This window comes from Cupressus sempervirens, chromosome 10 (assembly GCF_028749045.1).
Source record: "Cupressus sempervirens isolate cs-2001-9-10 chromosome 10, ASM2874904v1, whole genome shotgun sequence".
In the NCBI taxonomy this organism is placed as follows: Eukaryota; Viridiplantae; Streptophyta; class Pinopsida; order Cupressales; family Cupressaceae; genus Cupressus; species Cupressus sempervirens.
Genome location: NC_143127.1, coordinates 864935955 through 865224312, shown reverse-complemented (window position 1 = coordinate 865224312; position 288358 = coordinate 864935955). Strand labels below are relative to the sequence as shown.

Genomic DNA, 288358 nt, shown 5'->3' with positions numbered 1-288358 from the left:
GCATAATCCCACGTATGATTTTAGAAGATGATAAAAAAATTCTCATGGATCCAATTAAGATGAACGAATTAAAATTATTATTTTTTGGGCTTGGTAGAGATGAGGCTCCTAGACCTAATGGCTTCCAAGCCTTCTTTTACCAAAAATCATGGGAACTTCTAAATGTGGAATTGTTGGAGATGGTGGAAGAGTCAAGGAGGGATGGTTTTATTTTGAAAGACTTCAACAACATGATGATCACCCTCATCCTAAAGAAAGCTCACCCAACAAGGTATGAGGAATTTTGACCCATTTCACTTTGTAATATAGTTTATTAAATTCATTACAAAAATTGTAGCAAATAGGATGAAGTTATTGTTAGACTTTTTCATCTCGTCAAAGCAAATCAACTTTACATCGAACAAAAGTATTGTGGATGGCATCATTGTGGCCCATGAGGTAATTCATACTACAAAGAAAAGAGAAGAAAGGAAAATAATGCTCAAATTAGACATCCAGAAAGCTTATGACAAAGTTGGTTGGGCTTTTCTGATTGAAGTCTTGAGGAGATTTGGTTTTGGTGAAGGATGGTTGAAGTGGTTCATGAGCATGATCTCAACTTTCAAAGTTTCAGTACTAGTGAATTGTAGTCCCCAGGGTTTTTTTTGCACCAGTAAAGGAATTTTTCAGGGAGATCCTGCTACGCCCATAGTATTGGTGTATATAGGGTTATGAATAGTCAACTTGTGGCTATCTTAATCCTTAATTAAGTTATGTTATCATAATTATATTATAATTTAGGTAGGTAGGTTGGCCTAGGTGTTATGTAGGGTTGTGTCTATTCAACCTAAGAAAAATTAGGTATATATAGGAGGTTGCGATTCTTATTTCATCATTAGATTGTGAAGTGTGTTCTCATTGGAGATATTTGGAGGTTTCCCCCTTGAAGTGGCATATTACTCTCAATTATTGTCAAGTATTTATATAATATTTCATATTATTTCTTCTATTGTGCAAGTTATTTCATTATAAGTGGTATCATAGCATGATTTTGGCACCATAGAGGCAAGATTGTTTCTCAACATTGGGGCAATTTTAGGAAGAGCATAACGTTCAAATTTTAGTGAATTTTTCAAATATTTTTAAAGGGTTTTTGAAGACCACATCAAAGAAGCTATAGTCCAAAATTTAGATGAATTGGAGAAAATTTTAGAAAATGATTGCAAAGTTACTATTTCTACATAATTTATTGAGATCTTCATATCTCTCACATCCCGTTGAATTGGAGTATAACTTGTATTGGGTTTTTCAACGCAATGTAGAGGAGCCTAAATTCAAATTTTGGAGAAATTGAAAAATAAAAAATAAGCAAGATATTGCAAAATTAGGAAAATTCTCTCTCAAGGCAACAAATTTTCTAATTTTTTGGGGGCATTTTTTCTGAGTAAGGGTATCTTGACCCTAGTAAGTTACAAAAATAAATAAATAAATAAATAAGAGAATTTACATTTCATTTGTGTGATTTATTTTTAAAACATTGGTTTCCATCATGATAGGGCCTTCAACAAGAGGCAAAAGAATGCTACCACACCGAGGAAATCCTCTTATCAAGATTGGGAAGCTACAAAGGATAGTAATCCCAATGAGGAACTTACTATGTTCAAGGAAGAGGTTAAGAGGGATATGTCTGACCTACGAGGAGATATATCAAATATACAAAGCATGTTAAGCACTTATATGATTGAAACAAGGAAGGAACTCTCAAACAATCAAGGTGAAACCTTCAAGTTGACTAATAATGACACAAATCTTATTAATCCTATAGGATCTAGGAATTTTTTTTCCAAAGGTGGATATGTGCAAATTTGATGGCAAGGATCCTCTAACATGGATAAATCAAATGGAGAATTTTTTTGAAGTACATCAAATCCCATATGGACAAAAGGCTATTATGGCTTCCTTATATCTAGAATTAGATCAATTTATTTGGTATCGTTGACTTTGTACTCATAGGAGGAAAAAGGGTCTCACTATATCATGGTCAATTTTTACAAAAGAACTCCAAGAACAATATAGAAATAGTGTGACAAAAAAACTTCTTTAGTCAACTTGCTAAGCTTCAACAAACAGGATTAGTTAAGGATTATATTCAAAAATTTCAAAATATATCCTTAAGAGTGGATACAATTATAGAGGAGAACTCGAATGATTTATTCTTGGGTGGTCTCAAGGATCACATTCAACATTAGGTATGCGTGTTTTGTCCCAACTTAGTAAATGAGTCTTTTATATTGGCATGTAGGGTAGAGGAGAAGTTCTTGATTCCTAGAAAGCAAGGGGATAATGTGACAAGAGAAAAATCATATTCAACACCTTCTCTTCCTCAAACTACTAGGTTGACTCCACAATAAATTGAGGAGAAAAGAGAAAAAGGTTTGTGTTTCAATTGTGATAGAAAATATAGTTGAGGACATAAATGTAGTGAAAATAAATTGTTCTATATTGAAGTTACAAGTGAGGAAGAAGAGGATGAGCCCATATCAGAGGAGGATAGGGAGTAAGGTGAGGAATCACATGATTCTCAATTGATCATTTATTGTCATGCACTTTTAGGTTTTAGTGCACCACAAACTCTCAAGGTAGTGGGTTTCTTAAAGAAGTAGAAAGAAACAATGTTGATCGACTCAAGTAGTACACATAATTTCATCAACAAAAAGTTGGCTACTCTTATAAATTGTTTTATATATCTAGCCTCAAAGTTTTAGGTTTTGATTGTAGATAGGGGCATAATTAGTTGTTCAAGGAAGTTCCATAGCATCAAATTATTCATTGGAGATTATCAACTTGATACCCCAATGTATGCGATGTCCATGGGTGTAGAGGATATTATTTTGGGAGTACAATGGCTTACTACATTGGGAACAATTGAGATGAACTTCCAAGAACTATTCATGTGATTCCAATCAAAAGGAAAGGTAGTAGAGCTAAGGGGATTGAGGGAAAAATCCCCACAAATGCTAGGCTCTCATCAAATGCAAAAGTTTCTTAAGAAAGGTGCAGATGGATTTGTGGCCCAGCTATGTTCACTAGAAGTCTCTCAATCTAATGCTTTTACTCATCCATATTTACAAGCAATAATTGATCATTACTCATTGATTCTAAGAAATATTCTTATAGGGATTCCTCCTAAGAGGGATCATGACCATGCCATAAAACTAGTTCTAAGGAGCCAGACACCAAACATTAGACCTTATAGGTACCCACACATACAAAAAAGTGAGATAGAAAAAATTGTTGAGGAAATTCTAGAGGCAAGAATTATTAGGCATAGCCAAAGTGCTTACTCCTCACCTATTGTGCTAGTGCATAAGAAGAATGAAACTTGGCGCATTTGTCCAGATTATATAATGCTCAAAAAGTACACCATTAAAGATAAGTTTCCTATTTCAATTATCGATGATCTTCTAGATGAATTAAATGGAGCTATGTATTATACCAAGTTAAACCTTAGATCAGGTTATCACCAAATTTAGATTAAGGAGGAAGATATTTGTAAGATATCATTTTGAACTCATGAGGGTCATTATGAATTTTTCATGATGCCTTTTGGTCTTACTAATGCACCATCTACATTCCAAAGTTTGATGAATTCCATTTTTAAGAAGTTCTTGAGAAATTTTTTGTTAGTGTTTTTTGATGATATATTAATTTATAACAAGACTTGGGAAGAACATTTGTAGCATGTAGATCAAGCATTACAATCACTTGAAGATCATCAACTCTATGCTAAGCCATCCAAGTGTTCTTTTGATCTTAACGAGGTAGAGTATCTAGAACACATAGTTCCACATGAAGGAGTAAAGGTGGACCCTAAAAAAATTAAGTCTATCATGGAATGGCCTATTCCAATAACTATTAAGAAGCTAAGGGGTTTCTTGGGAATTATATGATGCTATAGAAGATTTTTGAAGAATTATGGTCATATAGAAGCACCCCTTACAACTCTATTAAAGAAGGATTGTTTTCATTGGAATGAATCTACTAATGTATTATTTCAGAAATTGAAGAAGGCTATGTGTACAACTCCAGTGCTTGCCACTCCAAACTTCACCAAAGAATTCATTGTGGAATGTGATGCTTCTAGAAATGGGATAGGAGTAGTTCTCATGAAAGAAGGTTGACCAATTGCTTTTCAGAGTCATCAATTAAAAAGTAAAAATTAACTCAAACCTATTTACGAGAAGGAAATGTTAGCAATCCTTCATGCTATTAAAAAATGAAGGCCTTATTTAATGGGTTGACACTTCAAGGTTAAGATAGATCATGATAGCCTAAAATAATTTTTGGAACAAATACTATTGTTAGAAGAGCAACAAAAATGGGTCATTAAGATGTTGGGATATGACTATGAAATTGTATACAAGAGAGTGAAGGAAAATATTGTAGCTGATGCACTTTCTAGGAAGGATGAAAAAGATGAAGCCTTATTGTGTGCCCTTTCAATATTACAAGAAAATTGGGGTGTAGAAGCCAAAGAAGAGTAGAAAAATACTGTTGCAACTAGTAATCTCATCCAGCAAATAAAAAGTGACCCTTGCAGTTCAGATAAGTTGTTTTTAAAGGGGGATATTCTTTGGTATAAAGAGCACTTGTATCTCTACAAGAATTCCACTCTAAAACACAAGATTCTCAAAGAACTACATGAGTCTCCAATTGGTGGTCATTCAAGATTTTTGAAGACATATCATCGGGTCAAGCAAGATTTTTTTTTGGGAAGGGATAAAAGGTAATGTTCAAAAATTTGTGGCTGAATGTTTGGTTTGTCAAAGAAATAAGGGGGAAACAATTAAGACACCAGGTCTCTTGCAGCCTTTATCTAGTCCTAGCCAACATTGGGAAGAGGTATCCATGGACTTCATCACAAGGCTTCCCAAATCTAAAGGTCATGATGTCATCATGGTAGTAGTTGATAGCCTCACTAAATATGCACATTTCATTGCATTATCACATCCTTTTACAGCAAGTATAGTGGCAATTTTTTTCTTGGAGAATATCCAAAAGCTACATGGTACACCTAAGGTTATTTTTAGTGACTGTGATCCTATCTTTACTAGTCACTTTTGGAAAGATTTATTCTCATGTTTGAGTACTCAATTGGCTCATAGTTCTTCATACCATCCTCAATTAGATGGGAAAACTGAGGTGGTTAATAAATGTTTGGAAGGATATCTATGTTGTTTCACTTTAGAAAAACAATCTCAATGGGTAGATTGGCTACCTCTTGTAGAATGGTAGTACAATACTTCTTTTCATAGCTCATAAAAAATATCTCCATTTTTGGCACTCTATGGATATCATCCTCCTTCCATCACATCATCATTAAAGGTGTCACTAAGAGTTCAGGTAGTAGAGGACCACTTACTTCATCAACAATAGGTACTTTCAAGACTCAAGGAGAATTTAACTATGACAAAAAATTGAATGAAACAAAAAGTGGACCAACATTGTAGTGAAAGAAATTTTGAAGTTGGGGACTGGGTCTTCTTGAGATTGCAACGTTATAAACAAATCTTAATAAAGCACCAGAAAAAGAATAATAAGTTGTCTCCAAGATATTATGGACCATACCTATAAGAATTTGCCTTAGGGCAATATTCTTCCAAGATCAAGAGGATCAAACACAAGCACAAAAATAGACCAAAGTATGATCAATATAATAATGAGAATACTCTCTAATGTACAATACATGCTAGGAGTGCCTATATATAAAGGCCTTTAAGATGCATCTAGAAAGTGTCTAGAAGAAACTAGGAGATAAGCATGACAACTAAGCACACATCCTCCATTGTGCATGAATGTGCATGCATCAATGAGAGGATAATTATGATGAGGTGTCACACACGTTAAGATGTTGTAGACACCATGTGCATAAAAGAGGTGTGAACTCTAGTGTTGTCAACATGACAACTCACAAGAGTACGCATACTCCTAGGTGACTAACTAATAAATAATAAAATATGCATTAACCTAAGTAAACTTAAGTAAAATTTAAATAGTAAATACCTATTTACACCAACGTGCCCCCCCCCCCAAGTTCAACTTAGGGAAATGCATCTAAACTAAAAAATGCAAAATGGGTCCCAACTATGAGGCCATGTTAGGTACCCATGTAAAAAAGCAATGCTCTACATGCAATGTGATGCAATGCAATCTCTCATAAAGTGGAGAAAGAGGGAAAACTTCATGGGAAAAACCCTCCTCCAAAAAGAGAGAAGTCAAGGGACTCCCCTTTCTACAACATCCCATACCCCCAAGAGATCTCGCAAATGAGTATACTTGACCTCAGTGAAGGGTTTGGTGAAGATATCGGTGACCTACTCTATTGTAGGAAAATACTATAATGCAATGATCTACTCCTATATCAGCTCTCTAATGTAGTGCATATGAACCTCGATGTACTTGGTCACTTGATGTTGAACTAGATGATTATATATCTCAATAGTACTCTGATTGTCATAGTGTATGACTATATGTGTAGGTAGATAAAATCCAAACTCCTCCAGGATGTGTTGTAACCAAAGAGCCTCTGTAGTTGCATTGATAGCTCCTCGATACTCAGCCTCAATTGAAGAAAGAGAAACATTATTTTTCTTCTTACTCTACCAACAAATAGGTCCAAAACCAAGGTGAAACATGTAACCTAAAGTAGAATTGCAAGAATCAATGTCCCCTGCATAGTTTGAGTCTGTATATCCAACTAGCTAAAGTTCTATACCTACTGCATAGTGTATCTCACATGTATGTGTACCCTATATGTAGTGCAAGATAAACTTGGCGACCTTCCAATGAGGCTCATGTGGTTCTTTCATGAAGTGAGAAACCATGCCAACTAAAAAATCTATATCAAAGTGAGTATGTGTCAAATAGATAAGGCTCCCAACTAACTATTTGTACAATGTAGCATCAACAAGTGGAGTGGTACACTTGGCCTCTAGCTTGACACCTAAAAGAAAGGGAGTTAGAGAAAGCTTGAAATCACTCATATGAAACCTAAAAAGCAAGTCAAGAGCATACTTCGTTTAAGAAAGTGTGATCCTGGCTGAAGACTATGTGATCTCAATACCAAGGAAGTAACATAGCAAACGCAAGTCTCTCATAGAAAATCTATCTTGCAAAGAGGTCTTGACACTTGCAATGATGGATGAAGTGCTCCCTATAATGATCAAGTCATCTACATAAAGCAAGAGTATCAAGTGTGAGTCATCCCTCTGAAGAATGTAGACATTCAAATCAGAATGACACCTAGTGAATCCTGCTGAGAGTAGGAAGGAATCCATCTTGGCATACCAATCCCAAGGAGCCTACTTAAGACCATAGATAGACTTCCTCAATCTACACACCATAGTAGAATCCTATACGAACCCCTATGGTTTCTCCATATAAATCTCTTCATGAAGATCACCATTCAAAAAGACACTCTTTACATCCATCTGGTGTACAACCCAACCATGAACTACAGCAATAGCTAGTATCAGGCGAATGGAGTTCATCTTGATGACTGGTGCAAAATTCTACGTATAGTCAATACCTAGAAACTGCAAGAAACCTTTGGCCACTACTCTAGCCTTATGCTTATCATTCCATCTGCTGCAAATTTGGTTTGATAGATCCACTTACATCAAACCACCTTTCTTCCCTTAGGAAGGGAAACTAAGTCCCAAGTGTTGTTTTTCATCAAGGAGTTATATTCTTCCTCCATAGCCTTTTCCCATTTTGGAATCCCTTATGCTTCCTTAAATGACTGTGGATCTAAAGCAATGGCTATATATGCATGTGGAAATGACTTGTGTTGTGACCTAGTCCTCCAAGTGTCTGAAGGATTCCCCATCAATGAACCTGTTGAATCAAGGGTCTTCTATGCCCAATGAGGTTTAGTGGAAGAAGAAGGAATGTCCAAAATTATTTATCGACCCTGCAAAGGTGGTGTCCTATGAATCAAATTTGAAGGAATACAATCTTCTGAGTCACTATCATCACTGTGATCATTGTCTACAAAGGAGGAAGAAGAAGGAGTTGAAGAAGCCAAAGTTGGACAAGTTTCTTCAAAATGAACACTCCTCTCATAAAATATTTCATGTATCTCTAGATCCATAAGTTTGCATGCCTTAAGATGGTTAGGATATCCAAAAAATATACATTGTTTTCTTTAAGGTTCTAATGCCTTTCACTTTTGTAGAGGTATGTTGGATAACCAAAAACTTTGAAGTGCTTTACACTTGGTTTTCTACCACACCATGCCTCAAAAGGTTTAATTCCATCTAAGGCCTTATGGGGACTTCCATTTGGATGTAACTAGTACAACACATGGCTTCTACCCAAAACACTTGATTGAGAGACTTATGTTGAAGCATACAAGTGGTGATTTCCTTAACGGTTCTGTTCTTCCTTTCAGTGACATTGTTCTATTGTGACATGTATGCAACTAAATGTTGAAGATCAATACCCTCATGAGTGCAAAATTCTATGAGCTTGGAGTTGACATATTCCCTGCCATTATCTGTGTGTAGAATCTTTGTGACTTTCCCTGATTTTTTTTGAACTTAAGCTTTGAAGATGATGAACTTATCAAATACTTCACTCTTATGTGCAATAAAAAAGACCCAAGTGTACCATGAAAATTCATCAATAAAGGTGAGAATATAGCGGGCCTTACCAAAAGATGGTACTGAAAATGGGCCAGCTACATCACTTTGAACCAATTCAAGAATAGTAGTTTCCTTCCAAGACTTCCCCTTGTCATATTTCTCTTTGGGATGCTTGCCTACTTCACAATCTAGACATACACCTTCTAAATACTTGACTTGAGGTAGACCAATGACCATATCCTTGCTACTGAGTTGTTGAAGGTGGCAATAATTGAGATGTCCAAATCTCTCATGTCATAGTTTAGTTTGTGTATTTGAATGAGTCAACAAGGAAAGAGAAGTGGACTTAGGCACAAAATGTGAGAAAGAATAAAGTCTTGTCTCATGATTAGCCTTTCCAACTGCCACCATAGAATCATCTTTGAGATTTTTCACGAAAACTGTATTAGGGAGGAACTCCATTTTTTGCCACATCCATAGTGAGTTATCTGGTAGATGGAGAGAAGGTTGGTGCTATGGTTAGGAACATGAAGAACATCCTTAAAAATTGCATTGTCCAACTCAACATTCCCTTTCTCTTCTACTTCCACTTGAGTATCATTTCCCACATAGATGTAAGGTACATTTGATGGTTTCAAAGAGGAAAACTGCTCCTTTGAAGCACCCATATGATGTGTTGCTCTTGAACCAAGAACCCATTCCTCAGCATTTTTTGTACTAGAAAACCAAAGCTTGTCCCTTACCTTTTGCGGTGGTTGAAGATCATTTATCCTTATAGGAATTAGGTACATCAATTTAGTGTTTCCTCATTAGTTTGACCAATTCATCAATCTGCTTATCCTTGCACTCATGCTCATCATAACCATTCTTCTTACAATAGGAACAAGTTTTCTTCTCCTTTTTGTTGGAATTGTTCCCCTTTTGATTATTTTTGGAAGAAGACTTCCCTTGGTGTGAATAAGATTGTTGAGTGGAAGAAGATTGATGTGAGGATGATTGTTGTTTTGAGGAGGATTGTTGTGTGTGATCTTATGGCTTAGCCTTCCACTACTTTTTTTTCTTGTTAGAGTTTTTACCACTTGAATTCCCTTCATTAGCTACAAAAGCTTTGGTCTTGGAGGACTAGAGAATTCTCGAACTCACTAAATTTTCATGTTCTAAGACTGACATTTCTGACAATTTCTCAAATGAAGGCTTAATATTGGCACTACCCATTGTTAATTTGTGAGTATTATAACTAGAAACAAAAGGAGCATATTTAGGTGGAAGATGAGTCATGATATGTTTGATCATCTTTCCATCCTTGATGGGTTCACCACAATCCTTAAGTTGTGCCCTATACATGTCTACTTGGGTAAGATAGTCTTTGATTGTGTCAAAATTTCTAGGATCCAACTTGAGAAGTTTATCCTCAATGGTATAGGCCATGTCTTCATCTACTGTCCCATACAAAGCTTCAAGTTTTTCCCAAACCTCTATTGGATTAGTAAGATTCCTAATGTGATACTTGATGGGATCTGAGATATTTTTTGACAAGGTTCTTAGAGCCATTTATTGTTTGGATTCCTAGTCTTCTTTTTGAGCTTCATTAGCACCAGCAAGAGGTTTCTTTGTTGCATCAGTTACATAACGTAGTAAACCTTTTTCTACCAATGTTTCCTTTATGTTTTCTTTTGAAGTAGCATAATTATGTGGAATTAGCTTTGAAAAAGAACCCATAATGCAAGAGCACAAGATCAAGGGGACACAAAACACAATACAGACCCCCCCTTTTCACTCAATCAAAAAAATCCCCCACCCCCAAATGAATGATTTTAGAATTTTATATATAGTGCATTTACAATAGGCCATTGCCAAAATGGAAAAATTGGGCTTCTAATTTTGCTGATTACAACCTCTTGATAAAATACAAATCTAGAACTTTACAATGTAGCTCAAAAATACAACAATTGTGAAGCAATACAATGCAAAATAGGAAACAAGACCTATTTCTAAAAGTGGTATTTTTGTCTACACAAGCATATAATCTAATTGTAGATCTAGAAAGTAGACAAGAAAAATGCACTTTCAAAAAAAATGAAACCTGAACAGGAGTCTAGATGAGCACGCACGATGCATTTGAAGTTGCAAAATGCAAGACTAGACAAGTACAGTCACCAAAAAATGCTATTTCTAACAAATTCATGCACCATAACTAGAAAAGAGCTACACCACTAAAAAATTTAGGAAATTCTACCCAAAATCAAAAAAAATTGTACCTATTTTGGAGTTGAGATGTCCGAGTTATGGCCTCTCAAAGTCGTGCTGCCAAATCAAAATTGCATCTGAAGAGGAAAATATGAAGTTAAATTTGATGGTAAAATGACCATCATAGTAATTCAAAATTTCCTCTAAATGATGGTCAAATGGCTATCAAATTTAGCATAGTGAATTGATGATGTTAGCAAAATGCAGGCCCTTGCTAACATGGCAGTGATGTCACGATGACATTAGCTATATGAAGAAGTATGGATGCTAATGTGGCACTGTATGAAAAGTGTATGGTAGGGTTGATGTGTCTCAATATGGTTGGCATGGCAATCAAGTTTTCATTGATGTTCTTGTTGAGCTGTCACTGACATGGCATTTGCATCAAATTCCACATGTGTATGGCCTTGTTGACTATAAATGTGTTGAGATGGATGGCTAGTGTAGACTGGGACAATGTGGAGGTCAAGGGTCCACATGGACAACTATCAACTTTTCATGTGGCAGAAAATCACAACTTCATAGAAAGAGATGTCAATACTGGAAAGGCTTTAGTGGGGGCCGAAAGTTATAAACCTTAGCTAGGATCAAAATCAGCAACCACAGAAGTCTTGCTAAGTTGGAAGGTCAAATTCTTGGTGCTGCGAGAGTAAATCTAGCAGTGGGACTTGGTTTAGTCCCACATTGCCCAAACATGCATAGGGAAATTTGTATTAAAGCCACTGAGCCATGGTATTCAAACAAAGCACCAAACTTTGTGTGGGAACTGTCAATGTGTTGTAGGATTTGGCCTAGTAGTTGGAAGCCAAATTTTGAAAGCCAATCACCAGTAAAATTAGTTAATAAACATTGTAGTGTGTTAACCAGTTGATCAGGAATATTCATAGAATATTCTCTATGGATAAAAGAAATAATATTCTGTGTAGGGTCGAGGTGTCACTGCCCGATGCCTGTACAAAAAAAAATTCTCTACACACCCAACTAGGCTAAAAAAAATTTGAAAAAATACTACAAAAATGCAAAGAGGAAAAAAATTACAGATCTGAAAAAATAACCAAGCAGATCTAAAAATGAGCATAGCAATGTTGCAAATCAGGCCTTTGGGTTCCAGCTTGCAAAAAAATATTTGCTGCAAAATTGACTTTGGCCTAGGGTACCCAAATTTATAGTCAATATTCATTGAATCATCACTTTGGATGCAATGGCAAAGTCTTCTTTGGCTCTAGATGCTCCCAATTACAATAGATGCTCTAGATCTAAATTGGGTACCTTTGAGAGATGAAGCAACAAGGTCTCCAATGGCTATGTGACAAGAATCTCCTTCAGCTTTGATACCATGTAAGAATTTTCCTTAGGGCAATATTCTCCCAAGATCAAGAGGCTCAAACACAAGCATAGAAATAGACCAAAGTATGATCAATATAATAATGAGAATTCTCTCTAATGTACAATACATGCTAGGAGTACCAGTATATAAAGGGTTTTGAGATGCATCTAGAATGTGTCTAGAAGAAACTAGGAGATAAGCATGACAACTAAGCACACATCCTCCATTGTGCATGAATGTATGTGCATCAATGAGAGGATAAGTATGATGAGGTGTCACACACATTAATATGTTGTAGACACCATGTGATTAATTAGAGTGCTAACTCCTATGGTGTAGACACCATGTGCATAAAAGAGGTGCGAACTCCAATTTTGTCAACATGGAAACTCACAAGAGTATGCATACTCCTAGGTGACTAACTAATAAATAATAAAATATGCATTAACCTAAGTAAACTTAAGTAAATTGTAAAGATTAAATACCTATTTACACTTATAATACTAAATTATGCAAAAGATTGGTAGTGTTGCCTACAAGATTGAGTTGCCACCAACAACAAAGATACATCCAATTTTTCATGTTTCTTGTTTGAACAAGGTAATTGGGCAGAATATTCCTACTCAAATAGTACTACCAAAACTTGATAAAGAAGGAAGAATAATTTTGGAACCAGACTGCATTCTTCAAACACGCACGAAGAAGTTGAGGAACAAAACCCTGACTCAATATCTCATCCAATGGAAGAATTTACTAGTTGACGAGGCCACATGGGAGGATGAGGAGTTCATTCAAAAGAATCCACACTTGGTTAGCATTGAGGACATTGCTTCTTTCAAGAGAGGGGGCATGCTACGCCCTTAATATTTGTGTATATAGGGTTATGAATAGTCAACTTGTGGCTATCTTAATCCTTAATTAAGTTGTGTTATCACTATTATATTATTATTTAGGTAGGTAGGTCAACCTAGGTATTATTTAGGGTTGTGTCTATTCAACCTAAATATAATTAGGTATATCTAGGAAGTTGTGAGTCTTATTTCATCATTAGATTGTGAAGTGTATTCTCATTGGAGATATTCTAAGGTTGCCCCCTCAAAGTGGCATATTACTCTCAGTTCTTATCAATTATTTATATAATATCTCATATTATTTCTTCTATTGTGTGAGTTATTTCATTACAGATGCTCTGTCGCCTTTTATGTTCATCATTTTGGTAGAAATTCTAGGAAGATCAATTTCAAGAAAGAGGGCTTTGGGGTCATGGAAAGGCATTCTAATTAAACAAGGGATCAAGGCTTAAACTTACTCTTAGTTTGTGGATTATACTTGCTTCTTTGGGGAGGTATCGATGGCGAGACAAAAGTTATGCAATAGGTTTTGAATGATTACAACATGGCATCAAGACAATCTTTCAACTAGGAAAATTCAAAAATTTATTTCTTTAATACAAAAGGTGGTCCCAAAGGATTATAGCAGATTCTTTTGGAGTACGAATCGAAAAACTTCCAGGGAGATTTTTAGGAACACCTTTGTTTGGTGGTGTAGGTAAAGGGCCCATTTGGGACAATTTGGTTGAAAAGTGTAGGAAAAGGATGGATAGCTAGAAGGGACAATGGCTTACTTTGTTTGGTGGTGTAGGTAAAGGGCCCATTTGGGAAAATTTGGTTGAAAAGTGTAGGAAAAGGATGGATAGCTATAAGGGACAATGGCTTACTTTGACAGGGAGGATTACTATGCAAAGGGTAGTAATTTTGGCCTTTTTGGTTTACTCAATGACTTATTTCAAAATCCCAAAGAAAATTATCCACACCATTGTGTAAAGCATGAAAAAATTCCTGTGGAATGGGTCACAAGATGGAGAAAAGATTTTTCTCATGGCATGGTAAAAATTCTAAAAACTAAGAGGCAAGGGAAGAGTTAGGATACAGGATTGGACTTTCCTCAATATTTCTCTTGGAGCTAAACTAGTTCAGCAGCTCTTTAGTGCAAGCAACCAAAGGTAGATTAAGATTCTTCAAGCCAAATATCTAGATAGCATGGAGGATGAACACATTTTGACAATGGAAGTCCACCCATGGGCTTAGCAATATGGAACTTCCTTATCAATTGTAGATATTTAATTACAGATCACTTGACCTGGAAAGTTGGGAATGGATAGTAGGAAGATTTCTAGATAGACTTGTGGGAGGGGGGTCAATAACTAGACAAGTTGGGAGTCTCATATCATCTGATTGAAACTATTAGGCAACAATGGGGTTCCAAATTCAAAGACTTCATTGAGCTCTTGATTAACGACAAAGCTACCTAAGGATAGTGGAAGGAGATGTCTATTTTAAATATTTATATAATAGATCAAGAAAGATTGAATCAGATCTTTAAGGAAATAGTTCTAATATCATCCAAAAATAGGGACCAGCTGATTTGAGCGGTTCCAATAATGGGAAGTACATAGTCAAAATAGGATATTAGCTCCTAGAGGGTGTTCATAACCAAATCCCATGGTAAAATAACTTATGTTGGGATAGTAGATGCCTACCCAAGGCAGGAGCATTCACTTGGTTGGTAGGTAATGGGAAAATTCTTACTGGAGAAAGACTACAAAAAGTGGGATTTCAAGGCCCTTTTAGATGCCCCCTTTGTAAAAAAGTGGAAGAAAATGTAGACCACCTTCTACTCCACTAAAAATTTGCACAAAGGAAATTGGATATGATAAGAACTAAACTTGGATGGGTAAGTCTATTAATAGCCATGCTATAAGGTTGGTTGGAAGCTTGGCCAATACAGAAGAACAAACAGGTGTTTGTGTCAGCATGGAGGATAATTCTGGCAATTACACTATGGGAGCTTTAGAAAGAGAGGAATAGGAGGATCTTCTAGGACAAGGAGGAAGAGTGGCCATAGTTTGGTTAGAGATTAGAGAGGGCTATAGTAGAATTAAGCTCTTTAGCTTCTCCAACATATAATCCTTGTCACTCAATTTACACTAGGTATGACGCATATCTACAATCTAGTTTCCTAATAATCAAGTTTTGGCCCATTTATGGGCTTGGTAAGGTTAATCCTATAAAAGATAGGGAAAAGGTACATTGGAAACCACAAGAGGAAGGATAGGTCAAGATAAATTTTGATAGGGTGGCTAGGGGAAACCCAAGGGTCTCGGGGTGTGGTTGTGTACCAAGAGATCAAATGGACAATACTCTAGCCTTTGTGGCCAAACATCTACAAGATGGCATGAATAATATTACCAAATAATATGCAGCCAAAGAGGTTTTGGTCTTAGGATCTAAAATAGGCATTACAAGAGCCTATTTGGAAGAAGATTTGGAGATAATCATAAATGGCATAAAGAAAGGGAGGTTGGAAGCTTGACAACTTGATAAATATATTCAACAAATCAAAGATTTTCTTCTGTAATTTGATGACTTTAAGGTTTCCCATTCATTCTAAGAAGCAAATAGGGTGGCAAACATGTTATCCAACATGGGTGCAAATGAAACAATGGGTACGCAAAATGAAATTTTTTAGCACCTACAACACCTTGTATTAGATTAAAGAGAAAATGATTTTTTTTGGACAATTTTACACATTTAAAAAAACAAAAACTTTTCAACTTGGCCAATTTCATGGGGAAGGCATCATGACTCCTACTCCCAATGGCATTAATCATTTTAGGGCATGCAAAGATACTCAATCCTCTATGCATTCTAGTTTTTGTGTATTCATTCCTCGATACTCCAACATTGCCTATTTCTAGATAGTTCCAAGGTATTTAAATTCAGATAGAAGGCAAGTCATTTTGTTTCCAAAGGCGATAGTTATGGAGGAAAATTTTGCTTTGGGCTCTAATAAGCAAATGTAGACTTACAAGGGCCAGATTACTATGTGGAATCTTAAGAACATATTTGTTTTTGATGATTTGGTTTTTCTGGAGGGAGTGCAGTAGATGTTTGGGCTAGAGTACCTGGATAAATTTTGGAAGTAGAGATCAAACTTGGACGTGGCGTCTTTATTTTTAGCACTTGCATTGATGGTGGGGAAAATGAAGGAGGAGGTTCACCATGTTATTGCAGCTTGTGTGGATATGCAGTGGCTTTTGGGGCTGGAAGACATAATTGAATGATCTGTCCTCGGTGTGGGTATTTAGATGGGAGTAGATCTTTGGAGGCTAATTAGTGGTGGGATTTAGGGATTCATCTGTTTAGCTACTAGTAATGTGGTCTCCATAAATCCATAAGGTGTGCATCTCCCTAAAGTAGAGGAGGGCTAGAGAAAGATTGTGGAGTTCCTAACTAAGTGAATTTGGGTGTCGATGGAGAGAAAATGAGACTTCATGAAGGATTCAAAGGGAGTCTAGGTGGATGCTTTTTATGATGGATGATCACTCAATGCCAACATTCACACACAAGGAAGTAGGGCATTGGATTAAGGAGTGGCAACAAAAAATGATGGTGACTTCAGCATTTTTATGCAAATATCCTAGTCATTTTTGTATATGAGTTGGGTGGTCTTGGCTTTTGACAAAGTGTTCATACTCTATTTTTATGTAATATCATATGTATGGCCAGGGAGCAGGTAGATTTATGCAATATGATAAATGTCCATACCTCAAATATTGTAATCTCTCTTTAATATCAATATAATACCAATAATGTTACATATCAAAAAAAAATTAAATATTTAAATATTATTTTATTAATAAGATAATAAATATTATAATTAATAATTATTATTAAATGTTGACAACAATATTTATTTAATTACATTAACAGTTTAATTTTATGTGAAATTGATTTCTATTATTAGGGGAATTGTATTACATCTTTCAATAATTTGAAAACCTTAGTAACTTTGACACTTTTGAAATGAAAATTGAAACCCTGTTTAAATATCAAATCATTTAGTTTTGAAAACCAATTGAATTATGAAAATAGTTGTTAAATTTTTGATGAGATGTATGTTGTATTTCATGTTGGGGTTTCGGGTTCGATTTAGTAATTTGACCATTCCAGATGTTTACCAGAGGCTTGGGGGTTTTTGTTCTATGATGATGTTATGTATATGATGTTTCATACATAACCATTATGTTGTATCATGTATTTTCTATGATGAGTTTGTTCAGATGTTTGTGGTGCTTTCCAGTTACTTGTAAAGGACAAAGGTGAATACTATGTTTTATCCATAGGTGCTTTCCAATTTCTTGTAAAGGACTGAGGTGAAGATTGTGATTTTATGAGTTGTACTTTTAATGATCCTAGGGTAGGGAATCTATGTGTACGTTGGGAAATGGCTTGCAATAGAGGTCAGAGCCCTAAGTGGCTTCCTAGGTAACCCATTGTAAGTTATTTTAATAAGTGATAACATTTCATTAAATGAAATTAAAATAAACTAATAAGAGTTAGTGTTTTTTGTCTCTCATTCTTCGAGTGCTAGTACAAGCTAGGATGGGAGAAGAGAGGATTTTTAGTTGCAATCTTGCTTTGTTAGTATGCCTTGTCTGTATGAAAGGATACGTGTACCACATAAAGACACTAGGGGACCAGATTCTAGAGAGGCTACCAGGGTAACCTTAGAGTTGGCTCATGTGATTACACTTTTCCACTCACATAGCATATTTCCTAATGTGTCTTTGTTCCCTCTGGGTTTAGATGCTACTTGTGTCTTGGCACCCTTGAGATAGATTGCTATTAGGTTGTCCTTGACCTAGATGTTGGTTATGACTTTTTGGGATTGTTATATGCTTAGGACTCAAGACTATCTTGTCAACATAGTGGGAGTGGGTCATTTAGGTTCCACAATGTCAGGTGGTAGTGCATTTAACTTATACCATTGACATATGACAATTGGATGTTGTTTCTAGATGTACTTGTGCAATTGTTTCTTTCTTTTTAATCTTGTGTTTCCATTGGATGGTTATATTATATTGTATTGTACTTGATTATTAGAGATCTTATGAGATGATTTATTTTATTGATGATGTATATTCTTTCATATTTTCATACCCTGTGACTTGTACAATGGATGATTATGCATTCTAGTTATGCCAAGTGGCATCTCATGTAATTATATATTATTGAATTGGAATCATACTTGTACTTATTTCATGATGTGGATTTTGGTTATGTGTTAAATTTAATATTAATAAAACTTTTATAAACGTTATTCAACATCATGGGACCCTTAAAAGATATAATATTTTTATGATGGTTGTATGTATATGAGTTATTGCTTCCACTATATTATCTCATGTTGTTTATTATATTTTTAAAAAAAAAATTGGCAAACTTAGTGAACTTTAGGTTAATTTCTTTTAGGTTCCCTAGTGGGGTGTTACATGTCTCATTGTTATACCACTCATGAAATCTTTACATTTACACATACCTTAAGAAATTACACTATACATTACAATATTTTGTTACATTTATTCACAATCAGTTAGTATGACACAGTTCAAATTTGATTGAACATAGAAAATTTGTGGTAAAGTCATCATGACAAGAAAAATGTGCTTCCACATAAAAAAAAATTATAGAGGGGTCATTGTAGACAACATAGAACTATCATTCCATTAAATATTACTTAATACAATATTCCACAAAGAAAATTTCTAATCTAGAACACAAGTAGCCATATCAAAGATTGGTACTACTCTTGTCTCTTATACTATCATAGATTAGAATAAGATGGATTATGATACTAGCCTAAGAAACACATAACAAGTTGCATTGCTAGAATTGCATAGGATACATGACATTCAAAAGAATGATCAAGATAAACATAATATGCTCTAACAATTTTTTCATAAAGATGTAGTACCACAAATAACATAGAATTTCTATTGCAATATGAAATAGTCATCAATGAAATATTCAACAAAGAAAAATTCTAATAAAAAACACAAGTAGCGACTACAAAAATTTCTAATCCTCTTGTTCTTTGGTCATGTCTCCATGTTATCTTTATGCGTCTCTTTTCACCTTAGCTCTTCATATCACCACATAAAATAGGATATGCTAACTATGTCATTGTGCAATATGAATAATGTTGAAAGTGCTCTATGTCTATGCTACTTGAATAATCAATTCCATGGTGAGCCTCAATGACATTATTATCACTTGGACCATGACATTCAAGGCCTATATATTCTAGTGTCATATGGTAATTAGAGAAGTCAAATGTGTTGTGGTTGACACCATACATCTCCATGTTGTGTGGATTGGTAGCAAGTTTGTCTAGGAATGAAGGAATATTTTCACTAGGAACATTATTTTCATAGTTTTGTATGTTTGAATCCATATTGAGAACTATATCACTCCATTTTTTGTTAGCAAGATGCATAGGGGCAAGACCTGTTTGTAATAGTTGAAATGTGTAAGATTTTATCAAATTTGAGGAATCTATATTCTGATAACCCATTTCAAAATTGGGTAATCTAGATGCACTAGGATAAGGTGATTCAAATATTGGAGAAAACATGTTATCTATGCCAGTGACATATATTGAATCGATATGTTCTTGTACTAGATTTCTATGAAAACTTTCAATGAAGTTAGGTTTCATGTGCATCATAGTTGGAAAGTGTTGGTTCTTGCCAATAGGTATTTTATGATCAAAATGATCATTAGTATAGACCATTGACAATGGAGAATTTATTTCTGTTTCCATTGGACATCGTTCAACTTGATCAATCAATCCAAGTTGATCTCTCTCTAAGCTAGAGATACTTTTTGTTTGATGTATCTTTGAATGTAGACACATAATATGTTAGAAAGTCAAGTCCACCAAGATAATTGAGAGGGGGGTGGATTGAATTAGTTATCCAACTATCAAAAAATTTATCAACCTTGTTAATCCTTAAACATGTGAGCACTATAATAAGAAACCATAAGAAGATACTCATATACAATAATACCAAATATGTTAACTAGGGTAACCCTTGATCAGAAGGAAAACCTCAGTGGGGATGGTACCTACAAAATGATGTACTGATATAAATTTTCCTTGTTAGAAGATGGACCCTATTAGAAGTTAATGAAGTGCATTCAATACATATCAATCCTTGTTAGGAGACTTTGAATCCCTATTAGAAAATTCCAACCATGTTCACAGTTGTAGAAGGTAGATGAACCCACTGTCCAAATAGCTTCAAGGGTAAGATCACTAAACTCACTATCCAACTGATATCCATATTATTCCTTTCATAATAATATAAATGTATATCTCCTTCTATATGCTCTAATCGAACTTATCCTATTCTGATTTCAATACCAGAACACCAACTTCACATCCAATAATCCCTTGGATTGTTTAATCACTTTTATTATATACTTCACATATCACACTTGAATACATACTTCACCAAAAGGAAAATAACCTTTCTTTATACCATATCCTCAAAATAGTTCCTTGAGTTGGCCTTTAGGCTTTCCAAATTAATTATAATAGGGCCGTATTAAAATATTACAAAATATTACAATTACACAATACTGTCAACTCACATACTATATAATTTCTCATACATACAACCTCAGACCTTGTGTACTCACCAATGTCATCATCAAGATTTCTACTATCACTTTATAAATATTCATTTAATGATTCTATCTATGTTAGGAGATACAATCCAAACATTAGAAATTGCTTCTCAAGTACTCTATCTATAAATTATCCTCTATAAATCAATAATATCTTCTACATGTATTCAGATCTTTGTATGCACACCTAACCACTTCATCAAGATACATTTTAGAACACATCCATAACTATTCTTGACTTGATCATCAATACTCTATCTGTATGACCTCATTCTTTATCTTCTACTATGTCAGCCTTTATAGAAACAATACTACGTTGACATCAATGACAAACACAGTCATCAATGCAACATGCCAATCTCTCCAAGTTCTATAGCAATGCTTAAGATACTAATCCAAAATAATACCATCATCATTCATGCTAATAATCTCCCCCATTTTAATTGATGGCAACATAGATGAAAAAAAACTAATTCCAAGAATACCAAATCAAGCTCTGTTGTTGCTAGTATTGCTCTCTTCTTTTCAAATCCTCTTCATCAATAAAATCTGATACTTACTATAAAACTGCTCTGTATGTATCTCTTTCTTGGGATCAACATCATTTTTTCACACTCTAATTCTCAAGAACAACTCTTTTTCTTCCATGGATGGAAATTAATTGTTCACAACTTCTCCCATTCAATGTTTCTCCACATCAATAACACTTCTCCCCCATTCATACATAGGAGATATCTATCATTTATACTTCTCTCCCCATTCATAGGAGATATTTTTCATGCAATCTCTCCACCATTGACATCAATGACATAGGCTTCATTATGTCAATCATATGTTTCAAGTATCCAATCAGCTCGAGTGTCCAAAGACACTATTCTCATACAACTACAAAGATTCCTTGATGACTCTGCTCATCTCAGATACTCCCTCATATAAGAAGCATCAACATTCAATCTACTCAAACAATAGTGCTTTGTACCATTACACTAATGCAATATTGCATCATCTACTCATAAGTGGGTAGGGGCATGACCCCAAGCTTTATTCATAAATACTCAAATATATCTTTAGGCAAAGGCTTCGTAAATATATATGTAATCTGATCTTTAGTACTTGCATACTCCAATTTGATTTCTTTCTCTACAACTTTCTCTCTCAAAACATGATACTTAATAGATATATTCTTAGTCTTCGAATGTAACACAAGATTCTTAGATATTTTTACTATACTTGTGTTATCACAATGTATGATAACAGATTCTAAAAACTTTATCCCAATATCCTTCAACATCTTCTTCATCCACATGATCTTATTACAATTATTTGTTGTTGCTATATATTCTACTTCAGCTATACTCTGTGAAATAAAATCATGTTTCTTTCTTAGCCAAGAAACAAATCTTCCTTTAACGAAAAATGATCTACCACTAGTGCTCATTCTTTCATCCATATTGCCTACCCAATCTGCATTAGTATATGTACACAAAGTGAAATCACTTGATCTATCATACCATAATCCAAAATTAGGTATACCATTCAAATATATGAATATCCTCTTTAATACTACATAATGAGATTCCTTAGAATCATATTAAAATATTGCTACTATCCCAGCTGCATTTTTTATATCTAGTTTGGTGTGATTCAGATATTACAAACCTCCAACCATAGATCTATACTTCTTCTTCTCAACTGTAGGTGTCTCATCTATTCTAGATAACTTGTGACTAGTTATCATAGGTGTACCAATAGGCTTACAAATTTTCAAACCAAATCTTTTCAATAATTATTTCAAGTACTTGTCTCGTAATATGAAAATACCATCTCTCTTTTGCACAATTTGTAATCCTAAGAAAAACTTCATCTCACCAATCATACTCATCTCAAATTTATTCTTCATTTCATTAGCAAACTTATCACTCACTTCATTATTACCTCCAAATATTACATCATCAATAAATATCACAATGATCAATAATCAATTCTCAGTTTCTTTCAAATACAAATTACTATATGTTGTAACTTTAGCAAATCCAAGTTTTCCCAAATATTTATCCAATCTTGCATACCAAGTTCTAGGTGCTTGATTTAGACCATACAATGGTTTCTTCAATCTGCATACCATATCCTTTTCTTCTATCAAAGGAAATGCTTTAGTTTTCTCAATGTAGACTTCTTCTTCAAGTTCTCCATTTAGAAATGGTGTCTTTACATCCATCCGATACACCTTGAACTTCTTACTTGCTACATAAGACAAGAACATTCTTACTACTTCCATTCTGGTAATGGAGGAAAATGTTTCTTCATAATCTATACCTTCTTTCTCTCAATATCCTTTGCATACTACTATAGCTTTATTCCTTAGGAATCCACCTTGTTCATTCATCTTATTTACGTGTCTCATTCTTCACAATCTAATCTAGTTCTTCATTCATTACTTGAATCAAGTGATCATCTTTGCATGCCTCATCTGCGCTCTTAGGTTAAACTTGAGAAATAATGTGTAATTCCTCATGTACTTTTTTTCTTTCCATCACTCATTTGTCTTTACTTCCAATAATCTATTCAATAGGGTGATTCTTTGCCAAATTTCTATTTGGGTAGGAGTTGCTACCTCAACTCTTATTTCTTCTCTTGATTTTGATCTATGTTCTCCCTTTGCTCAACACTTTATACATCATTCTAGAAATCACTGTTAGTCTCAAAGAAAACTTCAACATTCTCTCACACATATCTAGGATTATCTTCTTCTTCATCAAAATTATAATTCGTTATTTTCTCTTTAACTCCAAACTTTTCATCTATCTTTACATATGCACTTTCAATAATTGTTTTAGTTCTCTGATTAAAACTTATGTAAGATTTTATTTTCAATGAATAACCAAGGAATATACCTTCATCGCTTCTTGGATAAAACTTATCAATATTATCATCTCCCTTTATGTAACACTTACTTACAAATATTTTGAAATATTTCACTAATGGTGCATGTCCAAGCCATACTTCATAAGGAGTCTTGTTTGTACCTTTTCTTATATGCACTATATTCGTGGTGTATACTATTGTGTTGATTGTTTCTCTCAAAAATGTTTTGGATACAACATTCTCAAACATCCTAGCTCTTGTCACCTCTGATACATATCTATTCCTTCTTTCCATAATCCCATTTTTCTCAAGATTCTTGGGTGTTGACAATTATTTCTTAATATCATTTTCTTCCCAAAAGATGTTAAACTTTGTAGAAGTAAACTCTCCACCTCTATTTGATCTCAAACATTTAATCTTTACACCAAATTCATTATCAACCCTACTCTTAAAAACCTTAAACTTTTCAAATACCTCATACTTCTCTTTAAGAGATTCTACCCACATCATTCTAGTGAAATCATCAACAAAAATCATGAAGTACCTTTCTCCAAAGAATCCTCTTGTTCTAGTAGGACCATTCAAATATGTATGAATAATCTCCAACTTCTTTGTGGTAGTGAAATTCTTGTAGGTAAAAGAAACCTTCTTCTGCTTAGCCATGATACATTCTTTGCACACAATATTAGTAGCATGCATGATTTGAGGTAAATTTATGACTACAAATGTACTATTATTCTTCACAATGTTATCAAAGTTTATATGAAAAAACCTTCTATGGATTAGCCAACTGTTATCAACTTTTGCAAGTAAACAAGTCATCTCAATAGGGTTCAATTGAAACACATTATCTTTGGATCTTGTACATGCTCCAATAAACTTAGCATCCTTATCCTTGATTAATTATGGAACAGGTAAAATTATGTTAATAGAGATCTTAAGTAATGATAATTGTAAGAATTTTCCTTAGAGAAAAATTCACCCAAGATCAAGGAGCACAAGCACAAGCACACAGTAGACCAAAGAGTATGATCAATATGGTAATGTTTACTATTCAAAAGCATGTAGAACCATGTACATACACACTAGGAGAGCTTGTATATAAAGGCCTCTAAGATGCATATAGAATGTGTCTAGAAAGAACTAGGAGATAAGTATGAAAACTAAGCACATATCTTCCACAATAAGAAGATAAGCACGATGAGGTGTCTAGAATTTTGTAGACACCAAATGCTCAAATAATGTGCTATCTCCTAAGTGTAGACAACATGTGCAAAATTAGAGTGCAAATTCCTATGTTGTCAACATGACAACTCACAAGAGTACACATACTCCTAGGTGACTAATAAATAAATAATAAAATATATGTATTAACCTAAGTAAACTTAAGTGTAAATAGTAAATACTTATTTACACCATTACCTCCACTTAAGTACAACATAGGGGAATTCCCTTAAGCTTACATGATCTAGGATGAAATGCATGATGGGTCCCAGCTACTAGGCCATGTTAGGTACCCATGTACATAATGATATGCAATCTCTCATAAAGTGGAGAAATAAGAAAAACCTCATGGGAAAAACCCTCTCCCAAAAAGAGAGATGAAAAAGGATGCATGGATGGATGGAGTAATCAAGACCCCCCCCATTACAACATACATCAAATATATACAATAGAGAATTAGGAGAAGGACCTGAAGAGGAAAAAGTGCCCCCCAAAAAAGGAGAAAAAGGAGACAAGGTAGTCCCCCCCCCCCTAAAGATAGTTAGTCGATCAGTGAGAAATGCTCCACTATAGAAGCTGATTCATGACCGCTATATAATCTTCCTCCCCTTTGGAAGAAACAATGGCAAAGGTATAGGTGAGATGCTTTCCCTATGTGTGGAAAGAATCTTGATGATAAAAGGTGTCTCTAAAACTTGTTCAAGTGTCCCTATTTCAATTTTGATGGTTTCTCCCTCCAAGACTGCTAAAAAGAACATGTGCACATCGAGCAAGGAGTGATGTAGAACCTATTTCAAAAAAGCAACAGTCTTCTCAAATGACAAAGAGACCTCCTATAAATGTTGTTCATAAGTATCCACAATCACATTAGCTCGTAAAGATTGATCATGTAGAGAATAGACATGAGGGTCAGAGTGCGCCCTTGCAACAACTGTAGAAGGATCATTCTCAAGCAAAGAGAAGTTATAGATCATCAAAGAACTCCTCCAAATCTATTGTTTGTGACTCCAAGAATAGAGTTGAAATATCAGTCAAGAAGGCATCACCTAAGGCTGAAAGATCATGTGTACCCTGTTATGTTGAAGTACATGAATCTGTCACTATGGTAATAGATGAAGAATTTGCCTCAAAGAGAAGATGAATATCATCAATAGTGTCTTCCACATCTTCAATGTGAGACTCCGCGAATAGGTCTACAAGGGTAGGAAGGAAGAAAGTCACATGAAGGTAAAGAAGGAAGACATGAAGGGTCCTATTGTACTAAATTCAAAGCATCTATGGCTAAAATTGGATCAGTAGAATCAATAGGAGAATCAAGAGGTGAGATCTCAACTTGAGTTGAAGGTACCATAACTAGAGTGACTGGATGTAGAATGTCCTCTGGAAATGAAGGAACACATGGATCTCCATATGCTTCCCAAAGAGCCATCCAAACATCATGAGAAAAACTTGCCATAAGAAGAGGAGCAAAGGATTTTGTACTCATATTGTTATACTTAAAGCAAAGAAAAAAAGTAAAATATTTGAACAAAGGTTGTATCTTCGAATATAGAGAAGGAAACACTCCCTTATGTTCTCTTAGATGAGCAATGATTAAGGCACTCCATTTCTGATAGTTCATTGGTGTCAACTTTGGTCTTATACTAGACTGACATATGTGACAAGCCTCCATGAGATCAATGAATGTATGCACCCCCCAAAATATAGAAATAATCAATCAACCCCCCCTAATGTATGATTTGGCACTTAGTGCAATAGCTAGATACCAATTTAGGGCCTATTTCTGAAAGCAGTATTTATTTCCACAAAACCTATGATCTAATTGCAAATCTAGAAAGTAGACCAAAAAAATATGCACTTTCAAAAAAATGGAAACTGATTTGGAGTCCGGATGAGTCTGTACCAAGAAATTGAAGTAGCAAAAATTGGAATTTGTGACTTGTAGAAAAACTAAGGAACAAAGATCTCAAACCACCTGCACCAATGTGTAGATCACAAAATTCTACCCCAAATAAAAAAAATTGCTCCCAAAAAGGAGTCTGTATGAGGAAGATATTGTTGTTTGAAAATCGTTGCTGTTATTATTTTTCTTGAATCATGGCCATGCCTCCAAAAATGAAATGGCTCTAGATTTTGCCTCAGATGTCTAATTTGGATGAAACAAAATCTTTTTTGGGGGTTTTTTGACCTTCTGAATGTGATGCAAATATCTGATTTGCACCAACAAGCTTCAATCTTCACCTACAAAATATCTCTCCTATGGGCCTAATGGAAAAAAATTTTGAAAAAATAATGCAAATCCAAAAAAAAATTGCAAAGAGGCAGATGAAAACAATGTAGATCTAAAAATTAAATGTATAAATCTGAAATGATCTACCAATTTTGCCTCAATTTTGACTATTGCCCAATATAGGTGAATTTATAGTCAATTCACCAAATCGACGTTCTAGATGCAATGGTGAGGTCCGCTTTGGCTCTAGATGCTCCCAATTTTTGCAGATGCTCTGGATTTGGGTCAAGGTGCTAAAGTAACAAGATGGTCTCGAATGGCTAGTGACGATAATCTCCCCGAGCTCTAATACCATGTAAGAATTTTCCTTCGAGAAAAATTCACCCAAGATCAAGGAGCACAAGCACAAGCACATAGTAGACCAAAAAGTATGATCAATATGATAATGCTTACTATTCAGAAGCATGTAGAAGCATGTATATACACACTAGGAGAGCCTATATATAAAGGCCTCTAAGATGCATCTAGAATGTGTCAAGAAAGAACTAGGAGATAAGTATGACAACTAAGCACATATCTTCCACAATAAGAAGATAAGCACGATGAGGTGTCTAGAATTTTTTAGACACCACGTGCTCAAATAATGTGCTAACTCCTAAGTGTAGACAACATGTGCATAATTAGACTGCAAACTCTTGTGTTGTCAACATGACAACTCACAAGAGTACGCATACTCTTAGGTGACCAATATATAAATAATAAAATATATGCATTAACCTAAGTAAACTTAAGTAAGTGTAAATAGTAAATACTTATTTACACCAATAATAAATATCTTAAGGAAAAATAGAGAAGGAAATGAGTATATTTTTGTTCTCATAGAAACTTGTGGCTTTGAAATTTATGAATTCTAATCAAATGTCATAAAAAGAATTTGAAAAACACAACTTGTCTCTATTAAAACTTTCTAATTATTTTTTCCTTCACTGAATTGTTGAGCTTGTGTATCTAATTCTTGTTGATGTTCCTGGTTTCCAATGAAAGTACAATGTAAGACAAGCATAATCAATATTGAAAACATTGGATGTATTTGATTAAGAGATCACTAGTCCTTCTTGTACAAATGGTAGTACAATCTAGTTGTGTAGGATAATCAAGTGTACATTCATTAATGCAATTGATCAAACTATTGTTGGAAATTGTAATTAAAACAATTGTTATGTTTTCATTGATGTCAAACCTTATTGGAGTGCCATATCTAGATGATTGATGAAGAGGATTTGAGAAGTTAGACATAACAATAACACCTAGAGTAAAGGTTGAGTTATGAGAGGAAATTGCAGTGGCCACTTGATTAGTTAGACTTTGACAAGATAAAGTGATTGTTTAATCTTTCTACAAGTGAAGAAGATAATTGTACTGAAGCCTTGAAGAATCAATCAAAGATTCACCAAATCCATAGGCCTAACCAAGAAAACAAGAAGAAGATTAAGGAACTTGAAGTAAATTCCAAGTGATGCGTGTTTCTATTGAGCCCCAATGTGTGCTGAGAAAAAGTAGTGTCCACTAAGCATCAGCATTGACCAAGCATTAGTATTGATTGAGCATTAGTATATGTGTCGAATATAAAAGTTGGTAGCGACCAAGTGACCTAGTGATGACCGAGCAGAACACAGTATTGGCCAAGGGACAACATTTGACAATTTATGAGGAAATCTTGAATTCTAGCCGACACAATTGATTTCTTGGAATATGTAAAGTGTGTTGAAGATAAGGTTGGATGACTTGAAATACTTAATGCAAAAAAAGGTTTAGGTAAGTGATCAATGGATTAATTTAAAAGAAAATTTTCTAGAAAAGTAGAGGATGAATAAGAAGGTGGACATATTAATTGTATGTATTGAATTTGATCAAAAACCCAAGATCCACAGTGATGTTTAAGGGGGAAAAAATTAGAATTTCCTATTTAAAGAGGTATAAGGGCTAACCTAGCAAGGTTGGAGTAGTTTTTGGTGCTATTTATTGGTGAACTTAAGCAAGAGGTTGAGAAGAGTTGAGAAGTGGTGAAGAGTAATTGCTTGAAGGGTTTCCAAGTGAATAAGAGATAGAGATGGAAATAAAGGCCAGTCAGTGGATCAACATGTGAGCCAAATTGTGATCTGTATTTGTAAAGTAATTTAAATTTTTCAAATCAAAACATGTTGTTACTTTCTAACCATTGCATTAGTATTGAAATCCTTTAATCAAGATTGACCTAATAGTCATATATAAATCCTTTAATGAAGGTGGCATCCTAATGGAATGTTCTAAAGTCCTCTAACAAATCCAGTCCTAATAGGGTGATTAAATCATTTAACAAGGTCACATTTACTAGTTTATTTTGTAACCTTTAATAGGGTTTGCTCCTAATGAGGCTCACTTCAAAAGAGTGAAAATATTGGTGACATGTTGCTAGTCATTTTCTCCAAATTAGGTTTCCACCTTAAATCCTAGTGTTAAACTTTTGTGGATATTATTTGTGATTATTTATTGTTAATGTACTACAATTTGCAAGTCTTTTATTATTAGGGTAGTGGACTGCTAGTTGATGTTATTGGTAATCTGCTATAGATGAAAAGTTGATCAATTTTTAGATCTAGAGTAGTTAAAGTTATTATTTGTTGAATTGGTACATCTAGACCTTGGATAACTAATTCATCCCCTCCCCCCCCCTCTCTTAGTGATTCTAAACATTCTAACAATTGATATTAGTTCTTCAAAAAAAAAATTAGTTAGCTAAAAAAAATTATCTCCACATTTGTGACACAGTTATCGACTTCAACTTCACAAAAAGTGGTGGTATATTATGAAGTGAGATGGAAATTACCATAGGCATATTGTGTTGCACTTATTCAAGCTTAGAAAAAGGGTTATTTCACTAAGGAACAAATGGCATAGAAATGACTAGATACATATTATACTATGTCATATTGGAAAACATTATAGCTTCTACATGAAAGTTGTGACATTTAATTTACAATAAGAATAATCCTACACATCATAACTATGTACTTGCAGTGGTCATCATGTTGTAACAATTAGTTCATCAATAAAGAATTTCCACAAGATGAATCTCAAGTAGCATGTAACTATTCTGAAATACAAACAAATAATGGAATGAATAATGGTGTTTTATGGTCTTAGATGCTAGGGCTCTTGTATCATCACCATCATACCATTATACAACAAGATTTGTGTTGTCATGTCTTAAAATCCATTCAAGTGAAAAGGTTGGATACGATACCACAAGGTTTATTATGGATAGAAGTGTGTCATCTCAAAAGTATCCATAAATAGTGATAGTTGACAGAATAATGTCTTGCATGCTAGATTGAAAATGATTGTCTATTCTTCTATAGTGTGATTTCTAGGAGGGAAATGAATTATGATATCTTGACAATGAAATGGGGATAGAACATGAATTTGATTGGTGTTTGGTATTAGATGAATGTCTCCCCACCCATCATATTTGAACACTACAACATGGTTGTCATAAAAATATCTTTCCAATATTTTTCTTTGGCATTCATATGGAAGTTCTAGAAGTTTTTCAAGGATAGTAGATTCTGGACTTTCATAGGGATGATCTCTATTGTGATCTAATATAGTGAATGCATTAAGAGAATCCATAATTGTGCACTGTGGAGAGACAAAACTTGTTTGCATCAAGAAAAATTTCTTAGAATTTCTTAAGCATCCATGAATTTTAAGATGTAGCTCAAATTCAATGCCATTCTTTCATGGACATATTTTTTATGCCAATAGTAACACGAATATGATTAATATAAATGATTTAATATAATATGTATGAAATGTACATTCAATGACTAAGATTTTGTAGAAGAAAGATGTGCATCTTTTACATAAAGAAATGTTTACTTTCATACCAATGCATTTCTCAAATGATAATGTGTTCAACTATTCATTGTATTTTAATGGTATAATTCATATTCAAATCCTCTAACTTGAAGTTTATTATAGAAATTATAGTATCCTAAGTTTACAAACAATTAGATTCATAGAAAAGGTAGGAAAGTTACTTTAATAATCTTTTTATTCATACATGGATACAATAGTCTTATATTATTTCTACATATTTGTTTAGTCATAGGGTACAAGTTCCTAAATAGACCACATAGTCTTTTTAATACCTTACATACCTTGTAGATGCATGCAACAATAGGAAAATGAATATATGATATATTACTTGTACATATTTTTTTAGTGACAAGATAAAAGTGCCCAAATAAAGCACATAGTCTTTGCACTATTTTCCATAATTTGTACATACATGTAACAATAGGAAAAGGACAATAGTCTCTGCACTATTTTCCATATTTTGTGCATACATGTAACAATAGGAAAAGGACAATCTAATAATTAAACTAGGACATTAGTACTTTCAATTTATGAGCACAATAGTCAATATATAACTTCAATATATAATCAAACAATTTATGAGGAGCTTACAGTTAAAGGAGTTAAAGTAATTAGATTTTCTTCAATTAGAAGGAGCTACTCAGCTAGATGATTATGTTCACATGGGACACTAGTTCCCTTGGGCAAATCCATGTACAAAGACCTGAATGTATTGTACACATTTGTCACTCTTGTCACAAGATGCTCACCCAAGTGAGTAGTGTGTGCATTTAATGCATGTACAAGAACAAGATCACATTCATTCATAATAGTTATATGCATAGCACTATAAATGCATGATGTAACCTCATGCTCTTTAAGTGCTTCATGGGAAAATAGGCCACCAGCAAGAGATGCATGTTGGGTTCTTTGATATGCAAAAATTTCTTTGTGGTACCTTGTTGGTGGTACAAAGTACTCTCATACATAAGCTTTTGCTAGTTTATCAATGACAAGAATAGTGAAAAAATATCAACATAGAAGATTTTTCCTGAAGCATTTTTCAAAAGTCTTCACCTATAAGCATCCTCAAAGATTGCTTGACACATGAATGGTCAAATAAGAAGACACGTCGCATTGTAGTTGACTCAATTGGCCCTATAATAAGACAATCCCAATGCGGCCTTGGAACACATTTTTTCTTATCCATTTTTGTATAGTCAGTTGTCATCTTTCCAATTGTTAGATCCCACAATCTTCTATTTTGAAATTTCTAAGAATCAAACTCTATTGAAGTTTTAAAGTTTTATATATAAACAATGCATTAATAAAGCTAGTTATGTTAGTTACTGGTATAATTCTCCTACTAGAGGAAGTAATTGCTCAAGGTTTTGAAAAATATATTGTGAACATAATAAGTATTTTCTATAGCACAAGTCTTCATGATTGAAAAGAAAAATCAATAAAAATCAAGATGGAAAATAATTCTCTTTAGTTTTGTGTTTATTTTGCTATGTTTTATTTATCATAACACAAAAATCTGAAAGGAAAATTAGCTTCATTTCATCTCAATGTGTATCATCTCTTATTCATGATAAGGTTTTGCAAACATTTTATTCAATGCTTGTCATCTTTTGCTCATATAAATTATCAAAATACTTATAATTTGTTTTCCTTCTCAAGTCTAATTCTTTGGTACATTTGTGTAGTGAGAATTACCAAGGGGTAGCATCTAAGGGATTGAATCCTACCGAACCAAGCAAAAAGGGATTCATCTCTAAGAATACAAGTAATAGATTATAAACTTTATAGGTTCTGATTCAAAATTTAGTCTTGCATTTGAAATTCTCTTTTTTAAAAGAGAAAGACAGTTCAACACAATCTTTAGATGTATGTTTTTGAATTGGAGGTATGATTTGATTGTATTCCTTTAGTCCTTATTATATTCCCATTAAAAAGTCTCCCTTTCTCTTATAAATGCTAGGTGTTCCCCATCTATAATGCCAAAACTAGCTACATATTTATTGCAACTACTAGCTACCATCTTATAGTGATTAGAATTGCAATTACTATAATTATACATATACTAACATTTCTTTTGCCATCACTACAACCATTTAACTAGACATAGCAGTTTGACCACAAGCATTAACTTGAAATTTGTATCAATGGGAAATAAACACTATAGATCTCTTATTATGATCAAGCCACTTGAACATACAAAACTTGTTTTTTTCTCTGAAAGAATTTTAAACAGTAAAGACTATGTTGTTAGAGCAATAAAGTACTTACTTATTAATTAAATCATATTGATTTAATTATTAATTCTTAAGTCACTTATTATCTCTAGTTTACTTAAGCTAAACTTTAGGCATACAATAATTAATTTTTTTATTAATTATAATCATGTAACCTAGGTTTTACCTATTAGGGTTTTGATCTCCTTTTATAAGGATTGATCTCTTTGTAATTTATTAATTCACTTTTGATTATAGCAATCTCTTTTTTTCGCTCATCAAGAATGTCTCATCTATGGATTTGGCAATTCCAGCCTCCATAGCTTTTTGCTTCTCTCTTCTATGATAAGTGTTTGCATATAGGTTTTCTTGAGAGTTGTGGTGTTGATCTTTCATCAACTTCAACATGGTATTAGAGCTCCAGGTCTTCATACCACTATTCTGTTTATGAGAGATTTGGCTTGGCTTTTAGATTATGTTTTTTATTTCAGAGGGTTTCATTTCTAAGAGGATTTTTGTATTGAATCTGTGGGGTCACTTATTTTTGGTGCACTTTGAGCCCAAATGGACATCACTATTGAGCTCAGAGTGCCCAAAAACTCCTATTTTCATATAAAATGTCTCCACTTTGGATAGTTAGAATTTGAGGCTAAAAAATATTGCTCCTAGATTTGGCACATTTCTCGAGGTGGTGATTTGATGATTTTTTGGAACAAAAAAATCAATATTTTTTGTCACACAAATCGAGATCATTCAGTATGCAAATCATGATTTTTTGGTATGCAAATCAAGAGTTTTGATATGCAAATCAAGATTATTTGGCACACATATCACAATTTTTTGGTATGCATATCAAGATTTTTGCAAGCAAATCAAGATTTTTTGTACACAAATCGATATTTTTTGACACATACATTAAGATATTTGGCACTCGAATCAAAAAAAATTACATACAAATTGAGATGATTTGAGTGTAAAATTGGCACACTTCCTTAGGTAATTTATGTTATTGATGGGCACACTTTTCAAGACATTTTTGCATGGATCCTGAGGCGGTAATTTTTTGGGGGCCCTTCTAGTACTTTTTTGACCTACCTATGGTTTTTTGGTTGTAACTTGCTCATCCAAACTCAATTTTTCGAAAATAAAATATCGTCAAAAAGTTGGTTTTGAACCTGTTCCAATGGTGTAGTATATTTGGACTTATGGTATTATTTGGTTATCATTTTATACATTCAAATACATAGGTTCTATTTTACACTCCAGGAGATACATTTTGAGATAATCTATTTGTCCAGATTTTGCTCGAAGAACATCCCATTCAATTTTTATTTTTTTTTGCATTCTAATGGATATCTTGATTGTTTCAAGTTTGGGGATCGATTATGTTTCTTCAGATGATTTTTCATAAGTTGTATTATCTCTTGTATCAGCCTTATGTCTCTTTTGATCTTTGTTGACATCCTTTTTTATTATTTTTGCAAACACACTAAGATAAAGTGCCCCTTTATTTCATTTTGGGATCTTGGACTTCTTTGTGTTTTATTGTACTTGCAATACATTATAAAGTGATTTGAGGGGTTTCATGTCAGTTGTATTCATCATCTTCCTTTTTCAAGTGAGTGTTCCTTCCACTATTATGGGACATAAATTTTCCTTCCCCATTTTGAGTACCTTTCCAAACTTTTGAGTCACTTTGAGCCCTATATGCACATTTTGTTGCTTATATACCTGGTTATCATTCTAAAGCCTAAAAGGTGTTTTATGTTTCTCACACCTTCCATTAAGCATATCTATGTGGTCTATAATGATAAACTAACATTTTGAGTCATTCTGACATTTTGACTCATTCCATGAAGTTCTATTTTGAGCAATGTTCAGTTTTGCATCTTTGCCAAGTGTCAAACAGCGATAGGAGGCCTAGTTTGCATTTAAATATCTTGTACTTAGTAATGTTTCATGACTCACCACTTTTGGATTTTTTAGTATGCATATCAATGAACCTATGTTTCAATTTTCAAGTCATTTTGATATGTTTTGGCTAGGTTTTGAATCCCTCAAAGTTGGTTACTTATCTTTGTCATGCTGATGCATATTTCTCAAAAATCTAGTAAGCCCTATTTGACCGATTCTAACTTTGACCCAGTTGATCCTAAAGAGAAAATTCCTTTTGCATTTTATTTTAGAGGACACACACTTGCTACGCTCTATATTTGAGCCTATGGAAAATCTGTCTGATTAGTTTTCGAATGTGATTCCGAATGCAATTTATAACTTTTTACAAGTGTCATAAAATATAGATTGATCGATACCCCTGTTCGAGATGTTATATCTCTAAAGCCATAATATATGATATCAAATGGTTTATACCATTGCATTCTACTCTGAAAGTACTTCAAGTTTTCCAATTTGTAAACCTTGATGAATCCACCTGCACACTTTCCCAGGGCTATTCCATTTGCAAAAAAATACTTTTCTACTAATGTTTCAAGTCCTGCAATTATGAGTAGCCCACTTCACACACTTTCAAACTATGTCTCATGATTTATCATAAGCCCAAATTACAAAATTACTTTATCCTCATGGAAATGAACTATTTCCCCAGTTTTCAAGCCTTCAAGTATCTGTCTGCCTAGTTTTTGAAGCCAAAACCAAATGTGTTTTATGGTTTTTTAACATGCTTATCTATAGGTGGTTTCGACTAGGCAACTTTGAACATCAATATCTTTTGACTGAGTGGTCGTCATGTGATGAGATCTAGCAGGGTGTAGGATTACGAAAAATTAAAGAACCAGCCTCTCAGCCTTCAGAGCCTAGTTACCTATTTGGGTCAGTTTTTAAGGTTGGCCTATAGGCCTTCTTTTTAATGAATATTAGTTAATGAAAATAGGGTTAAAAAAATCAAATTGTGATTCAATGCTCAAGATTGATTTCAGTCAATACCAAGCTTAGTGGAATATTTTCAGGGGTCAGATGTTTAACTTCAAAAAAAATTAGTCGGACCCACTTTTGGGCCCAAATAATTATGCCTAACTGATAAGATATTGGGGAATAAATTTTTGAAAAGGATGTTATAATATTTCTTTCTAGGTTGATGTTTTTGTATATGAATATAATCATTAAAAATTTAGATGAATCATTTTATGTGTCATCAACATCTAGAACTGGGGAAAAGTATCAACACTAATATGGATAGTCAAAGGTCAGATTGATAGGTAAGGGTTACTGCATCAAATTTCTTGTATGTGTAGTTGGAAAAACATGGGAACTTTTTGTAGAAATTGAGCACAAACTATATGCAGTTCATAATAGTAGTTTGTATTATTATAACAAATGAACTATGTCTTGATGCCCTCCATCATATAAATTGGAATCTTACAAGTTCTCCACATACTTAGCCATGGTGTAGATGTTGATTGTTCCACATTTAAAATTTGTTGAGGCTGTTGCAAATACATATGTTAAGCTTGTTGCATATGGGGAGTGTCACAGTTGTGTTATTACTTAACCTCTCCAAGAGACAATTGTAACATGGGGACTTTGGACTCCAAGCTCACCAAGGACCATGCCTGAAAAGTTTTTATGATTTTCAAATCTTATGTAGTAGATATTTTGAGTAAAGGGGGTCCCTTCATATCCTTGGCAGTGTATGAGAAGGAGAATGCAGTCCAAGGTAGAAGGGTGGACCTCCATGGATGGGGCATGGTAATCCAGAAAGAAGAGTAAGAAAATTCATGCAAATGGTACATGAGAGAGCATTCATGTTGTAAGGGCAGAGCAGCCCATGCATAAAGGAATTGAAGGATGGAGCATCTATTGCTAGTGAAGAGAGCTCCACCCAAGCCCACAATGTTAAGGAAGCATGATATGGCATTGCATGTGCAAAGGAGGATGACAATGATAGCAAAGCACCCCAGGGTGGAGCGTTGAAGGATATCTGCAAGCTCCATGGTAAAGGAAAAACAACTCCACATGAGGAGTAGAGGAGACACCATCATCAACCAACCTATGTTGGGTGGTTTTCTAAACACCATCTTTCATAATCGAGATGTGTAGGAATGTGTACCCAATTGCATATTTTGTATACATATGATCGATGTTAAGATGTAAGAAGAGGAAGAGAAACTTTTTTAAATCTAGAAACTGTTGGATGTGCCTAGAGCCTATGTCTAATGAGTTAAAATGTGGGCACGCATGATCTGAAACCAATGATGTAGCTTTGCAAAAAACAAAATCATGTATGTTTTATCCCATATTTTTTGTGAGAGGGATAGAAGACATGTTTTTATCCCCAATCATGTTAAAGTCAAGTGTCTTACGAGATCTTGTGTTTTGGAAACAAAATATGCTCCACTTGGAGGGCCTCGCCCATCCGGCCATCTGGAGACAAAGTCAACGATGTTTTGGAAAATCACTCATCCAAAATGAAATTCACCATGTGGCATGACTAGGAGGCCATTTGTGACATCAGGATTTGAAAGTTGAGGATTCACGATGTTACGATATCATCATGAGATAAGAGATGCAAGATTGAAGTGTTGCAATATTGCAAAGTTGTCAAATGTGTGTGTCGTGTGATCGAAAAGTTCATGATGAAGGCCTAAGATACTACGACAGATGCATATGATTAGAGGTGTTGAAACCCAAATTTATGATGCTACACTGAGTGTTAAGATGGCGAATTAAAATTTTATCATAATACCAAGTTGTCGTATTGTTGGGGGTCAAAATTTTAAGGTTTGAGATATTACAAAAATGCATTGAATCGTAGGATCGTAACAAGGTAATTTCCAAGATAAGATGTTATGATGAATTCGAGTTTGTAATATCATATTGTCATGTGATCAGGGGATTTTCAAATGGTTTTCAAATGTTGCATAGATGAATGTGGAGCCCACATGGGTAAGTTAGCCAATGAAGAATTGACAAGTGTCAGCCAGTGATAGGGAAATCAATATAAAATGAAAACAATTGAGTCTAAGCACACATCTAAGGTTAAACATTGAAATATTTAAATAATTTTAATGATCTTATATAGTTCAAATATATAGTTTATTTAAATTTTTAAAAAAATTTAACTCTGTTCATAGCCCGGGGGCTGGAATTTTGAATTGACTGTATAGGCATGATTTTTATCCAAAATGTACACTATAATATACTTTTTGGAACTAGGAATAGATGAGCTATCCATTTTTGTAGTTGATTTTTATACAAGTATTCACTAGAAGTAGCTATAGGAAAATTTGTGATTTTGGGGCCTCCTCAGTGCAAAGGTAGATTTGATGTTTTTAGATGAAGTAATATCAAGAATAGATCATATTTTGACATGATCAAGTGCCCTAAGAAGCTGTAAAGGTAAAATTGAATGTTTTAGAGGTGGTTGGAAGCAATGAAGTTTTTGTCAACAATGTACTTGAATTTCACGGCAAAAGAAAAAGTGACAAACCAATATTAGATTTGAAGGTCCAACACAGTTTATGATGTGTATCTAATATTTTCTTCATAGGATATTTTGTTGATTACTTTAAGGGGATATATCAGATATTTTGTTACATCATTTATGGTTTTTGATTGTAGGCAGATGAAGAAGATGAGTTTCAATAACATCAGGATGAAGATAATTTCAGCAAGACACATGTCAGAATCAGATTGCAAATCCAGAAACTTCTTCTCGTCTATAAATCTTTCTTCTTTGCTCTTTGTACAAGTTTCAATTTTGAGATTTTCTCACTATTGTGAGACCAGAAAGGTTCCATTTTTTACTGTGACACCATTTTTCAGTATTTTTCCTCTATTATGAACAGCACTTGTGTATTTCTTTTGAATCATTTTATACTATACAGTCATTCATTTTGTATTTTCTCAGTTTTGACATATAGATTATAAATTGTTTTCAATGAGATTAATACAAGAGCTTCATTTCTCTTAGTTTAATTTTGATTCTCATATTCTTCGCCTATTATCTACAATATTCTGTGTTTAAGAACAATGAGCTTAAACTCACTTGCAATCTCTTAAGGTTGTATGTCCTGATAGGTTTTCTATTGGAACAAAGAAGCCATGTAAATGCTTATTTACCTTGACAAGGTTGTAGGTTACACTAGGAGGATATTACAATAAGTATGAGAATTTTTATGAAGATAGATGTCTATTTGCAAGTTAAATAGATAGATCAGATGTCTAAATATATGAGTATACTTCAAGTATCCATGTGTATGTTAAGTTTTAGTTGATACCCAATGGATAAGGGACTAGTCAACTTAGAGATTGTATGTTCTTTATTGTTGCATACCTGGGTTATGCTGAAATCAAAATCTTTAATCGAATATCAATTTACCATTTTATGTACTAAGAACTAAAAGTGTTGGTCATTACTTGTTTGCATCTAGTTTTTGGTTATAGCTAGCTACTATGTCCAAGAAGTTTATCATAAAATCATAGAAGATTATTGACCATTTCTATTATAGGAGATAGTCTTGCAGAGAAGAGTATCAAGTTAGTAAGATCAATCCCTAAGGTTTTCTCGCCTTGGCCCTGCAGAGCCTAAAATGAAGTGTCATGATGACTATGTTAATGTTGGTCCAGAACTAAGATTTAGCCTTGCTGAATATAGGATTTAGCTCATCCTTAGGCTTGTCCCTATCTTATTGTTTCCTGGTATTAGGTTTAAAGCAACCTAATATGTTCCTTACCCAAAAAGAACTCCAACACACTGCATTAGCCTCATGATGTGTCGATGATGCGTGCCATTATAGGTGTTTGTACTTCTTTTGCACTCTCGGTGCTCTCGGTTCTTCTTTCTAGAGGAGATATTGCATTCAATTCTAGTGTTCATGTCTTACCTCTCAACATTATAGGGGGAATTATGTTGGTTCTATTTCTTTCTTGGTTTGATGGAGTGAGATATGTATTCAGTATTGGATCCTATGTACTAAGTGATTGTAGTGGACATTTTGGTGAGATGGATCATTTACCATATAGAAATTATTTCATTCTTATTTTTGGAGGCCATGAACATACCTTTCATCTTCGATTGATCAAATCTTCAAACTTAGTCTTCTCTAGCTAATCATATTCTATACAGTGGAGTTTCTTCATATCAGCAGTTTCGCAGTGTTTTCAGCTTCATGCTTTAGTGGTGTTCTTCATGATCATCCTTTTGTTCCTATCTTCTAGAACATTTTATTTCCATTTCTTTTTGGAGTAGGTTTTTCCCCATGTGATATTCTCTATTTCTCCTCTTTTCAGAGATTTGGTTGTACTTGGGTACCTCAGCAAGCTTTCTTGTCGAGACCCAATTCTACTTTCAATAGTAGTTTCTAGGTTTTTAGCTACTTCTTAAGTTTATCTTAAGGGGGGTGTTAGAGTAAAAAGTATTTAATTATTAATTAAATCATATTGATTTAATTCTTACATCACTTATTATCTCTAGTTTACTTAAGCTAAACTTTAGGCATATAATAGTTAATTCTTTTATTAATTATTGTCATGCAACCTAGATTTTACTTGTTAGGGTTTTGATCTCCTTTTTTTAATTTAGTAATTCACTTTTGATTATAGTAATCTCTTTTTTGCTCATCAAGAAGGCCTCATCTATGGATTTGGCAATTCTAGCCTCCATAGCTTTTTGCTTCTCTCTTTTGTGATAGGTGTTTGCATACAGGTGTTCTTGGGAGTTGTGGGGTTGATCTCTCATCAACTTCAACATATGTCACTATATATATGACCTCTAATATAGAAAATATTACCACTATCAACATCTTTATTATAGCCCATGTGAAACAATAATAGAATCAAACTAAATTTGGATAAACTTTTCATAACTCCAATTAAGTAGATAGTTGACTTCCAACTATAAGCTCATAAAGCTAGACTTGATAGCAAGAAAATGATATTATGGCACCACCAAACCCGAGCATGAAGGAAACCCCACAATTTAATGTATAGTAAATTTCTATACAGATTGAAAAGTATGGAGCCTACATCATTATTCAATCAACACTAGCACATATGTGATATAAGATATGAACATCAATTTTCTAAAAATATGTCTATTTATTTGTCTAAATTATTGTGCTTACTTATTAATATATTTTCAATATTTTTTTATAAATTATTTAATGAATGTATTAATTTCTTAGAATTTGAGTTTGAAGATTAGACTTACCTACATTTCGCCATCACAAGCTTTGCATGTTCAAAGGGGTGTGATTTTTTTTTTTTTTGGTTTTACCAAGAAATTTGTGTAAAATTAAAAAATTGTATAGATGATTGCAGTCCCCACACCCCCAATAAAATGTGTACTCAAAGCATGTCAGAATAATGCTAATTTTTTGCCACATCGGACAGCATGACTCACAATTCCCAATTATATCCATCATAATTTTGATGCATAAGAGATCGTTGTTTACACCGTTGTCACTACCATGTCAGCCTTTATCCTATATTTCTATAGGTTGGGAGTTAGGTCAAGTGGAGCACCTCCTATGTGTACTAAAATGGAAAAAAAAAGGTGGAAAAAAAAATTCTTGTTGCACCTATTTACCTACAGGTTTCTTTGTTTGATTGGGAAGGAATCAACGACGGTAATAGTCCACCATTCTAATTACATATGCAAACCATATTGCATAGTGTAGACACCTAAATCTGATTACATCACTAGGTAATCATATTTAGTCATCTCCTAAGGCATTATTGATTAAATATTCACTATTTAATTAATTAATCATCATCCCCTAGTTAATTTATTTATTTAAATTAACTATAGTCCAATTGATAAAATCAAATGATCACCCAAAATTAATTTATCAATTAAATCCCTCTTCCCCTATTAAATTGAATAAATCATTAAATCTATTCAATTTAATTCTATACTCCCCATTTTATTAAATAAAATATTTAATAAAATATCTAAAATCCAAAAGCCTTCCTAAACCCTATCCTAACCCCTAATCCACCCCATCCACCCATACTAACTAAGCTTAGCCACTAACTCATTCACCCTCATCAATACCATCCACTTGCACATCTCTAACATTCCTAATCTAATCCTAACCCAAGCCTAATCCGTCCCCTAATCATTTGCACATTCCTAAGCAAGCTTAAGACTTTCCTAATCCAAACCAAAGTCTCCTCTCAAAATATCCCAACCACCAAGCCATAAATGCTCCCACAAAGCCATAAATGACTCTTACAAGCCCATTTATTACTCTTACAAGCCATTATGAGGGTCTTTATGAGCTTTGAGCCTCCTTTTTTGACCCCTCAACCCCTCTTGCTCTAACCAATGACCCTGTGACATGTGTCACTCCTTGATTGGCTATAAGGAAGCACAATCCATGTGCTCTCCTCTCATTCAATCTGAGCCCTCCATAAGCTTTTTCCTTTCCTTCCATCCTAGCCATTGATCCCTCAAGCCCTTTGCCTATTTAAGGAATCCCCTCCCAAGCCATTTTAATCACAATCTATCAAGTAAAGTTATAATGCCATTTTGAGAGCAAGTTTTACATCTACATCCATTATCCACATCCAAAATCCAAGAATCTCCATTGATGCAAATTTGAGCACCAATCTTGAGCATACATGCCTAAAACACAAGCCTTAATTGGACATAGTGAATCAACGAAGAGCCATTCCTATTGGGAGAGTCTTTCAATGGCTCATATTCCCAATTAGGAACCCTCTTTTGTCTATCTTGAAGTTTATGTTTGTTCTTACTTTGTAGAAGCTTTATTTAAATTTGGTTTCTCCTAACATGCTAACAACTCACATATACATTTTGGCACGCCCGGTGGGACCCCGCATTTGGGTCAATCTAATCAATTTTTGGGTTTTTTGTGTTAACTAACCAAATTAACCTTGTTTTCTTGTGTGTTTTTGTGATAAGTTTGATGATCTTGCTGTAAGTACATAGGTCACCTTTTGGAAATCGCGCTCCCTGCCATCTCATCATTTTTCATTTTTGAAGACTTCAAAACCAGCTTATCTTGCGATCTTGTGACCCCAGGAACGTGATCGTAGGAACACGGCTATTTGTCGGCAGGAACGCAAACCCATGACTACAAGTTCATTGTTCATCCCCAACCAATTTCTACCATGTTTCCAAAAAAAAATTTGCATCCCTGCCAAACATTTTTCTATGGGAACGCGAATTTACAACCGCAAGATCACTGCTAAAACCTGCGAGAATGCTGGTCCAAAGTAGTCAATCATAGAAAACTAATTTTCTCCTTTTCCTTCAAACCCGCTAACCTATATCTGTGCGAGAACGCTCAAAAATTTGTCTGCGGGATCGCTCTGCAACCTTTTAACCCGCAGCCTCATTTTCCTATCTTTTTTAACAATCCTATGTCATGTTCTCGTGACCTTTTACTGTGTTTTCGCAACCTTTTACAACGTTCTCGTGCCTGCAGGATCGTTGCTTAAACCTACGGGTTTGCTGTTCTAATTGCTTGGTTCAAATTTCTTACATTTTATGGTGCATGTTTTTATTCTAACTAGTTTTTTGTAGGTTTTATTGTCATATCTTTATCATAATCAAATCACAATCTTCTTCTTCTTCTTTTTTTAAAGAGTATAAATCAAATTTTAACTTTTGATGGTTCCATAGAGTAGAGGTTTTTCTAAGCATTTTTACACCTATGAAAAAGAACAAAAAAAGTTGATTTTGTTTTTCCCATAGTTAAGCTTTGATTTTTGAGATTTTTGTTGACTAATCAAATTGGCTTTTGTAGCTTTTGCAGATTGGAGCATCTATGAAACCACTAACCATGTTTCTTGCAAGTTCTCCTTACATGGTTTAATGCATGTTGCTAAAATGAACTTGAATGTTTAAACACTTGTCTTTGAATGCATGTTTCTCAAATCAAATCTTGAATGCCATGGATTAAAAATATAACATTTTCATTGGCATACATTATCAACACAATCTTGGATACTAAAGGTTAAAAAGAATGAATGTGATGAACATTTGATTTTGGGTATTAAAGAACATTTAAAATCAACACACTTTAACTTTGGTGCTTAAAATGAACTTCATTCAATCTTGAATGCTCTAAAGTGAAAATGTTCTTATTCCCTCCTTTTTAAAAGCTTTCATGCGCACAATTTACTTATGTTGATGATCTCTCGATTTCCATTATGTTAACGACATCGTCAAGTTGGAATGAACATTGTATGTCATAATCACAAGTGTCTTTAATCATAGCTTACAAAATCTAAATCATCAATTGAAAAATAACGAGTGTCTGTTAAACCCAAGATCACTTGTGTGGTCTTGTTTTTCACTTTTTAGGAGGCCTGCTTGGGGATTTCATCACCCCTTGGGATGACCTCAACCCTAGCATTCTGACAAAGTATAAAGATCGGGAGGTGAATCCAAAGACACCTCTCTTGGGATCAAGATTTTGTCACTCGAGCTAAGCCTCAAGGAACTTTATACCCTTGAGAAGTGAAAGAGGAGAAGTGGGTTACCACTCCTCTCGACTGTGTGACATCTTTTTGGTTTCATCTACGAATTTGGGCCTCACGTACCTTGCATATATCGAGGACACCACTAGCTAATCTTGTATATCCTAGCAAACCTTATAGGGCTATTGGTGTGTTTGATGTGCTTGAGTGTTCAAAATCCTCCCCATGTTTCAAAAACAATCAAGACCTTTTGCTACAGAGATCACTTGTCTATCCTTTGAAATGGTTGCTACCAAGTCCATTCGCAACAACCAAACCATTGGTCAATCCTTAAACCCAAATGTAAGGCATACTTAGTGTAGTCACTGCCTCATCCAAGATTCATCCAAGCTTGGACTAGTAACATTTCATCACCACCTAGCTCATCATCACAACATGATGTCACAATCTTATTATGATGAGTTTTTTCATCTCACCTTTTCTCCCACCTCATCCTATTCCAATGATGATGATGATCTTGTTGACTATGATGGGTATATTGAAAGCCTTAGCGATATTCCTCCAACCATCCCCCAAAATCCAAACATTCCTCCAAACTACTCCATCCCTCCTCCAAACATACCCACTAGTACTCCTTACCATGCCTTTGACAAGGGAAATCCATTACTATCCTCATCCTCACCGCCTTCCTATATTGTGCCCACATATTCCTCTTATACATCAATCATATCTCCATCTTCCTCTACCTTCATCTCCCAGCCTCCACCATTCTAGAACAATTCTATTAGCTACATCCCTAGTCCAAATCCACCATCCCAATCTCTTCCAAATCCTCGAACCAATCCTAGTAATACAACATATCACCCCAATCCCCTTACTCCTCCCAGTCCAACACACCCATCTCCAAATAATTTTACAAGGAAACCCAAAGCAACTCCCTCTCCAACCCCCATCACTCCTCTTACATCATCCTATCGCTAATATCCCTATCGCATCCACCCCACTTATCAAATCCCTTCCATCTCCTACCTCCCATCCATCGAATCCCTCCAAATCCCATCCACATCTCCTCCTCCTAGCATTATCCAAATCCCATATAATGAACCTAATGAGTTCCTCCCCCATCAGCTCATCCCCATTGAAGAAACTCCTACCCATCCATCTACCTCACTTAAAGAAACCATCCATACTTCTCCTATCATACAATCCACTCCCACCCATTCCTATCAAGATCTTGTCCAAAAGCATATTGAAATATCTCTCGACACAATAGAAGATCCCACCATCCCACTTATTCCCCTACATAATCCACTTTTACCATCCCCTCCATATCTAAATCCTCCCATCTCACCTACTCCATCTCAGGATCCATTCCCATCACTCCATCCAAATCAAGATCATATCCTTCCATCCCCTCTACTCCATGATCATACATCTCCCATAATCCATGATGATAGATCCATCGAAAAAGAACTAACTATCATATATGAAGCTTTGAATCCTTCAGCTAGTAATGGACTCACATCTTGTGTTCCAAATAATGAACATCATACTAAAGAAAGAAATAAAAATGTATCTCTAGATGTTGGTATCCTTACTATTCCTACATGGTCGCAAGTCCTTCCATCTCCACCCCAAAGTTCCCATCCATCTTATTATGTATCTATTTTGGGCCCTTATCCTACTTCTTTTCAACCCTCCATTTTGGGTCCATATTACCCCTTATCCAAATCCTCCACCCTTTCCATCCATTTTGGGTCCTTATATACCTAATATGAATCCTTTATCTCCTCCATCTATTTTGGGACCTACACCTTCCCCGTTTCCATCTATTTTGGGCCCATATCCTTCATTCCCTCCATCCATTTTGTGCAATTAATTATATCCATCCATATCCTATGTTCCAATCTATCCTTCCATCCCCTCAAATGCACCAACTAGATCATCAAAGGCACTCACCCTTGAATCCCTTCCAACCTTTAAACCCTATCTCTCCATCCACTATCCCTCCATCTCATCCATGCTCTTGTTCCCATACCATGGCTAATAAAAGCATATTGGATGCCAAAATACAAAAGCATAAATCCAAAAATCCACCAAAATCCAAGTCTCAACATGTCCCTTCTAAAATACATGTTCAAGAAGAGGAACATTTGATCCAAATCAAAGAAAAAGTCAAGAGGCCACAAAGGCCCAAGCTGAAAAAGTCAAAAATCATGTGGGTACCCAAGATGCTCATAAAAGAAATGCATCTCAAAGAAAAATCTCAATTGGCATCCATTCATGCTACTCAAAAAGCCTCATCCATCCATCCTTTATCCAAATCCCCATATATGCATCCTTCATCTCCCCAATCCACTCTTAGTCCATATGCTTCTTATCCTAAATTTTCCATCCTCCATCTTCCAACTCTACTTTTAGTCCTTATCTTTCTCTTCCTCCATTTTCTCCTCAACCTCGCTCAATACCATCTTTCCCACTACTTTATCACCTCTCAAGGTATGTGCCAATGATGATCTTTCCAAATTCCTCATCCATTTACCCACAAGCCTTATGTCTTCACATCCATTATTTGCCAAACTCCCACCCACCATTCCACTTGTTCAATCCAATCCTTTTCCATCCATCCTACCAACATCTATGAGTAAAAATGCATCAAAAAACTCAAAAAAGTCAAAAGTCAAAAAAGTCAAAAAAAATAATTTAAAAATAAATAAATAATTTTTTTTTTTTTTAATTTAAAAAAATAAAAACAAAAAAATTGTCCAATGGTGAAAACTTGGCAATTCAAGTGCCTTGGACAAGTACCATGGTGAAAACTTGGCAAACAAGCGTCATGCATAATCCCTCCATCCAAATGCTCTACGCACTCGAGGGCACGTTCCATCACCCATCATCCCCATCTCATCCCACCATACCAATCACATCCTACCCATTTCACCCACCATCCTCCTTTGGATCTTGATAGAAATAAAGTCCACCACCAGATACATGCTTTTGGTCATCCCTTTGACATCCATTCTCCATCAAAGTTTGTATCCACCTATCCTTTATCTACCCACTCTTTCATCCATCCAATCCCTCCATTGACCTCATCCACCTATCCTCCTTATCCTCTACCTCATTAACCTTTCCTATCCTAGCTTCCATCTCTCTCCCTCATCCTCTTGTTGACCAATGTTCAATCCTACCGCATCCCTCACACAAAATCTTCTTGAATAGCATATTATAAATGGGGGCACTCTATTCATTGGAGATCGTGTCATGTCCATCTTTCCATCAATCCTTATCTTTTTGCATTCCTCTACCCAAATCCCTCTATCCACTATTCCCTTTTTCATCTATCCTTGCATCTCCCAGCATTACCTCCATCTTTCCATCACCTAGTACATCCCTTGTCATTGGTATCTACCCCTCAGCTATCCCTCATCCTACACTTTCCATCCACTATCACCTCATCCTGAGCCTCCATTCACTATCCTCCCATATCATCCTAAGCTTCTCACTCCCACTATCTTAAGATTTTCACAAACCATCTTCTCCTTTTGAGCTTTTCATTGCCTCTATCTCCTTATCCCACGCTTTTCCTCTACCTCCACATCTCAAGCTTTTCATCCACTATCTTCTCATCCCAATCTTTCACCCACTATCTCTTCATCTTTATCTTTCCTGTCAGCAGTCTATATGTTCCTTGCACATTAGTCCTTAGCTTGGTCCCATTGTATACCTCTCATTTCTTCGCGTCAATTCTTGCTTGATCACAAATTGCAGTTCTCTTGGTTAAGTGCTTTAGCGAATCCTTGTACGAGATCCCTTGTCATCAAAATGTTGTCCTAAAGAGTTCTGCTTGCCTAGCTCACCCTAGTCCTTGATACTACCGATAGATCCTTGTAGGATGCATCCTTCCTCTCGTCTGATCTTAGTTTGTCAGTATCCAGTCCTACCAATCTCTTTGGCAAAAGGTTAACTTTTTTATGGATTTTCATTTTCTTTCGATTTTTTTTCTTTTCAATATTTCAAGCATGATTCTTAACGTATCTCTTCTAAGTGATTTGGGTTCTTCCTTCCTCACGATCGTCATGATCATTTATATCATGGTGTGCTACGAATGGGGCAATTTGAGTGCAAGGTCTTGATCAGGCCTTTTGTTTGTTTTTCTTTTCTGCTTGTGGGTTCCCCAGTGTCAGTTCCACGCTGCTTCCTCTGGGGTTCATGTGCGATGCTGGGGCAATCCTTGCGTGTTTATTTTGCGTCAGTTCGTCAATCCTCTGGAACATTGGTGAAAAGGCCTTGCTATTCTTGGTAACCTTGGCATATCTCCAATATTCCTATATCAAAATAAATGCTCAATTACATGGTGGTGCTTCCCTTTGGAACACCCCCACGCTCAAGCTTAAATCAATTACTTCACCCTTCCATCATATCAAAGCCTCGTATCCTATCCAAGCATCTCATCCTTATCCAAGCTTCCCATCTCACCCAAGAATCCCACCCTATCCAAGAATCATATCCTATCCAAGCATCCCATCCAATCAATCCTGCCATCATGATCCAACCAATCTCTCAATCCCATCATATCCAATATTGCATCAATCATAATCATAGCTCCTGCATCAATCATAATCATAGCTCTTGCATCAATCATAACCTTTGTCATCATCAATCATAATCTTAATCATCATCGATCATAATCCTAGAATCATACTCTAGCTCTTGGTTATCCTTGTGCACATGGTTTTCCTTTGTATCATTCTCCCCTAGTGAAAGTATGCACTTTCTCCCCTCCTCTCTTAGCCACTCGCTATCCTCCTTCTCGTCCTTGATTCTTGTGCCTTTCAAGAAGGTGTCAGGCCTCACCTTCTCTCCATGCTGCCTTCTTGAGGAGGCATCATGCAGTCCATTCTCTCCTCTTCTACACAAAACTGGGGCAACTATGTTGCTTTAAAAAGTCTTCTTCGTGTCATTTATGTTTGAACTTCTTTGAAATAGTGTTGTTTCAACACTATGTCAAAGAGGGGCAAAATGTAGACACCTAAATCTGATTACATCACTAGGTAATCATATTTAGTCATCTCCTAAGGAATTATTGATTAAATATTTACTATTTAATTAATTAATCATCATCCCCTAGTTTTATTTATTTAAATTGACTATAGTCCAATTGATAAAATCAAATGATCACCCAAAATCAATTTATCAATTAAATCCCTCTTCCCCTATTAAATTGAATAAATCATTAAATCTATTCAATTTAATTCTATACTCCCCATTTTATTAAATAAAACATTTAATAAAATATCTAAAATCCAAAAGCCTTCCTAAACCCTATCCTAACCCCTAATCCACCCCATCACCCATACTAACTAAGCTTAGCCACTAACTCACCCACCCTCATCAATACTATCCACTTGCACATCTCTAGCATCCCTAATCTAATCCTAACCCAAGCCTAATCCATCCCCTAATCATTTGCACATTCCTAAGCAAGCTTAAGATTTCTTAATCCAAACCAAAGTCTCCTCTCAAAATATCCCAACCACCAAGCCATAAATGCTCCCACAAAGCCATAAATGACTCTTACAAGCCTATTTATTGCTCTTACAAGCCATTATGAGGGTCTTTATGAGCTTTGAGCCTCCTTTGTTGACCCCTCAACCCCTCTTGCTCTAACCAATGACCCTATGACATGTGTCACTCCTTGATTGGCTATAAGGAAGCACAATCCATGTGCTCTCCTCTCATTCAATCTGAGCCCTCCATAAGCTTTTTCCTTTCCTTCCATCCTAGCCATTGATCCCTCAAGCCCTTTGCCTATTTAAGGAATCCCCTCCCAAGCCATTTTAATCACAATCCATCAAGTAAAGTTATAATGCCATTTTGAGAGCAAGTTTTACATCTACATCCATTATCCACATCCAAAATTCAAGAATCTCCATTGATGCAAATTTGAGCACCAATCTTGAGCATACATCCCTAAAACACAAGCCTTAATTGGACATAGCGAATCAACAAAGAGCCATTCCTATTGGGAGAGTCTTTCAATGGCTCATATTCCCAATTAGGAACCCTCGTTTGTCTATCTTGAAGTTTATGTTTGTTCTTACTTTGTAGAAGCTTTATTTAAATTTGGTTTCTCCTAACATGCTAACAACTCACGTATACACATAGTATCATTGATTTCTTACCAAATTCATATTATCACAAAATAATCACAAATAGTCTTATAAGATAAAGTGCAAATCCAGCAAAAATTAATGAAGGAAAGCTAAAGATATTCTCTTTCCATTCAGATTCTATTGTACCACATGGTTGCCAACTTTGGCCTGTTAATATGTGCGAGGTTTAAACACATTGTCGTCTACACCTATTTTAAGTATGAAATTAACAAAGGCCATGTAAATTTCAATTTATGTCTAGTTATAATTTAGTAGGCATAACCCACCCATTACTTCTTTTGTAGAGTGGTGTGGAATAGTTTATATATGGCAAACAACCAGACCCTTACCCTGCTAAAAAACCATTAATCAGAGAAGCTCCACATCACCTAGTGTGATATGCTCCTTTCTACATAATTATTAAGTTGTTTATGCATCAAATATATTTAACACATTTTTTGCAAGGAACAATAGTAGATGGTATATAAAATTGCATTCTCCTAGAACCTAAGAAATACTTCAACTATCTTGGAGATGGCAGGGGAGATTTTTGGCCTTCACTAAAATTGGAGAGTCAAGATCATGTCCTTCCAAGAAAAGGGTTAGTCTACTATCTAAATTTGTTATACAAACTATATAAATCTAATAAAAATATGCCATCAATGTCTTTTCCAAATTCTAATCTTCAATGTGGCTAGATCTTATGACCCAAAATAATCAAAATTAGCAGATCCATGCACAAACTTATGTTGATCTAAAAGATATGCATAGATTCATTATTTAAATACGGAACGATTGTTACGAGGCTTGTAAATGAATAAGAACATATACCATGTAGCATACAAAACTGCCATACAATTCTTAAATTTGGCAGATAATAAACTCAATTATTTTACAATGAAATAGATTCTAAATAATGAATTTGAAAAAGCTTCCACAAATAGATTTCATTTAAATACAATTATCACAAAAACAAATGCAACAAAATATGTTCTAAAAGAAAAAGAATAAAAAAGTCGTGACATATATTGTAGAGTTGTAGGAAGAGATGAAAGCCTTAAGAAATGTGAATAAAAAAATAATCAACCAATGCTATAAATAGAAAAAGGGATTCTAGAAGAATCGATAATCAATGCTCGCATAGGAAAAAGGTTGACCTAAAAGGAATTTATATGCTAGAAATATATAAAGAAATATCTTGGGACATCTAATTCCAAGCAAGGTTATGCAACACAACAATAGTAAAGGACATGAAAGGTCACAACCTTCAGTACAATAATTCACAATGATTGGTAAATTTCTTCTAATTTCTTGTCTTGTTCCTTTTTTTTCTTTAAAAATGGAATCCAAACAACTATAATCTTTAATTTTTTCACTATACAAATTCTTGATATCCCTAAAGTTTGAGAAAAAATAAATGATTTATTTTGTGTGCAAAAAATAACAAACTTCAAATTCATGATTGTTGCAATCATAGGCTAATTAAATTCGACAAATATAGTTTTTCCTGAGAAAATGTCATCAAAATTATATGTCTATAGTAGAAAAAAGATGAAAAAAATAAAGGCCCTTGATTGGACAAGCTAATAACGTCTTCTTTTAACGGATGCAATAGTTTTCTCCATGGCAGGAACTAATAATGATCATTAAAAATACTTTCAATATATATTCAAATGAAAATAGTATTTTAATTTAATCATAAAATAAATTCCTAATTACATACTTTTCCCTTACCTTATAAGCCCCCACACATGGATTATCTCTTTCTCTTATTTATTATTATTTGAATGGAGAAATCTTCTTCCTTATTTTATATCTCCCACATAATATATCATGTACTTATCCCCTCTTCCTTTTCCAAGATAGGAATTTGACTTTGGTTTTTTCCTTATATAATATTAATAATATTTGCCATTTTTAGATAGATGCATTTATTATTCTACACCTCTTGTTTTGGCCACATTGCTTATTATGATTTCCCTTCTTTATAAATATTTCAACCACTCCTACTTTTTATGTTTATTCCCTTTATAATTTTCTTTGTGCCTTTGTCTCTTTGTTTCCTATTTCTATTCCTATATTTTCTCCTTTGTTTTCTCCCTCCTTTCTTTCATTCTCATTTTATCCTTTTGATTTTTCTTCTTACTTGGTAAATAGAAAATCTATTTTTTCTCATTAAATATTGACACCCCATCTAATGATGTACTCTTCAGAGGGACACATAATTTTTTGTATACTTTATTTTTAAAGCTAATTATTTCTTGTCCACTATAGTAGTGTTAATTAATTATTTAACTTTGATTACTATTTATTTATTTGAATATTATTTCAATCACATTAATATATAAATATAGCTATTATTATTTTAATTATAAATATTAATCAAAATAAATACTATTATTGATTGATGATTTAGAGTTTAGTGATTCAAATATTACTTGTATACTTATAACTATTAATATAAATTTTTAATACTAATTATCATTATTTATTGTTTAAATAATTTATTACTTTTATATGAATTATTATTAAAATTCATCACCAAGGGATATTACAATCCTACCCTCCCAAAATTGCTTGTCCTCAAGCAATTACTCTCTTTTTTCACATTACAAGATGGCAAGCTCATGTTGTAATACCATTGTAATGTCCACACTATTAGGGTTAGTTTGGGACAAGAAATACCTGCAAAATTATGGTTAGAATCACAACAATAATAAACCTAACTATATTATTCTACCCTCTAATTTAACCCCAAGCTTAAGGACATCTCCAGATCAGGCTTCCTAGCTTGTAGCTAACTCATCATTTTTGCACACCCCTTAAGATTCTTCTTGGATGAGCATCCTCTATCCAAAGTCAATCACATATGCATATGTTGACATTAGATATTCTATCACGTTGATTCTCGACCATGGAAAATAATGGAGATCTTAATATCTCACATGCTCCATGCTTCGAGCCTCATCATGGTGTTGACCCCATAAGCTAACACAATATTATCCAAATTTTAATATTCCTTGTGTAAGGAATTTACTATGACAAATACATTGAATTGATTTTTATAAATAAAATCATTTATCATCAACAAGCATATTTAATAAACTTGGGATCAATAACAACAATATTAATATAATAATCCTTCATTTAAAATACTTTCAATACATAATCAAATGAAAATAGCATTGTTTAATATAATTATAAAATAAATTCATAATTACATACCCTTCCCTTAGCTTATAAGCCCCCACACATGGATTACCTCTTTCTCTTATTTATTATTATTTGAATGGAGGAAATCCCCTTCCTTATTTTATATCTCCCAAATAATATATCATGTACTTATCCCCTCTTCTTTTTCTAATGTAGGAATTTTGACTTAGGTCTTTACCTTATATAATATTAATAATATTTGCCTTATTTTTAGATCGGTGCATTTATTATTCCACACCTCTTATTTTGGCCAAGTTGCTTATTATGATTTCCTTTCTTTATAAATCTTTCAACTACTCCTACTTTTATATGTATTCCCTTTATAATTTTATTTTCCTTTATTTTCTCCCTTGTTGCTAATGATGTGACGCTTCAAAGGGCACATAAATTTTTGTCAACTCTGTAATTTTTGAAATTTAATTATTCCTTGTCCACTATAATAGCAGTAATTAATGATTTTACTTTGATTACTATTTATTTATTTGAATATTGTCTCAATCACATTAATATATAAACATAGTTGTTATTATTTTATTTATAAATATTAACTAAAAATAAATACTATTATTGATTGATGATTTAGAGTTTAGTGATTCACATATTGCTTGTATACTTATAACTATTAATATAACTTTTTAATGTTAGATTAATAAAATATTTTCTTATTAATTAAATCATATTGATTTAATTATTAACTCACTCATTATCTCTAGTTTACTTATGCTAAACTTTAGGCATATAATAATTAATTCTTTTATTAATTATTGTCATACAACCTATGTTAGATCCTGTTAGGGTTTTGATCTCCTTTTATAAAGATTCATCTCTTTGTAATTTATTCATTCACTTTTGATAATAAAAATTTATTTTTTTGCTCATCAAGAATGTCTCATCTATGGATCTAGCAATTTCATAGCTTTTGCTTCTCTCTTTCTATGATAGGTGTTTGCATGCAGGCAATTGTTGGGAGCTATAGGGTTGATATTTCATCAACTTTAACATGGTATCATAGCTTTAGATCTTCATGGCCATGTTCTATTCTTGAGAGATTTGGCATCAATTTTTAGATATGTGGCTTTTAGTGGAATTTTGTATTGAATTTTGTGGGGGGGGGGGGGGGGTGGTCACTGATTTTTGATGCACTTTAAGCCCAACAGACATCACTGTTGATCTCAGAGTGCTCAAAAACCCTTATTTTCAAATAAAATTTGTCAAATTTGGACACAATTGGAATCTAAGGCAAAATAATATTGCTTCCAGATTGGGCACAGTTCCTGAGGCAGCAGTTTTCTATTTGGGCATGTTTCCTAAGGTAGTGATTTGATTATCTTTGCATGAAAATTGAGATTCCTCAGTACATAAATCAAGATTTTTTAGGCATGCAAATTGAGATTTTTTGGCACACAAACCTAGAATTTTTGGCATGCAAATCAATAATTTTGGTGTGTGGATCAAGATTTGTGTCATGTAAATTGAGAATATTAGGGTGCAAAGTTGACATGCTTTCTAAGGTAATTTCTGATACTGGTGGGCGTGCTTCCTAATGTATTATAGCATGGATCCTGAGGTTGCGCTTTTTAAGGACCGACATGTGGTTTTTCTGGCCATAACTTGCTCATCCGGACTCCATTTTTTGCAAATGAGATATCGCCAAAAAGTTGATTCTAAGCCCATCATGATGGTGCAGTTTATTTGGATTGCTATTTGGTGGCCTGTTTTGGATGTCAACTTTAGAAGTTCTATTTTTTTACTCTAAGAGACATTTTTTGAGACATTTTATTTTCCGAATTCTACTCCAAGCACATATCGTTCAATTTTTTGATTTTCTGCATTTTGATGGATACCTTGTTGTTTTAGGTTCAAGGATCAATTTTGTTGTTTCAAATATTTTTTCATGGGTTATACTATTTATTGTATCGACCTTATGTCTCTTTTGATCTTCGTTGACATCCTTTTATAGTACTTTTGCAAATGCATTGAGATAAAGTGCCACTCTATTACATTTCAGGATCTTGCACATCTTTTTGTTTTGTTATACTTGCATTACATTATAAAGTTCCTTGGGGGGGTTTCATGTTGGCCATAGTCACCATCTTCCTTTGTCAAGTGAGTGTTCCTTCCATGAAATTAGCCTCATGATGTTTCGATGACATGTATCATTATAGGTGTTTGTACTTCTTTTGCACTATCAATGTCCTTGATTTTCTTTCTGTAGAAGATATTGCATTTATTTTTAGTGCTCATGTCTTACCTCTCAGCATTATAGGTGGTTATGTTGGTTCTATTTCTTTCTTGGTTCGATGGAGTGAACAATGTATTCAGTATTTGATCCTATGTACTAGGTGATTACAATGGTTGGATACCTATGCATTTCAGTGAGATGGATCATTTACCATATAGACATTATTTCATTCCTATTTTTGGAGGCCATGAAGATACCTTTCATATTTGATTGATTAGCTCTTCAAACTTGGTCTTCTCTACCTGGTCATGTTCTATATAGTAGAGGTTCTTCAAATTAGTAGTTTGGCATTGTTTGCATCTTCATGCTTCAGTGGTGTTCTTCATGATCATTCTTTTGTTCCTATCTTCTAAAAAATTCCTTCCATTTCTTTTTGGAGTAGGATTTTTCCCATGTGGTTTTCTCTATTTCTTCTCTTTTCATATATTTGGTTGTGCTTGGGTACCTCATCAAGCCTTGTTGCTGGGACCCAATTTCCATTCAGCATTAATTTCTAGGCTTTTAGCTACTCCCTAAGTTTATCTTAAGGGTGGTGTTAGAGTAATAAAGTGTTTTCTTATTAATTAAATCATATCTATTTAATTATTAAGTCACTTATTATCTCTAGTTTACTTAAGCTAAACTTTATGCATATAATTAATTCTTTTAATAATTATTATCATGCAACCTAGATTAGATTCCTATTAGGGTTTTGATCTCCTTTTATAAGGATTGATCTCTTTTTAATTTATTAATTCACTTTTGATAATATAAATTTCATTTTTTGCTCATCAAGAATGTCTCATCTATGGATTTGGCAATCCCAACCTCCATAACTTTTGCTTCTCTCTTTCTGTGATAGGTGGTTGCATGTAGGTGATTCTTGGGAGCTGTGGGGTTGATCTTTCATCAACTTCAACATTTAATACTAATTATTATTATTTATTGTTTAAAAATGTATTATTAATTTATTACTTTTATATGAATTGTTATTAAAACTCATCACCAAGGGGATATTACAATAATTTTCTTTTGATAAACTTTACTCATATGCTTTTCTATGCTGTCAATTTTTAGCTGCAACCTCTTTTCCTTTTTATTTATCCTTGTGCATATCATACATCTGCATTCTCCTGGAAGCTCACCTTCTTTTGGATTTCGTGTCGGTTCAATGAATGGATATTTTGAAGCCCATTCTATTTGAAAATTCCTGATCAATAGATCCCAATTCAGATCTTTTTTGGATTTTGCATCAGTTTTTGCATTGTATTTCATTTTTTCCTTTCATGGTCATGCACCATCACCATCTTTAGAATTCTCATCCAAGTCTATTATATTATTATGGATATTTTGGGTATTGACCTGAAGGTCTTGGCTATTCTGGGTATTGACCTTAAGATCTTGGCTACTCTAGGTATTTACCTGAATATCTTCTTCAAGTTCATTGTGATCAGAGATATCATAATCACCAATTTATTCAATTGATGTCAATGGAAATGGTTGGGAATCTTATAAATATACTTGTGATGTTGTAGCTTCTTGATTTTTCCCACTAAAGTATGATGACAAGGTTCTGTGAGTGCATTTGGATGGTCTTTCTTGACTTCCACCACATGTAGGACTCTTAACTTTTTTCATGTTCGGCATCTCCTAAGAAATATAGGTTGTAATAAAATTCAAGTTGTTCAGAAAGTGATAGTCGACTATAGTCTATTACAGACATTTATCTAAATAGTATTCATTGGTTGTACGACCTACACTATTAAATATAGATGTCCTAGGTCTCCCTATTGACTACATGACTTAATGGTATTGGTCACTAGTCCCAGGTGATAATTGACCACTAACAATCTAACTTGTATTTACTAAATAAGAATGAACTAAAATTATAGAGAATAAATAGATAGGGGTTTGAGTTACTCACATTTTCCTAAATTGTAGTTGTCTCACTTGCAACTTGTCCGGCAATGATCTTAATAGTTTGAGAAATTTAGACTGTTATTGATTGGAATTGAGACAACTTATTGATCTATTCATGTATTTATACCACTCTTTTTTGGTGAATTCTGCGGGAATATTATAGCATATAGAAAATATTTGGCGAAGCCCACATAATAAAAAATGTCTTATGGAATTTCCAATGCAAATATTGTTTGTCTGTTATATGATCATGCATAATATAGTTGGTGAATTTGAATTAGTGTGTGATATGCATTGGCATATTTGTGGGGAAAATGGCATCCCTCTCCTAAAATATTTTTATAAACCAAGGGCGAATTGAGGCTGTCCAAAAAATTTCACTTCAGAAATCATAGGCAAATGTGTTTTATTTTTTATGTGCAAAAAATATTTTTGATTGGCTATTTCATGTTGAAAGGAAATTATGTGACCCATTTTTGGTAAACTTGGGGCGACATGCCATACCACATATGAAAAAAATTTCCAAACTGTTAGGAATTGACAGATCCAGAACAACATAAGAATAAACAGTTAAATGCAGAAACGAAAGAAGAAAACCATAAGAACATAGATTTAACATAGTTCACCCAAAACCTAGGCTATGTCCACCTACACAGTCATCCAAACTTTCTTAATATCTAGTGATTACAGTACAAACCCTTACAGCCCAATCCTTCCACAAGAACAACCTATCTCATTATACATCGTGTTATATTGATACCTAATCCTAAGCTATCTTATATGATATATCCTGCTTTAGGGTTACAATAAGCCTATCTAAATAAGGCACAATAAAATAGGAGCAAAAAAAATTTTAGCAGTATGAAGTATGAAGTATGTACAATACTTCTCTGATCAGTCACCACAAACTAACAATCTCCCACTTAGGGACTAATCAGACTCCACCCTAGACAACAATCTCCCACTTGGAGACTAATCTTGTAGAAATACTGCTACCACATGGGGCTCCCACTAGATAAAAGTGTTTATTGTGTATTATCTCCATGATCATCAGTCAAGAAGCCCAATAGAAGCTAAGCAATAAACTAGCTTCTCCTTGGGGACTACCTTCATGAACATCTCTGCAAGATTATCACTTGTGTGAATCTTTTCAAGCTATACTTGGCCATCCTCCAAAATAGACCGTATAAAATGTTACCCAAGCTGTATTTGCTTTGTCCTTGAATGAAAAGTAGAATTCTTTACAAGATGAATTGCACTCTAGCTATCACTATACAATGGGCGATCTTCTTGCTTTTGACCCAATTCCTCCAGAAAACATTGTAACCAAATCATCTCCTTGATAGCTTCTATAGCAGCTACATACTCAGCTTCCGTGGTTGAAAGTGCATTAACCTTCTGTAATCTAGAAATCCAATTGACTGCATTACCCCCTATAGTAAAAACATACCATTTAGTACTCCTCCTTGTATCAACATCTCTAGCCAGATCAAAGTCAACAAAACCACTTAGAGCATAATTGGATCCTATGAAAAATAGTGCCTTTGTAGTAGTACCTCTCAAATATCGAAGTATCTATTTGACAGCACTCCAATGTTCCATACTCAAATTACTCATATACCTGCTGACAACTCCCACTACATAAGAAATATCTGATTGTGCGCATACCATTGCATACATCAGACTTCCAATTGCTGATGAATATAGGATGTTAGACATTTTATCTACCTCTTCCTATGCCTTTGGGCACATCTCCTTAGTCAATCCGAAATGACTAGCCAAAGGTGTATTGACTGCTTTTGCATCCTACATATTAAATCTTTTCAACACCTTCTTTATATACTCACTTTGGGACAAATTCAAGGTTCTATTTTTCCTGTCCCGTTTGATCCTCATACCAAGGATTTTCTTAGTAGCACCCAAATCCTTCATAGAAAATGACCTTGCTAATTTATGTTTAAGTTCATTTATCTGTTGCATATTAGAACCAGCAACAAGCATGTCATCAACATAGAGTAACAGAATAATGTAACTCCCATTATCCAATCTCTTAAAATATACACAATGATTAGAATTCCTTAACCTGCACACCAAATTCTCCTTACCCTTGACCTCATATCTCTTTGGTTGCCGCATGTAAATTTCCTCCTCCAAATCTCCATGAAGAAAGGTTGTTTTCACATCTAGTTGTTCAAGATGTAAGTCATCTTTAGCAACAAGACTTAGTACAATTCTAATTGAAGTCATTTTTACAACAGGGGAGAATATTTCATCAAAATCTATACCCTTTTTATGTGCAAAACCTTTTACCACAAGTTTGGCCTTATACCTTTTCTTTCTGCAATCTTCCTCCTTTAGCCTATAAACCCATTTTTTAGGCAAGGCTCATTTTCCTTCACGTAAAGGGACTAAGTCCCAAGTCTTATTTTTCAATAAGGAGTCCATCTCCTCCTTCATGCCCAGTTTCCACTATTGTCTGGCATCTACCTGTATTGCCTCTTTATACTCCTCTAGTTCACCAGAATTAGTCAATAAAATAGAGCATAAAGAAGGAGAAAACCTTTCAAGAGGTCTACTCAACCAAGTAGAATGTCTAACACTTACAAGAGTTTGTGGGATAACATGTTGTTGCTGAGCATCAAGTACCAATGGTATTTATTTTTTAGGAGTTTCATCCAAAACCACACAGTCTTCTTTGACCTGTTCATGCTTCCTTTCCTGCAACTGTTCTTTGTACATGACCTTCACATTGAATATAAAATCTCTACTTCTAATTATTTTTAGATTTTCAAAATCCCATAACCGATAACCATAGTCATCTATTCCATATCCAATGAAGGTACATTTATGAGATTTAGCATCAAGCTTGGTTCTATTTTCTTTATCAACATGGACAAAAGCTTCACAACCAAAATTTTTTTGAAATGAATAATTTACCTTTTTACCAATCCATGTTTCCTTTGGAATACCACCATCCAAAGGAGTTGAAGGTCCTCTATTTATCAAATAGACAACAGTGTTTACAGCATCTTACCAGAAATGAAGTGGTAGCCCAACATGCAATCTCATGCTCCTTGCACGTTCCATAATTGTTCTATTCATCCTCTTAGACACACCATTTTCTTGTGGAGTTCTTGGAACAGTCTTCTACCTTTTGATTCCATTAATAGAACAATAATCTTCAAAGGACTTGCTGCAATACTCGCCTCCATTATCTGATCTGAGACACTTTAGCTTCTTTCCTGTCTTTCCATTTCTTGAAAGTTTCAAAGACATCAGATTTTTTCCTTCAGAAAATACACCCATGTCTTTCCAGTTGAGTCATCAATGAAAATAACATAGTAACGAGAGCCACCAGAGATGATATTTGATCCAGTCCCCACACATCCAAGTGCACTAGCTCCAACTTCTCACTCTTCTTCTCTTTTCCAACTTTGAGAAATCTGACTCTTCTCTATTTACCATAAACACAATTTTCACATAACTCTAAATCAATATTTTTCAATCCTGACAATAGATTCTTAGAGTGGAGGATTTTCATCCCTTTCTCACTCATGTGTCCAAGCCTATGGTGCCAAACAACTAAATCTGTTCTTGCAACATTTACAACAACTTTCACTTCATTATCAATATCAGTAGCAACTAAAGTGGAATAAGTGTTCCCAATACACAAGTACAATGTGCCAATGTTTGCACCTTTAGCTACTACTAATGAACCTTTAGTTACCTTCCAAACATTGTCTGTAAACATGAATACACAGCCTTCAATACCCAGTTGTCATGTAGAAATTAAATTTCTTCTTAAATTAGGAACATACCTTACCTCTTGCAGCATCCAATCATTTTCATTTGGCAACTTGATCTTTATTTTTCCTTTTCCAACAATAGGACAAGGCTCGTCATCCCCAAAATATACCTATCCCAAATCACCTTGAACATAATCTTGAAAATATTTCCTATAGGGTGTAGCATGGAATGAGGCCCCAGAATCTATTACCCATGAATCATTAGCATTATCTAAACATAAGATTAAAGCATCTTGTAAATCATTACTTGCAACATTAGCTTCCTTACTGTCATCATCACTTCCATCTCCTTGTTTTTTTTTTTGAGACTAGCAGTCTTTCTTCAGATGACCAGGTTTTCCATAGTACCAGCAATCTTTCTTTCCTTTAGAATGAGAACATCATTTCTTTAACTTTCCTTGTGACCTGTCATGTGAAGGGCCTTATCCTCTTTGAGTCGTTCTTCCTCTATTCTCCACATTCAATGTGGACCTGATGAGGTTGAAGTTTCACCTGTTCTTTTCTGTCGCATTTCCTCGCTTAGGATAACACCAACAACTTCATCAAATTTCAAAGTATTTGAACTAGAGATAGAGTTACTTACAACCATAACCAAGCTATTCCAACTTTCTGGCAAAGAGCATAAAATTAAGAGATCCCTAACCTCTTCATCGAATGAAATTTTTATAGACGACAATTGACTGGTGACTATGTTAAGCTCATTTCAATGATTCACTATAGATCCTCCCTCACTTGTTTTCATATTAAATAAACGCTTCATAAGAAATACCTTATTGGAAGCTGAGGGTTTCTCATATAACTTAGCTAGTGTCTCCATCAACTCTATAGTCATTTTTTCCTTTGATATATTGAATGTTATAGATGGGGCAAGGCACAATCGAATAGATCTACCTTTCTTTCCAAGATCTCCCAATCTTCCTCCGTGATCATTCCTTGTCTCTTAGTTTTCCCTTCTAATGGCTTCCAAAGATCCTTCTGATACAGATAATCTTCCATCTACATTTTCCATAACTGAAAATTATGGCCATTGAATTTTTTAATCTTGAATTTGGAATCCTCCATTGCTCCCACTCAAATCTAAAAGTCCTGTCAATCTATAGCAACAAAACCTCGCTCTAATACCAATTGTTAGGAATTGACAGATCCAAAACAATATAAGAATAAACAATTAAATGTAGAAAAAAAAGAAGAAAACCATAAGAACATAGATTACACACAGATTTAACGTGGTTCACTCAAAACCTGGGCTACATCCACCTACACAGTCGTCCAACCTTTCTTATTATCTAGTGATTACAGTACAAACCCTTATAGCTCAATCCCAGTGCAAGAACAGCCTATCTCATTATACATCATGCCCTAAGCTGTCATATATGATATATCCCACTTTAGGGTTACAATAAGCCTATCTAAATAAGGTGTGATAAAATAGGAGGGGAAATTTTTTTGCTAAACCATAAAGAATTATGAAGTATGTACAGTACTTCTCTGATCAGTCACCACAAACTAACACAAATTGAGATTGGTCGATGAGCGAAATTCTATAATTGGAAAATATTTTCCACTAAAGTTAAGCTTGGTCCGAGTTAGGGGTTACTACGTATTTAGGAATGTGAACCACCCAAATAGACCTTGACTCTTGGAAGAGGTATTTCTTCATCAAAGCAATTAGATAATGTTGTATCTTGTAAAGACTAAATACTAGTGTCATGTACAGGTAATAGAGGGTTCACAGCATGCAGCTCAGATACTAGGTTGATCGCTCTCAACACTAATGATTCACATAAGGAAATGGAAAACCAAGTCACTCATAACTTGATAAAACAACAATTAAGCCTAGCTTAGAACTTTCCAACTTGAGAGGGAGGGGTTTCTCCCATGATTATACAATGATCACTTGTTGGTGTGCAAGTCTCCCAAAGTTCACTAAAAGAGGAATGTAGAAGACATCCAAAAAATGGGCTATCAATAAAACCAAACACCACCTCTTGACCGCACAGTCTAAGAACAGTTAGAAAGGTACAAAAGAAAAAAGAAAAAAAATGGATAATGGTGTTGTAAAGGAATCCCCTCAAAAGTAGTAAGTCAAACAAGGTTAGCACTATCAAATCGCTACCTAGCTAAAATAAAATTAAACTTTAAAGGCGAATCAAGTAGAAACACATTATTCTTGTGAGGATCACAAAAGACCTAGAAAAATCAAATAATGTAAAGATGATGTCTCCTTAAGAGCCCTCTAACCAAATTCTCACATCTGGTCAAAAGTGGTCAGAAGTATACTTACAAGAGAACTCTAGAAGCTCTTGTTGGTTAGCGAAAGGTTGTTCTAAATTGCTCAATGCTCATGGTGACAAGTGCTTGGGAATGTCGATAGAATTAACACACTAAAAAAAACACTAAGTATGAAATTCAAAGGTCTAAGTTTCGATTCAAGGTCCTAGAGTAACCTCTCATAACACTAGGAATCAAGTCCTAACTTGATGCACATCTTATGGCTTTTTCATGATAAAGAAATGCCTTCGTCATTTCTTCCTTTTTGTCAAGCTATTTGTTGTGGCTTCACAACACACGCCCTATTTTTACTAAAAAATGGGGACCCCACTCTTCACTTCTTAGGATAGGAGAATCTGTTCTCCAAAATAGGGCATCTTTCCAGGTGCCTCAAAGAATGAGCCCCCTATAGTTCTTGGTCAGAAGTCCCATTAATCATTGTTGCTCAAGGTCAAATGGTCAAGAGGATTTTTTCCCTCTAAGGGCCAAATTTGTGCACATGTGAACTAAGTGCACCTACACACCCTTTCAGGGTTCACCAAGTGTGTTGGACCCATCATTGATCTTTTGGGGTGCATAGGTGCACTAGTGCACCCTAGGAAGGTGCACTAGGCATGCACTTTCAATCCTACCCATCTTCTCCCCTTGTAGAATATTCATTTGCCTTCTTAGATCTCTAGACTGTTGCACCTTCACACTATGAAACCTACGCCAATTTTTGTCTCTACACCAAGGTATAATGACCTACACAAGGCACACGTCTACATGTGCACTATGTGCACCATGTGCACAATAAGAACATTGTGCCCTAGGTCATGTTGCACTTTGACTGCATATTATGTGCACCATTGCATGTGCACATGCACCTAGTGCGCTTAAAGCTAAGGAAAATAACAAGGTAGTGCACTAGGTGCACCCCAACAAGTGCGCTTGGTGTGCTAGTGCACCAAAAATACTGTTTAGGGTCAATTTCTTCAGTTTACTCTCTATGTCATCCTTTTTTTCTAGTCCTCAGTCGTCAAGTGTCATAATATTATCCTAAAATTAATATATTGATATGCGTCTCTTGTGCAAGTTAAGATGGCATCCTCACCATCATCCATGGCTACAAAGATCGCACCAAAACTAATAATTTTCAAGTTTTAGGGAGCACCAAAGAAGTCTTGATTCATTGACAAACACTCAGAAATCTACAACACAGAATTGGGACACATAGACTAGAATGCATTCTTGGTCCTTTGCAACAAGTCACGAGAGAGATTGGAGATGATCTCATCACTTATCATGAGTGGTCTAGTAAACACAACATCACATCCAGTATTTGTATAGTCTTTTGAACTAATCATGGCACTAGTTGAGCAATATATGCTAGAAGAGACGGTAGCAAAGAGTATCACTAGACAAGTTGTCTTGGACATCCAAATGGACAACATAGAGAACGTCTACCATCTACCTCCCACAGATCAATACCAAAAGATAACCTATGACATAATCGATTAGTCATATAGAAAGCATGATCAAGAAGCCAAGAATGTACAAGACAGTGCCTTATTGCCTGAAACCCTCCTAATAAAAGAGCTAGAAAGGTAGACATGATTCATGGGTATATGGTAGATGACATCACTTTATTGTATTGTCTCCCTTAGCAGACTCATGGGACTCCCTACAACTAGTCATTACATGGATGGTCCATTTCATTGAGACCATCAAGAGGAGAGGCTTACAGATTGACTAGACCACTATAATCAGCAACAATTTTGATGAGCAGCTCATCTCAATAAAGACATATCCTTAATTTTATATGATTTCTTATGTAATATACCTTTTCCACATAGAGAATCACTGGGTGAGTATTGGAACCAATTTCCTCCACTCTCGCAAGGTCCACTAGGCATACCTCCGCCACCTCCAGGGAATCCATCATCTTCACCTCCTCCTCCTCCACTAGAACAAGAGACCACTCCAGCACCCCCTCTGATCACTAAGCCTGAAAGCTAGACAATAGAGTGGGGTGTATATGCCCAATTATACACGAATGAAGTTATAGAAGAAGGGAAAATTGCTAGATAAAGGGAAAATACACCACTTATAGAGGCATCAGGACCCTCTCCTCTGGGAACCACAATGGCTACCCCAGCAGTAGAGCCGCCAAGGATAGAGAAAACCCCAGAGAGAAATGATAGGGGAAGGGGGGCAACTCCAAAGAAACTTCGTCATCAAGACAATATATATCTCCTATGGGCACCACTCTAGCATGGTTGAAATGAGAAGTATTAACTTGTCAAAGGAGGTATGTGGAGTTTACAAAGGCATAAGGATTAAAAGCTTTACAAAGGCAGTAAGAAGACCAACACCTATTCAAGGTGATCCCGAGCAACTAGCCTTCATCATGAAGAACCAAAACAATCATCTAATAGCACATATCGCTATTCCCCCTCCTCACATGAATATAGAGGGCATTGCCCCCAAGGATTATCATATGAAAGTAGTATTGGGGAAGGCCACCAGAGACACAACTAAAGTTTTGACTACTATAGGACTCAAGCAAGTGTTTTGACACTTGGATCAAGATGAGGCAAAGATTTTGGAATCGAGGAAACAAAACAAAAAATTGCAGGAGTATATGAAGGAGATAGTGAGTCCATTAGACCCTTAACATCATGAGATCACTTTATTGGTTGCTCTCGACAAATGAGCTCTAGCCGCCAAATAGATCGACTCATTTTTGGATGCATGCAAAAGATGGCATCACAGTTTTGAAGATAGACGGGCACAAATTATTGAGTCAAATATGAACTTATTGCTCAGTATATAAAAGAATGCTGACAAGTTGGTTACAATGGTGGACCAAAATTTTGGGTCAATAGACAAAGTGACCACCTGGACCAATGACTTAGAAGAATTACAAACTATCAAGGACCAAAAATATCATATGCTATTAGGAGTATATGGCCCCGATGAGTTGGATAAGATAGATAATTGAATAGAAAATATACCATCGAGAAAGAGGGTCTTGATCAATATATATGAGGATATCAAGATATGAAGAAGAGGGATCTTGGTCAATTTTTGGAGCCAGATAAATATTATAGTACAACCAGCTTGGATATTTTTGGAGAAAACTCATAGAACGCAATTGTGCATAGTTGAAGTAGTTGTGCAACAATTATGGGCATTATTTGAGATAGCATCCTTTCAAGATGACTCTAGGTGCATTTTCAGGATTGAGGAGGCACTAAAAGAGTTAGACTCCAAGTTGGAAGAATTTTCTAAAATCATGTTAGAGGCTACCGAACACCATCAGGAAGTAAGAACTAAGTACGAGTCATTATACTTTCTAGATACTCAAGAAATCACCATCATCATCCAAAATTTTAAAGCGACGCATCTAGATATTATTTTGGAAGAAGGGTCAGAAAACCCAAATGCTGGAAATTAAAATTTTGGAACTTAGACAAAATTTTGTATGTTTTCCTCTTGTCACCTCTAAAGGTGTGAAGGTGCACTAGTGCGTAGGTGCGCTAGATGATAAGGTGTGCCATTTTGCAAGGTGCTTAGGTGCACCGATAGTTTTCATTAGTTGTGGTGGTGCCTACAATTAACTGCCAATTATGGTTTTTGAGTGTTCCATGCACCAAAAACATATTTTAGCGGCAGTTAACCTAATAGAGACACACAATGGAACCCAAGTTTGCATCTAAAGAAGTGTCGGAGACACCCAAATCATCTACAATCTTCTCTCTTCTCATATGCTCCTTCTATATTAGTTTTTAAGTCATGTAAAGGTCCATGCACCATGTAATTAATAAAATAAAGAGTGCAGGCCTACTTAGCTCCTAGTTAGGAGTTTGAGTGTACAAAATTTTCTTAAAATTAGTGTTTTTGATTAAGATAAACAGATTTTGAAGGGTGCCTGAAACCCTGTACAAGACTAATAAATTTTAATAAGTTCAGATACAAAGAAACTACAAACAAAAGCAGGACTGGTCACCCCCCGAACATAGGGTAACCAAGGTGACAAAAAGCCTATCACCACCCAAAAGTAAAGATCCAGCAAGGGGACATAACGCGATATATCATGATTTGCCCATTGAAATAGAGCCACCCTTGCATGATCGGAGGTTCATTTCTAAAGGAGGAGCATATGGTCTTGTGTTATTTCTTTTTACCGCAGTCCAACCATCCTCCACCTTTGTTGCCTCAACAATCCAATCCCCAGATGAAACTGAACAATGAAGCCTAGGGGAGTCCAAAACACCACCAATCTTCCTAGAAGAGCCTGTTGCCAACTGGCCCCCCACAAAACCAAGAGGAAGGATACGGGCAGGGCCAGGAGAGGGGAAAGGGGGTCCTAGCCCCCAACAGGACCAAGAGGAACATCCAATGCTGGGGCAGGAGAAGGAACAAGTTCCTCCTCTAACACTAGCACCGAAAGATCATCAGCAGAGGAAACATTCGCAGATACAATTGCTGAATCCAAAGGAGTATCATTGGACTTAACCACCGTGTAGTGATCTTAAAATTAGTGTTCTTAGCATGCTTTTTGCAAGGAAAAATCCCTAGATCCAAAATTTGCATTAAGGATGGGGTCTTCTATAAATACAAAGTTGTAATATGTATTCAAGCTCAATATTTTGATGCAATAAAGTATTATATTGGTTCTCTTGTTTTGTCTGTAGTGTTTCTTGTTGGAATGTGTGTTTCCTTTATGAATTTTATATTTACGAATAACGATGGAGTGAATAATTTTATTGCATGTTAATGCTTGTGCGACTTATTAGTTCTAGTTTTTTTCATTTTCTAACAAATTTATTTATTATGACGAATTGTAGAAAGGATCTCCTTGGAGTCTTGCATAGAAATTTGTCTCACTTAAGTGCACTTTCTATGGCTATACGATTTGATGAGTTGTGAAACATCCTACAGTTTTCATTCTTCCCCTTGAAGATTGTGTTAGTGAAGTTGAGGACGGTTGCTCCTAATTTCATCGGTTTCTTACTCGATCCTTTCAAAAAATTAATTCCCAGAAGCGTTGTTACTTTGACTTATGTCAGTCAGGAATTTCATTTTCAGCAAATTTTCTTTAAATTTCTTATTACCCTAACTTTGTTATTTTCTTTTGAACACATGGTTAGAATAGGAATTCATATAGTTGCATTGTTAGGATTTGCATTCATCATTAAAATCATAAAATGCAAAAATACATTGGTTTGGGTTGCATTCCTTCATAGTTTTTTTTGCAGATTTAAAAATATACTAGCAAAAACCTCCTTGTAAACATTCACATATATCTTCAATTGAGCTACCCAACAGGTTGAAAAACAAACATCCAGAACCTTGGAGTTGGTTAAATTGATTAATTTTTCAAGAAAGAAATTTGTATGGATTTTTATTCTTGCCATCGTGCAAAATGATCGCTCAACAGTTACATAACCCAAAAATCATGCTTAAACATCCCATTTAACAATCATTCATTCCTAACAAGAACTCATTAGTAAACACTAGCAAATATAAATGGAAAACTTAGCGATGCCCAATATAATATTATTGAACAATGGTCTTTAAATTTGCATTTAGTACAAACACAACCAAATTGGTACTAATGGGTAAGCTATATTTGCAATATTGCATTTATAAAGATCAAAAACTATGAAGGAAGAACGTCTCAAATAAAATATAATACAGTTATCATGTATTTTTCGAGAAGGAAACTGCACACAGAGACCAACAATACATTTCATTGCAATGTACATAGATTAATTAAATACACCACAATTAGAACAAATCCAATGATATCTCTAGTCCAGATACAAACACTATATTTCCAATCCAATGCTTCAAATTAGATACACCACAATTAAAACAAAGCCCTATAAGGGTTTTGAATTTTAAACATGCATAGTCCTTGATAGTTTTTTCACCTCAACAAGGAATTTCCAGAATGCAGGTTCACGAAAGCCCTATTCAACATGTCAGGTGATGTAATTGATAACATGGCTATAGTATTGTTGACACAGGACAACACTGCTGTACGCACTAATCATTCGGCCATTCTTAAACATCACACATTGAGGGAGAAATTGAGGTTGGGAAAATAAGCCCACTTTGACTATTTAACACTTTTAGCTTAGGAATTAAACCTTAGTATGTGATGTTTAAATCGTCGGCAATTATTCTTAGACACTGTATAGCACTGTCATATGCAACATGTTGCCTATTATTCATCCAGTTAATAAAAACTAAAGTATTGCATAGAAGATTATGAACTAATCACATTCCTAATTGTTAGGCAATGTATTCGTGTACACTGTGTTATCCCCACGTCTGCAATTGTTCATACATGCCAGTATGATGATTTAAAAGACATAGTAACCGCAGACAGTTTAAGACCAAAGATCATCATACTAAGAAAAATACCAATGTCGTAAATCCCAATGTTGGACGAATCAAGGTTTAATAAAACTTAATATGATAGCATGCTCAACTCTGAATCGAGGAATATAGCTCCCACGTTAAGTTATTTTTAAGAATCAAGTTTTAGGGAACTACAAGTTCTATATAATCTAAGTCTGTTATCACACTTTGGAAAATTATATTCCAAGAAAATTATATTCCAAGGAAATTCCACCATCGGTTTGAGGGAAAATGTAACAATGGAAAAACTCATTAATGTTGGTAGTAGCTCAGTATGGTGTTCGCAGGTGAATAAAGGTGTTAATGTTTCTACTTTTAGTTTGCTTTGATGATGCAAATATGTTCAGGTGAATAAAGGTGCTAATGTTTCTACTTTTAGTTTGCTTTGATGATGCAAATATGTTTACATTGGTCACACATGGGTAGTGTAAATGTCATGTTGTTAAGAGGAGGTTCTTCTTACATTACCTACCATTTGCATTGTACCTTATTATGCTTCTCTACACTTTAAATATCACTGATATGGGGAAGAAAGAGGCTAACGATTCCAGTTTCTAGTTGAAGATGTGAGTGAAAAGGAAGTTGAAGAAGTTGCAATTGGATGTGAAGAACTTGTACTTCTCAAAGGAGATGAAAGATTTGTCAGAGTTCTCACAAGAGTGAATGTCAAACGTCATTTCCACCCTCCTAATTATGATGACAAGTTTGATTTTAATGAATTGCTAGATTGGGTCATTAAGATGAGAAATATTTTGAATATAAAAGCACCAATACAAACAAGAGGGTGGGTGAAATATGCTAAAACCAATTTGAAAGGTTATGCATCTTTATTGTGGGAATGTTTGCAGTTGGATAGACGAAGAGAGGAAATGCCAAGTTCTTACCATGAAACTATCAAGTTAATTTGACGCGGAAATTGCAAAATATAAGGCAAAAGGATTCTAGTGTGAAGGAATACATAGAGAGAGTTCTACAAGTTGGATATCAAATTTGATCATACAGATGATGAGGTTTAAAGGATTGCAAGTTACTAGAATGGTTTAAGGATGTTAATTCAGGACGAAATTAGTTTTGTCAAAAGAGATGTTGAGGAAGCTTATCACTTTAACTTAAAGGCAGAAAAAAACTGAATAAAAGGCATGAAAATTGATAGAGAGGAAGAGATGGAAGATTCCTAAGAGATGCATCATTTACTGGAGGTGGTAGATCTTACCCTAACAAAGACAAGTTGAGATGGAAAGAAAAAAGTTTATTTAGAGAAGGTGGAAGAAGTTATCTTGAAGGTTAACCTTTGGAATGCACCCAAGGAAAGAAGATTGGACCTGATTCCTGGAGCAAGCTTACCTAACAAAGCAACTCACCAATGACAGCCACACAGAATGAGGAATTGAATTGGCAAGTGTGAGAACTATTGAGGAAAGGTTTGATTAGAGAAAATTTGATTTCATTTGCATTACCTACATTATTAGCAACTAAAATGAATGGAGATTGGAGAATGCATAGTGATTCCAAAGAAATTAACAAGACTATGGTGAAGTAAAGATTTTCTTTACTAAGGATGGATGACATAACATATTGTTTTAGTAGATTTGAGTACTTTAGCAAGATTTATTTGAAGAGTTCTTAGATCAAAATCAAAGAAGGTGATGAGTGGAAGACAACATTCAAGACAAACAAAGAATTTTATGAGCGGTTAGTTATGCCTTTTGGCCTAGCTAATGCACTTAGTACTTTCATAAGGATAATGAATGAGATAAAATAAATTCTTTGCTAACTTTGTGATAGGATGATATTATTTTTATAAGGTAAAAGATCATTTGACAACTAAGGCAAGTATTGTAGATATTAGAGGAGGAAAAGTTGTTAATCAATATTAAGAAATCTATTTTCATGAAGGAAGAGATAGTGTACGTTGGATTTGTGATTTCAACTATTGGTTTGAAGATGGATCCTAAAAAGGTTAAAGAAATATTTTATTGGCCTATGCCACCAAGTATTGGGGAAGTTAGATCATTTCATGGATTAGCTAATTTTTGCAAGAAGTTTATCAGGAATTTTAGTTTAGTTTAGCCCTAATTGAAATCTATGGGAAGATTTTAAAAAAGGAATTCAAATGGAGAAATGGAGTACAACAGAGTTTTGAGTTGTTGAGCAAAAAGTGACAGAGCAACCTATGTTAACATTTCCTGATTTCATCAAGGTATTTCAAGTGGATTCTGATACGAGTGAAAATACAAGTAAAGTTTTATTAAGTCAAGAAAGAAAACATGTTTCTTATTTCAATGAGAAGTTGACCAATGCCAAGAAAAGATATTTAGTTTATGATCAATAATTCTATGCTATAGTTCAAGCTCTGAAGAAACGAAGACATTACTTGTTGCATAAGGACTTTGTCTTGTATATTGATAAAAAAGAAATGCACTATTTGAGCAGTCAAGTCAAGTTGAACCAAACACATGAAATGGGTTGAATTCTTACAAAGTTGTACTTTTATGTTGAAATATAAGAGTGGACAGTAAAACAAGGTAGCTATTGCATTGAGTAGAAGGAATTTGTTGAAACATATTAAAGTGGAAGTACTTTGATTTGATGAATTGAAAATTTTATATAAAGTTGACCCTAATTTTGCATAACCATAGAAAGCTTTTAAGGAACTTGTTGCTGCTGACTAAAACGAACGGTTCGATTATTTCATATAGGATCACATTTTCAAATGAATTTAGTTGTGCATACCTAGAAATTCGATGAAGGAGAATATTATTAAGGAAAAGCATAGTGGCCTATCTAAACACTTTGGCATTGATAAAACAATGAGTTTGGTAAGTAATAAGTAGTATTGCCCTTAAATTTATAAGGATTTTCAAAAAAAAAAAAACATAAAGGTTGCAAAGTTTGTCAAGTAGCTAAAGGTAAAAGTCATAATGTGGGATTGTACACACATTTACATGTGCCTAGTAAACCTTAGGAGGGCATTAGTATGGATTTTGTTTTTGAATTGCCTAAGACACGGAGATAATAATTCTATATTTGTAGTGGTAGATAAATTTTCTAAGGCAACACATTTTGTTTCTTGAAAGAAGACTTCAGAGGTAGTGCATGTAGCTGAATTATTTTTCACATAGATGGTGATATTATATGGATTACCAAGGAGTATTTTCAAACATAGACATTAGGTTTGTTGGTTATTTCTAGACGATGCTTTGGAAGAAAATGAAAAGTGATTTGAAGTTTAGTTCTACTATTCATCCACAAACTAATAAACAAAGGTTGTAAACATGGGTTTAGGGAATTTGTTATGGTGTTTGGTTAGAGCTAAGCCTAGTAATTGGGATTTGGTTTCAGCACAACAGAGTTTGCATATAACAAATTGGTGAATAGAAGTACAAGGAGGACACCTTTTGAGATTATTATGGGTATGAATCCTAAGGGAGTCACGAAATCAACGGATCTTAGTCATGAGGAGAAGAGGAATGTTGAAGCAAAGGAATTTGTAGATATTATGAAGTCATTACATGAGAAGGATAAAGATTATTGGAACATATGAATCAAATTTATAAGAAGGCAAATGGGAGAAGAGGATAAGGATTATCAAGTTGGAGATCAAGTTATGGTTCAGTTGAAGAAAGGACAATTTCATGTTGGAACTCATAGCAAGTTGAGGATGAGGAAGTTTGGACCATGTAGGATCTTGAGGAAATTTGACTCAAGAAATGCTTATGAAGTTGAATTACCTTAGGATGTGGATGAGGATATGAACATATCACTCATATTTAACGTTGCAGATTTATACAAGTATCATGAACATGATTTGAGTTCAGAGGATGTATTAGATGTGGAGCATCAATGGAAGAAATATCAAGGATGTTGGACAATAGAGTGAGGAGAAGTACTAGAGGTAAGGAATATATGGAATATTTAGTAAATTGGAATTATAGGCCAGTTGAGAACTCTTCATGAATTTCTCGAGTTGAGTTGGATTGTTCTGATACTTGTCAACCATCAAAGTGAGAGACTCACTTTTCTTTGACACCATGTTTGATGCACAAGCAAATTGGGTTCTTGTCAATCTTGCATCAGCCAAAAACATTGTAGTTTAGTTTGTTCAAATTTTTCCAATTTGTACAGTCAATAAAATGACTCATCAATTATTTGAGTTACATCTTGCGTAGCTAGGGATTTATTTAGGACCTAGTTGTAGATCATTTTCTTGGATCACAACTCATTTGGTAAGCTCTTTCTCAAGTTACATTGAGTTCTTGTAAGGTTATTGTGGTCTTGCTAGTTTCTCAACTTTTTTGTAAATTTCAATATTGCAATGAAAAGTCTCAATTGCGATGACCAAGAGAGTACATTTCTATGTTTGGGACTCGTGTGAGGACCTAACTCTCAAATCTCTAACTCTCACATGTTCTTTGTAATGAGTTCTACGTTATTTGCAACTTGAACTAATTGTTGTAATATGTTTCCTATTCTTGGGAAATGTGATCCATTGCCTAGTCGGCTTGTATGCCGTGTGGCTCATATATTGCAATGTAGTAGATCCATAAAAGGCATTATTATTATGATGATGATTGTGATGATTATGGTTCCTAGTCTTTGACTAAAGATCTCCTAATTAATCAAGTACGTTTTTCTTGGCATATATGAAGGCATGTTGCCAACTCAACATACTTGAAATTGTTGTTGAATAAAGTCTAATTTGTTTTCTCATCTTCCTTGTTGTTTATGTTGTGTTTACTCTTGTTGCACACTTGGATAGATCTCTTTGAGGTCCCTCCATTTGTGGCTGCATCAAACACATTCCTTGGCATATATGAAGGCATGTTGCCAACTCAACATACTTGAAATTGTTGTTGAATAAAGTCTAATTTGTTTTCTCATCTTCCTTGTTGTTTATGTTGTGTTTACTCTTGTTGCACACTTGGATAGATCTCTTTGAGGTCCCTCCATTTGTGGCTGCATCAAACACATTCAAGAGAGACTACAAAAGAAAAACTTTAGAACAGACTCTGCTTGCGGCAACAACCACAACAAATAACTCAAACCAACACGGTGGCACACCAGAATTCCCACAAAGTTGCTTCATAACCCCTCTAGAACAAACCTTATCCCAAGAAAAGTTACATTCTTCACAACAATGGCAGGGAAAAGAAGAATCAAGCCCCAAAGCACATAGACTCAACACACAATTGTCAAAAGCCAGATCCCGAATACAAACAAGTGACAAAGCCCAGAGAAAAGCATCCTGCAAGATGCACCATACCATAACCTTTCCACAAGCCCTTGATCCAAAGATATAAACTCATCAACAAAGAAGAGGGAGAACTAAAGCCAAAGCAACCATGAACTCCCACCAAGAACAACCACCCTCAATGGTACCAAACACGTCCAAGAAGAGGGAACCAAAAAACCCCAGATCTTGAATACAATACACCCCTCCCTATTGCAACCACCAAGCCCCAAGACTGGGCAGAAGGAGCATGGGAGGCACAAGGAAAACATATTTTGTGTACTATTTCTACACACCATCATTACCACCAAACACTCTTGTGACCTCCAAGACATCATCTGCCTTGTCATTTGCTTCTTCCACTTTGAATTTAGTCTTAGAGACTCCCTTGTGACATACACACACCCTATGATTTAAAAGCTCACCGCTCCCACTCTCACTCCTTGTTTGCACAATTTTTATGATTTTGACATAGGATAATCATATATCATATGGTAAATAGAGCATTGTGTTGTTAAACAACAAAAGGTTATTGCCCAAATCATATACAATATACTAAGAGAAACAAAATTAAACTATGCCCAAGTCCTTGAAATTAAAAATTGATTCAAACAACCAAAATTAATGTCCAAATGACACATATACCTTCCTAAGAAGAATGGCAATGGATGCATCTATGCAAATTTTACCACCTCTCAAACTACAGCTAGAACTGGGAAAGAAATTCAATTGAAACAACAGAAGGCTAATGACCCAAATCACATTTTTCTTTCATTCTACTAGGTGTATCCCTATAACCTAGCCCAACGCTCAACCTACCTCATGGTGGTCTTATTAATTGACAAGTTGGGGTTTAGGACAGGGAAGCTAGGGCAAGACTATTACCCTAGCAATGCACAAATACCCAGCAAACCGCGTGCATTGAGTAGGCCAAAGCCCCAAAGTCAAACTCCACTACCTGTGCGAGCTCAAATCACAAATGGCATATCATTCTAATCATCTAGGGAAATGGACAACATTATTTCTCATAAAATAGAAAATCATATCAGAAAACAGAAGATAATTACTGAAAACTGCAAATGTTATGCCACCAAATGTATCACAATATTCACATCTCTCTACTTAACTCTCAAACCCACAACTAGAAATATAGACAAGATTCTAAATATATATTTCTTTGATAGATAAGAAATTTTAAATATTTATTCTTCTTATAATAAATCAATTCAAGCAACAAAAAATTAGTACCCAACAAATATTGTGATGCATTTGAGAGACGAATGGGAAAAGAAGAAGAAAATTCTTAAATAGAAAATAATTTAAATAGCAATAGATTGCTACCAAATCACAAATGTTGTGCTAACATATTGTAATGCATCTGTAAATTTGGTCACAAATTCGTAAAGAAATAATGAATGAAAGGTTTTAATGAAGTCCACAAGACCACGGGTCTAAGGGACCAAAAGGTCAATTAAGCAGCCTATTGTGGTTTCTCTAGGTTGTTCCTTTGGTTGTAGATTTGTATTAGGATGCTAGTTGTCTTGTGTACTTTTTACCTCTTCAAAAAGTTCCTTCATGTTGCTCCCCTATAGGTTATCCTTGTGCTCGTGAATATCTTCATTTGCAACACACTCTAAAGTGTCATTCTTTTTCTACCACCCCTTTGCTGTAAAAAGTACAAATCCTCTTTTCCCACCATTCTTTAGGGACCTTCCATCTACCACTTTCACATTGTAAATGATGAGAGTTGGTTAAGATTTTGGGTTTTCCTTTCATCATAAATATTTTTTCTCTCCATGTTCCCATGTCTAATTAAATTCTTTAACGTAATGGGTATTTTTCATACCTATCAAATTTGTTCAAATGGTAGTTCTAAATTTCTCTAACACGCATTTATTTATTTCTATATTGGTATTTGGACACTCTTGAGGGTTAATGTCCATATGTTCAATCACTTGCTATTTTGTTTCTTTCACGTTATTTCTCCTATGTTCTAACTCCTCAACCACCAATTTAGGCCAGCAATGCTTATCCATATTTCCCACTTTTTTTAGATAGCTTAGCAATCAAATAATTGCTACAACCTCAATTGGGAACATGCCCCACTGCGCCAAAACAATCTCATAAGGAATCATTGACTTGACCTTGGGGTTAGTAGTAATTAGATGTTTGTGGATTCTCTTACTTGTCGTCATTTATGATTTGATAAGTTGCTCTCCAAACCTCACACCCATTAAGAATAACTTGAACCACCAAAAGACCAAAAAGGGTCTTCCTAGTTTTCCAATCCCATAATTTCGCTTTTCTACATCTCTATTCTGAAGAAGTTGAGAGGCCTTTCATCCCCCTTGAATTCTTTTTTATCTGCATAAAGGACATCAATGCACATATATTTGAACTCCTCCACTATTTCTAATGGCTGCCCTCAAATATGAATGTTGTTTTTTCTTTTTCGATGAAAAGATCATGACTTCAATCTTAGCAATATTGACTTCCATCCCTACCTCTGAGCAAAAAGACGATTTTTTTAAATGCTCTCACAAATTTTGCAATAAGGATAAGGTCATCAACAAAAAGAAGTAATTTTATCATGTAACATGCCAATTGCACGCCTTCTCTAGTTAGCCACTCTTCCAACTTATCAATGTAGAGGCCGAAAAGAGTAGGTGACAAAGGGCACCCCTGTTTGACCCCAATATCATTACCAAAACATTTAAACATGCCCTCTTTAGTTCTGATTTTTGCTTAAACCCGTTCATACTACTTATAAACAGCAGCCCTATACTCTTTTGGTACTTCCAATTCTTCCATTTTGTGCCAAAGTTTATCCCTAGATACATTGTCAAAAGCCTTCCTATAATCCACAAAGCAACAAAAAGCCTCCTCCCTTTTTTTTTCCCACAATCTCAATGAGAAGATACCTTAGAGTGATGCAATGGTCAATGGTGGAGTGTTTTAGTGTGAAACCAGCCAAACCCTTTGCTCTTTCCTCCTCTTTTTCTGCCCAACCGTTGATTCTACGCTCTAACATAATCCCAAAGAGTTTGCCTAAAAGGAGGTTCACCATAATTGGAGGGGTTGTTAATGCCCCCACCCTTGTGTAGAGGAATAACCACACTAGTGGTCCAATCAATAGGAAAGCAGCCCTGGGTGACTCAATTAAAAATATTCCTGATGTATGGGGCCAAGATATCTACCCCCCACTTCAAAAATTTTGTTTCTAGCCCATCAATACCCTGAGCTTTGCCACTGGCAAGCCTCCCTACACCCACCTTAATGTCCTCAATAGAAAATAACTGTCGTAGTGTTTAATATAGCAGGTGGAGCCTCTTCATTTGGTCTTTCATATAAGAGCTTTGCATAGTCCAACCATTATCTGTAATATTGTTTTCTACTTGTTTTCTAACCTGCTGCAACTCTCTCCAAAATCCCCTAGGATTGTGTTTCTCATAAAGAAGGGTGCCTGCCATTAATGTAACCCTACCATCTTTGCCCCGTGTTATTTCTTGCCTGCATAAAAGGCAAGAATGAAACAAAGTTACTTATCTATCGTTAATGCCTAACATAAGCTTTCAGAAGAATATTAGGTACTTCAAAAAATATTATTGGAGAAATACATAGTATCATACTGCACCCTACAAGTGACACATTTGGAAACAAAAGCTGCCGAAGTTGTAAATTCAAGCTCATGAATTGCCCAAACAAATTCAAAATGTCATAGCACGTTCTAACAAATAACAAAGTAAAGTGATGTTCAGAGATAGTCAAACAGAGTTACATTGAATCAAATTTGAACGAGCATTATACAAAGGAAGAGCATGAGATGTACCACTACTACTCAACGCGTAAAGAATTCACGGAAATAATTTGGGACTCAATATGTTTGAAAGGAGATCTGTTGTTGTTGCTACTAAAATATTGTTATTGACTTGCTCACAATTTTAATTTGTCTCGATTCTCAATCAATTATCAGTGCTACAACCTTATTTGTTGCCATGCAACAATGAATTGTACTTTGTGTTTAGCTACTTCTTGTTACAGAGCTTGAAACTTTGCAAGATATTTTGATTTCCTGTTAAACTCATTCATTCAACAAAAATATTTGCTTGTAAAGTCAATTGCCGATTAGAAAACTAATCAAACATAATCAATTAAACAATACTGCATCTGCTCATTGCAGATACACCAAAACATAAACTGCATAAAGATTTACACTCAACTTTTCTATTTAGCTTTTATCTTCTCCATCAAAGATACAAATAATGACTTCAAAATTGGAACAATCAAGCAGCTAAGCTTGTTGACCCATGAATTACTCATTGACACATGGATTACATATTATTACTAACCCAGCAGATAGGCTATTAGAGCACTCAACCAGCATATTTTCCTGATAGCTACATTAATGGATAATATTTTCCAGTTGCTTAATTTACATGTTAAACTTCTGCACTTAACAAAAAGATGTCCGCTCTCCTGGCAAACTGTGAGCTTATTTTGTACAAAACTGATTATAGTGTTCTACAGATAACCTGGAATCAATTAGGCAGGCAAGGATCAGAAAGCTGATGCTTTTCTATTATTCTGTTTAACTCTTGATAATTGTGCTGCTCCTTGAGGTACTGATGCAATGTATAAAAGTTATAGATAACCCATCTGACCATATGGACAAGCAATGAAGATCAAGGAAGTCAAAACAAATGTAAGGCTTACACTGGACTAACCTGCTGTCAGTGGGAAGAGTATGAACTGTGTAACCTGTCCCTCACACTGTTGGACTGTAGTTTGGATTGTAATTTTTTATGCAATATTGTGATCCACACCACCCAGAGTTAATCACACTATTAAATACCACACATTATCAGATGCTAGTATCCCCCAAGACCAGAAAAGTGTTTTTTCAGTGCTCGATCTTTTCTATGATGATTGTCATTGTTCTTTCTACTATATGCAACCTTGTCACCTTGAACCCCACCCCTTCCATAACCACCCCTTCCCCTTTGGCCACTTCCTGGAGCTGCTCTGTTGCCAGTTATATTATGGTCATTTTCAGTTGCAGCTGAAGATTCTGTTTGTTTCAAAGGTACATTCCCCCCAGGTCCCAAGCCATGAATTCTTTCCTCCTCTACATTTCTTAGGGTTTCTGCCTCTTCTGCACTAGATACAGCAACTGCTCCTGCCACTTTGTAGCTATAATTTTTTCCATCTTTCATGTAGAATTGTGGTTTCTGCTGTGGTTTATATTTTCCTTTACTGTAAGAACCATGACTCGTTTTTGGAACAGAATGTCCAGAATCTTGTACATCAGAATGAGATCCCTCAGAAACAGGCAATTTTTTATAAGTATTATCTGAGTTCTCTCTCTTTGTACTGTCATCCATTGTATCCTTAGGCTTTCTTGATGACCCAGCTTCGTCTATAATAGAATCCATTTTCCATTTTTGAGCTCGCTGTGAAGAAAGCCTATAATCCAAGTTCTCTATTTCTTCAATTCCTGAATCTACAACTCCCGTGCCTAACTCATCAAAAGAGTCATCATATTCGTCCTCATATTGTGTTGCAAGTATAGCAGAGCGAAAGGAATCTTTTACATCCTTCTGATCAAGAACACTGGCAACATTTACATCATCATTTGAGCGGCGAACATATCGTCCAGTTGCTCTAAATTTTGCATCAGGTAATACTGAAGACTTCACTGTTTCCACCGAAGAAGAAGAAGCAGCAATAATATTTTTCAACTTTGAACCATCCAAGTTGGATTTCTCTTGAGACAAGTATGCAGATTCATCCAGCTTTTCTTTTCCTTTGTTACTTCTGTTTGAGGATTGTTTAGTAGTAGGTTTCACCTGAAGAGTGGTATCCAAAGATAACAAATCTGGATGAAGTGTCCCATCTAAAATGTGTTGAATGACTTCTTGAGGATTATCATTATAAACATCCAAACAAGCAGCTAAGAAACCACTGCCATATGTAGGAAAAATGTCCTTGATTTCACTGATTTTTGACTTGTAAATTGCAGTCTCTTCCATAGAGTTGAACTCATCCTTCAGTGTCAAGCTAGAAATGTCAGGAGCTCCCTTGTCTATCTTATAGTTTCTCAACTTTTGGGGCTCTGAGTTACCTGCTAACTGGGATATATAACCATATTGTGCTTCATCCAAGTGCATCCATCCTGGGACAAGAATCTAGACATTTTAGTTTATTGACTTAAATACTGTCAAGAATTCAAAAGCAAATCATGAACACTTTTCCCGCAATTTTACATAGGTGAATTACAAATTGTATATTTTCAAAAGTTCCATATTAATAAAAGATTTGTTGCCCGAGGCCAATAACACAATAACCATAAAAGATAAGTTACTATTTGAAATTGCATGGGTCTCTTGGATTGCTAACCTGAACTAAGAGTACCATAAGTTCTAATACACATGAAAAAATCTAACAGCATGTAACAACCAAGAAGAATAATAACTTTTCAAAGTACAGTATAAGCAGCTCGAACTACAAATTTTGAATAAGTAGAAAATCTCGACCGCAAATACACAATGAAGGTACATTTGTTTGCATGTTCATCAGTTTACAGATTGTATGTCTTGTGAGTCCAGTAAACTAAAAGTGTGAAAGAAAAGAAATCTCTAACATGTTATTGAAACCAATTGAACAATAGCAAAAGCAAATTGTGAGAACTCACCATTCTGACAAAGCTCATCAATCTTGTTCATAAGTTTATGTCTTCTATCAAGATTCCAGAGAAATGATCCACCAGTAGTAAGCCCATCGACACTACCAGATCTTGCAACCATTTCACCGATTATTTGTACTGCAATTTCACCCCTTAGTCCTGGATCCTCAACTTGTGCTGGAAATATCATTGAACTTGAATGATAAGAGTTTTTGTCATTAAATGTTTGAGTGAGATAACAAGTATAAAGTAGCTTCCAAGCAAACTTTACTATTCTTGCACACAACATCTTCAAACATGGTTGCAGACCCAGCTCTAAGTTGTTGGAAGAATCTTTAATGGTATTTTCTGATGTCAAATTCAGGCCTTTCTCTACTACTGGTAGCAGTGTGTCATGCATATAAGCAAGCCTCAGAAGCAATTCTTGGTTACCTTCCCTGAGACACGTAAATATTTTGAAAAAAATGATTATATATCATATAGATTGCTAGATCTAATCATAGTCACGTCACTATAAAGTATTACATAATATTATAACAATGATAAGTGCAGAGAAAAAGAATTAAAAATGTAAGTTATGCTACTTGGAAACTCCTGAAGAGATGAATAATGGTGCAGCAGGAGCATAGGCTTCCACAAAGGCATCCAGAGTAACAACTGCATCATTTATGAAGTCCAATACCTGCAATGAACGGACTTAAAAGTAATTCACAAAAACTCAAAAGTTGATTTAACTTTCACTTTCTAATGAATGGGATATAGCTTGCCTCCCAGAGATCTCCATGAAGTTGTCCAACTGATGAATTCTCATTTTCTCTAGAGGAAGGTAGGACCTACATATCATATAACAAAAGAACTCAGATCTCCTATAACACACAACTGACATCTTCCGAGATCTATCGTAACAGTCAAAACACAATAAACTTGGACACATATGCACAACACCGCCATTGCCACAAATATTAATAAAAAAAAGTCATAAAAACAGATTTAAAAACAATCAAAAGAAAAAAGAAATTCAACAAGTTCATAGCGCTACTGCTGACCATAAATGGATAATTAATAATTAATGACTTCAACAATATTTTGGAAACAATTAAGTAAGTTTTTGATAAATTAAATCATAAAAAAAATCACAACTATGTAGAGCTTTATCTTCATTATAAAGAATAGTCATCTGTTGATTGTAAATTTAAAAAAGCTTTTCTTGGTAGCATTCTAGCTATAAGATTTCACTATGGAGATAGCCACCTGTTGTTACCGTCAAAGTTTGAAAAAATGTAGTGTGGCCATGTTGAAATTTTACTTAGGCTCAAGAAAAGATTCCCCTGAGATCTGTTTAGAGAAGCCCACTTTGAGAGCTGACAATTTGAAACCTGTTGAGTGTTTTGAGGAATGCATATAGGGATATGTCCAACTCCAATCAATAAGCCCATGTATCCATTTGTAAGCCCTTACAGTCAATTTTGACAGGTATTTGATATACCTAGTCTGAGGTTTTACACAAATTCGCATTCTGCACTTTCCAAGAAAAATTCTAGTAGCATACTTTAGAGGTTTGTATCTCATTCCCTGTTGGCCATCACAACAAAAGGACCACTGCACTGTGTTGTAAACATGAAAGATAGCCCCCATTCCATTTTCAGACTTGTCAATCCATTTCTGTTTGCGAAGACAAAACCCAAATCCAATTTATTCAGATTTGTAGTTTATACAGTGCCACAATTATCAGAAGACCTACCTTGGAGGTTAATAATAATGAACCCAATGATCATCAGCTCAAGCTAGCTATAACTTCGTAATTCTAGTATACAAATGCGCTCATGTGCACACTTTCATATTCTCAAGAGTTCATTTGATGAGTTTTCTAGGTCCAATCCGGAAGCAATTTATTCAGCTTTCCCACATTGCATCTTCCAGATAGCCATTTTTACAAAGCTATATTCCATGATCTGTTGTACCCGTTTGAAACCAGTTGTTACTTCATACTGCCGTATCTTAATGTGCCATTGTGCAAAGTATCAGGCCCCTGGGAGTCCATCTGATATTTTTTCCAAATACAAATGAAATGCATTTTATTGTTTGCCGACTGATCATGTTGCAGATAAATGCAATGAGCAACTTTAGAGATTAAAATCTCTCACCTTGGTCGAGTGAAACCATTCTGCAGGGGGGTTCTAGGTATCAAATTATGTGTCTGCTGGTTGCCAAGGTTCCATGACAGGTTTTGGTCAGTTTTTAAAGGCAGTTGTGGAGGCATCTTCTCATTTTGGTCACTTTGCAGAATGATCGAGAAAACAGGTTTTTAGTGATCAAATGGTGTGCAAATTCGATCCAGAAGCATAATGAGGAAGTTCCAGATCAGTTTCAGGGGATTCAGTTGAATGAAAATAGGAAAATTTCAGCCGGGCCCACCTTGGGACCCGGCTTGCTTCACCAAGTTGCAAATTCCTCAAGATGGATATTATTATTATATTATTTAAGTCGTTGCTGTGATTTAAATTTTAAATAATGATATGAACTATGAGGGATACGAAAAGAATATTGCGATATGCATGTGGCTTTATGGCTATCCAGATTTAGGGGCAAAGAGAGGGGATGCAAAAATGTTTTATTCAAGTCAATAATGTTTTGCAACATTATTAAGTACATTAGCAATGTCAAAAGATGTGAATCCTAAACAGCAAGGCAAAATTAAAGACTTATATTTCAGGCCAGTTTGATGATTTAAAAATTCAATTTTACCCTTGTGTGGCAGGACCATCCCTCAATACATGTTAAAGGGAGGAAATCAAATAGAAATTTATTTAAATGTCCTTCAGAAGATTCCTACCCCACCTACCCGCTACAAACAAGTAAAAAGCTAAGTTACCAAATTCTCTCCAGCAACCCTCAAAGTCTGGTTCAATTCTGTACAAAGTCTGGTTCTTGTCAAATTCTCCCCAAATTCGCCTATAGAGCTACAGGGTCGCTGCAAATTCTGTCTAAGGAACCCAGGCAGAATTTGTAGCAAATTTTAAAGAATTTTCTGCCTAGCGGCTGAACCCAAGCTGAATTTTGTCTCAAAACAATATTTTCTACTTTTCGAGACTGATTTTGTTTTGTCTGTTTTGGTCTATTCGATCCTCCCAACCTTAAAAGTGACCATTAAAAAGGCTAAAAAAGATGGTTTATATGTCATTTAGGCATTTGTGAATGAAAATGAAAACTTTCTTATTGAGGAAGTCCAAATTGACAATAGGTGAAATCCCAATTGACAATTATAGAGGAATTTCTTTTTTTTTTTTTAAATGCTATCTTTGAATCTAGAGATTAAAATTTGAATCTCAACTTTTGACCTAACCTGATTAGACTTCCTCTAACCAATACAAATTAAAAATTCAGATAACTGCACTTATCTTTTGATAATTCCTTACATTCTCAAACTGTCCCCTTGATGTGCAAATATGTCCCATGCAAGTGACCAAGCAAGTATATCATGTTGTATGTATGGCTAAATGGTGCAATTAATATCCTATTGAATTGAAACACAGATAAGGTGGTGTATTTTGCTATGTTTTTTTACTATTAGCAGAGTGTTGTATGGACCTATTTGTTGTTGCGCGCGTGCGCGCACACGTACGTTTTTTTTTTTTTAAACATGTTTTTGTATGGACGAACCCAAAATGAATCCAAACCCAACCCCAATAAAAATTGGACGAATTTTGAACCCATATCTCGAACCCACATCTGTATCAAAATCCGAACCGGCAACTTAGGCAAAAAACAAAAAGAGAAGTGGGGAAAAGCGAGCTTCTTTCTTCATCTTCATGTGTACCGTACAGGTTCACAAGGTGAGCAAGATTGATGGGATTATTCTACCATGTGATTCCATTGGAGACAAGGTGAAAATGCAAAAGGCCGTGCAGGCTTTTACGAAAAGAGAAAGCGTTGCCCTTTATCACGCACTGATGTGGAATGTCTAAGTTGCTCGGCATGACGAAAATCAGTTTGTGGAAACGGTGGGATTTGGGGGTTTTTTATGGAATGTATATGCATGTAATGAATATGGAAAATGGCCATAAAAACTTGTTTACCATTTTGGGTAAAAAGTTTAACTCAGAATAAATAGTAACAGAACGTAATGTAATACAACACAATTATCAAAGAACTCGTCAAGCTTCTTTATTAATCTAAGAAAATGCTTACATTTATATATGTTCAGACTCACAATGCCAACACAGCCAAAGGAAAAGAGATATATGTATTGGCCAGTTAAAAAGTATGCTAAAACGATCCATACCATTGCTACATTCAGTCATGCCTCTGTTATACTGATCTGTACTGCTGCTACACTAGTGAAGCTTTAATGAATGTCAAATACATGTTTGAACAATTCGTTTGCCAATTATTGTTGATTTTGTTCAGCTAGTAGTTATGTTTATTGTTGGGAAATCAATACCCAAGGTGTGAGATGGTGATATACAATTTTATGATAAAGAAGGGCAGACTGTGGGGTTATCTTCTGACAATTGTATACAACAAGATCATTGTGCTTTAGAAAATAAAAATATGCTCCATAGCCGGCGTTGATAAGAAGCAGTCTTTTGTTTGAAGAGTGTAAGATTGTTGGGCACTTTCCGTTGTCAAGACATCATCAGCAGCTTCAACTGAGAGCGTTCTTGACTGTTGAGACTCCATTCTAGCATAGGAAGCTGCTGCTATCTCTTCAATTTGGGAACGGTGACACAATAAGCACTTCAGAACTGATATGTGTAAAGTTTCTGCAAATTCTTTGGACTGAATATGGACTGGAATCTACCTTATTTATCTCCTTATAATTTGTTGTGAATAACTTCAGATTATAGCATTTAATTGGATTAGAGATGTAATTCAGAATTCTGTCTTTTACTTCTGCAATTCGTATGAGGGCAGTAATGACTAAGGAGCAGACTTGTATTTGATATTGTGTGTCCTTAGACTTCATCCTTAACCTCTATAAGTATAGGAGTCAAGGGACATGTCCTTAGAAAGGACACGTCTCTTCCAAAAATCATTTGCCTAACCTCTAGAAGTCAGCGACTTTCTAAGGATAATTAAATATTAATTACAACCATAAACAATATTTTTAGATTAGCATTTAAACCAAACTCCTAAGGATAGACGCTGATCTTGCAAAGGTAATAATGCAAAGACTTAATCCCTTACTTATCATGCTATATCAGATCTGATCGATCTGTTATCAGATCAGTATGATTAATAAGTTACAGATTTAACACTCCCTCTTAACTTGATAATCATACTCAAAGATATCATATCTAGCAACATCAATAAAGATGAACAAGCAAGAATTGATACTCTATATCTATTTGAATCTCCTTAGCATGTGGTATCATAGAACACATGATACAATGTCATATTACTGAGCCTGTAGTATGGCAAATCACTGATACTAGTGATAATAGTATTGCAAAGAATACAATGTCCACGATAAATCTGAAGAGTATTTTAATTTCTTCATTTATCCAAGTTGTGACTCATAGATTCTGGTATTTCTATATCACAACATGGTCCTAAATTTAAGACCTGCCAGAATACAGAATAAACCTAGAGAATAATAGCATTCTTCCTTTATCCAAATTGTGACTCATTGAAATAGCAGTATCAACATCACAATATGATCTTGAACTCATCTAGATCATACAGTAGAACTCTACTATTTAGCACATTCTCTAAGAGATTGTCATCTCTCATAATGTCTTATATACAAGTGTTCATTATCTCAGAGATCGTCACCTCTTAAATAATGAATACAAATGGTGAAGCCCATAATAGTCAATAGCCTGACAAATAAAATTATTTTATTAATAATTTAAAGAATACAAATGGATTACAACTCAACCATACCAAGTCTTCTCCTAAAGTGGTCTATCTTCACTCTAGATAAAGGTTTGGTGAGTATATCTGTTGTCTGATCTACAGTGCAAATGTATTCTAATTTTACAAAATTCTTGTCTACGATATCTCTTACATAATGGTAAAGAATTTCAAAATGCTTAGACCTGTCATGAAAAACTAGATTCACCGAAAGCTTGATGGAACTCTGATTATCACAATGAATAATCGTAGGATTCATGGCTTGCCCAAATAATCCCACAAGTAACTTCCTTAGCCAAACTGCTTCTCGAGAGGCCATTGTTGCTGCAATGCATTCCGCTTCTGTAGAGCTTTGAGCTACTGAAGACTGCTTCCTGCATATCCAAGATATCATTATTGATCCTAAACTGAAACAACATCCTAAAGTACTTTTCCTGTCTTTAACACTTCCACCCCAATCTGAGTTAGTGAATCCATGTAAATCTAAGCCAGCCTTCTCGTATTTGAGTCCAAAATTAAGAGTGCCTTGTAAGTATCTCATAATGTGTTTAACTGCAAGTAGATCAATCTCCTTTGGCTCACACATAAACTGGCTTAAGGCATTAACAGCATAGCAAATATCAGGTCTTGTATTTACTAAGTACATAAGGGACCCAATCAACTATTTGTAGAGAGTAGAATCTATGGAAGGTGATTCTGTTGCTACTTCTTTAAGTTTATGTAGATTAGTCTCCATTGGAGGAGACATAGACTTGCAATTCCACATTCTAAATCTCAAAATGTCTATTGCATACTTCCCTTTATTAAGTATGATACTGATAAGTAGGAGATGATTTCCACAGCTAGTCAAATTGTGATGTGAATATCAGGATTTAACTGTGTGATTTTGAGTCAAACTCGATGACCCATGTTTCATAAGTAGTGATTCAACATGAATCCATCTCTCATGAGAATAAATGGAACACTTAGCACTCATTGGATCTAGGTGATGCTCACAGGGGTGAAGCACCGGGACTTCCCGGGAGGTCACCCATCCCAGTACTACTCCAGCCTGAGCGCGCTTAACTACAAAGTTTCCTCCATAGTTAAACCCAAAGCTTGCAACCCCATTATGATACTGTCAGAATTTTGTCGTACTTCCAATCCTAGGAAGTAAAGAAGGAGTCCCAAGTCTTTCATCTCGAATTCTCTAGTTAGATCTTTATTGCATTGATCTATAAGATGATCATCACCTGTTATTAGTAAATCATCAACATACAGTATCAAAATTACCACATCATCTTTATCTCTTTTATAATATAAATTTGGATTGGCTTCATTCTTGAAGAATCATAAGCTGGTGAAATACTTATCAATTCTTTCATACCAGACCCTTGGAATCTTCTTAAGCCCATAGAGAGCTTTCTTGAGCTTGCAAACAAAAACTTTAAAATCATGAGTTTCAAATCCTTCAGGCTGCTCCAAATATGCTTCTTCTGTAATCTTTCCATTTAGGAATGTTGTTTTTACATCCATCATATGTACTTTCCATCCCTTTGATGTTGCAATCGCTAAGACTACTCTTACAAAGGTATATCTTGTTAGAATCTCAAAAGATTAATTAACCAGAAAACTAGTGCAAAGAATAAATATCTACACTATGAATGCAAATGATAGAAAATCAAAATAGCAACACAAAGTTAGTCTCCAAAAGAGTAATGTAAACACTAGAAGCAAAATAGCATTAAGAGGATGCAAAAACAAGAGATACAAATACAAGCCAGATAGCATGCTTATATACGCTAGGAAGAGGGAGGAGGTGGCAACACCGACCAATGAGGAGCAACCATCTATCGGACTAAAGATAGCAAAGTATCTTCCCAAGATAGCTAATGGATGCTCACATGTAGGAAGGTGACACCTCACAACCATTCACCTAATAAGACATGCTTTTTTAACCTAAGCGAGATTATTAAAAGTGTAGGAAAAACCCAGCAATATAGGGAAAAATAAATAACCTACTAGGAAATAAAAAACTACACTAACATATCTGGCAACAGGAGCAAAGGCTTCTTCATAATCAACCCCTTCTTTCTAAGAAAATCCTCTGTCTACAAATCTACTTTATACTTCTCAATGCTACCATCAACAGCATGCTTTATTTTAAACATCCACTTGGAAGAGACAACAGATTTTCCTTTAAGTCTTGGAACAATTTCCCAAACATCATTCTTCGTAATAGATTGGTATTCTTCTGTCATAGCTTCGTTCCAAGATGTATGCTTAATAGCATCAGAAGGATTGGTTGGTTCTGTTTTGGATAAATCACTCATGTTTGTTGTATAACTAGAGATTCTTTTAGGTCTTTTGCTTTCTCTGACTGTTTCAGAAGGTGCAGCAAAGTCTTGAGCTGCCTTGACTATTCTAATGGCCCAAAGTGGTCTTTTCTTTGAATTTTGAGTTTCTTCAAGATTTAGATTTTGAATTTCATCTTCAATTTCTTCTAAGTTCTCCCTCTGGGACCTAAATTCACTATTTCTTTGAGAACTAGGTAAAGGACAAGGTTCTTTAGAACTTAGGGTTCTTTTGAATGCTAGATCTTCTTCAAAAATTACATCCCTAAATTCACTATTTCTTTGAGAATTAGGTAAAGGACAAGGTTCTTCAGAACTTAGGGTTCTTTTGAATGCTAGATCTTCTTTAAAAATTACATCCCTACTAAGTTAAATACTTTCCTGTCCAGGTATGAAAATCCTATATGCCTTAGATGTTTCACTATACCCTACAAAAATACCTTTCCTCCCAAAGGGTTCTAACTTGGTTCTCTTTTCTTTTGGAACATGGATATATACGAGGCACCCAAAAATCCTAGATGACTTATATTAGGTTTGACCTTAGTAAATACTTCTTCAAGAGTTTTATCTCTAAGGTAAGAGTGCAAGCTTCAGTTTTGAATATAGACGGCAATACAAGAGGCTTCTACCCAAAGATAAGATTCAAGATTTTGATCAAATATCATAGCTCTAGCAACTTCTATAATTGTTCTATTCTTTCTTTTTGCTACCCTGTTTTGTTCTGGATTGTAAGGAACGGTGTACTCCCTCTTAATTCCTGATTCTTTACAAAACTTTTTAAACAAATCTGAGGTATATTCCCCTCCATTATCAGTTCTAAGAGTTTTAATTTTACGTCCTGATAAGTTCTTAATGTTTTGAATTTTTTAAATCTCTTTACAATTTCTTTTGATTCTTTGCATTTTAAGAAGTAAATCCATGTTTCCTTAGACAAGTCATCTATGAACAAATATAGTACCAAAATCCTCCAAGAGAAGGAACAAACATAGGTCCACATAAATCTGAATGAATTAATTCTAAAACATTATTTGTTTTTCTAGTGCTATTATGAAATGGACTTCTGGTGTTCCCTTTGCATATGCTTGAGTGGTCTTTATTGAGTTTAGGTAAACCAATAACCATCTTCTCCATAATTGATAAAGTTTTGAAGTTTAGATGCCCTAATCTTCTGTGCCAAAGTTCATTTATGTCTACAGATTTATGAATTAAGGCATGAATAGGTCAACTAGATTTTGAATTCAATTCATACAAGTTCCTCTTCTCTAACCAATCAACTTTGCTTTCTTGATTGAGGAGTTCTTTGCCCAAGTTAATACTTTGTTGTCCACAAATGCAACATTATGCCCATCATCTTCAAGTGTCGTTATTGAAATTAGATTTCTTTTAATTCTGATACGTAGAGTACACCTTTGAGAAGTAGAGAGTTTCCATATTTTAGTTTTAAGGTACAATTTCCAATTCCTTCGACGGGATGTGTTGAATTATCACCAATGGTAACTTCACCATTGACCTTTTCTAAAAGAGAGTATAGTGCTTCTTTGTATCGTGTTATATGTCTAGAAGATCCACTATCAATTACCCATGCTTTATTTGAAATTTCATTTGATAGTGATGAGTACAATACGCAATTCCCAGGATCATAGGTATCTTCTTCCCTAATAACATTTGTACAATTTGCTTGTTTAGAATTCTCAAGACAATTAGATCTGCAGTGTCCAAACTTTTCACATTTGAAACACTTTATTTTGGATAGATCTTTATTGGGTTTGTCATTCTTTTGATTTCCTTTTTTCTTCTTGAAATGCTTCGTCTTGCCCTTATAGGAGTTTGTATTAAGAACATGAAGTTCTTCATCTTCTATTTTCAGTTTCCCTCCTTTCTTTAGTTTTTTTGGATTTTTCTTGAAGACAATCATTCTTAAGTCTGTTGAAATTAGGAAGATTATCTCTGGCACTTATTCCTTGTGCAAAAGTCTCCCATGAATTTGGTAATCCATCTATAGCCATTACTGTTAATTCTGTGTCACTAATAATGGTTCATATACTTGACAATTCATCTCTAATGTTGGCAACCCTTAGGAAGTAAGAATTCACTAATTCTCCTTTCTTTATCTGAATGTGATTTAGTTGCCTTTTCAGTGCGAAAACCCTAGTTGCATTGTTCACCTCATATGCATTTCGTAATGCATTTATCATATCAAATGCAATTTGATGTTTTGTAAGCATGGGTATGATATGATTTTTTAATCCATCTAATATGATTTGAATAGCTTTTCTATTTCCTTTACTCCAAATAGATATATGAGGTTCAACTGGAAGTTGTTTAGATGTTCTATCAACAAATTGTTTTACATCATTCTCTTTAAAAATCATCATGATTTTGAATTTCCAAGCATCAAATTGTTCTTTCCCATCAAACTTGTCCTTGGGTCTGATTGTGTATGCCTTTGAAGATAGGAAATAGTTATTAGATATATATAAAGTTTGATAACTGAATTTTGCAGAGCCTAAGTTCGACTACCAAAGCTCTGATACCATGTAAAGTTTCTGCAAATTCTTTGGACTGAATATGAACTGGAATCGACCTTCTTTATCTCCTTATAACTTGTTGTGAATAACTTCAGATTATAGCATTTAATTGGATTAGAGATGTAATTCAGAATTCTGTCTTTTACTTCTGCAATTTGTATGAGGGCAATAATGACTAAGGAGCAGACTTGTATTTGATCTTGTGTGTTCTTAGACTTTATCCTTACCCTCTATAAGTATAGGAGTCAAGGGACATGTCCTTAGAAAGCACATGTCTCTTCCAAAAATCATTTGCCTAACCTCTAGAAGTCAGCGACTCTCTAAGGATAATTAAATATTAATTACAAACATAAACAATGTTGTTAGATTAGTATTTAAACCAAACTCCTAAGGATAGACGCCGATCTTGCAAAGGTAATAATGCAAAGACTTAATCCCTTACTTATCATGCTATATCAGATCTGATCACTCTGTTATCAGATCAGTATGATTAATAAGTTACAGATTTAACAATATGATGGTAAGGTTCGAAGGAAACAATCCAAACTCATAAATATATATGAACACACAGCTCAAATATTACAAATGATGTCGACAAGAGCAAATATCTCTTCAAGCTGGAAAGGCAATATGGATGATTATAACAACCATTGATATTGAAATAAACAATTAAAAGCACCGCTGATGAAGAATATTGATGCAGTTTCTGGCCCAATGATGTTAACCAATGGGAAATAGAGTGGAATATTTGGATGACGTTTTATAAAAAAGAACATGTATTGATGGTTAGAGAAAGTTCGTTGAATGTATGGGCATGACTATCAACTTCAGGCTTCATTGGGAGTGAATTTTTCCGAACCAAAGAACTTACAGCAACCATAAAATCATTGAAATAAAGGTGTATTCATTGCAAACGCTTTTGGGTGTTTAGAGAATGAATCAGCCTGGACTCCACGTCAAAATACATACGAGTAATTGAACCAACAGAAAAGTCAAAGACAAACCAATAGCAATGAGCTTGTACACAGCAATGAGTATTATGTGACCAAAAATAGAAGGCATTGTATATTACATATGGACGGAGTATAACCACCAGATAGATTGAAAAGGGGAAATACAGTGATGAAGGTTATATGAGTGATTTGATGTCGAACATGACCCTGACAGAGGGCCAAACAATCTCAAAAAGCCCAATGCTACCCACTGGATGATATCGAGAGTTCTAAACAGTGACTCATTTGAAGACTCTTGGGATGATGCCATTTTGTTGGAGAAGATATATGTGATTCCCATTATTGCTCAAAAGATTGTGTATGAAAATTAATATTATGGTGAGATAGTAATATTGTTGGAATCTACAGGCCATACATTGCAGAAGTTGATATATGTGGAACAAATTTGTGATAAAGAAATGAAGCCACACAACATAAAGATGCCCTCCAAGTCGGGATGAGATAGTGACCTGTGATAGAGGCTCATGAGAAATGAAAAACCATTAAAAATGTATCGTCCAAGACTAACAAATACATAAAAGGACTTCAATCACCAAACGCATGTCGTCTCCAGCGGCTACATATATGATAATGGTGAAGGCTCAATGGTTATTGAAGTTAGCGATGATAAAAAAGTAGACTTTTGTATTTGTAATTCGGAAATATTAAGGCAGGGTCCAAAAGTCATTCAAAGGTATCAAGGATTGAAACAGCATGAATGATAAAACTTATCAAGTTCATACTTTTCTTTTTTAGCTTGAGTTGAGTTATTACCAAAGCTTTAGCCAAGGAATATTTAAGATATAATAATATCATCTTAAATGAAGAGGTGCGATTAACTTTAAAGGTTGTAATTTCTACTTATGATTTTTCATGTGAAAAGTCACATTTTTTGTATAACAAGACACATTCGAAGACATTCCAATCGAGAAGTATTCATATATTGTATGGAAGAATAAGGAGCATAATATGACTTTTTAATATAAATTCAAAGTTCATATTTTAATAATTTATAAAAGCCAATTATTTTTTATTATTTAAATGACATGGAGAATTAAACTGCAGTTGATTGGTCCTTTATAATCATTTTTCAATTCTATAAACAATTGATGTCGAAAAGTGGACGAGGTCATCTATGGCATTTTAAGCTCGATCATCGTAGACATTGTGAAATATTTAACTGTTTCCAAAACTGCATCCAGACTATCTCCCAAAGGAGTCAAAGCGCAGTTTGGTCTAGTTTAGAATTGCGAATATATATTTGATCTGTCGTGTCTTGATCATTAAATTGTTATAGTTGATGTGCATAGAACGTTATAAAGTTGTACATGAAAATCTTCATTTTAGTTGACTCTGTTGCCCAAATTATTAAAGCACTGGTCTTTTGGATTTATATTTGAAGTCAAAAAATCTATATCTTCCTTCCTACATGCATCAAATCCATTATTGACAAACCATACAATTCAAACACTCAGCATTCAATTTCATTTTAATCGAGTTTAAGGACTTTGCCAACCAAAGAACTCACCAAAGCTTAAATTTTCTTTAGAAAGCTCTAAACCAAGTGATCCAATTCGAAGAGAAGGTCTACCCGCCTAGGTGTAGCGGAGCCTGAAGTGCAAGGGAATCAAGGTGATTCTCGTTCGTTGGCCAGAACTGATAGAGAGATCCTATCAGAGAAGTGGAAAGCTCTTGGATTTCCATTCTACGGTTTTGGGAACCAACAGATTGGCAACTCTACTAGAGACAATTGTTCACAATAAGTACTGTGTAGTTACCCTAAGTTACAAATTTCAAAGGTCAAAATCAGAGAGCAATTGTATCAATACATTCCTCGAAAGAGGTGGCAAATCTATTTGAAAGGATTTCAATTGGTAGCTCTGTTGAGGGAGAAGACTCAGAAGGAAATTATTTGATTATCCACACATGGAGAATATGGACTATGATTAGGAAGAGGATCTATGTTACACCATGAAGGAAGTAGACAAACAGCCCTTGGATGTGTTTTTCACTCTGGAAAGATATGAAGGTGAGACATCAACACACTTGTTTGTAAGGATGGTGGATATTTTTCAGGAAGTACCTTCAGACATAATGCCTCTGCACAAGGAATTGATAAGAAAATTTCGTCAATTGGGAATCTCACCAGATGACCTTGATTTGAAGCTTCTCTTCCAAATATTGGATGAAATTCCAAAGTATGTATTTCCTTTGGATGCATATTTGAACTTAGAAAAGCAGGAAGATGAATCTGCAGTACAATTCTTCATGAGCATGTTTAATGCCTATCAGGAAATACATTTAAAAATCAGACCTCCATCCTCTAATCTTCTCAACAGGATGCGGAAACTAGGTCTCTTACATGATCATCAGTTTCTTGTCTTTCTCAAGCTTATGAATAATGAACTGGTTGCTGAAAAGAATGAATGCACAACTGAAGTAACATATGAGTCTAATGATATTTCAGACTTGAATGGAGAAGAAATTTGTGGACAATCTGAGGAGGAATCCGATTATGATGATATTTGCATGACTACAGATGTTAGCTAATGTGAAAATGAGGAAGAAGATTCTCTCAGCATGGAAGAAATTTCAGTCTCGTTAGATATAGAGTATCAAGAACATGTAAAAAGAAATGGTCCAAATTTTTTCTCAACCCACCACGATGAACAAGTTAATGGATCAGCACATACTCAAGATGTAGATGATAATTTCCAAGAATCAAACCATGGAGATGAAATAGAATACCATGCAACATATGAACAAGAGAAGGTTCCCATGAAGAGGATTTTCAATGTAATCAAGTACATCAGTATCATAATGAAGATATCAGGTCTGATTTTGAAGTTGATGAAACTCAGGATATGCATTCAGAAGATGAGATGTATTTCAGTTCATCCTGTGAGCAGGAGTTGTTTCAAATATCTGAAGCTGATATGGAATCATACGAACACAATGAAGAGAACCTGCTGAAAAGTAGTGCTGAAGATTTTCCAAATATACTATCTGATCAGATTCTTGATAAGAAGGAAGTTCCCAAATGTGAGTTATCTTTGAATTCTATATGTGAGTTATCTTTGAATTCCATAGGAATGATGCATCAGATTCAGCAAGGGTTCAGATGTTGGGAGTGAATGATTCTGAAATTTATCTATTTTCAAACACTCTTGTTGATGAAGAAAGGGCAAATTCTGATCCTAAAAAAATAATGAAGGGAAAGTAAAATATGATCAGGAGGAGTAAGTTGTTGCGTGATCAGAATCAGGTATTTGATAGAGGAAAGAATCAATGTTCATTTTTGGGGGGCCTAGAGCTACCCAATTTCACCGTGCATCATGTTAAGCATGGATGCTCAATCTGCTCCTCCAAAGATAGTTGGAATCTCATTATGCCCACCGGGAGCATATGCCCCCAACAAGAGCCACCGATGTAGCCCTAATTTTTTGCAAAATTTCAGGGCCTGCATTAAAGTAACAATGTTGATGATAGAAACATAATCACAGATGTAGAAGTCTAAACAGAAAGTACATCACCGATGTGAAGTCTACATGCAGATATATGAAGGACAAGCTATACAATGTACATAAATTTCAAGGTGAGTCATCAGTGAATGATGTTCCATCATATAGATAGTAAGGGGTATTGGAGCCATGGAATGCTTTACATCATAGAAACAAACACAGCCAAAGTAAAAGAGATATATGTATTGGCCAGTTAAAAAAGTATGCTACAACGATCCATAACATTGCTACATTGAGTCATGCCTCTGTTATGCTAATCTGCACTGCTGCTACAGTAGTGAAGCTTTAATTAACGTCAAATACATATTTGAACAATTCACTTGCTAATTATTGTTGATTTTGTTCAGCTAGTAGTTATGTTTATTGTTGGGAAATCAATACCCAAGGTGTGAGATGGCGATATACAATTTTATGATAAATAAGGGCAGATGATAGGGTTATCTTCTGACAACTGTATTGGGGTTATATTCTGACAATTGTATACATCGAGATCATTGTGCTTTAGACAATAAAAATATGCTCCACGGCTGGTGTTGACAGGAAGCAGTCTTTTGTTTGAAGAGTGTAAGATTGTTGGGCACTTTCTGTTGTCAAGACATCATCAGCAGCTTTGACTGAGAGTGTTCTTGACTGTTGAGACTTCATTCTAGCATAGGAAGCTGCTGCTATCTCTTCAATTTGGGAACGGTGACCTAATAAGCACTTCAGAACTGATATGATGGTAAGGTTCAAAGGAAACAGTCCAAAAGTCAGAAATATATATGAAGACCATAGTTCTGAGAATTGCCTGGAAATTGCCTGAATTGCCGGTTTGGCAATTCGATTCAGGCTGGGTGATTTTTTTTAGTCATGAATCAGTTCAGCCGATTTTTTGCCATGAATCGCCGATTCAAGTGATTCATGGAAAAAATTGCCTAAATCGGCGACACAGCAAGGCATAAAGTGAATTTGATTTTTTATTAAAACACATGTATTTTTTGTTTTCTTTTTGGCCTTTCCTCTTTGGTTTAACCCTAAAGGGCCTTCTAAATTGTTAAGCATGAGTAGAACACAGGAAAAGTGAGAGAGAAGAAGAGAAGAGAAAAACTATAGATTTCCAACCAGCAAGAAGGAAGAGTGCCAAAGAGATCAGAAGTCCATTTGAGGAGGCCATAAAATTGCATTGGGAGCATTAAGGAGTCAATAGCAGCACTCCTCAACTCATTTGCAAGAGGTAAGTGTTGATTTTATTTTTTGCATGTTAGTGTATTTTGCATTTTTTGTTAAATTTTTTTAGATTTCATTTGCAAATCTTGAATGTTTTTTAGTTTTACTAAATTGCAAAGTAGGATTTGTCGTTTTGTAACTTCTGTTTATTAGATTCAAACTTTGAGGTTTCACTTGAATTTTTTTATCGCAACAGCCCTTTGCTTTCATTTTCCACAATGGGTAAAAAAGATGAATGTTGGAAATATAACGAAGAGTTTCCTGGAAGAAACAATTTTTTTACGAAATTGTATGTTTTGGTGGTATTTATAGATTCAAATACCACATTGCTGCTATACCTGAGCATGATACTACAATTTGCACTCAACAAAGTGTTGAGGCAAAACGCACTTGTTTAGTGGCATTAGAAAAATATGAACAAGATAAATTGAATAAGAAAAGGCAACTTTAAGGGTTAAGAGCTATTGGCTCCCATGCTTCCATAGCCGCATCTGCATCCGCATCAACTTCCGCATCCGTAGGTTGTGTTGGAGAGGGTTCTTCCAGGCCTCCTTTTTGTCCTAGTTCTAGTGCTCATGCTAGTGCTAGTGCTAGTGCTAGTACTAGTCGGTCTTATACTAAGATTGAGTCCAACCTATTGCAGCCTAGAGTGCGGAAGAACAGATTGGATAGTTACTTTATGCCCCGCACTACTCCTGGCTCACAAGCATGGGTTTGAACAAGGAGATACATGATGCTGCCAAAAAAGAGATTTGCAAATTTTGGTACTTTTGCAACATTCCATTTGTTGCAGCCAGGTAATTGATTCTTTTTTCTTTGTTTTCTTTAAGATTAAAGTAAAACTTTAATTATATCTACTTGTTTTATGATACATTGATTAATCATAGATTCACTTTACAAGCTTACATAATGATTTAACATCTAAATTTCTAATCATAATGTATTTGTGATAAGTCTCTTTATTGGCAAAATAAGATAGATGCAGTTGTTATTTGTGGTACGAGGTTTAAAGCCCCAGCTGAAGCTGAGTTGAGTGGATACCTCTTGAATGAAATGGTAGAGGATATGAAGATTGAGCTTGAGGACCACCAAAAGGAGTGGATCAAAAAGGGTTGCACCATCATGACTGATAGTTGGACAGATAGGAGGGATAGGAGGAATAGAACACTCCTTAATTCTCTTGTTTCTTGCGGAGGTGATTAATCATTATACTTTCTTACATACATTGTGAATTGTGAATCGTGATTAAATATTTCAAATTTTGATTTGTCGATTGCTAATTTGTTGATGATCCATGATAATTCATTGTTTTGTAAGATATACCACATTTCTCAAATCCATTGATGCTTTTGCTCATATCAAAAACGACATACTTATGTGAGGCTATTGAGGAAGTCATAGCAAAGGTGGGGGAACAACACGTGGTGTAGGTTGTGACAAATAATGCAGCAAGTTATGTTGTTGCAGGTAAACTTTTAACTTTTCAAGTTTTGAAAATAAATTTATTTGAATTTTAAACTTTTTTTAATTCCAAGTTTCCTAACATGATTGAATTTCTAATTAACCTAAAATTGTTGTAGATAAACTTTTGATGGAGAGGCACCCAACCATATTTTGGCCTCCTTGTGCGGCACATTGCCTTGACCTCATGTTGGAGGAAAGTGGCAAGCTTGAGTGGGTCAAATCATGTGTCGAGATTGATCATTTTGGAGGAGATTGATCCAGAATCAGAGTGGCTCACTAAGGCTGTGGATCCAGTCTTCACTGAGGAAGACCATGAGTGGGTTGACCAGGTGGATAGAGAGGCTAAGGCTATGGCCATGGCAGAAGAGGCAGCTAGAGCACGTTCAGGCATTGGTAGACGCACACACACACACACAGACATAGGCCATACTGATGTTGTTTGTGAGCCCATCTTACATGCGGGGGCAATGGCTCGATAGTCCTCTAGGACCTACCTTAGACACCTTTCTAGAAGGCAGTGTTAGTAAATAATTAATTATTATTACACTTTACTTAAGTTTACTTAGGTTAAATACATTATTTTATTATTTATCATATAGACACCTAGAAGTATGCATAGTTAGATGAGTCGTCTTGTTGACAACACAGGAATTTGCATAATCATCTGAATTGTCATGTAGACAACACAGTTGTTCGCACTCTAATTAAGCACATGGTGTCTACAATATCTCTTTATGAGATACACCTTGGTATTGTTATCCTCTCATCATTGCACTAACTTCTGTGCTTAATGGAGAATAATCCACTCTTGGTGGACATGTGCTTAGTTGTGAGGCTTATCACTTTGCTAACTCCTAGTTAGTCTAAAGGCCTTTATATACAAGCACTTCTAGTGTGTATGTACATATGATATTCTCATTATTGTTATTATGATCATCCATTATTGGTCCATATTGTGCTAAGTGTTTGAGCTTCTTGATCTTGGTGATATTTTCCCCTAAGGCAAATTCTTACAAGCAGACTAGATACTCAGAGGCTGAGGCTAAGGTTGCGACCGAGCTTGAGGATGATGATGAGGATGATGATGATGAGGCTTGTGTTGGGGCCTTGTTTTCTCGTTTTGTTTACAGATATTGATAGACATACGTTTCATGGATCTTCATCTTAGATTCTTACATACATTTATGATTTGATGTCTTATGGATGTTCATCTTACATACATTCTATGATCATATGATTTCTCATAACTTACCATGTGATGGATGTGTTACGTATGTGATGGATTTATCATTTATGTTCCATGTTTATGTATGCTAACTTCTATTTGATGATGTTATAGTTTGTTTAAGTTATATTCAATAAAGGGTACATGAAATAAGTTTTAAATTGTTAAAATCTCTAAATTTGAAGGGTTTTTTTTAAATTTGCCGATTGATTCTGATTCATTGCCAATTCACGATTCAATTTGGCCTTGCTGAAACTGATCCGATTCTCGTTACTTTGATGAAGACACAACTCAAAAATTACAAATGATGTCATCAAGAGCAAATATCTCTTCAAGCTGGAAAGGCAATATGGATGATTATAACAACCATTGATACTAAAATAAACAATTAAAAGAACAACTGATGAAGAATATCGATGCAGTTTCTAGCCCAATGATATTAACCAATCGCAAATAGAGTGGAATATTTGGATGAAGCTTTATAAAAAAGAACATGTATTGATGGTTAGAAAAGGTTCGTTGAATGTATAGGCACGACTATCAAATACTTCAGGCTTCGTTGAGAGAAGTTTTCAGAACCAAAGAACTTACAGCAACCATAAAATCATTGAAATAAAGGTATATTCATTGCAGACACTTTTGGGTGTTCAGAGAATGAATCAGCTGAGACTCCACGTCAGAATACATACGAGTAATTGAACAAATAGAAAAGTCAAAGACAAACCAATAGCAATGAGCTTGTACACAGCAATGAGTATTGTGTAACCAAAAATAGAAGGCATAGTATGTTACATATGGACATAGTATAAGCACTAGATAGATTGAAAAGGGGAAATACGATGATGAAGGTCATATGAGAGATTTGATGTTGAACATGACCCAAACAGAGGGTCAAAGAATCTCAAAAAGCCCAATGCTACCCACCGGATAGTATCAGGAGTTTTAAATCGTGACTCATTTGAAGACTCTTGGGATGATGCCATTTTGTTGGAGAAGATATATGTGATTCCTGATATTGCTCAGAAGATTGTGTATGAAAATTAATATTACAATGAGATAATAATATTGTTGGAATCTGTAGGCCATGCATTGCAGAAGCTGATATATATGGAACGAATCTGTGATAAAGACATGAAGCCACACAACATAAAGATGCCCTCCAAGTTGGGATGAGACAGTGGCCTATGATAGAGGCTCATGACAAATGAAAAACCATTGAAAATGTGTCGTCCAAGACTAACAGAAACATAAAAGAACTTCAGTCACCAAACGCATGTCGTCTCCAACAGCTACATTTATGATAATGGTGAAGGCTCAATGATTACTGAAGTTAGCGATGATAAAAAAATAGACTTCCGTATTTGTAATTCGGAAACATTAAGGCAAGGTCTGAAAGTCACTCAAAGGTATCGAGGATTGAACAGCATGAATGATAAAACTTATCGAGTCCATTACTTTTATTTTTTGGCTTGAGTTGAGTCATCGCCAAAGATTTAGCCAAGGAATATTTAAGCTATAATAATATCATCTTCAATGAAGAGGTGCGATAAACTTTAAAGGTTGTAATTTCTATTTATGATTTTTCATGTGAAAAGTCACATTTTTTGTATACCAAGACACATTCGAAGACAATTCAATCAAAGAAGTATTCATTTATTGTATGGAAGAATAAGGAGCATAATATGACTTTTTAATATAAATTCAAAATTTATATTTTAATGATTTATAAAAGCCAGTTATTTTATTATTTTAATGGCATGGAGAAGTAAATTGCGGTTGATTTTGGTCGTTTATAATCATTGTTCAATTCTCTAAACAATTGATGTCAGATAAGTGGACGAGGTTATCTATGGCATTTTAAGCTCAATCATTGCAAACATCGTGAAATATTTAACTATTTCCAAATCTGCGTTCAGTCTGTCTGCTGACCTTAGAAGTTAAAGCGCAATCTGGACTAGTTTAAAATTGCGTATATATATTCGATCCATTCTTGATCATTAAATTGTTATAGTTGATGTGCGTAGAACATTATAAATTTGTTTGTGAAAATCTTCATTATAGTTGACTCTGTTGCCTAAGTAATTAAAGCACTGGTCTATTGGATTTATATTTGAAGTCAACAAATCTATATCTTCCTTCCTACAAGCATCAAATCCATTATTGACAAACCATACAATTCAAAAATTCAGCATTCAGTTTCATTTTGATCGAGGTCAAGGACTTTGGCAGCTGAAGAATTCACCAAAGCATAAATTTGCTTTAGAAAAGTTCTGAACCAAGTGATCCAATTCGAGGAGAAGGTCTACCCGCCTAGGTGTAGCGAAGCCTAAAGTGCAGGGAAATCAAGGTGATTCTCATTCATTGGGCAGAACTGATTGAGAGATCCTATCGGAGAATTGGTAGGCTCTTTGATTTCCAATCTGCAGTTTTGGGAACCAACACCTCTACTCTGTAAATTGTTCCTCCACCTACTAGAGTCGAGTGGACAAATCCTCTTGAGCGGTCATTGTTGCTAGTCATTGGGGTTTAACCCCTACAACATGTTGGGCTCGTCTCCACCTATAGTAACTCCCACGAAAAATCTGCTCGATCCTCCTCAAGATTGTTTGGACTTGATCTTCCTCTACACCCTCCTGAAGACCCCAACTCGCCATCATCCCCAAAGAATTTGTAGTTGGCTAGCTGTAAGACTCTAAGCATCTGTAAAACTCTCCAATGTAGCCCTTGCTCGTGAACTCCAACAACTGCTCCACCTGTCTCTCTACCATTGAGCGACCTTGTGACTGAGCAATGGCTACTATCCTCTAGCCATTTGTGTGATATACAACTCAAGATGGCTCGGTTTTGAAATGCCCACTGTCAACTATCTGAGTGCGGAACTCTTCAATTGTCTAACTCAAGAACTCTCCCTTTCCAAATCCTGTGCCATCGGGGAACTCTTGCCCTTGAGATTAACTGTCTCCTTAGGGGGTATCTCACACTGTAGTGAAAAGATAGCTACTCCAAGAGGTGCTATGGTTATCATCTGGAATCGCCAAGTGCTCATCTGTGTCCATGTCTGTGATGAAGTGCCACTAACCACCATCATTGTCCGCTACTCTATCTCAGCTCTAGCCAACACCTCCACCACATCTCACCAACACGCTCTGTCACAGTAGCCACATCCATCTCCATTGCCTCATCAACGAGCATCAACTCTGCTATCTTCTCACCGACACCTCCAGCTGAGTTAACTACCACCGATACTAGCTCGAATGTTGGCACTAGCACTATTGTAGTCATGCTCATCGACAACCTCACTTGACCAATCCCTGGCATCGACAACATGGTCATCAATCCTCCAGTTGTTGGAGGAGGAGCCAAGTGGGCCTCCACGAGTAGTGGAAGAGTAAAGAGAATGTGCTCTATGCCACTGCTAATTGTGTAGATGCAGTTGTTGACTCCACAACCTCTACCTCCACGATGTATCCCCTGAATCTCCTAAGGTCTCATTGATATCCTCCTTTGCACTGCCAATGTCTCCCTTGGAGTCAGAGTCCAAAACAACCTAGCGCTTCCATTTTTGTCTTGTCGGTGCATTACCAACATCCAAATGCCCTAATTAAATATAGAATCTCGTCGAGAGCCAAAGTACCCTCCAACTTCACTTCCAATTCGTCAAGTAGAATCTACACGTGGATAGTATCCAAAAACAGCCCAATAGCATAATGTAGCATATAAAAGGTTTGGTGTTGAAGCGTGAGAAACTCTTACATCCTCTCTATCAGTAGGGATGCCCAATCATCCACAAGACCAATCCTAAGACCGTTCATGAGAAGAATTTGTCAAACTAGTAAGCATGCTCTTTACCACATTTGTAAGACAACGTCATTCTCATGCTGCAATAAATGATCTCTTCATCATGTGGCTCTTGGAAGCACTAACTACAAAATCCGTCTTTCCTACTATGAGGTTCCTTAAAATACTCATTCTCTTCTTTGGTCATTTTCTTGGCCTTCATATCTATTTTCTTTCCATTTTTCCCCAGAATACCGAACACTTAAGTGAATTCAATTTTTGTGGATGAGACCTTGAGGTCATACCCAAGATACTCAAAGGTGCTTGTGGGTGTGAATTTGTCAAAGATATCAACAAGCACACAAAGGACACCTTCATAGTCGTGGATGCAAAATACTGGCATTTGTATGGCCCAATGAACTTCAGCCTGCTTGATATGTCATTTCACCAAGTCTGCATTTGACGTCATCTACCATCATTTCCTACATGCCAAGCCATTCAGCCCTACGACAACTACATTCTTTGTAATGCCCTCCTTTTGCATGTGAGATTGCCCTCGCATCCTCAGTCTCCTTCTTCTTCCCTGAGTCCATATCTGTTTTTCCTACAACTCTTACTCCTAATGGTAAAACGTTTGTCGCTTCATTCATGTCGGAAGAACTAGTTGATGCCAATTGTTGCAACTGCTTTTTCCAATCTTTCTTCTTGATTGGATCCATCAATAATTGTCTTTCCTTTGTCATTTTAGGCAATATGGAGAAAATCATTTAGGGTATTCTTGTTCGTACTTTATTCCTTTCTACCTAAGTTACCGATGTTGGTTCTGATTCTGATGCAGGTGTAGGGTGCTAATGAGCGGATGCACAAATTTTCTTTTCAAGATTTTGAATGCTTTTGTGTACGTCTATGCATGTGTGTGTGTACTATAATTTATGTATGCAAAGATATGCAAGAAATATAAAAAATAAACCATTCCATAACATGATACTTCACCATTGATAGTTCAAATTGAAATAGCGGTAATGTCTAATTAGTAAATTACTCAAGTTCAAGATTCCAATGCAATTTGAATTACCAGTTCATGGTTCCATGTTCATCAATCAAGAGTCAAGACTCAAGATTCACAAATCAGATTCAATCAATCAGAATCATAAGGATTCTTAGAAAAATCCACATTCTTGTCATCTCCATCTGCTGCAACACTTGCCAGTTCATTTGAACCAAACACGGAACCAATTGTGCTAGATGCATGTGCCATGATGTTATCAACATCATCATTTGTCATCACAATAAGATCCTAAAGTGTTGCATCCAAGTTTGCACATTCAGGGGCTACATCCCAAAGCTTGGTTGACCCTTCCTTCTATCCATCCTCCTTACGTGACAAAAGACACAAGTTGGTATGTATATAAACCAAGTCCTCAGCTTTCTTTGAGCCCAACCCATTGCGCTTCACTGAATGGATATTGGAGTATGTACTCCATATTCGTTCAGCAGCAAAAGAACTTGCAACCTAGATAGTGTTCATAAAATTAAACATACAAATGAAAAGCAAATTAAAGAATGTTAAACACTAAATTGTAGAATCCAATTGTTAAATAAAAAATAAATGAATACTTACTTGTGAGAGGATCTCAATTGCAAGTGGTTGTAGATTCTTGAATGGTTGATCATACATATACCGCCATGTGATAGCCCCCATGTCATTTTGGTCCTTTATTAGATATGGAGTAAGTTTTGATCTTGAAGCAAATAAGCCAAATTCTAGCCTCACCTTTTGTGCAATTCATCATCTGGGAAGAGTCTTGCAAATGCAGTATAGCACACAGTAGCAACTTCTTCATCTGCATATGGTGCAACTCTATTCAGCATAGTAAGTATTTCCTAGCTATAGTACCTTGGAGATAAGGCATATGCAAGGAGGTGCAATGGGGTAGTCATCTTGACGCAAGTGTGATTAGGAAAATTAGGGCCAAAGGCACACCTAATAGTCCAAATACACTGCAAAGTAAGCACAACAGAAGCAAATAACAGAGAACACCACGGAGAGAAAGAACAACAAATACTTCAATAATTCATCAAATTGTTTGTGTACATGCCCGAATGTGAGGCCTTCTGGGTTACGGCCAACAAGATTTACAAAATCCCAAACTTAGAATGAATTTTCACTAATCCTTTATTCTAACTCTTCTAGCTCCTTGACTTCACACTACTTAACCTAAGCCTAGACACCCCTATTTTTACTTGCCAAAACAACTTACAAAAGATTCTAGATCATTACATAATATAGAAGGCCAACCTCAAAACAATATGCACACATCCCAAGACAATATCCTTGCATTAAATTCACAACCCAAATTAAATAAATAAGTTGGCTCACACTAGGAACCAATCATAGACAAAATTGATCAAAGAAGGAACCAAGCATCAACAAACATCAGGTTCACTTGGCACATGAAGAAACGCTCAGTCACCAAAGCACTTGGTCAATACCGAACAACTCGGCCAACATTGAACATCGCGGCAACAACTACAACTCGACAACCACTGGAACTCGGCACTAACAAGAAGAATGAACAAAAATTAGTAGGATAACAAGGCAACCCAAGATGCTCTTGCATCACATCTTCTCCCAACAATGATGAATGATTGCCTCCAACTTATTGCACAAGGCTTCACATTTTGTGGGTTAGTCTCATGTGCTTGTATGGAAAACTTTACCATTTTTACCATGGTGTCTATGTCATCGTACACATCCCCCAAGAAAGGTTCATCTATATTAGTAAAGCATAGCATAATCATGATAGGCTCATTGAAATTCAATAAAAATTGCACACGAGCCCATCAATGCTCATCCAAGACCATACCCCTAACCTTCAAGGCTCTCTCTAAATTTGAAGCTTTCCATATACACCATTGGTTACAAATAACCATTTGGCTCAATGTCGTTTGCACCGTGAGGAGTCATCTCATAACAAGAGTATGAGATGTAAATCTAGTCTCAGTAACCTAAGCAAGTTGACAATATGACAGCAAATGTAAAGCAAAGTAATAAACAAGTAATAATTTATTAATTTGACAATTGAACATGAATATAAAACTTATTCAAAATAAATAAACAAATGAAACTAACTAATTACAATTTTAAATTTACCTTCAACAACTCCAACTTGGAGAATGATCTGAATATGGATTGTGACATATGGTGGTTTGTCACAAACATTTGTATGTCCTCTCCCTCTTGGTATATTTTCTTCACCAAATCTATTTGAGTGTCAATTTGTTGCATGACCAAGTTGAGAGAGTGTATGGTGCATGGTGTCCAAAAAATAAGGTTGTATCGAGACTCAACCAAAGCCCCAACACCCCTACAATTATTGGCATTATCTGTGACCACCTGGACCACATTCTCACTGGCCACCATCTCTATTGCCTCAATGAGAATTGTAGAAATGAATTGTGAATCCTCAAAAAGTCATTCACAATCAATTACTCTCAAAAACATTGCCTCTTTGGGGGACATTGCAATCACATTAATCAATGGTCAATTTCTTGTGTCTTTACATCCATCAGACACAATAGTTATACTAGAAGTTTTCCAAGATGTCCTAATTGGTTGAAGAGTTTTCTCTATAGAAATCTTTTCTTTTTGCAAAAGAGTAGTACGCACCCTTTCAAACCCAGGGTTAATGTAATCAGCTGGCGCTTTAAGGATGGCTGCAACCATTTCCTTCCAATATGGTGATCTTACAAGGTTCAAAGGAAGACCATTGGCATAAAGGCAACGTGCAATTGCTTCATCAGCAAGCTCTCTTGCCTCCATTTCGAATGCTTGATCCAACAGACTTCTTTTGTGGGTAATAACTTTTACTTCATCTTCCTCTCCCACTTCCAAGAATGGATGTTTGGAGGATGCAAGATGATCGATAGGCACATTCACTTTGCTCTTTGTAGATGAAGGTTTATACAAATTTGATTTTGATTTACTCACTAAACGATCAGCAACTTCTTGTTCTTTTATAAATCTGGCTAATTGTGCATCACTCATCCTTTTTCCATCTTCGCTTCCCTTGCACAATGTTTTTCCTTTACCAATAGAGCCCATAAAATGAGCTTTGACCCGAGAATATGAGTTGTTGAATGGTTTACCATGACATACATTGCATTTCCAAATGTATGACCCAACTCCTAAAACCTGTTATAATCTTGTGGTGTGTCTCCATAATGGAGATGCCACATCAATATTGAAGTTATCACTTCGTTCACCTTGCCCTGTTGTTGAACTTTGACTACCAGTAGTGGCCATTCTTGCACAATACAAAGTATGAATCTAATAAGAAAATAAATTAAATTAAATTAAAAATATTTAAATAAACTATGAACATCAAACATACAAGTGCAAATATACAATACAAAAATACTAAAAAAGATAGCTCAACTTGTTCCTTCATTTCTTTAAAAAAAAAAAAGAAAAAACTTAAACAATTCATGAACATCTCAAAAACAATCATTAAAAAAGATCATGAAATGGACCAAATGCTTACCTTAGCTGCTCAGACATTCTTCGTAGAAGCTATTAAACACCTTACAAATGATCCTCTTCAAAAATAATGATCTTGCTTTCAAAATGCCAAAATGGAGACCAAATGAGAAGAGTCCAACTGCAAACAAAATGAGAAGAATGAGCAATGAATGGCCTCTTTTAGGGCCATTTTAGGGTTTTGAAGCAAAAAGGAGCAAAATTATAATTTAAAAAATTAATTAAAAAGATATTTTTTACAATCACTTAAGTGACTAGGCGCTCAAAAAGTCTTGATGCTCTCCAAATGCACCTAGATGCTCTCAAAAGCATCTCACATGCATCCGCAGGCAAAGATAACACTTCTTGCCAGCATCCGTACCAAACGCATCGACGCATCATGAAGCATCCGCATCCGCATCCAACAAAATTCCCAAGGGTATCGATATCTTAGCATTTTACTAATGGCATCCTCACATACATGATAGTGGTTGTGGCAAAAAAAAGCTTTTGGCCCTTACAATGGCGCTCAATCAACTCGTCATTCTTTGCTAGTTAGTGACTCTTTCACCCGCCCTTATCAATGTGGTTGATGACTTTTGTTGTGTAGGCCTAACTTCTATTGCAACAGCTACAAAAGTCATATCTCCATTATATATTTTCGTAGGCGACAATGGTGAGGTCGTACAAGTCTCCAATTCATGTTTTTACTTTTTCCTTTTTAAATTTGCAACCATTCTTCCAACAATGCCTCCAAGCGACATTTATGTTTCCAATGATGCCTCCTTTCTATTTATACCTCCACTGTGGCATATTGAACAGCACGGCACCATCTATGTTTGTCTCCTCGACAATGGTTTACTAGCACCATGCATTGATAGTCACCTCACTATCAGTCTCAGTCCGCTATCTGTTGCATCCCAATTTTTTGACCTAATTTAGAATGTCCATATAGCCGTTGAGGTTCACATGAAGTTAGTTGATAGTTAAAATTGTTATAATCCTACGAAATGGTAAGATGGTTAGTCATTGTAATTTCATATGAAGATAACATGCTAGTTGATTATTCATCATGAATTAATGGAATTGAAAAGACAGTTAGCCATTGTGATTATTTATGATTAATAACTTGTTATGGTAATATGATTTAACTACAGAGAACTTCCTTTTAGGGAGCACGTCGAAGGGGTGGAAGCATTGTTAGAAAAGAATTGGGCATAGGAGCATCACCATCATTAGGCAAATGGGTATGAATCATGAATCACCATGGTTGAGGGCCTAGTGACTTGAGCATCAAGATATAATCGATAGAACTGCATGAGCTATTAAATAAACATTTAAAACATTAATTATTTTAATTAAAAAATAATACATACCTCAAAGGTTCTTGATTGATCTTTTCTCCACATCATTATATATATACCTATGTACATACACAGATAAAAGGATAAAGTGACACCATAATATTATTTTCTTTATAATAAAATGATGCCACCTCATAAGTATATCTACATGCATGTAAATAGATATAAAACATAATTACTTTTCATTTATAACCTTCAAATCTTCTTCCATCTTTTTATTCTTTTTCTTACTGAAAACCGATTGAATACTTGGCATATTTATTTGGCATCCAAGAGCCAAGACATTTCTTTTATGTTACGACTTCTTGGAAGCCAAAGAGACTTTTTATCTCTTTATATTATGATGTCGAGAGAGGCGGAATACATTCATTTTTCTTCCATCACCAGACTTACCTGTTCAAGCGTCCGACTTCCTTGTTATTCACCCGACTCTTTCATAATACCAAACCGCGTTTTTCCTTAGCATTTGATACCTTTGCAGTTACCATCTAGTAACCATTGCATTGTTTTCCCTTCCACGATTTCCTTGCAATACTTAATTTTTGCTGAAATCGTGAGCAATATTCACACTGGAGATTAGTGTTCAAGAATCTCTCCTATAAAGAGTGAGGCGGATTGATTAAGCGTCCAGCAAGACTTCATCTTCTTACCAGATTATATCAGGTTATGTGGTTAACCGAAACCCAAGTATTGCAATATGTTTTCTTTATCTGTGGTTACTACATTCTAATTATATAGCAGTAAGCTACAGTTTATATCACAATACAAATCATATGCTTAAATATCCTCAGATAGAACATTTCTAAGATAGAGTTGTTTATGTTAAATAAAAGACAAGTATCCATGACATGATATCATATTTTATTATTACCATTGAAAGTCAGAATCAAATGATATTTATTCTACAAGTCTTAAAGATTACATTTCTCGAAATCATAGATTGTGATGAGATGGAAACACATAATATTCTTATATCAGTTGAGGATCAACAGAAAGAGCTAGTTGCTCTAAAATTCAATCACCTAGGACTCACCCGGCTGTATAGCCAAGGAAAAGGGTGAAGAGGTGAGAGAAAGGAATCTGCAATAACATGAAATAGAATCAGCAGTGACATAAAAATGTTTATCATTTTTAAAAGGAATCATTTAATAGCTCATGCATGCTCATGTTTATTGTTTCTCCTGTTGTCAAGTCGAGTGGTGTGATTAGATACCAGGATACTCAGTGGCTAACAAGGTGTTCCATGTCTATTCCGGGTAGGGAGGGTCTTTCTAGTTAAAGAAAGTGTGGGGATAAGTTTAAGGTCCGTGGTTGGGTGGTCAAGCCCCTGACAATGTTTCCCCTCTCCATGAGATGTCAAGACGTGCATTAGATAAAGATAAGTTGAGCATTCAAACATTTATTGGCAACAGGTATTTTACATTTGTGATGTTTATTCAAGAAGATAAAATGGATTTATTATATATCAACGTTTCAAATATTTTCCTTTATTGAAAGCAACCTTTCTCGTCAAAATAATTTGTAACCAATTAGATTAGTTGATCTTCCAATTGAATATGGAATGTATCTATAGTATTGTTATTTCAGTCTTTCATTTATAAAAATAATGATTATGAGCATATCTTCTAATCTTATGTTATTGCCATAGTTAGCAATAGAAAGAAAATGAATGAAATAGAGATAATCGACGCCCCGAATGATATAGTGGTATCTGATGCCCTAGATGATACAATGGTATCATATGCCCTAGGGAATTGTTACATCCCAAATTTTGGCCCAATTTTAAATGTTCCTTTATAATGTTCGTTAAAATTTCAAAGTTCATTGAGGACGATGAAGCACAAAGGGCAGGGTATGTTACATCCCAATTTTTGGTTCAATTTAAAATTGTTCGTAGCCATTGAGGTTTCATGTGAAGTCAATTTACAGGAGCACATTGAAGGGAGGGAAAGCATTGCCATAAAGGAATTGGGCATGGGAATAGGCATATGTATATATACATAGGCATAAGTGTATGCACAATGATAGGTGACATCAAATAACATGATGTCAATATATATATGTCTTGTATATACATTAACCTTGAGTTATTACAATTATTTGTCTCTCATCAAGTTCATAATGTGGAGATATTGCCACCGCCTTATTGGTCACAATTTTCCTTTATAAATTTATTTTAAAGATGCATGTGGAGTTACTTTTGCTCGATCATGCTTCACGACTTCCCTTTCTTGTAACGGAGGGAGCGTACAATTTATATGGAAGCATTCCGCTACCAATGATTTTCATATATTCACACCTGTCTTTTCATAATCTTAGTAACTCTGAATTTGGGCAGAGGTACATACACTACATTTAGTTTTACCATTCTTTTTGTTGCATATGCAGCATTGATAAGCCATCATTCTTCTGCAATTCCGTAGTGTCAAACTACAAGAAAACCAAAGTTTGCTCAAAATCTGTAAGCAAGCAAGCTTAAGACTGAGTCCTGGGTGACGTTGCTGTGATCACCACGTGAGAATCAAATTTTAGGTCATGATACCCTCTGCCAATGCTGCATTTTTATATGCATTCTGTCCATCTTTCCTTTTCGGACTTATCAATGTTATGAATGCTCATACTGATATATGAATTCATGACCCATGGATTTAAAACACCAATATTATTCGAAGGCATGATTAATGAGATTGAATGAGCTATGCTATTTCTTTTCACACTCTGTTTTACATATCGAGTGATGGATGTCATATAGACCAATCAACTGTCCTTTACTTTTTTTTGTTTAACAACCACTGCCTAGTATGTATGGTGTGTAATAAATATATATGTACATAGAGCTTGTCCTGATATTACTCAGGAGGTCTGCCTTATACAATGGTATAGTCCATATACCATTGAGATAAGAAATAGTCTCGAGAAGAGAATTTCTAGTTACAATAACAGAGATGCAAATGTATATACTGAAATCTCCCAGGATGCACCCAAGTCCAACAAAGTCAAGTATTAATAGGTGGAGAGGAGTATCCCTGCAAGAACAAATGAATGTCAATAAATGAATAATTAAACTGTATAAGTAATACTAAGTCAGCTCATGGTAGTCCAGTGTTTAGATCTTGATGCCTAGTCAAGTAGTGGGATTGATACTCTAGTATCAGGATGCTCAGTGGCTGGACAAGGTGTTCCATGTCTATTTCTGGGTAGGGAGGGCCTTTCTCGGATAAGATTGTGTGAGGGTATTTCAGGGTCCATGGTTGGGAGGTTAAGCCCCTAACAATGCTTCTCCTCGCCACTAGATGCCAAGGCTTGCACAAAACAAAGATATGATTCTGCATTCAATATCTTTTGGCAACGAGTATTTTACTTTTACGATATTTGAAATTACAAGTTGAAGATATGTTAGGTCGACTAATATCATTGAATCAGTTTTTCCTCATCAATGTAATTAGTAAACAGTTAGATCAGTTGATCTTCCAATTGAACATGAAATATATCTGTATACTTGAGATAGGCCTACTTGATGGATGTTATAACTGTCCTTTTATGCGGATAATGAAAAATGAACGTATCTTCTAACTATATGTTATTGACATAATTATCAATAGGAAAGAAGAGGGATGATACAGTGGTATTTGATGCCCTAAATGGTATCTGTCATTACGATACAATGGTATAACTATTTGTATCTTAAGTTGTACATGTGGACTAACCTAGGTTTTGCATATGCTGCCCTAGGCGGATTCTGGTTTCGAAATTTAGGGTATGGAAAACTTAAATCATCTATTTAGATTTATTTATGATGCCTTCAATTGTTAGTTATGATAATTCAATTAAACTAATTGTAACTGTTAATCTATTTCGCATGAACATAATTGTCCTTCTCATGAATGTGAATTAGTACCTATATTTCATTGAATTGCTAGTAGTTAGCTAAGGCAGGAAAAAGAGGATGCTATAGGGATTCAAAGGCATGCAGTCCTTCTTTAATGGTTTCCCGACCCTCAGGCTTGTATCTAGTCTCATGTGTCCTTCGGAGACTTGCGAACAAAATCTTCCTTGTTATCGTGTCTAGTCTCATTTGTCCACCTATTGGGCCTTCATGTGCCTCCTGAAGGACGTTGGGGACTTCTTCATCCATGACAAACCTTTGTAATACTTGATTTAGCCCCATCTTATACATTAGCCCATTAATCAATTGTAACGCCCTACTCTTGTGTACCATTTCTTTCTTTCTCCAAGTGGCATATCCCTTAGGAATAGGGCTGTGGACAAGTACTCGCCAAAACTTATGTAGCATGCAGAAAATACACGGATATGAAACTGGTGTGTCTGGGAAGCCATAATTCACCCCCTTCGATGATTCTCTAGATTTGATGCTAGAGAGCTGGTCAATAATCACGTGGCTCTTCCCTAGTCGAATGATAATGGTAAAAGTAAACTCCTGCAACAAGAGAAACCATTTCCTCACTCTTCCCTGTATGTTGGGTTTGTTGACTAGATACATCAATGCCTAGTGGTTCACATAGAAGGTGAATGGCATCGTCATCAAATAGTGTTGAATTTTTTTAACAGCATACACCATTTCAAGAGTCTCATTCAATTGTGTTGTAATTATTCTCATCCTTAGACAACAACCTATTGGTGAAGTAGACTAGGTGGTTCAGCCCATGATCTCCCACATGCGCCAATATGGCTTCAGTTGCAAAGTTGGACGCATCCATGTGTACATGAAAATCCTTGTCCCAATTCGAGTATGCTAGTATCGGCACACCTACTAGCCTCATCTTCAATTCCTAAAATGCTCATCCTATGTCATCCCCCAGGTGTACGACTATCCCTTCTGTGTCAGCTTATCCAACGAGTATGATACTTGGACAAAAAAATTGATAAATCTCTTGTATAACCCTATGTGCCACAGGAATGACTTTACCCATGTGACATATGTCAGTGCTTCCATTTCTACAATCACATGTTCCTTGTCAGGGTCCATATTCATTTCTCTCTTACATCTATATGCCCTATCAACTTCCCTTGTGGCACCATGAATCTACACTTCTTGGGGTTCAATGCCAGTCTTGGTCTTTTGCATCGCTCCATGCACTTTGAAAGAGCTAGCAAGTATGTGTCTCGTGCATTGGAGATGGACCTATCATGCAAAACCGTTTTCAAATTTCCATCAGACATTTTATCAAATATGTGCAAGATTATCCTCTAGAACTTCACGAGTGCATTACAGAGTCCAAAGGGCATCCTCCGCCACAAATATTGTCTTCAATTTATCCTTCTTCGTGATGGATATCTTACTGTATCCTTAAAATCCATCCATGAATGAATAGAATTCCAGTCCTACCACCTCTTCAAGGATGTTGTCCGTGAAGGGGATCGATAGGGGTCTTTGATGGTGACTACATTAAGGCAATTAAAATCCACGCATGCGGATTTGGTTTGCCTCCTTTGATGATATAACTATGGGAGAGACCCATTCACTTGTTTGCACTCTAAAAAATAATACCCACATCCAGCACGCATTCTATCTATTCGTTGACTTGTGCAGCATAGTGTTTGTTCATCCAATACGGTCGCTTCCGACCGGTATGACTCTAGGTATACAGTGCACACATAACTCCGAAGGCACTCCTTTCAATTCTTTATACGTTCAAGCAAACACATCTTAATACTCCATAGAGATCTTGAATGTTACATCTTTTAGGATGAGGTTCACGTCATCCCCTTCCAGGATGTTTCTTGGATTTGACTCATCGTCGAGGTTTGTGAATTGTAATGGAGGCTTCTTGTACCAAATTGGCTTTTCCATGTCAAACGAGAGTGCAGGTGTCTCGTTCACTCACGCTTCCCCTTTGATATACTATTTGTACACAAGCGGACACAAGTCCTTCTCAGCCCCTTCAGCTACCTAGAGCATGCTACAATGGAACAATTCATAATCTTCCATTTGCCCATGGACGAGGCCATTTATTGAATCTAGGTTGTCCTCTGAGAAGCACTTCAATTCCAGAATACCTTCCTCATTGGATTTCATCTACTGCTTCACTTCATCTCTGCCATTTGTACCTCCTTTAGACTCAGACTCCAACGAGGAATCCAGGTCCTCACTAATGATCTGTGTTTTGACATCAATCGTGAACATTCTCCCGCCCTTTTCCATCGATGGGCCATTTCCTTTCCAATTGTGGTTCACTTTTGCTGCAACCAGCCAAAACCCCACAAACCAACTTATAGTAAAAAGCATTGGGTTTCTTCTGGCAATTAAAGAATGCATAAACAGATAAATAAAAGCCATGTAACAAAAAAATACCAACAATATCCACAAGTTACAAAGGTCTCCATAAGTGATAAAAACAACCATGTGTGCCATTTCCTGAATGGCTCTAAATTTATATGAGGTGGGAACATATGTCATACATTCAATAATTACATCAAAACAGATACTGTGGCTAAAATTTATGGAGGATATGTAATGCATATCAAAATAAACAGTTAATTTTATTTCAATTTTGTATCAACAAAGTTCTCAAGTTGTCTGCATTCACTGGAAAAGACGAAAGGAACAGTCCAGAAAATTATAATGGATGAAATGAATAACGAAGATTACAACATAATCTTATGATTCATAGAAACTTAACATTAACGATTTGCAGCACCACTTGCATCCTCTCTACACCAAAGAGACCAACACATATCTGTTCTCAATCAGAGCTTGTATCTATTATATCCCAAAGACACCAGTAGCATTCCAAATGTCAAAATTCTGTGTAAACAGAATAAACTTTAAGCTTAGGGAAGATTACCTCTAAGGAAGAGGAGCACCGATGATCCATTGTATCAACTATAAGCAAGAACTGAGGAATCACTCCTCCCAACTTGTCAACCAATCCTGGCTGTGACTTTAGAGAATTGAGAACCTGAAATAAGCAAATTGCTATTAAATAAACCAAAGAGATTTTTAAGTATATGGTAGTACTTCATTGTCATGACTATTAATCAGAATAAATATCCTGAAATAGACTAGAGTTCCAAAACTAAGTATGATACGTTCAAAATATAGACTTTGCAAGCTAATTGTTTTCTTTAAAATAAATATTAAATATCCTATTCATTAATGGTGATTCCATGTGTAACTAGCTGGTAGCATTCAAAATGTCCAGAGAATCTGTTAAACAGAATATAAAATTTTATTGCACAATGCAAATTCGTGAGTAGGTCAAAATGAAAAGAAAGCATACTGGTTAGCTCAATAAGCATCAATGATGTGTTTAGAAAATTAAAAAATCAGTAATCTCCCCTCTTTGTTTGTATTCATTGTCTAGAAAATTAAAAAATCAGTAATCTCCCCTCTTTGTTTGTATTCATTGTCTAGAAAATTAAAAAATTAGTAATCTCCCCTCTTTGTTTGTATTCATTGTCGATTAGTTTTCTAATTGATAACAATTGGTTCTTTCATTTGTAATCCACCTTTAAAAAATAACACAAGCAAATTACTCAAATATACTCCATTAGTTCTACTTTTTCCACATTTGAGTAAATTACAAATGTTGAACATCAATTTATTATCTTTTATTTACAGTCTTACAACTTAAAATATGCATCACACCAGTTAAGCACATATGATTCATTATTCAAAGGACCTGTAAATTATAAGTAGCTACCCAATCAAACAAGCACAAGATTCACTCTCATTAGTAGGGAGGATTAAATTTTCAAGACTCAAGATCTCAAAGTGACTAAATAAAGAACTGCAAGTTCTTTACTACAAATGTTGAACGTCAATTTATTATCTTTTATTTACAGTCTTACAAATTAAAATATGCATCACACCAGTTAAGCACATATGATTCATTATTCAAAGGACTTGTAAATTATAATTAGCTACCCAACCAAACAAGCACAAGTTTCACTCTCATTAGTAGGGAGGATTAAATTTTCAAGACTCAAGATCTCAAAGTGACTAAATAAAGAACTGCAAGTTCTTTACTTGATCATAGTCAATCATTTGTTTGCAAATCCACAAATGAATTATGGATAAGCTCTAAGTGCTTTGATACATTTCTAGATTGTTTAAAGATTCTTGAAATATGATGGTTATGGTTTAGCAGAATAGCTTCAAGCTTCACAAAAATTGGCCAAGAATAATGTAGTTGCCACCAGGGTCATTTGAGGGCATTATTAGAATTTCTTTATATCTTTTGGAAATGCTATACACCTAAACCAAAACAAATCATTCTTAACCTGCAACCTTGTCAACAAGAGATCAAAATATTGTTTATATGAAGTGAAATATAAAGCATATGTGCCATAAGAAGCATGGAACTGAAGTGATCAAAAGCACCCAATTGCAGAACTCATGGGTCTCTGTGCAAAATACCGTAAAAATTTAGGCAGGTATTTCTGGGCATAACGGATAAGCTGCTTCATTTAAACAGCCCTCAAATATATCCATAGCAAATATACCTACAAAGCCCAGAAAAAAATCGATGGACACAAAACTCACGTGGATATATGAGTATGAATATTTTGATACAATTCGTTGTGCTCCATACAGAACTTCATGTCTAATTGATGACATGGAAATATGGAAGACAAGTTGCCAGATAATAATGTAATAAGATAACAAATTAGAGCATATACCAGCTACTTACATAAAAATATTCATAACTTTACTGCATTTTAGTCCTTATCCTTTTACACAAGGAACTTAACATTCATTATTTGTGGGAGTGTGTGCTTTGTTGTTTTACTGAATGTGTGTAGTAGATGATTAGAGAGGAAGGTTTATTCTCCATTTAGAATTATTGGTGGTTCCCCTTTACCAAGGGTCACCACCCTTCCAAGGTGACTCAATTATTATATTATTAAATATAATATAATAATTGCACAATATAATTATTGTTGAAGTTTTTCAGACTAATAGCAATTATTGGATAAGACAATTTAAATTTTGATTCTGAGATAAATAAATTCTGGAGAGAGAATACTGAATAATGAGCTTAGCTGAGATACGAATGCAGGAACCAATATGCAAATCTGATATCAAAGGTTGCTAATATAAATGAACGGTTTGAAATATGTTATCAACATACATAAAAGCATGTTAAATTCTTAAAAGGGATGTCAGTTACCACAGTTACAGGACACACATAAAACAGTTTTGATAAAGTGGCTTAACAAACTTTCATTACGAAGAAAGTGCCATGAGTAGAGCAGAAATACTGGTGCCATGCATGCAATTTGGGACAACAAAGACAAGGCACATGAATGTTTGTCCAAGCAAGTTGCTAGACAGCTCGATCTGTAGCCAGTAAACAGTTAGGAACGTTGAACAAGAAGACCAATGTTCAACGCACACTACTGTTTCAGGAACTTTTAAGCAAAAGTATTGTCTTTTTATCTGCATTAGAAATATGTAGCTATCATCTTTGGAATCTGCAAACAGATACAAGGTAGCAGCGGTGAAATAAGTTAAATGACCTTTTCTTCCATTATCATCAGTCTCGGCACAAAAACGTTTTCGATGCATGAGATAAAATAGATGTTGAGGGCTATGGAAACGAGCTTACTCATCAACATATAGCAAACTTACACTTGTGATAAATTCCTAAGGGACAATAGGCAGATATAAGAAAGAGCCAAATCTTATCAGAATAAGTTTCCAAATTTTGCAAGAAGTAAGAGAGGTATTTGGAATATAGTGATTTTAAAAGCTGTTCATCGTGAAGTATAGCTATCAAGGGTACCAATGATACAGACTACTCCACCAAGCATTTTCGATACCAAGCTGGGTTATTAACCTTAAAGAATTCTGGAAATCAGTGACAGAGAAAAATGCATCTACTCTTGCTTACAGGACAATTGAAAGCGGGTTAGCACATGCAGCTGATTTTCCAATAGCTGTGCAATGTCCAGATTTAATAATTCAATGTGTAAAGGGTTACAACCCAGAGGCAGGGAAATCAGAACACTTGATGATCAATTAATAGCCAAAACTGATGGAATTTCCATAGCAATGGCTCTCAAGTTGTCATACACAGAGCAGTGTGCAAATATCAGCAAGCAAAGGGCACTGGAATATTTCAGCGAGAACCAAACCAAATGTTTGAACATTTTGGCAAAGAAATGGTTATTGGTATCAAGGGGACAAAAGCCTTAACTTCCAAAAAAACTTCATTGATGAGATTTCGAATCTGATAATCTTACTTCAGCCGCTCATGGGTAGCACATAATCTTCAGAATTCAAGATTTGGATGCATCTCTTTATCATTGTTATCTAGCTGGAAAACAGTTTATCAATTGGGGAAGCATCATCAGTGGTCTACATGATCAGCTGGTCCACTTTGAGATTAGCCAACACTTTTATATGTCATCATATCTGATGTATGCTGCAGCAAGTGTAAGGTCATGGCCAAGTCTTAGCACTAGAGGAAACACTCAGATATGTGATTACTACACTCAGCCTGAACTACAGGAAAGCCATAAACAGTTCAGGAGGGTAAATGATGCGTTCACTATGCTGATGGTAAGGAGGCTTCAAGGCAATCTAGCACAGAGAATACCAGAAGTGGCAACACTAATCAAAAGATGTGGTAGCTTCTACATTCAATATTCGAGATTCACCTATTTACGAATAGGGGGATTCAATGGATATCCATTAATGCTACCCATATATGTAGATGACAAACAAATATTGATTTAAGTTTTTCGGCAAACAAGTGAAGTAAACAAAAGGTGTTCAACTAAAAAGAAAACGAGCATTCCCTTTCCTATCACCCTTGGCCACTATTGTTGCAGAACGGCATCCAATGCATCAAACATTGAGTCAGATAATAAAGATCAATCTTGTTGGGTAAAAGATGTGATTCCCCTTTGATAGCAAAGGACATGTGAGGAATTATCTATACTTAGTGTTAATGTTATAATTCTGTCGGATAAATTATATTATATATATGAGATATATAATATATGACAAATATTATATATGGAATAGTTAACTTATATTAAGAGTGATATATATATATATATATATATATATATATATATATATATATATATATATATATATATATATATATATATATATATATTACAATATATTGAAGATATATATTACTTGTGTTATAACTATAACTAATGTAAGTTAATATGTCAAAGGGACATGTCTCTTCAAGAGACATGCCTCTTTATTTCCTATATATATTTGTTTGTATAGTAACTTGAAAAACACATAAAAGATCCATAAGTGCTATTACAAGTTACAGATAGATGAATGATCCTATTTCACTAACACTTAGGCCCTGGATACTTGCATTTCCCCAATATTGAAGATTTATTAAAAGACTACCATGATGATTATGAAGTCAAAAAGCAAGAATACTCAAGGTTCACAGTGCAACTGCTATATGATTTTCAAAATGGATTGGATTGTAGAAGGCCTCAAAGAAGATAGATCTGACTTGACAGATCCACTCTTTTTTGAAATGGTTCAGAATCAAGATCTCCCGACGATCAATTGGAAGGACACAAAAATCAGGCAAATTGGTGAGAGAACAGCCATGGTGATTGAACGGTCAGAAGCTTGCATTAGAAAGAAGATAGCTGAGATGACAGCAACAAAGCCACCAAGAAAAGAAACTACAAGGAAGAAAAGTGGCAATCAAAGGGGTACATCTTCCTTCACTCCGTCTAAAAGGTCGAATACAAACACTCATTCTCATGGACAAGTTATGCAAGGAGATGATGGTGATGAAGATCCATAGTAGGCATACTCGTAGCTTAATCAACGAGTTTTAGAAACTTGCCGAGTTTTGTAGACGGGCAAATTTTTCCGCCAAAAACTCGTGGATGTAAAAACTTAGCCACCAGCAAAAAATTTGCTGATTAATCTCCAACTACTCAGTGAGTCTTAATGAAAAACTTGTCCGCGCACGCAGGCTAGCGATATAGGCCAAAAAAATAGATTTTTTCTTCACTAGTTTCATTTGTGTGTTTTAGAGGCTTGGGGAGTGGAGAGAAGAAGGGTTCCTAGGCATTCTTAGGTGACTGCAAGCTATTGAAGATGGATTTGAGTAGACTTGTAGAGGATTCCAACCAGTTTTAGAAGACAAATCTCTTTCCCAAGTAGGTTTGTTGAGATTGTTTTCATAGTTTTACAAAATGTTCTATTGTTTTCTTATTGCTTGTATATGAATTCAAATCATTTGAAAGCATTTCAACTCTATGTTTGAATCATGTGAAAGCCATTCAGCTCTATGTTTGATAATTATTTTTGAAAAATATGTAAGATTTTTTAAAAACAAACCCTAGTTGTTCGCTTGGTTTGTTTAGTTCATACTCATAGATCTAACGTCTAACTTCTAACTTTGTTTATTCATTTTTCTATAAATTTATGTGTAGGTCAGCAGTTAAGAATTTAATTTTTTTTAAAGCATGACAAGTTCACAACAAGAGTGGCCACAAACTCCATGCCCATCTGGATATATAGGCACTCGGCCTAAAAATGCAAGAGATAAGGCATGGTGATATGCCTATGAAGCTCCAAATAATGTTTGGAAGGTTATATGCATTCCATGTGAAAAACTTATTTCTAGAGGCATAAACCGCTTCAAGTACCACCTTGTAAGCATAAAGAAACATGATTCAACTCCTTGTCTCAAGGTAACCAATGAAGAAAAAAGATTCATCAATGCCCTACTTGCAGTTGCTGAAGAGAAAAAATTGAATAGGGAGAGGGGGAAATTAGCTATGAGGGTAGCCATAGCTGAATCTCAAGGAGCTCCTATTGATATTCAAGAAGAAGAAGCAACACTTGAGAACATAGTGGGATCTCTTTGTGGCCTATGAATCCACAAACAAAGTGTCTCTTTTGCCAGTTCCCCTCCTACATTATCTAGCTCTTCATCACCATCCGGATTAGGGATAGGGAGTTATTTTGTGTCCAGGAACACAGCTGGATCACAACCATCACTAGAGGGCACTGGATGGAACAAGGAGCTGCATGAACAAACTAATATTGCAGCAACTGATTTTTGGTTTTTCACCAACATTTCAATGTATGTGGCTGACAGTCCCTATTGGTTGAATTTGGTGAACGCAATTTCACTATCAGGCAACAGGTACAATCCCCCTTCTCGCAAGGATTTGAGTGGAACGTTAGTATTTTACTATTTAGTAACTGTAAATAATTGAAATCCACTTGAGTTCATTGTTATATTTTAAATCTTAATTGGTATTTCCTATTTTTTACTAACATTTTATTACACCTAAATTTTGTAGGTTACTTAACAATGCGATTGATAGGGCAAGAATATTGATATAAGAGCAAAAGAGTGCAGAAATATGACAGCACCATTTTACCTGATGGGTGGACAAATGGAAGAAGTAGAACCATTATTAATTTCTTGGTTGCTTGCAAAGTGATGTGGTGTTTTGGAAATATGTTGATGCCTCCAATAAAGTGAAAAAATGCACACATATTGGCTTTAATGTTGGAGAATGTTGTCATGGAGATGGGAGTAGAAAATGTGGTGCAAATCATCACAGATAATGCAGCAGCACATGTGGCAGCAGGTAAAAAAAAAATTTATGCTTTATATGAATCATGAATGTAATGCAATGGTATTATTCAATTTAGATTTGATGTAAATATGGAAAGTTAGTAACTAGTTATTAATTTTTTACTAATCTTTTAGGTAGAATCCTCCAAGAGAGGCATCCCACACTTTTTGCTCACCTTGTGCAGCACATGTCCTTGACCTTCTTTTGGAGGACATAGGAAAACTTGAATGGGTGAGTCTAATTGTGGAAGATGCAAGCCGAGTCACCAAATATATCTATAATCACCCATGGGTTCTTAGTTTGATGAGAAGGATCACTGAAGACAAAGATTTGGTGAGACCCACTATGACAAGGTTTGCAACGGTGTTCTTGACATTGCAAAGTATTATCGACACAATATTGCCTCTAAAACAAATGTTTGTGTGTACTGATTGGGTTGCTTCACCGTACTCAAAGAAGCCTAAAGGAGAGGCTATGTCACAGATGATCTTCGATGATAGGTTTCTTAAAAAGGTTACTGAGATTGTGGAGGCAACTTCAAGAACCAAAACATTATTTTTTTTGTTGATTCAAATTTCATTATTAATTTATAACTTACTATGTTAGTAACTAATTTGTATTTTTCAAATTTCAAATGTAGATATCTATGCCCCTAGATACCCCTGGATAGAGTCTTGCGCATATGTGATGGGCAACAATCCCCAATGGGATGTCTTTATGAGGCCATGGATAAGGCCAAAGAGGCTGTTAGAAATTACTACCATGCAAACAGACTCAAATTAAATAATTGATAGGAGGTGGAATAATATGCTCTACCAACCCATTCATGCAATAGGCTACTTCCTCAACCCCAAATTCAAGTACTATGATTCTCCTTGAGATTTTACTAAGACTTCAGTTTACTTTATTTTTTAAGGTTGTGTACTAAGACTTGATTTCATTTTCTATTTGTTTTAGGGCTGTTGATTCCTATTGAGATCCTAATGAAGAGGTCATAGAGGCTCTCTCTAGATGCATTGAGAGGATTATATCCAATGAAGCGGACAGAGACCTTGTTGTGACCAAACAAGTAGTCTGTGGAATCAAGAGGTAATTTGTTCTCTTCTATGCCAGCAAAGAGAGCAAGAGGCACTCAATTCCCAGGTAAACCGTCAAAGTTTAAACTTAAAAACTTTTGCAAATTGATAAGTTGTGTTCTTTGATTATATTTTTTCATTTCTTTATAACTTATGATATTTTGTGCTGCAGATGGTTGGTGGTCAACTTGGGGTGGAAATACCCCCAACTTAAAGAATTTTGCTCTCGTCTTGTGCCAACCTTGCAGCGCATCCCATTGTGAGCACAATTGGAGCTTATTTGAGTCCATAAACATAAAGAAGAGAAATAGATGGACTCAAAAAAGGCTCAATGACCTTGTTTATGTGCACTATAATCTTAAGTTGCACATAAAAAGGGCATAGAGTTCAAGAGTACCTAGTCCACTTGACCTGGATGAGACAAATCCTTATTTTGATTGGACGACACAAGAGCCAGGTCCATTATTTTCAGCAAAGGAGGTTGCTGATTTGGAGAGGCAGGCCATGGAGGGGGGTGCTGGAACAGATTTTAATTTCACAATGGATGACATTGAGGACAAGGACGATGAGGATTCAGACTCAGAGGAGGCATTACTAGTACCACATAGGAGGAATTCACTTCCAGGATGCACAGCCACGAACTTCACAGTCACATGGCTTACGCCCAGTCCCAGTGTGAGGCACCTCTTCGAGGACTAGACCCCTCTCTTCTCTGCTAGCAGAGCTACAAAGAGGAAGATGTGATTGTATTGATGTATTTACTATTTACCATTTACTTCTAGACTTCTAGTTTGAAAGAAACTATTTATTATTTTTCTACCTGCAATCAACATTCCTCATGAGAATTCATTTTGTACCCACTATGCATTTATATATATCTAAACTCTACTTGTTTCTTTTGTGTTCTCTTTAATTAACTCCTTAAATGCATCTTTTCATTGAAATTTGCAAAAAAAATGTATTTTTTATTAAATTTTAGTGGTTTTTTTAGGTTCTCGAGTTTTCCAAAGTTTTTAAAAATTGGCTGATCTTTTCCCGAATAAACTTTTAGGGGCTTGGAGAGTTGCTGGCTTTGGCGAGTTTTCCAACTATGTGAAGATCCATCAAAGAGGAATCATTTCAGCGTACCTATGGTGATGAACCAAAAGAAAAAATGAGGAAAGAAAAATCAAAAGAAAAAGAAACAACCGTGGAACAGAGGAAGGAAAACATAAAAAGCCCTATTGTAAACTAGGAAGATTCTAATAATAACATGGGAATTCCAACCATGTCTCCTTCAGTCTTGATGGATTCCTTACCACCAAAAGCCCCTGATTCAGTCCATGATGTTCCACCATTACCTTTATCAAAAAATACTTTTCCTTCAGAAGAGGTCTTTCAACAAACTACTCCTGCACCCCCAGCACAACAACTTCGTCAAGGAAATCAAGTGTTAGGATCTTTGTGGCCTTCCCCTTCTTGGATAGAGAAGCGTTTAGCACAAAAAATGAAGGTAGTTGAATTGATTGTCCCCGAGTTTGATTCAATTCCAGATTTATTCCAGAGGCCTAAAACGCAAAAGGAAAGACAAGTAGCATCAAGGTTGAAATCAGATTTAGAAACGAGAAATATGTGTCTCAAAATAGCACAACCATTTTCAGAGAAAATGTGGACAAAGCAAGACCAGCTGATTTTGTTATGACCAGGTTTGATCTAGGGCCATCCACAAGGGAAGGGGACATACAGAATTTTCAGGTGGTCACTGAAAACATGCTACAGAGAATAGAGAAGGACAGCATTGCAAAAGAAAGATACAAACAAGAGTTACGAAGTCTCACTTCCTATTTGAACATCCTTATGGATCCTTCTGCACTAACATTGAACATTGAGCATTCCTCAGTTTCTGCAAAATCACAGGGGGAAATTAGGAATGAATACTTCGAGAACTTTCACAAATATCAATCATATGGGAAGAACACTGAAAAATGGGTAAACAGATTAAGAATAGTGCTTCAAATTTCTTCACAAAAGCTAAAGCTATTTATGATGAAGTAGAAATAAGAAAGCAAGTGATTGAGAAAGAATTGGGAAATGTCAGAAGAGAAGAGGCTTTATGGAAAGAGATTATGAAAGACGTCAAAGAAATGGTAGAAACCGATATAAACAAATTGGTGGCCGAAAAGATCTTTCCAAATATAAAGAAAAAATTCTTAGAATATTGGCTTGAAGCCATTGAATGGAAATGGATAATTGTCAACCAAGTTTTGGCAACATAGGAGGCGTTAGCAACAAGTTGCAATCAAATAAAGACCAAAGTTCAGAATAAGTTTTTTGCACTTCATCCTACAGCATTAATATCAGGGGAAGTTCAGACAATGCAAGAAAGTTTAGCATGGTTGATAGAGACTTATTTAAAAAAGAAATCTTGATAGAAAAACTATGGAAAAGTTGTGCGATATCTCTACACCTCTCAGAGCTTGTGATAATATTTACAAAATCTCCAATTAGAATTGAGTGGCATACATAAATGTTTGAAGAGTTAGATGGCAAGATGACAAATTTTGTCATTCCTAAAGGCAAGTTGGTAGGAACTTTTCAGAATGTCCAAAGATGGATCTTTTCCAACAAATCAATCCATGTCAACGAGCTCATCTTCTAAAGATTCACCAAAATAAGCAAAAGATCAGTAAAGGGGATTGAGTCGTGTACACTTTTTGGCTTACGAGAAGATGAGTCATATTTTTGGCTTGAGTAGGAGTTGTTCCATATGACTTGCCCTTCTCTTCTTTTCTCCTTCTCCTCCTATGTTTTTCTTTGAATCCACATGATTGTAAAAGTTGGGTGTAATCCTAACTTGCCCAAAAAGTAGTTATCTTAAGTTGGAAATCTATTTAGGTACTTTTGCGTAATCTCTCAGTCAGTTATCGTAACGAAATTTGTTTTCAAGATAACTACCTTAAAGTGGTTACAAAAAGGTAGTTAATTAGTTACCTTACGTGGTTAAGGACATTGTATCATATATTTCCTATATATAGGAAAAAAATCATGTGGAGAGGGGTTCCAAATTTTCAAGAAAGTGATAAAGAATCAATTTTGGAGGTGCTTTCAAAAGGTGTTATTGTATCATTATTAGTGATTGTGTATTCATTAACAGTAATATTAATATTACTTTGCTCAAGTACTTTGTGTGACTGCATTGCTTAGCATATCTTACCTTTTGGTATCCTAAGGAAGGTGTGTTAAAACTTTTTCAAGTAATCCACACACACATATATATATTAAGTTCCTCGGATACAACCTTAAGTGATATTGAACAATAGATATCTACCATTATATTAAGTTCCTCGGATATCACCTTAAGTGATATTGAACAATAGATAGCTACCCTTATGTCAAGTTCCTCAGATAGATGCCACCTTAAGTGATATTGAACATTTGTATTATGTTCTTCGGATATCACCTCATGTGAAATTAAACATTAAACATCTAACACAATGGGTTTCAATTAAGCTTCATTGTGACATCATCGCCTTACAAAGAGGATTATAATGTACAAGTGTATTAGCAATGTAAGATTGTCACCTTACAAGGATATTCAAACCACAAGTACAAATTAGATCAAGACTTATTATTTTACTATTTCTTTTATTTAGTACATAGATATGACTGCAAATCAAAGAGACTTAGTTAGGGCTTCATTCTCTGTCATACCGAGTTTATATCGAAAGTATTCAAACTCGATTATGAAGAGTGGCTTGGTGAGAAAGTCAGTTGTTTGTTCTTCGATGCTGATATATTTTAATTTAATACTAATAGCATTCCCTTCTACCGTGTCTCTTGCATAGTGATTACTTGATCTCCACATGCTTTGTTCTACCATGAAACATAGGATTTAGAGAGAGCTTTATACAACTTTGACTATCACAATCAACGATAGAGGGCTCTGAGGGTTTTCCAAATAATCATGTAAGAAGTTTCCGAAGCCAAATAGCTTCACAAGCACCCATACATGCTGCTACATATCAGCTTTTATGGAACTTTGTGATACTGACGATCGTTTCTTGCTTGACCAGGATATCATTGTTGAGCCCAAACTTAAAACATCTAGAGGTTCTTTTTCTATTAGCAACACAACCTGCCCAGTCGGAGTCTCTGTATCTATGTAGTTTTAGGTCTGTATTTATAGATATCTGAGGCCAAATCCAAGCGTGCCTTGTATCTTAACTTTAAGATGTGTTTTACTGCAACTAAGTATATTTTCCTTGGTTCACACATTAATTGACTTAGAGCACTGACTGCATAACATATATCTGGTCTAGTATTTATCAAATACATAAGACCCAATTATTTGTCTATATAGAATACAATCTACCAATTCTGATTCGGCCACAAATTCTTTTAACTTATGCAGATTTGTTCCCATGGGTGTAACCATAGGTTTGCAATCTATCATGCCAAATCTCTTTAAAACGTCTATTGTATATTTTCCTTGACATAGAATAATCTCATCTGATTTCTGCCATACTTCCAGCACAAGAAAAATGATGTAATTATCCAAGGTCTTCCATATCAAATTCAGAAGCTAATTCTTGCTTACACTTGATGATTAGATGATCTTCTCCTATGATAAATAGATCATTGGTGCAGGAACACCTACTCACCCTTCGAAAATATTGTCATAGGTTTACTTAGGAGGTAGGAACAATGGCAATGTAATAAGGTTCACTTGCAAGGCCATTTGCTTGGGTAGCAAAGCTATAAGCCCCCAAGTCAACAGTTGCTCAACGTACCAAAAATCTTTCAAATTTTGTGTTTAGGGTCTATTTAGAATGTTTTGGCATGATTTGGAACCAAATGAAAATGATTTCCAACATAAATGCTACTAAAGTTGACATTATGCAAAAAATGCACTTTTTGCATAATGTTGCTTGACAACAATTCTTCTCAAGTATGCAAAAGTTGACAACTTACTGCAACAGTCAGATATTCAAATTTTGGTTGGGGAAGTTGTGTTTTGTCTATTTAAATTCATTCCAATCAAGAAATAATCAGATTGATTGGAGTATGTATGTTGGGTACTCTAAAATCAAGAAAGCATAAACAGGTTTCCTGCAATTTCCATGATTGTTGCTCTACTATTTGCATTTGTGAATTGTTCTAATTCAATAAACCAATGGGAATGTGAGGATACTTGTGCTAGGAGTACTTTGAAATTTTTGTAGGATATATCAGTGCTTTTGTACTAACATGTCTTAAACCCTTACATTGGCAAGCACTTGGCACAAAAATGGTTCTAATTTGAATTCTAACCATTGGATCTCAACGACCATTTGGGGAATTCAAGTTAGGAACATGTACAATAAGATGCCAAAAGCATGGACCAAGAAAAGTTAATTTGCTATTTTTGCTGATGAGCCCTAGCCAGGCATCTCTATGTGACTAGCTTCTAACAAAGAAGAGATTGCCTTAAAACCGGCTCTATGAAGTGGCTCAAGCCTTATAATTGATGTTTGGGGTATTTTGGATGTAAGGACTCAGTTCGAATTGGCAGATAAGTTTTGTCAATCCATTCAAGGATAATTGTGGTTCAAACCTTGCTAATTAGGCTTAATAGCCCTATTTGGACCAGTTTGGGGTTACCCCTTCACCAAGTGAAACTGATACTTCATAATCTTGTAGAACTTTGAAAAGGATATCTGGAATAGCTATTTGTTTGGGGGGTCATTCCCGAGTTTAGTGAGTTAAGTCCTAAAAACCTATTAAGTCAACCTGATTCAATAAGGTCTCCTAACTAGGCCATATTGTGCATGTCTCCCAATTGAGTTTGGGGGATTGGTTTGATAGTTGATCTTGAGCTAGTTAACCTTGTTGATGACTTTTGGTCCACTTCCAATAGTTGAAAGGTCATTTAAATCCTTTTTGTTGTTTTTGGAGGAATAAGAACATGTGTGTTTAGGAGAAGGATCAATGGATCTTGACACACACCACACAAATGCCTAATGCATTTTTCCATTAAAAGATGTGTTTGAGACATTGGTCAAGAGACTCTTGGGGAGTTGTATATCCCATCTTTTAGTCACCTTTGCAGGATTGTAGAGAATAGGCCTAAATCTACCTTCCATTATTGCCCTTTGCATCAATCATCAACATAGAGTACTAAGATTAATGTTTCACATTGGTTACTTTGAAGTTATAGGTTTTAATCAGCATCTCTCTTGGAGGGCTCATTAGGTAGGAGTCAATACTTTCATACCAAGCTTTGGGAGCCTGTTTTAATCCATACAATGCTTTCTTTAATTTGCAAACATGAGTTTCTTTGTTGTGTATAATTTATCCTTCAAGCTGTTCAACATATACTTCTTCAATTAACCCATTAAGGAAAGTTGTTTTGACATCCATTTGATGAATCTTCCATCCTTTGGAAGCAACAATGGCAATGATGGCTTTGAATAATATGTATCTAGCAAAAAGAGCAAAGATTTCATCATAATCAATTCCTTCTTTCTGAGAAAATTCCCTAGCCACACATCAGGCTTTATATTTCTCAATACTTTTGTCAGTTGCATGTTTGATTTCGAAGAGCCACTTAGAAGAAACAACTTACTTTCCTTTCGGTCTAGGTACTATCTACCAGACATTGTTCTTTAGTATTGAATGGTACTCTTCAATCATTGCATCTTTCTAAACTTGCATACTGGTGGCTTCCTCAACATTAGTGGATTCTGAGTTAATGATTTCACTCATTAATGCAACATAATTTGAGAGCTTGTGTGGTCTCTTACTTTCTCTACGTGATCCTTTAGGTGCTATAAAAAAATCAGCTTCTTGTATTACTTTTCTTGCCCATAGGGGACTTTTCTGATTTACAATAATGTCTCTAGGACAAAACGTAGGACACAATGGTTCATCATCTTCTTTAGGCTCATGAACTTCAATCTGAATCTTAGCAGTATTATCTTCTTCCATATTTCAATTTCTAACTCATTTGTGGGCAAGTATTATTATCAAGCACAAAGTTATCCAGATCATTCTCTTGTAAGGATAACATCATTCAAAACTTCCATGATGTGAAGTTTGAAGCACCTTCTATTCTGTCCTCCACCTTAAGTCTGTTTACAGTTTACCATTTTTATTGTAAAATATTTGACTATTAAAGAAGATCAAATATTTAAATTGCTAATTCTTAGTTGAATGTAGATCTTTATTTTAAACCTGCTTTGATACCATGTTGAAATTTTCCAGACTAATAGCAATTATTAGATAAGACAATTTAAATTTTGATTCTGAGATAAATAAATTTTTGAGAGAGAAAGAATACTGAATAATGAAATTATCTGAGATATAAATGCAAGAACCAATATGCAAATCTGATATCAACGATAGCTTATATGAATGGCCGGCTGGATATGATCACAAAGTGCACGATATATCTATTGTCTGAACTAATGAATGTCATTTCTACAGTCAAATATGGAATGTTACCATTCGTCTATGCTTGTCTTTTCCTGACGTCATGCTTTTCATTATCCTCCCTTACAACATGAGTATTGATATTGTATACTTATCCCCGGTGGTTAAAACTCAACGAACACACTAGTTCAAACAAAAAACATCTACATCAACATGACATATGTTAGTTGACGTCGACACTTTATTGTAACTCAAATATGTAAGCTTTCTGAAACTAATTTTTCAGCAATTATATTATCACACAATAATAACATAATACTTATATAATTATATTATATTATCACATCATAATATAATTCTATTATTTCCAATAATAAAAATAATATTATCACAACCTTTATGTTATCTATGTCGGCCTGAAGGGATCTGACCATAGCTACAATAACATTAACACTACCTCTTACCTAGGAAGCTATTCTTCTCAATAGCTTATGGTTTGTCCTCCCGTTGCGAACATCAACTCTCCCTCTTAGCTAGGGAGGATCTTCTCAAATATCTGAGTTATAGAGAAATGTCCACCATGGCTACTCCAAAGGATGGCTCCTATTGGGAGGTTGGTGCCTCTGTCCCCTCTAGGTGCCTGCGGATCCTTGCCTCAGACTATTGTGACGTTCATTGACAGCTCAAGCTTTTGGTATAACAGCAGCACTGATTCCAACAAGTGGTATTAGAGCACTAGGTTACGGGCTCAAATCCTTCGAGTGATGCTGAGGGGGGGATTGTTACAAGCTGAAGGTAGTGATTAGCACGGCTACTCCTAGAGGGTGACTCAACACAAGTGTCTAGTCATGGGAATCATTTAGATGACCTCAACCATGGCTACTCCCAGAGGGTGGGTTTGTCATGGCTATTCCCATGAACGGAAATTCAAGCAAACACAAGTGTTCATTACGGAATCACTCATGTAACGTCGTCATCTCATGATGACAGTCATCATAGCTATACTCCCAGAAGATGACACAAGTATTCTAGTCAGGAAGTCACTCATATGACCTCCACCATGGCTACTCCCAGAGGGTGGAACAAAAGGGCTTTCACCCCTAACTTCTCTATGAAAGAGAAGAAAGCATTATAAGGGTTGACACCTTAAATTTCTTTGCCTCAAAAAAAAATGCTACAAGGCCTGACACCTCAAATTTCTCCATCTCAAAGAAAAATGCTACAAGGGCAAACTCCTAAAAATTGTCTTATAGAAAAATGCTGCAAAATTCTCTATTTTAGAGAAGAAAAAAATCAATTCAAGTACACCTCAAGAAGTCACTAATGTTGAGAATCCCTCTTGGCAAGGGCTTCATTCTCCACAACTCCAAGCTTGTCTCGAAAATGCACAAACTTTACTTTGGCAATAAGCTTGGTGAGAACTTAAGATGTTTGCTCTTCAATGCTAACGTATCCCAATTGAATAGCATTCCTTTGCACCATATCTCTAATACAATTATATTTGATCTCCACATGCTTTGACCTATCATAAAAGGCAAGGTTAGAGTTTCCATCACTCTTGATGAATCCAATCTATCTAGGAATATCACAATCTACGTATCCACATAAAGGCCTTTCGGCCTACACGCATGGACCTCCATCCCAAGAATCATAGTCATATGACTACTACAGTTTCATGATAACAAGAAAAACCATATCGACATGGTTTACTCCCTCTGAATCAATATGACCAAGAAAAAATGTATTCAAGTACACATTAAGAAGTCACAAATGTTAAGACTCCCTCTCACCAAGGGCTTCATTCTCCAAAACTCCAAGCCTGTCTGGAAAATGCATAAACTTCACCTTGGCAAGAGGCTTGGTGAGAATATAGGATGTTTTTTTCTTTAGTGCTAAAGTACCTCAATTGAATAACATTGCTTTGCACCATATCTCTACTACAATTATATTTGATCTCCATGTGCTTTGACCTACCATAAAGACAAGGTTAGAGTTTCCATTACTCTTGGTGAATCCCAAGCTCACCAAGTATCAATCTATCTATGAATATCACAACCTATATATCCGCATAAAGGCTTTTCGACCTACATACATGGAACTCCATCCCATGAATCATAGTCCTATGACTAATGCAGTTTCATGATAACTGAGAAAATCATATCGACATGGTTTACTCCCTTTGAATCAATACTTGAATGTCAACTAAAGAAAATCCTCTAACTGATCCCTCTGAAGCAAGAGTTGTTGCATCAACCTTCTCTTCGTCCAAGGTTGCTTCTAATGGATTGTCAAACTCCTCTAAATGTTAATTCCTCCTCTTTGAAGAAACTAATCATAATCTCTATAGACTCTTTGAGAGATGTCTCAGCTATGTCCTCAAGGACAACAGAAGCAGGCTCCTCTCTCCAATTTCGAAACAATTATCCCTTCAATATTCTAGATTATTAAGGAAATCAATCATGATGAACCAGCAAGTTTAGGGGACCCTCAAATAGATTGCTATGTTCTTGATTCGAAAGGAATACTTATAGAGATCCATGCTTTGCCCAAGCATGTAGCGATACCTAGTGGTGATCGAATTAGTTTGGAACTCCTGTGACTTCAAATATGGTGACTTCAATGATCTTCGTACCCAACATTATTGTTGTAAAGTCCCACCTAATTTCCATCCAATTTTTGTAAACTCTTACAAAGATTCTAAGCCTTGCCTTTGATCACCTACTTCTCTAAAAAGGAAATTTCAAACCATTTACATTTGTATCTTGATGAGAAAGATTGACATATTGCATATTCGTTATGGGTAATGATTAATAGGAATACTTCCTCAAGGTAGGAAACAACACATAATATTTTTAAAGTTGCATTGTGAATTGATTGGAATTTGCACTTAGCTCAATCCTCCTTATGAGGAACAATGATCATTGTCTCCTTGTACTGATTGTGTTATCTCTATAAGAAATGCTTAACACATTCACCCCAAGGATTTCATCTAAGACTCTGTCACCAATAGGGAGTAATTATATGTCTTGGTTTCATTATCAACACTTTTGAAGGTTCAATTTAGATTCAGTTCTCAAGAATTATGCCTGACGATTAGAAGAAGGCTCCCGTAGAACATTCAATTTGATGAGTATGGGATATAAATCACACTCTACATCTTGCTACTTGGATGATTTATATCAGGTTGACTTTCTTAGTGACAGAGGTGATTCAGTTTATTGTTTGGCAAATAACTGAACTTCTCATAAAGCATCATTATGACTTGGATATCTACAAGAGCAGGGAGAAACTGTGAACATTGTCAACCCATGTATGTCTTTTCAAATATTATTGAAGAAGCCATTCTCAAAACTCATTCTAAAGTGTTCACTAAAGATAATGAGTTGCATTTGTAGCTTGATTAATCGAGCTATCTTATGGAAATAAGAAGCTTCTTTTTTATGCACCATACCATTGATATATAGTAGAGACAAGGACAATGTTCATTTTAAGTCTTATTCTCCTCTCCATTTTTTTCTTCATTTCCTTTCACTGGTCCTCCTCCAACATGGTTTTCTCAATTGTTTCTTAAATAATGATTCGATGCTTGTAATGCCACATCTTCTCTACCGACTTCTTTGGATGCTTCTTCGTTGAATGCCAACCACTATCCCTCTATCATGTTCTTTGTTGAATGGCTCCACCACTTCATATTTCTCTTTCCCGCCCATATTTTATTCTATGTTCTAATTCTTATATCCCTCTAAGTGAATGATGGTGTCTTTTGACATGACAAGCTACGAAATGCTAAAAAATATTGTTGTTTCTAAATATTTGATGTTTACCAATTTTGATTTGCAACGTATGGTAATTGAAAAAATGTGAGTGTTGCTTGATACCGATAATGTTGTCATTTGTGTTTGTCAGCATGCCATTAATTCGGTACACAATTCTAATGCCAGGTCATTAACAATTCAATAGGTGGGGGCGTGCAAGTCAATGATTTTGGTCATGTAGGCAATGAAGGACCCCATGTGTAGTGTGAAGTCATAACATTAGACATATATGATTATTTATTTATATATTTGTATATTTTAATTTATGATTTAGTTTGACTAATGTAAGAACTCATAAATTAATTTGGGCCAATCTATAAATAAATAGTTTAATATGTCATTATAATCACTAAAATAATATATTATATTATTATTTTATATTATTATTATCGTTATTAATTATTATATTTTTTATCACCCATTCATTTAATCCTTTATTTATTTATTATATTAACCATATCCCTTTATTGAATATTAATACATTATATTAAATAATGTAGTATATTATATTGTAATCATATATTACAATCCTTTATTAATATATAATATTATTTTTTCTATATCAATTTTGTATTCCATGTTTATTATATTAATAATATATTTAGTTTAATAATTAATTATATTATAACTTATTATCATTATTCGTCTGCTTTATTATTTATTATTAAATCCTATCTAAACGAGGGGACATTATAGTCTACCCTTCCCAAAATTGCTTGCCCTTAAGCAATGCAAATCTCAACGTAAGTGATGTCGTGTTATGCAACTTCGAATACCTATTGAGAGATCCTAAGATGGGGATTTCAACTTGAGGTTAGACTTCTAAAATATTAACTTATGAACTTTAAAAATATTTCATCATATTATTTAATTTAAAATCTTAAGAACAATTTCAAAAAGATACTTATCTTGATTTGTTGTAGTACTTCTCCCTTGCTAAGTGGTGCTCGACTCTTATGAATCAGGCTTTAAGATATAAAATCTCAAGAATGCTCCCTACCAATAATGGCAACAATGCCCACTGCCAACAATGACGATGCTCACTAAGAACACCCTCTACCAAGAATGGTGGTGCTCACTACGAAGACCCCTACCAAGAATGGCAACACTAACTAAGAACGACCCCTACCAAGAATGGCGACACTAAGTACGCGCTCTGACAAGCATGGCGATGCTCACTAAGAACACCCTCTATCAAAACTGTTGATGCTCACTAAGTTCGCCCTTTGTCAATGTGGCGACCCTCACCAAGAGCGACCTCTACCAAGCATGGTAATGTTCACTAAGAACACCATCTATGGTCGGCATTCACCATGAATGCCCTTTATGGCCAACATTCAAGAATACTCTCGATGGTCAACATTCACAAGCATGCCCTCAGTCGTCGATATTCACAAATGTTCTCTATCGCCGACATTCACAAGAATGCCCTCTCTGATCGGCATCCACAAAGAATGCCCTCTACAAAAAATATCTTGGATCTTTGGATTCCCTTTAGGAAACTTGAAATTCATCATAAATGCCCTCTTTTGTAATCTAGTACATATCTCAAACTTATTTTATCACGTATCTTCCTTAAATGATGTCAATATGCTCCTTATGCTTTCATTCTTTAGTATTGCTTTGTATATATATCATCGCACTAATATGGGTCTTCTTTTCTAGAACCAAGACTTGCCAAACCTTAGTGCTATTAAGTTGTTTGATGTTGAATGATGATGTCCTTTCGCTTGTGACTAAATGATGGGTATTCCTTTAGTCCTCTCTTATTTGATGATTCATTGTTTATCTTTTACCCTACAAGATGGCACATTCATGCTTTGATACCACTGTAATGTCCCACGTAATTTCCAACCTATTTATGCAAACTCTTACAAAGATTTTAAGCCTTGTCTTTCATCGACTACTTCTCTAAAAAGGGAATTTCAAAGCATTTACATTTGTATCTTGATGAGCAAGATTGATATATTGCATGTTTGTTGAGAGTTAAAAATTAATAGGAAGAATTCCTTGAGGTAGTACACAACACATAAAATTTCAAAGTCGTATCATGAATTGATTGGAATTCGCACTTATCTCAATCTTCCTTATAAGGAACAACGATCATTGTCTCCATGTAATGATTGTGCTGTCTCTAAAAGGAATGCTTAACACATTCACCCAAGAGATTTCATCTAAGACTCTGCCAGCAAAAGGGAGTAATTATGTCCTAGTTTGATTATCAACAACTTCGACTGTTCAATTCAGATTCAATTCTCAAGAATTATCTCTGATGATCATAGGAAGGTTCCCAAAAAACGTTCAACTTGATGAGTATGGTGTATGTATCGCACTCTACATCTTGCTACTTGGATGACTAACACACACACACACACACACACATATACTAATATGAGTTGTGAATGGATTGTTGAATTTGTTAAGTTGGAAAGAATTGAGGACTGGGTGCGAAGTGTATGAATGTAATTTCCCAACTTCTCCTTACTAGAGATCTAAAGGCAACAAAGCGAGAAGTGAAATTGGTAATAGGAGAGATTCATCAACACTTGACGAAACATTATCAGATCAACAATTAGCAAGACACATTGCAACATACTGGAATATATAAAATACATTCATGGTACATGTAAGAATCTTAATCAAAGTTTTTTGTAAGCTTGTTTTTGCAGTCGATTGTTAATTATTAACTCAATGCAAGCCTGGTTAATTGTGGAAGAGGCAATAAATTATCAAGTGATTATAGAATTGTGTATATCATACAGTTTGTTGTTCCCATATAGAACGCTCACGCAGAGTCAGAAGCACGATCAATCCTTGTCTCCCACTAAGTACCTTGTAATCCTCTTGGTACCAGTCAATTAGATTCATACTAAGGCGAAAGACTTGTTTGTAATAGGTGGATTCACTTACACTTATGAAAGCTTTGGGATATTTGATATGGAGGGAAAGTAAAATTGATGTGTTCTAGTACCATACGATCAGAAACCCACACACTACTATCTCTATACGTGGTCATCTTCTTTGACTGGATGGAAGGAGGCACAATATGCACTATTCGAAGAGCAGTATATATGGAAGAAGGAAATGAAGGATCCCATGTGTCATGTGAAGTTATAACATTAGACATATATGATTATTTATTTATATATTTGTATATTTTAATTTATGATCTAGTTTGATTAATGTAAGAACTCATAAATTAATTGGGGTCAATCTACAAATAAATAGTTTAATATGTCATTATAATCATTGAAATAATATTATATTATTGTTTTATTTATATTTATTATTTTAATATCACTATTAATTATTATATTTTTTTATCAGTTGTTCATTTAATCTATTTTATTTATTATATTAGTCTTATCCATTTTATTTAATATTAACACATTATATTAAACAATGTATTATATTATATTGTAATAATATATTACATTGCTTTATTACTATATGATACTATATTATTCTATATTGTATTCCTTGTTTATTATATAATAATATATTTACTTTAATAATTAGTTATATCATAACTTATTATCATTATTAATTTGTTTTAATGATTTATAATTAAACCCTATCTGAACAAGGGGACATTACAATTATATGCACACAGATCAATTAGTTATAAAGACTGACATTGTCCGCTACATATTCAATCATATACGAAGAAAGTTCATTGTCTTGTCAGTGAATCATACATACCATTTGATATAATCAAGAGCTCACAAAAAAATATATATGAGCACATAAGCTTTGATAATTTCAACATTCATAAATTACTATCCAGCCACTATAGGAATCAATATATTGCAATGATTGATAATTTCAACATTCACAAATTACTATCTAGCCACTATGGGAATTGACATATTGCAATGAATTAACATCCATAATAAAATATCGACTTTGTTTCATGCATGCCAAAGTTAACAGCTTGAAATATATATGAGAATCCTTCACCCACGTAGAAGTTATGTAGGTACGAGAAGTATTAATTCCCTTGACAAATCAATGTTTATCCTTTTTCTCTATATTGAGAAAATGTATTTCCTGTCCTTAAGCTTTAATTTTAGAATAGTGCCATTGTGCCTTCTTCCATCCAATCAAAGAAGATGACCACGTATAGAGATAGTAGCGTGTGGGTTTCTTATTATATGGTACTGGAACACATCAATTCGACCTTCCCTCCATATCAAATATCCCAAAGCTTTCATAAGTGTAAGTGAATCCAACTATTACAAACAAGTCTTTCGCCTTAGTATGAATCTAATCAACTGGTACTAAGAGGATTACAAGGTACTTAGCGGGAGACAAGGATTGATCATGCTTCTGACTCTACGTGAGCGTTCTATATGGGAACCACAGAATATATGATATACACAATTCTATAATCACTTGATAATTTATCGCCTCTTCCACAATTAACCAGGCTTGCATTGAGTTAATAATTAACAATCGACTGCAAAAACAAGCATACAAAAAACCTTGATTAAGATTCTCACATATACCATGAATGTATTTCATATATTCCAATATGTTGCAATGTGTCTTGCTAATCGTTGATCTGATAATGTTTCTTCAAGTGTTGATGAATCTCTCCCATTACCAATTCCACTTCTCGCTTTGTTGCCTTCAGATCTCTAGTAAGGAGAAGATGGGAAATTACATTCATACACTTCACACCCAGTCGTCAATTCTGTCCAACTTAACAAATTCAAGAGTCCATTCACAACTCATTAGTATATGTATATGTGTGTGTGTGCGTGTACCAATCTGCAAGTACTAACTGTTATTTAACTGCAAAATGTATTATCCACTTGTATGTGTTATGGGTTCGGCTATTGCTGTGAATGAGGTTTTGCAGTCTCACATAGGGACGTGCCTCTATGTGAGGCCACCCTTTCATAACAATGCCAATAACAATGTAAGAATAACAATGAAATAATAACAATGCAAAACGATAACAATGGTATCATTAAGGTCTTCAACTTGTATTATATAATCGATACTTATTTGGAACAATATAATTATTAAATATATTCATTAATAAGAATATGAATATTCAATAACATGAATATTACTAAATATTCAAATATTTAGTAATGTTTATTATTATTAAATAATTAACAGTGACAATATTAATATTATATTATGAGTGAAGCATGATACAAGAATGCAATTTGAAAGCACCTCCAAAATATAATTATTAAATACTTTCTTGAAAATTACTATTCAAGTTTGTACCTTTTGTGTGAAAATTTGGAACCCCTTTCCACATGATTTCTTTCATATCTATAGGAGATAGACAATATAGTTCCTTTAACCACTTTCCCAACCACTTAAGGTAACTAATTAATTACCCTTTTGCAACTACTTCGAGGTAGTTATCTGGACACAAAAAGTCTCTTAAGATAACTAGCTGAGAGATTAGCCCAAAGTTACTCAATAGATTCTTGACTTAGGATAACTACCTTTTTTTAGGACAAGTTATGATTACACCCAACTTTCACAATCATGTGGATTCAAAACAAAACTTACAAGAAAAAGACAGAGAAAAGAAGAGAAAAGCAAGTCAGATGTATCCACTCCTACTAAAGCCAAAGCTATGACTCGCTATCTTGAAAGCCAAAACTTGTACATGACTCAATCTCTTTCACTAATCTTTTGTTGATGTTGGCGAATCTTGAGAAGATAAGCCCGGTGCCATGGATTGATTTCCTGGAAGAGAAGACTTATCTTTTAATATTCTCAAAAGTTTAATGGTAGGTCCTACCAATTTGCCTTTAGGAATGACGACATTTTTCATCCTTGTCTTCCAAGTCTTCAAACTCTTATGTATGCCACCCAATTCAAATTGGACATTTTCTAAACATACATCAAAAGTGTTGAGAGACATATAAACGTCACATAACTTCTCCAAAGTTACTTCATTTAAGGATTCCTTGTTAAACAAGTCTCTATCAACCATGTTACAAACACTTTCTTGTGCTGTTTAAACTTCCTCTGATATTGATGTCATGGGATGAAGTGCAGAAAGCTTATTTTGAACCTTAGACTTTATCAACTTCCATTCAATGGATTCAAGCCAAGATTCTAAGAGATTTTCTTTTGCATTTGGAAAGACTTTTTCAGCCACCAAGACATTTCTATCAGTTTCTACCATTTCTTTGAGGTCTCTCATAATCTCTTTCCATATATTCTCTTCTCTTCTGACATTTCCCAATTCTTTTTCAATCACTTGCTCTCCTAACTCTACTTCATAAATAGCTTTGGCTTTTGTGAAAATTTCGAAGCATTGTTTTTAATATTGTTCACCCATTTTTCAATGTTCTTCCCATATGATTGATACTTGTGAAAGTTCTCAAAGGATTCATTCCTAATTCCTTCTTGGGATTTTGTAGAAATCAAGGAATGTTTAATGTTCAATGGCATAGCAAAAGGATCCATAAAAGTTTTCATAAAGGAAGTGAGACCTTGTAACTCTTGTTACTATCTTTCTTTTGCAAGTCTCTCCTCTATTATCTGTAGCAAGTTTCCAGTGACCACTTGAAAATTTTGTATATTTCATAGTAACAAGACTCACCGCGAGTCACCCAGGTCGACGAGTCGAGTTACCCCTGCCGGGTCAAAATGACTCGAGACCCTGACCCACCAAATCATCAAATATTTAATATTTCTCTAAGCTATTTCTATTAATATACTATCGAGTCATGACCAAGTCTGAGACGGGTCACAAATCGAATTGCCCTTGCCAAGTCAGAGCCAGATCCGAGTCTCATTACTTTGGTATGTTTCCTTCCCTTGTAGATGGCCATAGATTAAACCTAGGCATAACAAAATCAGTTGGTGTTGCTTCATCCACATTTCAACCTTGAAGCTTATACCTTTATCATCTTTTGCTTGTTAGGCCCCTAAAATAGATCTGAAACTAAGTCAAATTCAGGGGTCAATTCAACCACCTTCCTTTTCTATGCTAAACATTTCTCTATCCAAGAGGAGAAGAAGGTCGCAGAGATCCTAACACTTGATCTCCTTGAGGAAGGTGTTGTACTAGGGGTGCAGGACTAGTTAGTTCAAAGAGCTCTTTTGAAGGAAAAGTAGTTTCCGATAAAGGAAATGATGAGATATCCTAGGATGAGTCAGGAGCTTCTGATGGTAAAGGATCCACCAAAACTAAAGGAGACATGGTTGGGATTCCCATATTACCATAATCTTCCTGAATCACAATAGAACTTTTGATGCTTTCCTTCCTTTGTTCAATGTTTGTTTCTATTTCTTTTGATTTTGCTTTCCTCTTCTTTTCCTTTGCCTCATCACCACAAGTGCGCTGAAAATTATTCCTCTTTGATGGGTCTTCATCACCATCATCTCCTTGCATAACTCGTCCATAAGAATAAGTATGTGTATTTGGCTGTGAAGATGGAGTGGAGGACGTGCCCCTTTGACTGTCACTTTTCTTCCTTGTACTTTCTTTACTTGGTGGTTTTGTTGTTGTCATCTTAGTTTATCTTCTTTCTAACCCAAGCTTCTGACCATTCGATTACCATTGTTGCTCTCTTACTGACTTCCCTTGTCGTTGGGTCCTTCCAATTGATCATCGGAAGATCTTGATTCTGAAACTTCTAGAAAAAGAGTGGATTCAGTAAATCAGATCCATCTTCTTTGAGGCCTTCTACAATCCAATCCATTTTTAAATCATACATTTGTTGCATTCTAAACCTTGACCATTACCGCTTTCTAACTTCATAATCATCATGGCAATCTTCCCAAAAATCTTCAATATTGGGGAAATGCAAGTATCTAGGGCCTAGTTGTAAATAATTCATCACATATCCTTTACTATCAAAGGGGAATCACATCTTGTAACCAAAAAGATTCATCTTTCTTATTTTTGACTCAAAGTTTGATGCATCAAATGTTGTTCGGCAACAATAGTAACCGAGTCTGATAGGAAAGACAATGCTCGTCTTCTTTGTGGTTGAACACCTTTTGTTCACTTATTGCTATGCCGACAAACTAAAATCAATACTAGTTTGTTATCTACATATCTTGGTAGTTTGAAATATCCCCAATAGATATTTACCCAGTTGCTTCCTCAAAATAATATTCAGAACTTAAACATAGGCAGATGTATTACGAAACAACGATAAAAACTAGTAGATTCTCATAAAATGCCTTGAAACAAGTTATTGCATTATACAACAGCAATACAATAACTATTATTCAAAGTCCAATCTTAAACACAGTTTTATAGTCGGATTGGAATACTAAGACAAGAACCTGTAGGCGCATGCGAGACACTTAAAAAAACGTCTCCAAGGACAATGGATTTGTGTCCACTGTCTATCGGCACAACGGGCTACGTCCTTACACTAGATGAAAGCTAAAGCTTTCTGAATAAATCTCGCAAGAGAGAAATAGAAATTTGAATCATAAAACAAGCATCTCCCAAATGAAAGAGTCTCTCTCCTTTTAATCCACAAAGTTGTGACTCTTGACTCCCTTCCTGGCTTTCGTCTTATCCCTCCTTGTCACCTTTAGCCACCTTATAATATTAAATTGCCCCTTTTTTATTCACGCTCTCATAGACAATTTTAATATCATAGGAATATGTCTTTAATCTTCTAATGTTCCAAAAGGGGGCATTACAAATCTTCCCTCCTTGAGTTTGCTTGTCCTCAAGCAATCAATACCTAGATCCCACATAAATCTGCAAGTGGCTCTGTAGCCCAATCTAAAAACAAATCCTACCATTCAGCGAAGTAAAGGGTCAAACTGCAACCCATCCATCAACCAGATCCCTGGATCCCATGTTAATCTGTAAAATATCACTATATCTGTAGGTTGTACAACTCTGATTATCATCACATCCAATCTCAGACTGAGTAGAACTACAACAAAATCCTCAACAAACCATAGATACATACGGTCAACACCTGGATCCCAAACCCTATTGTCACAACTAGCTGATATGATGAGGTAGAAATGTATCAAGGTGCTATGTATAACCCAGTAGATGCTGACGACCCGATCTAAATAGATGATGTAAGAAACAAGTTGCTCAAACGCTGAAAATAAAACCATGGGCACATCAAATACCATACTATTGTCATCAATCTGGAGAACCCCCAAGTACATAGGTGCTATGAGTAAGAATGAGGCTGAAAAACCACTCTGAATGATTGAAACATAACTCTCATCAATACTCCATCAAGATCTATTCAATGGTTGATATATGAAACCCATCCCACTCTTATATGGGTTGAAATTGGAAATCATATTTGGGCTGATCATAGGATGAGCGATCCTAGTCAATCCACCACACCAATCCTGTGACCAAGATTCACGGCTAAGAACTGTAACTAGACCCAATATTCTGAAGTCAAGATCATCCTCCTCATGACAATCAGACGGAATTCCCTCGTCCGTCTCAAAAAGGGGATTATCAAAAGGTCAATCAACATCTACTTCAAACATGGGGTTGTTTACAAGCTAAATGTGATCTGTAATTGTGGTGCTTGGTCTTTTAGGACATCTGTCCAAGTCATAAGTCTGTTGAATGCTATCAAGTTCATCAATTACTTCTTGGAAAAACTCTTACCTCTCTTTACCCTCATGCTCCCAAAAATGATTTGTGATCCTAACTTGATCTTCTGCTCCCTAAAGAGAACGCTAAGTATCATCCAATGCCTCATGAGCATACTTAAGCTCCCTGTTGAGCTCCATAATCTCATTCCTTTCTTTATTCAACTGATCAACATATATTCCAACAACCTTAAGAGTATAATTTATCGGAAAGCAAATGTAAATAATCTGATTTCATAGTTTCAAGAGTTGTTTTGACTACTTGCAAATCAGCAACAAGCCAATCTCCTTCGACTCCCCTTTGAGCCTTCCTATAGAGATCCTCAACCATCCTGTGAGTGGTCATAACGTACCAAAGTTGCCACAACCATGTCTTCACTAACCTTCAGCTGGTTCTTTAAGACATGCATCTCATTATTGTCATATTGATACAACTTATCTTCTTGTAGTGTCACCTTCGACTGTTCATGGAAATGAATAATATGCATATAAGAAACATCTGGTTCATCATACAAGGACTTTTAACGTGTTGTTACCTTGAGTACAACCCACCTCATCAACATGTTTGTCAAAGCTAACCTCCAAATCACCAACGTAGAAACTTGTATGTTTCTTATCCACATCTCAAATCATCTTATCTACAGTTTTCCCTGCGCTGGTCTGAATTTCTTTTACCTCCTCTTCATGATTATGATTCCCACAAATAGGATCGGGTGTATTAGTACCCTCACATGTCGGGCAAATTTGCTCCTACCTCGTAGCGATTCCTTTAACTTGTAAATCTTTCAAGTTCTTTACTATCAACTGCAAAACTTTCTTCATCACCATATCATTGTAGGTTGTTGTAGGAAAGGTTATTCACATGATCTCATTGAGATAAGAAGCAACCACACAGTTAACCTATTTATCTCAATGCTCCATGAACTTGCGCTAGACCAAGGTCACCATTGAAGGTTGTAAAGTCCAATTTAAGAGCGTATCATCTATCGGCTCTATCCTGGTCAAATATGTTTCTATCTCTTCCAATTAGGAAAGAACATCATTTGAGGATTCCATATGTTCTAGATGCAATCCCAACACATACAACCAACCAAAATCTTTCTCTTTCTGCAAGTTTCTCAATTGTTCACTATTAAGGGTGTTATTGAATTCTTTTGAGAAAACCCTATGTTTCAAATTTTCTATTTTCGAGAAGATTTGTCGAGAGTAGCTATGCAAGGCTGATATTTTGACTTCTGAGATCGACCACTAAAGGTACTACCCTGTTTGCCTCTAAAATTTCCTTCCCCACGAAGAAAATCAAACAGTTTTTCTTAAAGGTTGTGAACGTTTATCCACTAACACAATCTTGACTTTACTTTGCAACCATTTAGGAAATATTAACACCGTGAACTGAAAGATTGTCACAATCGCCAATGAATACCACATGACCTGCAATAGAAGTTTCTCTGAGTTAACATTATTAGATACTCCAATCACCTCCTGCCATGGATAGCTTGCTAGTTGTTCCTGGTAAAGATAATCTTAAGTTCAAAGAGTTCAATTTTGGCACAGGAGATGATCCTTGTTACTACCCAAATTGAAGCTGAACATTTTGAAAGATTTGCTGCCTGTATTTCTCTGTGCAAATTACTACGTGTCTTTTGTGATGCTTGAATGATACTCATCAAGGAAATCTTCCTAACTAAAATGCACACCTCCAAGGTTCCTCCCTGCACTCAGAATTGCCCGCCTATTCCCAGAGAGATATGAGTATTGATTTGAATTAATAATATCAGACTGGTGCAATCTGGAATCGACTTCAGATATATTTCTTCGTACTCAATAGCTCTTGCCCAAATTCATCCCCATCAACAACCTATGGATTTCCAAACCAATACTAGTTGATGCTAATCAAATCAGGAGTCACTGCAATAGCAAATAGATTGTTTGGATATGTGCACAATTATGACGATGTCATCCAAGACAAACTGGCTAGAATGCGAAAGAACTCCACCAATCACAAGCTCTCACAATGAGGAGTATAACAGAGTCCCTACGGGCAATTCAAAATCATAGATTAATAAGGTTAGAGGCCCCCAAAATATTAACACGGTGTAATTTCCTAATCGTAGGTGTTATTTGTCTTTTTTCCAATTATAAGGATTCTTTAACCAAGGGATTGACAACTGGAAACAATATCTTTGAAAGTTATTCTATCAGCGGACCGGAAGTTAATTTCTCTTAACATGTGACTCCATTGGCTCGAACTGGGCCTTTCCTTGTAAGTTCTTTGTCTTAGACAGATCTTTCAACTGTAGATACTGGCAAAGGCAAGGTTGTTACTCCGACCCGTCGATGATATGTGAATCATGCTCCTTACTTGTGAATGAAAACTTGATAATACTCTCGACTATTAACTCAACACTTCCCCACAAATTAGCTTCTATCAGGAGTGTTACTTCTGAGATGCTTGGCTATTATTGATTCAGACGTTACATGCATACAATTTCTTCCATGTCGAATCATGTAATGCTCCGCATTGAATATTCTAGCACATCTCAATTACATCCACACCTAAAATACCTTCAACTATAGTCTTGAATCAAACTCATGTCTCAATGCATGCATGACATCCTGACAATCTTCATATGTTTCGCTTTTCTAAACATAGAGCCTGCTAGGCGCATAGGCATCACCCGACTTACTTGTAACGGTGTGCGTTACTAAACTCTGTCTTCTCAAAACTACCACCCACGTGTCAATGTGTTCCCACTATTGTGTCTGCTCCTACTAATCTCAGATGCTTAACAGTTTCTATTTGCAATACAATATCTTCTAATCAATTCATTCCAACTACAATGAGATCATTTGGCCTATTTCAAAATAGTGTCGAAACTCTGGTTAAAGCAAACGGCTTCTATTTTCGATAAACTGATTGCTCACTCCTCCAAATAATTTTCAACCACAGTTCCGGCTAAGTAGCAATCCACGGCATCATTATTTTATTGTTAAACTTCCTTGACCTTCTACAATGACTCATCCCTTTGTATATTGCTCGAGCATGCACAAATAGAGGAAAGATGCCCAAACTTGTGCCTTGTATGTTGCGTTCAACACATCCCAATACTATTGGAGCCTAAATGCAAAGTGTTACCCTCCGTCAATGGAATACCATGTTTTACTGAAATTTGCCTCCCAAGCCCTTTTCAACAAGCTCTCAAAGCTACATCAAAAATTCAAAATTCCATACACAATGGCAACCTTTCATTTCCAACAAACAGGAGTTGACCTTTGTTAAAATCTCGTGCCTTCAACTATTACAGTTGTTATGCTATCCCAATAGCCACAGCAAGAAACGGCTCCTCAGAGCTATCAACTAATACAAAAGTGTATTGCCGAAAACTTTAGACTTTCGTGCTTGATTTTGAGCACACCGCACTTATAATATCTCGAGAAGTGTTGTTTTAATCCTCCATATACATTCACGACAATTACAAAGCTCTTACCTCCCAATTAAAGGTCCATTTAAAGTAAAATAATCAACTAACATAAATTATATTCTTCTCCCAAACCGCTAAAAGATGAAATGACACCCTTCTAATCATCTTCTTTGAACAACCGTTTTCTAGAGCTTGTAGTGTTTCACAAATACACCTCTATCTAGGATGTCCGTAGAAAAATATCATCCAGAATCAATCCTATGTAAGAGAGAAAAACACTGAGGTTGCTCCCTTCACCACAGCAAGCACGAATGAAGTAGATGGAAGCTTTGTCTCTATATATTGTCGGGCTCCAGATTCGACAAATGCTTGAATTTAAATATTTGAGATCGTATGCATTTATTTATTGCTGCATAACATTTGCAACCAAACGACCCAATAACGACCTTGGCTACACCTAAAATACAATATTTAATTGTTTCTCACATTTTCTTTGTCACAAGAGCTTGATACTGAAGATTTATCCCTCTATTGAAGAGGTTGTATATCATTTCTCTAGCCAAGCTGTAGTCGAAACTCTTCTAGCAAAAGAATTAATATTTCAAAAATCTTTAAAGAACATCTTTCTTGCACTTGCACATTGCAAAGGCGACCAATTAGAATATATGGACTTCTACTGAAATGATGAAAAGAAACCGGCACAACAAATTTTCTCAACCTTTGATGAACAAAAAATATTCACTGCTTCGTCTTCAAAAATATAAATCAATTCCGAAATTTTTGTAAATGTTTGTTATACATAACCCATTCAAGCAGGCAGGAAAAGCCAACTCTGATACAACTGAAATATCCACAATAGATATTTACCTGGTTGCTTCCTAAAAATAATATTCAAAACTTAAACATAGGCAGATGTATTACGAAACAATGATAAAAACCCGCAAATTCTCATAAAATGCCTTGAAACGGGTTATTGCATTATACAACAGCAATACAATAACTATTATTCAAAGTCCAACCTTAAAGACAATTTTACAATCAGATTGGAATGCTAAGAGAAGAACCTATAAGCGCATGCGAGGCACTTGAAGTGATGTCTCCACGGACAATGGGTTTGCATCCACTATCTACTGGCACGAGGGGCTACGTCCTCACACTGGCTAAAACCTGAAGCTTTTTGAATAACTGTCGCAAGAGAGAAACGGAAATCTGAATCATAAAACAAGCATCTCCCAAATGAAAGAGTCTCTTTCCTTTTAATCCACAAAGTTGTGACTCTTCAACTCCCTTCCTGGCTTTTGTATTATCCTTCCTTGTCACCTTTAGCCACCTTATAATATTAAATTGCCCCTTTTTTATTCACGCTGTCATAGACAATTTTAATATTATAGGAATATGCCTTTAATCTTCTAATGTCCCAAAAGGGGACATCACATAGTTTTAATGGATATCCATCAAATCCCCCTATTTGTAAATAGGTGAATTATGCGAATTGAATGAAGAAGCTACCGTACTTTTTGATTACTGTTGTTGCTTCCTTTGAAATTCTTTGAGCAAGATTGCCTTGAAGTTTCCTTACTGTCAACATAATAAATGAATTATTCACCCTCATGAAATGTTTATGGCTTTCCTATAATTTGAAATAAGGGTAGTAATAATATATCTGGGTGTTTTGATTACGTGTTCCTCTAGTGCTAAGGCGTGGCCATGACCTTACACTTGCTATAGCATACACCAGATCGATAAACTAGTTGATTGACATGTGAAAGCATTGATTGATCTCAAAGTCTATCACGGATGATTTTTCCCCAATATATAAACTACTTTCCAATTGAGATAACAATAATGAAGAGATACATCCAAATCTTGAATTTTGAAGATTCTTGACTACCCATGAGGCGGTGAAGCAAGATTATCAGATTAGAGATTTCATCAATGAAGAGAAAGCAATGAAGCTTTTTTAGAAATTGAGATTTTCTGCCCCTCAATATTGATGGAGCCCAAATTTGGGCTTCCATTTTTGAAATAATGTGGAAGATTCGTGTCCAAGTTTGTTGGTGATACTCGTTCTTTGTAAAAAAAAAAAAGACTTGTTGCAACCAATTATGAAACACACAGTAACAAGACTGAACAGACAATATTAGCAAATTTCAGACAAGAAAATCAAAACAAAATTTTGAAGGATTGCTAAGATGAAGACTAAATCAATTAATGATTTACAAACATCATGTTTAGCTGATTACAGGTTGCTGAGAGAATTTTGCTTGCCTACAAAGCTGATCAGGAATGGGCCTCTGCTTACAAGCCATCCAAAGATGTAAATGAAATTCCAAGGAAACACCAAAACATGAAGAGTCAATTATAGGTGTCTTGAGCAGATTTAAAGATTATCTTTGCAACCAAGTGCAAGTCTTGGCAATTATTCCATATATACAAGCATCAACCATTATCCAACATCCAATTTTCATTTTAATTGAAAATGAGGACTTTGCTAGTCGAAGAACTCCAAAAGTTTAAATTCACTATAGAAAAGCTTTGAACCAAACAGTCAGCATTTGAGGTCAAGGTTTACCCGCCTGGGTGTAGTGGAGCCTGAAGTGCAGGGGAATCAAGAAGTATTCCCGTTCGTTGGCCAAAACTGATTGAGAAGTCTTATTGGAGAAGTGGTAGGCTCTTGGATTTCCAATTTGCAGTTTTTGGAACCAACAGATTGGCAACTCTACTGGGGAATTATCCATTAGATATTTTGGAAGTTTACCTACTTTGATTTACAAAATATTTTGAGAACTTTTACTCACTCCATCCGAGTCTACCAACAAATTGACGACTCCGCTGGGCAGAGTAAATGAAATTCCAAGGAAACACCAAAACGTGAAGAGTCAATTATAGGTGTCTTGAGTAGGTCTAAAGATTATCTTTGCAAGCAAGTGCAAGGCTTGACAATTATTCCATATATACAAGCATCAACCATTATCCAGCATCCAATTTTCATTTTAATTGAGTTTGAGGACTTTGCCAACCGGAGAACTCCAGAAGTTTAAATTCGCTATAGAAAATCCTTGAACCAGACAGTCAGTGTTTGAGCTGAAGGTTTACCCACCTGGGTGTAGCGGAGCCTGAAGTGCAGGGGAATCCAGAAGTATTTCCGTTCATTGGCTAGAACTGATTGAGAAGTCCTATCGGCGAAGTGGCAGGCTCTTGGATTTCCTATTTGCGGTTTTGGGAACCAACAGATTGGCGACTCTACTAAGGAACTATCCATTGGATATTTTGGAAGTTTACCTACTTTGATTTACAAAATATTTTGAGAACTTTTACTCACCCCATCCGAGTCCACCAACAGATTGGCGACTCCGCTAGGGAGAGTTGCTCGCAATACATATTGCAAAGTTACCCAAAATTTCTAAGTTCGTAGACCAGTATAAGAAAGAAGTTGTATCACTTCATTTAAGAGTGTACTCTGCTGGAAGTGAGAACCCGGGAAGATCAATACATTCCTCGAAAGCGGTGGCGACTCTATTCAATAAAATTTCAGTTGGTAACTCTGCTAAAGGAGAAGACTCAGAAGGAAGTGATTTGATTGTGTACTATGGAGAATATGTACTGTGATCAGGAAGTGGGTCTATGTTACACAATGGGGGAGGTGGACATACACTCCTTGGATGCATTTTTCAATCTAGAAAGATATGAAGGTGAGACATCGGCACATTTGTTTATAAGGATGGTGGATATTTTTCGGGAAGAACCTCCAGACGTCATGCCTTCACGCAAGGAATTGATAAGAAGTTTCGTGAGTTGGGAATCTTGCCAAAAGATCCTGATGTGATGCTTCTCTTCCAAATATTGGATGAAAGTCCAAGTTATATATCTCCTTTGGACGCATATTTGAATTTAGAAAAGCAAGAAGATGAATCTGCAACACAGTTCTTTATGAGAATGTTTAATGCCTATCAGGAAATACCTTCAAAATATAGACCTCCATCATCTGATCTTCTCTACAGGATGCGGGAATTAGGCCTCTTATATGATCATTAGTTTCTTAGCTTTCACAAACTTATGGATAATGAACTAGTTGCAAAGGAGAATGAATGTGAGACTAAAATAACATATAAGTTAGATAAAGTTTCAAATTCAAATGGAGATGAAAATTTTGAACATTATAAAGGAGAATCAGCCCATGCTGATACTTATATGCCTTCAAATGAAAGTGAATGTGAAAATGAGGAAGAGGATTCTCTAAGCGTAGAAGAAATTTCAGCCTTGTTAGATCTAGAATATTAGAAACATATTGAAAGAAATGGTCCAATTTTTTTCTCAAATCACCATGGTGAGTAGGTTGATCGATCAGTGCATTCTCAAGATGTATTGGATGAAGGAGATAGTAATTCACAGGAATCATATAGTGAGGATGAGGTAGAATTGCATACAATGTATGAACATGAGGAAGTGTCAGGAGGTAATGAAGATTTTAGTCTTGTTGATGAAACATCAGATGACCTGGATAAAAGCTCTCACGAAAGCATGGCTGAATTCTCTATATTCCTGAACCCATTGTTCGAAGAAGAAGTGATAGAAGTACATCTGAATTCACTATATTCTCAAATTCATTGTTTGAAGAGGATTTTCTTTGTAGCCAAATCTATCAGCACCATGTTGAAGATAGCGGAGTGACAGAAGATACATCTGAATTCACTATATTCTCAAATCCATTGTTTGAAGAGGATTTTCTTTGCAGCCAAATCTATCAGCACCATGATGAAGATAGCGGGTCTGATTTTGAAATTGATGAAACTCATGAAGTGTATTCAGAAGGTGAAACATCTTTCGGCTCATCCCATGAGCAAGAGTTGTAGCAAATATGTGAAGAAGCGATAGAATCAAAAAGGCATAGTGAGGAGAGTATGTTTGAGCATGATTCTGAAAATTATCCAGGTATCCAATCTGATCTTGATATAAAAGCAGTAATAGCTGATGGAGATAAACCATTCTCAACGCCTTAATGTGAGGATAAGCAATATCCGGAGTGTGGGAACAAAGCATATTGTGTGCAAGGAGATGTTCAAAACCGTGATATAAATGTTTGCATGATTGATCAAAACCATGACTATGAGGATCCTCCATTCAGCAAAAATCATACGGCACTTGACGACTTCTCAAAAGATAAAAGTTAAGACACATCCGAACATTTTATATTCTCTTAGGAGAAAGCATTTCATATTTTTTATTGTATGAAGGAATAAGGGGCTCATTATGACTTTGTAATATAAATTCTATTATTTTATTTTAATAATAAAATAAAATGTTCTTTATTTATTATTAAAGGCGTGGAGATTTAAAATGCAGGCAAATCGTCCTTTATAATTATTTTCTAGAATTCTGTATACAATTTAAATATCCGATAAGTGGACAAGGTCATTTAGCATTTATATTCGATCATCATAGATAGTGTGAAATATTAAATTGTTTCCGTATCTATGTCCAGATTGTCTCGCAGAGGAGTTAAGGTTCAATTTGGACTAATTTAAAATTGCATATACTTTTGATCTGTTGCATTATTATTGGCAGTATAAGTGCATGGAACATTATGAAGTTGTACGTGAAAATTCACTGAAGTTGACTCTATTGCCTAGATGAGCAGAGGCACTGGTCATTTTATTATTGAAGTCAAAAAATCTCTAACTTCCTTCCTACAAGCATCAACCATTATCCAACATCCAATTTTCATTTTAATTGAGTTCAAGGACTTTGCCAGCCGGAGAACTCCAGAAGTTTAAATTCGCTATAGAAAATCCTTGAACCAGATAGTCAACGTTTGAGGAAGGTTTACCCGCCTGGGTGTAGCGGAGCCTGAAGTGTAGAGTAATCGAAAAATATTCCCATTCATTGGCCAAAACTGATTGAGAAGTCCTATCGGAGAAGTGGTTGGCTCTTGGATTTCCAATCTACGGTTTTGGGAACCAACAGATTGGCGACTCTACAAAAGAGATGTCAATGGTTGGTGAGAATATTAAAGAAATAACACAAATAAATATGAATGAAGATATGATCGAAGACCTGTAGGCGGATAAGATATTTTCGAAGAGTTTATGTGCATGAAATATGGTGGACGGGCTCAAGATTAAGGAGAGTATGTTGGAGAATAATTCTGAAAGTTTTCCAAATATCCACTCAAAACAGAGTTTTGATAAGACTTAAGTAATTTCTTCTAAATTTGAGTTGTCTTCAAAGCTTCTTTATGAGGGGAAACAAAGTATTGAGTATGGTGATATATCAAATTGTGTACATAAAGATCTTCCATTCAGCAGAAACTACAGTACATCAAATGATCTCTCAAAGCCTAAACATAAGACAGATACCAAAGATTGCATTGATCAAACAAATCCACTAAGTGGTGTCCATAAAAACAATGCATCAGATTCAGCAAGGGTTCAAATGTTGGGGCTGGATGATTCAGAAATTTATCTATTTTTAAATAATATTGTTGATGAAGAAAGGGCAAGTTCTAATCCTAAACAAATAATGAACCGGAAGCATGTCATGATCAGAAGAGAGGTGGTGTTACATAATCAGAACTATGTGTTTGATAGAGGAAAGAACCAAAGTACATTTTTTGGGGGCCTGGGGCCACCCAATTTCACCTTGCACCATGCTAAGCATGGATGCTCGGTCTGCTCCTCCAGAGATGGCTGTAATCTCGCTATGCTCATAGGGAGCATACGTCCCCAACACGAGCCACTAATGGAGCCCAAATTTGGGCTTCCATTTTTTAAATAATGTGGAAGATTCCTGTCCAAGGTTGTTGGTGATACTCGTTCTTTGTAAAAAAAAAGACTTGTTGCAACCAATTATGAAACACACAGTAACAAGACTGAACAGACAATATTGGCAGATTTCGGACAAGAAAATCAAAACAAAATTTTGAAGGATTGCTAATATGAAGACTAAATCAATTAATGATTTACAAACATCATGTTTAGCCGATTATAGGTTGTTGAGAGAATTTTGCTTGCCTACAAAGCTGATCAGGAATGCGCCTCTGCTTACAAGCCATCCAGAGATGTAAATGAAATTCCAAGGAAACACCAAAACGTGAAGAGTCAATTATAGGTGTATTCCCGTTCGTTGGCCAGAACTGATTGAGAAGTCCTATCAGACAAGTGGCAGGCTCTTGGATTTCCAATCTGCGGTTTTGGGAACCAATAGATACCAACAATCATTTCTTTGCCAGACTATTCAAACACTTGCTTCGATTCTCACTGAAATATTCCAGTGCCCTTTGCTTGCCGATATTAGTCTACTACTCTTTGTAAGTTTAAATGACAACCTGAAACTGTTGATATGGAAATTCCATCAGTATTAAGTGGTTGTCAAGTGTTTGGATTTCCCTTGCAACTGGCTTGTAACCCTTTACACGATCAAATATTAAATCTGTACATTGCACAAGTATTGGAAACCAGTTGCATGTGCTAACCTGCTTTCAACTGTTCTATAAGCAAGTGTAGATGCATTCTCATCTGTCACTGCTCTCCAAAATTCGTTAAGATCAACATGACCCAGCTTGGTATCAGAGATATTCGGTAACGTGGTCTATGTGTTGTACTTCATTATGAGCAGCTTTCAAAGTCACTGTATTCCAAATGCCTTTTGGGTCCCCTTGCAAAATTCTTTAACTTATTCTTGACAAAATCTGGCTTTTTCTGATGTAACTATATGTTAATGAGCAAACTCGTTTTTACCTTGTGCATGCAAAACATTCTTGTGTACAAACTTATTTCAGCAATGTTGTTGCATATCCGTTTGGAGATTCCCAACAGCAGCTAAACAGCAAACAGGAACACAAATATTTCTGCTTAAAAGTTCAATTGACAGTGGGTAGTTCATTCACTACATCATTTGGTGCCTTCACAAAGATCTTGTTAGAACTGTCAAAGCTGATCAACATGGGGATTCTCGAGTCTTCAAGGTCCACAGCTTTAGTAGCTACTCAAGGCAATCAAGGGAAAGGAAAGTTCCAACAATCAACCAAGCCGAAGCCACAGAAAGATAGAGCACAATAGTCCTCTCCTAAGGGGAAATCATCCAAAAGGAGTTACCTAACTGTGCATACTGCAGTAAATTAAGGCATGATGAGCACAAATGTTATGTCAACAAAATAGATGAGTTGCAGCGCCTTCTTAAGAAGAATTAAATCAATTTGCCTTCATGAATGTCTATTTAAGATACTTCACAACAAACAGAATTTGATAAGGGAAGGAGTTTCACCATTGGAACAAATAAGGGTAAAGGAAAAGCTCTTTTTGCTTCTACGCGTGATAAATTGGGGAAATGGTGTCTAGATTTAGAGGCTTCTCATCATATGGCATCTTCATAATCTCTGTTCTCTTCATTTGATCCTTGTCACATGCCACTGATTTTGATGGGAAATCATAAATATATGAATGTGATTCAGAAAGGATCATACAAAGTCATCTTTCTTACTCCTTATCCCTCCATACAAATAGATATATTACATCCGTACTTCTCTTCCTTGTTTGACTAGTTCTCAGCTTCACCATTTCTATGTATAAGTTTGGCGTAATATTCAAGCATCTCTTCTTGATAATCTTCGTTCTGCAAATCGGGACAGCCTCCTGATTATGGAATTCAATTTAAGTTGGCCTTCTTCTATTTTACTTCTCTTCTAATTGTTTTACTTCTATAAGAGCCATCATCTTGTGCTTCCTGAGGAGAAACTGATCATGTAACTGTAGCATACATAAGGTCACTGCATTGTTCTGACTGTGAGGAGTATTTTTCATCAGTGATACTCAAGAGATGACTTGTACTGCAACTATAATTATCACATCTGAATCTGGTCAATGTACTTTTGCTTCAGCAAACTTATATATCTGTTTAGATGCTGTGCATATGATCAGTGCTTGATCATTCTTATCATCTCTATCTTTAATTTAGTATCAGTGAGATACTTGGAGTATTGATTATATTATATGAATTAAGCAAGGTATGCTTGAACTCTCAAGGAGTTAATGATATCTGAATTGTTCTGATAAGCTGCTCAAGCTTAAGATCTTTATACAGAACCTTTGATTATTGAATAAAAGGATCAATTTCAAGTGTGATTGTGTTTTAAAACATATTGTTTGAATATAAGTAGTAGGTAAGATCTAAGATTTTTTGTTTGCCATGGTGCTTGGGACTCTAAAATTTGCCAAAATTAGAGTTCCATCAGGGTGGTTGATAATGCACCTCGATTGTACTCTTTTGCAAACTTTGTTCCCATTGATGACAATGATTCTTCAGATGATGATCACACATCCAGTATGTACTCAACATTCAGGAGAGCTTTGGCTACTTAAACTTCGGTATTCTCACATGCGATCAAGTTCTTGAGCCTTCTATTCCACCCCCTCCTATTGAGATCACATCTATCATTGCTCCTTATGATGCTTATATTGCTACAATTTTGTCTTCTTGTGATTTAGTGCAACACGGTGTACATTATCTTCCAAACGAAGTTCCTTGAGATAACTTCTTGACAGACATTATAGGGTTATTTGTACAGTCCTATGTTGCAGTTTTGGGAGATTGTTGATGATATTCTTCTTCTCTTTAATGAAGATGATCCTTCTTCAGTTGTTGTGAGGTAACACTATTTGCAGTGGGTCAACATCCCTCGACGGATTTGCGACATGGTTTACCCTCATGTGTCTTCTATAGGTCTAGTGGATGTGTCGAGCATTGACAGGTTGATCTTTTGGTGCAGTGGCAACTCTAGCGGTTAAGAAGTGGTATCAGAGCTTGGCCACAGATTTGAATCCTTGTAGGTCACAGTGAGTAGCTAGGAGGGGAATTGTTGGTAGTGGGCTAGCATCCCTTGCTGGATTCACAACATGGTTTAATAGCCTCCTCTGTCTTCTATAAGTCTAGTGGTCGTATCGAGGATTGACAAGTTGATCTTTTGATGCAATGGCAATCCTAGCAATTAACAAACACTTGGATCCTATTCTTAATTCTCTATAGGATCATCCTTCGTAGTTTGATATGATTGTGGATATTTTGGACCAACATTTGGAGGTCTCTTTATCTTCAGAGGAGATGCTTGAGTCTTTGAATATTGTTTCGCATTCCTCTCAGCTAGAAACTAGTTTGTTTTTTCAGCAGTGTAACCTAGAAGACCTGATTTCGAGGGGGCATTTTTCAGCATTGACAAGGGGACTCTTGAGCAATTACAAAAGACTCCATAAATCTTGATGCTTCTTCTTACACATTCCTTCCAAGATTGGGGAAACTTCATACATGCACCTTTGGTTTTGTTTCTTCCTTTTCGTTGTTCATGGACTAGCTTCTAAATTCAGCTTGGAGCATCTACCATTGGAGTACATTCTACATTGAGGAATGGGGGGGGTGGTTGCTCACATGAGGTTTTGTCCTTCTCTTTCTTCTCATTCTTCTTTGAGATTTCTTTGATGTATTCATCTCTCTTTTGGGAGGGCATTTTGTCCCATCGGGTTTTCTCCCTTCCCCTACTTTGTGAGAGATTGCACTTGCATTTGCATTTGTACATGTATATAACAAGGCCTAGTAGCCAGGATCCATATTGCATAATGAGCTTAAGTTTGCATTACCCTAACTTGCACTTGGTGGCACGTGTTGGCGTATATTCACCTAATTACACCTTACTTAAGCTTACCTAAGATAATGCATAACATAGTAATTTGCATTTGAGATAGTTAGGAGCTTGCACATTGTGTAGGAGAAATTTCACTTTAGGTGGTGATAATAATTATCTCATTCCACTTTATCTATTGTCTTCACCTTTAGTGCGCTTATTACTTTATCATCCTCCACATGTTGCCCATTTTCCATTGCACAATGGAGGTTGATCCGCCTTTAGTAAACATGCAATTCTTACCTTGTGTAGGCAATAAGTTATCTCCTGCTTACAATGGCCTCTCTCATTGCCTTGCCTATAGTAGCAGATACTTCTAAATTGTAGTCACATATCAAGTCATTCCATCAGTGATGGTATTGCAATTCAATTATTACATCATTAATGAGAATACAGATTGTTCTTATCCATATTGTTCTCTCTTATTACTGTCCTATTCATTATCTAATAGATCTCGGGTTGTTGCTATTATCAAAATTCTTACACAAACATTCTTCCTGTATTTCCATCTACCATTAACTTTTTTTAAACTTTACCAACATGTTTTTCTATGGTGTCAACTTATAGTGATAATTTTGTGCCCTAACCATATTTCTAATTACAAATCTTATTCTTGCACTATATGAGAGGTTCATCCTTGATTTCATTTTCCATAGATTTAATAAATGAATACTTTGACATGCAATCAATCAAACAAATTCTTGACAAATCCATCATTTTTTTTATTTGGTCTTTCTTTTCCCTTCAATGCAAAATCTCCATTTTCAATCACTTTTTAAAGTGGGTTTATTTACACTATTTTTCATACTACCCTGGGGCTGAAACTCAAAAAAACTAAACGGTTGTGTTAACCAACCCAAATATATAGAGTTTACAAAAGCTTTTAAAAAGAAAAAAGCAAAGTCGTCTAAATATAGATGACTAAAAATAAACTAATTAAGACAACTGAAAAATAGAACTTAAATGACCACTAAGCAAGATTCTAAAATACTGAACTAAAAATAGCAAGAACCTAGGATACAAAAAATAATTGAATACACTCCCTTAATGATCATTCTATCAGCTACCCAACCGCCATAACAAAATATCATTGTCAAAAAGCAAAGTAGGTTGACTCCTCTTCACGATACTCTGTGATAAGAGCCTGCTGCCAGGACTCAACTTGATTAGTTGCGGCGTAAACAATAATTCACAAATCGGAATTCACAGCTAAAGGTACTTTTCCTCTCCACAGTTCCACATGAAACAAGAGAAGCACGTGTGTGTGTGTGAATAGCAAAAAGAATCTTCCAGTTCATCGACCTCTGTCCAAACCTCTATATGTGACAAAAAAATCCTCATGTCATTATTCTATCATTCACATTTTTAAAATAACACCATTTGATCTCCAAACCCCTGTGCAAGCTTAAACAACAGCTAGGAAGGCACTACCAGCAGCAATAATATCAACTATGGGTAGGTAAACAAGAGTGAAGTTATTTAATTTTTAATGAAGACCATATTTTCCCTTTCTAATTGGCATCCAGCAAAAACCATCTTCACCTAGCAAGGAATCTCTCACCCATGCTAGCATAAACATTTTACTAACTTCTAACGCCCAGCACATATCCCTTTCACTTGGTGTCCAAGCAAACAGCAATAGCTACAAAATAATGGAACAATACTCACCCAAGTAAGTGACAATAATAGACAAACCTCCAAAAGGGACTCAGCCACATTCTTAGTTTTTTTCATACAATTCTTCTAACATTTCATTATTTCAACCTAGCCTATTAATAAAAACCCATTATAATATTTGACACATAAATAAAGGTGCCCAAGATTTTTAGTATTAAAGGTTAATTAAACTATGAAACCTGTAATGAATCCAACCAGCATATGGAATTGATTTTTGGTCCAAACCTCCCAAACCCAAGGGTTAAGAATTAACAAATTATGTAGCCCTCCACAAACTGAACAATGAAATGCAACTATGAATCCTATAATGAATGCACCGAAAACAAGGAATTGATTTTTTGTCCGAACCCCCCAAAACCCAAGGGTTTCCATCCAGAGCTTGCTGAACCGAAAGCCAAAAGCTCTCAAGCTCTTCAAAGAAAATAATCAACCATGCATACCCAAAGTGAGCCTCTTGCAGACCTTTTATTATAATCTGATGAAGCTTCTTAGAACTCTTACCAAATTTCCCTCACATTTTAATATTTAACTTCAGCAAAGGAAAATAATAAAGTGAATCTCTTAAAAATTTCTGTTGACATGAAATAAGTCACTTTTATGACCACATTATTAAAGAATTTTTAAAAAGTTGACATCAAGTTTATTTATTTTTTACAACTTTAATTTTAATCATTTAATTATATTCTAAGGTCAAAATAAAGGGGATAGTCCACAGAAACGGACCTTGCACAGGGTTTCATTTTCAACATAATAGTCATCATCTTTTTGAAAAGGAATGTTCAGTCAGTTTATAGTAGGTCAATTGGAAAAAATGTGAGATGAGAGATTTAAGCTCATCTTTGACAATCTGATTTTTTCTGACTTAGTGCTCTCAGAAGCTATGGATTATCTGAGGCTTCCAGAGGAACTATTGCCTCCCACCTGGAAGAAGTCTCTTCAGTGTGAAAGGGTAGATCTACAAGCTCTGGTGTAGAATAGGGAGGGCAATAGCTGAAGCGCATTGTCTTGAAGCAAACCTTACAATGTACTTTTTGCACTTGTGGTGTGCTTTATATCACAGATAAGCTCAAGACCTAAAATATAAAATGTTTGGAGTGGTGAAGTCTACCAGTAATTGTGTCAAATCTGAATTGTCATGTCCATATATAGCAGCAATATCCATCAGCTTTGGCATGTCTAGCAACCTCTTTCGCAGCAAGAGATCTGTCAAAACCAACCATAAATGAGAAACATTTAGAGTATATTAATCAGAAAAATATGTCATGGCATACTGTTGAAACTAATCTTAATTCATATATCAATAAGATGTCGTATACATATTAATTAAAGCATACACAAAAATAGCATAAGCCAAACCTGTGTGTTCCTTTGAGCTAAGGCTTTCACTTGCGGGTGCACCTGGATCTTGATTTGAAGACCTACGTTAATTGACATCAGTTTCAATGTCATAATTTTTTGCTCAAAAGAATATCTACGTACAAACTATAACAGCAATCTTAGTTATGAAAAGGATAAATTAAGGGAAAACATAGGAATCTAACATGCGATACAAGACCATGAAGACACGTCGACCCAGCTCCTGATCACCAACGACCAAACCAGTCATTGACCCACTCTGGCCATAATGAGATAAATCATACCATCGTTTCCTGAATTGAAGATAGCTATCCAAGAATTCTTCAAGAGAATCATCTCTGGCAACTACAAGCATAGATATAAGATTGTTGAGATTGAAGTATTAAAAACATCCTATAGAGCATTTATTGATAAACGTCAAAATAGATATTTGAGATAAAGGCTCTTAAGTGGCACGACATAAGTTTTTATGGAGGAGCTGCAGTCGCGCTATAATAATAGTGTATCAGAGAACTTTTCATTAACACAGCTAAACAAACCAGTATTTGAATAACCTATTGTGATGAACACGTGTTATTTTCTCAGTCGAAGAGAGACAGGATCTGCAAAGGCCATTTTACAGTGCTCATAGATTGGAAACTATGACACCTATTGTTAAGGGATAAAGATCAGATATAATACATTTTAAATTTTGTGTATGTATTTTCTCTATTTATTATTTCACTTACTAGACTCTTCTTTTATGCAGATATATTTGTATATATTTCCTCACTGATATGATGTATTGATGCTCTGAATTTATCTTCAATAAATCTGCTTTATTACTGTAGATCTACTGCAGATGTACTTAGATTATTGTAACTGTATATACTTTCAATCTGCACAGATCTTCACATATGTATTGCCAGGATAAGTTACATCCCATGTAGGGACATGAATCTACATGGCTTTAGGCCATGTAGGGCCATGTCCATACATGAACACGCCTTATCATACTATACAGATCGACCAATTCATACCACACTATTGGGGAGTGTCAATAATAGCCAAGGGATCTGCATTTAATTGCCACCCTAAATACATTATTCACAAACCAATCAGGGCATGTAATACCCGATTCTCATGTATCTCAGCGGGTATTATATTGGAAGCCCGATCTGGTATGTAATCAGCAGTCACTGAGATAATTTGATCAAGTTTATAAAAATCATTTTATTCGTAATTGTTAAGTATTAATAACAGCTATTAATGCAGGATTCTGGTTATGATGTTGATGCGGAGGATTTTGATGCCAGATGTGCCATTTTTTTTGGATTTTGGATGCATTTGGGTGCGTCCATATATATTATATGCAAAGAAATGCAAGAAATATAAAAAATAAACCATTCCATAGCATTATACTTCACCATTGATAGTTCAACTTCAAACTTCACTAACAAAAAGTGACAAGTATACAAATTGAAATAAAAAGGAGCAAAAAATGAATTAAACACGTGCAAAATAGTCACTTAAGTGACTTTGGTCATCCAAAGGGCCTTTATATACACGGGTGTTGTTTGGATGCTCTCAGGGTGCTCTCAAAAAGCACATCCAAGGACTATGGGTGCAATTTGAATGCTCTTCAATGCATCCCGAGAGCACCCACAATCCCAACATGCGCTTCCTGGGGCCACCTATGCAGAACCAAGATGCATCCACGCACCAACACCAACACCAACACCCAGCAAAAACCAAAGAGCACCGGTATCTAAGATGTGTGTGTGTGTGTGACTATGTTAATTGTATAATAATTATTAGTCAATGATTATTAATCAATATAACTAATTTAAATATAGTTTATCTCTGCTCAAATCAATCCAATTGAAGCTACAACATCAACACTCCCTCTTAGCTGGGGAGGATTGTCAGTTTGATCAGCACATAGTACTCTCAAGTTATCATCTCAATATGAAGTAATGTTAAAGAGAATAGCAACATCTATCCATCATTTATATGATATCTTATGGTATTGTCAAAAGTATGTTTTATCCAAAATATCTACCATATGATATTCACCATTCCCTTGGTATGTGCACTGGCATCAAGTCACATAATGCCTACCAAGGAAAATATTTGCAGATGGTGTCTCCATATACTATCTCATAGTATACACCATGTTATATCTCAGTAATTACTAACCCACTTACATGAGACATGCCCTATCATGATCTCTAGGGCCATCATTATAACATCCATCATGATAGAAGAGGAGACTAATGTAATATCTCAATAACCACTAACTTAGTCACATGAGATATGCATTATCATGATCTCCAGGGACATCATTACAACATCCTTCATGATAGTAAATTAGGCTATAGTAAGTGTTATGTTATATCAATGTCATTGTAGTTGTATTAAACAAAGGATATGAAAGTTCCTTATAATATAGATTTACAAAGATGATGTTTCTAGAAGAAACAGTCGTGAACTAAAGACGGAAATAGAAACTACCTAATAAACTAAAAACTAACTAAGATGACCATTAAATAAACATTATAATATTCTATTAATGATCATTGTCTAACTGATGTCTTTTGGTCACAAATTCTTCAAAACACTTTGTTGCTACTGAGACCCTCCCCGGATTTGCAAAATGTAAATGACCAAGAAGCCAAAATCTACCCAAAAATAAACAAATAAGGGTGTCCCCTTCTTTAGAATTCTTTGCAACAAAAGACAAGAGCTTGCCACTAAGATGAGTCTACCGCTAACCCACCCAGAATTAGCAAAATATCTGACCAGAAATCATCACAAAAACATCCAACTTAATGTTGGATAATGAAGCTACCCTTCCCATGAGACAAAGATAAACACAAAGAACAACTACCAAGATTTTAAAGAAAAATCGTCAAGCCCTCCAAACTTTGCAAGGGAGCATGATGCTCCATAGTAGAAAAATCAGAAAAACTAGTCACAATTTTTTAGGAGAAAAATTAGAAAAACCAGTCAGGATTTTTGAGGTGAAAAATCAATCAAAACCAGACAACAAAATTTGAGACACAAATCAGAGAAACAAAGCTTCGTTTTTTTAGGAAAAACGGTAAAACCCAACAAATAATTTCAAGGAAAAGTTTTTTAGGAGAAAAATCAGAAAAACCAATTAGGATTTTTGAGGTGAAAAATCAATCAAAACCAGACAATAGAATCTGAGACATAAATCAGAGGAAAAAAGCTTTGTTTTTTAAGGAAAAACAGTAAAACCCAACAAATAATTTCCGAGGAAATAATTAAAAAACCCACAAACAAATCCCGCCCAACTCTGTGAATTATAGAATCAAAAATTTTATGAGGGAAAAAATTAAGTAAACCCATCAGAAAATTCTTCGTGCGGCAAAATATGAGGCTTTGCATGGTAAAACAGTGCATGCAACCCTCAAAAATTAGAGACTTTTACTGCAACCAAGAAATCACGAGAACAAAACCCTTGACCAGGCTTGCAATTTCCAGCAAAAATCTTTGAAGATGAACCACACAATTTCATAAAATACCTCAATGGTTTTTATTTCTAAAAATCAAAAAACCAATTTTTAGAAAACATTCCAAATAAAAGAGGCTTGAATTTTTCTTTAAAAAATTGCCAAATTTTATAAAATGCCACTTGACTCGCTCTGATACCAAGTTATGGTAAATCAATGTTGTTGTGGTTGTATTAAACAAAAGAGATGAAAGCTTCTTATACAGATTAACAAAGATGATGTTTCTAAAAGAAACAATCGAGAATTAAAGACAAAAATAGAAACTACCCAATAAACTAAAGACTAACTAAGATGATCATTAAAGAAACATTTTAATATTCTACTAGCAATATCATCACCTTACTATAGTAACCACAACCAAACATCAATGAAAGGTCATCACCTTCCATGATGTTTTCATAGAATCATGTAGTAACTCAGAAGACAAGGAAGATATATAACATAAATATATTAGAATTTTACTAAGACTCAACCTCAGAAAATAGAATCACATTTTTAACATACCAAGTACCTCTGAAGTGATCCACCTTCAAATTGGAGAGGGGCTTGGTTAAGATATTTGGATTCTTAGGTTCATCATCTCCTTAAGTATCGCCCTCTGAGTCTCAGTGTCAAGATCCTCTTCCATGTTTATAAGATAGTTCATTATCTATGTCATCAATCTGCAAGGTCTTCAAATGTTACATCTTCGTTGAGCTCAATTGCTTTCTGGTCGGGAATATATATGTAAGCTTTGGATGATTCACTATATCTAACAAATATCTTTTTTCTTCCTAATGGCTCAAGTTTAAATCTTTTCTCCTTAGGAATATAAATATAGATAGGACAACCAAGGATCCTTAAATGCCTTAAAAAAAGTGCAAGAGTTATATTATTAGGTATAGAGTGAGGACATTTATATGTAAACAGTAGTATTAAGGGCTTCTGCCCAAAATGAAGGTTTTGATCATAAAGCTTGATTTTGAACATGACATAGTTTGCATAAACGTCCATCGCGAACTCCTATTGTACATGCATTTTTGATAATTGAGTTCTTAGGCCAGGTAAGAACTTTCCCATCCAAGAAGGTGATTTGATACCCTTTGTCTTCAGGGGATCATATGGATGCTAAATTTCTTTTGATGCCTAATACAAATAGCACTCTCGTTAGTTGTATAGAAACTCCAATTTTTAATTGAACCATGCAGGTCCCAATTCCATTCACAAGGTAGGTGGATTTATCTCCAATAGTGATTTCTTCATTTAAATTCTCTTCAAGACTATCCAATTGTTCTCTAAATCCAGTTATATGACGAGATGCTCCACTATCAATGACCCAAATATTTATGTTGGTTATTAATTCACTTGATAAGGCTGAATAGAATACCATTCTTTCTGTTTCCTTTACTTCTGCAAGTGAGGCTTGATTCTTGAGACTTTATGCACAATGTATAGTAAAATGTTTGTACTTGTCACATCTAAACCGTTTTAACTTAGACAAGTTCATCTTCCTTTTGAATGAATATTTATTATTGGCTTTTCCCCTCTTTCATTTCTTGTGAGAATTCGTATTCAACTCTTGAATCTCTTCGTTGGTTTTATCCATGATAATTCCTCTAGTGATTAATCTTGACTCCTCTTGAATACAATCAATTTTTAATCGATCGAACTTTGGCAATTTGGATTGGGCACTTATCCCTTGTATGAATGATTCCCAGAATGTGGCTCCATTTAGGGCCAATATTGTCGATTATCTATCCAACCAATTGTAGATAATTGATCCCTTAATTCAATAATTCTTATAAAATAAGATGTAACAGTTTCACCTTATTCATTTTTATGCGATGCAGTTGTTGCTTTAATGCAAGAGCTCGAAGGGCTCAGATGGATACTAAATTTCTTTTGATGCCTGGTACAAATAGCACTCTAGTTAGTTGTATAGAAACTCCAATTTTTAATTGAATTGTGCAGGTCTCAATTCCTTTCAGAGGGTAGGTGGAGTTATCTCCAATAGTGATTTCTTCATTTGAATTCTCTTCAAGACTATCCAATTGTTTTGTAAATCTGGTTATATGACAAGAAGCTCCACTATCAATGACCCAAGTATTTATGTTGGTTATTAATTCACTTGATAAGGCTAAATAGGATACCATTCTTTTTGTTTCCTTTACTTCTGCAAGTGAGGCTTGATTCTTGAGACTTTCTGGAAGTAATCGTACTCGTCACATCTAAAGCATTGCACCTTAGACAAGTCCATCTTCCTTTCGAATGAATATTTATTGTTTTCTTTTCTTGTGAGAATTTGTATTTAACACTTGAATCTCTTCATCAGTTTTATTCATGATAATTCCTCTAGTGATCAATCTTGACTCCTTTTGAATACAATCATTTTTTAATCAATCGAACTATGGCAATTTGGATCGAGCACTTATCCCTTGTATGAATGATTCCCAAGATGTCGAAAGTCCATTTAGTGCCAATATTGTCTATTCTTTATTGTCAATTACCTATCCAAATGTAGATGATCACTCAATTCAATAATTCCTATAATATAAGATGTAATAGTTTCGCCTTTATTCATTTTTATGTGATGCAGTGGTTACTTTAATGCAACAGCTTGACTCGTGTTGCTTATCTCATACATGTTCTCTAAGAAGGTAAAAATGGCATGAGCAGTGTCTAATTTTGAAATGACAGGGACCATGTGATCCTTAACAAAGTCTGCTAGAATCTTCATGGCTTTATTGTTATTTCTATTCCATTGAGCTTTCTCAATTTCTTTATTTGGTATTGGTACAACATCTTCTAGATATGCATCGAATTCTTGCTCTCTAAGGGTCATCATTAATCTAAGTTTCCATGAGACAAAATTTGCAGCACCTTTAAGTCTATCTTCAAATCTAACTTCATTCACCATGATTGCTTTTGAATTTGAAGAACTCCCTTTGATGATATTTTAGATTTTTTGAGGTTGTATATACTCTTAGTATCATAAATAACTAGTGTAACACCACTCTTATCTTAACAAGTATTAGTAGGGTTTTGAAGATAGTATACGTACACTTGGACTAGGTTGGGAGATGAGGTTACTTCTGGTACTCCTTGCTAAAAAGTCACGCATAGGTAAAACTATAAGATAACATCTCAAATTCTGAACACAAAAGAATGGTACCTATTGTTGATGTCAGTTTTGTACCACTACATAACATATAGCAATTGAATACTTGATATGGAATATCAAGCACTCAATCCTTTTCTTGAAAAGTTAATACTCATGAAGACATGAGAAAAACTTCAATGTTCCTTACACCTGTGGATACTAACTCAGTTATATCAATGTGATTTTCTAGTAATCACGTAGGCGGCCTTACATTGTTCATTCAAATATAATTTGGACTTTGGTGTGATGATGATGATGATGGTTTTGTAAAGTTTATGAGCACCAAATGATATTGATAGTGATGGTGATGGAGGGTGTGTCTGCCAATGATGTTTCTCCTAACTTCTCTATCGATTGAACTCCAACTACTAAACTACCTGTTGCTCTACTCCTACTCCTATGAATGGAAAGATTATCAAATGGACGGGGATCGAATTTGATGAAAGCTAACCAACAGCTTTACCTTCATAGATGCAATGATTCAAGGGAAAAGGACTAGATTACCACGCAAGGTTTCTTAACAAGTCGCTAGGATGCTAGTGGCCTAGTTTATAAATCTCTATCAAACATCCACTAATATCCCCATACAACTATCCATCTACTCTTACTCTTAACAACTTTCTTGAAATAAAATCTACTTTAACAACTTCAAAAGAAATCTAATTCTAACTATTGGAAGTAGAAACCATGCAATAACACCAAATGTTCTTAATCACCATGCAAGTCACAACAATGATAAAGAGAGGCAATTTTGCTATTATCTTAAGCAACAATTTTCTTCAACCCTTTACAAATGAGAGCAGCTGGCCTTATATAGAGGCTAAAATTACAACCAATGGTAGAGATTAAGAGGCAAAATCAACGATCCATATCCAATCTCAAAAACCCTGATTAGGGTTGCCACACCATTGGCCAATGAGAAGACGCCACCTCATCAATGGACCAATGAAAAAAAAAAAAAAAGTGGCAACCAATGAGAAGGCACCAAAATGGTAGCCAATCAAAATCAGACACCTATCCTACCCAAAAGAAGGAAAAATTGCCACTTGGGCTTACATCAAATGATCTTCTCAAATAAATCTACCCTTTTCTTTCATCTTCTTAGCCAAAGCAATGAACTTGGCTAGCTTGTCGTTGACTTCCTTCATGGGAGGGCAAAGTGTGTGCTTCATCTTGAGCTCAGCTGAATTCATCATGTTGCTCGCTGCTTGCAGTGTCCTCTCATGTTCTTTCGCATATCCAATAAAGGCATTGAGGGAGGCAAGGGAGCCCAAATGTTTCTTCTTGATGCAACCTTCCCCAACTCATCCAATCTTGATCCAAATTCTGTCTCATTGACGTTATCCTCTCTAATATCTTCAAAATCAAGCGCAACCCCAACATCGCTCATCATAGTTGAAATGGACGTGTCAACGCCTAGGCTGTGTTGTGAAATCTCGTTTCGTATCTCTTCAAGTATTCTCAGTCTGGTAGTCAAGGCAACAAACCAAGACTCCACTGTACTCATTCCTCCTCCATCTACCAACTTGGCTCTTTCCAAATATTTCTTCGGTAGCTCAATAAATACCTGTAGCCTACGAATGGCTAAGTCCTTGATTGGAAGGAAACCATTCCACTCCCCTTCAAATGTTCTAAATTTATCTCTAATAGCCACTAATGACCTGAATGTCGAGACAAAGGAAGGCAAGAAATTTCGCCCATCTTGAGTTGTATCATGGATCCAATCCTTGACTTCGTACAACTAAGCTGATATCTCTTCTATATTGCTCCCGTTGTCTTGAGGAAGGGTTGCCTAGTGCAATTGTTGCATACGCTGGCAGTCTCTCCAATATTTGTTTTCAGCCTCCAACTTCACAATCCTTTCGTTTGCCTTCCTCAACCTTTCTCTGCCTTCCTGGATCTCCTCACATTCGATGTCATATGTGATTCTTCCTAAGTTATGCTCAACTATCTCATAGTCCTGGGCTACAATCTCATCCAATGCCTTGCTAACCTTTGGTATAGCAAGCTGAACTTTTCAATGACCCTCGTTGTCGCCCCTAATACTTTTGCCACAGTTTTTGCAATTTGTTTTTGTTTCTCGCTATCACCCTTTTCCACCAACTCTTAAATACCTTCAACTATAAGGATAGTCACCACCTCGCCTCTTGGCATAAGCATTTGCCTTAACCATAGTGGTGCAGTGCATCTCCCCAAATCTAGATTCAGTTCGACTAGCAAAGCATCACCAACGGCCCCGAGCACTTGGCTTATTTTCTCAATATCAATTGGCTTATCTTCTTCTTCACTAGTGACTATCACATCATCTCCATGTTGATTCTCCGAGAGAGGAGAGTACTCGGTACTGTCATTGTAACCACTTGATTCTAAATCAGAGCTTACCTCTACCGCGGCCCCCTGTCCACTTGTATTATCCTCTTGGCCTCTAGCCTCAATTATGCTCTCCCTTGACAATGCCATATTTTGTTTCTTTGTTAGAGGCCCCTGATGTTCTTTACTTTTCTCAACCTCCAAACTTCTCTTCTTGCTATTAACCAGTTTTTGTTCCCGGCTACTGCCCTCACCTTTCTATCTAACTAACTCCGCTAGACCTTCCTCTGGTTTCATCTTCTCATAAGTAAGGCGTACCCTCCGACTTTGTAATTGCCTTAACTTCCCATTGTACCATGACTCGGTGTGTAAATCAACTGTCCTTGTAACTGCCTCTAAGGAAGGATCCTAATGATCATCCCAATGCACTGGATCCAATTTTGTTCTATCCACTGTATCATAATCTTCTCTTAGCACATTTTCATCATCTTCCAATTGATTGGGAATATCAAGCCCTCTCCATCTAATTGCCTTCATCATGCTCACTGACAATCTTGAGAAAGCTACCTTCCTCACAAGAAAGTCATTATGTCCATTGGCCCAAAAATCTTCTATAGTAGGAATATGTTTATATGTATTTCCATGAGATAGCTTGATAAGAACATTAGGATCGAATCCTTGCCTTGCTCTATACCGTCCTAGATGATACCATTCTAACTCTTTCTCTGCAGCTGCAAAGGCAATAGGATTGGGGCAAGTATCATTGCCTATTCCAAATGAGAAGGTAATCCCTGTCTCACCTTTGAGTTTCATCATTTTGTCATAATGCTCAAGTTGCCTAACCAACTCCATCAAAACTACCTTGTCGAATGGGTACCTTGGAAGTCTCTTGGGACAAACTATACTTCCTGCTACTCCAATATATGTGAATTGTGGAAAATGGATAAACCAACTTCCATACTTCTTAACTTTTACTTCCACTTCCGTTGAGAGCCTCTTAGCAAGTGTCCCTTGTAATATCCTTACTATCCTCATGGCAAAGGTGTCATAAAACATCTTATAATCCTTGGTGTTGTGCAAATGAAGCTGTGGATAGCACTCATGCACCAAATATTGCCCCGACGCATTACCAACCACTCCTAAGGCCTTAAGTCCAGGATTTTCATATAGTCTCGCAATCAGATAAAAGAGATAGGACCCCATATAGAATTGCTTTTGATTTTGTACTGTCCTAAGTTGCAACTCTAGAATCCTAGCCCAATCAAATCTTCTCTTTCCATTTTCAATTTCATCAATAAAGAAGTACATCCAGTTTTCAAATTGCATACCTTGAGCTAAGCCCATGATTCAGCTGAGAAGCACAATAAGGTCACCATACTCTGATTTGAAATCTGACTTGGTAAGCTTTGATGACCTCATAACTCCCTTCTTGCCTTCATGCAACCAATTCTACTTTAGATGAATGAAATAAGCCTCTTGATTATCCTGAAATAACTTAGCTACCTGATCCATCATTACCACTGTCATGCTTTTATACTTGGGAATATTAAATGCTTCCTCGACCACTTGTCCGCCAATGTTGGCTAACACTCTCTTCTCTTCATCGAAAATGATGGACTTAGTAACAATGTCAAACCGGGATGCACATTCCATTACCAATTCTGGACAGGGCAAGGTAGGAGGAAAAGCCGCCGCATGTACAACTCCACTCTTGTAGATCTTCTTTGCCATGAGAGATTGTCCTTCCTTCAATTTTTCCTTCAACTATATCATGTTCACTGTACCGATATTGGTATCACTTATTCACCTCACTTTCGAGAAGAAGGTGGTCTTAGGCATCATGTTCTCTTTGTGCTTTTTGGTATTCGTTCCCTTTGGGTCTTTGCTTGCACTAACATTTACCATCCTAAACATTTATTTTTGCCCCTTCGTTCTAAATGATATGGATTACACTTATCAATCTCCAACCTTCTTTCTATCGATAGAATCTAGTTTATTTTTGCCTCTCCAAGTCCTATCTCTACACTTATCAATCTCCAACCTTCAACCTAGGGGTGGGACTACCACTTATTTCTGCCTCTCCGTTACCTTAGAATGGACTACACTTATATCTCCCAACTTCAAACCTAGGGTGGTCTAGCTTATTTCTGCCTCTCCAAATGTCCTATGATGAAATCTACACTTATCTCTCCAAACTTCAGCCTATCAATGGAATTAGGAAGTGGTGGATGATGAATGCAAGAAGAATATAATGGAAACGAAACCAAGCAAAAACAAGAAATAGAATCCGCCTTTAACAATCTTCACCTCTAGAAATGAATAGAATTTTACCTTAATCATGTCTTTATCAATAATCGAGCCCTCTTCAAGTTCGGATCAGATTTCAGAAATTTCAACCTTCCTTGCAAATAATGATGTCCTAGCAAAAATCAGAATTTTGATTTCCTTGAAATCGCCCAAGATATGCCAAAAATCAGACCTTGGATCACATAGTCTCTTCACAAATAAAATCATCCAAGTCTCAAAGAAGAAATTGCTGCCAAAAATGGAGAAATCAGACCCAACAAAAATCGCCCAAGTTGGAAAAAAATCAGATCTCCAAAATCGCCTAGGGCAGAAATTTGCCCAAAACAAAAGAAGAAAAAGCCACCAAGCAAGGATAAAATCTGCCCAAAAATCACCCAAATCTGCAAGCTACTCCTCTAGAAGAAAATCGCTCACCAAGGGAGGAGGAAAGAAGAAGGAATGAGGAAATAAGAAGGGGGGGAAAGCCCCTTCTTATACCAAAGTTTCTTGTCTCCCCAACTGGGCCGACTTGCCCTGGAAGAAAACAAAATTAAATTAGCTCTTCTATTAATGGGCCAAATTTAAATGCCATGTTAAAAATACTTAGCCCATTTAATTGCCAGTTCTCATCAAAAATTGCAAAATAAAACAAGGAAAGCCTACGAAATGTCAAAATTTTCATTTAAAAACATTTTAGCAATTAAATTATCATTAAAATTGAATTTAGCAAGCCAAAATCAATTTTCAATTCCAATTTACCAATTTCTTTTTAACACTTTTAAAATCTTCTAAGCAATATTTCAACCAAAATAAATGTGATTTTGTAATTTAATCCAATTTCAACATTGTAATACCATTTCAATTTTTAAGCCAAAATAAATCATTTTCCTGGCACTCAAAATCGATTTTTCAATTCCAATTTCACTATCAAAAATTTTCTTTTTTCACCAAAAAATTCAAAATTTTCCAAAACAACTAAATCTAACAAATTCATTTTGAAAATCCCGAGCTTATACAATTATTTCAAATTTTCAAAAAAAAAAACTCATCAAATTGGCAATTTTATCCTGCTTGATATTATTTTAACCATTGAATAAAAATGTTGTTTTTGAATTCTACTTGGCCTAAGGATAAAATTGCATGCCCCAAAAAATCAAGTTAGCGTCGGGTGAAAAACAAATCACATCAAATCCCTTCTGACCCGAAGGCATCCAAGGTGTAAAATTTTCAAATCGAAAACATTTGGACAACTCCGAAAAAATTTGCCAAGGCAATCGAAAAAAGGGGGTCTCCAAAATTTTGGGGCGATGATGTGAAAACCTCACAACACCTATCTACTCAGAGATGTATAATATTTTTATACATATCATACACATCATTTCTTGCTTATGATGTTAGATATTGCTTAGCATTAGACACTTGATCATGTTCTATATAATGTCTTTAAGAGATTGGGTATATGGTTGAATTGTATCAAAGTAACAAGAATCGGAATCGGATCGAAATCGGCAAGGCCGAATCAAATCGTGAATCGGCCATGAATTGGAATCGAATCGGCCATGAATCGGAAAATTTAAAAAACCCTTGAAATTTAGTGAGTAACTTATTTCATAAACCCTTTATCGCTGATCCGATTCACCGATTCACAAAAAATCGTTTGGCTTGAATCGAATCGCCGAATCACGTGAATCGCATGAATCGCCATGATTCTTGGAACTATGAATTGTATCATGCTTTATATGTTGTTCTGAACTTATTATTTATAATTTCAATACCTTGTTTGTAATATTATGGTTATTAGTTGTTCTCTAAGTTGCCGATTCGGGTTCGGGGACGGGTTCGGGTTCGGGGTTCGATTCGTGGGTTCGGGCAATTTTTTTTTCCCCATTTGGGTTCGTGGGTGGGTTCGTTAGTGTGTGTGTGTGTGTATATATATATATATATATATATATATATGCAAAAAAAATATAAACTCATATAGTTGTAAAAGTAAAACTAAGTCATTCCATAGTATGAATATATCAATGTTACTTGATTATTGATCAATGCAAAATGTCAAAGATAAACATTAAATACTCACTCATTAATCTATGCTAATGTTGTAAATAAAATCATACATTGAATTACTAAAATGCAAAATGGAATTTCAAAACATAGACTACTTCATCAGATTGATAGATAATAAATTATGACTTAATAAAGTTTGAAACTGTGAAACATAGTGATAAATCATAAATGACTCAATGAGTCAATGACAAATGTTTAAACATAGTTTATCAAAGATGCAAATGCCCTTCAAGGGTCAAATGGGTCATCAAAATATGAGGGATCAATGGCTTCATCCTCATCTATATCATTGACATTTTCCACATCATTGGAACCCAAACCGGTTCCACTAGCCCCAGATGCAGCCACATCCTCCTCCTCGTCCTCCTCAACATCTAGCAAGGCAATTCTAGATATATCTTGGACAGTCATATCCAAGTTAGAAGTCTCAGGTAGTACATCCCACAACTTCTCTGGTCCCTTCTTATATCCTGGATCCTTGCGTGATAAGAGGCGCCAGTTGTTGTGAATAAATACCAAGTCCTCTGCTTTCTTTGAACCCAACCGGTTACGCTTCACTGAGTGGATAAAGGAGTATGTACTCCAATTCCGCTCAGCAGCAGAAGAGCTTGCAACCTAGAGAGACAACCAACAAATTTTAAAAAATTAGCTAAGTAATTTTACAATACAATAGGAATTTAAGAGTGCTAATTCGATAAGCTAAGTAGCCATAAGAAAAGGAAAAAAACTTAAATACATACTTGTGACAAGATCTTAATGGCAAGAGGTTGGAGGTACATGTAACTTTCCCCATGTAAGTACCACCATCCAATGGCATCCAATTTACTTTGGTCATTGATTGCATCAGGCTCTGCATTTTTGCTTGAGACAAAATCAACAAACTCTCTCCTAACATTTGATGCCACATCAGGATCACTAAAGAGCCTGTTAAGTGCCCTCTTATACCCAGCAGCAACTTCAGGATCTCTATATGGTGCCACTCTACCAGGAATCGCAAGTATCTAACTGCTATAATATCTAGGAGAAAGTGCATATGCCAAGAGGTGCAAAGGTGTAGTCATCTTGTTCCACACATATATGTGTGTGTGTGTGTATGTGTTTACTCTACTTAGTGTGTGTTCTGGATGAGGGGAGGCAGTCATTGTCAATTCTTTGGGAGATCTACACAATGTTGCACTCCTCCTTCCTTGTCTATCAGTGTTTGTATATATATGCATATGTACTGTATCTTGTTGGTTGGTGATGTAGATGTTTGCAAGTACCAGGCATCAACTCCACCTAGCTACATAGGTCTGAGCATGTCTCAAAATCCTCGTACCAGTTATTAAAAAGGAGATGAAACCATGATCCATATAGGCCTCCTTATATCCTTAGACATCTAATAGGAATTAAGTCACCTAGTCCATTTTATCATTTTTTTAATGGTTTGATCTGTGGATTCTAGTGTTTATAACTATGTTCATGATCTTGATAATTGTATTTTCATGTATATTGTCTATATATTTGCTTGGTATATTTATATAAGCATATATGGGTGCACACATATATACCTATATAAATGTAGATTGTTTCATAGTTAGTGTATTAAGTATTTGTGTTTGTTATAAATTATTTGCGAGTGATTTATTTATACACTTAGATATAAAAATAAATTTATTAAAATATAAAAAATAAATATATTAAAAGGAATAAAATATAAAAAGCATAAGTATTTAGAAGAGGAGTATTAATGTGCATTCAAGAGAAAAAGGTAATAGGTGTTGTCCATGTGGATGAACATGTGACCAAAACATAAATACAGTGATGGACATCAAAAAATGGGTTATAAAGCACCAAAGAGGGTATTTACATCATTTTTTGACCATTTATTCATTATATACCCCTAAAATAACCTTAATTTACCCTTAAAATGCCTAAACAACTTGTAAAATAGTAGTTAATTACATAAACTAAGGCAATTTCGGATTTTGGAATTACTTTTATTTTGAAGGGTGGTGTCTTTTTACCTAAAGAGGTGTGAAAGCTATTCAAGAACATATATATGGTTTACAATGTAAATATGAAGGGGGGAATGGCTGAAAGGGAGAAGAGAGATTGGTTGTACTTTTTATTAATATTTTTATGGAGAAAAATTAATGATCTGTGAGGGAGAATTTGTGAGTATAATTCTTTAAGGATTTATAAGTTTCTTTCCTTTTTGGAAGAGAGATTTATAAATGAGAATTTAACAGGTTAATAGAGGGATTTATTACAGTTTGATTGCTTTTTCTTCCATGAATATTTGTGAAAATGGAGAAGGTTTGAATGATGCATCTCAAGTGGATTTATTTTACTCTATTTGTCTCCTTGCTCTTGCTTCCATTGATTTGGGGTATGGATTGAAATTATTAATTGCATTATTTATCTGACAAAATATAGATCTATTTATATGTTCTCTTGATGTACTATAATTGTATATTTAATTCCTAGAGTTATTTAGATGTTTCGTGTTTCTATTTGTAAAAATTGCTATGCATTTTCCTAAGGTATTTAGCCACTAGTTTTTAGAGATATATTATTTTCTGTTAGAGGGTTGTTGGTAACTCGAGTCGTGAAATATAGTATTGTGATATCTTTATGTGTTCTTATCCATGGTTTCTTGTGCTTGCTACATGTTTCTATTATATGTTTCGGAATTATATATGCTTGATTTGGAGGTCTTTTTAACCAGATTGACCTCTTACTTGGGTTCTCATGCTTCCAATTGGTGTTTACGACACCAGAGGCATGTCAAATTGTTATGTGACATATACCATTTATGTTTAGCATTGAAAATTCTTGTAAAGACATATGCTTATAGTCTTTGTGCCTTTTTTATTGTTTATGCATTGTGATGCTTATATAATGTGTGAAGGATTTGTTTAAACTAGGGGTATGGGACCCTAAGAATGTTGTGCTCTTAAATTTTCTATGATTTTGGTTTTGAATTTTTGAGTAGGCTAGAGGCCCTAGGTGAGTGGTTCACCATAGGTGTTGGGACCCAAAAGTGGTCATTGGAGGATCCTATGTAGTAGAGACTAGAGCCCTGAGTAGGCTAGCTCTACATGTAAGTTTGTAATCAAGTGAAAACATTAATTAAATAAATGGGTTGTCAAGGGATTTGGGTTACAACATTAATCGGGATAAGTGATATCGGGTCACACTTGTCCTATTGGAGTATTGGGAGTCGGGACTATATGTCATCCTTTGTAAGGCCTTGATGTAGTAGGGTGACAAGGGTTCAGGAGGTTGATCCCAACATTTGAGGGGTATGTGACAACACTCTACTAGATGTGGTTAAACCCTTAACTTTGTTTTTGCCTCTAGTTGTCCATTTGCCTTGTACTTTCATTTTGGGCATTTTGCTTTGTGTGGCCTTACGATATCTTTGTACTTTGATATTTGGGGTATAAGCCTTAGATTATCTTAGGACCTATATGGATCATGGTCATATCTCCTAGCTAAGGGAGTGGACCATTTATGGCTCCATGTGGTTGGGTGGTAAAATATTTTTGAGGTACTGATCGAGTTTTCATCAATGGCTTTATATGGATCCTTGTTCAGCAGTTGTTGAAGATTGATTTGTGAAATCTATTTGTTGTATTTCCTTGGAAGAAACCTATGTAATATTGCAATGTAAAATCTTTAAGAAAGAACAGGTCATATGTATATGTATCATGAAATGAAAATATATGTAATAAGGGTAATGTTGTTTTTCTAAGGTCGTTTCTACAAATGTAGTAACATTGCCATGTGATTGATGATTTCCAAATGTAGATTTGGATCTCATATAAATATGAGAAAAGAAGACATGTCTCTTCAAGAGACATGTTCCTATAGTTAATCATCTTTAGTTAACTATATGTATAACTCACCTTTAAGCATATATGTAATATTATTATATAATGTATAATATATATAATATATATTATATTACATATATTATATATTATATATTATTCTTATCAATAATATAAGACATAAAACAATGTTCATATAAATCATGAATACAAATACTCAATGTAATGAGTATATCACTTCGACTGATGCTATACTTCAACAGGTAAAGGGTATCTCCAAGAGAAATAAAGGGAATTGTGAACATACTATATTATTTCAAAAAATGAATGAAGTTACGATGATGCCATAACATTGTAAATTTTGTATTTAGATGAATGGATAATGAAATAAAGAACCATGTACTCTTCATAATGTTATTAGTGAATAGAAGGTGATTTGGTTTTCATGTATGGTTGATGGTTTAAATCTATTTCAAGTATCTTTATTGCATGTTAAGTAGATACATTTGATTGTACGGACTAGGACATTAGTTCCTAATTTGGAAAGGGATATTAGGATGAATAATGTATTAAATCATAAGTAAATGTAACACTAATAGATGGATTAACTTAAGTAGTAAAGATGAAATGTTAGAAAGGAAATTAACTAATGTTGTTTAAGGGTGACATTAGAGGACCTGTTAGGACTTTACATCTGGGATTAAGTGAAATTAGCAAGAAAAAGATGTTAAAAAAAATTATTCACCAAACTTTGAATCAATTTGTCTTACCCTTTCAGGTTCCCCTAGTGGGGCATTACAACTAGGCTCTAATACCATGTTAAGGAATAAAGACCAGATATAATACCTTTTAAAATTTGTGTATGTATTTTCTCTATGTATTATTTTCATTTACTAGACTCTTCTTTTGTGCAGATATATTTGTATATATTTCCTCACTGATATGATGTATTGATGTTCTAAATTTATCTTCAATAAATCTGCTTTATTACTGTAGATCTACTGCAGATGTACTTATATTATTGTAACTGTATTTACTTTCAATCTGCAGAGATCTTCACATAAATATTACCATGATAAGTCACGTCCCATGTAGGGACATGACTCTATGTGGCTCTAGGCCACGTAGGGTCATATCCGTACATGGGTGTGCCTTATCATACTATACGGATCCACCGATTCATACCACACTATCAAGGGATGTCAATAATAGTCAAGCGATCTGAATTTAATCGCCACCCTAAGTACATTAATCACAAACCAATCGGGGTATGTAATACCTGATTCTTATGTATCTCATCGGGTGTTATATCGGAAGCCCAATCTGTTATGCAATTGGCAGTCACTGAGATAATTTGGTCAAGTTTATAATAATCATTTTGACTAGTAAATTGTTAAGTATTATTAACAGCTATTAATATGTGCACATATACAGTTGTGTGTGTGTGTGTTATTTGTTTAATAATTATTAAAAAATGATTATTAGTCAAGATAACTAATTTAAATAAAGTTTATCTCTGATCAAATCAATCCGACTGAAGCTACAACATTAACACCTATTACACTAGACTAAGACTCATAGCCAGTGAATAGTACTACCTCACAAACTGTACAACTTTGAACCCAGTTATGTTCATTAATGATGTTATGATCCCCCAACTGATTACTGTTGAGAGTAAAGATAAATCTACTGAAATGAAACTTACAATGCTACAAACCAATCCTAGGGAAGACTGAAATTGACAATGTCTAAAACCATTAGACATATTGTACACAACTATGTAAAAAACTAATATGTAGTTCCTTAAAAAGATCTGAACTTTTTTTCTCAGAACTGGAAAGAAAGCATAGGAAATTTATTACTGAAAATAGGTGAACATTACATTAAAGAACATTTTCTATGAGGACATGAGTGCCAACACATGTCAAATAAAAAAGCAGCATCATAGACACCAACTTGACCAAATGGTTGTCGCACTTAGTGCAAAGTTTTACTTTCTTCCAAAACACAATTTGCTCCCCTATCTAAGAGCATATTTATAAAACCTTTTCCACTTCCAGATCTTTTGCCTTTGCACGTGAAAGAAGTATTCTTACAAAACATGCATTTAATAAACCAAAACCAAACAGAACCACAATACTAGGCTCTACAGAACAACAAAAGTAATTCATTGAGAGAGATTTTCCTTTGGACCCACACAACTAGTCTCATCAGACACTCATACGAAAAAATAGAGTCCGCTTACATAAGAGTTATCCAACACACTACCATAGAATAAAAATTGACACTGCTGCATTTATTGCCATTATTCTTGTATGCAGTTACTGTATCAGTATGGTTATGGTATAGCCTGCATTTGATCCATTCCATAGTATTTGAAACTAACTATGAACAGCTTGAGACTGATAGGTCATTATACTCTATATAAGTTTCGAGGTTCGTACATTCATTGAATAAGCTCAACAAATAGATGATAAAATGCCTTTAAAGAAAGCAACGGACTGAGCTTGATACTGAAGTACAAGGTTAATACTGAAGTATTTGTTATTGATGTTGATCTTATTAGTTCTTTGATAGATAGTCTTACAGGAAGAATTAAAATGTAAATATGTATAGATAGATAGCATTATAGCATAGAAGAGCAATTGTTTTTAAAATTTCTTTTCATACTACATTAATTAGTAGTGAAAAAGCTTTGAAAGAGGATCATTTTTGGGGAAAGTGAGTGCAAACTCTAGGAGCTGAAGGGTCATCTGCCATTGATGCCCCTGTAGTTCTTTCACTGATGACCACTGATTAGTGCTCTCCGCCATGCTTGGATTCCTTCTTCTTCTTGCTTCCAATGGTTGAATTGCTGTTTTTTACTGTTTTAATTGTTTATTCATTTTTTATTACTTTCTGATTTGACAGGCCATCACTTATTCTTTTCAACTAAATTTGTGGCTAGCGTTCCAGTCTTCTCCTTTTGTTAAGTGTTGTCTTCCTGTTGTCTTCCAACCTTTTTTCAAAGCTTGTGAGAACATGCACCTGTACTGTCTAATTTTATGCAACAGTCAACCTGGTTGCCATGTATTCAAAATATGTAAGCCTTTCTTGTTCTCCCAAGCCCTAAGTTCATGGGAATTGAAAGGACAAATAGTAGTGGGGATAAGATGTAATGATCGAGGAATTAATCCCCTTCATACTAGCAAAGATGGGAGTGTTAACACAGAAGGTATTGATCAAAGCCAACATTCAGGGAAGCTCTCACTGCAGACTCCACAAATTTGTTCCTGCCCAAAGCCAAATTCCATGGAGTAATCAGACTCGCCATAGGACACTGGAATGCAAAGGACTTCTAAGGACTGAGCCGGTCAGAAAAATATTGCGGAGTGTCCTCAAAATTAGAAACCCTGGAGGAGGAGATGTTAAGGGCTCCTCTTCCCTTAGAACTCTCTGTCTCTCCAAATGAAGATACAGTCAAGGACTTAAAAGGCTGAGGAAACTAGGTTAAGAAATGTGGTAATATTCTCTGTTTGCTCTTCCTTCTTGAAAATTTCTTTGATTATTGGATAGTTTCTAATTAGGGTAAAAAGATGGGGGATTTATATTAGTTTTTGTAAAATGGTATAGAAAGGACTGTTTGTTGTCTTCTTCAAAAACCGTGATATAGAAGATAAAGTGATCAAGAAGGAATATTAAAACATGGGTCAAATCATGTTTCGTGTCTTGCTTTGGTCCCCTACAGAAGCTATAAGAGGTGGTAATCCATTCTGCCCCTAACTGGCTTCAAATCAAAAAAGATCCTCCATTATGGAAATTTATTCCCCAAATTCTTAAGCCTATTGGCATGGTAATGCAAATTGAGGAATCTAGGGTTACACTTCCTCACCTCAATGCCAGGGTTCTGGCTTCCCTAGTCCCAGATGTGGTTATTCCTGATACGGTGTACATTTAAATTGAAATAGTCAAATAATTGTGAAATTGAAATGATGGACTTAGTGCATTTTTTCATTGCTACATATATATAAGAAATGGTAACCTCCGTAAGGACTGCCCTAAGTTAAACCCAAAGCAAGGAGAGCCTTTAAACCAAATGAAGCGTCTCAACAGGTGGAAAAAATTAATAAAATAATTGTTACTTAAGTCTGCAAAGAGCATACCCTACTTGACATTCCTCGTAATGAGGAGAAGAACAATGTTATTGAAATGGCTGAGTCTACTGATGCCCAATGAGTATGCGGTGACGACAGGGATCCAAAGTATCAATAAAGATAAGCTCTCATTAGAAGATGCTCGTTTTGAGGGAAAAGTGAAGGTTATCCATGCAAAGTGCCCTGCTGCTCCTGTAAATTCTCATAAGCCTAATAAAAGCTATAACATATCACCTCGGTCCGAAAAATACTCGGCAACAAGCTCATAATTCAATTCAATATAAAGCAGAAAGAGAAAGGAAAATTATGAGCTCTTCCTTTCAAGAGAACATAGATGATCTCTTCATCACAAACTCTAACCTTAAACCTGGTGATGAGGCTTTTGGTAAAAAATTGGTTATGGCAATTCCAATGCCTATGAGAGTAAACTATATGACCGAGCATTCCTCCAAAATGGAGGTCTCGGGCCCTCACAAAGATGACATTAAAAAGAGGAAACATAAAGATAGAATTATTAACTCAAAAAAACAAGTTCTAAGAAGAAAGTTGCTAAAAAAGGAAAGGAGGATGAGATGCCTAAATGCTTTGATAGGTTGTACAAGATCCTGGGGTCTTGATGGTCTATCTGCTGAATTTTAAAAGTAAAATATTGGTTGGGTAGGGGCAAAACTGTTGAAAGTCTTCAATGCTGCTTCCAAGGAGAACGCTAATATTAACAAGGAAACCATCAAGCTTATTCCCAATTAAGGGGATAAATCTCTCATAAAAAACTGGAGGCCGATCAATCTATTCAATGTGTCTTGCAAAATTCTAGCTTAGAGTCTTGCTAGAAGGTTGACTGGAGTTCTAAATAAAGTTGTTTCAGTAACCCAGACCGGATTCATTAAAGGGAGAATACATTTTAGAGAACCTCATCACCACTTGGGAAGATATGCATTGGGCCATAAAATATGATTAGAATGTTGCAATGATACTTGAGGATTTTGAAAAAGACTGATAGAATTGAACGATCATTTCTCTTGAGCATGCTCAAAGCCTTTTCTTTCGCTGCAAACTATGGATTAACGTATTGTGCATTATTTCTTCCACTGTTATTGATGTTAATGGTGATCTCTCAGAACCTATTTAACACCAATGATCCATAATACAAAGGTGTCCAAATGTCCCCGCATTGTTTAAATTGCTGTTGATGCCTTGCATTATAATCAAAGATCTGACCTTATCTCTACTCCTATCACAGGTCTGCTACTGCCTAATAATGAACAACTTTTGAATGCTCAGTTTGCTGATGATGCAACTCTTTTCATTGAACCTTTTAAGGTGATTTCAATTGCACTCTAAATTTAAAAACATTAAATCTATTCTATCACGCTTTTGGATTAAGATTGCCCCTCATTAATCTGTGGTAATTAGTTGGGATAAGCCTCCTCCTATGCAGCTTTTTATGAAGGGTTGGAGCTAGTCTAATCCTTTCAATATGTACAGATATCTTGGCATCCCCTTTTTTGTTTCTCCTTTTCTGAAAAATAGGTGGGACTGGATTTACAAGAAAGTTGAGGCAAAAAACATATAAAATGGAAAACTCAACTTCTTTCTTCGGCTGATAGAATTCAGGTGGTCCAAAGGTGATGGCATCCCATGCCAGCTATCATTCTTCTGCATGGCTTTTTGCTAACTGTCAAATCAATAAGCTGCAAAAAAAAATGGGGGAGTTTCTTTGGTCAGACAGTAAAGGCACTAGAAAGAGACATAATGTTGCTTGGAATTGGTCTTATTTATCTAAAGAGAAAGGGGGCCTTGGCCTCAAAGATCTGAAAGCTCAAGATATTGCCTTGGCTTGTAAATGGATTTTCAAAGCTTTGCAAGAGGATGAAACTTGGTAAGTATTAGTAAGAAATAAATTATTGTTATCAAAGCCAAAAAAGAGTAAGATTTGGAGCCCATTCACTTCCAAAACATACTCTTTTGTCAGTTTGGGGTTAAGGTTTATGGTTCAGAGGTCTTTACTCTTTTCTTCTCTTTGGAAAGCTTGGGCTCATGTTAGGCACTTGGTTTTGAATGGATCTGCAGTTTCGAATAATCCTCAATTTTATGTTCGAAATAGATCACTGTGGAAGAATACAATGATAAATGGTAAACCCTTAGTCTGCCGCAAGGTTGCTCTGCTAAATGCTGGGCTGTCCCAAGGATTAGTAGGATTCATGACATTCTGGTCCCTGGAAAAATGAGTTCTTGGGAGTAGCTGAACACGAAGAATGGTTTGCCTTCCTCTGAAAAGAAAACCTATACCATTATTTCTAGTATCCTTAGTGGTAACTTTCCAGGAAAGTTAATCTATGATGAGAAATTGGTGGAAAATGATATGGCAAGACAATTCTAAATTCACCGACGTCTCAGTCAGCAAAATACATCTTACGTCGGTTGGCTTGGTTGAGATGTACATGTGGTTGAATAAAGCTTGGAACCCAAAATGAATCTAAATGGAAATTTATCTCGACCCACCTTTGGCTAAAAATTGTTGAACCAAAAAAAACCTGTTTTAGATGGCTACTGATTCTTAAGAAGATGGTTGCTGATAGGGTCTTTGTGGTTTATCTACTAAAAACTTGTGATTTTTGCAATATGCCTGAAACTTTTGAGAATCCTTTTTTTATTTCAAATATGTCATTGCAATTTGGTCTTTGATAGTCACCCTATTAATTGGATTGAATATTCTGGTTTTTCTTGGTTTGAGATTCTTGCTAGATATATAGATTCATTTAAAGTTACTTTCAATTGTTTTTGGCTTGTTTTAACCAATGAGGTTTTTTTGGTTTTTATAGAAAACGAGGAGGGAAGCGTATTTTTAGGGCAAAAGGAGGCACCTTACTAGTTTCAATAGTGAAGTCATGTTACTGATCATCATGTTACAGGTCTTTGCTGAAATGGAGATCCCCAAAGACAGATTTATGAGCTGCTGAAGGAAGCAGTCACCTTGGCATACAAATCTAATGTCACATCTGCTGACAACTTCATCCAAGGAAGAAACAAGTTGAATGACTGCAGTAGTTCAAGTAATTGCTTAGTTATTAATGAAAACTAAGTTACAACCTATAGGCAACTACAAGACAATGTTTCTTAAAGAACCAATGATTAAATGAAGACAAGATAGTAACTATCTGAACTAAACCAACGATTACATTATTGAACATTAATAAGAAAATATGCTAATATAATTCTAATACCTTCCAATGGTCAATCTATCAACTACACTAAGTTGCCCCCTAAGTCTTACAAAATTATCCATGCTCAGGGAAAATTGGCGAGAATGTTTGCAGTCTACTCCTCAGTTGGAACATACTGGAACTGAATTGATCCATCTTCGCAGATGAAATGACAATGAAGCTCAACATGTTCGGTGCGCTCGTGGAAGACTGGATTAGTGGCAAGTTTCAACACCCCTTGATTGTCACAATACAAGGGTGAAAGACCTGTTTAAGACATTACATGTCAAAGCATCATTGAAAGCCAAACTGCCTCAAAAGTTGTCTTAACAGTTCCTCCATATTCTGCTTTGGTCAAGGAAAGAGATATTGCCTGCTACTTCTTGCTAGTCCATGTGACTGCACCTATTCCCAAATTGAAGACATGCCCAAAAGTAGACTTTCAGTTATCAATAGAACCTGCCCAATCTAAGTCTTATAACCAGTAGCCTAGGAACTTTGCTTCTGTTGTACAGAAAGCCAAACCTCTACACTAAGACAGTAATGCAAAAGTACCAATCTGTTCATATCAAATGATTAGAATGAATGTTGTTTGATCTGCTTGATGAAATGTGCTACACCACCAGTCATGATCAGGTCGTCAGCATAAATGACAAGAAAAAGAATATTTCCATTAGTATGCTTAACATACAAATTAGGATTGGAAGAATTCATCTGAAAGCCTTGATCAAATAAGTACTTATCAATTTTTATGTACCCAACCCCAGGAGCCTATCTGAGGCCATAATGTGCTTTCACCAATCTGTAAAGTTGGTGTTCTTTACCAACAATCTCAAAAGCTGGAAGTTGTGTCATAGACCTCTTCCTGAAATTCACCATTGAGGAAAGAACTCTTGACATCCATTTGATGGATTTCCCATCCAAACTCAGCTGAAATAGCAGGGACTAGCCGAACATTGCTCTTTTAGGCTACGGAAGCAAATGTCCCCTGAGTCAAAGACCTCTTTCTATGAGAACCCTTTGGCCACCAACTGCGCCTTGTACTTATCAAGAGTTTCATCAGCCTTATATTTGACTTTATACACCCATTTGCAACCAATGGATTATTCTCGGCAGGAAGATCAAACAGACCCAAGTGTTGTTCTTCCAAAGACTATTTTGTTCATCTTTCATAGCTTGTTCCTACTCAAGCATTCCTTTAGCCTCAGAATATATTTGAGGCTCATAAGCACTATGAATGTTGGCTGTAAGAGAAACCTTTACTGAGCTCTATTGTTTGTTCTTGCGCCTAGTTAATCTACCCTCTATAAGTTCATCATTATGCAATGGCCTTGGCCCACCACTCAGGCTGGAGTGTAGAAGCACCAACATCCAATATAGGAGTATCAATATCACTAGAGGTGCCTGGAACAAAGTCAACTAAATGTAGATCAGCGGTTGCTTGAGGAAAATCGAGTGGTGCAATATAATGTCTAGGAGACTCCACACCTTCAGAGTTGAAGTCATCTAAATCCCTCCCTTGAGGTGAACCTAAGGAAAGACGAATACCGAAATCTTTAACATTGAGAGACTGATCCAAGAAACTTAAAATTGGAGAAGACAGTTAAAAGGGTGCTCATTCTTCACCAACTACAACATCACAACTTAATATGAGACAATCAGCGTCTACATCAATCAGTCAACAAGCATTGTGGTTATCATTCTAGCTAGTGAACATCAGATTTTAGCTCTTGGAAACCACGTGTGATTAGTATTTGGAATGCCAAAGACCTTCAAATGACTTATTTTTGGACTTCCTTATAGACTGAGCTTCTTTCGGGGTCTTCTTAACAGCCTATGTGGGAGATATGTTCAGAAGATAAACAACACTGCAGACTGCTTCTACTCAAATTTCTTTGGAACGTTTCTTTGCTCCAACATAGGTTGGGCTATCTCAATGATTGTGTGATTTCTCCCCTCAACAACACCATTCTACTGAGGGGTATAAGGTGTGGTAAGTTGAAGCTTAGTGCCACGCGTTGCACAGAAGTCGATGAAACCTAAACAACAGAATTTTCCACCATTATCTGACCTAAGAGTGATTATCTGGCAACTTGATTGTTTTTCCACTAAGCCTTAAACTTCTAAAACATGCTAAACACTTCTTTTTGTTCTTAAGAAAATACACCCACATTCTTCTACCAAAATCATCGACAAAAAACAAAAATACATGGATACCAGATGGAGTGTTCATTAGTGCACAATATCCATATGAACCAACAGCAAAATCCTAGATGCTCTCTAAGTGTCACCATCTAAAAATAGAGTCCGGTGCTACTTTCCACACTGACAAGCTCTGTAAACTCCATGATTATGTATCAAACTTGAAACTTGGACTGAGATTCTTTGCAATTCAGCTATTGAACCTTCTATAACTCTTTGTTATTTTATTTGAGCCAGCATTTTAAAGTCTTTTCAAGGGTGCTTCCTATCTAACCTTTTAATAATTTTTTATGAGAATTCTTCTGGTGTCCTTGGATGTGGATTCCATGGTATCACCATTCATGAGCTAAACCCTCTAAATGAAGGATAGCAAATTGGAGTGCACACCTTTAATCATTGCGCTAAGGGTGAAATAAGCGTTCAACTTTTGCAGCCAAGCATGAGCTGTAACTTTTTTACCCATCAAAGTCTGGAAGTGTTACTTTACTCACCTTATGTTTAGGGGCCTTATTTCGAAGTCTCTATTCCCTCTTGGACAACTCTGTATTTTAGCCTCACAAAATTCTGTAAATGTTATTAATTCCCTAATATTTGGTTCAAGACTTGCATATGCTCTAGCAAAATCTACAGTGTTATTTGTAGATTGATTAATTTCTTCTTCCTTCCTTGGAGTATCTTCCCTAGGTATGAAGGGTAGTTTGACTAACATAATGACCCATTACTCTATGAGTGGTTGGAACTTATGTTCTTGATTTGACGAATTATCCTTAAGGTTAATGATTGAGTTCCCAATGTTTTGCAAAGTCTAAATGAGTGCTTGGTTTGATTTTTCTATTTGGCTCATAAGGGTTTGATTGGTTTGTTCCATGAAAGTTTGCATCTCATTGGCTATTTGCTCATACGTATTGTCTTTACTCCCTCTACTTTGATAGATTTACATTAACTATTCTTCACAATATGGCAGGACTATGCTTTGATACCAATTTTAATGTACCCAATTAGTGATTGCCAGAATTTTGTCCTAAATTTGTAATTTCATGAGATATATATATATATATATACACTTCACAGATAGACAATCAATAAGAATATATATATATATATATATATATATATTACCAATCATTAAAAACTTCATAAATGGACAAATAAAAACATGATTTAATAGCCTAAATATGACACAATGAAAAATGTCACAAGTGTCTTCTACCCATAACCAATCATGGATTTGGTTTGGTAGGAAAGCCTGGAGAGGGCATTAGTAAACTGCTCAATCCAACTAAGCCTAAGAGCACGCAGCATCCCACCATGATAACTCACCTCTTAGCATGCAAGTTACAAGAACGTCCCACTATGACAATTCCATCCCTTGGGGTATCCTACTTAACTTGGGAGAGCTGGTGGACTGCAATTCCATTACTTCCTCCATTCACCCTCATTGCTTACAAGATGAGATCACATACACATACATCAATAATGTAATAAAGGTATCTCGTTATAAATTATTTGTAATATTTATGATTTGGTCTTCCTTTATATGTGTGTGTGTGTGTGCACGCACGTGTGGTGTGTATATATATAAAATCACATAATAGCTCCTTACTTAAATATTCCAGATATAATATCCTGTAAATCAGTATTTCCTCATAGATAAATTACAGCAGAGTTTGCTATCACATGACGCTTGTCAGCAGTAATATATTTCATTCCCTCTTATGAGATCTAATAAGAGTCCACATTCTCTGATTCGATGCCTTTTTTGCAATATTTCATTTCTGAATTATATCATCCAATCTCATAAAGATGCTTCCCTTCATCTGAGAAGTTATCATATTTGAAGTAGATCATGCCCCTTTGGCTACAAAGCACTTTCTTAACAAAATAGCTTCCAGACAATTAATTCTTGTTTACTTGAAAATCAGTTATCATTATCTTTTAATTATATTAATCATTGTTTTTCATGATCACCATTGCACCCTTTCAAGGAACTTGCCGTAAGTCATATTTGTTATTTTCTTCACTTAATTGATATACTAGTTCTGCAATTTTCATCACTTAATTGGTATACTAATTCGGAATATTAATTAATACCTTTCATAATCGGTTACCAACAGTTTACACTCCTTTCATTATAACATTTATTATTTTAATGAATCACTTACCACATTTATTATTTTAATAAATCACTACCTTTCTGCCTTGAGAATCAGCCACCATCCATTTGCTGACTTGTCACACTGACTGGTCATTTTCTGTCTTGAAATCACCCACCATTCATTTGCAGACTTGTCATGTTGACTGGTTATTATTTCCAATGAATCGCTGTTTTTGTTTACTCATTAACATTGTTGTTTACATTATACATTGCAGCTTTAAAAAAACTAACAATGTTAATTGTTATCACTGACTTTGTGGAAATTGATCATATTCATCCTTGTTCTTACATACTTTCTTTATCATCACTGCATCATGTATTAATATATAAGCCATTGTCCTATAACTTTGAATTATCAACCGTCACAATATGTGAGATTGCCGGCTGTATGATAATCATTACATGATATTATCCCATAAGAAAAATTGTTGTCCTTGTCTACAGATGCATGGAAATAAGCTATTTTTGGAATTTATTGACTATTAGAAGAATCGATCTATTGGAATCAACTATGTTGGCAAAGAATATTTACCCATCCGATTATTTATATCAACTCGCAAATGATTCGATCGATATACTTCATTTGATTATTACTTATAATTGAATATAAATGGATGGTTATTTAATATCAATTGTCTCTTCATTTCTGTTATAATCTATTATAATTTATTTATTTATTTATATTTTAATATTAATATTTATTTATTTTTATATTTCTAACTATAGTATTATTATTTTTTATTAAATTCTATTGTAGAGGAGAATATATCACAGCAACCATAGTACAAGTCTCCCTGTCAACAAACTAAAGATGAAATCAAGCTATGAAGAATGGCACGTAATCTAGCTAACTTACAATAGATTGAGCTCCATATCTGGCACAAAGCATACATTAAGAAATATCAAATTTTTCCCACCAGACATGATCTGAACGTTGCTCTTTATGCAATTGTATAATTTCCCCCTCCCCAAAAACACTGAATCAGTGAAGGATGTGTATTTTGTAGACCAATCTCAATGATGTGTGAAATGCCAAGAGACACCCCAGTCAATGTACCAGGCAGATGACTCACATGATCATATGGTCGCTTGGCCAGGAGCACATAGAAGGAAGACTCCTTTTGTTCAGAATGTGTGGTAGCATGGACCTTCTGCTAAGACCCTCCCTCTCAGGATTGCACAAACATTAGTCGTTTCTTGCTATCTTTCTTTATATGGCCATATATATGACGGTAATTGCACTAAATCTTCTTAAGATTCTCCTAAGATTTACCAAGTCCCTACTGCTACTGGGAGGCCTGGCCTTTATCTTTGTCCTTATCTATGGCTTTTGCAATGAAAACCTAGAGAAGTGTTTGTGCTAGACCCAAACTACAATTTCCCTTGATCCTACTATAGAAGCATGTTGCTTGTTGCAGAAATCAAGAAACTTGAGATCCACACATGTGGAAGTGATATTGAGCATCTCAATGTAATGCTCATATGAACGTGGCAGACTCTTCGTTATAATGGCAACCATGTCCTCTTCCATTGTGCAACCAATAGCCTCCAATTGGTCACGAATATCCTTGATCTTCATCAGATGCTCCTGCAGAGACACCTTCTTATCCATCATGATTGAAAACAATTGGTTCCTGAGAAAGGACGGTTTGCTCTTAATCCAAGGTTTCATGGAGATGTTTCGAGGACTTCCAGATCTCTACAATTATCTTTCCTATTGGCAATAGTGGCAGCTGATCATAGATGACCGATAATTTAACAAGTATCACCGCTTCACAATTGCAGTCATCATATTTGTCTTGGACTTTTCCAGCCACCGTGGATCAAGGCTGAGTACCTAGAACAGCAGCATCAAGACACCAATACTCAAAGCTTGTCAATATGCCTTGTTCCACATGATGCAATTGAGGCACATGGATCCCTAGGCAGGAAACAACTCTGATAAGAAATTCTGCAAATTTTAAACCCTGGAATAAAAATCTACCAACCCTACGTTAAGCATAAAATTTGTCTGAAAACACAGACCCTTGATTTCAAACAGAAAAAAAAAGGCAAAAACTTAGTCCAATCATTCCTCACAAAACCCTAGTCGCATATTATAACTTCATGTCAAATAGCAAACAAAACAGCTTCAAACAAAAGAATATAGCTGCAAACTTCAAAATGCAGGTGAAATGGAATCACAGAGAAGCCTGGCTTGAATAACTAAACGCAGGTTCCAAAATCGCAAACAAAAAACATGCAATGATGAGTCCCGATCATAAAAAAGTGTTGAAAATAAAATTTTGAAAAAAAATGTGAGTGGCTAACATTAGAACTCAAGCAGAGTGATCAAACAACAAAAACGCAGGCTAGAAAAGTGCCAAAAAAGTCGCAGCTTGACGAAGCTTGGGCATGGGACAAAAAGACACGTGATGCTAGAAAAAAGAAATGACCTGTCCAAACTATGAATACACAAAGAAGACTCACTCAAAAAAAACCTAGACGAGCGCAGAAGAAACCCTTCGCAAGCCTGAAAGAACTCATAAACACGCAATTTTGCTAGAGAAAGTGACTAGGGATTTGCACAACAAACTGGTGCAAATTTCAGATGATGAAGAAAATGCAAGTTTTCACTACAATTTTTTATGAGACCACTTTGATGGCATGTTCAAGTAATTACTTAGTTATTTAATGAAAATAAAGTTACAATTTATGGGCAATTACAAGACAATGTTCCTTAAGGAAAAATCATTAACTTAAAATAAAATAGAAACTATCTAAACTAAACTTAAAGATTACATTATTGACCATTGATAAGTAAATGTGCTAATATTATTGTAATTGCAGCTGCTCCAAAAATACATGCATGAGAAGAAGATCACAAAAAATGAGGGACAGATCGAAAGAAAAAGTGTCTAAGTGGTTGGACTTCCTAGCAACTTATGGGCTAAGTGGTGAATTGATTACCCTAAGAGATGAATCTGGTCCTTAGTGGACACTCCTACCACTTATTGGGCAAGTGAACTATGTATACATATATTCATGTGTATGCCTTGTGTGTGGATGTATCAATGTGTCTACTATGTGTATGCTACATTTTTCAATATATCCATGTGTATGCACCATTTTTAGTTCATAATAGATGTTTTTCTCTAAAAAAGGGTCATAGTTTATGATTGCTTGAGGACAATCAATCTTGGGCAAGGCAGACTATCATGTCCCCTTCTTGAAATAGAATTAAATAATAAAAAATAATAACTGAATAAAATACATAATAGAATAATTAAAAAATAACTAAAATTTAGCTAAACAAACGGTCTAAAGAGAAGTGACTTTCAAAAGGTGAAGGGTTGTGATTCTTCAAAAGGGTTGTAATTATGAAGGGTTGTGACTCTTGGAGAAAGTTGTAATTATGAAGGTTGTGACTCTTTGAAACAGTTGTAATTATGAAGTTTTGTGACTTTTTAAAAGTGTTGTAGTTATGAAGGGTTGTGACTCTTTGAAAGGGTTGTGATTATGAAAGGTTGTGACTTTTCAAAACAGTTGTAATTATGAAGTTTTGTGACTTTTTAAAAGTGTTGTAGTTATTAAGGGTTGTGACTCTTAAATTGGGGTTGTAGTTAAGAAGGGTCGTGACACTTTGGACGAGTTCAAATTATGAAGGGTTGTGACTCCTTGAAAGAGGGACAATAATGAAGGGTCGTGACTCTTGCCAAAAGGTAGATATGATGAAGAGGTGTGACCCCTCTCTGACATGTGAAGATAAAGGAAAAGAAGGCCCGAATGGAATGGGAGAAATAGGGAGTAAAGATCTAGAGCGGATTCAGAGCATAAGTACAATAAGGGATCTAAAAGAAGAATTCAGAAGAAAAGAAGAAGAAAAAAGATATGCAGATCAAGAAGAAGATATGTTGATGTTATTGGGATATTTGCAGATTTGAAATGTAGTAAAGACAGATTTGAGAAGCAAGAAATAGGAAGTGAAAGGGGCAGCAATTCTGTCAAACAAATGTATATTTTCATAACCAAAGGGTGTGACACTTTCATAAATGTATTGAAATGAAAGGATGCGACTCCCTACACTCGAAGGAGATAGTAAAGGAAAGAACTTGATTAAATAAGTGCATGAAATTGAAAAGGGAGATCAACTGGGAATATAATATATTGTTCTCAAAGGCAACAATGGAAAGTGGTGACTCAAATCTTATAAAAGGTGGTGACCCTTTTACTTGTAAATTACAAAGGGAAGATCATTCCAAGCAAACATAAATACATCATCACTCATCAATGCATCAAAAAATCAAGCAATCTATCAATCAGCACAGTTTGAATCAAACAATCTATCAATTAGCAAAGATCAATTCAAGAAAGTGAATAAACTGTTGATGTTGGCAGCTGCAATAGAGATCTTCAAACCTCTATTATTGATTGTGAGTCTCTCTGTTAGTGAATTCTTCACTAAGCTGAAAATTATTTATGTGTGATTCCTTATGATAAGTTCTTCATTCTCTATCTTACGCCAAAAGAGTTTTATCTTGGCATTGTTCTCATATGATGATTTAGCTCCTCAGTTATTATATGGCATCAATGACATGGCACCATTATGTTTCTAGCAGCATTCTGGACATATCTTGTGTAACTCCTATCGCATCATGACTATATTGGTGGTTTATGTTTTGAAGCTCAACAGTTTCCTTTATGCATCATCTTTTCATAACCAACGGCTGTGCTTTCACAAGGGCATTCAAATGAGAGGATGTGACTCCCTACACTGAAAGGAGATATAAAAGAGAAGAACTTGATTGAATAAGTGCATGAAATCAAAAAGGGAGATCAATTGGGAATATAATATATTATTCTCAAAGGCAACAATGGAAAGTGGTGACTCAAATCTTATAAAAGGTGGTGACCCTTTTACTTGAAAATTACATAGGGAAGATCATTCCAAGCAAACATAAATACACCATCAAGAAATAAAGAAATCAAGCAATCTATCAATCAGCAAAGTTGAATCAAACAATCTATCGATTAGCAAGGATCAATTCAAGAAAGTGAATGAACTGTTGATGTTGGTAGCTACGATAGAGAACTTCAAACCTCTATTATTAATTGTAAGGCTCTCTGTTGATGACGTCTTCACTAAGCTGAAAATTATTTATGTGTGATTCCTCGTGATGATAAGTTCTTCAATCTCTATCTTCCACTGAAAGAGTTTTATCTTAACGTTGTTCTCATATGATGATTTGATTCATCTATTATTATCTGGCATCAATGACATGGCAACATTATGTTTCTTGCGGCATTGTGGACATATCTCATGTTACTCCCGTCACATCATGACTATATTGGCGGTTTAAGTTTTGAAGCTCAATGGTTTCCTCTTGTGCATCATCAGTTCTTGAATTATCAGCATCGTCAATGATTTCGGTAATGCCATGTCATTGTAAATGCTTTGTCACCATGAAAGCTTCATCACTGTCAGCTCATTTTCAGTGTCGTCTTTCGTGCGCTCTGGCTACTTCCTTGACACCATGCGTCCAACCATATGATGATTTGGCTCCTCTGTTATTATCTGTCATCAATGACATGGCATCATTATGTTTCTTGTGGCATTCTGGACATATCTCATGTTACTCCCGTCACATCATGACTATATTGGCGGTTTAAGTTTTGAAGCTCAATGGTTTCCTGTGTGCATCATCGGTTATCGAATTATTGGCATTGATTCAATGATTTCAGTATTGCCATGTCATTGTAAATGCTTTGTCACCGTGAATGCTTCATCACTGTCAGTTCATTTTCTGTGTCGTCTTTTGTGTGCTCTAGCCACTTCCTTGACACCATGCATCCAACCTTTCTATCACTGGCAAATTAATAAAGTTATTGATGACTCTATCATCTTGCTTGACTGTTTTCATATAAAATACAATCAAGACTCTTTATGGAGGCGACCATTCATTTTCATGGTTGCCATGTATATCTTGTACCATTCAATGGAATTGGATTGAACAATCGGGTTCATCGTGCTGGTTCTATGTATTGAGCAGTGGCTAGTGTTATCCCTATGATTTGTGAGATTATTCTGCAGACAGTCAGCATAGCTTTTGCAACTCTGCATATTCAGCAGTGTGACAATATTGCATGTTTGATTGTGTGTGAGGATGGGTGTCGGGCTTCTCATATAATAGCATTATTTTCTCAGATATATGAGATTGATTTGCAGTTAGTGATCTGTGTGGTGTACAAGTAAGGCTTTGAAGGTGATATTGAAACTATAATTGATTAGTGTGTTCAATCTGTGCATACAGCTTTATGCGTACTCTGTGTATCACTTCTACTGAGAGAAGTATGAATGATATTAGAGATTGTGTCATTTCTGAAGTAAAAGGAGGCATGCTTATGACTACTGAGAACTTCAATCATAAGCAAGATATTTTGTATTGTTTTGAGATCATACAATAAAGGATCTGTGTTTCAGCATGGCTAGGTTTTTCCCTCAAGTAGGAGGGTTTTCCCAGGATAAAGAACCGTGTCATCTGCTCATATGCCTTTGAGTTTCTGTTTTTTTATTCATTTTATTCTGGTTTAAAATCTTCAACATAAACAAGCAATCAAATCATTTTCAAACAATACACATCTTCAAATCAGAAATCAATCATTAAATGTCTATCAAATCAATGAATTCATCATTCAGACATCAATCATTCAAGTGTTGCTCTATCATACCCACATTCATTCATTCAATCGTCGGCAGAAATAAAAAGAATACCAAAGTGAAAGATAAATAATAATTTCAGACTAGCCATATTTGGTAGGAGGAACATTTGATACACATATTAGATAAAAAGTATTTCGGGTGATTATTATTGTTTGAACTTTGTATACTATAAAGATCTAAACTATTTTAAGTGATTATATGTAGCCATTTTATATGCATTTATATATAATAATTATTGATATGAATTTTATAATTGTTTTATCTAATGATAGATATATTGTCTATGTAATGACTTAATTAAGAAAGTATGTATAAAGCACAATGTATATTTCTCAACTTTTGTAATTGATCATGATAAGGGAAGTGTAGTAGTCATGATTGGGAGAAGGGCGATGAGGTCACCTTCTAAGCACAGCACCTCATGGTTGTGAAAAGAGAGTCCCCGTGGAAAGGGGGACAAAGTGGGCTGCCTTTGGACTTAGGAAGGATAGGCTTTTGGGGCACCTTGTTATGAATACTCCTTACAGTCCCTGTGATGCTTAATGGGTGTTTGTATAGAACACTATGTATATTTCTTAACTTTTGTAATTAATCGTGATAAGGGAAGTGCAGTAGTCATGATTGGGAGAACAGTGATGAGGCCACCTTCTAAGCACAGCACCTCATGATTGTGACAAGGGAATCCCCATGGAAAGGGGGCCAAAGTGGACTGCCTTTGGACTTAGGAAGGATGGGCTTTCGGAGCACCTTTTGTGAGTACTCCTTACGATCCCTGTGATGGTAAATGAGTGTTCAATCATTAGACGCAAGTTAGGAAACGCAAATTGAAGGAGAACGACGATAGGACCCCAAGCTAGGTAGACCACCTCATATGTATGGGCAAGGGACACATTAGGCCAAGGGATAACTATGTATCCACACTTGGGCCTAGGGCAGGAGGTTTCTAGAGTACCTCATCAAGTCTCCCTACTTCATCATTTCTATGGTTGGCTCATCTACAAAGATCTATCTAATTGATTTACATCCCTAACACAGCACAGCACCTAACGATTGTGACATGGGAATCCCCCTGGAAAGGGGGCCAAAGTGAACTGCCTTTGGACTTAGGAAGGATGGGCTTCCGAAGCACCCTGTTGTGAGTACTCCTTACGATCCCTGTGATGGTAAGTGAGTGTTCAATCATTAGAAGCAAGTTAGGAAACGCAAAATGTAGGAGAACGACGATAAAATGTAGGAGAACGACGATAGGACCCCGGGCTAGGTAGCCCACCTCATACGTATGGGCAAGGAACACATGAGGCCAAGGGAGGTTTCTAGAGTACCTCATCAAGTCTCCCTACTTCATCACTTTTATGGTTGGCTCATCTACAAAGATCTATCTAATTGATTTACATCCCTAACATACGTTCTTTATAATTTTAAGAAATCTAACTAGGATATTATTATTATATATAAAACCTAGCTGTGTTGCTCGATTTCTGTTTGGGATTACATAACTAGAGAAGTCCTATATAACTCTAGCCCTAATCTTGGGCCATTGTGATTTAAGGCAAGAGAGAAAGGGAACATTCCAAATAGTCATGAGGTTGGACAACTTAGGAGAGGCTCTAAATGAGGAGCTCCATCATCAGTGCTTAGCATAGCTCTATTTATAGCAGCAAAAGGCATTATTTACATTTGATTTTTGGAACTTTGACTTAATTTATGCTATTATAGGTTGACATTGAGTTCGTACAAAATATGTTGCTGTTGAAATATTGTCAATTGTAACCATCTAGCTATCATTTATGCACTATGAAGTATGCTTTGTGCAATGCAATGTAATCAATGATATGGATTAGAAACAACAAATCTTATTCTCTATGATGCATGGATTAAACTCTCTATATCTCTACACTATGTAAGCATGCTTTAATTTCCAAAAAAAAGAGTAGTTTAATTCACTGGTGGGCTAAAGTAGACATTCCAGCCCCTAGTCAGAGTTCTATTCTTTGATGCAATTTGTAGTTTAATTCACTGGTGGGCTTAAGTAGACATCCCAGGCCCTAGTCAGAGTTCTAATCTTTGATGCAGTCTGCTCCACCTTAAAAATATGTAATGTAAAGCAATGAGATCAGATAAAAGCACTTGGTCAACTTACGCACACCAAATACCTCCGAAGTGTAGTATGTGTCTTCGATGTTACTTGTTTGGGGATGTTTATAAAGGGTCCGAGCCAAAACAATAAACAAATTACCAAAAAATCCATTATATTTTAAATGGGTAAGTCTGGGCTTTCAATGGCATGATATTAGCCTGGGTCGTAATACTTAAAAATACGTAATCTCGGACCAAATGAGCTCAGAAACCAAAAATAAAACTACTGCCCTAGCGTGCCTAAAATAATTTCTCGTGCGCCAAAGAACACGAGGGTATTTATCTTATTACCACTATGAAAACCCAACCTTTTTATGCACAAAAGGTTCAGTGCAAGTACAGAGTAAATTTTGGAGGAACTGAAACCTCTATAAAACTAAGCCAAAAAGTATTCCAAGCTTTATGGAGAATTCCCGTCTATGAATTGTGTTGAAGTTTTCGAATAAAATTGTGAATTGGGTACCAAGAAACTTACCTGTTTTCCAGAAGTCCCTTGGTTTCATCTTCAATAATGCAGAGAGTTCGTGATTCAAAAGATCAGCAACTCGCTGCGTTTCCTCCGGATCCATCCCGCCTTCTTCATCATGAGGCAAGTACTTCACAAACTTACCATGTTCGCGTTGTTTACTGCTAGTCTCTGAATTGCTATTGTTCGTGTTACCCTGAGCCCCGAGGAGCATAGGATTTGGATGGCTTTTATCACCATCTTGTCTCAAAGAACTCGTTAATAGCCCATTTCGGGCCTCATTAGGATTTCGTTGGCCTTTACTCAAATTTGACGAATCGGTAGACGTTTTAGGAACGTATTTTCTCTGCTGCGTGTTGTTGAACCCTCTCGAGTCACCTTGCCTGTGTGACGCCTTGGGCGCGTGAGGGTTCATTCTGTACTACAAAATGCTTCAATTGCAGAGCACTGCAAATCCTAAAGAAAACCAGCAGAATGCGCAGCCCAAAAACGGAATTGTATTTAAATGATTTACTTGCCAGTTGCCAGACGCCGAAAAAAAAGACACGATGGGAACCAAAACACGGAATTGATTTTAAACCCGAAAAGCGATTTCCCGTTTGGTTGCAAGCGTAGGAATTGAGAATTAGAATAGAAAATTTGAATGAGAATGGAGAATGAAGAATAGGAATGGAAAAATGCAATCTAATCTTGTTTATTCCTTGTTTGGTTATGCAAGCTTAAATTGGAATAGGGTTAACTTGCAATCGGCGCCATTTGAAAATATTTCTGAAAATGTAATCGGCGGCATTGGAAAATCGTTAAAATATTTGAAAATATTCAAAACAAAGTTCCAGCGCTCACCCCAGGTCAAAGCGGATTTGAAAATTTAATCAAATTTGAAAAAGTTAAAATGAATGCAAGAATAGCAATTCCAATTACAGGTATTTTTTGGAATGGACAAAAGCTTATTTTGGGGCTAAAATGAGAATACGTATTCCTATTCTCTATTCCTATTCCACGCACCAAACAAAGAATACAAATCATATTCTAATTTTCTATTCTTATTCTGGTTGCATTCCAGCAACCAAACGGGCCCTTAAATCTTCTCTCACATTTTTTAAGTTTGTAAGTTACAATGTTTTCAAATTTGATACCAATCAATTGATACAATTTAAAAGATTAAAAGAAATTTCAAATGTTTATATTTTTTTTCTAATTTTTCATTATATTTTAAATCACATTTTTCATTATTAAGCCGAGAGGCTTTCTACAGTGAGAGCATTCGTCAATGTAAACATTTCAGTATTTTAAAAAAAATTGACGTTCATCTGATTGTTTCTGCCACGTCTGGCTCTACTGGCGGGAATGGAAGTCATGTGCGTTTATGTTCAACTCGTGTGCATTTCAATTAAAGTCGTGTGCGTTTCAGTCATTTTTCTTCATCAATTGCTCCAAATTCCAATGGTTTGCCAATAGTAAATATATGTGAGTCGAATCTGAACGGCTACAAGTGTAAAATAGAAAATTGTTGATTATCTACCACTGGCGTTTCACTTTTATGTGATGCCGATTACCTTTTACAAAGAAAACGTATTCACCCACGTTCTGTGAAGTGCTACGTTTGTGAACAACAAATCTTTATTAAACTAAATTTAGCAAATGAGAGGCGAACAGTTTCTTTTTGGTCGGTTACAGGACTGGGAAGAAAGAATGGGTTATATATATTATGGTGTACCTCTATATTTGTATTGTTGAAGTAGAGCAATTGCTTGGGAAGAGGCCAAGAGTGCAGAAGTCGACAACAAACAGGTACCCACTGCTTCTTTTTTACTTTTGTTTCTTTCTCAAATCTTTGTCTATGTTCCCACACTTTCAAAGCAATATTACACAGAGCATTCATTTGTATGGGAGAGGCTTTGGCTCTGCATGTTTTGAATAAAGTGTAAGCTAAGGATGATTGATTAAACGCGCTTTGTATTGATATTGTAAATGAAGAGTAAAAAATAGTTGTGGGAGGCAACCGCGTGCCACGTGATAATAATTTGGAGCCATAGAATAGTAGGCAAACTGAATCATTCTCTTTCTTCTGGCTCCAAATCCATGATCGTGTGCTTGCAATCATATACACAACAGCCTATAAACACGTTCAAAATGTGTATGATCTTCGGACACTTCGAGAGTTTACAGCCTATGATACATTGATTTAGTAAACCTAGCAACCAAAAACGTCATACAACAATTATAAGTTAAATTAGCATACTGAAGATATTGTTTAAAGACCATGCAAATAAAATTTGGGAATCTATAGGGAAAAAAACAGCTTGTCTTTAGTCGTGAGCAAGAACACAATCTACAGGATACCTTGTCTGCTGTTACAGCAGTCCTACTCCTATAGAATGTTTGACAGTTAACGAAATCGAGCAACAGGGTATTTCATTCATCACAAGTCTCCACTACTAGTCTGAGGGATCCACAATGAATACTTACCTACGTTCTCTTCTTTTCTTTAGTTGATGTCATGCTATCATTTCAAAATCATTGTTTCTAAATATAATATTAGATTTACAATTTTTTAAGAAATATTACAAATATTAGATTTAGTTATTGTTTAGAAACATTAGATTTAAAAATATTAGATTTTGTTATTTTTTTAGAAATATTAGATTTAGTTCACATTTTAATAGTTTGTGAATTGTCATAAGGTGATAAAGTGATGTTTATATTTATATATTTAAATGTTATTCACATCTCCTCCAAATCTTACTTTTATTTTAGGAAAGATCAATCTTTTATATTCTTTTCTTTAGTTGATGTCATGCTATCATTTCAAAATCATTGTTTCTAAATATAATATTAGATTTACAATTTTTTTAGAAATATTACAAATATTAGATTTAGTTATTGTTTAGAAACATTAGATTTTGTTATTTTTTTAGAAATATTATATTTAGTTCACATTTTAATAGTTTGTGAATTGCCATAAGGTGATAAAGTGATATTTATATTTATATATTTAAATGTTATTCACATCTCCTCCAAATCTTACTTTTATTTTAGGAAAGATCAATCTTTTATATTCTTTTCTTTAGTTGATGTCATGCTATCATTTCAAAATCATTGTTTCTAAATATAATATTAGATTTACTATCATTTCAAAATCATTGTTTCTAAATATAATATTAGATTTACAATTTTTTTAGAAATATTACAAATATTAGATTTAGTTATTGTTTAGAAATATTATATTTAAATATATTAGATTTTGTTATTTTTTTAGAAATATTAGATTTAGTTCACATTTTAATAGTTTGTCTTATAAGTTAGATTTAATTTATTCCATTTTTAAAATTCTATTTATAATTGTGTAATTTACACGAGACTCCAACTTCGCAAAAAAACTAATATAAACTTAATAATTTTTCTATTACTTTTGTTACATTCTATGTTTTGAAAATATATTTTCATAATATGAATATTATAAACTCTCTTTATTATTAACAATGATATTTATGTTATGATTTTAACAAGTAAAGTTTTCTATTGTTTTAACTATTCAAAAAGGTAGAAGACATGGATGTGCATATAGGGATGAAGGTTGAAGTGTCATCTAATGAGAATGGTTTTGAGGGTGCTTGGTTTGAAGCAACTGTCATAGGACGTGTTCGTAATACTACACAACCCAAGTATTATGTTAGATATAAACATTTCATAACTGATGAAGTGATTCCAGAGCCCCTTGTTGAAGAGGTCTTTCCTACATATATTCGTCCAATTCCACCTCAAGTACCATTGCCTTCAATTATAGAAGCTAACCTTTGTGTTGAAGTACTACAAAATGATTGTTGGCGAAGGGGAGTGATTGTTGATACATTTGAGTCACCTCTTAGCATGAAAGAGTTATATGAAGTATATTTCCCTAATACTCATACTCTACTTCCATTTGTATACTCCCAAATACGACTAGCACAAGAATGGGTTAGAGGACGATGGATTCCAGCACAATCATATTGAACAACTCACAGTATTTTTTGTATTGAGATTAACTACTTGATAGATAATTTTGAGTTTTCTTTTGTCTTTGAACTGAAAATTACTATTTGAAGTATTCCTAAATCACTCACTATTTCCTTTTCTATTAAAATCAAGTGCGTTTGAAATCCATTCAACTACTTCTTAAATAATATACTTAACTTCAACTTTGTTTTCTATATTTACTTAGTAAATAATTATTTTTTGTTGGATATTTAATTTGATTATTCTATCGTTTAGTAAAATTGCATTTGTATGTTATTTTATTTCTATTTATCTTCATTCCCATATGTATAAATTAAATAAATAAAAAGTAATTAAATTTCTATGTAAGTTGATTATTATTTTTTTAAGCTAAAATTTCTAATGTCTTTCATAATTTTATATAGATCAGAAATAATAAAATGGATGTTGACCAAAGTGAATATGAAATAACTATTGGTAGCCCACTTCTTCAAGATGCTTCTATTGAATGAGGTGGAAATGATGAAACCTATTTGGATAGATTGGGAAGAGTCATTGCGGAGTGTTGCAAAATAATGGTCAATGAAATGCATGGCGCAAGCCTAAATGTTTGAGATGTGCAAGATCTTCAAATCCTACAAATGGAAGACTATACAAAGCTAATTCTTGAGGCATGGAGGAAAGGAGTCCAATTTTGTGAATATATGAAAGACATGCGTTATGATGAGGAATATAAGGAAGGAGAAAATTCTAATTTCCTCACTGAAGAATTCCAAGTGTCTCTACACCACTATAATGAAATCTTGCTCTGATGAAATAATAAACCACTCTACTATTTTTGCATTAATAATTTTAAGGAATTTTTTTTCTATACAATCCATGTTTAATGGGTATGGATTCTTACGAAAATTGAAGATATGTATCTAGATAAAAGGGTTTTTAGTATTTCATATATCTATGTATGTAGTTCTTTTATGGAGAAAATTTTCATTTCATCATTTAAGAACTCCAAGTGTTTCTACACCACTGCAATAAATTCTTGCTCTTTTGAAATAGTGAACCAGTCTAATATTTTGGAGTTACAATGTTTAAGGAAATTTTGTTTCTATATACTTCATCTTTACAGGGTATCGATTCTTACATAAATTAAATATATGTTTCTATATAAATGGGAGTTTAGTATTTTATATATTTATGTATGCATTTCTGCTATGGAGAAATTATCTTTCTTATATTACTTTTACAATTCTTCAATATTTGGTAATAAATTAAATATCACCATATTTTTTATCCGTGATGTTTGTTGTCAACATAAATTTCAAGATATTTCTCATTAATTGAAGATTTTATTCACTTTATAGCTATGAGTCTATCAGCACCAAATTTTCAATCTGATGATGAAAGGAGACAATATCAAATAGAGCAATGGAGGGCGTATCAGAGAGAATATCAAAGGGAATATCGAAGATGTCGGAGAGAACAAATGACAGAAGATCAAAGACAAGATGAAAGAAGGAGGAGTAATGAACTCCAAAGACAAAATTATGCTAGACAAAGGGCACAACTATCAGTACAAGAATTAGAATCTGAAAATAGAGATCAACAAAATAGTAACAGAAGTTGTCGTCAAAGAACATCCGATGGAGTATCACATTTTGAGATACAAGGAAGACATCAAGTGGATTTACAACTCAATGAGAGGTATAATCAACCCTTGGCTACAAATATGCAATTGGATCTTTGTAAGAACCCCAAATAGGCTCTACGCTGATCACTGTTTGTTTTCCTGGGTGTAATAATTGTTTTTGGTTTGTTTTTGAATATTTTAAGCTGTTTTTGGGTTTTTGAGTTGATGAAAAGAAAATACAAATATTGAAAACTAATCTACCTCAAATAATAACTCAAATCTGATCAAATTCATTTATTCAAATGGCTCCTAATGTTTGTACAATACTTATTGCTGGAGGCATACATTAAAAACATCATCATTAATAGTTGAAAGAAATCTGATTTTTTGTCTCCGATACGCAACCACGCTGCTGGTTGCTTCCTCCTTGGGCAGCGCCTATCAAAAACCACAATATTAAATCTCTGATTCACTGTAGCGTTGTACTGTTCACAGCACTGTAGCTGCTGTTATAACCCCTTCCAACCTGTAACAGATTCACACAATATTGACTCCAGAATGAAGTCAACTCACAGGCAAAATTCAAGTGATATTTCACACCCTCAAATTGCATCAACTCTGAAGATACTACATTCTCCACAGTCTGAATTCTTCTTAAACTTGTAGAAACCCTTGTTGCCACAACTTCAAGAAATTTCACAAGGCAAAGTTTTTAAGCAACTCTCATAACCTGCTCTTGAAGGAAGACAAGGTTTGTTTATAAGGACTCCTCAACTCCAGAATGAGTCTCCACGCTCAATGTGGGATAAAAGATATAATAATAACATAAAAAATGTTATTACATTAAAACTTAGAAAACCCCTTTTAATTTTTCCATAAGCTTGGACCCATAATTAATTGAAACGATGGCCCCTTTTATGATATCATGACCCTCACTTAAGTTATATATTATAACTTAACAATATAGGCTCAATACCAATAATGTTTATTTTAACTAAATAAACATTAATATCTCCATTATTACTCAACATTTTTGAATGTCGTTTGGACTGGGAGCTAACATGATAGAACTGCATATGACCATACCCCTTTTCTAAAAATAGCAGGGGTCTATCTTTATAACTCCAAAACTGCTAAAAATAGCCTGACCAAGCCAAACTCAAAGGAAAACTCATCATAAACAAACTCTGGCAACCCAGAAGAGTACTCTGCTCTGGTCCTTGGAGGATCTCCACACCAAGGTGACCCTCTATCCAATCTTATTAGCCTACGAGGGTCTCTGATAGGCTAATCACCAGCTAAAGTGATGTCTCTAGCTTGAAGGGGACATCACAATCCGCCCTCCTTGAAATTGCTTGTCCTCAAGCAATCTCAACTCTGGATGCTGTAAAATCTCCTCACTCTCCCAAGTAGCATCCTCTACCGGCAAATCCTTCCACTTCACCAAATATTCTCGGATGGTACGTTTCCTCAAGTTCATCTCTCTAACATCAATGATAGCCTTCGGTATCAAAACAAGTTTTCCCTCATCATCCAGGGGTGGTAGTACTGTAGAAGGCACAATATGATGCCCTAGCGCCTTTTTGAGGCGTGACACATGAAAAACATTGTGCACCTTGCTCTCCGCCGGCAAGTCTAACTCATAAGCCACCTCTCCCACTTTCCTGATAATCCTAAATGGACCATAGTATCGTGGCTTGAGTTTCTTGGCACCATTCTTCTTGAGAGTGGATTGACGGTAAGGCTGCAACATAAGATACACCATGTCTCCAACCTCAAAAGTCCGCTCAGTCCTCTTCTGATCTACATACTGCTTTTGCTGATTTTGTGCCTTAGTTAGATTATCCTTGAGAGTCTTAACAAAGTCTTGACTCTCCTGTAACAAATCACCTGCACTGGGCACTCTACTGTCACTCAAAAGCATATCCATAAAATTGGGTGCCTCATACCCATACAGGGCCATAAAGGGTGACATCTGAATAGACATGTGATAAGTGGTATTGTAGCAGTACTCACAAAGATAAATCCACTTTACCCATGCCCTCTGTTGCCCTGCTATATAATTTCTGAGATATCCCTCCACCCATTTGTTTACTATCTCTGTTTGACCATCTGTTTGAGGGTGGTAGCTAGTACTCGGAGTGAGCTCTGTCGCACACAACCTGAATAGCTCCTGCCAAAAGTGACTCATAAACCTATTGTCTCTGTCACTTACAATGCTCCGAGGTAAGCCATGTAATCTGAATATCTCTTTGAAGAACAACTCTGCCACCTGTGTAGCAGTGTATGTAGCAGTGATCGGAAAGAAGTGTGCAAACTTCGTAAGGCGATCCACAACCACATATATGTAGTCTCTGCCTTGGGCTCTAGGCAGTCCTGTGATGAAATCCATAGACAAACACTCCCACTTCCTATCAGGAATCGGAAGTGGCTGAAGTAAACCGACTGGATAGGAGTGTTCTTGCTTATTCTGCTGGCAAGTGGGACACTCCCTAACGTATTGAAGTACCTCTGCTTTGAGCCCTTTCCATGTGAGTCGCTCTCTAATCTGTCGGTATGTCTTGTAGAAACCAGGATGTCCTGTCATAGGTGAATCATGAAAAGATTTCAAAACCACCCTCCTCACTACTGATCCTGGGACCAAAAATATTCGTCCTTTGTAAATGATGAGCTCATTCACAAGGGTGTATCTGCTGTCCTGAATAGTCCCATCTATGAATCCAGCTGCCCAAGTGTCCTTTGCATACTCTACAAGGATCAAGTGTCTCCAATCCTCTGATATGTCTGTCAATAAGCTCAAATGGGGCCTACGTGATAAGGCATCAGCAACTACATTCTGTGTCCCCTTAAAATATGTAATGTCAAAGTCATAGGACTGTAACTTGCTCACCCACTTTTGCTGCCTATCATTGAGATCTCGCTGCCCCAAAAAGTGTCTTAGGCTATTATGGTCGGTTTTGATACAAAATTTGCTACCTACCAAATATTGCCTGAATTTGGCCAAAGCATGCATAATGGCTAACATCTCCTTATCATATATGCTGAAGCTCCGCTCTAGCCCTCTCAATTTCCTGCTCTCATAAGCAATAGGGTGCTTCTCCTGCATAAGCACCGCTCCAATGCCCTCTCCGGAAGCATCACAATGTAGCTCAAAAGGTTTGCTAAAATCTGGTAATGCTAATACTAGACAAGAAGTCATCAACCTCTTAAATTTCTCAAAACACTCCTGTGCTTCAAGAGTCCACAAGAAAGCTCCCTTTCTCATCAAATCTGTCAAGGGTGCCGCATGCCTGGAATATCCATCCACAAACCTTCTGTAGAAACCACATAGTCCTAGAAAGCCCCTCAACTGTGTAAGGTTCACCAGTGAAGGCCACTCCACAATGGCACGAATCTTTTCAGGATCCATGCACACGCCCTCTGCACTGATGATGTGACCCAAGTACAACAACTCTGTCATGCCCAGATCACACTTCGACTCCTTTGCATACAAGGATTCTCTGTCCAATATACCCAGCACCGTGTCCAGGTGAACCAAGTGCTCCTCCCAAGATCTACTATATACCAAGATATCATCGAAGAAGACAAGTACAAATCTCCTCAACTGAGGATGGAAAACCATATTCATTGTTGCCTGAAAAGTAGCAGGTGCGTTAGTTAGCCCAAATGGCATAACTACAAACTCAAAATGGCCACAATGACATCTAAAGGTTGTCTTCTCAATATCCTGCTCTCTAACTCTGATCTAGTGATAACCTGATCTCAAATCTATCTTTGAGAAGAAGCAAGCTCCATGAAGCTCATCTATCAACTCATCGATCCTGGGAATGGGGTATCTGTTTTTAATCGTCTTCCTATTAAGCACTCTGTAATCAATGCACATCCTCAATGTCCCATCCTTCTTCTTTACTAACACCACTGAAGAAGCAAAAGGAGACTTACTTGGTCTAATGTGGCCCATAGCAAGTAACTCCTTTATGGTTTTCTCAATTTCATCCTTCAACCTCTTCAGATGCCTATAAGGTGTAATCATGATGGGCTTAGCCCCCTCCTCTAACTCAATGATGTGATCAATACCTCTGTCTGGTGGTCTACCTGGTGGAATGTCACTGAACACCTTAGAGTGTTTAACTCTAAGCTCCTGAATCTCAAGAGGATATTCAATCTTATGCTGTCCCTCCTGTGATGGCATCAACATGCACTCTGCTGCCCACTCTACCTGATCATGTCGAATCAATGTAGCCATTCTACGAAAAGAGACCATCCTGAGATCACTGTCCCTGATTGCTTTAAGAATATGTGTCTTCCCATTCACTTTAAACTTCATCTCCATCTCCTTGAGGTTAAGAGTGAACTCACCAATATCGTGCAACCAACTCATCCCAAGAACTATATCTGTATCTCCCATAGGTACAACATAAAAATCTGCCTTAAAGTCATAATTATTAACTTTCAATGGGAGTCCAGTGATCCTACGATCACATTTGAGGACATAGCCATCCGCTACCCTCACTCTAATTCCCCCAAACTCCTCTGTTTGTATGCCACGCTTCTCCGCCATCCTAGCATCAATGAAATTATGAGTGGCACCTGTATCAACCAAGGTTATGACTCGCTGTCCAGCAAGTACTCCTCTCATCCGAAATGACCCTTCTTGCTTAATACTAGTGAGACGAGCTTCCCTAAGTTGCCCATCTCCTTCCCCATCCTTGGACTCCATTTTAGACAAGTTTTCAGCCTTGTCTTCCTCTTTTTCACCATCTATTTCCTCTATATCAGACTGCTGATCTGAATTATCTGATTCTGATTCCTCATAGTATGCCCACATAACTCTGTTAGCTTTTCCCTTTGGCCTAAGAGGACAATCATGGTTTGTATCATAGGGTCCCTTACAGTAGAAACATAATTTTTTCTTCCTCAAATCGTTTAATGTTTCCTTGTCAAAAGGTGCTGGAGTTTTATCTTTAGAATCATTTTTAAAATCAGTCCTCTCTGGTTTTTTATAAAATGGTTTGTTATCCTTACTAGAAGATGCTCCTTTGGACTGAAATTTGTTTGTTGGGATTGCATGTTCCATACTTCTTGCCTTTTTCATCGCTTCCTGTAAAGAAATTGGATCAAATGCCTTTATCCAACCTCTCAGTGGTTCGGATAGGCCCTCAATGAAAAGAACTATCAATCTATGCTCTGAAATGTTTGGCACCATGACTGCCAACCGCTGAAATTCACCAATGAAATACTCCAAGTTGCCTATTTGTTTCAGCTGTGCTAAGTCCTGGAAGTAAATCTCTGGATCTTTTTTGTCAAATCTTTCAACCAACCTATCCACGAAGTCCTGGTATTCTGTCACTTGTTTATGCTGAAGTGTTACCATACCATGGTACCACCAATCATGTGCTATTCCCTCCAAATGCAAGGTGGCATATTTGATATCTTCAATCTTTGTCATTGGCCTCAGTGCCAAAAATGTGTCAAGCTTATGAATCCAAGCTTGAGCTGTCATCTTACCACTCCCATCAAATGTAGGCATAGTAAGCTTGCCTATAGCCCTCTTCAGCTCACTATTTTGACCTCTAGGCCTCCTATCTTGTCTGAGTGACCTGTAATGCTCTCTCCTCTGATTTACAAAGCGTTCAAAGGTCATCCTCTCCCGGACCTGCGGAGCTAATAATTCCCATTCATCATTTGCAGCCATGAGTGCATCTGCGAATATGGGGTCTCTTGTCGCCTCCTCTACCGGAGCTTCTTCTGGCTCCTCCGGAACAAATGTAGGGCGTGTAGGCCTATCAGCTGTTCTAGAATGGGTCCGTTGTGGTCTCTGATTACCTGTAGCACTCCTGTTATCTCCCTGTTCTCCCGGCTCCCCATTTTGTCTAACAGGTGGGTTCATCCTTTCTACCATAGTAGTGAGTGCCTGTAATGCCTGTGCCATCTGCTGCTGCCCTGTAACCATAGCACGGTAGAATTCTCTGGTATCCTGATCATCATTATTCCTCCTGTTTCTAGGTGGACTACCATCATGTCTCTCTTCCGTATTTCCTGTTTCCTGTAACTGTTCTCTTTCAATCAGAGCTCTCCTACAAGTATGGTACCTGTGTGGTCCAATTTCCGGTGGCTACATATGACTCCCCAAACCCTCAAGATGGCAGGAATGAGGCTCTAATACCAATGTAAGAACCCCAAATAGGCTCTACGCTGATCACTGTTTGTTTTCCTGGGTGTAATAATTGTTTTTGGTTTGTTTTTGAATGTTTTAAGCTGTTTTTGGGTTTTTGAGTTGATGAAAAGAAAATACAAATATTGAAAACTAATCTACCTCAAATAATAATTCAAATCTGATCAAATTCATTTATTCAGATGGCTCCTAATGTTTGTACAATACTTATTGCTGGAGGCATACATTAAAAACATCATCATTAATAGTTGAAAGAAACTTGATTTTTTGTCTCCGATACGCAACCACGCTGCTGGTTGCTTCCTCCTTGGGCAGCGCCTATCAAAAACCGCAATATTAAATCTCTGATTCACTGTAGCGCTGTACTGTTCACAGCACTGTAGCTGCTGTTATAACCCCTTCCAACCTGTAACAGATTCACACAATATTGACTCCAGAATGAAGTCAACTCACAGGAAAAATTCAAGTGATATTTCACACCCTCAAATTGCATCAACTCTGAAGATACTACGTTCTCCACAGTCTGAATTCTTCTTAAACTTGTAGAAACCCTTGTTGCCACAACTTCAAGAAATTTCACAAGGCAAAGTTTTTAAGCAACTCTCATAACCTGCTCTTGAAGGAAGACAAGGTTTGTTTATAAGGACTCCTCAACTCCAGAATGAGTCTCCACACTCAATGTGGGATAAAAGATATAATAATAACATAAAAAATGTTATTACATTAAAACTTAGAAAACCCCTTTTAATTTTTCCATAAGCTTGGACCCATAATTAATTGAAACGATGGCCCCTTTTATGATATCATGACCCTCACTTAAGTTATATATTATAACTTAACAATATAGGCTCAATACCAATAATGTTTATTTTAACTAAATAAACATTAATATCTCCATTATTACTCAACATTTTTGAATGTCGTTTGGACTGGGAGCTAACATGATAGAACTGCATATGACCATACCCCTTTTCTAAAAATAGCAGGGGTCTATCTTTATAACTCCAAAACTGCTAAAAATAGCCCGACCAAGCCAAACTCAAAGGAAAACTCATCATAAAAAAACTTTGGCAACCCAGAAGAGTACTCTGCTCTGGTCCTTGGAGGATCTCCACACCAAGGTGACCCTCTATCCAATCTTATTAGCCTACGAGGGTCTCTGATAGGCTAATCACCAGCTAAAGTGATGTCTCTAGCTTGAAGGAGACATCACAATCTTCAAAATGAAGTATCAAGGACATCTGAACATGTTCCTGAAACACCCCACCATACAACTCAAGTTGGGATAAATTTAGCTAGACAAGGTAATGTAGAAAATGCACAAAACCCAAATGAAAATCTTGGTGATAATTTCTATAGATTCCAAATGCAGTTTTGCCAAAAATTGGATAGCTTAAGAATGCCAAACATGTGTTATATTTGTCAAGAATGCTATCTAGGAATGAAAGTGTCATGCACCTTTAAAGGTCCAGTGTGTAATAGATGCCGACAAGAGAGAGGAAATAACAGATTCTCAGCTTCAAATAATATGGACCTAGGACCTCAACCAGAGGAGCTTGCAAACTTGACACAAGTTGAGCAAATGTTAATTGCATGTGTCAGTCCCATATTGCAAGTAACACATGCAACTGGTGGCCAATTTAAGTACAAAGGACACACAATAAGTTTCCCACAAAACATAGATCATGTTTCAAACATATTGCCACATACAATAGATAAGTTGCCAATTATTATTGTTCGAAGGACAGATCAACGTGGGACACAATATAACTTTATTGTTAATAGAGATCGTGTCTACAAAGCACTCAAATACAAAGTAGAGCATGATAAATTTTTCTCTGATGTTCAAATTAATGAAAATGCTCTCAATGATCTGCCCAAAAATAGAGATGAAAATGTTTTTCATAGATTGAAGACGGTGAATATGGAGTTTGATATAGATGCAAATGATATTGTTTTTCTAGGTCCAGTTATGGAGACAGATGAAGGGAATGTAATTGAGCACACAACATCAATGGCTTCAAGACCTCCTAATGCACAAAAGGAAATGGAACTTATCTATGCATGGGTTAATAATCCTGATGCAAACCCAGCATCATTGATAGATTGGCCAAGTATTGGTGTGTTACCTATTAATGAGTATGTCACATCAGGATTATTGGATATGGCATTCCCAACACTATTTCCTAATGGTACCTGTGATTGGTTAGAACCATGGTTGCGACATGTATATCTTCATGAATTTGTAAAGCATCTTGTGCGATATAGGGATCATTGTTTTGGCAAACATCCTAGATTTAGATATTTCACGAATAACATGATCATGAGACATCGTGCACAGAGTTCAACCTCTATGTTTGTAAAGAGAAACTTAAAAGACATGCCAATCACCATCAATGAGTTGCGGCAACATATGGAAACTACACCTCACTCTAGATTGGCAGATAAATTGATGCAGTTTGGTACAACGCTAAGGGGAACAAGGTCATATTGGGCAAAATCTCATGCAGAATTGATAGATTTGCTTCATCAAATTGGTTGTCCTACAATATTTTTCACATTGAGTGTATCAGATATGTATTGGCCTGATTTACATGCTCTAATGCCAGGAACAATGCCAACTGATCCACGTGAAGCTCAAAATTGGCGTAGGCAAAATATAATTGATTATCCTCACATTGTGGCACACTATATGCACTTGAGAAACTCTACATTTAGAAAAGAGATTCTAGAAAATGGAATGAATGTCAAAGATTTTTGGTGTAGATATGAATGGCAACATAGGGGGTCCCCACATGTGCATGGATTCATATGGATCGAAGGGGCACCTAATATGGAGAACATTGATTGGTCAAATGAGGATGAACGCAAAAGTGCTGAAAGATATTTTCATTCTATTGTTCATGCATGGAACCCTAGACAAGATCCTCACTAGCGAAATATACAGGTATGTTTATAAATATGTATTCTATGGTATAATTTGATATGACCTTATTTACTCATTCAACTTATTTTGAATTGTAGCCTTTCATGAATTTTCAACAACATCCATGTCTCAAAAACACGAGAGAACTTGCAGAGGTCAATCTAGATCATGACTATGAGGAGATCCTAAATTGTGTAGAAAGACACACAATTTGTAAGGAGGGTGCATGTTTGCAGAAGAAAAGGGGGCATATGGTTTGCAGGTAATCATTTCATTACATTGCGATATTTAAACCAAAATTAGAAATTGGTCACTAGTGTCACATAACTAACTACATATCTCTCTTATATTTATTATAGGTATAATGCACCTTGGCCATTAAACCTAGAGGGATCAAAATTATATGAAGACAGAGAAACAGGTGAAAAGAAATTTGAACCAGCCAGAAATGATGAAAGAGTCAACTCACATAATCGCTACATACTACAACTATGGAGAGCAAATATAGATTGGCAACCTCTTCTTTCTAAACATGCTGTGGTGAAATACATTGTGAAATATGCAACAAAAACAGAGAAAAGCTCAGAAACATACCATCAAATGTTGATGCGCCTCTCCAACATGGAAAACCTAGATGATTTAGCTGCACGTGCATATAGGAAACTTCTAATTGAGACAATTATAGAAAGAGACATTGGTGCTCAAGAAACATGTCATATGCTATTAGAGCTTCCATTGGTAGAGTGTAGTAGAAGATTTTTTAATCTAAATCTCTCCCATGAGGTCTTCAAACCTATAACTATAAATAATGAAAATGGAAATGATGAAGAGAATACTGAAGAGCAAACAAAATCTTTCATTGATGGGTACAAAAAAAGGCCCCTATGTATGGAAGCCGTCACATTAATTAATGCAGCAAGATCATGGGTATATAATCCTAAAAGAAGAAGAGAGAATAAATGGGAGCCAAGGGACAAAGCAGTAATAGTCAGAGTCTTTCCTAGATTTGTATCTATACCTTCACGTGAATCAGCTAAATGGGTTGACTTTTGTTTATCAGAATTATTGCTCTACAAGCCATTCTGTGATATAGAACAAGATATTGGTCATAATGATGATGCCATCATACAAAACTGGGAGACATTTAATTACATTCCTTGGCACGTTCAACGAACTATGGTGACAGTCAATGATGAAAACCCAAGTGATTCTGACACTGAAGACAATAACAATGTTCAAAGACATACAATAGAACATGAATGGGAAATTATATCTAGGTTGCATCATGGTCAAAACATAAAGTGCTTAGAAATAGACATGTTGGGGAGAAGAGACATTGACAAACATACAAATTGGTCTATTGATTATAAGGGAGAAGAGTACACTACTGCAACAATCAATTTTATAGGTAATGTGAAGAATCATGGTTGTCTAATATATGATGACATTCCCCAATGCATCAACTACATGACCCTTGGTGACAAACAGAAAAAGGTAGTTGACATTATTATGACACACTATCATAGAAATCAGAATGTGGAGCCATTGCTCATGATAATTCAAGGAATAGCAGGCATTGGAAAGTCATATCTAATTGGTGCAATTAGTCAATCTCTTCAAAATGCAGCAATGCCCTCTCTATCTCCCCTTCTATTACTTGCACCAACAGGAGTCGCAACATTCAACATAGGAGCTTCTACAGTTCATTCAAAATTAAAAATAGCAATACAAGGTTTTTGTCAATTAGAAGGAACAAGACTCACCAGTTTTCAAGAAGAAATGGCACATATCAAGTATATCTTGATTGATGAAATGAGCTTCATTGGTCAAAACATGGTGGAGAACATTGACTCTCGACTTCGACAAGCATTCCCACAAAATGCAAATATTAGCTTTGGAGGTAAAAGGCTTCACTTTTCCTCATTAACAAGTGTAGCATGTATAAAATATAGACTATTATGTTACTAAAATGTAATTACAAATTAATCATTTTGACATAAATATTTTCATTCTTATATTTTAGGTGTATCTATAATTTTGGTGGGAGATTTGGGCCAGCTTCCTCCAGTTGGTGACAAACCAGCATATGACAGTAATAGAAGGGCAAAGTTGCTATGGCAAGAATTCAAGATTGTTGTTACTTTGGACAAGATATTCAGACAAGATGGGGAGAATGAGGATCAACAAAGATTTTGCAAACTTTTGATGAATGTAAGAGATGCAAACCCACAGATTGATGATTGGAGGTTGCTAATGACAAGAACCTTTATCAACATAGATCTTCCAACAAATTTACAGTTTGAAAATTCTGTCCATCTATTCTCAACAAATGAAAATTTTCATAGTCATAATAAAAAAATGTTGCATTCATTGAAGTATCCTGTTGCACATAGTGTTGCGACAAAAGCACGACATGGTAATGCATTGGAAGATTATTGAAATGATGAGCTTGATCTGGAATTGCTACTTTGTAAGGATGCAAGGGTCATGCTAACTTCTAATCCATGGGTACAAGCAAGTCTTGTAAATGGATCTTTGGGGTATGTTCGAAATATAGTCTACAAACAAGGAAGCACTCCACCTGAACCTCCAACATATGTGATGGTTGAGTTTGACAACTATTCTAGACTACCATTTAAAGACCATCATCCAATAACACCAATACAGAAGGGTACAACACTTCAATTGCCTTTAAGATTGGCATGGGCATTGACTGTACATAAATCTCAGGGTTTAACTCTTCCAAAAGCGACAATTGATATAGGACCAAGAGAAAGAACAGGATTGACATTTGTGGCAATTTCTCGTGTTAAATCTTTACAGTGTCTAAGAATAATGCCTCCATTCACGTATGATCGCTATGAGAAAATGAAAAAAGGTAGACAAGTTGCCAAGCACAAGGATGAAGAAAATAGACTTAAGTTGTTGGAAGAGAATTGATGTAATATTTTTATTTTTAATACTTTGTCCAATGCAATTACAATTTTGATTTTCTACTTTAATATTTTGTAATTTTTATTATATTTACTATACTATTGTATGATTGTTGTATTTAAATAAAGTTTTTGTTTACTTGTATACTACTACAAATCACATTTCAAATGTTTCAAATACATGTTTTCATGTCCATAAATATATAAATAGACTTTTAATATACCCTTGTAATTTTTTTTTAGTATCCTTACATTAAAGAAAATGATCACTTATTTTCTTATGCCTTTATAAGTTTGTATCACACTATGTCAAATAACTTTTTTCAAGACAAAAAATACTAACATTTAAAAAATGTGTGTCAAAATATGAATTTGATCAAATATATTTTATGTTTATTTCACGTAAAATACCTTAGTTTAAATATTATGGTTACTATCCTTGATTCAACATTTCTTTCCTTTTTGAAAAAAAAAAAAACATATTCTTTATCATGTTTTAATGATATAATTTTTTTTCATAATTTCCATGCAGCTTGCGAAGATGTCAGACAAATTACGTTTCGAATGGGCTTACTGGTGGTTACGAGACTTTCATCATAGACTTCCACAAAATGTCATCCTTCGTATAGAGGAGTTGAGTGTTCGGTATTGGATAAGGGATAGAATGACCAGTCGAATTATAAACAATGGACCAAGGAACAATCAATTAAAATTTTATAACTATGCTCTGTACTTCAACTTCCACTATGCCACAAAAGTGAAGATGAACTTAGATGTCACATTTCATCACCTACGGATCGAGGTTGTAGACTTTTGCAGATGGCTAGAAGCTTTGTATCATGAGATCCATGATCTTTATCTTGCAGGATGTATTTATCAAATTATCATTGCCCCAACAGTAAATTTCAGGAAGCACACTCTCTCTGATGAGCTCAGTATAAAGTTTATGAAATTTCTTAAAGGAGAATCTAAAATTAGCTATCACAAGGGTCCACTCGAAGAATGGTTGATAGCTACTCTTAATTTTGGTTACACAATCACATTCACAATACATCAAGTCATTCCATCTTTCAGGTTGTTGCATGCAAATTATGGCATACCTACATTATTTCACGTAAAGTCTACTCTATCAATTAAAGTACGAAAAACTCTTCATGGAAATGTAGAGTTATTGCCAGTCCATCCATGGTTGAGAAAGTAAAAATATTCTACATATTATTTCTCAACGTATTGTCAACATTTTGAACAATACTATTTTTTATTATACCCAATTTTATAATAGCTATTAAATATTACATTATTAAGTTTTCTGATGGACTATGTCATCATTTCTTTCAATGATTATTAAGTATTTTTTTATTACACATGTTTGTAGAAAAATTTCTATATTGCTTCAATATGCTTCAACTGTTTAATTATTAAGTTTTTTGATGGACTATGTCATCATTTCTTTCAATGATTATTAAGTATTTTTTTATTACACATATTTGTACAAAAATTTCTATATTGCTTCAATGTCCTTCAATTCTTTAGCAATACAATGTATAACATTTCTTCGCTTTTTATAACATTAAATAAATATCTATATGATTTTAAAATATCTTTTTAAATTACTATTATTATTTTTTCTCTATGCAAATTTTTAAAATTAATATATAAAAAAATACTGAAATCATAATAATATTAAATATCTATTAATACAAAAATTTCATAACATATTTAACTATAATGAATTATAATTTAAAAAATAATGTCTTTCATTTTGCATCGCGAGTGCTACTAGCTTATATATATTATATATATATATAATAAGCCGAGAGATATCCTTCTCGAGGCACCTATTTTCATAATCTCACTCAGTGCAATAGGCGCCTCGAGAAGGATATCTCTTGGCTTATTATATATATATATAATATATATATAAGCTAGTTCTATTTTGAACCATAGAGAAAAAAAAAAAAAATTCTTTAAAAAATACAAATATTTTCTAACAAATTCTATATCTATTAATGAATGCATTAATTATAATTTTATCTAGATTTTCAAAAAAGTAGTATTTTTATCTTCCACCTCACACCACTTTGAACAAAAATGAATGTCTAAGCAATGTTAATTATCACAATTTATTTTTCTTACCAAGTTCAAAAATAGAGTTAAATGTTTTATATTTCTTATTTTAAATATATTTATTAGTTTAATTGATATTTATTTTTGCCAATTGTAAAATAATATTTTTAAGTTTACACTATGTTTTACTAGCTACTATGTTACAATTTTGCTCTATTTTTTAATACCATTTTACAAATTGCAAAACTAATACTACCTCTCAAACTTATTAGATATTTTGGTAGTTTGAATTAAGTAATCAATAATTATTATTTTTTAATTAAATATTTCAACTTATAATTGAATTGATATAAATGAGTAGTTCATTCATATAATATAATTTTTATTGTTATTTATATATTTCCTAAAATAATATAATTATTAATATTTTTTTAAATTCCCTTCACCTCTTTCTATCATTCTACCTTTACTTGTCACTATAATAACATATCATTCTCTCTTTTTGCTCTCTCTTTTTATCTATAAATTTCTATTTACCTTCTTTTCTAATTATTGGCCAGAACTTTGACGCATTGTATCTCTTGTTATTATTTGTTTCTAATTCTTTAATTTAGATTTATTTTTATTTTTATTTTCTGAATGAATAGTCTATTTTTAAAATTAAGTATTAAAGTTACATATTCAAAAAAAAAAGAGGTCAAGGATACAAGGATCACCTCGTGAGTGTTCAAACGACCTAAGGTCAGAAACTTATCCACTCATCAAAAAATATATGTAAGAAGTCCTCAGGCTGCAAGAGTAGTGCTAGTCGAGGGAGAGGGTCACGATCACAAGAACCCCATATATCAGCAGGGTTAGTGGCTTAGGAGGAGCCCTCCCGTCAGCAACATTAACAGTTTTATCATTTTTCTTTTTCTCCCTCCACTCTGGGAGGTGAAATTGCCATGTCCAACTGCGAGAAAGATCACTTGGGATCCTTGCTAGAGGAGGGCCAAGTAGAAATAGGAGCAATAGGAGGAGTAACTAGGGACCAACCAAAACTATGCCTTGGGGGAGGAGAGATTGAGCACCAACAGACTCCAAAACCACCATTAGGAGAGCGGCGAGGAGGTTGTAACCTGGGGGTATGAGAGCAGCGAGCATAAGAGCTATGGCCATACTAGCGGCCATGGGGAGGCATACGATCTACTGAAGCAGAATTAGGCGGCACCCTGGCCACCATACATGGCATATTCCTTAGTGAGCCAAAAGCTCCTAAAGGTGGGCCACCTCCAGAGCCACCTTGTCAGTCTATACTTGAATCTGCAACATTATATTGTTATGTATGCAAGATTTAGTGTAAATAAAAATATTTATATCAAAGAAAGTTGTGAGTAAACAAGATAGCATTAATCCAATATTCCAACTTCTTCTCAAACCTAGTCAGGACAACATTCTGCAGCTCAATGGGAGGCTTTAGCTTGGTAAAGGGTATGCCAAGAAAGCGAAACACTTTGCCATGTTGAATCCATTTCCACTAATATTGATTAAGCCAAGGCTGCCCTATAAAGAAGGACTACCTATAACAAAGAGTCTTATGCCACTAAATAGCTGAGCCAAAGGCCAAGTGGAATGTGTCTAGGCACTGCAAGGCATTATCAATGTTTTCCTCCTCAATGAGAGTGAGAAAGGAATCATCAACGAAGTGACTATCGACTAGTTTCTCAAAGGAATCTGAGAGAGCAATGCCATGCACCCGACCAACAGAGATCGCATTATCAAGTAAGTATCCAAACCCCTCAACAACCAACACATATAGAGTAGGAGTGAGAGGGCACCCTTTGAAAATAGATCTGTAGAGCCCAAAGGCCTTAGATTGTCGCTTATTAAAGGTGATACGCACAGAGGCATCCCCAAAAAGCATTTGTACAAATTGCAAGAAGACTAGGCTAGACCCGAATGCCTGCAACATAGCCAGAATAAAAGGCCATTCAATGTGATCGTAGGCTTTGGCAAAATCAATTTTGAGGAGCAGGGCCTATTGTTTAGATTGATGGGCCTATTCCATACCTTCCCAAATTGCAATATATTATCCAAAATATATCTAGACTTAATGAAGCTAGTCTACTCAGAGCACACAATCTATGGCAGAAGATGTAGAATCTTGAGGGAGAGGGCTTTGGAAATGATTTTGTAGGAGATATTCAATAGAGTGATGGACCGCTAGTTGCAAATGTCCTCTGGGTCACCATATTTAGGTATGAATTTTATATTCCCTTTGTTAATCATGCTCCCTAATGTTTGAGAATGAAAAGCTTCCAAATAGACTTTGTGCAATTTAGGGCCAGTGACATCCCAAAAGTTCTTGTAAAATTCAAAGGGAAGCCATTGCACCCAGGAGCTTTATCATATGCCTTAGAACACACAACATCTTTAAGATCAACAAGCGTAAGCATTTTCTCACAAAGAGCATGTTGCTCAAGAAAAGCTGTTAGGGGTGACAAAAATGCATGTCTGCAATGCTTGCTCTCATGCAACAAAATTGCCTTGCACACTAAAACCCATCTCATAATGGTGCACAAAAGTGTGGAGAATATCAAGAAGCTCACACAAAGTTTGTTGAACTTCCTTAATTCTCTTAATTCCATTAGAAGAATGGCGAGCTCGTAGAGCTTGAAAAAAATCCTTGGAAGCTTGATTGCCAACCTCCAACTAGTGAAGGCAAGCAATGATCTGAGCTCCTCGATCGACATAGTTATCTACAACTTGCTTCTAGTGGTGGAGGTTGGCTAGCCAAATTTGTAGATCTACATTAAAGGGATTCATGGCCAAAACTTTAGAAATGGTACAGACGTCTTTGGTGGTAGCCTCATAGGATCTACGTTGGTATTTGGCTAATTGTATGTCGTAAATGTGAAGAAACCTCACAATATGGGTGATGGCATCATTCCACCATTGAATCCACCCAAGATGAGTGTAGGGTTAAGGCTCAATATTCCAAACATGCAAGATATGGGCAAAGGTGGGTGCATAAGCCAAAAGACAAGTGTTGAAGAAATATTACATTTTACAAGGACAGGGCTAAGTTGTTTGCCAAATAATGGAAAAGTAGATGGGATAATGGTTTGACAAAGTCACATCTGATTGGGGAGTGACATGTAACTTTCTATCTATAGAGAAAGAGAAGAAAGGTTGTGTTGTGACCATGACATGATCAAGCCTTTTAAAAAACCCATCAGAGCCAACTTGAAAATTGCACCAAGTGTGTCAAACCCCACTAGGATGGCAGTGGTTAGCATTGGGATTGAAAAGGCCCAATTTATTGCGCATGTAAAACTAGGCTTCTGTTTCACCAACAATCCATTGAAAAGGCAATAACCCTTCTTTGTTTGAAGGCAGCTCAACCATGATAAAATCCCCACATAAAACCCAGGTGACAAGTGACAAATGATCTGTCATTCAACGTTGTAGTTGAGGGTGTTCCACCTCATTGTTGGAAGCATAAACATTAATAATACCAAAGGAATGATTCTAAAAGGACAACAAAACCCACACCATTCTCTGCATGGGATCTGAACCATGCAAAATAACTGAAGAAAATAAATGAGGTTAGAGAATACTAGCAACACCACCTCGGTCAACCTCATGTTGGGAAGAAAACATTGCACTATCCAATCAGATAACACGACAAGCAGAGTTGAGAAGAAACCTGATAATTTTGACTTCTTGAAGGCAAAGAACATCCAAGTGACCAAGCCTATGCTTGGTATCATAAACAAAGTATTTTCGAGGGAGGTTTGTTATACCCTGCACATTCCAGGATTAAAAAAATCATCATAAAATGGCTTGCATGTCATCCTTGTCCCCAAGAGAGGAGATTTTGTTATGCAAGAATGCGACGGAAGGGTCGAGAGAGGTGTCTCCAATGGAGATGGACCCCCTTTTCTCCCTACCATTGGAATGCTCACTTTGGTCATCTGTGTTACGTGAACGATGAAGGGACTATGTTGAATACAATGAAGTTGCTTGTGAATTATGGACCTAGTTGGGTCAAGATTCTATACCAATAAAGCCTACCATCCCCTAAGAACTAGGGTTTGAAGGAGGCAGCAATAGGAGCAAAGCACTCGAAGAAACAAGTAGTGCTATAGTAGAAGTGGTTCAACCATTATTCTAAGAGGGTTAACCCGTAGTGGAGGAACCTACTTTAGAAGCAATGTTGCTTTTACCCTTCTTGACAACAATAGACCATTCATCTTTTTGCAGCCTCAATAAACTTACCCTCTTTGGTTGGTTGCTTGTTGCACTCAAGAAAGGGACAATCCCTAGTCTTGTGCTCAACAAATTGGCATTGATAACAAGTGTTTGGGAGGTTCAAGTAAAGAAACTTCTAGGTGAAGGTTTTGTTACCAATCTATATATCCATTGTTTCCTTGAGGTCCCGAGAGAGGTCAAGCTCCACACAAACCCTACACTAGGGACGAGCATTGTAGAACTTGTCAGGCTCAAGGCATATCACCTTGTCGATAGTTTGCACAATAGCTTGCAAAAATGACCAACATAGTATAAGGAGACTGGGAAATTCAACCCAAATCATAACTCTAAGCTTTTGGTTGTCTGAGACAATAAAAACTCTGGAGCATCTCTAGAAAACCAAGAGGGAATGCCCTGGCTAGATTTACCAAAATAAAACAAATAAAAACTCTTGGTGAAGCTTTGAATGCCCTTACAACGAACACCTTGAGGTGCCAAGACCTTGGAAACCCACTCTTAAAGCATGCTTTCAGAAGGAGTACGACCAAAAAAATAACCTATTAAGGCTTGTTGCTCTGGTCATGCACAAGCATAAACAAAATCTTTCACATTGAGAACAATATTAGGTGAATAATTACCTCATGAGCACCTTCATGGCAAACTTGTGTGGACGTTTACTCGAAGGAGCCATTAGTGTCGATAGCAAAAACTCCAGCACCAGCATCAACTGTTAGGCCAAAGAAGGACAAGGTCATTATAACCTAAAGGTATCCCTCAGTAAATGCAAAATGACAACAACCAAAATGTAAGGTTTTGGAGAAAAGTCGTACAAAGCCTAGTTTCGCAACAAAGCATCAAGAGCATTGCGTAATTTATATGTTTTAAGTACAATATTATTATAATATATGAATTCTTGTAGGATACTTCAAGAAATAGATGTTTAAGTAAGTATAGTTATATAATTATATTTCTCCTTTGATAAATAGAATTACAGAATTATAACAATGATTTTATGAGTTCTTGTAGAATACTTTTAAGGGGAAAATATATTGTATAATTGATTGTAAATTAAATAAGTGTCATGTAGTGGAGAGTATTTGGCGAGTAATTAATTATAGTTATAATAATAATATAATTATATTATAATATTTGATAGGATTAATATCATAAAATTTAATGTAATATAATATATTGATAATTTATATAAATAAAAAGTAAAGTAAAAAAACTCTCCAATTTTTTGGTGCATTCTAGTGGTTTGAATATAATGTAGCTAGAAGGAATAGCAAGTGGGGATCCCTCTTGTCCCCACCCCTTACAGATGCTAGCACCCTCATCCCTTTGGTCAATTATACAATTCTCATGGCCACCCTTGTCAGTAATGGGGTTACTCATAGCTCTATGGCAAGTTTTTTCTAAATCCTAGCCATTGTTACCCCCATAGAATGATTGGAGAAATGTGTTGGTAGGGCCTCCAAATGGTCATTTAGAGACTTTCTTAGCAAACATTTCCTCACACAAAGATTGCACCAAAATCACCCCAACAGATGTGGTGATCGACCAAATGATGGTTGACTAGAACTTGGCTCTATTTGGATGCTTCTTTAACTTATGTCCCACCATTGACATGGTCTGCGAATGGGTTGTTTTGCAATGCAAACTCAAAGGAAGTGTGACCACATTGACTATACCTGGTGGGCTCTTCCTATTCAAGTTCATAGTGGTCAAGGACCTCACCTATGTTCTCTTAGGCTAATAGCTCTATGGTAAACATTTCCTTGCCCTGACTAAGTGAAAATTTGGGTTTGATCCCTCTACTAAGCTCAATTGCATCTCGTCTGACTTTTGGGTCTCCCACATGAGTTTTGGGATGAGCAGGTTTTTTAGTGGATTGGGGACTCTTGTGGGAACTATATGTTGAAGTTGATGAAAGATCAACCCCACAGCTCCCAAGAATCACCTGCATGCAAACACCTGTCACAGAAAGAGAGAAGAAAAAGCTATGGAGGCTAGAATTTTGAGATCCACAGATGAGACATTCTTGATGAGAAAAAAGAGAGATTTCTATTATCAAAAGTGAATGCATGAATTACAAAGAGATCAATCCTTATAAAAGAAGATCAAAACTCTAACAAGGTAAAACCTAGGTTGCATGATAATAATTAATAAAAGAATTAATTATCATATGCCTAAAGTTTAGCTTGAGTAAACTAGAGATAATAAGTGACTTAATAATTAAATCAAAATAATTTAATTAATAAGGTAATATCTTATTACTCTAACACCCCCCCCCCCCCCCCCCCCCAATATAAACTTAGGGAGTAGCTAAACCTAGAAACTACTATTGAAAGCAAATTTGGGTCCTAGCAACAAGGCCTGATGAGGTGCCCAAGCACAACCAAATCTCTGTAAAGAGAAAAAATAGAGAAAACCACATGCGAAAAACACTACTCCAAAAAGATATGGAAAGAATGTTCCAGAAGATAGGAACAAAAGGATGATCATGAAGAACACCATTGAAGCATGAAGTTGCAAACATTGTCAAACTATTGATCTGAAGAACTCCACTGTATAGAACATGACCAAGTAGAGAAGACTAAGTTTGAAGAGTTGATCAATCAAAGACAGAAGGTATCTTCATGGCCTCCAAAAATAGGAATGAAAGAATCTCTATATGGTAAATGATCCATCTCGCCGAAATGATAGGTATCGAGCCACTGCAGTCGCCTAGTACATAGGATCAAATATTGAATACATAGCCCACTCCATCGAACCAAGAAAGGAATAGAACCAACATAACCACCCCCCCCCCCCCAAATGCTGAGATGTAAGACATAAACACTGAAACTCAATGCAATATCTCTTGCAAAAAGAAGAACCAGGAACATTGAGAGTGCAAAAGAGGTACAAACACCTATAATGGCACGTGTCATTAACGCATCATGAGGCTAATTTCATGGAAGGAACACTCACTTGACAAAGGAAGATGGTGAATATGGCCAACATGAAACCCCCCAAGGCACTTTATAATGTAGTGGGAGGACAAAAAAACACAAAGATGTGCAAGATCCTAGAATACAATAGAGTGACACTTTATCTCAGTGCATTTACAAAAATACTACAAAAGGATGTCAACAAAGATCAAAAGAGACATAAGGCTAGTACAATAGATAGTATAACCCATGAAAAAACATATGAAACAACAAAATTGATCCCTAGACCTGAAACAACCAAGATATCCATGAAAATGCAAAAAAGAAAAAAACTGAATGGATGTTCCTAGAGCAGAATCTAGAAAATAGAATGTCTCAAAATATGTCTACTAGAGTGCAAAATAGAACTTCTAACTTTGATAGCCAAAACAAGCCACCAAATAGCATCGAAAATCCAAATAAACTACACCATCACAATGGGCTTAGAATTAGCTTTTTGGTTCTTCTTTTGAATCGAAAAATGGAGTCTAGATGAGCAAGTTATGGCCTAAAAACCACATGTAGGTCAAAAAAAGTGATGGAAAAGCAAAAAAAACCTCAAGATCCATGCTAAATGTCTCAAAAGTGTAGCCACTAGTACCATAAAGTACCTTGGGAAGCGTGTTAGTTTTATACCAAGATTTTCTCGATTTGTGTGCCCAAAAAATTACAAATTTCATACCAAAATCACAAAATCATCCCAAAAATATCAAGTTTCAAACCAAAAATCTCTATTTGTGTACCAAAATCTAGAAAATCACCAACTCGAGAAATGTGCCAAAGATCTTGATTTGTGAATTAAAAAGCTTGATTTGTATGCAAAAATTAGAAAATTGCCACCTTGAGAAATGTGCCAAGAAATTAAAAAATTACTATCTTGACAAATGTGCCCAATCTGAGAGCAATATTTTTAGCCTCAAATAGGGGTTTTTGGGCACTCTGAGCTCAGCAGTGATGTCTGTTTGGGTTCAAAGTGCACCAAAAAATGGTGACCCCCTAGATTCAATACAAAAAACTTTGGAAAATGAAACCCTCTGAACAAAAAACACATATTTGAAAGCTAAGCCAAACTTCTCATAAATAGAGCATGGGCATGAAGATTTGGAGCTCTAATACCATGTTGAAGTTGATGAGAGATCAACCCCACAACTCCCAAGAATCACCTGCATGCAAACACCTGTCACATAAAGAGGGAAATAAAAGCTATGGAGGCTGAAAATGCTAGATCCATACATGAGACATTCTTGATGAGCAAAAAGATAAATTACTATTATCAAAACTAAATTGTCTCAATTACAAAGAGATCAGTCCTTATAAAAGCAGATTGAAACCCTAATAGGGTAAAACCTAATAATTAATAAAAGAATTAAATATTGTATGCCTAAAGTTTAGCTTAAGTAAACTAGAGCTAGTAAGTGAATAATTAAATCAAAATGATTCAATTAATAAGGCAATTTCTTATTACTCTAACACTATATCCCTGTTGATATAGTGACTTTGATGAAATCACCTAGTATTTTCCGAATTGTGTGTTAATGTTACCATTAACAAAGCTCTCCCAAAACCTCATCACTCTTAAATCCAAGATGGGAAGTTAGTCCTAGATAGTGGAGTATGAAGGTGCTACCCTTTTTCGCCAAACTTGTAACAATTAGGGTCACAGTTGTGTAGATTGTAAGGCTCCCAAGGCCAAAGAGGATAAACTAAAAGATAAGGTGATCCTTGACATCCTAGTGAAATCCTCCCCCCCACCCCCATGGCAAAGGTAGTTTGAGATAGTGTTTGCACACCCAAGGATGCCCTTGAGGTTGTCAACCCTCCCCTATAAAAAGGTAAAATTCCCACCTTGTATGTTTAAAATGAGCTCCTAATTAGCCCAAATGCTAGAATTTTTGGATGTCATCTACCTTCCTTGTGGTGGATTCTAATCCCATCTTGTGTATCAACATAGCTCCTGAAACCCTTGACAGGAGCTAAAGATGAGGTGTCCTCATCTCCACTAGAACTTGGGATGCTTAGTGTTAAGGTGGAATGGTAGACTAAAAAAAACAAGACAAGAAGCAAGAAGATGGATGTGGGGAGTGACACGAGTGGGAAAACCATCTAAGAGAGCTACACGCCAAAAGTACATTGCAAGGGAGATTATTGTAGTAAGGTAACTCACTTTAGACCTCAAGTTGAAAGGTATGAAATAATTTTACAATCTTGGAATATCAGGGATCTTAACAACACCCATAAGCATATTGTTGTTAAAATTTATATTAATGACCACAAGGTTGATATACTTATAATTAAAGAGTTAAAATGACCTATGATAACTTCACCACTCTTATGGGAAAACTTTGGCCAAATGCTCTCTTTTTTTTTACTTTGAAGCTAATGCGGCCTCATGGGAGATTACTACAATCTGGAACCCTGTTTCTATTGAGGGGGGTGGTTTTTTCCTTTTCTAAACATTACTTGGTCATCACCTTCATCACTCCAATTGAGTAATGATAGAGATCAATGTGTACGTCCCCAATACTAGACAAGAATGATTGCAGTAATGCAATGACCTCACTTCTTGCTTTCTTGGGTTCCCTTGAGGCCATGTTATGGTCTTTAAGGATTTCATCTCCTAGCTTTACCCTTCTGAAAAGTTGGGTGGTTTGATGGAATACTCTAACAATATGGGTGATCTTGCTCACTTCCTCACTACTAATGGCCTTTTTGATGTTGAGCTACGTGGTTACCCTTTTACTTGGTTGAATTACAGGAAGAAGACATGTTAGCCCCAACTGATAATATAACTGATCTGTGTGAAAGAGTCGTATTAGTTGTTATGTTGTCATTAATGTCAAATCTTACTTGGCTAGACATTGTGTTAATTTAGTAGAGTGCCATATCATTTGATTTATGAAGAGGATTTGAAGAAAGTATGGTGATGACAGAGTTGATAAATATTGGTATTCAATGGGCATTTAAATGAGTTGGACTATGATAATGTAATATTGGTTTGATTGTTTTTCAATCATGTAATTTAATAATGAAGTTTATGTATCCACCAAGCTATACAAAGAAGGAATATAATATTCACTGAGTGACTACAGTTGTCACCAAGCAAGTTGGCAAGTTCAGTGTTAACCGAGTAATTGTAGTGTTAACTGAATGATATATTACCCGAGTGAAATGTAATGTTCATGGAGTATGAGATGGAAGAAAAAGTTAAGAAAGATGAGATCTGAGGTTGACTTATGATGAAAATAAAGAATTTTCAATAAAGACAAAGTTTGTTACAAGATCTACGACTGGAAAAATGTAATGAGGATCTGATGATGAAGATTAAAGCAAGATAAGGATAAGCACAAAGTTCAATAAAAGTTCTAGTTTCTAAGTGCTATATATAGTGAATTTGAGATCTAAGATCATGGTTAAGAGACAAAATCTGGAGGATTCTAGAAAGTGGAAAATTACTATTTAAGGTGATGATCAAGCAAGTTTTTGGTTGTTGATTGTATGCTAGTTGGATGTTGAATGGATGTGAGTTATTGACAGAGAAGAATAAGAATAAGAAGAAGAAGAAAAAGAAGAAAGAAAGGTGAATTGAGCATAGTAGAAGAAAGATCAAACAGAGTTAGAGAAAAGTGAAAGAGTGAAGAAGTGAATCATCCAAAAGGAGATTAGAGAAGGAAGAAGCAAAGCAAAAGATAGAACAGAATAAGCAAGGTAGTGTTAAACCTAATAGATCATTTGATTATTACTTTCTTATCATTGCAACATACAATATTCTTAATTGAGTGGACCTAACAAGTTTGTAAAATCATATATGGTAACATCAATTAGTGATGTTTGTAAGTCCTTTAGATCAGGCCACTCTTTAGACAAGATCAAGGAGTGATAAGGTCTAGATGATCTTTATGTTAAAACCCTCTTACCAGGTTACACTAAAAATGTGCATGTAACCTTTACTAAAGTTGGCTCCTTGCAAAGCTCACTTTAGAATAGTAAAATTATTTGGGTTTTCAGTCCCAAGTGGTTTTCCCTATACAAGTTTTCCACATTAAATCACAGTTCAAATGTGTGATTACTTTTATGTTGCAAGTTAATTTTCATGTTATTTTGATGCAGTGCAAGGCAGGAGAATCCCCAAAGGATATGTCCTAGCCCCCAACAAATAACCACACAGTAAAAACACCATACAAGATACTAGATTTGAAACCACAAATAACTCTTTATTCATAAAATAATCGTTTACATGCAATATGCTCGACTTTAAGGCCTTCTGAGTTAGGGCCAAATATAATAGCAATTACAAAACAATTCTACAAGATACCTCAAGATCCAATCCCAACACTAGCTAGTCCATATCTACAATTTGGTAGAAACCCCAAGAAGAATCTAAACTTGTGCTTGCAAGACACCAAGCAACCTTCTTGATTCCCAAGTTTAGCTACTAGCTCTGCTCACAAACTTGCAACTCCACCACAATCTTATTGTAAATTGCCTCACATTCGATGCTTTGTCTATAGACTCAAGGAAATCTTGCTCTTTAGCTACTCTCTAGACTCACTCCTCCAAATGAATGAATTCCTTAAGACTCCATAAGACCCCCTTACTTATACCCAACTAAGCCACAAGTCGACCTCCAACAAAAATTAAATACCAAATGCCTACAACACTTATTAAATACATCAAGAACAATTAGCCAAGACCAAAATAAGTCCACACAAGCTCCACCAAAATGCCAAAATCTTTAGGAACCTCAAATGCCCCTTCATTAGACTCCCAAGGTATAAAGAAAAGTGTGTCCCACACTTTGATGCCCAATGAAAAATCCACAATTGTCTTCATCTTCACCAAAGGCGTCCACTCCAACAGGGACAAGAAAACCAAACCATACATTATCCAGATATGCTTCAACCATCCAAACATCAAAAGCATCTAAATCACCACCAACCGATCAACATGCAACTTATCACATCCATCCATATCAAGAACAAGTGCATCCAACTCCAAATCCCTAATGACAACATGTACATCCAAGACCAATTCCACATCAACAGTAATATGTAACTCCTATGCCAAACTCTTAATACCAACAATCTCATTTCTCATAACAAGATGCTCTGCAACACACAATTCATCATCAACAACAACCTAATTATCCACAACCAAGTGCTCTATATTTTCCATGTTAGATCCAACCAACTGATCATGAAAACCAATCTCCATCCCAACATCAACAAGGTTAGGAATATCCTTAGAAAAAGCCTCAAATTGCTTTATAGGTTCTGCATCAGACTCCACAAACTGATCAACAAAACCAACCTCTTCCACCTCAACCTTGCTATGCCATATTTTCTCTTGAAGAAGTCTTCTAACCAACCAGACAACTCTCTTCCAGATCAATAGACTCCAGCTCCACAAATCTCTACAAAGCTCAACCATCCCTTCCTTAACTCGATTGGTCAATATAGCTTCAAACCAAGTAGATATCTCTAAAAACCTCTTCTGCACCACATCACAGAGATTCACAATCACCTTAGGGTCCAATCCTCTCAGAGCCATCTTCCAAGATCTTTGCAAACCTTCTACAACAACAATTTCATTTCTCACAACAAGATGCTTTGCAACACAAAATTCATCACCAACAACAACCTAATTATCCACAACCAAGAGCCCTATAATTTCCATGTCAGATCCAACCAACTAGTCATGAAAACCAATCTCCATTCCAACATCAACAAGGTTAGGAATATCCTCAACAACAACCTCAATTTGCTCTGTAGGTTCTGCATCATACTCCACAAACTAATCAACAAAACCAACCTCTTCCACCTCGACCTTGCTATGCCATCTTTTCTCTTGAAGAAGTCTTCTAACTAACCAGACAACTCTCTTCTGGATTGGTAGACTCTAGCTCCAAAAATCTCTACAAACCTCAATCATCCCTTCCTTAACATGATTGGTCAATCTAGCTTCAAACCGAGAAAACATCTTTGAAAACCTCTTCTCCACCACATCATGTAGATTCATAATCACCTTAGGGTCCAATCCTCTCGAAGCCATCTTCCAAGATCTTCGCAAACCCTCTACAACAAATCATCAACAAACCAATCTTCCCAAACAAGATGAACCTTCCATCTTTGCAACCATCAATCCATCAAATCAAGATCTTCTCAGGTCAACTTCTCCCAACCAAAGGTCCTAGTGCAAACTGCCTCAACTTTGGTGATCTATCTACATACTTAGGAACAACTGTTCTTTGATACCACTTGACATAGTGCAAAGTAGGAAAATCCCCAAAGGAGATGTCATATCCCCCAACAAATAACTACACATAAAAAAAACCACACAAGATACTATATCTGATACTACTACAAATAACTCTTTATTAATAAAATAATTGTTTACATGCAATATGCCTGGCTATAAGGCCTTCTAGGTTAGGGCCAAATATAATAGCAATTAAAAAATATTTTTACAAGATCCCTCAAGATCCAATCCCAACACTAGCTACTCTAGATCCACAATTTGGTAGAAACCCTAAGAAGAATCTAAAATTTTGCTTGCAAGTCACTAGGAAACCTTCTTATTTCCCAAGCCACAACTACTAGCTCTGCTCACGAACTCGCAACTCCACCAAAATCCTATTGTAAACTGCCTCACATTCGACGCTCTATCCATAGACTTTGGAAAAACTATCTCTTTAGCTACTCTCCAAACTCACTCCTCTGAATGAATGATTGCCTTGAGACTCCACAAGACCCCCTTACTTATAACTAACTAAGCCACAAGTTGGCCTAGTAAGCTACGAATTAAATAAACCCTTACATTAAATACATGTTGAGCCACAAGTAGGCCTCCAACAAAAATTAAATACCAAATGCCTTAAAAGGATTACAACACTTATTAAATACATCAAGAACAATTAACCAAGACCAAAATAGGTCCACACAAACTCCACCAAAAAGCTAGAATCCTTAGGAACCTCAAATGCCCTTGCATAATACTCCTAGGGTACAAATAAAAGTGTGTCCCACACTTTGATGCCTAATGAAAAATCCACAACCATCTTCATCTTCACCAAAGGCTTCCACTCCAATAGGGACAAGAAAACCAAATAGTACATCATCTAGATCTGCTTCAACCATCCAAACATTAGAAGCATTTGTATCACCACCAATGAATCAACATGCAACTTATCACATCCATCCATATCAGTGACAAGAGCATCCAACTCCACATCCCTTATGACAACATGTACATCCAAGACCAAATCCACATCAATAGTAATATGTAACTCCCATGCCAAACTCTCAATACCAACAATCTCATTTCTCACAACAAGATGCTTTGCAACACACAATTCATCACCAACAACAACCTGATTATCCATGAACAAGCACTCTATAATGTCCATGTTAGATCCAACCAACTAATCATGAAAACCAATCTCCATCCCAACATCAACAAGGTTAGGAATATCACCAGCAACAACCTCAATTTTCTCTACAAGTTTTGCATTAGACTTCACAATTTGAACAACAAAATCAACCTCTTCCACCTCAACCTTTCTATGTCATCTTTTCTCTCTCGAAGTCTTCTAATTGGCCAGACAACTCTCTTCTGGATCAGTAGATTCCAACTCCACAAATCTCTACAAAAATCAACCATCTCTTCCTTAATTTGATTGGTCAATCTAGCTTCAAACCGAGTAGACATCTCTAAAAAGCTCTTCTCCACCACATCACAAAGATTCACAATCACCTTAGGGTCCAATCCTCTCAAAGCCATCTTCCAAGATCTCTAGAAACCTTCTACAACAACAATCTCATTTCTCACAACAAGATGCTTTGTAACACACAATTCATCACCAACAACAACCTAATTATCGATGACCAAGCACTCTATAATTTCCATGTCAGATCAAACCAACTAATCATAAAAACCAATCTCCATCCCAACATCAACAAGGTTAGGAATATCCTCATTGACAAGCCCAAGTTTCTCTATAGGTTATGCATCAGACTCCACAAATTAATCAACAAAACTAACCTCTTCCACCTCAACCTTTCTATGCCATCTTTTCTCTCAAAGAAGTCTTTTAACCGACTAGATAACTTTCTTCTGGATCAGTAGACTCTAGCTCCACAAATCTCTACAAAACTCAGCCATCCCTTCCTTAACTTGATTGGTCAATCTAGCTTCAAACCGAGAAAACATCTTTGAAAACCTCTTCTCCACCACATCAAAAAGATTCACAATCATGTTAGGGTCCAATCCTCTTAGAGCCATCTTCCAAGATCTTCGTAAACCCTCTACAACAATTCATCAACAAACCAATCTTCCTAAACAAGATGAACCTTCCATCTGTTCAGCTATCAATCCATCAAGTCAAGATCTTCTCAGGTCAACTTCTCCCAACCAAAGGTCCTAGTGCAAACTACCTCAATTTTGGTGATTTATCTACACACTTAGGAACAAATATGCTTTGATACCACTTGACATAGTGCAAGGTAGGAGAATACCCAAAGGAGATGTCCTAGCCCCCAACAAATAACCACACAACAAAAACACCAACAAGATACAAAATTTGATACCACCAATAACTCTTTATTCATAAAATAACTGTTTACATGCAATATGCCCAGCTGTAAGGCCTTCCTATATTACATTCCTAAATTTATAAGAAATCTTCTCCTCAATTTGTGTTGAGAGTGAGATATCTTTATGCAATCATATGCTTCTAAACTAATAAAACAATCTATTTATGTACAAACCGACTATCTAAATAGTGTTTAGTTGGACTCCATCCATATTTATATCATTAATTGGATGCACGAGCCTTTATATGTCTTAAAACAAAGAAAATATGAGAAATTAAGAAAGAGAAAACCATTAGATGATGTAGGAGTGTCTGGAAGTGACAAAAAAAGATGCTACATCTTCACTAGGCATCTGTGGGAGTTAAACTATTGTCAGAATGTGTTTCTGATGTATGGAAAGCTCTACATTTGGAACTAGCAGCTAACTGTCGGTGCACCTCTGACTTCTTCAAAAAATTTTGGCACACCTCGAAAGAAGTGCACCTGTGCAAGTGGCACACATGCACACCAGGCGCACCTATGCACTTGGAAAGCAGGTTCAAAAAATGCAAAATTTCACTTAGTGTCAAAATTGAAATTCTAGCTTCTGGGTTTTGTTCCCCTTTATACCAAAGCTATGTCTAGGTATTTGCCCTTGAATTTCTCAATGATCTCAGTAACTTGAGCTACACCTAGCAAATATAAGGCTTCATACTTATCCTTCTCTTTTTGCCTATAGTTACCCACCTTGATGCGAGTCTTTGCAAAATCTCTGAGTTTTACATCCAACTCTAGTAATTCTTCCTCTGTTCTGAATGCTTATCTGATGTCATCATCATTGGAAGCTTCTTCAAAAGTTTTTTGAAACTTCTCAATCACTACCTCTACAACTATTAACTTATCCTTGGAATCATGTTCAAAAATGTCCAAACATGCATCACTATAATGTTTCTCTGCCTCCAAAATTTGCTCTTGGGTTTGATCCTTGAGCTTATGAATCTTCGCATGTAATGTTTCCATTACTTTATTGCCATCCACAATTTTCTCTATCCAATCATCAATTTTATCTAACCATTCCATTGTATATACTTTCATTAACATCCGATACCTTTGGCCTTTGATTGCCTATAGTTCTTGCAAGTCTTTGTGCCAGGTATGTAATTCATCCATCAAACCAAAATCTTGATTCAAAATGGCCACTAACCTATCTGCATTATCCTGCATATAGTGTAGCAACTTGAGATTTCCTCGTATAATCTGTACACCTTTCTCCTCAAAAATTTCTTGCCATTGCTGACAAGCTTTCAAAAATGGATCTAACTGACCTACACCCTTGTCCTTTCTCTCTACTACTGTGTTCAAGGTTTCCTCGAGATTTGCAAGATCTAAGGGACCAACAACTTTGCCTAGATATCATTTTAGGATCTCATTTTGTCTCTGAAGTGTTATCAATTCTGCCCCATCATGTTCCAAGTGCCCAAACACTTCTTTAATTCTTGTTGTGACCATCAACTTAGTAGTGTCTGACATAGGTTTCACAAGCATGACTTCCCTGATATGATAATCTCTTGGACTAAATTCTTCAACATTTGTATGTGAAGGAGGGATAGCCACGTGATCAAATAAGTCCTAGTTTTGATTACTCATGATGAAGGCTAATGCTCGTGCATCCTTTGGTGGTGACTCAAATTTCCTTAGAACTTCAATTAATTCCATCCTATCCTCTTCCTCAATGGTGAATTGCTATTGAACCGCCTCACAATAGGTGTTCCATAGTCATGTGCTAGGCCTAGCTTAGGAATAATCTATTCAAGCTAAGGACTACTTTTCCCCTACCGTGAGGTGCATTTAGATTGTCAACCTAGGGACGTATACTTGAAATGGTCGGCATAGTATGTGCACTAGGTACCTTGATGAGTCATTATGCTTGTGCTGCAAGAAAGTAAAAATGCAAAGGAAGGAAACTACACTACTACTGTAGAAAGGAAAGTACTAAATTTATGAATGTTGAAAACACAATGACAAGATAACAGATATTCCATCTTGACTCATCCATTAGACTATTCTCGCAGATGCTGCAGGAATGTTCATGAAGTGTGATGCTACAGGAAGGAATTAACTAGCTATGTCTTATTCAAAATACTGCTAATGCTAGTAAAATGAATATATTCTATTATAATCTAATCCACCTTCCAAGTGAGCCCCCTTGGTTGGCTTCTCTAATCTACCAACGCAGGATAGAAACTAAAGAGAACTAATTCATTTTATTAATCAGTCATTACATAATTCAGAATTGTAAAACACAACTGCAACAAACTGTGAAGTAGTGTTTTCTTCTTACTCCATAAAACTTATAAAACCAAAAACTAAAAAACTAAAAACTGAACACACATGAGTCGATCCCGACATATATAGGGAATCTACTCTTTATTACATAACAGAAAAGTAACTATCCTAAGTTAAGTCCGCAGGAGAGAATATAGGAGAACAATTGAAAAGCGGAAAGGAAGGATAACGGAATTGAGGAGGGAGCAATGAAGTCGCGGCATCCACTTGTTACATCATAAATGCAGAGAAGGTGATGGCTCGTAAAAAATCCTCATTATTCGCTGCCATGTTTCCTGGAGTGGTTATAACTTCCTTTTCGTGGTTGTTCCTTGATGCTCGTTTCTCCTTGAATGCTGTCGGCAACCAACTTCTGGATTCTTCCGCTCATCCTTTAATCCTTATCATCAGGTTATTTATGATATAAAACATGTTTTCAAATAAACATCCATCAAACTAAATTCAATCATAAGAACACACATTTGGATATTTATATGAAATACTGCATATTAGATATAATCTAGGCAAAGGATGACATAGTTTTTCTACTCCATAAATCATCAAAGGTTTATCAAACATAAGCTTATAAGTGTTAAAACAAGGATGAATAAAGTATCATAAAGTATCTTAAACATAACAAAATAAAGGCATTTTTTAGACTCATCATCTGCCCCTTGCTAAATTAGTGCTGGTCCTCAAGCATTACACTTCTTTGTCAAAGATCTGAGCTCCCCAACTTTTGTCTTTCCCTTTCTGTTGCTCTTGAAGGTGTAATAGAATCCTCTGGTCCTTTCCCATACTTCTTGCCTGTGGTCTTCTTGCAACTTATCAAGTTTGTCAACATCAATATCATACAGGGGCCATAAAAGCATTGGAGGTTACATGGTTAAAGGACACCATAACTCTTGCCTTAGTTGCTTTCCTAGTTCTAAATATTTTGGAACTCTATATAATGTTGCTTCCAAATTAATGGGACTGTGTGGCTCTGATTTCTTGAGAGAATTAGGTAACTGTTCCCATCTACCTCTTACTCCGATCATAGCTCTTTGGAACGCAAAGTAGGGCAAGTTTTCATATTCGGCATATACTTTGGCTCTAGCAGCAAATACCTTCTTTCTAATGTCTGGATTACTCTTCCCATAGGTTAATGTAAACCAGTCTCGAAGCATTTCTTCTGGTTGTTTACTTTCGGCCCTCAAGGGTAAAGGTTTTGTTCTCTCTTCATCTCTGTAATTAACCAGTTGTCTGTCATAATTCGCCTCATTAGACATCCATGACATTAAAGCTTTCAGATGCACATCTCCTATATAGAGCAAAGGATTCCACTCAGTTTCTGCAGGAATGAAAAAATTATGAATATACAACTCACACAATAGATTTTGCTGCCATGATGGTAATGTTTAACATAGCCCATAAAACTCTTGTGCGGTTTTGAATTCTGTATTTACATTTTTGAGGGTTAACATCAACTAAAACAAAAGATATTGTTCTTCCAAAAAAAAAGCATATACTCGAGGAGGTGGTCTGCAAGCAAGAGCTTGATCAGCTAATTTAAGTGCATGTTCCATGCGTTGTTTCTGTCTTTCTAGCTGTTCTTTCAATTCTCTAATCTCCTCATTTTGTGATGTTATGATCTTGCTCATTCTTTTCTTCTCCTCTTTCCATAGTGCCTCTACAAATAAATGCTGTCCATATAATTGGAAAAGGAGTTTTTGCAAGGTGACGACACTGTTATCCTTTTCATAATCTTTTTTCTTTTTCTATTCCTGCCATAGATGTTCTGCCAAACTATGGATCCATGTTGACTTATAGGGGACTAAGGTAGTATGCGAATCATGACTTTCAGGAACTACTTCATTCTCATGGCTTGAAACACCTAGTAAATCTATTAAGGTTTCATTAATTTCTTGCTCACATGCTACAGGAGGACTACCAGAAGCTTCTGTCATCCCCGTGTGAAGGGGAGAATGGTCGGAAATTATCTGCACAAGAGACTCTAGAGCATATGCTTTAGACAATATAGGATTTTTAAAAATCTACCCTCTCATTCTAGGGCTTCTCGGCAAAGGAGTCTCTTCTTGCACTATTGTCTTTTGCCTACTTTTCTGTTTTGGTATCACTGCTGCAGGATTAGTTGTTGCAGGAACCTTCTTTGTTTTCTTCTGTTGCTGAATTGCGAAACTAGCTTTTTGTTGAGCAACGATTTCTTCTGGTGACTTCCATTTCCTTTTAGCTTGACTAGTAATGGGTTTAGGGATGTCCTGTTTAGGTGAATGCACATTCGCTTGAGTGGAAGCAATTCCCTTGTGCGTTTTCTGTTTCAGCTCCCTCAATATTTTGTTCTACAGGCTCACTACTGGGAACTACGTTTTCCTCACCCTGATGTTCACTAGGGTCAACTTGGGGTTGTAGGGTTTTAAATTTCACAAAGTCATCCCATGTCAAAGGGGATATGTCCCTAAGAGACCTTTCTATTAACAACTTAATCAAAGCATGGCGAGTGACAAAATTATCTTTCCCTTTTTGAGTCTCTTCTGCACTAATACAGAGCATATTATACATAAAATTTGGGAGATTCACAGCATTATTATGCCTTATACAACTAAGCAACTTAAAATGGTGTGCATGTAAGTGAGAAAATCTGCCTTCACAAGTAAAATACCTGATGACATGCATTGCTAGGTCAGGGTATGGAGGTGGCAAAGACAATCTCTTGCACCCCTACTTTGTAACATCCAATGGAGGGTCATGTGGGGTAGTGAACTGGGCCCTTGCTGACCTAGCGTCATGCGAGCTCAGATAATGCTCTCCAACAGGAGGTAACCCTGTTACTTCTACAATTCGTTCTTCTGTTGCAATTACTGTCAAACCCCACACAGAAGCTTCACCTTCATCAAATGTCCTGGTGAATTCTACAACTGCTTCTTCATCATATGTTGTTAAATTCAAACAATAACTTAACCACCCGCATGCATTGAATCTTCTTACTGCTTCTACATCAAAGAGCAACAAAATGTGCTCAATCGGCTCTTTTCTCTCTAAACCTCCTCCCATTTCTTGATACTTCTGCTACTCTATTTCCCTCTCCCTTTCTGAATGCAAACTTTAAAAATCTGCGTTATTTCTCAGACGCTTCACTACTTCTTTTTGGGAACATTAATTGCCATAACCAATTGTTATGTGCCATAATTAAACTTTAGGTAAAAGTAAATCATGAATTTGCATGGAAATCGTTCAAAAACATGGTTCAAATGTCAATTTTTTTAAAAAAAAAATAGGTCACATCATGGCTTAGCTTAGCACGAAAAATTTGGCACGAACAAAGAAAAATTCATTCAGAAAGTGGGAGTACAACACTTGACATGGCATGCTTATGGCAAAAAGTTCTCATTAATAAAGGGTAATGCCAAGATTTTTGAAAATCATCATAGTTAATCAGGCATGTCATTGGATAGTACGACACTCCCTTGCCCCTTGCTAATTTTACGACAAGTGTCCTCACATGTCAGACTAGTATGGGTTAGGGACTAGAATACGCCGTAATTATAAAGACTATGCAGTATTAGATATAATTAACAAAATCTGCAAACTTATAAATGAATAATAGTTTGAAAACATTTATACCTGCCAAGTGGATTGTCATGTGATCCAAAGAAAGGTGGCAGAAATAATGTGAATGGCAGCATCCATTAGCATGTGCAGATTTGATTGAAAACACAAAAACGTAAGTATGTAGAAAGTGAGTGGATGGAAGATTAAGATATGGAGTGAGGTGGGTGGATGGAAGATTAAGATATGAATGGAAAGAAATATCATGAAAAGAAAATGGACTTTATGCGAACATAAAGTTATTATTATGGACATGCAAATTAGAATTAATGTTGAAGAAGAGCAGGCGGAAGGTTTTCACCTTCGGCTGCAGGAAGAGATACTTGAGTTGTTGTTGGATCCGATTGTTCGAACTGTTGCATGAACTCGGCTTTTGTTTGAGGCTATTTGTAAAGTTTAAGTCAATGACCGTTGATCAACATTTTAAAAGGCATATCATCAATTGTGGTTAGTTGAACTGTTCCATTGTCAAAGACATGGATGATTTTATATGGTCCTAACCATCGCGTCTGCAGCTTCCCTAGCATATCCTTGAAGTGGGAATCATACAATAATGCCCAATCACCAGCTTTGAACTGTTTGTTGAGGATATGAGAATCATGCCAATGTTTTCTCTGTTTTTGCACCAGTTCAGTATGTTCTAAAGCGGTCTTGCGCATTTCATCCAAGGAATTAAGATGTAGGAGACATTCTCTTTGTGCTGCAGGAAGATCAATATCTAAGGTCAAGGCTGTTCTTAAAGTCTTGTGTTCAAATTCAATTGGAAGCATTGCCACTTTCCCATACAAAAGCTCAAATGGTGTAAATTCGGTAGTGGTTTTCCAAGTTATTCTATAAGCCCAAACAGCTTCTTGTAACCGGCTGGTCCAATCCCAACGATGCAAATGGACTGTTTTATTTAGAATATTTTCTAGCTCACGGTTGGTAACTTCTGCTTGTCCATTGGCTTGTGGATGATAAGGACTGGATCTGTGATGCCTGATGTTATACTGTTTCATTAATTCTGAAATCAGGTTAGAAGTAAACTGTGTGCCTTGATCAGTAACCAATTCTTTAGGAACTCCATAACATGTAAAAATCTCTTCATACAGGAATTCAACAACTTTTGCATCATGGGCATGTTTCATAGCCTTAACCTCAACCCATTTGGTTAGGTAGTCAGCACAAAGCAAAATATAAGACTTCCCATTGGATGGAGGATCAATAGGACTGATGAAGTCCATTCCCCATTTGTCAAATGGTGTTAACACCATTTGAGGGTTCAAAGGCATTTCATCTGTCTTGGTTGGGCGACCCATTCTTTGGCATTGGTCACACTTCCTTGTATAATTGATTGCATCTTTATGAAGGGTAGGCCAATAGTAACCAGTGGCTAAGATTTTGAAAGCTGTTCTTTTGGCTGCAAAATGTCCTCCGTAGGGCTCATTATGACATGCATGCAAATTATCATATGTCTCATCTTCTCTTACACATCTGCACATAACTTGATCAGGTCCAATATAGAATATAAAATTGTCTATCCATGAGAAATGGAAGCTTTTTTGTATGAGCAGCTTTGTTTCCTTATGAGAAAAATGCATTGATGTCTTATTAGTTACAATGTAGTTAGCAATATCTGCATACCATGGAACTTTAACAGCAATATGAAACAAATGTTCATCTGGAAATACATCATCTACCAGAGTAGTGTCAATATCATGATGATTGATTCTTGACAAATAATTAGCTACGACATTTGTTTTTCCAGGCTTATCTACTATGGTTATGTCAAATTCTTGTAACAAGAGTAACCATCTTGCTAATCTACCAGTTATAGCAGGTTTGTTCATGAGATACTTGATTGCTGCATGATCAGTATGAACATAGATAGGATAACCTGTGATGTAATGCCAAAATTTATTTAGAGCATAGACTACTGCTAATAATTCTTTTTCAATCACTGTGTAATTCAGTTCTAGACCATGAAGACTCTTACTAATATAATAAATGGCATTCTCAAGTTTTGAGTGTTTCTGTGCTAAAATTGCTCCTATGGCATAATCAGAAGCATCTGTATATATGTGAAAAGGTAGGTTCCAATCAGGGCCTTGTAAAATTGGGGCTGTGGTCAAAAGTTGCTTAAGCTGCAGGAAAGCTTTATCACAGTCAAGTGTCCATTCGAATTCAGCTTCTTTTGTAAGCAATTTATACAAGGGACTGGCTATTTTACTGAAATCTTTTATAAAACGCCTGTAATATCCAGCATGTCCCAAAAAAGATCTGACATCTTTTAATTTAGTGGATATGGGTAATGTTTGAATTACCTCAATTTTAGCTGGGTCTACTTGTATACCTGCAGTAGATATGAAATGACCGAGTACCACACCCTCTTGCATGAGCATGAAACACTTTTTACTATTTAGTGCCAAATTATGTTCTTGACATCTTACCAAAACTTTTTCAAGATTTATCATTGCTTCTTCAAAAGTAACTCCAAATGTTGTAAAGTCATCCATATAGATTTCCATACAATCATGTGATATATCAACAAAAATACTAATTACAGCTCGTTGAAACGTTGCAGGAGCGTTACAAAGACCAAATGGTAAAACAGAGTATGCAAAAGTACCCCATGGACAGGTAAATGTAGTTTTGTCTTGGTCTTCAGGAGCAATACTGATTTGATTATAGCCACTGTATCCATCTAAAAAGGAGAAGTACTTTTTTCCAGCTAGTGTATCCAAAACTTGATCTATGAAGGGTAAAGGAAAATGATCCTTTTTAGTAGCCTTATTCAACTCCCTATAATCTACACAAATTCTCCATTTTCCTCCTTTCTTAGGTACTATAACCAGTGGTGATACCCATTTACTATTAGATATAGGATAGATAAAGCCAGCATCAAGCAGTTTCTGCAATTGTGTTTTGACTATTTCTCTGAGGCTTGGATTTATCCTCCTCTGAGGTTGACGAAGTGGTAGACAACCTTCATTAATGTATATCCTATGGGTACACAGTGTAGGGCTTAATCCTTTCATATCATCATAATCCCAAGAAAAAGTCTTCTCATGCTTCTGAAGCAATTCTTTTAACTGTTCCATCTGTACGGATGTCAATTTGGGGTTAACATGCAATTTATGGCCTTTACTCAGTTCAATAGGAATAGTGGATTCTACCATAGCAGTTTTAGAGATTGGGCTTCCTTCTACTTCATAGGGAAGTAATGAACAAAGATTTTTAGGTTCCTTAAGTAAAGTACAACTTGTATCACACTCCTCATATGTAAGCAATTCTAATACAGAGCTTTCAGACACATCTTTTCCTACCACACATGTGTTGGTAAGGATGCTCTGGATTACTGAATCTTCTTCTTGCGACTTTAGAAAAGATTGTCTATGTAACATCATAAGTTGTATTATGGAATTTATCTCTTCTTCTTCATCTTCGAAATCTGGCCAAAAAGATGTACTCAAATATGGTAATGGTTGTGCAGGAGGATATAGATCAAATTGCTTGGTTGATTGGCCATTTGATATGATCATATTCCTGGATCTGCAATTTATGTTTGCATTAGCTGTGGCCAACCATGGTCTACCTAGAATGACAGGATAGCCAGATAGGTTTACTTTAGGGGACAAAATCATGAAATCCACAGGATATTCTAGAGAATCTAAGGTCACAACAATATTTTCTATCATTCCATCAGGAGTGACAATGGAACTATCTGCAAGCTACAAAATAGTTGGTGTGGGCCTTAATCCTTTTATTTGTAACTTCTTCATGGTTTCTTTAGTCATCACATTTATAGTAGCTCCCAAATCTATTAAGGCATTTTTAACAAATTGACCATTGATGTTGACACTTACTACTGGACTCCCTGGGTAAGAATATTTTGGTGTAATCAGTCTGCCTAACATGATATCAGCTAAATGTCCAACAACATGAATTGTGGTAGGATCCTTCTTCTTCCTTCTAGGTTTCTTTAGACAAGCTTCCCTTATAGCTTTTCCATAAGCAGGAATGTCCTTAATAGCTTGAAACAAGGGTATTCAGACATGCATATTCTTCAACTGGTTAGCAATGTCAAAGGGTTGTTCCTTGCTTTGTTCCTTTTGTATTAGTTGGTCTGGAAAAGGAGGCTCTATTGCTGGTTGATCTGGTATTGGTATGGTAACATTAGTTGGGTCAACAGGTTCATCAACCAAAGGTTCTGATGCTGCAGGAGAGTCTGATACTTCAGTTATAAGAGGTGGCCTTGGTGCTGGTAAGGTTGTTCTAGATCTCAAATGTATATCTGCGACATCTAGAGCATAAGCAGGGTACTGCTGGGTATCAGTACTATACATGGGTTGTTGTGGTTTGCTATATGGATTTGGATGAGGTTGTACAGGTAGCTGTGTTTGCTTTTGAGGTCCACTATTTGCAGGTGGTGGCATTAAAGCAGGTTGTTGAGCTGGAGGGGGTAATTGTGGAACACCAGTATTTTAGTTAGACCATTGTTGAGATCCCTTCCATTGGTTTAGAGATTGCCAATTCCCTTGGTTTGGAGATTGTCATTTCCCTTGGGGTGGTTGCCATTGGTTCTGGGGCCATTGGTTATTCTGCTGGTTAGGCCAAGGTTGTTGGAAATTTTGAGACCATTGAGACTGTTGTGGGTTATTTTGCCCAACATTATTCCAATTGGGTTGGTTTTGTGGAGAACCTTGGGTATTGCGGGTTTGCCATTGATTACCATATAAATTTGAATTTTGCAAGGGGTCTTGAGGCATACCTTGACGTTGAGCCCATGGTCGGCATTGAGCAACAAAGAATACTTGCTCATCATCCCCATCTATCTTTACATATTCGTTGGAAGATGCTAGTTCTCCATGCTTGCAACCAATTTATAGTGGCAATCTTTCTTTTGCCTTCGGCAATGAGGACAATACTCAGCTAGTTGTAACTTAGCCTCTACTTGCTTCTTCTTTGCAGTCATTGTATCCAACTGTGTAGCGACATCATTACTGATGTCTTGTTTGAAATCTGACAACAAATTGGATATTTCAAGTTTTGAAATGCCTTGACTAATTCCTTTTGTAATTGTAGAACGGGGTAATCGACCTTTCTTCATGGTTGACCTTGAGTAATTCTGACATATCTTTTTGAGGTCATCCCATTGAGCTTGATATACATCTCCATCGGCCATTAGGTCCAATGCTTCCAAACAGTCTTCATTCACTCCTCTTAGAAAGACTAGTTTTTGGGAATCTTCAGACAATGTGTGCTGATGATTCTTTTGTAGTGTATATAAAAATCGAGAAACATAGTCTTCTAATGTCTCTTCCTCCTTCTGTGATATCCTAAAGATATCATCTCCTCTTGTGCCAGATGCTTTGCAATATTCTTTATATTTTTCCAAAAACAAGGCTTGCATTTCATCCCAATTTACAATTGCATTGGCTCCTAAGCCCATGAACCATCGTAAATCTGATTCTTTCAATGTGGCTGGAAATAATTTAAGCTTATGGGCATCAGTGTTGTAGTCAAAACTATGACAAAGGATGTCAAATTCAAACAAGAAGGTATCGGGGTCTTCAGTTACAAGGCCATAGAACTTCGAAAGAGTAGTGGGAGGTATATTCTTGAGATTGGCATTGGTTATGAGACTTGGAAGTGGAAATGGAAAAGTGGGTTGTGCCATGATTGGTGGAACTGGATTATAAGATTGCTGCTGAAAAGGAAGGTTAGGCACTAGGTGGTTAATAACTGATGGATTTGAGGTAGTGTTATCAAGAAAACTGGTCAATATTTCAATGAAGGGCTGGAGACGAGATATATCTAGGGATTTAGCTCTTGATGATGATACTGTGGGGAAAACAGGACTTGCGTCTTCAAAGGGCAACTCAACTTCTTCTTCAACTTCTTCATTCAAATTAACAGATCCCTGTGGAAGAAATCTGCCATATTCATCTCATCATCTTCCTCTTCGATGCATGCAACTAAAATTTTCACACTGGTAAAAAGAACTTAATCTAAAAACTATGACTCAAAAATGCTCCTAGCTTGACACCATCCCCGACAACGGTGCCAAAAATGAACCGCCTCACAATAGATGTTCCATAGTCATGCGCTAGGCCTGGCTTAGGAATAATCTATTCAAGCTAAGGACTACTTTTCCCCTACCATGACGTGCATTTAGATTGTCAAACCAGGGATGTATACTTGAAATGGTCGGCACAGTATGTGCACTAGGTACCTTGATGAGTCATTATGCTTGTGCTGCAAGAAAGTAAAAATGCAAAGGAAGGAAACTACACTACTACTGTAGAAAGGAAAGTACTGAATCTATGAATGTTGAAAACACAATGACAAGATAACAGATATTCCATCTTGACTCATTCATTAGACTATTCTCGCAGATGCTGTAGGAACGTTCATGAAGTGTGATGCTACAGGAAGGAATTAACTAGCTATGTCTTATTCAAAATACTGCTAATGCTAGTAAAATGAATCTATTATATTCTAATCTAATCCACCTTCCAAGTGGCCCCCCTTGGTTGGCTTCTCTAATCTACCAACGCAGGATAGAAACTAAAGAGAACTAATTCATTTTATTAATCAGTCATTACATAATTCAGAATTATAAAACACAACTACAACAAACTGTGAAGTAGTGTTTTCTTCTTACTCCATAAAACTTATAAAACAAAAAATTGAAAAACTAAAAACTGAACACACAGGAGTTGATCCCGACATATATAGGGAATCTACTCTTTATTACATAACAGAAAAGTAACTATCCTAAGTTAAGTCCGCAGGAGAGAATATAGGAGAACAACTAAAAGCGAAAAGGAAGGATAACGGAATTGAGGAGGGAGCAATGAAGTCGCGGCATCCACTTGTTACATCGTAAATGCAGAGAAGGTAATGGCTTGTAAAAACTCCTCCTTATTCGCTGCCATGTTTCCTGGAGTGGTTATAACTTCCTTTTCATGGTTGTTCCTTGATGCTCGTTTCTCCTTGAATGCTGTCGGCAACCAACTTCTGGATTCTTCCGCTCATCCTTTAATCCTTATCATCAAGTTAGTTATGATATAAAACATGTTTGCAAATAAAAATCCATCAAACTAAATTCAAGCATAAGAACGCACATTTGGATATTTATATGAAATACTGCATATTAGATATAATCTAGGCAAAGGATGACATAGTTTTTCTACCCCATAAATCATCAAAGTTTTATCAAACATAAGCTTATAAGTGTTAAAACAAGGATAAACAGAGTATCATAAAGTATCTTAAACATAACAAAATAAAGGCATTTTTTAGACTCATCAGCTACCTTTTATTTCTAATGACCTCTTTCCTCAACTATCTTATCACATGCACTATCGAGGATTTACCTTTTGAAGATGAAGGAGTTTGCTCGGCTATGATCTTTCCCTTATCTCCCCTTTCTGGAGCCCTCTCCCTTTATAAGAGATCCACATTAAGAGTCTTTATGTCCATGGAGACTGTAGTCCTTACCTCTGTATCTTGGGAAGCCTACTGAGGGTACTCACATATTTGCCCTTCCTTTGATACTTCATCAGTGGATTCTTGTTGTGGCTCTTCCCCTTATTCTTCTTTTGTATTTGGAGGAAGAGGGGTAGCCGATCCCTTGTCTATGCAAAATGTAACATGAATGGGCGGCGGTAGATTTGCTTTAGGTCCTTATGTCTTGGATGGAAATTGACTCCAATTCTCCTATTGAGGTTGATTAGTCAGAGTATCCCTTATTTTATCTCTGACCAACGCAGTGCCCATGGGATGAAATCAAAATCTAACATTTGAAAGACATCAGTGCCCTCAATGTCCTACTCATCTATTTATTGTTGCATTTCATCATCAAAGGTTGTAGACCAAATGGGTTGCTTTGGGATGGATGGTGGTGTGATTGTGGAGCTTCTTCTACATTTTGATTATGTGGCTCTTGCGAGACAAGTCCTCCGATTTAAAGGTAGGTTATCCTTTTTGTCCTCATCTTCTTCTTCTAGGATAGCTTCTGGGACCAATAGGAAAGGAATCACTTTCCTAATGACTCCTCTTGACTGGAGTCTTAATCTTTCTTCTCTTAGGATCAAAAGGGGAGGCTTGTACCTCTTATTGAGGTGGAGACACCTCTTGTACTTCTATTTTAGCTTTGCCTTGGCCTTGTTCAACTAGCAACACTTGATGATTGTCTTGGGCTTGTGTGGCTTCCACATTCTCTAACCCTTGTACATTTTCTTCCCTTGGTTGTGAAGGTGCTTGAGTTGCTTCCTCTACTAACTCAAATTATTGAGGAGAAGTTCTCTTCCTCTTACCTTTACCTTTATGGGCCCTATAATAACCAACTTCTTTGTCGAGTTGGTGCACTATTTCTAGCCTCACTAGGGATTGAGCTATAAATGTAGGTATTGTGACCTTAGCTCCTCGTCCTTTTATTGGGTGGGCTTGAGCATGAAAAACCACCGCTTGAGGAATTGGATCAAGTTTGAAAGGTCTCTTGATCCAATCCTTTGTAAATTTGATGACATGCCTGGTCCTATGATTGATATATGAGTTTTCTTCCTTATCAACCTCAGTATTCATGATTAATTGGTCACCAATCTTGTCCTTATTAAATAATGGATCGAGAAGATGCTTCATATCTTGTTGCACTACCTTCAAAGGAATCTTTATCTTTAAAGCACTACCTTCCAGATAGAGATTCATCCTACAATAGTCTCTTATATGGACATCGTAGTCATTTATTGTGTTCATCTAGTGATCCTTGATTGCATCTTCATGCTGAAATGTCTTGCCAACCAAATATTGTACCCTTCCAATGTTATCAAAATAGGGCCAAGGAGAATTATATTCCTCCAAGGGATATTGATCCCACTCAGACTCAAAAAATGGAATATCTTGTAATTGAACCACATTGAAAGGTCCTATAGTAATAGGCCATACCCAACATATTTTGCGCTGCTTCCTAACTCTGTCATATTTAGACAAGAGTTGTTGAGCGATCTCTAGTAGAATGAGTCTGTCACTAGGATACCTAGGGAGCTTCTTGGGGTTGATAGTTGTACACATTACCCTCAAATATGTGAATGTTCGAAACTAGATGTAGTAGGCTCCAACCTCTAATATCTTAGCTACTGCCTCCTCTGACATCCTCTTTGCATAATCCCCTTCAATGAGCTGGATTATTGTGAATATAAATGCATCATTCACTATTTTGTATTCCTTGTTGTGCTCTAGAAGCTTCTTTTTCACTTGTTGAGGATATATTGTATAAGATTATGCATTTGCACCTTGCATGCTACCCTTTTTGTAGAGTCTAGGGTAATCTATCGCCCTTGTAGCTAATAAGTATACCAAATATGATGTCTTATAAAACTTACAATTATTCTTAACTACCACTAACTGCTCACCCAAGTTCTCACTAAGAACGGAAGCCCAATCAATTGGCATCTTTGTCATCTTGATAGTCTCAATGAAATGCACCATCCATATGTTCAAGTGCCCCGATGCTAGCAACCCCATGACTCTACTCACGAGTATGATAGAATATCCAATATCTTCTTTCACGTAACCTCTTTCCATAACCACTTTGCCTACTTTACGCCCTAGAGGAGTCTTCTCAATAAGGTACAAGAACTAAATGATTTTGGAAGCTTCCTCAACATGTTCCCTGTACCATCTTTATACTTGGTTATAGGTTAATCTGATGAATTGATCTGTCCTCGAAAGATAAAACACCTTCTCTATGTTATTAGGTTAGAGATCTAGGATGATATCTCTGATTATGCTCTTTAAAACCCTTTCTTCAGGAACATAGTTTTGTGCAAGTATCATAATCAATTATGAGGATTGCACTGATACTGGATGTGATGTTGCACTAACAAGTCCTAATCAGATCAAGGTAGATATCATTGGAGACCTTTATGTTGGTTTGTTGCACAATGCCAAGAATGTGCTCAAATCAATATGACCCAATTCAGTGTCCTGGATCTCTGAATAATCATCTTGGAAGCGAGACTTGGTTGAAACACCTTGAAACTTGAACACCACAGGTTTTGGGAATATCTTCACAACAAGGGAAGATGATGAAGAATCCATTAAATCTGTACACAAATAATGTCTATTAGTCTAGAGTCAAAGAAAAAGAAATTAATTCAAACCCTAATACATACACACAAAAAAAACCCCTAATTGCTCGAAAATACCTATAAACCCTAATTTTCTATTTGTGGTGTACAAAAAAGAGTGCACCTAGTGCGCTAGGTGCACTATTTCATTTAAGCTTTAAAAGATATGGGGTGCACAGTAGTGCACCTCAATTAGTGCACCCTCATATACACTTAGGCATAAAAAAGGGAAACTTAGAGGCACAAAGGTGTGTAGCTGCGCACCTTCATTAGGCTTAATTCTTCTAAAGGTTTTTGTTACATTTTTAAAGAGAAAAGGTGTGTAGCAGCACACCTTAGATTGATGTTTTAGAGTTTTTTTGTGTTTGCATAGGTGATAGCGAGGAGCTAGGGAGGGAGGAAGTAGAGTAGCACACCTGTTGAGGTGTGGAGCTGCGACATGAAAGCTCGGAGGAGGAAAAAAGATAAAGTGAGGAGGTGGGGTGGGGTCCCCAAGTTATATAGATCTAGGACCTAGCACACCCCTTGGTGGTGCGTAGCTATGCTACTATGCATCACAAAGGGGTGATTCCTTTTCACTGTGCTTTGGTGCGCCTCTCTTATTTGCAAAAAAATGACTTCTCCCTCCATAATTTTAATTTTTTGAATCTACATTTTCTAGTTGGGACCCAAACTTGATCAAAAACACTAGGTAAAACCCTAAAAAAGACTCGAACCCAAGACTAGGGATCCATAAAGCTCAAAAAATAAAGTAGGGGGTCCCCATTGCTAGGCGAAATGGGATGTGCATTGTGAAACCACAACAATAAGGCCATAAAACTTGGGAAGCATAGAAGTAGGTATATTCTTCAAGTTATCATTATCATATAGGTCCAAGATAGGAAAAGGAAATACAGGTTGAGCCATCCTTGGAGCTGGAACAACTTACTAAAATGGATAGACAATAAGGGCTAATGGATTTTCTAGATACTTGGGTGTAACAAGCAATGCTAATTGATCCTCTACATCAAAAAATAAATTTTCAACTAGTTCTTCTTCTTTTTTGTTCTCAACTTGGGGTTCCTTAGGTGCTATATTAAAGATATCTTCCAATTCAAATTGAGAATTCTAGGGGAGGAATCTCCCAAGGTGATCTCTTCTTCTATGCATAAAAATGTATGAGCTAAACTAAACTAATGACTTCAGATATGAACTAAATTGACACCATCCCTGACAACGATGCCAAAGATGGTTGGTCAGTACAATAACTCTATATCTAAGGATTGTACACCATCTTTACATTGGTTCTACATAAGGTCAGCACCAAGTAATCTACTAGAATTTCATAATGAGCTTGTTAAATTATCGACCAGGGAACACAAACTTGGATCGATGCCTACAAAGTATATGCTCTAATTCTCCTCACTTGTCATTGTTGGAATAGAAACTAAGTTAGGAAATGAAATGGAAATTCATCCTACACTTGGAAATGAAATTACAAACATGAAACTTAATTGTTTACTTATGCTGCAGGAGATAATCAATAGATCTGCTACCATATGGCTACAGGAACAACAGAGCTCTAAAACTTGTACTTCTATTTTATGGAATAAAAAAGTAATATCTGCCTAACTACAAATTACATTCACCTCCTGTGTGGGCCCCCACAATGTAATGAATAATGAACGACTCAGAGATTAAAAATTGTAAAGATCATTTTCCTTCATAAGCATTTCATAAGTACATAAACTGTAGGCAACAAAGTTGTATTGATCTTATTTGCTAGATTACAAAAGAGTGTCTTACTAATTCTTCTTCTTTCTTGAAATCTAAATTTCTAGCTTATTTTACATACTGACACACTATGGAACTCCTAAGAACTAGGGTCCTTCAACACTAGGAATATGACAAGATTGACATCAAACAACATCATTCAATTCAAAAATAAGTTGCACTTTGTTTGCACACAAACTCTAGAATCCATGGCTTCTAGATCCTCCATGATGATTTCCAACCACCTTGCCTCAGCATGTAGTAATAACTAATAACTGAAAGGTTATGGAATCATAATGAGTTCAAAATAATCAACTGCTTCCTTATCAATGCTTTATCTTTAATGTTGACTTTGTCATCCATTGCTTGACTTGTCATTTCCTAAAAAATATTAGCACATATATACAACAACCATAATACATATCCAAGGTAAAATTCATAATAAGTTACTTGTATTAGCTTTGTTCTCATTAATGGCTACAAGAGAAATCACCCAATCAATGCAAGACAAGAAGATATATCATTTCATTTCATTCTATATAACCATATATATATATATATATATATATATATATATATATATATATATATATATATATATATATATATATATATATATATATATATAACATATTAATCCCATCAAAATTCACACATATAGTAGCATAATTATAAGCAGTCTAGATAAGTTTAGCAAAATATCATAAAGTCTTAAAGTCTTAAACTAATAAAACATATAAAACATGAACTATATAAGCCTTAGATTAGACTTATCACTTCCCCTTTGACAAAAATTCCATATGTAACAATAAGTTCCAATGTGAAACTTATAAAACCTTGTAGTTGTACCTTATACCTTGCATGTACTATTTAAATTAGTTTTATTACAATCATTTTCACAAATTCAGGAAACAATCCCTAAAGAGTGAATTATTGTATCAACTCCTTAAAGATAATACATGAATTGATGCAATATGCATATTTACTTAGTGAATTTTGGATAGGGGAAGCACCCCCAACTTATCTCTTAGATACTCAAAAGTATCCTTAGACAATGGCTTGGTAAATATGTCATCAATTTGTTCTTTAGATTTCACTTATTCAAGCCATACTTCTTTCTCTTGTACTTGCTCCCTCAAATAGTGACACTTGATTGATGTATGCTTTGTCTTTGCATACATCACCAAATTCTTTGATATATTTATTGCACAAGTGTAATCACAATAAATAGTAACAGGCTTGGTTATCTCCTCTTGTGTTCCTTTTAATAGTTGCTTAATCTAGATAATATTAGAATAATTTATTGCAACAACAACATACTCAGCTTCAATAGTAGATTGTGAAATGTAGCTATGTTTCTTGCTCAACCATGTCATTAGTCTTTCTCTTAAAAAGAAAGCTCCACCACTTGTGCGTTTTCTGTGATCAACATTACCCGCCCAATCTGCATTAGTTTATACTTTAAGAACAAAGTCACCATCTTGTTTTTACCATAATCCAAAATCTTCAATCCCTTTAAAATATTTGAATATCCTCTTGACAATAGTCATGTGTTTCCTAGGATTAGAGGAAAAATTCCAACTATATGTGCTATATTTGGTCTACTATGCACAACATATTGAAGTTTTTCAATCATAGATCTATATTGCATCTCATTTACCTCAGTAGTAGTATCTTCTTTTGATAATTTCACTCCAGTCACCATAGGTGTACCAACTGGTCTTGATTCATCCATTTCAAATATTTTCAAGATTTCCTTTAAATACTTAGACTAAGTCACATATATACCATCCTTTGCTTGATGAACTTGTAAGCCAATGAAAAATTTAATCTTAACAAACATTGACATCTCAAATTATTTTCTCATTTGATCAACAAATTATTTGGATAGAAATTCATTTCCACCAAATATAATATCATCAACAAAATTTATATCAATCAACACAATATTTTTAAATTCACTTTTCAAATACAGACTACTATTATCACTTCTTCTAGCAAATCCAATTTTAATCAAATAAAAATGTAACCTTTCATATCATGCTCTTGGTTCTTGTTTGAGTCCATATAACATTTTGTTCAAGTTGCAAACTAGGTTCTTCTGATCATGTTCAACAAATCCTTCTAATTGTTCTATGTAGACTTCTTCTTCAACTATCCCATTCATAAATGCAAAATTGACATCCAATTGATATACTTTGGATTTCCTGTAAGTAGCATAAGCCAAAAATGTTCTTACTCCTTCCAACCTTTCTACAGGTGCAAAAGTCTCACCATAGTTTATTCCTTCTTGGGCATAATCTCTGCAAACTAGTCTTGCTTTGTTTCTCACCACTTCTCCATTTTCATTCATCTTATTTATGAAAAATCCACTTTGTTCCCATCACAATCTTGTCTGTAGGCCTCGATACTAGTGTCCATGTGTTATTCTTCTCAATCTAATCAATCTCTTCATTCATAGCATTTATCCAATCCCCATTACCGAGTGTCGCCTTAATTGTTCTAGGTTTAAATTTAGCTATTAAACATGTACTGTCTTTTAACTTCTTGTCATTACTCTAGCACTCATGTGTCTAATGATTTGTTCAGGTGAATGATTCTTTCTCACATATTTTTCTAACATAGGTTTAAATTTTTGATTCTTAGCATTATTCTCACTCTGTTGGGGTCCAACCTCCTACTTTGATTGTACTATCCATTGCTCGGGTTGTATTGTCTGTTGCTCATGTAAGGAAAGTTTTTGCTCGGTAGCTCTTTGTTTTAACTTCAGTGGTGTATCAAGTACATCTTCATACACAAACAAAATTGTTGTAATCTTTAGGTTCCTTATTTCTTTCCAGAATGTTCTTGTTTGTAAACTCATCAATTCTCACATTTGCACTTTTAATTATTATGTTAGTAGATTTGTTCAAACATTTATATGCTTTTCTCTTTGATGAATAACCAAGAAAAATACCTTAATCTTGTTTTGAATCAAAATTATTATTTGTTGCATCCTTATGAATCTAACACCTACTTCCAAATATCTTGAAATAAATTACTTTAGTAGTATGACCATACCAAAGTTCATAGGGTGTCTTGTCTATTCCTTTCTTCAATTAAACTCATTTGAGAGTATATATTGCAATGCTTATAGCTTTTCTCCATAACATTTGTGCAACATATTTTTCAATCAACAATGTCCTTTCACAATCCACAATAGATCTATTTCTTCTCTCAACAACCCATTTAGTTGTGGTGTCCTCGCTGGATATAATTGTCTTTTAATACAATGCTCAACACAAAAGTTAGTGAATTCAACATACATAAACTCACTACCTCTATTAGATCTCAGACATTTCTATTATTTAGTAGTCTCTTTCTCAACTCTAGCCTTATACCATTTAAAAATATCAAAATCATGTGATTTTACCTTCACGAACATGATAGTCATCATCAACAAATAATATAAAATATCTGTCACCATAAAAACTTTCCACTCTCTTTGATGCACACAAATCGGTATGCATTGATTCCAAAATATCATTGTCTTGCCTAAAAAACTTGACTTTGTCATCTTATCGAGCTGACATTATTTGCACATAATATTCTCAAGATTATGTAGATTGGGTAAGCCTCTAACTCTTTTCTTTCTACTGACCTTCACCATATTCTCGAAATTTACATGACACAACCATACATCCTACACCTTAGCAAAAAAACATGTATCAACATTGTGATCAAGATAAAATAGATTACCTTTTGTTTTCACTCTAGTTCCAATTAGGTTTCCTTTATCATCATAGATCTTTACTTTTATGTTCTGAAACTCCAACTTGTGACCTATATTGTTCAACCAAGCAATGCTCAAAAATATTATAATTTAGTCCTTGTACCCAGTATGCACCATCATATTTGATTTTATCATTCAACATTAGTGATCCTCTACCTTTCATTGGACATGGAACATCATTACCTAGCTTAGTAGTGTTGGAAATAATTAAGACTAGCTAGGTTATTGAGAGGGGAGGGGTGAATCGGTAACCTCAAAATTTTTAACAATTCCAACACTCAATCAACATAATTCATTCACCATTAATTGATCTAAACTACTGCATGCATGAGAAACTAAAAGATAAACATTCATAGCACATGAACACAATATTTGGTGACCCAAAAACCTTCCAAATAGAAAGTAAAACTGGGGTGGGGATGATACCCACAAAAATTCAATACTGCAATATAAAGTTGGCCTGTTAAAGCTTACAATGATCACTTCTGATGATCTACCCTATTAGAAGCAATTAGGATTGCTAGGTCCACCTTGTTAGAGGTTTTACAAACATACAATGAAGTATGCACTCTATTAGGAGATTTTAGAGAAAAGACTATTAAGTCTATCCTGTTGAAAGATTTAAATCTGATTCAACTATTAGGATGAAACAATAGATTTGACTTAAAACTTTATTGCTGATTAGATCCTTGAAATGTTGATCACCTCTTATGATAGATGTAACTTGACTGCTCCTTATAGACCTTGCTGAATACTCTACTCTACTGCTGATTTGCATTCACTCTTCTCAAAACATTACTTCACATCATATATATACATTGGGTATGATATAGTACATTACATATATACCATTCCAATTCTCATAATAACAAGGTTGGCCAAAACACAAGTTAACACAAATGTTACTGAGTCAGCCCAAATGTGCAAACTCAGGTTTTGAATAGTTGATTTGGTGACCTTCTGATACTTGATGTCCACTATATTACTTGGCATTATCATGCATTTAGTAGAAGTAGAGGCTTGGTTTATACTAGTCACTCAATGTAGCTTCAAACTCAGTGAACATTGGAGAATTGGTAGATATAGTGTAACTCGGTAAGAACTGAACACTATGTTTACCTTGCTTGCACTCGATAAACATTGCTCATCCCATCACTCAATAGATATTGGCTTCATATCAAAGTAACTAATGACTTGGTAAACACTACAAAGCTCAATAACCATAAACTACTTGGTGATAACTGCTGGAATGCACACTGTTTGTTTACACTCAGTAACCTCTGGAATGCTCGGTGTGAACTACTGAACTGCTGAACTTACTTGGCAACCACTAAATGCTTGGTAAACACTGGAGATTGAGTGATGAACTTAGTAACCATATAAAATTATGAATAAGTATTGTCACTAATGGAAAACATAACTTAATGTCAACAATCTCCCCCTTTGGCATTAGTGATAAAAACAATTATTAGCCAAAATATATGTACAGTGATATGCTGAAATTTTAATTTTTTTTTTCCAAAATTTGTCTTTGTAATTCTGTTGTATATACAACTGCACATATCTCCCCCATACAATGTACATATTAAATCAGGCATAGTATCATATTGTATATACAAGTCTCTCTACTGTACATATGTCTCCACAAATATCTCTTTCTCTCCCCCTTTTTGACAATAATGCTAAACATTTATACACACCATACTTATGCAAAGACACTAAAGTGTGAGAGAAACTCAGAGTGTACCTTGAGAATAAGAGCTAATGTCTTATCCCAGTTCTCTTGCAAAATTTTGTAGGTGTGAAGTGCCACTTGAACCTCTATTGAAAGTTCAATCATATGTTCTGCAATTGAAAAATTGTTATCATGAATCAATGTTTTTGAATATACAATATGTTTTTGCATTGTGTCCATGATTGGCAGGATCATGTTTTGGATGTCTATTAATGTAGACTCGATCCTTGCTTCCTCTCTTAACAATTCAACCTGCATGTCTGACAAAAATCTGACCTTTATGTGATGTGCAGAGCTTGAACTAGGGTCAAGTTGCAACCTTTGGGCACTGGCCTTCAAATCCTCATCAATTTTATTCAGTTTTACCTTTATTTCCTTGGTGTACTTGGTAACATCACAAAGTTTGGCAAAAAGAGATGTTACATTGGTAAAAGAATTTTCAAGATTAGACAAAATTAAGGAAATCTCTACCTAGTTAATAGCAATGTGCTCAAGCACCTTATTGTCAAACTTTTTCTCAGCTTTCTTTAACAACTTTTCTTAACCAGATGTATCCTCATTGAACTTATTCACTGCTTCCTCTAACTGTAATAAAATATGTTGAGATGAATCAACATCTACTCCTATAGCCTCTATCAAAACATTCTTTGCACTTTCAATGATTTTGAACTCTCTATCCCTTTCCTCTCTTAACTACTTCTAACTAGCTTTTTATTCCAAAAGTTGGCTAACCAATCTCATTTGTTCCACAGTGGCATTGTCAAGGTCCAACTTAGGAATTACAATCTCTTTGTCCAAGTCTAAATCTTCTTCAATTTCTTTTCCAATAAGAAAAAGTTTTAGGGGTGTCCTTGGTTCTACTTCTGACATTACTACCTTGGACTTAGAAACAGAAACAATTGTAGAGATGGTAGGACTTGCTGTGAAAACTTGAATAGGTTCTATTGGAGGAATACTGAGAAGAGTGCTAATAGAATCCAAAACCGAAGTGCTACCCAAAATTGAAGTGATAATAGGTGGAACACTGACGGAAGTACATACAATAGGTGCATTGATAGAAGTATTTACAGATGAATTACTTATAGGAGCATGCAAAACTGACGTTGAAAAAATTGTAGAACTTGATGTTGTAGACACTATTGATGTCCCTGACTCAAGAGCTGATAAAGAGGGGGGCTACAGCTCGATGGATGAAGTGGTAGACACTTCCATTAGTGATGCCTGGAGTTGAGAGAGAGCAAATAGTGATTGAATAGATGATTTTTCTGTGGTGGTTGTAATCACACTTGATGAAGCTATCTCCATTCTAGCTGATGTAGCAGTCTTTGGTGGAGAATGAGGAAGGGAGGCTATGACTTGTGCAGCTATCCTCACTGGATCATTCTCTTTATCTCCTTCCTTCCTCATCAGCTTCTTCCTCTTTCTCTTCTTCACCATCCTTCAATGCTTGATAATCTTCAGCATCAAAAGTGACACGATGTATTATCTTCTTCATTGTCACTATCATCATTATCATCATTTATTTCAACTGGATCCTCACTAGGTTTATGCAAATGATAAATGTTTTGCCACATAGATGTAGCATCCTTAAGTACATGCTCAATTTCCTTTACTAAAATTAAACAAGTAGAAATCTCATCATCATCTTCTCTTCATTTTTCTTCATTACTTCCTTAACCTTAGCATTAGTCAGATTTGGAAGTAACTTTCTCAAAGTTTGCTCAAATATATCTTTGGTTGTCTGCATAGATGCTTCTCATCTGACCTTGAATTTTTCTAACAAGACTGTAGGGATTTGTGAAGCAAACTGATCAGGAGAGAATTTCCATCTTCCTAACTTGTCCATGATCAAATCTTCAACCTCCTTTTGTTCTACTAGAGCCTTGGTTTCATATTTAAGTGCTTTGAAGTTATTGATTCTAGCACCTACTCTTAATTGATTGAGTCTTTCTTGAAAAGTGGGAGGACGCTTAATAAGCACAACTTCACTATCTCCTTTCTTCTTAGATCTTCTTGTGAATACAATTGTGGAAGCCTTGGGTGGCTTGGTGATAGTCACCTTGCCTTTCTTTTTCATAGGCTCTTCCTCCTTTTCTAATTCTTGCTCTTCTTCTTTAGATTCATCATTGTCTTCTCCTTTGCCCTCGGTAAGCATGAGAGGAGCACTTGCAGTTTTCAACTTTGCTATCTTCCTCTTACCTTTGCTTACCACCTAAGGTAGCTTGATCTCAAGCTCAATTCTGGCCTTTGCATCATCATATGTTCCAAAGATGGGTAACTTTGGATCTACTGGCTCATTCACTAGGGCTTCAATTATATCCTTGGTTTCATCAATATTAAGCTCATATGGAAGAGGTTTCACCCATACAATTCTAGGTCTAACTACCTGAATATATACCCTGTCATAATCAACCATGAAACAAACATCGTCCTTGTAGTCTTCAACTAGTTTAGGTGGAATCTAGAACCTATTATTCATTTTTTCTTTGAACACTTCAAAATAGTTATCCATTATACTATCAAAGTTTTCACCCATTTCTACAATAAACTCATTGATTTGATATAGAACTGGAGTATCCTTTCTCCATACCACTGATCCTTTTGATGGGAAAAACTTTTGTACATAAAAGAACAAACAAGTTAACAAAGAACCAAATTTGCACAGATTATTCTTAGAAGTCCTTATGCTTTCCATGTTCTTGTTAAGCTATTTCAACATCAAATCTACCAAATCATATTCCAAATTCTTCTTCACAACTTTATATGCTAAGTCTACAGCCTTAGATGACACACTATTCAATCTACTGGAGCTATATATCTTGTGGGCAATGATATGAATACCAAACCTAAGTTCCACATTAGATACATTGCTAATCTTCAGTCCTTTGCCATCCCACTTGGCTAGGGTTCTCTTCTGTAGCTCATCCTGACCCAGGGTTTTAGTAACCTTAACCTTGTTAAGCATGGGAAGACCAGTGATTCTGTGAATCATCTTCTTTGTTATCAAGATGGGCTGCTCTAACCATAACTAACCATTGTGCACTTAGCTCTAAATATACCTAATCCACTTAATTTGGAAATTCCTTGGCAGGTGTGGAATGTGGGTCAGACCTTTCTCCTCTAAGTGTTTATGCTCGAGTTTTAGGGTTCCATCCACACATAATTCAGCTAGGGCATTGTCTATCTCTAGGGTTCCAATTTCTTGCACAACACACTTAAAATGAGTATGAATATCATTTATGAGAAGTACCTTTGCCAAAATTTGAGACTAGGTTCTATTAGGGTTGAGTGATTCTGCAATTGCTGGCATTAGCTTGAAGTTTGGAGCCTTCCATTCAACACCACACATTAACATTTTTGAACCTTTCTTTGCCTTGTTATTGCTACTGGTAGATGCCATGATTTCTCGGTAGACTAATAAAATCTCCTTTGAAATTCCATTGCAAACTATGCTCAAGATCGCCCGGATGCTCTAAAAATTGCTTTGCTCTAGATAGACTGAATTCACTATGAGAATGAAGTCAAAATTTTGCCTTTTTGATGAAAACCTTCCATTAATGCTTGGTACAAAGAGAGCCATAGTGATATAGTGCTTGACAAGCTGTCATCCACTATCTGTCCAGAAAACTCGATAGAACCTTGTAACTTGGCAACCAAACAAAACTTGTTACTCCCGTCCTCGCTCGGTATGGTCTAGCCTCACTCGGTGAATACTGATGCTAAAATTTCTATGATCCCCATGTATCTACAATACTGATTTGGATCTTTCCTTCCTTCCATTGGAACTGCTTAAGATATGGCTTGAAGATACAGTTCTAGTTCTTCCTTAAGAACGTAATTGGAAATGGTGGAGTCACCCACTTCTTGAGTGACATGATCATCATTTGGACTGGCTTGCTTGGTAGATTTTGGAATCCATTTTTGTCTCATCTATTTCCTGATGTTATTAGCTTTGGCTTTCTTTTCATCTTCAACTTTACCTATATTCATGCAATTCTTAGCTATATGACCAAGTTCAGTACATGTATAACATCTTACTGTTGTATCCTTCTTTCTCAAGTGATGTCTTGCATAGTTTATGCCAATGTGTCCATATTCTCCACAATAATGACATCTACACCAAATATTGTAGTCCTAACCAAATATTGCCTTTACAAATTGTTTAGCTAGATTGAATGGTTTTGATCTGCATTCAGATGCCTTATGACCTTGTTTCTGCATTTGTGACATTTACCTTCAAACTTTGGTTTCTCCTTTCATTCATTAGCTGTATGACCATGTTGACTGCAATTGTAGCATTTTCCATTGAATTTTGCCTTTCCATTGCTCCAACATTTGTTTAATATTTGACCTATCTTACCATAGTGACTGCAAGTAGGTCTTTGATTCCTTTGAGCACTTTTTTTGGAAGATTCACCTTCTTCTTTGTATCGAAGTCCTGCTTTACCCTTTTGCTTATAGAGATTTTGCTCACTTTGTTGATTTAGTTGATCCATGTCTGCTTGGGATTTCATTATTCTTTCATTGAGTTGCTTCTTAGAATTTAGATAAGCTTTTAATCTTTCATTGATTTGTCTTTCAGTGCTTAAATCATTTCTTAACCTTTCATTTTTAGATCTTAGACTCATGTTTTCCTCATTTGCATTGGTGAGCTGATTGATAAGATTTTCTTTTTGAAAGGATTGATTTTGAGTTTCATTGTTCCTTGCCTCCAAGTCTTCACTTGCCTTATTCCTTTGTTCCAAGATTTCACACATTCTTATTGACTAAATTTCTTGTTCTCTTTTCAATTTTCTTACCTCTTCTTGCAAGGAGCCATTCTTTTCTAGGAGTTCTTTGATTGCCTCATTTGCTTCATCTGAACTGCTTGAAGGGAATAAGTCTTCAATCTTTTCTTCAACATACTGATGGTCATTCTTTTTTTTTGCAAGTTCTTTCCTTCTTTTAAGGATTGGGAAAGATGCTCCTTTGCTTCCTTGAGTTGAGCTATGGTCATCTCCATATCTAGCTTCTCATTGTCAATAACTTTGTCAAGTCTGAATATCTCCATTGTCCTTGATCTTTGCTCAAGCTGTCAAACTCTATCCTAAGAACCATAAAGCTCTAATACCAATTGTTGGAAATAATCAAGACTAGCTAGGTTACTGAGAGGGGAGGGGTGAATCAGTAACCTCAAAACTTTTAATAGATCAAGCACTCGATCAACATAATTCATTCACCATTAATTGATCTAAAATAAAAGATAAACATTCATAGCACATGAACACAAGATTTGGTGACCCAGAAACCTTCCAAATAGAAAGTAAAACTAGGGTGGGGATGATACCCACAAAAATTCAATACTGCAATATAAAGTTGGCCTGTTAAGGCTTACAATGATCACTTCTGATGATCTATCCTGTTAGAAGCAATTAGGATTGCTAGGTCCACATTGTTAGAGGTTTTACAACCATACAATGAAGTATGCACTCTATTAGGAGATTTTAGAGAAAAGACTGTTAAGTCTACCCTGTTAAAGGATTTAAATCTGATTCACCTATTAGGATGAAACAATAGATCTAACTTACAACTTGATTGCTGATTAGATCCTTGAAATGTTGATCGCCTCTTGTGATAGATGTGACTTGATTGCTCCTTATAGACCTTGCTAAATACTCTGCTTTGCTACTGATTTGCATTCACTTTTCTCAAAACATTACTTCACATCATATATATATATATATATATATATATATATATATATATATATTGGGTATGATATAGTACATTACATATATACCATTCCAATTCTCATAATAACAAGGTCGGCCAAAACACAAGTTAACACAAATGTTACTGAGTCAGCCCAAATGTGAAAACTCAAGTTCTAAATAGCTGACTTGGTGACCTTCTGATACTCAACATTCACTGCATTACTTGGCATCATCATGCATTTAGTAGAAGTAGAGGCTCGATTCATACTAGTCACTCAATGTAGCTTCAAACTTGGTGAACATTGGAGACTCGGTAGATATAGTGTAACTCAGTAAGAATTGAACACTATGTTTACCTTGCTTGCACTCAGTAAACATTGCTCATCCCATCACTCGATAGATATTGGCTTCACATCAAAGTAACTGATGAATTGGTAAACACTACGAAGCTCGGTAACCATTAATTGCTTGGTGATAACTACTAGACTACACACTGTCTGTTTATGCTCGGTAACCTCTGGAATGCTTGGTGTGAACTATTGAACTGCTAAACTTACTTGGCAACCATTGAATGCTCGGTAAACACTAGAGATTGAGTGATGAACTCAGTAACCATATAGAATTATGAATAAGTGTTGTCACTAATGGCAAATGTAACTTAATGCCAACAAATAGTTCTACCTCATTAATTTCTTTAAGTTTGTCAAACTTACTTATGTCACTAGTCATTTGATTTTGGCATCCACTATCTATGATCCATGCATCATTCTTGATAACATGTGAAATAAGGGTCTTTTCATTTTCATACCTTTCTCCATTGGGATCTTCCTTAATAGCAACATAGACCATCTCAACTACTTCTTTCTCATCATCAATATTGGACTCGATATGCTCTTCTTTAATCATGTAGCATGATTTCTTTCCTTTGTCCTTTCAGTCCTTGTTCTTTCTGTTCTTTCTTATCATTTATGTCACTCTTTCTTTTTTTAGGACACTTAGTTGTAAAATTACCAACTTCATTGCACTTTTAAAAAAAATCAATGGTAATTTACGTTTTCCTCTCAGTAATCACCTTGCAAGCAATGTTTTAATATCATCCATATCATCTTTAGATTCTGGTTCACTTTCATCTTTACTACTCTTCTCTTTATTTGGACAACCAAATTGTTAGTGAATACTTGAAAGTATTTCCAAGTGTAACCATGTTATTATCATAATTGCTCAACTCAAATGCAGTCAACTAACCAACTAAACCATCAAGTGTAAGATCATTACTAGACATGGCTCTAACTTCTTGAATTGAAGAAAATTTTATAGCATAGATGGGTAGAAGAGTTCTAAGAACTTTACTTAAAATTTTACTATCACTGATAACTCCTTCAATATCTTTGATTGCACTCACAACTTCCTTGATTCGGTTTACATACTATGCAACATTCTCACCTTCTTTCATTCTCATGTCATCATACTTGCCTCTTAAAGATTTTTGTCTTAGCTCTTAGTGCATTTGGATCTCCACCATGTATAAGTGCCAACTTGTCCCACATCTCTTTAGCATTAGCACAATTCTTGACATCATCAAACTTGAGGTCATTTAAGGCCAATGTAATTTCAATCATCATACTATTATGATCTTTCTTCTCAGTCATTTATTCCAAGGTCATAAGAAGGGGAGGTGTAATGTATTCATAATCCAGCCAATATGTAGCATAATCACTAATTCATGAAAGATACAACCTCATTCTATTTTCCCATGAGGATAAATTCTTCTTGTTTAACTTTGGTACCTCTCTCTTGTACATCTTTGGATCTTTAGCTCAAGTTCCTTTAAACTTCTTCCTCCAATCACTATGCTTTGAAACCAATTTTTAGATAACTAATAGAGTGGGGTCAATAAGTTATGTCTAGTTATACTACATGCCTTTCAAACACTTTAGCACCAATTCAAACTTCATATACTTCAATAACAATACCTTAGTGATCTTATTTAACTTCACAATTCACACTTGTTATCATTTTATTTCAAACTATTAATTCATTGATCATAGCTTTATCAAGTATGAAAAATAACTTAGCTTCTATCTATCTTTTATTGACTTGCAGTATTAAGTGAATATGATGCAGGGGCATCTGAGGTTCTTAAAGATTCTGGCATTTTGGTGGAGTTTGTGTGGACCTATTTTGGTCTTGGTTAATTGTTCTTGATGTATTTAATAAGTGTTGTAAGCCTTTTAAGGCATTTGGTATTTAATTTCATTTGGACACTGACTTGTGGCTCAACATGTATTTAATGTAAGGGTTTATTTAATTTGTAGCTTACTGGGCCAACTTGTGGTTTAGTTGGGTATAAGTAAGGGGGTCTTGTGGAGTCTAAAGGAATTCATTCATTCAGAGGAGTAAGTTTGGAGAGTAGTTGAAGAACAAGTTTTTCCAGAGTCTATGGATAAAGCACCGAATGTGAGGCCATTTACAACAAGATTGTGGTGGGGTTGTGAGTTTGTGAGAAAAGTTAGTAGTTGTAGCTTAGGAAACAAGAAGGTTGCCTAGTCGCTTGTGAGGACAAGTTTAGATTCTTCTTGGGGTTTCTACTAGATTGTGGATCTGGACTAGCTAGTGTTGGGATTGGATCTTGAGGGATCTTACAAAACTGTTTTGTAATTGCAATTAAATTTGGCCCTAACCTATATTCCAGGCCCCATTATTTTGATGCAATAATATATGTTATTGGTGCTTGCATTTGGAGTGTAGTGATTCTTTCCTAAGTGTGTTATATTTTGTGGATGTATGTTCATGAAGTGTAATTGAACCAATAGTTTTATTGCGTTGTTATGGTTGTGTGATCTTTTAATTCTGGTGTTTGATATGGGTTTACAAATTTTGCTGATGTACTTAGTTTGAGAAGAGATCACCATATTTTTCGTTCATAGATTTTTGTCTCGCATGAGCACACTTTTTGTGGCCTTGCGATTTGATGAAAAGTGAAACATCTTACGGTTACTAAATTCCCATTGACGATTGCATTAGTGGAATTAAGGAAGCACTACTCCTATTTTCATTGGTTACCCACAGATATTTTCAAAAGCTTAACTCACAGACACATTGTTCCTGTAGTTTATGTCTCTTAGGATCTTCTTTAACTTCTTATTACCCTACCTTTGTTATTTTCTTTACTATCCCCTTGGTTAAATTAGGAATTCATATGGTTGCATTGTGAGATTGCATTCATTTAAAAATAGAAAAATATATTTCTTTTTGTGTGTTTTATTCTTTTGAAATAGCAAGCAGATTCAAAATCTTATCTAAATTGTTTAATGAGCCAACAAAGGCCTCCTTGTGAACAAATACATTTATCTTTAACTGAGCGGATTCTAGTAGGTTGCAAGATCACCCAAAACCTTGGAGTTGATTTGAGATCAACTTTTCAAGAGAAGAGTTCAAAAGGATTCCTCTTGTTAAGCATCGTACAAAATGACAGCTCAATAGAAGTGGCACTAGGAGGGCCCTTAACATTCAGAATAAAAGAAAAAATTTGCAAATTTCAAAATTCTGCATTTTTTTACAAGTTCAAAATTTTTTCTGAGCTTCCAAGCTTCCGAGGTACGCTAGGTGCGCAAGTGTGCTAGCTTCCAAGGTGCACCTTATTTTGCAAGAAAGTGTACTTCTATAGAGCTACACTTTTTCTAAAATTGATGCAAACTAGAAGATCATGATCTAGAATCCTGATTTTAGCGAGCTCAATATCTTCATGTAGTGCACATGAGTTCCTCAAACTTACATTTCTGTAAGCCTCTTAGTGATAAAGGATTACCTTGAATTCTACCACTCCCATTCAACATTTCATCATCTTCTTCAGTTCCACCTCCACAACAGGCACCCGTCAGTCCACCAAATCCTCCAATGGCCTTTTTCACAATTGTTGTAGACTCACCTATCATTTTGACAGGCATACTTAATGATCTTCTTAAGAATCCTGAGAAGTTTTTCCCGAGGTTCATCTATGGAGAAACATGAACTACTGAAGATCACATTAAAGCATTCAAAGAAATTTGCAACCAAAAGCAGATTGCTAACAAGAATGTGGTTTTTCGCTTATTCCTCTATTCTTTGGGGGAATTTTCCTTTAATTGGTATGTAAATTTGCCACCTGGATGTATTGTAAACTGTGATACTTTTGGAAGATTGTTCTTGGAACAATTCAAAACCTTCATTAACCTAGATGTGATACATCAATAATTCATATCAATAAAAAGGGACTAAGTTGAGACAATTTCACACTTCAACCATCGCTCTCATATGGCATACTGCAAGCTAGAAATGCCATACACTATACCAGTTGAAGCTGCTAGATAGATTTATCTAAATGCTATGGACCTTGTCACTATTATTTTTCTAAGAAGACTTCCTGTAGTAAATATCGACACATTGAACAAAGTCTTCACAGAAGCAATTACTTTTACTAAGAAAGCTAATCCTAATAGAGGAGGATTGAGGCTTCCAACTCAAACTATTACAACAATGCCAACATATTTTGTTGGAGCACTAGTGATGCCTAGTAAATTTATACCTTTGAATCTAGTTCCACTACAATAGGCACCAGCTTTGCAAAACCCTAGTTTAACATATCTAGGATATGAACCTCCAAAAGCTGCTTTATTTGAGAAAAAGGTAGTAGCTTTTGTTGAGGTAGACAATAGTTTTGCCTCCAAGTTTGATCAAATGAAGAAGACCATGTCAGAAATGAACAATAAGTTGACTTTCTTAAGGTTTTCACAAGGATAGAATAACAACTTTCAAAGAAACAATGCTGGTCCTTACAACAACAACAATTATGGTCAGAACTACAATAGGAATTTCAATGGAAACAACAATGCAAGATCCTCCTAATTGAAACAATGGCTTCTAAAGACAAAATTGACAATGGAACACTCGTCCGAATAATGGAAGCATTCCTGTAGATAACAATAACAACAATGTTTCATATGTGGATATTAATTAGTATGATGATGGTTGAAACACATCTAACAATGATGGTTCATACTACAATGGAAATCAAGACATGACTCATAATTCACAAGTGAATGACAATGTCCCTCCTAAGTAGTTCAATGCTATGCTACTACTAGAATCTTATGATTCTACATAGAACACATAGGTAGAACAACTAGCCAACAAAGAATTCTCTTTTCCATTTAGTTAGGAATCAGACATTCAGCCTGAAGAGATGCTTGCCTTTCATAATGACAATCAAAATACTTACGATCTGCAAAGTAGAAAACAACCTATGAGAGATGGGATTCCTCCTACATTATAACCAACTCCTCCTTATCTAAGAGTGAGTAATAATCCAGCACCAATCAAGCCCTAGTATGGAGGACAAAAAAATCAGAATCAAGGAAATGTGCCCACAATCTTGAAGAATCCTACTTGGTCTACTAAAAAGTATAACACAATGGAAGATTTGAAATGAACAAAAGCGAACATGTCCATGTTTGACATGCTAAAAAACTATCCTTATCAAGAAGAAGCACTGATGAAGACTCTTGATCATACAAAGACATCTCATAATATGAATATTGTTCCTCAAAAGATAGTATCTCAACAAGTCAATGCTTCAAAGGTAATGCCAACTATGTTTAAAGAAAAGGTTGAGGTGCCCCCATTGCTACTTAACATCAGGATATATGGGAAGAATCTTCATAATTACCTAATTGATTCAGGGGCCTCTTGTAATGTTATGCCACTATCAATAGCACAAAGTTTAGAGTCACTCCTTAGCCTTCTAATCGGATAGTGATACAGTTGGATAAAACAAACGTGAAAGTCATTGGTGCGTTGAAAGATGTTAAGATACAATTGACAGTTGACCCCCAGATTCAAGATATTATTGATATACATGTGGTTGATATTCCTAAAACATATGAACTAATACTTAGTATAGAATGGATAAAATGCCTAAGAGGATGGTTTTCTATGGATTTTACTTAGTTATGGTTACCATGGAAAGGGTTGAACAATCAAATCAAGATAGATGTAGAGTCCAAGTTAAAAACAATGATTATAGAATACAATACTTCGAATGAAGTAGCATTCTTACAATTAGATTTGGGCTCTTATAAAGTAATGGCTTTTGATACAACTTCAACCAAAATATTAGATGATCAATATGAAAAATCCAAGATTTCAATCCCGAAGGACAAGATCGTAACACAGTTCATAGACAACATGGTGGCTAATTTACAATGTTTAGGAGAAGAAGCTAACCCCAGTATCCTGCTTCTCCTAGGATTTTGCCAATTACATAAAGTTAGCCATTTAGAGTTTGAATGTCCATTGTGCCAAGAAGCAATTGCTAAGGTATTAACACAGATGATGGAAGTGAAGAGTGATAACATTCCAAAAGATGAACCCGCAGAAAATCAAAGTCCTATAAATATATCTAAATCTGTGGAAAAGGTTGAAGAGAAGATTAAGGATCTAAATGTATCATATAGTAATACCTCTTTAGATGTTGGAGGTTTGTCTTCCCCTCCACTAGAATGATCAAAGTTCAAAGGAGAAGATGATATGTGAAAGGTCAAGGATGGACTTCAGTAGTCATCCATCCTAAGCCCAAAATGGAAAAAATTACATAATTGATAGGAAAGATTCAAGACAAATGAGAACAATGTACAATTATAGTGTCAAGGACTAACAATGGAAAATCATCGAGTCCACCCCGCGAAAGACTACAATGGATTCCCAAAAAGCAATCCTTTCAGGCCCAAGTGAAAGAAAAGCTAGGGATGAATAAGCATGAAGTTAGAAAACCCAAAGAAGATCTAATTTGGATGCTTTGATTTGACGGTTCCAAATACAAATTAGGAGCTAGCATAGGTATTGAGTTGGTCAACCCAAAAGGTAAGTCTTTCTACACAACATATCGATTATAGTTTAGATGTACTAGTAATTTTGTAGAGTATGAAGCATTGATCCAAGGATTTCTTTTCAAATTGGAGAAAGGAATCATAGCTCTCATAGTTGAGGGAGATTCTTAGTTGGTTATAAGACAAGTGAAATCATTATACTCTTGCAACGATAAGAGGTTGCTTTCTTATAGGAAAAGAGTATGGGATTTAATGGATGATTTTGAAGCTTTGAATATAAAGTCAATTCCAAGGAGGAGAAGAATGGTAGCATATGCTCTCGCTATTTCAGTTAGTGCATTACAACTAGTTGAAACAATAAAACTAAAAATATTTTTAGTAGAATTGGTTGCTGCTCCATCTATCATGGATAACATTACAAACTTTCAAGTCTTTCAGGATGACCAACACATACTCGAATTTATTATGTAGAATGACCACCTTAAAGGGCAAGAGATTGATGACACTCTAGATGACAAACCTATGGATGATGAACTTGAAGATGAAGATGGGATCTTGAATTTAAAAACCAACACTATTCCTAAGGAAATGGTTGAATTTGAACATATTTTTATCGTAATGAATCAACACTTAACAAAAGAACGGTCAAAGAAAAAGGGATCGAAGAATACGATTCATACAATTTGGGTATGAATGAAGATCCTAGAATGGTAAGGATCGGAAAGTTGTGCAACACACAGGAAAGGGAAGACATGCTCAAATTAATTGTAGAGTATAAGGATACCATTGCTTGGAACTATGAAGAGCTGAAAACATATGAACCCAAGATCATTATGCAAGACATTCCATTGAAACCAGATGCCGAACCTTTTTCATCAAAGGCAAAGACCTATTAATCCTATCATTGAACTGCTAATAATGAAGGAAGTTAAGAAGCTATTTGATGCCAAGATCATCTTTCCCATTCACCATTCTATGTGGGTGGCTAATTTGGTTCCTATGCAGAAAAAGACCGAAGAGATTCATCTTTGCATGGATTTTCATAACTTGAACCTCGCATCTCAAAAGGACAACTATGCTTTGCCTTCACTAGATGAGGTTTTGTAAATTGTAAATGGTTCAAAGATGATATCTTTCTTAGATGGATACTTGGGGTATAATCAAATAATGGTTGATGAAGAAGGTAGGCTAAAGATGGCCTTCACAACTAAATGGGGAACTTTTGCTTACAGAAGAATGCCTTTTGGGCTGATTAATGTAGGGGCTACATTTCAACGAGCTATGGATGAAGCTTTTAAGGGATTAATAAAAAAGTGTATAGTCATATACATGGATAACTTAACCATCTTTTCAAAGGATTGAAGCACTCATATTGCTGATTTAAGACATGTATTCAATAGATGTCATAAATATGACATATCACTCAATCCTAAGAAATATTTGTTTGGGGTTACTAAAGGAAAGATCCTATGTCATATCATCTATGAAGCTAGAATTTCTATTGATCCTAATAGAATTGAAGCTATTCTAAAGTTATCACCTCCTCATAGTCGAAAATAACTTAAGTCTTTCTTTGAGAAGACAAATTTTGTGCGAAAATTCATAAGCAGATTTGTAGAGATTGTTTGTCCCCTTCAAGATTTACTAATAAGGGAGAAAAATAGAATGGGTTCTAGAGATAAAGAAATCATTTGAGGATATCAAAATGGCCATCTCCATGGCCCCAGTGCTAGTGAGCCCATATTATGGATTACCTTTCAAAATATACTCTTTTTCTTTAGAACATTAATGTGTTGGGATTCTTACATAGAAGAAAGAAAAAGAAGATGAAAGACCTATTGCCTTTATGAGCTACCCTCTAAAAAATGTGGAGTTAAACTATTCTAACTTTGACAAATAGTCTTTTTCTTTAATTAAAGTGGTAAAGAAGTTCCACCATTACATATTGAGGAGTAAGGTATATGCGATTGTGCTTGATCCAGGGGTTAATATGTTGTTGATGCAAAATGAACTTGGTGAAAGATGAGGGAAATGGATGGCAATCCTTCAAGAATTTGATTTAGAAATTCAATCCATGAAGTTGGTAAGAGGCCAAGGATTATAAAAAATGATAGCAAACAACTAGATAGAAGATGAAAAGAAGTTAAAATTTAATGGTGAAACAAACATAAAAGATCATAAAAAGATTGTAGTATCTCAAGTTGATATTGACCAAGGTGTAATAGTTGATGTCTAGTACCATGATATTGTTTACTATCTTTTACAAAACTAATACCCAAATTGGATGAATAGTTCATAGCATAGGGGACTCAAAATGAAGTGTGAATCCTACATGCTGCATGATAGAACATTATACAAAAGGAACTATGAAGGGATTTACCTAAAATGTTTGGGACATGAGGAAGTAACAGAAGTTTTGGGATAATTTCATGATAAGTATGGAACAGGGCATGGTTTGGTAGAAGCAACTACTCATATGATCTTAAGATCAGGTTATTTCTGGCCCATGATATTCAAAGATACTTTTGAACATGTGCGTAGTTGCCATATTTGTCAGACTAGTGCTAACAGAGAAAGACATCCTACAATGCTATTACAACTAGTATTTGATATATGCCCCTTTGAAAACTTTGGTCTAGTGGATCCATCATCATCAACTAGGCACACTTGTATTCTCATAGCTAATGATTATTCTACACACTGGACATAAGTAGAGATGTTTAGAAATTGCACGGCTAAGGTGGTTATAGATTTCTTGGAAGAACACATTGTTACTAGATTTGAGATGTTGTTCTCCCTAGTATGTGATAACGGATCAACTTTTGCATCAGTATTTTTAATGCAATGGGCCTTGGAAAATAAGGTTATCATCAAGTTCTCCTCAAATTATTATCCACAAGGAAATGGTTTGGTTGAATCTACAAATAAGAGCTTGATCACAATGATAAGACATTTGTTGAAGGAGAATCCTAAAAATTGGCATACACAACTCAAATATGCTCTATGGACAAACCGAGTCAGGGTCAAGAATGCTTTGGGGACATCTTCATATCTACTTGTCTGTGGACAAGAGCCAGTATTCCCACTTAACCTCAGGATTCCTATTTTGAAATTCATGAGTGGGTATGCTGAAGATGTTGACATAGTACAAATTAGATTGATGAATCTTTTAGAGATGGATGAAAAATGGATAGTTGCTTTGGAGTATATGGTGAAACGTTAAGCTATCATCAAGAGGTGGTTTGACAAGAGGGCCACGATAAAGTCTTTTAGAATATCTGACCTTGTTCTACTTTGGGACAAGGCAAAAGAAAAGTCGGGCGACCACATTAAGTTTCAACGCTTGTTGATTGGTCCTTATCAGATCATAGAAATTCTAGGAGAAAACACTTTTAGGTTGAGTTCCTTATAGGGGGAATTGGTTCCATTGCTGGTCAATGGGAAATTCCTGAAACATTCCTTTGAATCCTAAAAGATGCAAAAAAGAAAAGAAAAAAACTTTCTTTTCTGCAAGTATGTTTATTTTTGCAAGTGTATTTATTTTTGATTGCATATTTACTTTCAGTTGTGTGTTTGTTTTCAAAGTTGAATCAGTCCAGGGGGTAGGAGCACTCAAGATTTTATCTTGACGTATCTTACTAACCATTCTTTTGGTTTTGATTTTTGGAAGAGGTATTTCTTTGTCAAAATATTTGGATGATTTTTTTTCTTATACCAATTGAGGAATGGATGTTACTTGCAATAACAGGAGACTTTCAGTCTTGAATTTAGAATTGCAGGTCAACAAGTTCTCTACACTTTGCAAATTTAAAGATCAATTAGCTTAAGGTGTTTTTGAACAAAGGTTGATGGCAACAAAGGATAGTCCAAACCCCAATGGTTCAAACGGAAGGGTCTTCTCAAAGGAATTGCTAAGATCAATGTTTGGCGTGAGAATTTCTAAAAGTTCTTAAAAGAGGAATGCAAGGGATGTTCACAAAGGATCAAATCTGAGAAATAACACCAATGTCTTGACCACACAGTCTAAGCATGGTTAGGGTACAAAAAGAAAATTAAAAAGGAAGAAAGGTGTTAAGAATGAAGGATTTTACAAAGTTTGAGAAAGGTAATCTGGCTAAAGGGATATGTACTCTAAATAAGCTATCTAGTATCAAAACCATTGCTTCATCAAAGAATCAAATGGTGACATTATGAGTTATGTGAAGCAAGTATTCAAAAGATTACCTAGGACTTCAAAATGAAAAAGTGATAACTCGCCAAGAGCTCTCATAACTGATTATGTCATCTAGTCAGACAAAGGATTGATAAACAACTTTCATGAAGATTCCTGACAAATGGATCAGATGGGGTGGAAGATTGTTTCCAAGTTATTGAATTTTTTTGATAAAATACATTTTGAGATGTCGAAGGGAATGGGTACACTAAACACACACTAAACTTGGAGATTTGAGATTCTAAGCTTTTGACTAAAAAGTGATTCGAAATACACTTGGGGTATTTAGGATTTAGTTGGTGTTGGACACATGTCAAAGGAATGTTTGTTGATGAAGAAATGCCTTTATCATTTCTTCCTTTTTGTTGGGGCTATTTATTGTGGTTTCACAATGCATGCCCCATTTCACCTAGAAATGAGGACCCCCTACTTTATTTTTTGAGCTTTCCAAATCCCTAGTCTGGGTCTGAGTCCTTTATAGGGTTTTACCTAGTGTTTCTCATCAAGTTTGGGTCCCGACTAGAAAACCCAAATTTTGAAAATCAAAATTCTGGAGGGAGAAGTAATTTTTTTGTAAAAAAGAGAGGTGCACCAACACACATCCCCAAGTGTGATAGTGTGCCAAAGCATAGTGAAAAGGCATCACCCCTTGGTGATGCACAACTACACACTACGCACCACCAAGGGGTGCACTAGGTCCTGGGTCTATATAACCCGAGGACCCCCCTACCTCCTCACTTTGTCTATTTTACTCCTTCAAGCTTTTGTGTCGTAGCTCCACACCTCAACAGGTGTGCTACTCTACTTCCTCCCTCCCTAGCTCCTCACCATCACCTATGCAAACACAAAACAAGTCTAAAACATCAATCTAAGGTGCACAACAATGCACCTATCAAGGTGCACTGTTGTGCACCTTTTCTCTTAACAAAAACATTAAAAAATGTAACAAAAACCTTTAGAATAATTAAGCCTAATGAAGGTGGGCAGCTATGCACCTAATTAGGTGTGCAACTAATTAGATGCATAGCTGCGCACCTTTATGCCTATAAGTTTCCCTTTTTTGTGCCTAAGTGTAGATGAGGGTGTGCATCAGCGCAACCCATAAGGTGCATTGCTGTGCACCCCATATCTTTTAAAGCTTAAACAAAAAATTGCACCTGGCACACCTCCGAGGTGCTCCAGGTGTGCTCTTTTTTGTACACCAGTGATAGAAAATTAGGTTTTTAAGGTGTTTTTGAGAAATTAGGGTTTCTATTATTTTTTGTGTGTCTATATTAGGGTTTGAATTAATCATTTTTCTTTGACTCCATATTAATAGATGTTATTTTTTATGCAGATTCAATGGATTCTTCATCATCCTCCCTAGCTACAAAGATGGTCCCAAAACTCGTGGTGTTCAAGTTTCAAGGTGTTCCAACCAAATAATGCTTCCAAAATGATTATTTAGAGATATGAGACACCAAATTGGATCATACTACATTATGTAACAAATCAATAGAAAGTCTCCAATGATATCTGCTTTGATCTAATCAGGACTTGTCAGTGCAACATCACATTAAGTATCAGTGTAATCCTCAGAATTGATTATGAAACTTGTAGAAAATTATGTTCCTAAAGAAAGGGTTGTGAAGAGCATAATTGGAGAGATCATCCTAGATCTCCAACCCAATAACCTAGAGAAGGTATTCCATCTTTCGAGGACAGATCAATTCATCAGATTAACCTATTACCAAGCAAAAAGATGGTATAGGGAACATGTTGAGAAAGCTTCCAAAATCATTTAGTCCTCATAACTTAGTGAGAAGACTCCTTTAGGGTGTAGAGCAGGCAAAGTGGATATGACAAGAGGCTACATGAAAAAAGATATTGGATATTCTATCATACTCTTGAGTAGAGTCATGGGATTGCCAGAATCGGGGCACTTGAACATATGGATGGTGTATTTCATTAAAGACTATTAAGATGATAAATATGCAGATTGATTGGGCTTCCATTCTCAGTGAGAACTTGGGTGAGTAACTAGTGGTGGTTAAGAATAATTGTAAGTTCTATATGACATCATATTTGGTATACTTATTAGTTGAAAGGGCAATGGATTACCCCAGGCTCTACAAAAAGGGTAGCATGTAAGATGCAAATGCATGGTCCTATATAATATATCCTCAGCTGGTGAAAAAGAAGCTTCTAGAGCACAACAAGGAATATATAATAATGAATGATGCATTTATATTCGCAATAATCTAGTTCATTGAAGGGGATTATGCAAAGAGGATGTCAAAGGAGGCATCAGCTAAGATATTAGAGGTTGGAGCTTACTACATCCAGTTTCAAACATTCACATATTTGAGGGTAGCGGGTACAACTATCAACCCCAAGAAGCTCCCTAGGTATCCCAATGATAGACTCATTCTACTAGAGATCGCTCAACAACTCTTATCTACATATGAAAAAGCTAGGAAGCAATGCAAAATATGTTGGGTATGGCCTCTTACGATAAGACCTTTTAGTGTGTTTTGAAGACAAGATATTCCATCTTTTGAGTCTAGGTGGGATCAATATCACTTTGAGGAATATAATTCTCCTTGGACCTATTTTTATAACATTGGAAGGGTACAATATTTGGCTGGCAAGACATTTCAGCATGAAGATGCAATCGAGGATCACTGGATGAATGTAATAGATGACTACGGTGTCCATATAAGGGATTATTGTAGGACGACTCTTTATCTAACAGGTAGTTCTTTAAAGATAAAGATTCCTTTGAAGTTTGTGCAACACGATACAAAGGATCTTATCAATTCATTGTTCAATAGGGACAAGATTGGTGAAATGCTAAGGTTGATAAGGAAGAAAACTCATATATTAATCATAGGGCCAAGCATATCATCAAATTGATAAAGGATTGGATCAAGAGACCTTTCAAACTTGATCCAATTCCTCAAGTGGTGGTTTTTCATGCTCAAGTCCACCCAAAAAAAGGATGAGGAGTTGAGGTCATAGTACCTACATTCATAGCTTAGTCCCTAGTGAGGCCAAAAATAGTGCACCAACTTGATAGACAAGTTGGATATTACAGGGCCTAAAAATGTAAAGGTAAGAGGAAGAGAACTTCTCCTCAACAAGCTGAACTAGTAGAGGAAGCAACTCAAGCACCTCCAAAATGTATAAGGGTCAGAGAATATGGAAGCCACACAAGCCCAAGATAATCTTCAAGTATTGCCAGTTGAACAAGGCCAAGGAGAAGCTAAAATAGAAGTACAAGAGGTGTCTCCACCTCAATAAGAGGTATAGGCCTCCCCTTCCATTCCTAAGAGAAGAAATATTAAGACTTTAGTCAAGCAGAAATAAAAGGTCATTAGGAGAGTGATTCCTTTTCCATTAGTCCTAGAAGCTATCCTGGAAGGAGAGGAAAAAGAAGATGATGAGGAAGAAGAGGATAATCTACATTTGAACTGGAGGAGTCATCTTGCAAGAGCCTTGGAATTGGAACAAAGAAGAAGCTCCACAATCACACCACCATCCATCCCTAAGCAACCTATTCAGTCTGCAACCTCTGAGGATGAAATGCAACAATGGTTAGGTGAGTAGGATGTTGAGGGCACCGATGTCTTTTAGATGTCAGATTTTATTTCATACCCATCGGCACTAAGTTGGTTAGAGATAAAATAAGGGATACTCTGACTAATCAACCTCAACAAGAGGATTGGAGTTAGTTGCCATCTGAGCCACAAGGACCCAAAGCAGCTCTACTATCATCCGTTCATATTACATTTTGTGTAGACAAGGGATCGATTAGCTCTCTTCCTCCACATACCAAAGAAGAACAAGTTCAAGCATAACAAGGGGAAGAGCCACAACAAGCATCCACTGATGAAGTATCAGAGGAAGGGAAAATATGCGAGTACCCTCAGCCAGCTTCCCAAGATATAGAGGTAAGGATTGTGGACTCCATAGATATAGAGGCTCCCGATGTGAATCTCTTACAAAAGGAAAGGACTCCAGAAAGGGGAGATAAGGGAAAGAGCATAGTCGAGCAAACTCCTTCATCCTCAAAAGGTAAATCCCTGATAGTGCATGTGCCAAGATCATTTAGGAAAGAGGTCATTAGAAAAAAAAGGCAACAATTCACCTCTAAGGAAGAGGATAGGATGGAATTAATTGAAGTTTTAAGGAAACCTGAGTCACCACCAAAGGATTCATGGGAATTAGCCTTCATCACGAGTGATCAGAACCAGGACTTATTTGCTCACATGGCTATCCCTCCTCTGCATAAAAATGTTGAAGAATTGAGTCCAAGAGATTATCATATCAGGGAGGTTATGCTTAGGAAACCTACATTGGGCACTGCTAAGCTGATGGTCACAACAATAATTAAATAAGTGTTTAGGCACTTAGAATAAGATGGGGCAGAATTGATAACACTTCAGAGACAAAATGAGATCCTAAAAGGATATCTAGGTGAAGTTGTTGGTCCCTTAGATCATGCAAATCCCGAGGAACCTTGAATGCAAAACTAGAGAGAAGGAACAAGGGTGTAGGCTAGTTAGATCCATTTTTGAAAGCTTGTCAGTAGTGGTGAGAAAGTTTTGAGGAGAAAGGTGTATAAATTATATAGGGAAATCTCAAGTTGTTACACCATTGCAGGATAATGCAAATAGGCTAGTGACCATTTTGAATCAAGATTTTTGTTTAATGGACGAAGTACATACCTGGGACAATGACTTGCAAGCACTACATGCAATCAAAGGCCAAAGGTACTGAATGTTAATGGAATTATATACAACAGAAGAGTTAGATACAATTGATGATTGGATAGAGAAAATTGTGAATGGCAATAAAGTAATGGAAAAATTACATGTAGAGATTTGTAAGCTCAAGGATCAAACCCAAGAGAAAATTTTGGAGGCAGAGAAACATTATAGTGATGCATATTTGGACATTTTTGAAGATGATTCTAGGGATAAGTTAATAGCTATAGAGGTAGTAGTTGAGCAGTTTTAGAAAACTTTTGAAGAAGCTTCCAATGATGATGACATTAGACAAGCATTCAGAACAGAGGAAGCATTACTAGAGTTGGATGTAAAACTCAAAGATTTTGTAGAGACTCGCATCAAGGTGGGCAACTATAAGTAGAAAGTAAAGGATAAGTATGAAGCCTTAGATTTTCTAGATGCAACTCAAGTCACTGAGATCATTGAGAAATTCAAGGGAAAATACCCAGACATAGCTATGGTATAAATGGGAACAAAACCCAGAAGCTAGAATTTCAATTTTGTCACTTAGTAAAATTTTGTATTTTTTGAACCTCTAGGTCCACAGGTGCGCTAGGTGCGCAAGTGTGCCAGGTGCATAAGGTGTGCTAGGATAGGTGTGTTTCTTCTGAGGTGCATTGATAGTTAACTACTAGTTCCAAATTTATAACTTTCCATACATTAGAAACACATTCTAACAATAGTTTGGCTCCTACAAACACCTAGTGAAGATGGAGCTTCTTTTTTTTGTCACTTGCAAACACTCCTACGTCATCGAGTGGCTTTCTCTTTCTTATTTTCTCATGTTTTCTTTGTTTTAAGACATGTAAAGGCTCATGCATCCAATTAATGATATAAATATGGATGAAGTCCTACTAAGCACCAGTTAGATAGTCAGTTTATACATAAATATATTTGTTTTATTATTTTAGAAGCATATGATTGCATAAAGATATCTCTCACTCTCAACACAAATTGAGGAGAAGATTTCTTATAAATTTAGGAATGTAATATGTATTCCAAGTCGCCATTATTTTGATGTAATAATATATGTTGTTGGTGCTCGCATTTGGAGTGTAGTGATTCTTGCCTAAGTGTGTTATATTTTGTGGATGTATGTTCATGAAGTGTAATTGAGCCAATAGTTTTATTGCATTGTTTTGATTGTGTGATCTTTTAATTCTAGTATTTTGTATGGGTCTACAAATTTCATTGACATATTTAGTTTGAGAATAGATCACCATATTATTACTACATAGCTTTTCATCTAGCATGAGTGCACTTTTAGTGGCTTGCAATTTGATAAAAAGTGAAATATCTTACTGTTACTAAATTCCCATTGATGATTACATGAGTGGAATTAAGGAAGCTCTACTCCTATTTTCATTGTTTACCCACTGATCTTTTTGCAAGCTTAACTTGTATATGCATTATTTTTGTAGTTTATGTCCATTAGGATTTTACTTTCATGTTATTTTCTTAAACTTCTTGTTACCCTACCTTCGTTATTTTCTTTACTACCCCTTGGTTAAACTAGGAATTCATATAGTTGCATTGTTAGATTGCATTTATTTAAAAACAAAAAAATACAAGAATATATTTCTTTTTGTGTGTTTTTTTCTTTTGAAATAGCAAGCATATTTAAAATCTTATCCAAATTGTTTAACAAACTAACAAAGGCTTCCCTATGAGCAAATACATTTATCTTCAATTGAGTGGATTCCAGTAGGTCGCAAGATCGCTTGGAACCTTAGAATTATTCCTAGGTTAACTTTTCAAGAGAGGAGTTTGAAAGGATTCTTGTCATTAAGCATCATGCAAAACAACAACTTAACACTTATCATGGAAGATCCTGAAACCTTTTTTTTGAATTTTACATACTCTGTAGGAGCTACAGTTATACAAACAATGCCCACAAGCTGAAATTGCTTCCATCTACTCTAAAGGAGGCTGCTATAAGATGGTTTATGGGATTAGGTGCCAATACTGTAAGAGATTGGGATACAAAGAAAAATATTTTTCTTGCTAAATACAAAGAGTATTGTAGGGGTTGTGATATTAAGGTAGATGACATCTTTAAGATGTCACAAAAGGAATATGAGACTTGAGAGGACTATGTCTCAAGGTTTATGTTTAACTTGCAACACAACACCCAGAACACGTTGAATGAGGAATCTCAAAAAAATCTTTTTCTAAAAGGTGTAAGTGATGCAAGCATAGAAGCTTTATACCTTATGGTTGGAAGAGACATTAATCAAAGGAATTAGAATGATATACAAAATATATGCTTGAAAGACTCAAGAGCTATTGTGAAGAAGGGTAGAGGACTCGAGGCCATGCCTGGTGAGTCCAATGGTTCAAGAGTATCTAAGGTAGGGTTGTCCAATCTGTTGTCTAATCTCAAGCAAGATATCATAAATGGTGTAGCTACTCATCTCGATAGCATGCAAGAAAGAAGTAAGAAACTGATGCTATGCTAGCCAAGTATTGTCCACACTACAGAGAAAGGAAGAGGAAATACAAATACAAAATTGTTGCAAGCCTGGAGCCACAATCAATGCCCACAGAATTTAAGGTTGTTGATGGAAATGGAGAGGTGATCTATGTTTCTCAAAGAAGACCATGGGCTCAAAGACTAGCTATGCCACAAGAACCTCTTTAAAATTTTGGTAATAATAGTCAATGGCAAAATTATCAAAATGGTGGCCCTTAAGGCTTTAGTAGCAATACTAGTTGGTACCAATCTCAGCAAGGGTGGAAGCAACCTTAGCAAGGTTGGTAGCAATCCCAACAAGGTTGGCATCAACCTCAGCAATGGTCAACCCAATCTAATCAACAAGCCTTAATGTCACCACCTTAGTAGTAGGCAATAATGCCTCCTCCTACAGCCAGTAATAATCAAGCTATGTTGACCCAACTTCCAACACATCCTAATCCAAATCCTAAAAACTACAAGCGACCAACTCAACAATAAAGTTATGCTATCTCTTTGAATGACATCCACTTAAGGTCAGGAACCACTCTTCCATCACCTTAAAACCTATAATCACAAAGGTTGAGGAGCCCTCTATTAAAAAGGAAGATTGTCTACACATCCTACCTCTCTTATGGCAAAAGATCCACCATTCCCTCAGAGGCTTATAGAATCAACTATGATTGTGCAAAACCAAGCTATAATGGATTTACTTAACTAGCTAAAGCATATAACTATGAAGATATCATTGCCAGATGCTCTAAAAGTAGTCATTATTTAGAATAAGGTCATCAAATAAGCTCACATAAGGCAACCAGGGAGGAAAAGGAAAGATCCTAAAACTATTCATGTCCTGGGACAATTATCAGACCTTATGTTAGAAAAACTTGATAGTCCCTACATACTTTGATCCTGGTAGTCTTGTGGTCACTGTTACTATTCATGGAATTCAAGTACAAAAATCCCTGGTTGATTTAGGTGCATCTATTAATGTAATGACAAAGGAAGTGTTATCTCACTTGCATATTATTGGCCTTAGGGAAATGCCAACTATCTTATAACTTGCTGATAATTCTACTGTCAAGCTAGATGGAATGATAGAGGATGTTATAGTTTCATTAAATTATTGGGAATATCTTGTAGACTTTGTTGTTCTTTCCCCAAAATATAATATGGGTGGGTATCCTCTCATCCTAGGAAGACCCTGGTTAGTTACCATTGATGCTTATATAGCTTGTAGGTTAGGTAAGATGACAATATCTAATGAACTGCATACCAAAAAATTGACACTATATTCCCCTGCTCAACCCCTGTTGCAAGATGATCAAGCAGAATGGCCTTGTTTAGGGGATGAAGAATTGGAACTTAATTCACTTCACCAACTTATGATGATAACTAGGGATCCATTTGTCACCTCTTAAGAAGATGATAAAATTATCTCCTTAATTGTCACCAATGAGTATGGAATCAATTCTCAGAAGTGTTCCCAACAAGACTCTATCTTAGAAACTATTTTACCACCTCCAAATGAACATTCAGTATCCACCCAATTCTTTTATTCATTACTTCCACATGAGATTCGTTCAAATCCAATTGCTTAATTATCCATGATGGAGAAAATGAAAAAGATTGCAATAAGCCTAGGAAAAGAACTAAATAATAGTAGTGCTCTATCATCCACATATTAGGAAAGCATACTTAAAGTGTTGTAAGAGAATGAACAAGCATTTGCTTGGGATTACACATAAATTTAAGGTTGGCAAAAAGTATTTTCCCTTCATGAATGGTTTTAGTGGCTATAATCAGATCCAAATAGCTCTAGAGGTTCAGAAGAAAATAACTTTCACATGCCCATGGGGAAATTTCGCATACTCTGTCTTACCTTTTGGCTTACGTAATGCTCCAACTACATTCTAGAGAGCTGTAATCTGTATTTTTTCTGACATACCTGTTGAATGCATGGAAATATATATGGATGATTTTATGCTTATGGGACTACTTTTGAAGAAGCTAAAATAAATCTAGAAAAATTCTCAAGAGATGTCATGAGTACAATCTTTCCCTTAACAATGAAAAGTGTTTCATGATGATGGAGGAAGGTGTTGTCTTGGGTTATTTCATTTCATCATAAGGTATTTAGGTGGATCTGAAAAAGATTATGGTGATAAGTAATTTGCCTACCCCAGAAAAAAAAAAAGGATGTAAGAAATTTCTTGGGACATGTAGGGTATTATAGGAGATTCATTAAGGATTTTAGTCAAATTGCAACACCTCTTTATAACTTATTAAAGAAAGACTCCAAATTCTCTTGGGACTCTGCATGTAACAAGTCCTTCCTGCAACTTAAGGAGGTTCTTACAACAACACCAGTATTGAGAGGGGCCAATTAGCGATTGCCATTCCACATTCACACTATTACATCTGACTATTCCATAGGGGTAGTATTGGGACAAAAAGAAGGAGTCGTGGAGGATGACATTTATTTCATCAGTAATAATTTTCAAGGAGCTGAGTTTAATTATACAGTAACCAAAAAGGAGATGCTTGCAATTATTTGTGCATTAAGTTCAAACATTATATTATTGGTAATGAGATATTTGTCCATACTGACCTTTCAACTATTAAATACTTGATGAATAAACCTACCATATCAAGGAGGTTAGCTAGATGGTTACTACTAATGCAATAATTTGATATCATCATTGTGGACAAACTAAGAAAAGCCAATATAGTAGATGACTTTATATCTCATTTACATGTGCCTAAGGATCTTATAGTCATTGATGATAGTTTCCAAAGTGAACATATTTTCTTATTATTAGCATAGAATCCATGGTATGCTGATATTTCCAATTATCTAACCATAAAAAGGAAATCAACACATTTTTCTTTGAAGCAGAAGAAGTTGTTAGCAGAGAAAAGTTTTAATTTTTCTTGGATTGATCGACTGATGTTTTACACTAGGTCTGATCAAGTAATACAAAGATCTGTCAAGAAGGATGAAACATATGATATTCTTAGGACATGTCACGATGAACCTTGTGGAGGTCACTTTGTAGCTAAAAGAACAACATTCAAAATATTGACTATAGGATATTACTGGCCAACATTTCACAAATATGCAAACACAATACACAAGAAAATGTGATAAATGCCAATGCATGGGAAGACCTACAAAATTGGATGAGATGACTCTGCAACCCTAGGTTGTTGTAACACCCTTTGACAAATGGGGGATTGACTTTTTTGGACCTATAGAACCTACTTCACAAGGTAAATCTTATATTCTAGTTTGTACTAATTATGTTACCAAGTGGGTTGAAACCAAGCTAATGAAACACCCACAAGATAATAATGTTGCCAAATTCTTATATGAATGCATTTTTACTTGGCTGGTGTTCCAAGAGAGTTGGTATCTGATCAAGGTCCTCAATTTACTTCCCATCTCATCACTGCTCTGATGGAGGAATATAAGATTCAACATGGAAAATCATCCCCTATCATCCTCAAGCCAATGACCAGGTAGAGGTCACTAAATAGAGAGCTCAACGCAATCCTTACTAAAATAGTGTCAGTACAGAAGAAGAATTGGGCTACAAAATTTCC

General features: G+C 35.6%; 3 protein-coding genes across 6 annotated transcripts; 1 reads left to right on the top strand and 2 right to left on the bottom strand.

Annotated features, from left to right (window-relative positions):
- Positions 1-80022: 80022 nt before the first annotated feature.
- On the bottom strand, positions 80023-202564 carry LOC149536757 (Ubiquitin system component Cue protein). 4 transcript variants are annotated; one of them, XR_016356784.1, is made up of 10 exons: positions 201986-202564; positions 164029-164188; positions 163844-163905; positions 163596-163690; positions 118098-118211; positions 83274-83339; positions 83091-83188; positions 82516-82943; positions 80549-81996; positions 80023-80446 (listed from the first exon to the last, which is right to left on the bottom strand). XR_016356784.1 is itself a non-coding variant. In XM_089803693.1 (10 exons), exons 1-10 carry the CDS (start codon positions 202389-202391, stop codon positions 80693-80695), a joined length of 2601 nt encoding a protein of 866 aa, XP_089659819.1. In that variant the 5' UTR covers positions 202392-202521; the 3' UTR covers positions 80023-80692. The 4 variants fall into 4 exon arrangements, 2 of the variants coding, with proteins under 2 accessions (XP_089659819.1, XP_089659818.1); XR_016356785.1 differs by having other exon boundaries at positions 80023-80356; XM_089803693.1 differs by having other exon boundaries at positions 80023-81996; positions 82516-82683; positions 82816-82943; positions 201986-202521.
- On the bottom strand, positions 177268-194286 carry LOC149536758 (uncharacterized). The gene is made up of 5 exons (XM_089803586.1): positions 194068-194286; positions 189658-189887; positions 189116-189182; positions 177904-178164; positions 177268-177778 (listed from the first exon to the last, which is right to left on the bottom strand). The coding sequence occupies exons 1-5, from the start codon at positions 194284-194286 to the stop codon at positions 177392-177394; spliced, it is 1164 nt and encodes a 387-aa protein (XP_089659712.1). The 3' UTR covers positions 177268-177391.
- Positions 202565-215677: 13113 nt separating the features above from the next.
- On the top strand, positions 215678-220212 carry LOC149536756 (uncharacterized). The gene is made up of 6 exons (XM_089806341.1): positions 215678-215746; positions 216095-216405; positions 217039-218579; positions 218703-218890; positions 219155-219557; positions 220145-220212. The coding sequence occupies exons 1-6, from the start codon at positions 215678-215680 to the stop codon at positions 220210-220212; spliced, it is 2580 nt and encodes an 859-aa protein (XP_089662467.1).
- Positions 220213-288358: the final 68146 nt, after the last annotated feature.

Excerpts from the sequence above, each read along its gene's own strand:
- LOC149536756 (XM_089806341.1), top strand. The coding sequence starts at position 215,678 with ATGGAGTTTGATATAGATGCAAATGATATTGTTTTTCTAGGTCCAGTT. Across the intron at positions 215,747-216,094 it reads TGGAGACAGATGAAGGGAAT|AGTTCAACCTCTATGTTTGT; the intron begins GTAATTGAGCAC and ends CATCGTGCACAG. Across the intron at positions 218,891-219,154 it reads TTTGCAAACTTTTGATGAAT|GATGCAAGGGTCATGCTAAC; the intron begins GTAAGAGATGCA and ends CTACTTTGTAAG.
- LOC149536757 (XM_089803692.1), bottom strand. The coding sequence starts at position 202,391 with ATGAACCCTCACGCGCCCAAGGCGTCACACAGGCAAGGTGACTCGAGA. Across the intron at positions 83,340-118,097 it reads GGTGCTCCTCTTCCTTAGAG|GTCCTACCTTCCTCTAGAGA; the intron begins GTAATCTTCCCT and ends TATGATATGTAG. Across the intron at positions 82,944-83,090 it reads ATCTCTTCAGGAGTTTCCAA|GGAAGGTAACCAAGAATTGC; the intron begins GTAGCATAACTT and ends TACGTGTCTCAG.
- LOC149536758 (XM_089803586.1), bottom strand. The coding sequence starts at position 194,286 with ATGGATAAGAAGGTGTCTCTGCAGGAGCATCTGATGAAGATCAAGGAT. Across the intron at positions 178,165-189,115 it reads AACACCAACTTTACAGATTG|ATACTTGCGATTCCTGGTAG; the intron begins GTGAAAGCACAT and ends TATAGCAGTTAG. Across the intron at positions 177,779-177,903 it reads CCATTAAGATCTTGTCACAA|GTTGCAAGCTCTTCTGCTGC; the intron begins GTATGTATTTAA and ends TTGTCTCTCTAG.